This window comes from Epargyreus clarus, unplaced genomic scaffold, assembly GCF_041222505.1.
Source record: "Epargyreus clarus isolate Ecla_fem2 unplaced genomic scaffold, WU_Ecla_fem_2.2 ptg000018l, whole genome shotgun sequence".
NCBI classification, from domain to species: domain Eukaryota; kingdom Metazoa; phylum Arthropoda; class Insecta; order Lepidoptera; family Hesperiidae; genus Epargyreus; species Epargyreus clarus.
This window is the reverse complement of record NW_027332226.1, coordinates 12,537,673-12,826,030: the sequence shown is the minus strand read 5'-3', so window position 1 is coordinate 12,826,030 and position 288,358 is coordinate 12,537,673. Positions and strand designations below refer to the sequence as shown.

The 288,358-nt window shown below is 35.9% G+C and overlaps 14 protein-coding genes and 2 long non-coding RNA genes across 17 annotated transcripts in view; 8 read left to right on the top strand and 8 right to left on the bottom strand.

Moving 5' to 3' along the window:
- Positions 1 to 7,321, top strand: part of LOC140749466 (anaphase-promoting complex subunit 11-like) — a 59,174-nt gene extending 51,853 nt beyond the window's left edge. Inside the window, exon 3 of the mRNA XM_073082508.1 lies at positions 7,123 to 7,321. Coding sequence (XP_072938609.1) covers positions 7,123 to 7,272 — 150 coding nt within the window. The 3' untranslated portion in view covers positions 7,273 to 7,321. The remainder of the gene's footprint in view (positions 1 to 7,122) is intronic.
- A 6,679-nt stretch (positions 7,322 to 14,000) lies between these two features.
- On the bottom strand, positions 14,001 to 16,846 carry Rsph1 (Radial spoke head protein 1). Its single transcript, XM_073082864.1, has 4 exons — positions 16,722 to 16,846; positions 15,997 to 16,147; positions 15,280 to 15,750; positions 14,001 to 14,298 (listed from the first exon to the last, which is right to left on the bottom strand). The coding sequence occupies exons 1-4, from the start codon at positions 16,767 to 16,769 to the stop codon at positions 14,057 to 14,059; spliced, it is 912 nt and encodes a 303-aa protein (XP_072938965.1). The 5' UTR covers positions 16,770 to 16,846; the 3' UTR covers positions 14,001 to 14,056.
- Positions 16,847 to 17,103: 257 nt separating this feature from the next.
- Positions 17,104 to 20,293, bottom strand: Ccdc85 (coiled-coil domain-containing protein 85). Its single transcript, XM_073082626.1, has one exon. It carries the CDS (start codon positions 19,923 to 19,925, stop codon positions 18,675 to 18,677), a length of 1,251 nt encoding a protein of 416 aa, XP_072938727.1. The 5' UTR covers positions 19,926 to 20,293; the 3' UTR covers positions 17,104 to 18,674.
- A 1,948-nt stretch (positions 20,294 to 22,241) lies between these two features.
- LOC140749585 (pancreatic triacylglycerol lipase) lies at positions 22,242 to 34,848 on the top strand. The gene is made up of 7 exons (XM_073082693.1): positions 22,242 to 23,079; positions 23,750 to 23,925; positions 27,925 to 28,048; positions 29,828 to 30,073; positions 30,528 to 30,710; positions 31,438 to 31,597; positions 33,993 to 34,848. The coding sequence occupies exons 1-7, from the start codon at positions 23,028 to 23,030 to the stop codon at positions 34,213 to 34,215; spliced, it is 1,164 nt and encodes a 387-aa protein (XP_072938794.1). The 5' UTR covers positions 22,242 to 23,027; the 3' UTR covers positions 34,216 to 34,848.
- Positions 34,849 to 36,228: 1,380 nt separating this feature from the next.
- On the bottom strand, positions 36,229 to 52,979 carry LOC140749965 (uncharacterized). Its single transcript, XM_073083236.1, has 7 exons — positions 52,671 to 52,979; positions 51,896 to 52,127; positions 50,947 to 51,144; positions 50,331 to 50,468; positions 44,661 to 44,777; positions 37,526 to 37,664; positions 36,229 to 36,764 (listed from the first exon to the last, which is right to left on the bottom strand). The coding sequence occupies exons 1-7, from the start codon at positions 52,715 to 52,717 to the stop codon at positions 36,631 to 36,633; spliced, it is 1,005 nt and encodes a 334-aa protein (XP_072939337.1). The 5' UTR covers positions 52,718 to 52,979; the 3' UTR covers positions 36,229 to 36,630.
- A 488-nt stretch (positions 52,980 to 53,467) lies between these two features.
- Yipf6 (protein) lies at positions 53,468 to 57,630 on the top strand. Its single transcript, XM_073083033.1, has 6 exons — positions 53,468 to 53,626; positions 54,007 to 54,126; positions 54,497 to 54,575; positions 55,104 to 55,275; positions 55,773 to 55,930; positions 56,588 to 57,630. Exons 1-6 carry the CDS (start codon positions 53,600 to 53,602, stop codon positions 56,704 to 56,706), a joined length of 675 nt encoding a protein of 224 aa, XP_072939134.1. The 5' UTR covers positions 53,468 to 53,599; the 3' UTR covers positions 56,707 to 57,630.
- Positions 57,631 to 61,090: 3,460 nt separating this feature from the next.
- Tps1 (Trehalose-6-phosphate synthase 1) lies at positions 61,091 to 86,170 on the bottom strand. Of its 2 annotated transcripts, XM_073083031.1 has the most exons (12): positions 85,738 to 86,170; positions 75,265 to 75,421; positions 70,367 to 70,642; positions 69,950 to 70,067; positions 67,598 to 68,045; positions 66,959 to 67,201; positions 66,453 to 66,647; positions 65,807 to 65,996; positions 64,137 to 64,274; positions 63,108 to 63,294; positions 61,568 to 61,674; positions 61,091 to 61,378 (listed from the first exon to the last, which is right to left on the bottom strand). In XM_073083031.1, exons 1-12 carry the CDS (start codon positions 85,893 to 85,895, stop codon positions 61,091 to 61,093), a joined length of 2,505 nt encoding a protein of 834 aa, XP_072939132.1. In that variant the 5' UTR covers positions 85,896 to 86,170. The 2 variants fall into 2 exon arrangements, with proteins under 2 accessions (XP_072939132.1, XP_072939133.1); XM_073083032.1 differs by lacking the exons at positions 75,265 to 75,421; positions 85,738 to 86,170 and adding an exon at positions 74,322 to 74,339.
- A 27,097-nt stretch (positions 86,171 to 113,267) lies between these two features.
- Positions 113,268 to 121,567, top strand: LOC140749618 (androgen-dependent TFPI-regulating protein). Its single transcript, XM_073082725.1, has 4 exons — positions 113,268 to 113,707; positions 119,280 to 119,420; positions 120,145 to 120,365; positions 120,780 to 121,567. Exons 1-4 carry the CDS (start codon positions 113,531 to 113,533, stop codon positions 120,961 to 120,963), a joined length of 723 nt encoding a protein of 240 aa, XP_072938826.1. The 5' UTR covers positions 113,268 to 113,530; the 3' UTR covers positions 120,964 to 121,567.
- A 3,102-nt stretch (positions 121,568 to 124,669) lies between these two features.
- LOC140749599 (ATP-binding cassette sub-family G member 1) lies at positions 124,670 to 177,173 on the bottom strand. Its single transcript, XM_073082706.1, has 11 exons — positions 176,758 to 177,173; positions 135,193 to 135,363; positions 133,840 to 133,976; positions 132,557 to 132,702; positions 131,624 to 131,862; positions 129,974 to 130,224; positions 129,272 to 129,440; positions 128,186 to 128,286; positions 127,248 to 127,403; positions 126,376 to 126,581; positions 124,670 to 125,769 (listed from the first exon to the last, which is right to left on the bottom strand). The coding sequence occupies exons 1-11, from the start codon at positions 176,969 to 176,971 to the stop codon at positions 125,628 to 125,630; spliced, it is 1,932 nt and encodes a 643-aa protein (XP_072938807.1). The 5' UTR covers positions 176,972 to 177,173; the 3' UTR covers positions 124,670 to 125,627.
- Positions 177,174 to 183,676: 6,503 nt separating this feature from the next.
- Positions 183,677 to 251,153, top strand: LOC140749432 (ATP-binding cassette sub-family G member 4). Its single transcript, XM_073082468.1, has 12 exons — positions 183,677 to 184,139; positions 228,021 to 228,138; positions 235,174 to 235,390; positions 237,505 to 237,650; positions 239,354 to 239,477; positions 240,125 to 240,239; positions 244,007 to 244,230; positions 244,614 to 244,782; positions 245,721 to 245,821; positions 246,640 to 246,795; positions 249,489 to 249,697; positions 251,005 to 251,153. Exons 1-12 carry the CDS (start codon positions 183,977 to 183,979, stop codon positions 251,144 to 251,146), a joined length of 1,884 nt encoding a protein of 627 aa, XP_072938569.1. The 5' UTR covers positions 183,677 to 183,976; the 3' UTR covers positions 251,147 to 251,153.
- Positions 251,154 to 252,728: 1,575 nt separating this feature from the next.
- LOC140749435 (uncharacterized) lies at positions 252,729 to 255,082 on the bottom strand. The gene is made up of 3 exons (XR_012103098.1): positions 254,947 to 255,082; positions 254,131 to 254,378; positions 252,729 to 253,670 (listed from the first exon to the last, which is right to left on the bottom strand). It is a non-coding gene; the product is annotated as an uncharacterized LOC140749435 (long non-coding RNA).
- A 313-nt stretch (positions 255,083 to 255,395) lies between these two features.
- LOC140749434 (uncharacterized) lies at positions 255,396 to 258,743 on the bottom strand. Its single transcript, XR_012103097.1, has 3 exons — positions 258,583 to 258,743; positions 256,586 to 256,710; positions 255,396 to 255,529 (listed from the first exon to the last, which is right to left on the bottom strand). It is a non-coding gene; the product is annotated as an uncharacterized LOC140749434 (long non-coding RNA).
- A 2,112-nt stretch (positions 258,744 to 260,855) lies between these two features.
- On the top strand, positions 260,856 to 263,808 carry GPB5 (glycoprotein hormone beta 5). Its single transcript, XM_073083118.1, has 3 exons — positions 260,856 to 261,227; positions 263,133 to 263,291; positions 263,710 to 263,808. Exons 1-3 carry the CDS (start codon positions 260,979 to 260,981, stop codon positions 263,806 to 263,808), a joined length of 507 nt encoding a protein of 168 aa, XP_072939219.1. The 5' UTR covers positions 260,856 to 260,978.
- A 309-nt stretch (positions 263,809 to 264,117) lies between these two features.
- On the top strand, positions 264,118 to 272,453 carry Ror (tyrosine-protein kinase transmembrane receptor Ror). The gene is made up of 4 exons (XM_073083189.1): positions 264,118 to 266,651; positions 266,792 to 266,934; positions 267,413 to 267,562; positions 268,187 to 272,453. The coding sequence occupies exons 1-4, from the start codon at positions 264,363 to 264,365 to the stop codon at positions 268,545 to 268,547; spliced, it is 2,943 nt and encodes a 980-aa protein (XP_072939290.1). The 5' UTR covers positions 264,118 to 264,362; the 3' UTR covers positions 268,548 to 272,453.
- Positions 272,419 to 277,992, bottom strand: LOC140749597 (uncharacterized). Its single transcript, XM_073082704.1, has 10 exons — positions 277,813 to 277,992; positions 277,614 to 277,736; positions 276,913 to 277,092; positions 276,537 to 276,711; positions 275,870 to 276,105; positions 275,347 to 275,465; positions 274,710 to 274,818; positions 274,172 to 274,327; positions 273,430 to 273,625; positions 272,419 to 273,016 (listed from the first exon to the last, which is right to left on the bottom strand). The coding sequence occupies exons 1-10, from the start codon at positions 277,906 to 277,908 to the stop codon at positions 272,871 to 272,873; spliced, it is 1,536 nt and encodes a 511-aa protein (XP_072938805.1). The 5' UTR covers positions 277,909 to 277,992; the 3' UTR covers positions 272,419 to 272,870.
- An 865-nt stretch (positions 277,993 to 278,857) lies between these two features.
- On the top strand, positions 278,858 to 287,769 carry Syn1 (Syntrophin-like 1). Its single transcript, XM_073082587.1, has 8 exons — positions 278,858 to 279,630; positions 281,500 to 281,694; positions 282,494 to 282,711; positions 283,063 to 283,148; positions 283,458 to 283,565; positions 284,037 to 284,212; positions 285,646 to 285,836; positions 287,158 to 287,769. Exons 1-8 carry the CDS (start codon positions 279,135 to 279,137, stop codon positions 287,263 to 287,265), a joined length of 1,578 nt encoding a protein of 525 aa, XP_072938688.1. The 5' UTR covers positions 278,858 to 279,134; the 3' UTR covers positions 287,266 to 287,769.
- Positions 287,770 to 288,358: the final 589 nt, after the last annotated feature.

Sequence of the window (288,358 nt, the reverse complement as noted above, 5' to 3'; positions counted from 1 at the left end):
AAATCTTTGATTATAAGAATTGCTGAGTTTGCACCCGGCCAGACAGATTAGATTTCAGTTCTCTGGGTACTGTTTTTTGTGTGTTTGAATCTTTATGAAATGTATCTATTTACTTTTATTTCGAGATTCTAGATCTACATACGAACATATTTTTTCTATTATATTATTGGATTTTTGCCATCCCTAATTACAACACCCTCAGTCGACGCCGCAATATACATATTTATTGTGCTTTATCCTAACGAAATCTAACTGGTGTTAAAATGACCACTGAACACGTAAAGGAACCTTATTGATTGCTTCAAGTGAATTAGTTAAGGGGAAGCCTTCGTAATTTTCTCACACCAACAATGTAACAACTTAACTTTGGTATAGTATCAAAACTTTTTTAAACACTAAATTCTCCTGAAAAAATATCGTTTAAATTAAATTTTGAACTGAAGAATTGAGCATTACCAATAACAATATAATAATAGTTTCTTAGTACACGGATTAAGTACTTTTTTTACTTTTTAGACTACACATTCATTTAACCCCCACGTTTTAAATGATTGTGTCGTAAAATTGTATTTATTAAATATATTTACAGACAAAAGTAAGACTTGTAACACAGATTTTTTTCGCTTACTTAATATTCATAACTAAATTAAATTAAACAATGGCGCAATTACTATGTATCTTAATTATCAATACAATGGAATTAATTCAGAGCCGAATTGAATCCAGTCTCACGACCTTGACACGTTTCCCAGATACCCTCATTGTCGATTTGTTTGTTCGGACGAGAATAATCTGGCAGACGTCGTGTTTACATCGTGTTTCATCTCCATCGTCATGTTCATCGTTTGCTGTCTACGAGAAAAATGATTTATTAAGTGTTTCCATAGAATGTATATCTACCCGCATTTGATGTTTTAGTGTGACCTTTAATAACTTGTGTGTAAGCTTATGGAAGATTGCTAAATTTAACTGCCTCATAACAATGATGAATTTTTACTTCAATGTTTTGATATTTTATTCAAAAATACACTGACTTATCACACACAAACTCTAATATGTACTCAAACATCCAAACCTGAAACAAAAATAAAAATTCGCCATTTAAAAGTCTGCCTTACTCGAGTCGAATCGTCTAGATGTCAGAACGGCATGACGCTTACCAAAACGCTGTTTCCAAAAATTAAAACATTATACTTTTCTTTTCCAATTGTTCCACTGCCATCAGAGATCCCCTGGTTGTGTGAGCTTGTATGCAATGAAAACATAAGTTTTGGCCGACCCCATGATTCACAAGACGTGGTTTTATTTATGTCTGTAAATATAACCTTTCAAATAGCTACATTACATATTGAGTACCGATTAAAGGTCGCTGCCATGTCACGCTGCTATGCCCCTTGACATCATTGACAAGATTAGTTAGCCCACCGTTTGCACAATCCCGCACTTGGCCTGAAAAATACTAAATCGAATTGGCATAGTTAAATCGCAGAGCAACCATCGATATTCGGTTGAGTCATTCGGTTATAGAAAGATGAACTGATATTCTATTGAGTCATAGTCATTTGTTGCCTGTGCCTCAATTGTAACTGATATGACTGAATTAGATGCAAATATATATTTGCTTCGACTAAGAATTTAATCAAAAGTAAGAGTTCGGAAAAATTTCTGGCTCGCGCCTACGCTGGACTGTGGTATAAGATATAGATAAAACAGTATATTTAATATACTCAATCAATCAAGTAATTAATATGAACAGGTACTATATATGAACTTTTTACATTTATTAAAAAATGAATTAGGGGTCCAAGAAAAACATAATGTCTTTATCTAGTTTAAAAAGACACCCAAATATTTATATACTTAAATTACATGATATACCAAGATTAAGCAACTTTTTCCAACTTTAATATTAATTCGAACAATCTCTTGGCTCTAATCAACTATTATAGTAGAAAATAATGTATATCCATCGTATCCAACCCTTCGATCAACAATAAACAAAAAAACGTGTTAAAAATGGGATAAAACTTCGATCAAGGATTAGTATATACGAACCGTTAATATATTTACTTATGGTCTTCGACGACTAGTAACTCCAACTGTCAAGTTATTTACTTACGAGCGGATCGTCATCTCCGACCGAGCGTGGAGCACGCAGCACGCACTTTCCCTCTTTTCCTGCCAATCTCTCCCGCTATGTGGAAAATGCAATTCTCGTGACTCATACGTTATCATGGAATCGTCTTTTTTGCACAAATCTCAGTAGAATATGATTTACACGTACATCGGACGTTGTTTAACGGTTGGTTGTGTTGCAATGAATGCTTTTTGTTGTGAAGTAGTATGGATTTCGATTTGTTCGTGTGGAAAGTGAAGTTTAGAGAACAAAGCCTAATTGATTAAATCGTAATAAGACGTAATGTAAACATAATGCCTCCACTGCTTCCAATGCTCCTTCAAAATTCATCTTCACAACGTTTAACTTGTTTTTTTCCCCTCCTCCCTCCTTTGTATCTCCGCCTTTCTCCATGCGCAGCGAAAATTACAAAAATAGACCGACAATTAAGCTCTGATAAATTAGCTTTACCTAATTTTAAGTCCATCTCTTTCGTATTCTCAGGATCCTTCTCCCTTTCTTATCTATTGTATAAAGCAGTTTAATATTGGTAGATTATTCTCAACCCTATATAAAATCTTCTCCGTCAGTATCAAGACTATCGTATATGCAAGAATGCGTCATAATATACCTAATGCAATCAGATATCAATCAAAATATAAATTTAATTTTTCTAATACTAAATACATTCTGGGTAAGTAGTTTACGACATCCTCATATTAACATTCATAGTAATATAATATTTAATGCGTGGGCGAACATCGACCGGAATCTTCCGACGTTTATGGCATTCAATAGTTTTACGAATTATTTATCACGCCTACGTAGTATTTAAATTCAGGATTTGGTATACACATACAAATAAAATTGACTGTATGTTTCCAGTGTATTCCAGAATAAGTACGAATTTATGTGTTCATTAAATTGACTGTCTTATGATTAAAGATACCGACCGATTTTTATTAAAAGCTTTTATACATGATTTTATGTCAATTGTGACGTTAGCTCGCATGTAAGCTATCAAATGAAAGGGTTTTCTGAGAATACGAAAAAAATCTTGGTTTTTTGAAACACAAATCTGAAATAATTCGCCACCTAAAGTTTAAACTGACCGCGAAATTTTAAAATTATTAAATCCTAATTTAATTAATTAATTATAATTATAATTTTTGATTAATTAATTATTAAATCTCAGAATAATAATTTAGGCCACTTGTTCTCCTATAAAAATCTATTTCATGTTTATTTCTATATTATTAAAACATCTACATAATACAACTATATATTACTAAAAGTATAATATCTATTTGTAAGAGATACTTACAAAACGTAATATCCTTATATTAATCCCCAAATTATCCAAGATAGGTCTACAATTTTTAACTTAGGAACGTAATTATAAAAACCCCAGACGAGGTTTTAACGTGGAGGGAACCGCGCGCCGGACGCTCGTTAAGAATATTAAAACTACACATTTGAAGTCATTTTCTTTGTTTATGGAAATGAGGTGGGTAAACCAGCCAACCTTATAACTACTACACATATTATATTATATACTGTGTTATTCATTATGTTTCTCCACACATAGGGTCTCCACCCCATACGTAACGACGGGTGACCGTTACTCGCTAAAGCTCGTGTAAAGGCTTTGAGTGAGATAGGGTTCAGGCCAAAGTCCACGGCGCTGGCCAAATGCGAATGAAATGTTATACTTCACACGTATTTGATTTTTTTCTAAGAACTTGCAGAATTGTAGGTTGCCTCATTATGTTTTCCTTCACTGTTATTCTCCCCCAATAATAAGGGACCAATTGTAATTTAAATTAGTCTCAGGAGTAACACAATTGTGACCGACCTCAAGTTGGTTTGCTGTCGTTTTTATTGAATAGTTACAATTTATTACCAAACCAAATTTCCATAGATGGTAGTGACCACTTTACATCCGGCGGACTGCATGCTCTTTTACTAAATAAATCCTATTTAAAAAAAACATTATACCTGCCTATCATAAAGTAAGAAACAAATTATCAGTTATAAAAAAAAAAAACTCATTAGCATTCACGTCGGTACACTTTCTTAAATCTTAACGCCAGATGAAAGGTTTAAAATTACGAAATTGACAAAAGATAATAGTCATACCGTAATCGCTAATTACGCAACGTAATTAAATATAATCTCGTGTGGTGCGATTATACCTCGCGAAGTACACAGAATTAAAAAAAACCGGATGAGACTTTCAAATCCGTTTATACAGATTTACATACACGCCGCGCTAATAAAAGATGAATAAAAATATGTAGAGTTTATCGTGGGACCAATATGTTGAGTTTGCATATTTATTGTTTTATTTTTGGAGATAAATTAAACTGAATACTTGACTGGATGACCGCCAGATCCCGATCTTCCTTCATCCATGCTGGAGAGCGCGGTTCATCGAGCCAGCCCACTTTTTCGACAAAAAATATACAAAAATCTTAAATATTTTTTTACATTTTTTTAAACTTTCATATAAAGTTAAAAGAAAAAACTACAATAGCCTTTATACATATAATTAATTAAGCTTATTGTTCTTTTCATACGCCTATTACTTTCGTTATTTGTTTTTATTCTAAGTTATAATCACTAATATCCTTAATTTTCAAAACTTCCAATGAATTTGATAAAAAATCAATTGTTTCTATAGCTATTTCATTTTCATTCATTTTTAACTCCGGTAATAGGTGCTTACCCAGTGAATATAGGATTATTGGATATTCGGTTTCGTTGCTATACAATTATGCAAGCAGTACCTAAAGTAAACTCGTTAGGTCGGCCCCAATCCATACATATTCACGTTAAACATTTTGGCTGGATCCACCAATTAATTTTTTTAAATTGGGGACACTTATCTACTCTCTCGTAGATATGTTTTAGATGTGCCTATTCGAATAAAAATGTATTTGAATTGTAGAAATTATTACATTTATTTATGCAAATTTGGTCTTTCGGACCATAGGATAAATTGATGTATTTTTATCGGAGTATGTTATTTAGTTATTTTCAATACGAAGAAGGATCTTGTATAAATTGTTACATTATATAAAGTACCACACGAAAATACATACCGGTCACCATGGTCTGGCGCGCAAAGGGTTTCGGGTTCGATCCCCGGCCAGGTAGACATCGGAATGATGAATTTGGATACGTGTTCTGGGTCTGCTTGTTTGTGTATTCGTCTATCTGAGTGTCCAACGACACAGGGAATCCTAATGTGTATCCTCTAATATTCCTGTATTTTTTAAGCTAGTTAATAAAATTACAGATGTACAAGGAGGCAATGATCGCTTACCAACAGATGAACCGCATGCTCGTTATCAAAATAAGAAATGACAACACAAAGTCAACACAGTATAAAATTTTCACATTCGCACCATTCACAAAATCTACCATACAGGTACGTCATTCAGACAAGTGCAATTGTGCTTCAATACAATGTTCCAGGAGACGTCGCCTTCGTTTTTTGTCTGAGAGTAGACCGGCACTATGTGTAAAATTAAACCTTAGATTAGTCACGTACCTTACTAACCTAACATTAGTTCTAAACTGGACGCACTGTTTATAGACTAACATCCTGGTCGCCATCTAATTACCTAGTTCCTACATCGACTGCCGGTCTGTATTTATTTCGGACGTAATACCGCCAATTCGAGCAATCACCTCTAGTTGAATTGATTGACTATTTCTATTCGTATGTCCTGCTTATCCGTGCCTATCGTCAATCCATTATAGTCTCTCTGCTGGGCACGGATCTCCTTTCGGAGTTTTCGGTCTCGTTTTGGTCACTTTTCAGTCATCAGGAAGTGCCAAGTAATTTCGAATAAGCATGCAAAATCGGAGGTCTGGGATTCGAACCTCGGCCCCACACCGAAATGCCGAGTTTAAACCACCAGGGTATCACATGAAATTCAGTATTGAGGTTATATACAACTATCCGCGCACGTTGTTCAAATGATAATATTTTCGAGTTTCGATACTCCCACGTGCCCATATTCATATATAACAAAAGAGTTTGAGAAAGATTGGGAGAGAGAGAGAGTGAATCAAATGGAGATGGCATAACTCTTTTTCCTTACGTTATGATTTGAACCATTAAATTCCTGCCGCCGCGTTTAAAAATCGCAAAAATCACCTATTATCAGTATACATTACATAATTAAAACACGTAAGTTATAGAGTACCTCTATATCCAATTAAAATTATGATTGCAATTGAATTTTCGTAGAATTGGCTCCCTTCGCCTCAAAGATCTTTTGCTGACGACAGCTGAGAAATAAACGCTTTCAGTTAGAAAAGCTGAGGGGATTTTCTCGTTGACGAAATTATTTTCTGCGTACGTCTAAATTATACGATGGCGGCATTATAAATCTAATTTAAACTATGTCTATATTTAGAAAGTCTACGTATCGTGATTTTCAAATTTGAATAAAGAATGTTAATGGGAAGGATTAATTTATCGAACTTAAAATTCTTCGGTTCTTACGATAATCACGTGTTCGTTTTGCTAATTGAATCCTGATATATTTTGTTTGTTTTTTTAACTATATAGACAATCCAGCGGTCACTATACCGATCCAATAAATATGGTTTAGGGTTCGTTCCCCATGCAGTTACGATTTTTAATCAAGGTGGTAGAACTATTTGTGGTTCGACTCCGGCGGCACCATCGCCACACCTATTTCTGCCTAATAACAGCAGTATGCGGCGCTACTGTGTTCCGTTTTGAAGGGTGTGGTAAGGAAGACATACTTTTACATAGACATACGTTCCAGCTTAGTCCTCAGGCGTAGCGGCGCATCCGTGGCCGACCTCAGGTAGGAATATCTAATCCTATCTGGGGTTGATTATAGATGTCCATGGGCAGCGGTATCCACTTACCGTCAGGTGGACTGCATGCTCGTCTACTACTCCTATATTATAAAAACAACTTTAGAACGAAATTGACTAATAGTGACATTTTCTCTTTCCAGGCGAGCCTGCGCCAGCTAGACCTGTCCCTGCTATCGGAGCTGTGGACCCTCAGCGAGGCCATGGCATCCTGGAGGCGGCAGCTGGAGCGGGGGCCGAGACTCCGCCCCGCGCCACCGCCGCCGCCACCACCCCATTACTTGAGAACCTAGACGTAGAGTAGACATGACACGATATGATAATAAACCCTCATAGCAATAACAGTCTTTTAATAGTCAAGGGATGTGTGCAAGTGACGTAAGAAGGAAAGGGTTGTGAAAAGAGAAGAAGAAAATTTGTTACAAGTGAACCTTTTAATAGTCCTTGACACATGACTAATAGGAGAAAGATTAGAGAAAGACATAGTTCAATCTTGGTAGGTGTAACGTATGGGCAAAAATAGTACCTATACTACTTGTTACAAAACAAAGCAAAACAGAAAGTAATCACTATTCATCATCAGACTATTTCTGCTTTATAGTATTATAGTACGGTTAACGCTACTATATTCTGGTCTGGTCTTAACTCATTCAGAATCCCATAGATGGTTTAGGCCAAGCTTAGTGGTAAACGCATCCAAGCATTTCGGTTTCTACAAAAGCTCTCTCACATTTGTCAAAAATGTCACTTGATTGCATTTGTATGGCAGCTGTTGGTCTGTTTTGATTATTTGAATAGAAAGTATGAGCATTTTCCAATGTCCACCCATCCTGTATTCGTTATGCTAGTCCATAGTTACTATAGCATAGTATACTGCGTAAATGGCCATTATATTCTACATAGTTGGTATTTTTACATATATTGCAGCTGACCACTAAGAAATTAAATTTAGTTCTCTTCAAAAATATTGAAAACAGCTATCACTATAAGTGACTTTGAGATTGGTAGTATCATATTTTATTCAGTTTTATGGACACAGCTTTACAGGTAATATTATGCCAATAATAAGAAAAACTTTAAGAAAGACAGAACATCATCTTCGGGTTGTTTATAGAAGTTCCCGCCGACTATGTTAGTTGGACTCATCATTATAGGAATATCATTTTACATGTACATCATACATCCTTTCATAGATTACTTTGATTGAACCCTCCTGAAATGGGCTGGAAGTGACCGGAGCCAAAAAATAATTCTATAAAATGTTGTGTATTTTTCGTCAGAGATTTTAATAAAATCCCTTTCCCCTCCAGAACATCTATTTAGATCACTGGCGTATAAAAAAATGTTCGTTAATTTGATAACATTCTTGCCCTAATATCAAATATTACAAACTATTAATAACTTAAACATGTAAATCTTAAGAATTGATAGTTCATTGTATTAAAGTTTGATAAAAATCCTTAAATTAAACTTGCGGTTGTAGAAACGTGCATAATAGTACGCTATTACAATGTTTGCTTTGGTCTATGGCTTTGGTATTGGAAATTGCATAATCATAATTATATCAGATCAGATGTCATACGTATTGCTTAATAAGTTGCTTCATTTTTTTCGTTATATACTTACATTTTACATTATATTTATTTTGAATTGAAAAGATATGAAGCATGTTTTACCTATAGAGAATAGACTGCTACAGTGACACCTAGCGAGTACTTCGTGCATTATAAACTCATAAAGCCTTATCCTTATGATACGTTATTTTTTAACCAAAATACCTAAAAATGTAACGCCATAGTAAAATACATAATAATAAAACATATGGTATCAATAGTAATAACGATATCATATAAATAATAATATATTTACAGATTTCAAAGGAAATATTACCGGCAAGACGAAATATAAACATTTGCCTATCAGCCATTTTGGCAGGTTAAACGATTTAATTTTAATATTATCTGTGTTAATTTTAGATTTGTAAACCATAAATTAATACAAATATTATGTCTGTGTTGTAAAAATCGTGTGAACTGTATAAATATTTATGTTTTTAGTTTGTTAATTAATTAAGTTTTCTTTATTAAAGGATAAGAAATTATTTGTTGTTTATTTTTCTCCTTTTCTTACTTAGTTTGCACTGACCCTGAGGTTCTATGAAAATTTTCTAATAATTATACGAGATGGTTGGTTCAGCCCTAAAAATATTACCCGATTGTACTATACTTTAATACTTTATGCATAGATAAGTAAAGATTACTCACTCCTAACAAGAAAATATACCCAGTTTTGAGAATTTAAATAGTTTCGTAAAAAAGTTTTGCCACGTCTCCGTGCTAAAATGTCCCTAAAATAATGTAAATAACGTAAATTACGTAATTATTACGTAAATTACTTATTTATTTGTTAAATTTCTCTAAAAATGTTTTTATTTGTCAAGGATTCAAAAAAAAAACTTACTACAATAAGCCGTTTGTGGCTTCATTCAGTTTCAAGGCGTCGAAGTATCGTTACTAATCTATGACTTTATGTTGTGTAAAGCGAGTACAAACTATGTTGGGCTTAAAGGAAAATCAAAAAATATCTCAACCTATCCACAATTTAGTACTTTGCGTTAAACCAATGCCTTTTACATACAATTTTGTTGTAAAAGATAGACTAATAATTTATCTAAAATCCCATTCAACTAAAACGGAATAGATAGACTGGTTTATACATGAACCACAAATAACCCAATCTATTATAAACCACAAAAATGGTTTTGTAATATTAGAATAATTTTATGTATAGTTTTCATATTCCAACAAACATACAATAGGGAATATGCATGTGATTTAGATTTGCTTGTTATTTTTTTCCTCGGTACATTACGGTCCTGAAATTACATCTAAACTTCGATCACTAGTAAGCATCTAAACCATTATTTTTTCTTTATTTCGTGTTAAATTGTTTAAAACTTTAATCAAAAATCGTAAATTATCCGCGCGAAATTCAAATTTGCAAAACGCATTCCCATTGGTCAAATCGAAAAATGACGGCACAGCGTGTTACGATGTTTATCGGCGTCGATATTCAAACTGTTTGAGAGAAAAATTGTTTTTGTCTATATTCCTACAGTGTTATTTATTACCTAGTGCGATTTTTCTACATAGTATTATTAGGAATAATCAAGAACAATGATTGAAAGTAGTTTTGTCAAAGCACAATCGGACTATTTACCTAAAATAAGCAAAATGAATAAACTGGTTTTTATGCATAGGTCAATTTGGAAATATTTAACTGATCATAACTTATTATGTTAATATTCTTTTTTTTTTATAATATAGTGTTAGCGTCATAATATAAAGTTGTATTTATAGAGCTAGGTGATCTATGGATTTATACCATATAATAACAATTAATAAACAAATATACTAATTTAGGGCATAGGATATAGTAGTAATTTATTATAATAAATTTAATAGTAGTTTTATGATAATGTTATAAAATGGATGCATATCTATTGTATCTTCGTTAGTTTAACTTATTAAAAACTATAATCACAAGTACTTTGAATGGCGCGACATTCAAATTTGGAACAGGCTTGGAATACTACGCAATTACGGAGGATAGAAAAATAATGGTGGATAAATTAATATTGTGGAAAATAGACAAATAAATATACAAGGAAATATTATTGATACATGTGACAATTATGATAAATAAATGATTTATTAATGGATTTTGTTTGAACTTTTGTCCGTCGATAAAAATAGGTAGCAGACGAGCATACAGTCCGCCCATGGACATATGTAATCAACCCCAGATAGGATTAGATATTCCCACCTAAGGTCGGCCACAGATGCGCCGCTACCCCTGAGAACTAAGCTGAAACGCCTCGGAAAAGTCTGTCTCCTACCACACCCTTCAAACCGGAACACAGCATCACCTAACACTGCTGTTATTAGGTAGAAATAGGTGTGGCGGTAGTGCCTCCGGAGTCGAACCACAAAGGGTTCTACCACCTTCAACCAATCACCTATCTTCATCTATCTTTATAATATTATAATAGATTATAATGCATTTTGTGTGTTTCAAATGATAGTATTTGTTGTAGAAGTCGATAAGTACCTAACGAAGTAGATGATCAATGCAATATTTTAAAATCATTTACCTAAAATTATTGTTTGTTACAGTAAATACAAATGTTAATGCGATTTTGGAGATACTGTTCTGTTTCCTATATTCTTGCACCACATTTTTCGTATTTTCGCATCTTCTGCAAAAGAAAAAACACTATATAATGTATTTATAGTTTATAGTACTGGTTTTGCACAATAAGTCCAGAAAATATTTATAAAGTGGTTATTTAGCCTTTCCCATGATGTAAATAGCGATGAAACCTGCATGTGCATATTCCCTATTACATCTGTCGTCTTACTAATGTAAACAAGTCCTTAAGTACATATTCTGTGGGTATCCATATGCAGATGATACACAGATGTCATTTAATGTTATTTTAGTAAAGTCAATAGATAATAAATAATTATTTGAGTTGAGTTTGACTTTGAGTTAAATAATGAACTCAAAGTCAACTATTATTTAACAGATTTAACTCAATCTCGGAACAATAAATAAGGCCACCACCACAGTCTATAAAATATCCATAGACAATAGGCTTTTGTCTATGGTATAAGCCGTCAGAGATTTGACTTTGACATTCGACTTCGAGATTTCAATTCAATTTCATTTTTAGTTTTGTTTTGTGATTGATTGGTTGCCAAAACAAAATCACCTTACTGATACAATTAGATTAGAGGGCTACGCTTAAGTAGTGTAGATTTATTTATTTTTCTTTTAACCTAAAGTATTTAATGCAATAGGTTATCTCTCCAAATAACTGCAATCGATGTCCGAAAGCTCATTGCAAGGAAGTCAAGCCCCCAAGGAAGAGCGTCCGCCGTCCAAAATTCCGGAGTCAATAAAGGTTAGTATAAAATGTGATAAATTTAAATATGATTTTAGTTCCTATATACATGAAGACGCAGTATCAAAAAATAGAATTGAAAATTTGGTCCTGCCTTTTCATATTTAATACAGACTCAATCATTTTAATTTTTGAATGATGATAGAATTTTGTGGTTCAGCTACTGTCGCACCACTACAAGGTTTATTAGGTATCCTTTAAGAAACTGGGAGTATTGTCATGTACAGAAGGTTGAAGGTTCATTAATGTTTCATCTTCGTGCGGACATACTAGAAGATATTACTATTCTTGCTTACAAGTTTTTAGTGTGTTAAAATATATACACTACCATATCATATTGTATAATCCTAGTAATATTTTAAAAGGTATAAATGTGTAATTAATCAGCTCTGGATTTATCAGGGAGACACCCTACCATTACTTCAGTTTTTAATGGTATTAGAACCAGTATAGATGAAGCATGAAGTATTTCATGGAATAAAAAGTAAAATAAAACTTAGTACCAATAAACAATTTCTATTTTCCAGAAAATAATATCAATGGAGAAAGAAAACGAAACGAATGCAAACCGGAAATCCCGGATTGATCTCAATGCTCTTCCCACACGACAGTACCTGGACCAAACAGTGGTCCCAATTCTCCTGCAAGGCCTGTCTGCTCTCGCGAAGGAACGACCACCAGACCCCATCAACTACCTTGCCGCTTATCTATTTAAAAATAAGAACACATATGAAAATAATAACGCAGGCCAAAATAACAGCCAACCTCAAAACCCTCAAACATAATTAAGGTTTGTATAGTCTAATTTTTAATTATTTACCATTTGACACTAATGTTATGATAGGCTTATGATAATTAAGGATCATTTATAATTAAATGATTTATGAATACTTACTTGAAGTTTCTCATTTGTATTTATTACGCAATATGTCATATGACTGCCCAATTTTTATGTATACTCAACATCTTTATAAGTTACAAGGCTGAGATGGACACACTATTAATATTTATGTATACAATATAAACACTTGAAAACAAGTAGGTTACATGTTAATAGAAATAAACATTAAATCAATGACTGTTAAACGGAGAATAGTAGCTTATTTTGTAATGTTACAATAGTGTATGCAGCATTAAAGTAGGCAGTGTACAAAGATTCCAAATATATATATATATATATATATATATATATGTATATATATAATAATACCTTAATATAAAATGCACAATGCATGGCAGCTATTCGTACTGTTTGGTAAGAGTTATTTAAATATACAAGTGCATACAGTAAAAGAGACCCGATTGTTTATTCAATCACCCAAAGAATAAGCAATCCTAATTCTTATTATGATTAAACAATATATACATACATGTAATTGTACATATATGTATATGTAGGTTCACTGATCAACATATTAACACTCAGTATGTGTGTTTGGCTCATCTCAAAAACTAAGTGTTAAGATTTGTCTTAATGCAGTATGTTGAACTATCAGATCAATGTAATGTTATGGTCGAAGTGAAAGAAAAAGTTGATATAATAACTGTTGCTAATGTAAGTACCTTGCAAATCCTAATTCTGATTAATATTGTCTACTGATATCAAAATCTACTTAAGGAATGTGAATATTACGGTTAGCATAGATACTATCATACTGGTTATCTGTTTTACTGACAAACTGATATTTAAAGAAAAATATATATTAAGAATATAGTCTTGTGTTTCATTTTGTAGTAGTTTTTTATATCCAGGATACTTATTGTAACACTCAAATTAAATTTAGTTTGATTCTTGCATATACTATTGCAACTTTGACTTTGATTTAAAAACTGCCATGTATAGTATAGTATTAAGGTCTAACATGTAATTTTCTAAGCTTCTGCTCGTTTGTATGATATCACATTAATCTGTCTAAATTGGTTGTCTGTTTGTCTCAAATAAAACATTTATTTGAAATAGAGGAGGCAACTATCTCGAACTCCTGGTTAAAATAGAAATAGCCATTAACTTGTATACTTGTAGGTAAAAGTTTTAACAAAAAATTAAACACAAAATTAACAATCAAGGATTTATTTAGCAAGAGATTCAATCCTTCTAGACGATAAGAGAATTAATCCTTCTGCTCAGTTTCCTCTAAGAACTGTTGACGATGGAACAACCACGAGTCATTATCGTCACCACCCTCGTATTCTAAAGATACTGAAGGCGGTTCGAAGTGCAGAACCTCTGTCTCGATGCTCTCGTCAGTCAGGGAGGGCAGCGAGTCGTGGACCGGCAGCGGGACTGGCTCGGGCGGCAGGAACTCTGCCATGTAAGCGGTCACGTTGCGAGCACGCCACACTGCTATCTTGCCTATGAAATACACACATTTATATAATGTCAAATAGGAGATCTGTTAATTTGAGTACTACGAGTACTCGTAAATAACACCTCCACCTGCGTAAGTGGTAACAGCCTATTATCATCTATAAACAACCCCAGATAGATATTACTTGAGATCACAGATGCTATCCCTGACAAATAAATTAGAATGCCTAGTATAAGTAATTGTTTTTCCTTCGAACCAGAACATCAGCGCCTAAAATGTTGTTATAAGACGAAAATAGATGTGAGGCCTATGTAGAGTTCTATGACCACTTTTTTGAGTTATTTAGTTTCAAAAGTATATATCTTTATTAATCTTGGAAACAACTACTATTTTTAACGGTCACCTCACGAATAAATGTTGAAAATAAAAAAACCGATCTCGTTCGAAACATTTTAGCAAAAAACCTCTCAACAATACAACACGCAAACGAATCCGAATCACTTAAATTGCATCAAAATTAGCAATGGTTCCTGATGAGAAAATTACCTCACAAAGAACAATGGTGTAATTTTCTTATCCAGAGATGTAAGACAACAAAGACGCGGTGCAATGGTCGTCCTGCTAACTCTCTCAACCATAAAGGAGGCTTTCCTTTGTGTTGAGATGTATCTCTTTACATGTCGCAACAGTAAGCAAAGCTGCTACGTAACAAGTTTATATTGCCAAAGAGATTAAGGTGTTAATAGACTAATTGATATGAGGTAACTAATAAATAAATAAAGTTTTAGCTGATGTAAGTTCGGTAACGGTTTGTTACTTTCAAAATTGAAACTATAGCTAATTATGTCGAACTAAACTTAGTCTTACATAGTTACTTACCTATTTGGCTAAACTTCATTACTAAATTAAATGTAGTCCGGTATTTATCAAACTATAGTGTCGACCTAAGATGTCGGTGTGAAAATTCCCTTTCATAATTTTTCTCAAACGCCCCAAAAGTTTCAACTACAAAAATTAAAATTCACCTGCAGTTTCATCAAATTCAACTTCTTCCTCTTCCAACCTTTCTTCTTTTGGTTCTTTATCCTCCTTCTCCTCTTCACCTTCGCCATATTCTTCGAGAGCCGGATCCTTTATCAGCAAGTAGAACCCATGTTGCATGCAGTTCGTATCGAAGACGAAGCACCCGGGGCCTTTAGGTAATCCTCGGGTCCATGAGCCGTGATACCGAACGCGTGGGTATATTATCTGCCCTGGACCTTCGATGACTCCCTCCACCCATGTGCCCATGAATTTGACTTGGTATTCCGCGAAAAAGTACGTCCCAAGGCCATGTCTCTTTCCTTTGAACCAAGCGCCTTCGTAGATGTCGCCGTTTGGGTAGTAATAAGCGCCGAACCCCTGCTTCAGGTCGTGTCGCCAGTCTCCCTCGTACCGCGATCCGTCTGGGTACAGCATCTGACCAGTTCCGTACTTCATTGCCTTGCGCCATTCTCCTAATAAAAAAAATAATCGGTGTTTTTGACATCAGATGGCAAACAGGAATTGTGTTACGAGTAAATAATTCATTTCCATGAACTCAATAGCAATAAATCTAAAGATTTGTCTTTTTCTAAATCTATAAGGAAATTGTAGAAGATTTTCTTATATGATCTGCCTCTATCATTCTTACGTAATAATAAAACACAACAGTAATAAATGGGCAAATAAAAAGTGAGTAGTAAATTTTACTTAGATTATACCTTCATATCGGGCACCATTCTTGAATACGTACAAGCCTTTCCCATTTCGCATACCGCGGCAATAGCATCCTTGATAAAAGTCTCCATTTGGCAGGACTGCCCAGCCTTCGCCATGACGATCGCCTTCTGGGTTCCGACCGCCTACGTAAATCTGTAGGTTAAAGTTGTGGTTGCTATATTGCTTTTAACATTTATCAGGCGCAAGTGATAAAATAATAATTCGAACGATTGAAATAATTAATTCATAAAATATAAATTCTTTGACTTTTAAATAACGTTTTAACATTTTATTTGTAATCTTTGCATAATTCAAAGATAAAATAATTTTAAGATAAGCCAATGGTGCTTTTGATTTAGGTAAAAGTCGGGGAAATTTAGCAAAGCGGATTTACTTTTCAAAGCGTTCCATCGTACTCTTCAGGAAAACCAATGCATTTGTGAATGATTACAAGGAGGAATTCTGTTCTGTAGAATATCAGTGCCAAATACCACGGACGGCACATCACGCGTACTGCATACTCGTTTGCTTATTTAAATAAAAAAAAAAACCTATGCGTACGAAGAATTTGTCTCTCTTACGTAGTAAATTTAATTTACTTTACCAGAAATAATCAAATTCATAAGTAATTTAATCCGTAAACCACTTTGCAACCTTTCCTTACCTATTGGCTTTCGGCATAAAATGGTTAATTTTCAATAATAATTTAACAATAATAATTTCTTACACCAATGGTATCTACATCCTCGGGGCCTTCGCCCTTTTCTTCAGCCATATTTCGAGGTAACGATCTATTTAACTGTGACAATATTTCAATATTTTGATTTTTGAAACGTGTTCTGTTGTTTTTGATTACTTCATTTGATGATCATTATACAAATAGTTATCAAAGAGTATTTTATATTTTTATACTTACCTCATAGTGAATACCTACTTCAATTTTTTTGATAATATCCCAAAAAACGATTAGATATATAATAATGGACAAAGTTCCTAATATATCATAGCACATATCATAGTATGTCTTACACTTACATTATAATAATAAAATTAATACAAACGAATCGTACTTTAAAATAATGTAAAATGTCGATAATAAAACAAATATGAAAACAGTAATAATTTATTTCGTTCAATTATTTGTACCTAATAATAAATTAATAACATTAGCGCAGGGTAGCGGGTTGCGAGCTGGATATCAATGATATAAAAATCATTTTATATTAAAGTATACCTACGTAGTATTATGCACAATAAATTACACTTTGAGTTGGAGTGTATATAAGGGGGATAGGTTAGGAGCTGCAGACCCCTTAGCCGAGGCAAGAAAAAACATTTTAATAGCATTGTTTTTTTCCTTTATCAAGATATTCTTTCAAGAATTTCTGACCATAAAATAAAAACGGTCACTCATAGCCCTATTATTAAAAGTTCTATGCCGTTAAATATATAACATATATAACACACACAAAGACGACCACATAAAACATTTAATCAGAACAGAAATAGGTATATTTAAATATTAATAATTAAGTATCTTGATTATTATGCCTGATTCGCACTATGCAGAAGTGGAAATAAAGGTAGATGTCACATATTTTTTATTAAACACCAATTGATCAAACAGAAGTGAAAATGTAAGATTTTAGATAAGTGTAAAGTTATTAAAATAAAATAATGCTTACTAAAATAATATGTTACCACATCGAATTTGGCAATACGGCAAACATGAATTTGTCCTAATAACTGTGTAACTGTGTGTAACAGTGAATATTTAGTTTTAAAAATCTACCTTCTGAAAGTATCGAGGTCTTAGTAGATAAATAACTGATTGTAAAACTAAATTATTATATCGTAATTTATTAAATATTTTTTCATTTCATGTTATAATGTATATTGTTTGCTGACTAGATTTAAACGCAAAAAATGGCTAAGCAGGCAGACATCACTATTTTTATCAAAATTAATGATCAATAATTTGAAATATAATTTTAATTAATTCACCAATTACGTAATAATTTAACTTAGTTTATTAACTTTAATGTTAATTACAAATATACTTAAATACCGCTTTCATTTTCTCTCTCATATTGTAAGATAAAAAGTATATAAAATATTATATTTTTATTATGCACGAATTATTAGTAACACTGAATTCCAGCTCTTGCAGAGACCGATCGATCACAGACATTTTATTAAATAATGTTTTAGCCTCATTAACTACAACAGTTAAATCTAATTCTTTACATAAATGCTTAAAAATATGTTATAAATAGTTTAATTTAACCTGTATTAAATTAATGTCGATCTAAAACTATATGCCTAAAGTCTTAACGTCTAGTTTTGTACTTTTCGGTTCCATTTTTGTTATTAAGGTTGGGCAACATAGTTGGCATTGTGTCTGTTTGACTGTGGCAAGCTAAATCACTTACATTCAACTCACACTATTAGTCCTTACAACTACACTTGAGTTTCATTGATAAACAAGGTCAGTACCTTAAACATATTCTTTAGGTCACAACACAACTCGACGGTCTCTGTGACCTCAATAGAGTCAAATTCCAATCACTGTTTAGCATTCTAAACAACTTTTCACTCACTTCCCATAGATTTTACGCACAACATTAAACACCTGACTACAACGTCGTTTTTAAATACAAGTCGGTGTTCTCTGACCCACTTAACGAGGCGGAGCTTGAGGTGGAACGTCTTCTAATTTTCCCCACACTACATTACACATTTCTCTCACTAAAGCTTGTTCCCCCGAGTCCAGATCAGGAGCTGGCCTTCTTCGTTCCCTCTCTACTCGTTCTCTCACTTCCAACACTTGCAGAGCACGGACTACCGCCTCTGGCCTCTCATTTATACCTCCACCCACGCCCTTTTCAGCCTCTAACCGACGCACTTTCTGTTCTAAATCGCGAACATACTGAACAGTTCTTTCTGCGAGTTGCGGATGGGTTATTGGCACAGACGATGTAGGTGGTCGAGGATTCTCCTCAGCGTTTGTCCCGCTGCTACTGCCGTCTCCATCATCCCTTTCCCTCCCCGCCGCTCGGCCACAGTTTACACATGTGCTTCTTTCCCGTTCCTCGTCCAGGTACAAGCACAATTCTTTTAACTCCAAGTTATCACGTATTAATTCCTGTTGCTTATCGTCCAACTCCCGAAGTTTGTTTTGATACGCCGATACTTCTTGTCGCATGACAGACGCCGTGTATCGGCCGAATCTTTGCCATTCCCGGGCAAGTTTACGCCCCTTCTGACGATCATCATCTAAAAAACAGCACAAATCACGAAGTTCTTGATTGTCCTCGCTAAGACGACGATTGGCTTCTTTCAATGCTTTTATTTCGTCTAAAAGTGTTTGAATTTGTCGCCGCTGGTCGTTCGACTGTCTGGGACCCTCAGCATCAATACGTTTTGTAAACTTGAGCATATCTGCAGATCTTCGATGTATTTGTTCCTCTTCTAGATTGCGTTGCACCCGCTGGGTGTCGTCGGCACTTCTCGCTCGAGTTGTTTCCACGGGTTCATGCACAATTGCTTTTGTAATTATCTCACCACTAGGACGCAGGACGCGTAGAGCCGCTGGGGGTACTGGATATCCCGCGGGATAACCTTGCGGGTATTTCACTGGAGGATAATGGCCACTTGGGTAAGGGCCCGAAATTGGACCATGTACTCCTAGTGGATACTGGAATTTATTTGGATCGACAGGTTTTCCGACGTACGGAGGTTTAAACTCCTTAGCGGTCGCGTCAATAGTGGCTAGCTTAGAGCCCGCTGCGGCCGGAGGTGGCGGATGATAACGCGGAGGAAAGTTGACCGGTTCCGGGCCTTGTTTACCTACTTGTTTATGTTTATTGAACTGGCCTGCGTTCTGGCTGATTGACATTGTAAGAACTCTGCCTGATTCACGAACGGTCATCAGCTCAGTCGATGCTCCACTTCGCGTAATTTATTACACTCATTTCCAAATCGAGAGAATTGCGTTCATGCGAGTGCTGAAGCAACATAGGTTCAACGAATGGTCCTTGAATGAACAGAGGAGGGGAACGACGCCGGCTGTGTGGGCTGTGGACCGTGGCATTCGCGCAATTAATTCGATCGTGGCTCGATGTTTGAGTGACCTTCCGGCGGCGTTGTGGTCGTGTGATCCCTTTGATGATTAGTCGGCGTTGTTTGTGGAATTTGAGGTTGGATGGATGTTGTTTTCACTTAAACAGGTTATGTATAGGCCTCGTTATGGCAAGAAAACGCGGGCGCGCGCGGGGCGCGTGTCTCTGACTGGCTGCTCGCGGTACCTGCGCGGGCGCGGAGGCTTCGCGGCGTTCCACTCTACCTCGCTCTCTCTAACCTGTGTCGTCAAAGCAAACACACACAGGCCCAATTCACAATCATTCACATCTCGTGTCACTACAACAGATAAGCCTATGCGTAAGGTTATGATTTCGCTCATTCTTTTCTAGCTCTATCAAGCGTTGAATTAAGTTAATTCATAGAATATACTGTGACCTCTATAATATAGTTTAGTATTATAGAAAAAAACATCGACATTACTATTCTCTCATTACTAGACTCTGAGGTCTACTGTACGTTTATAAAATTTGGTCATTAAGTGTAACAGCATAATATTCATATTATTTAAAATACAGGAGAAGATTTCTGATATACCTATTTACTTCTGATATGTTAATTACTAAAGCATTTAAAGGCTTAATGATCGTTAAATTACAACATCTTATTTATACAATATTCAAGAAATAGTTAACTTTAACACCCTTATTTCAAGAAGGTACTTTTGTTTGTAGTTAGTAGGTGCAGTTACGAAATTTTAAATGAACAAATAACTTGAAATAATATGTTTATCTTTGCCTAATATTTAGCATATTACTTTTAATTTATAATGCGGGTTTTGAAATATGTGTGGACCTACGAAACACTTTTAGATATATTTAGTAAAACATATTTTCATTCATATTTATAGTAAACATTAAAGGTATGTCGGTCTAATGTTTATTCGGGTGAAACATGCATTTAACAAAAAAAAATATCTACGTAAAAAATATTTTAAGACATGCGTCTCTACATAACATATCAATACACGTAAAAATCTGTATATAAAGTATTTCGGTTATTGAAACGCAATATTTAAGTACATAACTACTCTAGTTAAAGGCAAACATTGGGGGTAGCAGTGGTACTTTACAGTTCAACTACATAGAGTTACCATCTTTAGGTAACTTTAGATTTTTTTAATATCCCTATTATATTCTAAGTAGCTAATAATCAGTCTGATAGTAAGAAACCAGTGCCTACGAGCTTAAGCCCCACAGATTCTGAATGTCTCTCTTACCACACTCTTTAAACCAGAACACAGCGGCGCTTAGATACACTGTTATTATAATGCAGAAATAGATGGTCACACCATAAACGGCTCTACCACTTTATAACTACTAATTCTATAACTATTTACGAAATTAAATATTAGTGTATATTTTGCATTATAATTATTACGTTTTGATGCAAACGAGATCAGCTTATTGACGACTGGTAGCTTTGATGCGACTTTCACTAAAAACAAGTTTATGCGTATCATAATACTTACATAATTAAACTGTGCACAAGCGAAATGATCTGCACCAAAAACGTATCTGATATCGACGAACTTTTTTATCTTACCGTAGCCCAAAGGTCGGCAACCTGCTGTAGCAGCAGCCGACAACACTCGTGTCCTGTGTTGTGTGCTGTCCGCTGCTTTACTCCATCGATACCAAGGGTAAAGGACAAATATAACAGGAGTTACTTATACTACAGAAATAAAAATAAAACAAAAGCAAAAACATCGTAACAACTGCGCTACATAGTTTCAGTACATACTCTTCAGAAAAGAGCTCTCCCTCCTAGTCTTAGCGATGCTTAGTACTTTATCCAGGACCCGATTTGGAGGTGTGGAAGCCCTACAACAACGAAATTTTGGGGCCCCCTAATTATTTTCCAAATTAAAAAGGAACATTTTTCCCTTAAGTCTTTCAAGAATTTTCTGCCAAATAAAATTATTAATTCCATACAGTTAAAAAAAAACAACACTGTTTGAAAAAAATATATATAACCTGATTTTGTTTTTCGTTTCTTTTTGAGGCCCCTCTCATGTGGAGGGCCGGGATAGTCTCTTTTAAATCCGGCCCTGACTTAAACATACCCACTTAACAATAATTACTTACTTTTCGGTTGATCAATAGGCATTTTAAGTAGGTAATATTTGTATTTTACTGTAATTGCGTAAACGAATATAACTCTATGCGATAATTTCACACAATGACAACACCGCGTAGAAACAACGTTATACCTCGTTCACACAGTGGTCGAACTAGATCGATAGTCGATTGGAGTTAAAGTGGCTTTGTAAAATGAAAGTGTACTTGGTTGTTTAAATACCTAGGTACTTATAATATAACTGATCAGTCATAATCAAAAAACAAGCGCTAATACTGAACTTGGTAAAATTCGCTGTAGCCTAGTTCTGCCTTATAGCGGGAGTGTTAAGCGCTGCTGTGTTCTGGGTTGAAGAGTGTGGTAAGGGAGACTTTTCCGAGGCATTCCAGCTTAGTCCTCAAAGGTAGCGGCGCATCTGTTGCCGACCTCGGGTAGGAATCTTATCTTTTCTGGGGTTGATTACAGATGGGCAGCAATAGCCACTTACCATCAGGCGGACTACATGCTCATTTACTACTTCTATATTATAAAAAAGCAAATTCGTCCTAACCCATAGTAAAAATATCAAGTGGCTATCTATTACGGTTCAGGAGATAGAGCCCTGTGAGAGACGGACAGAGGGACGGACAACGGAGGTTTAGTAATGGGGTTCCGTTTATACCATTTGGGCACGGAACCCTAAAAAGCGAATTCACCGTTTTAGCCCAATGTGTGACCATAGCACAAAGTGCAATCGTCCCCGACTCCTGCGCACGCGCACGCTAATACCACTAATACTGGCAGTACGTATCGTGGTGGGCCGCTGTCCGCTAGGATGGCGCGTGTGTCGGTCCTCGCGGTTGTCGCAATCGCGGCCCTGTTCAATGGTAGGACTTTGATTTGTAAATCGTGAAAGTTGAGAATTAATGCGAAAATTAAAAAAAAATCTTTTTGAATTAAATATTTCTAAACTGAATTAAAAAACGTCTAATGGATTATTTACTTACCTTTAATATGTGGTATTTTTTGACAAAGCATAATACAGTGATAACTACAGTTTATTTGAGTAATTGTAATTTGGTCATGTCTTAATCTTTGGTAACAATTAAGATACTTAATTGCTTGTAAATAGACTTTGTACTTGATTGTATTTATTTTGCCAGGAATAGGAGTCCACTATGCTTTAAAAATCGTTACGATTAAATTAAAATAATACTTTTGTGGTAATAAATTTTATCTTTAACTAACGAATAAATAAATAAAAAAGATCTACAAATTCGAACCTGTCCTGATAAACAAATTTTGAATTGAATTAATTTTATAAAATATTTCAAGTGTTTGAGGTCTACCGTTCTGAAATTGGAAATTGGCCTTTAATTATGAGAGGAATCCCGTGCCCCGTGTAATAATGAGTGGACGACGACGACGACAATTTTATTTTTTTCAAAGTTTTGTGCGTTCTATAAATTTAACGCTTATCATCTTCAACGGTGAAAAAAATCCTCACGCCTGTCTTCAACGAATTAAAGTGTTCAAATTGGAATTATTATATTTCAGGAGTTCCAACAGTGTCTGCTCAACGAAAGCCTATAAAGGAGGCTTTACTCCTGCATAGTGACATGTTCAGCAACGCTACCCTGGACGACTGTGTCTGGAAGCGGGAGAGAGAGCCGTGTCCAGATGAAAACGTCACTCTGCATCTCTACACCGAAGCAGAGCCTGTGAAGAAAGTCGTAAGTAGCGCTTCCATCTCTTACATTATTTGAACAATGTATGTAGCTATATGGTAGAGCGGTTATACCGGGCTGCTAAGCGGACGGAAAATTCTAAATGGTAAATACAAAAAAACTTCTGGTCTGTGTTTTTTTATAATATTTATGTAGCAAACGAGCATTCCGTCCACTTGATGGCAAGTGTCTACTGATGCTCATAGACATCTGGAATCTTTGCTAGATAAGATTAGGACTCTAAGAACCTAAGGTCGTTAATCTAACGCTATGTAAAAAAGCGTACTATAAAGTAAGTGATTATTTGACTGACAAAACGGTGTGGTCTGAATTAGCTCCAGCTCCACATGTACCATTACGTTAAGTTAACATTGTCAAAAACATTTTTTTTTTTAGGGTGTGTTATGGAGTTTCTTTCGCCGCTTCTTCTCCATAACGAAACACCTTGTGAAGTGGTGGTAGTTGCTTTGACATTCAAAAAGTGATCTGTAAAGAACCCATTTTGAATAAAAAAAAATTGATTTGATTTGATTTGATTTGAATCGCAGTATGAACTATTGTAAGAGTAGGTAGGTACATAAACATTTTTACTCTGAACGGGAATCATAATCATTATTTAAATGTCAATGGTGAAAACCGCTGGGCAGCTCGAGTAAGGTGGTAAATATAATATGAACAATTACCATTAAATACCAAATTAATACAATAATTTACCGCCTTTTGAATTTACCTATATCTCGGGGGAACGTAGACAAGCTAACCGTGTTTCGGGGTAGTGACTGATTGTAATCAAACTTTATTAATTTAACTTTGAGTAAGATTTTAAGTACACAAATTAGTTCGATAAGTTGTCTTATAGGGCGAAGTACAAGATAAATTGTTTCTTAATTAGTTGGTATAATAATCTGATTGATCAAAAATTGTAATCCGAAATAACAGCTTTTGTTTTGTTTATCTTAGAAAGAGCGAGGCATGCATAGAAATGATATTTGCATTAAGTATAATATATATTGCGCTAATTTATTTATTATTGTTGTAGTTAAGGTTCCATATAATACTTAGCGAGTAATTACCGACAGGACAGTACTTGACATCCAAAAAATAAAATAGTGTCTTTAAATTATTGCAATCCAAAAGTATTTCAATTGACTACCTCCAAGTAAATTAAAAAAGTACCTATGTGCAAATGAAAAATACTGACAAACACAAAAACGTGTTAAAACAATACCAGCCGCAGCTACTTTCTTAGAAGTCTATTGTTAATCACGCAAATGATTAAATTATTAAAATAATCATACATTGTTCGTAGTATTCCCACGTATACCGATATGTGCAATTAGCTACATAGAGTATGTAGAAAGGACGTTTTGGACACCAAGTTTTGCGTAGTAAGTATGAAAGTAAGTACCAGCAACACATGTCCGTGTTTCGCAGGGCACCTCAAGAAGTGTAGGTTTAAAATGAAAGTGTTTCTCAGTTGTTATCATTGAATAGTTATCAAACTTTCTTGGAAACCTTATGGAAGATAAAAAAAACAGGAATTAGTCACTGTCATGTATCTTCCATCAATCTGCAATGGGAGAGGAGGAACTCTAGGAGTTCAGGCTTTCCTCAGTTGTCTAATAGGCGGCAGTGGTGATATAAAGTGAAGTCTACATACTCATTTACTACTGTAATACTATAAAAAAGGAATACAGCATCTTTAAATGTATATTATATCATTTCATCTCTTATATTTAAATTCGTCAAGCCGTTTGGGCTTTAGTTCGAGCCAAAGAATGGGGCATAGGTAAATACGCTTGAATAACTTACCCTTCGCAGTCGTGTAAAAAATCATAACAATGTGTTGGAATTGTAAATATGTGTACCGCAGCCATATTTCGGTGGCTACTTAACCGAGTGTGCGATGAATAGGTCGCGGACGGAAAACCGCTAAAGGCTTTGTATCCGTTACTCGCTGCCCGAGAATACAAAATAGTTTTGGATCGATTTCTAAATTGTTATCCTCTGTTTCATAGATTCTATGAGCGTCCTATCAAAAAATGTCCCTACATTGCCTTTTGGTATATTTTTGCCGACTTTAAAAAATGAGTTTATACGTATTTGTTGAGTTTGTGTTTGTATTTTATACGTAATTATAATGATGTTGAGGTATCTGTCCAAATCAATTATATTTAGCAAATAAAATAATTAATAAGGAATACCGGGCCGAATAAATACTACAGGACGGAGAATGATAGATACTTCTACGGGACATTGTCAAATGAAAAATTATAACGTATAAAAATAATTGGATTTCGAGTTATACTAATTTCACTTTACTTTCTCAATCCCTTATCTAAATCCTACCTAAGTATACTTACTTAAAAACGTATCATTACTTATTAAAACCTATTTATAAATACGTTGAATACGAAATAAGTACCAAAAAAAATAAAACAGCGTTAGCCCCAAAACCCGGGCAAAAATAAAAAGAATTAAAATCTGTTAAAAAAATAAATTGTAAAAAGAATTAAATAACATTTGAATTTAGAGCACGATAGCTATCGGTGTCACCTTCGCAAAAGAAGGAATGCGTTTAAATTACCGCTAGTTGTCCTCAAGGGGCTACGTTTGGCCACTAACCGACAGGTCAATGCATTATATTTTATTATTAATCTGTAATTTGAGAAATATTATTTACCATTTTAACCCCATGTTTATAATAATTTATAATTCGTACATTCGATTTTTAAATTTATGATTTGAATTATCGCGGTTCGTTATTTAGATAGAGTTTAATATTTTTTAGAAAGACGAATTTAGCAATTTATAACCATAAACAACTTTACTTGAGTTTTCTACTATTTAGATGCAATAAAATAAAATAAAAATATGTATTGAAATAGCACTCTGAAAGCCTCTCCCAGGAGAGACATAGTAAAGTATTACAGGTTAACATATGTGGGTAAATTTAGCAGAAATACTTAGGCATATCATGAAACAACAGTTCCCACAAAATGTCTGCACACATGGAGACTTCAAATCTAACTTAATTAGTTAGTAGGTTACCATATACTAATGTTACCATAAATCCGTTGCAGCAAAGCGCATGAGAAAACATATTCCATTGCACGCCATTATTTCTACTTCTTATGGTATAAACGTGCAATAAGAACAGTATAATATCAAGTAATTAAATTTAATAAAGAAAGAGATCCGTTCGAAGTACACCGAAAAGTCATAAAGATTTTTTTCGGTTACATTTCCTTGCTATTTTTTTCGGTACCTATCCGCGGGTACGGATACTATCTATACACGTAAGGATATCCGGCACCCATACACGTTTTTATTTTGTAGACATGAAGCCATGATACATGCCTGTGCACTTGGAAGTTGTACTACTTCTAAATTAGCCAATTGTAAATGAACTCTCGTAAAAGTAAAACTAAGTGCGGTGCAGCGTAACAAGGCGTTGACACATCCGCCTTGTCAAAAACACTTTCCAGTTTCCTCATTTTTGTCTATGCTCATTGGCATACAAATGGTTTGAAGCTGGCTTAAGGACCATTGGCATAATTAAATGTCAGGATGTTAAATGATCCATAGAGCCATGAAGCGGGGATAGCCTCTTGTCGTACGGCACTGTGACCAATCTATATACCCCAATGAAAAAATTTAATATCATTAGGCACGGTTAAGAGTTGGATTGGAGACCGGTAGTTTTCGTACTTTTGAGGGTACATCAAGCTGTTCTTCCTGGTTTTATGGGCAACACATTAGCAACATGACATCTGATACGGGTGGTCTACTCACTACCTTCCCCACACCAATGTGTAGTGGAGTAGTATGATGGATTATGTACCAAACTTCTTTCCATTACGAAGACAGACCCGTCCCAACCAGAGGAACATAGAGAAGCAATCATGTGCTTTACTACCAAACTCTGTATACCGGATTGAAATAGAAAAAAAACAATTTTCAATAAGTTAACCAAGTAAAATCTCCGTATGTTTTGTTTTTCAGGTGGATCTCTTCAGCGAGGACTGGCTTCGTCAGAGCAGCTGGGAGCCATCTCACGAGACCATACTTCTCATTCATGGTTACGCCGGCGGCGATGATACTCTACCAATCATCGTTCTTCGTGATGGTTAGTATGATATTATGTTATTATCTATTACGTATTCATTTTAATTTGCCTTCTTATAAAAAATTAAGGCTGACCAGTTGCAACGGCAGTTCTAATATCACAAGTATGATATTGATTCGATTGACGTAATAACTCCTTCTCTTAGAAAATTATTCTTTCATTGCTCTTGCTTTCAAATCAAGATAAGCGTTAAAGAGATTATTGTATAGCAATAAAGCTCTTTTTTACATCCAACTGAGCTTTGTATTTTTGCACGACTGTTAAATATTTTAATATCATTGAACGCGAAAAAAATATCCGGTTCGAAGGACCATTGGTAATTTTAACTGCTCGAGACCCTACATGGTTGTATAGGTTTTGAAAAATATTTGGTCTCCCGTCTTACGATAGATAATCAATTATAGTATTTGTACTTACTACAGCGGTGGCACTACGTACCTACCTACCATAAATTTACTTATTCTCAGTAGGTAGGCATTTTTTAACATTCTCTGGTAAGTTCTAGTTATTTACGTAAGAATTACCTAGCTGTTTGTTAAATTTTCACGTGTTGTCAACCGACATGGAATACAAAAGTGCCTTCAGACTCCTACTTTCACCTGGTAATCATTATGTCATTGTCATGCTTACAAAACGTGTTGCACTTTCTTATAATCATGGATTATCTCGACTTTGTTATTATTTATTATTCAACACATATTATAGTGTAAATATACTTTAAGGCTATTACTATGAAGCACTTACGATGGTAAACTACACCAAATACCATTCAATAATAGTAACTAATAAATAGGCAGAATAAACTTTTGTTCAATAAAAAGGGGCAAAAATGTGTTATGCCTCTATAAACACGTATAAGTTAACTTAAGGGCGAAATAAAAAAGAAAATGTACAATTTAAAACTCATGTGCATCTTAATTTTTTTGATTCTTACAAGGAGGAAATATTTGTCATGCAAAGTATGCATGTCTGTGGTCTTTTGCACCGACTTCCAAATCAGGTTTTAAAAACTGCATTACTTAAACATAACTGTAGAATTCCACATTATTTTATAAAAAGAGAAAGCGATCCTGCATACATAAGACGATGGTCGTCTTATGATGCACTTTATTCATTTCCCACAGCTTTCACCGGTAATGCAGTAAATGGCATTGTTATGGTGGTTACTGCTCACTTTGTTCATGAAGGCCAATTTGAAAAGGTGACTTGGTTGGAAAGTTTGTCGTCTATAAGTTTGGACTGTGGCAAACCTGAAGTGGTTCAACTGCAGAGGAACAACCGCCAAACGTATTTTTGCCTTTGCAATATTAAGTACTTTGGGGTTTTGGTTTAAATTATTTAAGGATTGTACGATAAAACATCAGACTATAATACTGCAATCAGGTCATTTTATATTAAGATTTGGCATATTGATATTTACAAACCCCACAGCCAACTTTAAGATAACTCAGTAATCCCACACGTAGTCGATCATAAATATTACTGAGGATTTAATGGAACACGTACACTGGTCCGCAGAATACAGCAGGGCGACGACTGCTGTAAAAGTAGGATGTGGTACCCCATGATAATTAAATCATTGGCAGTACCTACCAAAAATATTTTTGTCTATTTAATGTTTTGCACATGTTTTGCCAAAAATGATGGTTTGGTTAGATGGTCTGAATTTAACTAATTTATTACAGCGATTTCTTATGAACTTAAATTGTAAATATCTAATCGAAACCTTCCAAAATTTCCTAGTATCTACCTAACGCTTAATACTGAACCTTCCATCAGCATATCTGCGTCGCGGCGGCTATAACGTATTCATGCTGGACTGGGGGAGACTGTGCCAGCCGCCGTGCTACGTGGCAGCGGTACACAACCTGCGGCCCGTGGCCCGCTGTGTCGCGGAGGCGCTCGGCTCGCTGCGGCAAGCGGGCCTGCGCCCCGACCGCCTCACCTGCGTGGGGCACTCCCTCGGTGCGCATCTATGCGGCATCATGGCCAACTATCTCACGTTTAGGATGAATAGGATTATTGGTAAATTTATTTTATAAACAGTATCAAAATTATCTCTCTATTTTAAAGTACTAACGTATGTACAAATAGGCAAATAGTTCAACTAATATTGATCTGTACCTAACTATCTTGGTCATCACTGATATGAGTGCATAAACCGCATTGTCCAAAGTCGATCACAGATGCTTTGCTAAAGGGCTAAGTGATCCACTCAAAGGAACGGTATAAATCTAATCAATAAAAATACATTTTATCAGGTATTAATCGTGACCAATTTATCATGTGAATCGTCCATCTAAGTGTAAGTAGAAGGTAGTGTGGTGTCTCTGTCTGCAAAGCCTTAACGAAGTTATCTTTCAAATGGCCCACGAAAATCTCTTAACTCTCGATACAAAAGTACTGTTAGTGTTACCATAAGCTTAAACATTTATTCACATATACTATGGACTTTTTATTTATGATTTATTTTTTCAAGGATTGGACCCAGCCCGTCCACTAATCCGCTCAGCGCCCGCCTTACGCCTGGACCCGGGAGACGCGCGCGCTGTCCACGTGCTGCACACCAACGCGGGCAGATACGGCGAGGCGGCCAGGCTGGGCCATGCTGACTTCTGTCTTAACGGTGGACGCAGTCAGCCTTACTGCGAGGATACCCCGAGTATGTTTGTTACTTCTTGTTTGGTTAATCTTGTTCTGAATGTTTCAATGTAGGGATCTTTTTCCATAACTGAAGAATGATCGAAGCATACCTACTTCATTATGCTAGGTACTCTAGGAAGGTACGAGTGACCGACCTGTGTCGATGTTTTCAAGTCGTCCATGAGGTTTCAGAGGTTTGTTATCAACATAAAATCGAGGGTAAGTTCCTTGCAAAGGGAATTTCCTGTCAGGCTAGGTGGTGATCATACCTTTTTTATTTTTTTCGTTTTCGAGGGCGAAACCTTCAAAAAGTACCCGACGACGTGTGGCCTTCCTCAGCGTTTGGTGGATCTCCGATGGAACACAACCGGAGTCCTCCGAGCGCGATGCTCCGGTCGGGCTTTGCCCTGGGGGAGCAGTTTACGCTCCTCCCGCACACCCGGTGTTTACAGTGGCATGCGATCACACATGCCGCCGTCCTTCCCGGGGTTCTTGTCGGACGGTTCGAGCTTCCACTCTTGCCGCCGGCAACCCCGGAAGCACCCTTTTAGTCGCCTCTTACGACGGGCAGGGGATACCGTAGTCCTATTCTAGTCCCGGAACTACAGGAACAAGGTGGTGGCACAGGGCAGTGTGCCTGCTTACGTCGATGGACATCTGTGTTGCAGCAGTCAAACCAGAAGAGTCTTACCATTGTTAAAATTATTATTTAGTCGCTTCTAACATTATATTGACGTGATTTGCAGATGAAGCGCTATGCAGCCACGTGTGGTCGATCTGCTACCAGGCGGAGAGCCTGTTCCGTCCGCGCGCGGCGGCGCCGTGCGGCCGGCGCTGCTCCGTGCGCGTGCCGCCCGCGCGCGCCGCCGCGCTGCCCGTGCTGCTGGGCCAGCCCGCGCCCATGACGTGAGTACCCCTGCCGCCCCCGGCCTGTAGCGACCGGGCCGCGCTGCCCGTGCTGCTGGGCCAGCCCGCGCCCATGACGTGAGTACCCCTGCCGCCCCCGGCCTGTAGCGACCGGGCCGCGCTGCCCGTGCTGCTGGGCCAGCCCGCGCCCATGACGTGAGTACCCCTGCCGCCCCCGGCCTGTAGCGACCGGGCCGCGCTGCCCGTGCTGCTGGGCCAGCCCGCGCCCATGACGTGAGTACCCCTGCCGCCCCCGGCCTGTAGCGACCGGGCCGTGCTGCCCGTGCTGCTGGGCCAGCCCGCGCCCATGACGTGAGTACCCCTGCCGCCCCCGGCCTGTAGCGACCGGGCCGCGCTGCCCGTGCTGCTGGGCCAGCCCGCGCCCATGACGTGAGTACCCCTGCCGCCCCCGGCCTGTAGCGACCGGGCCGCGCTGCCCGTGCTGCTGGGCCAGCCCGCGCCCATGACGTGAGTACCCCTGCCGCCCCCGGCCTGTAGCGACCGGGCCGCGCTGCCCGTGCTGCTGGGCCAGCCCGCGCCCATGACGTGAGTACCCCTGCCGCCCCCGGCCTGTAGCGACCGGGCCGCGCTGCCCGTGCTGCTGGGCCAGCCCGCGCCCATGACGTGAGTACCCCTGCCGCCCCCGGCCTGTAGCGACCGGGCCGCGCTGCCCGTGCTGCTGGGCCAGCCCGCGCCCATGACGTGAGTACCCCTGCCGCCCCCGGCCTGTAGCGACCGGGCCGCGCTGCCCGTGCTGCTGGGCCAGCCCGCGCCCATGACGTGAGTACCCCTGCCGCCCCCGGCCTGTAGCGACCGGGCCGCGCTGCCCGTGCTGCTGGGCCAGCCCGCGCCCATGACGTGAGTACCCCTGCCGCCCCCGGCCTGTAGCGACCGGGCCGCGCTGCCCGTGCTGCTGGGCCAGCCCGCGCCCATGACGTGAGTACCCCTGCCGCCCCCGGCCTGTAGCGACCGGGCCGCGCTGCCCGTGCTGCTGGGCCAGCCCGCGCCCATGACGTGAGTACCCCTGCCGCCCCCGGCCTGTAGCGACCGGGCCGCGCTGCCCGTGCTGCTGGGCCAGCCCGCGCCCATGACGTGAGTACCCCTGCCGCCCCCGGCCTGTAGCGACCGGGCCGCGCTGCCCGTGCTGCTGGGCCAGCCCGCGCCCATGACGTGAGTACCCCTGCCGCCCCCGGCCTGTAGCGACCGGGCCGCGCTGCCCGTGCTGCTGGGCCAGCCCGCGCCCATGACGTGAGTACCCCTGCCGCCCCCGGCCTGTAGCGACCGGGCCGCGCTGCCCGTGCTGCTGGGCCAGCCCGCGCCCATGACGTGAGTACCCCTGCCGCCCCCGGCCTGTAGCGACCGGGCCGCGCTGCCCGTGCTGCTGGGCCAGCCCGCGCCCATGACGTGAGTACCCCTGCCGCCCCCGGCCTGTAGCGACCGGGCCGCGCTGCCCGTGCTGCTGGGCCAGCCCGCGCCCATGACGTGAGTACCCCTGCCGCCCCCGGCCTGTAGCGACCGGGCCGCGCTGCCCGTGCTGCTGGGCCAGCCCGCGCCCATGACGTGAGTACCCCTGCCGCCCCCGGCCTGTAGCGACCGGGCCGCGCTGCCCGTGCTGCTGGGCCAGCCCGCGCCCATGACGTGAGTACCCCTGCCGCCCCCGGCCTGTAGCGACCGGGCCGCGCTGCCCGTGCTGCTGGGCCAGCCCGCGCCCATGACGTGAGTACCCCTGCCGCCCCCGGCCTGTAGCGACCGGGCCGCGCTGCCCGTGCTGCTGGGCCAGCCCGCGCCCATGACGTGAGTACCCCTGCCGCCCCCGGCCTGTAGCGACCGGGCCGCGCTGCCCGTGCTGCTGGGACAGCCCGCGCCCATGACGTACTGCTGCACAATAGCAAGTAGGAACCAGATGTATGAGGCGCTAGCAGCCACGTGTTATCGATCTGCTACCAGGGGGAGGTGCGGACGCCGGCTTTCGATTGTAAAATTAAGTTTCATCTTAATTTTAATTTTAACCACACAATTCATTTATTCTTATTCAACATCGAATTTGAATGTTCACTACAAATTTCCAGGATTTTTAAACCAAATTTGGTTAAATTTGGTTTAAATACCATACATTTCACAGTTCTGATGCATCTGATGCAAGACAAAAAATGAATTTAAACTGCAATTTTGCAGTTAGATTGCAGTCGAAACGCAAAAAGTGTACGATAAGAGGAAAGCTATGTTTTTTTATTTCAGTACATATTATCAGTGTCCATTTCTTTCGAATAAGCCACTTAATCAGACCTATAAATCATTCTGTGGTGTCATTGTAGGAACGAATACTTCTTTATTTTGTGTTGAAAATAAAAAAAATATGTGTTTATTGACACTTAACTCCAACAAACCATTACAGTGCATCAGGCGCATTCTGCATAGAGGACTTCGCGACTCCCTTCTGCCCGTCAACTACTGGTCTGGCGGACGGTGACCCGCGCTGCTGCCTCGACAGCCAGTACGCGGCCGCCGCCACCGCGCCGCCCCGCACACGGCCTAGACCCAGACCCATAGTACGACTCCGAGCTAGACGACTCAAACCGAATGGCGTTGTTGAGAATACCACCTTGATAGATTTGTAGGTCATTAGCTATTTCTATCTCCTTGTTAAGGTATCTTATGTCCGTTTTCAAAAATTAATCTATCCAATAATTTGTCAACAAAATATGGAAACCATTGGTGAAAATTGCATTAAGAAAAATTTGCATGGCATCACAATTACAACAAAATATTTTGACTGACAGATTTTTTTCTGTCCATTTCAGTAGATGGCATTACGAATTTATAGTCCGCGTAAAACTGCTAGTCCGCTCTGAATATAGAAATGAATCGCGTCGCCATAGCAAATTGTATGGCTAAACTGCTCGCAACAACTTCAGAGCGGACTAGCAGTTTGGCGCGGACTATAACTTCTTAATTACATTTTGATTTCATTAATAAGACGACCACAGCGCCACCTATTGAGTCCAAATGTGGCACCAAACAAACACGTATAGTAAACCACTTTGGTTTATAATTTAAACACACATTAATAACAAACACAGCGCCATCTGTCGGATCCTGGCATTATTATTAATAATATAATAATTATATTAAATTAAATGTAGATAGTTAAATTAAGATTAAAATGTAAGAATGTATAGTACAATAATGTTTAATAATAATTTGAGCCAAAGAATTTAAATGGACATTAAATTATTACCAATTCACTTGTCTATTATTTATTGGAGAAACTGATTATTACTAATTAGACGGAACAAAATGTTTTTGTTCGCATCTGATTTAAGCCTCCAGTAACCCAAAAGTAAAGATGGCAGAACCCATCAGAACCCTTTGACTCCGGAATCACAGCGCTCTATTTCTACCATCGATATACTACTAATAAAGACGTAGTATATCGACGTGCCATCGATATACTACTAATAAAGACGTAGTATATCGATGATTTCTGCCTCATAATAGCAGTGTCAAGCGCTGATGTAGAAGACACTTATTCAGAGACATCTAACTTAGTCCTCAGTGGTAGGAACTAAATTGACACTTGAATTGTTCGATTACAAAAATAGCTGGGCAGCGGTGACCACTTACCATCAGGTAAACTGCATACTACTATAATATAAAAAAGTATGTTAACAATTCGTTGTGTGTAAAATTTTATTTAACTTACTATGTAAAAAATAAGAACCAAAGTTTTAAAATATACATATTTTTATTAAGCCAATCGGTAAGTCGATATGAAAATCTAATTATACTAGTTAGAGCTATAACTATATTTAAATTAATGTTACCTACAATATATTACTACCTACAATATTTTAAAATTTACAATCCAATTTAATTTATATCTGATTGTCATGTTATTTTTTATTGAGAATTACTAAAATCTTAAAGGAATTTCTATAGATAATATACTTACTTAAATGAGTATGTATACATTTTAATTAACTACTAAACAATATTTACGGAACAATCAGACCATATTTACTACATAATGTACATAGCAAAGTTACACAGAGACTATTTGCAAAAAAAAATACTTTAACATTATAATTGTTTGGCCATTTATAGGAAGTGAAAAAACATAAATTATTTTTTACTGAAAAGATTTGGGTATCCAGAGTCAAAAACAGAAAATCTACGTACAAGTAGAGTAGAAAGGTTACGCTTGCACGTAAAGATACAAGTTTATACAGATAATAAAATCCACTGAAATTTCACAATAACTGTCACTTTGAAACGAATACGCAATTTTCTCAATTTTTTATCCTTACAAATTGCTTCAAGATGTTTGTCTATACTATCTGTTTCCTGCACTAATTTGAAAAACCTCTAGGTTAATTTGGATTCAATTTTCAAACCATATAGTATATCAAAACTTCAACTCTTAGCTATTTAGGTATATTAAATGAGCAACATGTTTTTTAACTCTATTTATTTGTATCCTAATTCATTAAAAAAAATCGAACTCAGATGATTTTCATAACATATTTGCTACTATTCGCTACATATATACACACACGGCAGTGTGTCAGATAAGTTATAAAAAACACAACTATAACATAGTACCATGTGTTATATTAAATGAAACATTTGGATCTACTTTGGACCGTTTAATAAGTCATAATCTATTTTGGCTTATTTATTAGGACCTGTGAGACTAATCCTAGAACATCAATTTTATTGCATAAAGGGCCAGTGGTGGACTAAGGTCGTCGGAAGCCCGGGGCGAAGTTGAATGGACGTCCCCAGTGAAAAAAGTTGATTGGATTTCACGAAATTACAAATAGGTCATAGAGATATTCGCATGTAATTCGGCGACCTTTTTTCACTGACTTATACAAATTTCACAGGTTCAAAGGTTTCGACGACCTTTTTTTTCGATGTGTTTGGGGGGCCCCCGGGATCTGGGGCCCGGAGTTGACCTCCCCTTAGTCCGCTAGAGTAGAGGGTATTGGTCTTGAACAAAAAAGATTGCGAGTTTTGAATAGTGTTTATTGTCAGCATTTGTTCCCCGCCATGAGCTGCGAGAGCAGTGCGGCTTTCTCCTTCTCTTTCTTCCTCACGACGTCCAACGAGCGCGCTCGCCATGTGCTTTTCCGTAATTTGATTGGTCGACTGCCTACATAGCGACCTGGGAATTAAATAATCATGGTCAACCATTGGAATAGATCAATAAAATTAATAACAAACATTAAGTTATTACTGTCCCACTGCCGAGCGTACGTCTCTTAGAATAATTTATTTAGGTGACGGTCCACCAAGCTAGCCATTTACTAGTCGGTAGACTCCACATTCACACGTTTACAAAACAATATGAAAAGATCTTGTATGTATTAGTAATAGTAATTGTTCACTGCCGTTCATGTACATCTTTAACCATATAGAACAGAGGTCTACCTGAACATATCCACCTGAAGTCAATCACAGATGCGTTACCACTTCTGAGGACTAATGTTCGATACTTGGATAATGTTTGAAGGTGGTAGAACCATTTGTGGTTCGACTTCGGCGGCACCACCGCCACACCTATTTCTACCTAATAACTGCAGTGTTAGGTGCTGCTGTGTTCCGGTTTGAAGGGTGTGGTAAGGGAGAAAGACTTTTCCGAGGCATTCCAGCTTAGTCCTCAGGGGTAGCGGCGCATCTGTGGCCGACCTCAGGTAGGAATATCTAATCCTATCTGGGGTTTATTACAGATGTCCATGGGCGGCAGTAGCCACTTACCATCAGGTGGACTGCATGCTCGTCTGCTACTCTTAATTATAAAAAAAAAAAAAAAAAAACTAATGTTCACTTACACGGTCATAAGTCCACGTTAGAAATAGATGTGGCAGTGGAACCATGCTAGTCGAAATATACTGATTCTATCAACTTTCAAATCTGTCATCTTACCATCCATTTCCTTCATAGCTTTGATGAAGTCTCCCGGGTCCTTGAAACTGACGAAGCCGAAGCCTTTGCTCTTGTTCGTCCGCTTGTCTCTGATCACTTTGGCTCTTTGGAATGAGCTGTACTTACTGAAGGTTCGCACCTGGAAATATGATTGCAAGTTATTATGGGGCTTTGTGGAAAAACTACTGCACAATGATGATAATATGTTGATGTGTCACAAATATATGTCAGTATAAAAATATGTGGTGATGGTATTAAAGGTGATAAAACTCTCTGTGGTTCCAGCGGCAAAACTATGACACCAGTTTAATAAAAACATATTCTAACAACAGTGTTTGTTCAGTTTTGTCTATGGTTCTACGTATTAATTATCTGTCGTTGGTATTAATTTTAATCTGTAGGATTGAGAGCATAGAGACCTATAGTTTGAAATAGTTCGTTGTAGTACCGTTGTCGTCGTGTCGTTCGCGGTGGTGTATGCCGCCACCGGGATAAACTTGTTCGAGAAGCTTCGGAGTCGTCGGTCGCGCTCGCGCATATTTGTCGTTTTAGTTATACTCCGAAGTAGAAGCCACTATTCGTATTCGTAGCGTTTCCTTTAAATTCGCGTTAACTTCACTGTTCGCGGTGCAACGTGCTGTAAGATCGACGCCACGTGAGAAGAGGACGAAGGTAGAGGTAACCGGTAGACCATTCCGAGGTAAGACTAGCTAGCTCGAGCTTAGGGTGAGTTGAAGGTGCCTTATACCTAGTACAAGAGGCTGCGCCCATCAGCAGCAGGTGAGTGCGTGACCCTATAGCACTTTGCATCTTATTTTCGTATATACAGTCCACTTAACCTTCTTCGGGACACGATCATCTTGTCCATCGAAGAGAGGAACATTCGGTTCCTTATTTGTTCTAACGGCCGCGGAAATCTTAATATTTTCGGTCTCGGAGCCGAATGCATAACATTTTTGGTCTTCGAGACGTATTCATCACATTTTTGGTCACTTCGGCGGATCTTAATTGTTCCATCGTCCTAAACACCATTTTTGCTATTTTCCGTCGACCGAACATAACGAACATTGAAATTAATTTTATCGTGTCGTATTTCGCTAAAGGAACGAACATTTACGTAAAGTGGCTTCTAAATTTGTCGTTTCGTGTCGTATTTCGTATTAGATTTGCTATTTTGTATTGCATTTCTATAAAATTTCGTAATTTTCGTTTTGTCGATTAACATTTTATGTTGAGGGTGGGTGTGATTCTTTACAACTCATCACTTTGTTAGTTGTACTTAGGTCCCGCCATCTTTGCGCTATTTTTATTAATAGTCGTTGGTTGTCAGTATTGCATTGCGCCATATTTATTTGTCGTTGGTCATATTGTCAATACTGTCAAATTATCGTGTCGAAGTCAGCTGTCAGTGACATTGCAATTATTTGCTATTGTTGTCGATTTCGTTAAGTTTATAAACTTATATCAATTAATGACAATGTCTACTGGGAGCAACGAAAGTGGCGCAAGTGATGGGGACGTTAATAGGATTGCCCGGGATTACAGTATGATGCGATTGGAGTATATAGCGGGATCGGATATGTCAGGCTGCGTTGAGGAGGACCTTAGGGAACTTTCAAATGAATTCCATAAAGCGCAAATAAATTTATTGCGTTCATTAAGTGCTGCCCAACGCCAGTCTGAAATTGGTGTAACTGCATCATTTGATACAAAATTTAGAAGTGTTTTGGCCCGTCTGCGGCATTTAAATAGTGACCGTCAGATTAAACAAGAAGTAGTTTCGGGTTTTGCTAAGCTGCCTAAAATTAACATTAAGCCATTCGATGGTAAGCTAGAAAATTGGTTATCTTTTAAACAATTATTTGAGTCGTTGATCCATAATAGAAATATTCCTAATGTGGAAAAGTTACATTACTTGTTAACTTGTGTCGAAAATAAAGCGTATGATTTAATCAGGAACTTTCCACTCACGGATGAAAATTATATAGATGCGTATAATACACTTAATAAATATTATGATAAGAAGCGCTATATAACGGCCTCCTATTATCAAAAGTTGTTGTCATGCGAGCCAGTGAAAACAAAATCAGCTGTAGAACTTGAGCGTGTTCATAGAACTTTTGTGGAGAATTTAAGTGTTTTGGAAAAGTTTGGATTACCAGATAAGAACTTCATGTTGTTCCATTTATTTTGGTCAAAATTAGATCGGGCCACAAAAGAATCATTTCAATTAGAATTTAATTCAGATGAGATACCAGAGTTCACTCAGGTTCAGGATTTTGTTGAGAAACAAGTTAGGGCATTAAGTGAGGTAACTCCGAACCCAATACTAAGTAATGTAGGAATATCAAAAGAACCGAAACCAAGTAACTTTAAAAAGTCCAAATCCTCATTTGTCGTGTCGGGAGTGACTTGTGACTTTTGTACTGGCCAACATAGTCTTTCATCATGTAAGAATTTTCTAAATTTAGATATAGATTCTCGATTTAAATTCATTAAAAATAAAATCTTTGTATCCGTTGCTTTTCGAAAACTCATAGGGTAAAAACTTGTCGAGTCCCTATAAGTTGTGGTGTATGTGGGTGTTCACATAACACATTGTTACATTTTAAAAAATCGGTTACACCGTCCGCTGATAGTAATTCCCAACCTGATACTGAAGTGGTTAGTTCCATGAATAATAATGCACAACTGAGTAATATTGTTTTAACTTCTGTCGGTGGTAAAAGTACAATCTTGTTTTCTACAGCTAAGGTTCTTATAAAAGATAGTTGGGGAAACTTTCAACCTGTAAGGGTGTTGTTGGATTGTGCAAGCGCTTGCAACTTTATTTCGGTACCATGTGCAAAGCGCCTCGGGTTATGTATTAAAAACACTAAACAATCAATAAATGGAATCGGATCTTCTGTTGCTGAGTCTCGTGGTTCACTATGTTGTGAAATAAAATCCTATAACTCAAATAAAATCGATTTTAAGTTTGAAGCTTTTGTTTTGTCGTCGATATGTAGTGACCAACCTGCACATTTTGTTGATTTTTGTGGTTGGTCACATATTAGGAATTTACCTTTGGCTGATCCAGACTTCGCTCGTCCAGGGGCTATTGACATGCTATTGAATGCGGATATATTTGCTTCATCTCTCATACCTGGTCTGAGACGAGGGAGGCCGGGACAACCAAAGGCTCTAAATACTATATTTGGTTGGATTCTAATGGGTGAGTGTGAGGTAGATCACACACACAACTGTCGTAATGGTAAACAGAGTGATTGTTTTTTCGTCGAGAACTCTTATTTATCAAATATAAAATTAGATAACACTTTAAAAAGATTCTGGGAAACAGAAGAGGTTCGCACTCCTGTCTGTAAAATCCTTTCGAAGGAGGATCAAGCCTGTGAAAATTATTTCACTAATAATTATAGTCGTAACGATGATGGTAGATTTGTGGTGCCTCTTCCATTCATGAATCCTGCAGTAAAGCCATCGTTCTCACATTCCCGTGAAATTGCTTTAAAAAGATTTCTCTCTCTCGAGCGAAGACTTAATATAAATGTTGAATTTAGGGATGCCTACGTTCGGTTCATGAATGAGTATGAGGTTGCCGGTCATATGGAGCAGGTGGATCCCCCGACTTCAAGCGTTGGGAAGTTTTATTATATCCCTCATCACGGAGTATTGCGACCAGATTCTGTTAGCACCCCACTTCGTACTGTGTTCGATGCAAGTTGTAGAGATGCTAATGGATTGTCTTTGAATGATACGCTACTTGCTGGGCCTAAACTGCAAACTAATATTTTCGATTTACTTATTCGGTTCCGTTGGCATGCTGTCGTTTTTACTGGTGACGTCAAACAGATGTATAGACAAATCTTGGTTTGTAGAGATGACACCGAGTACCTACGCATTCTGTGGCGCCCATCTGCTGACGGTCCTATACGTGACTATAGGCTTCGCACGGTCACTTATGGCGTATCATCTGCACCGTTTCAGGCTCTTCGTGCGATCGCTCAACTAGCAGAAGACTCTACCCAAGAACTTCCGGCTGCCTCTACAGTTCTTAGTAGAGACATTTATGTCGATGATATCGTGTCGGGCGCTGACTCGGTAGAGCAAGCTCTACAATTGCGCTCGGAACTCACCAAAATTTTGTCGTCTGGTGGTTTCCATTTAAGAAAGTGGACATCTAATTGTAGTGAGTTTTTCGTTGATCTTCCATCTTCTGATTTATACTCAGAAGAATTTAAACATTTCGAAGAGATGTCAGACCTCTCCTTAAAAATTTTGGGACTTTTATGGCATCCGCAATCGGATGATTTTAGATTTCGTGTCGTCAACCCCGATGATTCTAGGTGCACCAAACGTACCATACTCTCCCATATTGCGCGGATTTATGACCCTTTGGGATTTCTAGCGCCGATTACGTTTTATGCTAAATATCTTATGCAACTTCTTTGGACTTCGGGAGTTTCATGGGACGATAATGTGCCACCTCACATTGCACACGAGTGGTTGCGATTTAAGTCTCAATTGTCGTCGTTAGTTTCGATTACCATTCCTCGGCGTATGGTAAATTCTTTCGTGTCGTTACAGTTGCATGGCTTCTGTGACGCTTCAGAACGTGGCTATTGTGCTGTCACATTCTTTCGTGTCGTTGAGGCGGATGGCTCTACATCCGTTCATTTTTGTTGCGCAAAGTCGAAAGTCGCGCCTTTGCGAAAATTGTCGATTCCAAGATTGGAACTTTTAGCTGCTGTCTTGTTATCTACTTTAATGGAATCAGTGGTAGAGGCTTTAAAACCATTTCATGCAGTTCAAGAACTTTACGCATGGTCTGACTCTACTGTCACTTTGGCTTGGATTAAATCTTGTCCATCCAAGTGGAAAACGTTTGTGGCGAATAGAGTCAGCCACATTCAGAGTAGAGTAGCTCCTGACCATTGGCGTCACGTGAGCTCTAGTTCGAATGCTGCTGATATTGGTTCTCGTGGTACGCTTCCAGCTGACCTCGTTGACTGTTCCATGTGGTGGAAGGGCCCTTCATGGCTTGTAAAGCCAGAGAATGATTGGCCTTCTTCATTATTGGTAGAACAGGACACAGACTCTATCGCAGAAGAACAAAGGATTCTTAGCCTTCTGTCACCGGAAAAGGTGAATCTCGTTAGCGATTTGTTAAATCGTTTTTCGTCGCTTTCGAAAGTAAAGCGTGTTTTGTCATTTTGTTTTCGTTTCGCTCATAATTTGAGAAATTATAAAAATAAATTTGTCGGTGCATTACAGCTTTGTGAGCTACGTCAAGCTTTTGAGTTGCTCATAAAGCAAGCACAAGTAGAGTCGTTTTCATTTGAATTGGATTGTCTAAGTAAAGGTTCGCCTAATTCGCTACCCAAAGCCTTGCGTAAATTGTCTCCTTTCGTTGATGACGCGGGTATTTTGAGGGTGGGCGGTCGGTTAGCTAACGCTAATGTAGAGTTTACCGTTAGACATCCTATTCTTTTACCTCGTAATCATAGATTAACATTTCTTATTATCGATGAGTACCATAAGAAATCCATGCATCCTGGTGCTCAAACTCTACAAAATTTACTCCCGCATTTTTTTTGGATTCTCTTGCCTAAACGAGCTATTTGTTCCGCAGTTGTTGCTCTCTTTCGTGAGCGTGGCGAGAGAATCTAGAAGTATTTCTTGTCGTTTTTGTAAATTAGTTACGTTTCAACGTAACTCTTTCTTGTTGTAGGTTAATAATTTGTGTCGTTTTCGTAAGTTAGTTACGTTTCCACGTAACTCTTTCGTGTCGTAGTTTATAATATGTGTCATTTTCGCCAAATAGTTACGTTTTAACTTAACTCTTTCTTGTCGTAGGTTAAGTAATGTCTATTTGTTTTCGTAAATACGTAGTATTTAGGTGGGCGGTATGTTCAGTTTTGTCTATGGTTCTACGTATTAATTATCTGTCGTTGGTATTAATTTTAATCTGTAGGATTGAGAGCATAGAGACCTATAGTTTGAAATAGTTCGTTGTAGTACCGTTGTCGTCGTGTCGTTCGCGGTGGTGTATGCCGCCACCGGGATAAACTTGTTCGAGAAGCTTCGGAGTCGTCGGTCGCGCTCGCGCATATTTGTCGTTTTAGTTATACTCCGAAGTAGAAGCCACTATTCGTATTCGTAGCGTTTCCTTTAAATTCGCGTTAACTTCACTGTTCGCGGTGCAACGTGCTGTAAGATCGACGCCACGTGAGAAGAGGACGAAGGTAGAGGTAACCGGTAGACCATTCCGAGGTAAGACTAGCTAGCTCGAGCTTAGGGTGAGTTGAAGGTGCCTTATACCTAGTACAAGAGGCTGCGCCCATCAGCAGCAGGTGAGTGCGTGACCCTATAGCACTTTGCATCTTATTTTCGTATATACAGTCCACTTAACCTTCTTCGGGACACGATCATCTTGTCCATCGAAGAGAGGAACATTCGGTTCCTTATTTGTTCTAACGGCCGCGGAAATCTTAATATTTTCGGTCTCGGAGCCGAATGCATAACATTTTTGGTCTTCGAGACGTATTCATCACAGTGTTAAATGTTTGGTTTAAAATGCCTGGTTTGAAGGATGTGGTAATAGAGACATACTTTTACGAGGCATTCTAGCTTGGTAGGAATCTAATCTTATCTTAGGTTGATTACAGATGTCCATGGGCGGCAGTAGGCACTTACTATGAGGTGGACTACATGTTCGTCTGCTACTCTGATATTATAAAAAAAAAAAAATTGAATTTCCCTCTTTTTCTTTCCGTATTTTTCCCGTCACTTGCTCCCTCTCACACTCCATTTACCTGTAAATCTTATAATTATATAAAATTCTCGTGTCACAATGTTAGTTACCGTACTCCTCCGAAACGGCTATACCAATTTTCACCTAATTTTATATGCATATTCAGTAGGTCTGAAAATCGGCTACTATGTGTTTTTTATACCCCTAAGTGACAAGGGTTGTTCACCCTTAACATTTTTTTATTTATATGGCAACACAACGTTTGCCGGGTTAGCTAGTATGTGTGTATATTCATATGCATAATAATTGTTTGCATTGTGTATATATGTATGTCTACTAATGTTCATGTGTCCATGTATGCGTGTTAGAGGGATCACTCACGAGCAGTTCATCAGTGACGTCATTGCCGAGGTCGCCGCAGAACATGCGGAAGTCATCATCAGGCCAGTCCAGCAACGTCACGTCCTCCCACACCTGCCCGCCCGCTGTACGCACCACCTGCAACATCATACACATATGCAACTTGACTGATTGCTACTGCCTGCTTAGGCTAAAACAGATTCTTATAGAGATCAAGGTAGTATGACGGCATGTGAAAACTCTTTAATGTTGATTTTAGATAAATAAACAAAAGAGTACCCTAAATAAACCTTTGTAAATTTGCAAATAGAAAAGACAAAAAAATTACACCTTTATATTGAATTCCTAAGAGTTCTATGTTATAATACTGGATACGCTTTAGAGAGTAATTAATTTCCTTTGCCAATTATAGTGACAGTGCTTTTCATCAGGCAGACTGATTAGAGTTAATAAACTCTTTGTATAAAACGTTGAAAAGGCGAAAAACAATATACATATTCAACAAAACATTACAGTTTCAGCTACATAATTCACATAATGGGTCGTCGTTCGGATTACTGTGTAAGCAAACGTACTTTTACGTGTCCCGCTGTTTTTAAGTGATTTATGTGCATTTTTTTACGAAATTCGTTATAAATTGCATATCGTTAGAATCGTAATTGTGAGTAAATTAAAACAACAGTAACAGTATTGCAAAAAGTGTCAAACTGTGAGTGCAACAGGCAAAATCATACTCAAAACTTTCCGTTTCTCAGTGCAAAAATCGTGTTCGAGTACAGTGACTTGGCTCAAAAACAATAGAACTTAATATATACCAACAACTATAGCTTAGAAATATTACAAGCAAAGTTTTAACTAACATCGTTTTTCGGACCTCATCGTAGTCTGCTCCGTGGTGTTGTGGCTTCAGAGTGAACATTGCTTTCGAGCGCAACTGAGTTCAAACCTCTAACATTACAATTTTTTTTTTTATTATTATTATTATTTTTTTTCTTTTTTTTGTATTATTATTTTTATATTTCCTGCTATCTTGTTACAATTTTATTTTTTATTTTATTTTAATTTTTATTCATTACATTTTTTTCTTGGCAAATTTAAAAACACGTTTAAAATTTTTTATTTTTATTTTTATTTTATTATTTTTTTTTGGAACAAGTGCAACTAAATTAAGCTAATAGTGTCTTGGACTATATACAAGAGACATTCAGACTTTACCGCTATTATGTCCACCGGTGCTTGGGGATGTTGCAACCAGAACACAGCTACCGAAGAATATATTGAATGTGTAACTTGTCGTAAAAAATTTCATTTGGCCTGTCTAAACACCGCAGAGAATAAAGTTGATGACAACACTGTTACCAACTGGGTATGCCCGCTCTGTAATATACAGCGTCCCAAATATGGTAAAAACGACAGTACCCCTGTGTCTTCCAACTCGAATATAACAATCAGACCATCAAAAAGGCAAGCCTTGTACTCGCCTCCCACTGCCGTGTCAACTTCAGCATCAGTAAATGACATTCACAATATTGTACAAGAAATTGTTAAAAATGAGATGGAATCCTTAATTACAAAACTTCATACAACTATAAGCTCTATTATATGCACGGAGCTAAGATCTGTAACAGAAGAAATCAAAGGAGTTAAAAATTCGATAGAGTTCCTGAATTCCAAAGTAGAAGCTATATCCAAAGAGCACAGTGAATCCACAACTGTTTTAGCTGACCTGCAAGAGCAAAATTCTAACTTAACCTCCACAGTCGATGACTTAAAGCATCGTATTAATATTTTGGAACAAAACGCCCGCTCAAACAACATCGAGATACAATGTGTGCCTGAAAGGAATAATGAGAATGTAATGAGTGTTATTCTACAGCTAGGAAATGTGATTAATTGTAAAATCAGCCCAGAAAACATCTCACACTGCACAAGAGTCGCGAAAATAAACAGAAACAATAGCAGGCCGCGGTCTATAGTGGCTCAATTTACCAACTCCAAAATTAGAGACGAGTACTTGGCTGCAGTTATCAACTTTAACAAAAATAAGACTGTTGATAACAAGTTGAACACTTCGCATCTAGATTTTAATGGTGCTAGATCACCAATATATGTTGTGGAACACTTATCTTCTGCGAACAAAGCTCTGTATGCGGCCGCCAGGACTACAGCAAAAGAAAAAGGGTACAAGTACGTGTGGGTGCGCCGTGGACGTATTCATATAAGAAAGAGCGACGATACTGATTACATAATTATAAAAGACACTGACACTTTGAAGAAACTTAAATAATTATATCTTATTATATTTCGTTGTTACTACTTACTACTTTAATATAATCAACTACTGTTATTTTACTCTCAAAATTTTATGTATGGTATAAGCACTAATCCTGTTACAAACGTTCAATTATCTATATACTATCAAAATGTTCGTGGCCTTAGAACAAAAACTCATAATTGTTATTGTAATATTTTAAACTGCAACTATGATATAATAATATTAACCGAGACATGGTTAAATGGTAATATCTTGAGTTCTGAGTTGTTTGATGAAAGATATACAGTTTACAGAAGGGATAGGAATGACTCGTGTTTTCAGTCCAAGGTGGATGGTGGCGGAGTTTTAATAGGGGTTTTAAAATCACTAAAATCCACCAAAATTACCTTATCTAACAGTAAATGTGAAGAATTATGGATTACGGTGGAATTAAATACTGTCAATAAGCCTTGTTTAATTACCTTCTGCGCGGTATATCTTCCACCACCAGTTAGGAGATCGGAGTTGGAATACTTCGCAGACAATGTGTCAAAAATGTCAGAGCGTCTTAAGTCTCACATTTGCGTTGTAGGAGACTTTAATTTAAGTAATATTAACTGGGTAAGAGCAACTCAATCTGAAGCTTACCAAACTACTCCTTTGTATCAATACTTTATTGACTTCTTGAACATAAACAATTTAAGACAATGTAACCTTATAACCAACTATATGGATAGAACTCTAGATTTAGTGCTGGTAGATTATCCATCTTGCAGTGTATCTCGTGCTATTGATGTATTATGTCCCGAGGATCCACTGCATCCGTCGTTAATAATCACTTTACCTTTAGTAGACGAGCCTAGCTTACCTTATAACTTAGACAACAGAAAATTGAACTTTCGTAAGGTTGATTACCCGTTAGTAAATGAAAAATTAGGCACTATAAATTGGGAGGACTTATTTTCTGGTTTAACAGATGTCAACGAAATGGTTGCCATTTTATACCACAACATACGAAACATTATAAACACGTTTGTACCTCTAACTAAAGTGACCAAAAGAAAGTATCCACCTTGGTTCTCACGAGATCTAATTAGACGATTAAATGAAAAAAATAAATATAGAATCAAATACAAAAAATATAAAAATCCATTAGACCTAATCTCCTATCGTTTACTAGCCGAACGCTGCTCTAAACTCACTACTAAATGCTATCATGATTATTTAAGCAAAACAGAGAACATAATTTCTACAAACCCTAAATACTTTTGGTCATACGTGAAGGAGAAGAGAGGCGGTACTAGCACATACCCAGCATTTATGACTGATGGTGTAAAAAGTTGTAGCAATAACAACGATATATGTAATATGTTTGCGTCTCACTTCTGTTCCGTATACAATTCACATTCCAAATCAAGCTTCAATGTACCCAAAGCGGACTACCTCAGTTCAAGAGCTGGTACACATAGTGATATTTTCTCCCCAATACATATCAGCCAAGATGAAATACTCAAAGCTCTTAAAACTTTAGATATTAATAAGAGTGCTGGATCTGATGGAATTCCTCCTATTTTTATTGTTAACTGCGCATCCAATCTTTCAACTCCATTGTACATTATTTGCAACTCGTCGATCCGATCTGGGATTTTCCCCTCTGTATGGAAAACTGGGAAGGTCGTACCCATATATAAATCGGGCGATGCTCACCTTGTGAGTAACTACAGACCTATTTCTATTTTACCCACATTAGGCAAGGTATTTGAATCTCTTGTATGTCCGTACATACAAAGACACTTTGAGAAATACGTATCTGATTGCCAGCATGGTTTCTTAAGAGGCAGATCCACACATACTAATTTGGTGACTTACGTTGAGGAGTTAGCTGAACAGGTAGACAATCACAAGCAAGTAGACGCATTATACACTGATTTCAGTAAGGCATTCGACAGGATCGTTCACGATATCTTAATAAATAAATTAGTATTGTACGGCTTTGTGGGAACATTTCAAAAGTGGCTGATTTCTTACTTGAAAGATCGTTCGTCGTTCGTGGTTCTTAATGGTTTTACTTCCAAACCATTTCCAATATTGTCAGGTGTCCCGCAAGGATCTCATTTAGGTCCAGTGCTATTTAATATATTTATTAATGATCTTCCCCAGTACTTCTTGTATTCGTCCCCTTTATTGTTTGCCGACGACCTCAAATTATACAAAACTATTGAAACATGGGAAGACGTGGCTTTATTTCAGGCAGACATCAATTCTCTTGCCAAATGGACGTCTGATAATGGAATGGAACTAAATGTGGATAAATGCTTTCACATCAAGTTCACCAGAAAAATTAACTTAATTCCATCTCGTTACCATATTAACAACACAACGATCAGCGAAGTGAACACAATCAGGGACTTGGGTGTCGTAATTGACAGCAAACTTACCTTCAATCCACACATCGACGTAACTATTAAAAAAGCATCAAAAATGTTAGGCTTCGTTATGAGAAATGGAAAATTATTTAAAATGGCAACCACCAAAGTGACTCTGTACAACAGTTTAGTGAGATCGATTTTGGAGTACGGTAGTGTGGTTTGGCGTCCGCACTATGCGACGCATACACTACGTCTGGAAAGAGTACAGAAGCGGTTTATGAGGCATCTGTCATACTTCAGTGGTAAGACGAAGCGTGAATTTTCATATTCCAACATGCTCAATTATTTTAAAATGGAAGATTTAGAAAGTCGAAGAAGAAATGCGGATTTAGTTTTTTTGTTCAAACTTATAAATAACCATTTATATGTTCCTCAACTTCTGCCAAAACTGTCTTTTAGAGTTCCTGTGAGAATGCCTCGTAAACCTCTTCAGCCGTTCGTCATTCCATTTCGAAGAACTGTGCTGGGTTCCAATTCACCTATATGTAGAATGGTCCGTATATACAATGGATGCAGTGGGTCTCCAGATATGGATATTAACCATGTGTCTCTGGATAAATTTAAAAAAATGCTTAAGACTGTAGATTAGTCATTCGTAGTTTAAAAATATATATTGGTCAATTCTTAGATTAATTAATGAGTATAAATACAAACTGTACTTTTGTTTATTGCTATAATGACGTCTTACTTTTTTGTATGCTTACAAGGAGTCTTTGATACTCACCTATAAGTGATTATGCATTTATTGTTAACTGTATTCCTAGTTCTTAAGTTATGGTGGCGCATGCAAATGTAATAATCGTTGGTGATGTTAATAAATAAAATAAAAAAAAAAAAAAAAAATAATTTTGCTCCACTTAATGATACAATTTTGTACATAGAAGATACAATTCAATCTTTTTATTATTAACATGATATGTGACTTCACTATAAGCTAGAAAATAAAGTATAACATTTATATAGGCATTGATTGGGATGTGTAATCAATATAACATCATGATAACTCACCTTCCGATGCTTTTTCTCTTTCTTAGCCTTAGGCACGATGGTTTCGGTGACAGAAATGATAGGCGGCGGCGGCGGTGGCGGTGGTGACGGTAAGCGGACCACCTCTTGCTTAGGTGGGGAGGGGAGACGCTCACGTTTCTGAGGAATTAACAGTTTCTTCAGTACATTGAGGTTGCATTCAGTACGTTAGGTAATGGAGACAGACTTTTTCGAGGCGATCCAGCTTAGTCCTCAGGGGTAGCGGCGCATCCGTGGCCGACCTCAGGTAGGAATATCTAATCCTATCTGGGGTTGGTTACAGATGTCCATGGGCGGCAGTAGCCACTTACCATCAGGTGGACTGCATGCTCGTCTGCTACTCCTATATTATAAAAAAAAACACATTTGACAATAAATGAAAAATACATATTTATGAAACAGTCACATCCCTAGTTCGAATATCGGCTCTATTAACGCAAGACGTCCCACTCACTTGTTTCCTACTCTCATGTTTCTCCATCTTCCCGTCATCTTCCTTGTTCTGTTTGTACAGTTTGGGCGCGGCGAACAGCACCACTGGTTGCGGCTTTCACATTCCTAGTTCAAATAACAAGTCTTTTAACGAAATTTCACTCACCCGTTTCCTGCTCTCATGTTTTTCCGTCTTCTCGACATCTTCCTTCTGTTTGTACAGTTTGGGCGCGGCGGACAGCACCACTGGCTGTGGCTTGGGCGGGGGCGGCGGTATTAGCTGCGGGCCGGGCATCCCTGGGCGGAGGAACGGCATTGGGGGTGGGTATACATCCGGTATGCCAGGAGGACGTAGCCTTTGTACCTGAAGTTGAAAAAATTTTATATTTAATGTTTTAATTACTTAATTTTTTTTTATAATATAGGAGTAGCAGATGCGCTAGCAGTCCATCTGATGCTAAGTCGCTACTGTCGCCATGGAAATCTGTAATCAACCTCGGATAGGATTAGATATTCCTATGTGAGGTCGGCCAAAGATCCACAGCTACCCCTGAGGGCCAAAATCGGAACACTCGGAAAAGTATGTCTCCATTACCACACCCTTCAAAACAAAACACAGCAGCGCTTAACACTGCTGTTATGAGGCAGAAATAGGTGTAGCGGTGGTGCCAGCGGAGTCGAACCACAAAGGGTCTACCACCTTCATAAATTGAAACTTAGCAAAGAGTGTACCTAATGAAAAAATTGTTAAAACCACCCATGGCGATTTGCAATGGTATAAGTAAATAAGAATGTTATAATTCCTTTCTTTTTAGTACAATATTCCATTAATCGGTTGAAATAATTAACATCAATTATACAGTATTAATATAAACTGGTTTTGATTAATCTCAGGAATAAAGAATTGTCTACAGACAATAGTTTAAGCAAAATAGTAAATAGTATTTGGATTTGAAGGAAGTTTTTTGTAGTTTTGTTGTGAAAACTGTCACAACCAAAACTTAATGAACTAATTATATATTAATAATTGTGTTTTAACATCACACATTCTATATGATTCAAGGCATACTTAACCAGTAATAAGAAAAGTTTAAAATAATATTGCCTAAACTTACTGAGGCCGGTATCATCATAGAGGGTGGCGGGGGTGGGGGTGGCACAGTGGGGTACATCATTCTAGCTCCGAGCATTGCTGAATCAAACGGCGGCATTATTGACGGTGGCGGTGGTGGTGGGGGTACCCTTTCCAGCTGCTGCTGTACAGATCCGAAGGTGGCTGAACCTATCACAGGTCTGACAGCCACAGCTGCCACTGCTACATCGGTGCCAGATATCTCCGCTTCAAATCTGCAAAAAATATTATTATTGATTAAGATTTACTGCTAAGTGGCTAAGTATATATAAAATATTGGTTGCAGAGAGAAGTCTTCAGCCATGCTCCTAAAATTAGATAATAATGATAATTGACTTACTATTTTTTATTGCAATTGTAACTCCATATAACTGTACTATTTAATTTTTTATGTAATAAACTATTTTCAATTTTTATAATCTATAGTTTACAGACCAGCAATACATATAAACTTGTAATATCTCTGATGGATAATAATCAAAATGAGTTCCCCACTGATAAATACATAAGATTTACTCACAAAATTATTTCCGTGTGTTGTTTTAATATCTTGTTTTACAACTAACAAGTTTAAAGCTTAAAAAAACAATTATTAAATCATAGACAATGTCTTTTATTACTATTTTAACTAACACCAAATCTAATAACAATATCCTATCCTACAGATGAACATAAAACTCACCATACAACCTCATTCAAGATTATTTTGCGATTTCACGAGACATGACAATAATAATATAGAATTAGTTTGTAGTTACCTGGACATTTCATCCTGCATCTGTTGGAATTTATTAGGCTCGTCCATTGTGATAAGTAACAAAAAATAATTTGGACTCAAAAAACCTCAGGTCCTGAATTGTAATGCTTCAGAGATCCTCATCGGTTCTGAATTGTTATCAAAATTGTTTTATTTAAACATTATCTCTCTTTGATAGAATAACCACTTTTATAATAAAATATACTTGATATTTAGGCAGAAACTCACAAAAATTACAAAAACAGATTTTGTGGTTATGCTACTATCGGTAAACTTCATTTGATTGACAAATGACATTCAGGCTGCAGTCAGTCGACACCACAGAACACTTATACTCTTAACGGAGAGTCGACACTCGACAGTCAGTCAAAGATACTCTTTTGGTCTGTATCTTATGTATCTATGGTTAGAATACATTCAGTGCCTACACTTCAACTGATTGTTTAATACATTACATTTATTATTATTTTATGAGTATGAAAGCAGCAAGAATCATATTGTACTTAAAGAGACAAGCTTAAGTTTGTATGTAAATAGGTCAACGTAATCTGTTGAATTTACTCACAATCATAATAAAATGAATTTGCAGAGTATTTTTTAGTTCACATTGTGCATTCACTGAACATGACCCTGACGTGAAATAAAATTATAGAACAAATAGCGCTGATTTATTTATATCATTAAACTCAGTTTTTGATACTTATACATGAGTGATGAGTTAATTTAATAAAATACATAATGGTTAACTATTCAATTTCTAAGGCTGTATGTATGCTGAAACATTGGTGTCATCCGAATTAGTAAGAAGAATGAAAAACCTTAAATGTCAAGTTTCTGATCAAGTTTGATTTTTCTGATGTGTTGGACTTGTATTTAGTCACAATATTTTTTAAGAAATCGTACATAAAAAGTGTTTAAGTGATTACAAATATGACTACATTTGAGGCGAAATATGATGTAAGTACTGGAGATTCCGATTATTATTATTGTAACATGTTTATTTTCTGTATAATTTAACCGACGAAGATAGACTAGATCTAACTATGATTTACCGTATTTCCTTGTTCCTAAAATGGTTAAATCATCTTTTTAATGATGTTTAATAGCTTGAGAATAAGGAATGAATAATACAAATCATTTTTAAATATTCAATTTTTAATAATTATTCTGATAATAATTTAAGTAATATAGACAACAAGTACTTGCACATCAGGTATAATATACGATTAATTATGTATAGGTTTTATAGGAATTAGTAAACATGTGGAACATATGATATATAATATGTAATAAGAATCTATATAACAGCTTATTTAATAAAGTTTGTATTACTCTAGATGTATCCAGCAGGGGATGTGGGGGTGATCGAGGGTGAAATGAATATACCCACAAGGGGTGTGCCTTCAGGGGACAGTATGGAGTTCAACACACTTGATGAACCCATCAAGGAAACATTTGTAAGTTATTGAACAACAAAAGCATTTGAAATTAATGGTAGGGTCATGTATTCAATTATGTCCCTGAAAGGTACAGTTTATACAGATCAGGTATCAATAAAACAATTCTCATGATTCATTAAATTTCTCCTGTTTTGTACACAATTTGATGAATCTTTGATCTCGATTTATATGATACATGATTTTGATAATTTTATCCCATTCTCCTCACCAGGATTGTCAGGAACCAGGATTAACGATTACCCTGTGTGATTTTAGTGTGTTTTTTAGTTTTTAAACAATAATTATATTATTTGTTATATGGAGTTAATCAACTTGTATAATGAAGGTATCATATGTCAATAAGTTATAAATTATTCATTTGTTTTAGCTCAGAGATCTCAGAGCGGTGGGTAACAAGTTCTACCATGTCCTCATTCCAAGGGAGAAGACCAGTTTACTCAAAGAATGTAAGTTATTTCATTTAGAGCCCTAAGCGTTCTGAATTGCCAATAAAATGTAGTGGTTGTCGCACCTAATATTTTATGTATAATATGTAGTGCAATTGAATTAAATATAGTATAGTCCACGCCAAAATTCTAGTCTGCTCTGAAGTTGTTGTGCGCAGGTGCAGGGAGCTAACGTGGTCGAACACAACTACAACCATATACTCCGTAGCAACAGTAAGGGCACACTAACACAGCTATGTACCGGTGAGCGAGAGCGGGCAGCGGAGGGTGCCTGGAGGGTCCCGCCCTGTCTTCATCCAGCTAATATTTACAATTTGTTGCTACAAAATGACTCATTTCTATATTCAGAGCGGACTAGCAGCTTGGAGTGGACTCTACCAAATGTAGTTGTTTTCATACTTTATTATTTTTGTACAATGTATAGTGCAAGTGAGTTAAATATAGCACAATATTATAGTATGAGTGACAATTCCTATCAATTCATACATGGGCTATAAGTACAATATATAGACTTTATTTTCATTTCAGGGGATCTATGGGGGCCTCTGTTGCTCTGCACGCTGATGGCGACCATGCTGCAAGGCGCTGAGCGTGCGGACAACTCGAACGACGGCGGCCCCGAGTTTGCTGAGGTGTTTGTTTTGGTGTGGATTGGTGCTGCGGTGGTAACCTTTAACTCCAAGCTGTTGGGAGGAAACATGTAAGTAATATTACATTGAACTGTGTAATTCGACTGTAATCGGCGTTATTTTAGTCGGTGTAATACGGCTAGCAGCTACATTTGTGCATTTGTCATTTAATAATGTTATTAGCACCTTTGTAATTAGCGGGTGCTAAGCTAATTTTTGGTATTGCGAGATTCATACACCTGATGGAAAGTTACCACGTGGTCGTGTGGTCACCAAGGACGACTCTAATCAATTCAGTCAGGAATTCCAGCTAAAGCAGTTACTGATCACGCTAGAAATATATGCCAGCGGTATAGTCCGCGTAAAAGTGCTAGTCCACTCTGAATATAGAAATGAATCACGTCGCCATAGCAAATAGTATGACCACACCTGCTCGCAACAACTTCAGAGCGGACTAGCAGTTTGGTGCGGACTTTTCCTCTCAATTCATGTGTGTCTCACTGTGCCCATTTAGTAGATTTTGGATATTGCCTTAATTATCTTCATTTATATAATCTATTTATTCCAGCTCATTCTTCCAATCGGTGTGCGTGTTGGGATACTGCCTGTTCCCGATCGCTCTCGCGCTGGTCGTGTGCCGGATCATCCTGTTCTCCGACCAGACAACCTTCCTGTTCTTCCTCAGGCTCGTCATATCTATGACCGGATTCGTGTGGGCCACCTTTGGTGAGTGCTGCTAATCATTGTCTGATCTACTGACTTGTTTTTTATATATGATATGAGATGGCGCCAGTAGGTTTCTGAATCGCGCTCTTGATATTTTATAACTTCAACATTATTATGAAGTTATTTTCTATTCTTGTTCATTGTATATTTTTTTTGCCGAATAAACTATTTTCTTTCTTTCTTTCTAGATACTAGCTGACCCGGCAAACGTTGTGTTGCCATATAAATAAAAAAATGTTAAGGGTGAACAAACCTTATCACTTAGCGGTATGAAAATAGATAGTAGCCGATTCTCAAACCTACTGAATATGCATATAAAATTAGGTGGAAATCGGTAAAACCGTTTCGGAGGAGTATGATAACTAACACTGTGAACCAAGAATTTCATATATAAGATTATTATAAAGTAGATGTAGATGTAGTGATTATTGTGATTGCTCAAATATTCATTTTCGATTTCTCCTAAAAGTGAGGTTACTGTTTATGACAAAAAATTTTTTGCTCAGCCGAAACATACGCCCCAAACTGTAGAGTTGCGTTCGGCTTACTCAGCCGTTTACATCGCAGGCATTTCGTTTCCACGTGAACGCCAATACGCTTCGATTTCGTTGGGTCACTAGTAAATAACCTACTACATAATACTTTGATCATTTCCAGCTGCAACGAAATTCCTCGGCGACAGCCAGCCAGAAGGCAAGAAGGCTCTCGCAGTCTACCCCATATGCCTCTTCTACTTCATACTGTCCTGGCTCGTCGTCTCCCATAGTAACGTGTAAACGCACAAGGGCATTTATTTTGTATTGTGATACGGACTCTAGCGTAATTTGTGAATATGTGTAAAGACAGTTTTATAATTATTTTTAATATATTAAGGACTTTGTTTTATTACTGAGGTGTATGCCATTATTGTAAGTATGTTTGGTATGTTGATTGGATGCCCATCATTGGGCAATTGATTTGGAGTTAAAGGGTATCTGATGTATGGCAAAACTGCAACTATAGTTATTAGTTACCGCATTTATTTTTAAAATTGACATCGAACTTTTTATATATTCTCATTCTACAAGTATTGGAAGTATATCATGAATACTTTTGTCATAATACTTTCTTTAAAATTTGCATATATATAGGTGTAAAAAATAACAAAACGCGGTAACTCAACTAATTAAGTTTTTATCCAATTTCGTATTCGTAAATTAAAGTAATAGTCTTATGGCAATTTCACTTTGAAAGTATGTTCAAAGCTGGAATATTTGAACATATTAACCGATTCCGTGCGGATGGCACCACAGTTGTGCCATGAATTTTTTTTGTGTATGGCGGGTGGCACTCGTGTGGTGCCAAAATTTGAAGCCATAAAACTCGGATAAATTGACGTTTATCAAAGTTGTTCTGAATACAAAAGTGTCTTTATTTATCACGGAGATCCTTCCTAGAATGTCAGTTTTAGCAGATCACGTGATTTCACATACTTCAGGCATTGTAAACCTTTCAAAAAAATATATATTATATTATATTATTTTGCAAATTACTGTGATTGTATTACTATAATAGAACATACTTTTCGTTAATAGTAAGCCAGTAGAAACTGGATTAAAATATTCGTACTTTGGTGTTTATCTTTGTCTGAATAAATAGCGCAATCAATTTCGATATTCTATTAGAAACCTATCCATTAATAATTTGAATTTTTATTCTAAACATAATTAATTCTATAGTAACATTAAAAAAATTCATTCATCAAAAACTTACAAAAATGTTTACAACACCTGATAGAAATAAGACACTTACCTCCCATTTCCGTTATTACACATAGATAGTCACTTTTGTAAACACTAATCGAAAAGTTAAACCATTCACTTTCGCTTTTAGGTGGCTACTAAACTTACAGCACGTGGAAAAAGCAAAAAAACGATAAGTTACAATTCATGGCGGAGGGCACCTTAGCGGTGCCATCAAAGTCCCTGGCGTTAGGCACCACAGTGGTGCCACGAAATATTTGTTCGCCGTCAGGCGTTAAAGTTTGTCCAAAAGGCCGCCGCATTGAATCGGTTATTCTCTCATTTTTGTTGCATTGTTTTGCCATTGCAGTTTGTAGTAATTTCACTAATTTTGCCATTTGGATGTTGAACTACGAAGTAATGGATTTCAAATAAATGTATTATGATAAATTTCTTATAATACATTCACATTTTATTGGAATAAATTGGCAGCCTTTTATTAAATTACTTAGACATCTTTTTCGTGATGCTATATTTACATACTCGCCAAACACAGCAGTACGCGTGACTACGACTATGTATACATATAAGTAACTCGTGTGTACGCGGCACTCGCTACTACGTACGTTCAGCCTACGGAGGATTTTCGGCGCGAATCAAAGGATTACGCGTCTGTTCGTATAAGGCATACTCGTCATTGTTCAGAGAGTTGCTCGGACAATTGTTCGCGAGTATCTAAATCTGGTATTAAAATCGACGTCCATTAATAGAAAAAGGCATTTAAAGGCAAAATTGTGGATCAAAAGTGCAATACAAATTATGTAAGTACGGTTGGAAATTGATGTTGTATTATTATGGAATATTTAAAGTATACCTAGTATTGTAAACTGCGTTATCAATATACATTTACTGTAACATAATTTTTATGCACTAGAAAGCACGATAATATGACTGAAACATGACACTGAATTTTGGTTTTTGTGTTAATTGCAACGAGTTAAAATTGTCTTAATTCCAAAAAAAATGCATTACCATAGACTAGAATTCGTTGTATCGTGGGTTCCATAGACAAAAAGGAAAGAATAAAATCCCGCACATTTCAGAACAATTTAAAATTCATTTTTACTAAACGAGAATTGCGAATCCAACTCCCATTTAGTGTGCTATACCTTAAAGCCTATTCTGAGGGGCTAATGAGCAGAGTACTTAAGAATTTATAAGTAATATTAGTAATCAAAATAAATATTAATTAATTTTAAATAAGCATATTTACAGTTTTTTTTACAAACAAATTGTTATTTCAAAGATATTTATTTTTTAGCTCATAGTCATATAAATTGGAATTCTATGTGCCGAGGGTTTCGTAAGCAACACAGATTAATACAAATCCATAAAACTAAATTATTTCCATTGAAAAGTTGCAATTACCACGAAAATCGAGCAATTAGGATAAAACAGGACTGCATAAGAACATTTAACCATTCCAAACAAGATAGTACGCTTTTATTCAGGTTATTAAATGTATTAAATCACGAACATTTTGTAAATATTTATGGATTAAAATAATTACTATTTTGTGTCTGTTGTAAATTTTATTGAATACCTTACAAAACATATATGTATCTAAAAATACACAGCTCATGGAAATTCGAGACATTCAGTACACATCGAATATACTACGGGAACGACAGGTACCCTAACTAGACTAGTTCTTGTAAAGATAACCTTATTCATAAACACTTAATAACAATTTTTACTATAACATTCACGTTAACCCTTTACGACAGTGGTTCCCAAACTTATTTCATGTACCCCCATATTTTTAGAGCCAATTGTTTTCTAGCATCCCCCAAAATTGACAATTCTCGCACTTTGGTAATCGATCAGCTAATAGTATCCTTTACCAATCATTTATCTCTAAAATGAAACGTCTACATAAACAAACCAGTTATCGCCCCTAAAATATCTTCACAGTACCCTCCCTATAGGCTTCCAGCGCCCACAAGAGGGTGTTTTCAGCTCGATTTGAGAAACACTATTTTACGATACGGAATGAATGCAATAGTCGGCTATTGAGTGCTTATAAACTAGGAGTAAGAATCACAATATTTACATAATAGCAAAATAACATATATTTTAATGGTAACATTTATCAATGAGAGATAAGTTAGTTTTTGTTGTATTTATCGTTTAGAGGAATGGAATATTTGTGTAAAACATGTGACGATAATAATGTTTGTGGAACGATAATTTTAAAGGTAAAAATTTCCACTCGAGCGAATCGATTTAGTAAACAAATTTATTAATTTTATTATGAATATTTTGTATTTTCTTAATTGTAATATTAAACTGCATGACCAAGTGATTATTAAAAAAGTATGTGTGTCAGATTTTAAAGGAGTAAACTTCAAAACTACATTTTTTTTTATCAAAAGGGTAAAATTTCGAAATTTGAGAAACGCATAAATGTTCTAAATTTTGGCTTTGTAAAATTTGTCATAAAATAAACGCATATCAATACTTATAATCTGCTTTTATGATGAATCTATTGATGCGTTCACAGCGTTCGCAGGATGCGTTATACGGAGTGCAATTAAAAATATGGTTACTCTATATCACATAAATTAAAAATAAATCTACGATGCGTAATTACGTAAGTTTAAAGCGAAACCTACTAAGCACAACGAGATAATTATATAATCCTACTATATTTTGATATATAAATTTCGTGAACATTCAATGTATTTAAACAAGTACTTCAAAACATTATTTTGAGCGAAGTTTAATTTATATTTAGAGAAATCCAAATTCAAATTCTGAGACATGAATTTAAAAATAATTTATTTTTCTTATCGTATTTCACGCTTTGGCGCGTGATCATAAATAAAGTGTGCTACGGAATAGTGACCCCTGCAGGTTAGGGCGGCACACGATCAATCTTAGTAGGAATTACGTCATTGGCGAATAAGTTTGACAACCAAGACGATTTTGTCATTTCATATTTTAATATCCCTTCTCGCCCTAGAACTACGTTAGTGTGTTGATCGTGTAAATCCTTCCTTGATCCTTTAGATTCATGTTAAGTATAAAAGCTCGCAACGTCGTACGACCAAGCTGCATTAGTATTTACTAAGTTTGGATTTTGACACAAGAAGTTGTACGACCAAGATGTATTGGCATGGGCCAAGTTCGTATTTGGTACAAATACTAAGCTTACACAAGGAGTTGTACGACCAAGATGTATTGGCATGGGCCAAGTTCGTATTTGGTACAAATACTAAGCTTACACAAGGAGTTGTACGACCAAGATGTATTGGCATAGGCCAAGTTCGTATTTGGTACAAATACTAAGCCATAGACAATTTTTGATATGAATTCGTTGAACCGAAATTTATGCGTCTTGGTTGTACGACTGTATTCGAGCTTTATCATAAACAATTTAGCTGGACTCAGAGCCGCTGGATTTGTCGGGGCTCCGCGGCGGTGTTTGCATCGGCGACCGCGTGGGCATCTGGTAAGACATGTGCATCTGGATGTTCTCCCTGGCCTTCTTCGAGGGTTTGTACGTGGTGAGGGAGTTAGCGCGCGGCTTGCGGCGGGAGAAGTGGCGCTCCACCCACTTGAGCATCGCTAGCACGGAGTCGGTAGAGGACAGTCGCCGCTCAGCCGCTGTCTTCGTGATATGCGATGATGCGATGCGGAAGGTGGCGGCCATACCTTTCAGAGCCTGTAGGTAGAAGCAAAAATAGAATGATTTATGTAACACGGTATGCAAGCTACTTTGCTGATTCCTAATTACGGATAGGATAGATAAACATTCTAGATTATTCTTAAATAAAAGTAGATCATAGGAGTCTCTGTCTTACTATACACTTGTAGTGAATACAAACAATAGTGAATGTGATAAGTGACTTACCAACATAGCATCCTCGTCAGTGACGTCATCACCAGCATAAATGACCCTGATCCTTTCACTCCAATCTAAGCCGAAAGCAGTTCTCAGGATGTAAATGGAAGCGCGACCTGAAAAGAAAGATTTTAGATGTAGTCGTCAAGTCCGAAACTAGGGTTCTAAGGAAATGATTAATATAATACCTACATATCGATTAGAGACCAACAGAGGTCAGAGAATCGACAACATTACTTAAAAAGTATGAAAGAAAACCGATAAAAAATAAGTAAGTTATTTTGATTGATGATTACAGAAGATTATTATTTTTTTATACTATAGGAGTAGCAGACGAGCATGCAGTCCACCTGATGGTAAGTGACTCCTGTCCCTGGACATCTGTAATCATCCCCAGATAGGATTAGATATTCCTACCTGAGGTCGGCCACAGATGCGCCGCTACCCCTGAGGACTAAGCTAGAACGCCTCGGAAAAGTCTGTCTCCCGTACCCTTCAAACCGGAATACAGCAGCGAATAACACTGCTGTTATTAGGTAGAAATAGGTGTGGCGGTGGTGCCGCCGGAGTTGAACCACAAAGAGTTCTACCACCTTTCACTGAACCAGGTTTTTGTTTTATTAGCAATTTCAAAAAAAATAATGCTTTAAAAATAAAAGATTGTATCTAGGATTTACGACATTAACAAAAAGAGAATGTAGATAAGTATGTAGGCAATGACTCAGAATGAACTAGACACGGAAAATGTTTTAATGGGTAGGTACCCATTGCGTGACCGTGTCAGATTTAGATAGGTACCTACTATACTCTTAACTTATCGCGTGCTTAAAGGTAAAAGGGCCTATAGCTAAGGGTTAATAGGGATTTATGCTGAAAGGGCACATAAAAAATTTTTTTTTTGCCATTCGGTTTGAAATTATCTGAAACGTAAAAAATTTTTAGTTCGGTTTGAAATTATCTGAAACGTAAAAATTTTTTACGTTTCAGATAATTTCAAACCGAATGGCAAAAAAAAAAAAAATTATGTGCCCTTTCAGCATAAATCCCTATTAACCCTTAGCTATAGGCCCTTTTACCTTTAAGCACGCGATATATAAAAACGCATAATTAGAGAAGCATCTCCATTAGATGTGGGTTTGTGTGACATTGTACTCCTTAGATAATAGAGGAAATCCCAACATATCGTCAAGTTTTCCATACACACACGTAAGGGCGGCTTTGATATTTTGAGTGATGTAATAACAGAAAGTTTAGGTACTTTTGATTATAACATTCAAGAAGCATGTTCATATGATTCGACTACTAATCTATGGATTCGACATGAACAGTGTCTTTTATTAGGAATCTGTTTAGGTATTTTCTGCCTCCTGTGGTCCTCATTCTAACGGTCAGAGTTCAGAATTCACACCTTCCATGCACTTACATTTAATTTTCATTCGAAAACATTTTTTGTTCTAGAAGTTTCATTGCTAAGTTTGTCTTAGATCACTATGAACATTATATAGGGAGCTATGAAAAAATAATATACAGTCAGAATCAGAATACGAACCCTTGTTCCACTCAACGGGCGGTCGCGCCTCGATAGCGCAGTGCGCGGCCGCGGGTTCGAAGCCGGCCGCCTTGATGAGCCGGCGCGCCTGCTCCGCCAGCGCCGCGCGCTTCGGCCCGGGCGTCTCGCGGAAGTGGAACGTCAGCAATGCGCCCTTGTTCTCCACCCAGGCGCCGTCTTTGCATACCTGGGGACAGAAGAGATACGGGTTTGAGACTAAAGCTGTTTGTCTACCGCACCGTCACTGAGCCGATACGGAGAACGAGATTATTTTGGGGCCGATTTTAATATGTCGTGACGGCGATCGTTTGTCCACCGCGACCGATATCGGCGGTTTATTTTGTTCCTGCTGGCACGCGTGTGACGGCAGTGTATGGACAAGTTCCAATGTGTTTTTTAATAAATAATGTTGTAAGGGTCGGTACATATCTGACGGAAAATGCGTCACGTATTATCGGTCGCGTTACGCTAGAACAGACAATTATATATTAGTGCGTCGAGCATACTGATACCAATGTACGCTCGACGCATTTTCCGTCAGATATGTACCGACCCTAAAAATGATTGGTTGGAACTTCGATCAACAATTACCAATTGGTATCGTTGATCGAAGCATTGGAAAAAATATAGGCCTGTAGTTAAGAGAACGTTAAATGAGTGTAACACTTTAAGGTTTAATTTTAAGTCCTAATGTAGCTTGATAATAAATATATACTAACAAAAAAAATATCTTTTTTGAAGCTGGAAAAAATGAGCTTCAGTGGCAAAACTCAAAATGCCTTTGGTAGAAAAATAATGTCATATTTCAGGACTCCCAAAGTGATGGTAATTGAAAAATATTATTAGATTTTAATTATTAGTGTGAGTGGACAAAATACATACAGTAAAAATAAATATAAAGTGTCATTTCAAGATTCAAAGTTATGGGTCCAAAAGATTTTCTTTATGGCGAGTTGAATGCCAACGTATTTCAAGATATTTTTTGTTGTTTGAATATACAGATGCACAGATATTAATATTTCAACTTACTTGTTCCTGAAGCGCTTTGAGCAGGTCAACGACCTTGTCTTGCAGCTCCATGGGCATGGGGTGCACGAACTTGCTGCCATCAGGGTGCAGAATCTCCAGCCCGTGGTTACCAGCGTACGTGATGCCTTCTATGCCAACCTGCAAAGATATAGCATAAATTAGTGCAACTGTGTATCCTACGTTGTTTATTGTTTGTGTCAAAATATCGACGACATCATAAGATCAATTTAATTGAGTTTAATTTCTAAATATTTTTGCATACAAAAGCTGATCTAAGTACCTAGGTTAATTTAGATTTAAAGAAATTTTATCCATCAGTTATCTACTCCTAGATTGTACAGAGTAAGAAAGCAAAATTACGTCATGACTTGTGACGCGAAACAATATTTAGTTTTCGTGACGTAGGCGTTGTAAGGAACACACCTACAATTTCATCGTAAGCACAAAATGACTTGAGTAAATAATCTGTGAACACGTGACTCGCGGGTCCGGCCTCTTGATTACGTAACAAGATATCAAGACCCGGTTAGTTCTTAGGGATGTTGACTGCCGTACATATGTAAACAACGAATATTTTTATTTAAAACTGATAGTACTAGTCAAAGTTCGAACGATAAGGGTTTGTTATTGCAAATCTACTTAGGTCGCGGTCGGCTCAAACTCTAAAGAAACGATAAAACGCGTCAATTGGTGAAAATAACGTTAAATAACTCATGTTTAAACATGTATCAGTCGTGTCGGGCTATGAATAAGAGCAAATCAAATAGGTATCTATCTACTCATAAAGTTATATTGCGCCGTTCAATAGATAATAAGTTAAAATTAGCAATGATTCGCGGAATCTAGGTAAAACAAAACAACTGTTATACCTACCTACCTAGGTATACAATAATGAAATCATGTTTTCTTAGATTGTTTTAACTAATTTTTACTTTATTTTATATTTTCATTACATTATTTAGACATACAAGTGTTATTGATGAGTGTAAGTAAGTATATCAAAAGTAGGTAAATAAAATATGTTGGTCTGTAAATTTTCACTTTCCGAACTTAGCTCGAATTAACAGACAGATCTACAGAGAAAATTGATGTTTACGACACATAAAAATATACTAGGTACCTATAGTAGGTATACTACACTCATATAATTTATTTTACAAATTATCTGATTGTTAACTAACATAATATTGGTAGGTATTTATGTATATCATTGACCAGTATGCTCGTTTAAATATTTGTAATATTATCGTGTGCCAGAATGTTTGTACAAATACATCGTTCTTTATGTGTAGAAGGAAGTTTTACCCTATTTAATTTACGACCCATGTTAATAAGAGTATCAATAACGATAGTACTCAGTTCACGAATACATTCTTCCTACAAAAAGACAGTGTTTTTTCTCCTCAAACAACAGTATCTATTTATACTGTTTGTTCGCGTGTTCTGCAAGCTGTTTCAAGGAGGACTAGTAGAATAAAGTAGGTAGCTTCTGGCAATACTTATCGGTCAATTCAGGTCCTAATAAACGTGCCTTTCGATGCACGGAATCTCCCTGAAAAACCACTAACGGTCACTACCCCATCCTACCCCCGACCACCCTCAACGTTGATTAACTTTTTACAGACGAGATATCATATCAAAATCTCCTAATTTGGTGATCAATAACTTACCATATTCTTGACATTGTCCACATTTCGTCCAGATATGATGGCGATGTTTACGTCAGACATGTTGGATAGGCGTTGTAGTGTGTGTTTAGTTTCCAATGGTAGAGTGGCAAGATCGGGGTGTGGAGCGATGGGTGCCAGGGTACCATCGTAGTCGAGAAGGAGAGCCAGCTTTTGCGTGTAGCCGATGTACCTGCAGATAATAGAAAAATATAAATAAATGAAAAATATCTGCAAATATTTTAAATTGAATAAGATTGTCGGTATTGTACTCGTATATTACTTCACTAAGATCCTTAAATAATGGTATTGGTTGACTGAACCCACGATTTTATTTATGTCAGATCGAACTGTAGATCCCAGTGTCAGAGTCAACTACAATCGTTCTTAACAAGCTATCAGTAAAGTTAAAAACAACTCACAATCTTCTACAATACAAATCAGTTTCAACATTACTAGTAAAATAGTTGTAACGTCATAATCCGAGAACGATAATTAGTTTTGTGACCCTTACAACGGAGACTATAAAATCTTTCATCTGAATTGGGAGGGCCTCACTTTCGAAGAGGTAATTTAAACTTGAACAGACTTGAAATTAAAAGATTATGATACTACCAAGACCTTTAAGGTCAAAAAAATCCATACTTACTTAGATAGGTACTCGTCGAAGTCGTCAATGGTGACAGGCTGCATGGTAGTAGCACCAATGTCGTCAGCATCTTCCTCCAAAGAGTCCATGGCTTTGAGGAACGCCTTCATCCAGCTGTCCACGTCGTTCAGCTGCTCTCGCCGTCGGAGATGGTTCATGCGCACTGTGCGCTCATCTTCTGGCATTATCAGTGCTCTGGGATAAAAAAAACAAGTTCGTTGAAGAAGTGTGGATAAAAGTTCTTATTTCATTCAAAGGTATTTTACTGTAGAAGAAAGCTACAAAGTAAAATGAAATGGTAAATAATATTTCTTATCAAAACTTTTGAATTTTGGTAAGCAAGAATCGGTTAAGAATAAGGCAAGAGCTCTGCTTTGGGATACATTTAGCTAAACAATCCAGTAAATCTATTCAGTTTCAGTGTTTCTACTCAATAAGAAGAAAACACCAGAGAAATCACTTTTGTATTGCCTTAAAAACAAAAGTTTTGGAAGGAGTTTTATTACCTGTGTATAACTTCAGCAGCATCGTCCAGCTCGTAAGGATTGCAAATTAGAGCTTCGTGCATCATTTCACCAGCACCAGCGAATGGAGACACGATCAGAACGCCCGGGGGCTTGTTTATCTGGCAGGCCACGAACTCCTTCGCCACAAGATTCATACCGTCTCGCAGTGGCGTCACCAGAGCGACTGCAGCGTCGCGGTAGAAGGCTGCTAACTCTTCTTGGCCGACACAGCCGTAAATATATCTAGAATCAAGACCATGCTAATTGTAACTACCTGGTACTATAAAAAGACAGACCCGAGTAAGAAATTATTATGCCTAATCAAATGGCCGCAGATTTTGGGCCTTATTATGAGGGTCAATACCTACCTGAGGGTCAATATTTTATGTGAATTTGATTCTTCTTATGTTTATAAATAAAAAATATATAAATAGCTTCTATAATTATATTTGAGTTCATCAAACTCAAATAGTACTAGATGGATGGATTTGAAATTTTGATATAATGTTGCATTTCTATATAAAGTACGTTTTATTCTGAATTATCCGTTGAATCATCAGATCAAGTCACAGCGTAGCGTGGTTAGATTTCGCTGGTGGTTTTAAAAGTACATACGTTCTAAAATACAATTAAACTCACCTTATAGGAGACCAATTGGGCGTAGTGAAACTCCCGTTAATTCGTCCAACCAGCTGATCCATCTCTTCTTTTAAGTCTTGGTATTCCTTCACATCCGTTCTCGACGGCACTGAGATCTGAAGCAAAACCACCTGCTCGATGTGTTCCGGATGTTTCTCTAGAAGTCTCTCGAAAGCTTTCAGTCTGTGCACTAAGCCTTTGGTGTAGTCCAGTCTATCGACACCCAGTATCACTTTTTGGTTGGTAGCGAGCACTGGTTTAGCGTTTTGGGCCAACGACACGAATCTGTCGAAGGGTACTCCGATCGGCAGAGGTCTGACGCAAATTGTGCGACCACCCAACTCGACCAGCAGATTCTTTCTGTCCACACGGCAACCCAGGTTTCTTTGGCAACAATCGATGAAGTTCAAACAGTAGTCTGTTATGTGGAATCCGACCATATCACAGCCTGCAAGAAACAATATTTATGTTATGATATACTTCTCCCCTTCTTTACCCGTGTGCTCCTACATATACAGGGTGAATTTTTAAAACAGGCCTTCAGGGCGAAATCCGAAACTATAAGGATTAGCGAAAAATGCTGAGAGAAGTTACGAGGCCGATTTTGATAAAAACTAAAACTGCATCATTACTTTTTTAAAATAACTTTTTCCCTAGCCGGGAATCGAACGAGTTCATTTTGAAAAAAAATACACCCTCTATATTATTCCACTATCTGATAGTGTTGCTTATAAGGATCAAAATCTGGGAAGTAATGATAAATGACAAACAAAAGGAAAAGCCTCAATTTTAAGAAAATACATATTTTTTTATATTAATTTGGCAGTTAAGTTCCCGCCATTCATCAATTTAAACATTTCGCGTATTAACAATTTTTTAGCTCAATGTTTCAAATCATTCGAAATGAACGTTTTGTTCTTCAAGAATTTATATTTTTATGTCCGACTTAGTTCAGGTTACTTTTAGGACCATTATAATAGATTTAACTTGCTATGGGCCGAGTTTCGTTTAATACAGATGTAAAATTGACAATTTACGAAAATGTCTTTTTCGAGTCAAATCCGAGTGATAACTAAACAAAGAGATATAGAAAATTATATTTACTGTTGAAACGTAGTTATAAACAACAAACAATAACAATTTACTATTTAATCACTTATCTATTTTTATTAAAAAAATAAATCCTAAAAACGGCGGTAATTTACTTGCCAAACTATTACTTACTCATACTAAGCCGTATGTCACGGTTATAACATCGAATAATTAGTTGATTAACCAACAAATTCTTCAATGGTATGACTTACGTATGTTTCTAAAGAATTACACATAAATCATTTGTTATGTATAATCCTTAAGGATTAGTATGGCAATGTATGGAAAAATATGTATTATCTTCAAAATTTTCCTTTTCCTTTAATTTGTCACATAACATTACTTCCCAGAATTTGATCCTTATAAGCGACACTATCAGATGGTGGAATAATATAGAGGGTGTATTTTTTTAAAAAATGAACTCGTTCGATTCCCGGCTAGGGAAAAAGATATTTTAAAAAACTAATGATGCAGTTTTAGTTTTTATCAAAATCGGCCTCGTAACTCCTTTCAGCATTTTTCGCTAATCCTTATAGTTTCGGATTTGGCCCTGAAGGCCCGTTTTAAAAATTCACCCTGTATATTTATACATGGATATTTTGCTAGCAAAAAAAAGCCTATGTTTGTCTGTCATTATATAAAAATCCAGTCAAAATTCTTACTGATTTGAACTGAGACAATGTCCCAATTTGGACTTTTGAAATTCCAGACTTAATTTTATTGAATTTATTAATTATCCTGACACTAGTATTAAGTATTTACTTTAATATATTTATAATACTTTAGACTTTAGGTACGTAACTCGTATTCAAAAGATAAATTTTACGACATTACAATGATTGATAACAAAACTAAAACAATGTTTAAAAATCGTTTATAATATTGAACCCACTGATACTAGTGTTATGCTCAAAAGTTCAGACTCAACAGAAGCCTAAGTTATCAGAACAGAAAGTTGTCAGAACTGATTTAATACTCAGGTGGAATATTATTTTTTTCATAATATAGAAGTCTTAATGTGCACGTCCACATGAGGACAAGTGACCACTGCCACTAATGGACATATGCAATCAACACCTGATAAGAATCGGAAATGGATTATTTTTAGAAGTTTTGTCAGGCATTAACTACAGAGGTGTTTTTACTCTTAAGGACTAAATTGTGTAATTTATAAGTGTCTCTCCCTTACCACATCCTGACAACAAGAACAAAGCGCTTAAACAATACAGGGCAGAAATAAGTAATTTAAGTAGGTACTACCTAATATCCCTTGCAGGACTTCGTCGGACCATGGAAACAGTCGGAATATATCCCACGGTGGAAAAGGTATGTGGAGGAAGAACGCCAGCTTACATCTTATTTCGTCCTCTTCCGCGCGCTGCAAGAAAATTATTATTTACACTGAAAGAAAATTACTGATAGGTAAGTATGTATTTCAACGTTGCAAGTAGTGAATGTAGAGTACAACTAAAACAAGAAAAAGTAAGTTTTTTAAAATCTTTTTCGATAATCTCAAGATTATGTGTTCGTTGCTCCTTCATTAAAATAAAATATTCCCATTTCTACATTCCCATACATATTTAAAGAGGGACGAATATGTAACTTCAGAAGTACGACTTTCCAAAAACATTCCATTAGCTTCCAAAAGGAATATGTCAATGTCTCTACTATCCTCACCTGTCTAATCCAATTGGCTGCTAACATAAGGTGGTAATCGTGAACCCAGACGATCGGCGGCGAGGTGCTGCTCTTCTCCTTGGACTCCTTGAGCTGGTGGAGAGCCTTGATGGACTTCTCCGCGAACTCCTTGTTGATCTTGATGTACGCGCGCCAGTGGTCAGCGATGAAGGTGGCGCGGTCAGGCATGGAGTGGAAGAGCGGCCAGAAGGTACCGTTGCAGCACCCATTGTAGTAACTGTCGAACAACTTCGGCTCCGCGTGGATGGCAACAATCTGTGGAGCAAAGAAACATTGTTATCAAACCAGCGATAATCTTCAACATTTTTTATAAAAATAAAAAGATATTGATGTTGAATCAGTCAGTTATGAATAACGTTATTAATGATTATTTCTTTGATGACGTGAAAATATCCTGGAATTTCAAATCTTAAATTTTTTAGAGTAAACCAACGCAACAATTGATCATTTAGCCGTTAAAAAAAGTTAAAAAAGTAGTCCTTCAGTAAGTTACTCAAAATCAAATTCTATTGGAATTTGTTTCAGGATTTGTTGGAGTTTGTCTATTGCTTACAGAGTTCGATCAGGGAGTTCAAAAGCTGTCCACTAACTCTAAGATCTACTTCCCTGAGTAACTAATTGTAATTTAACAGTAGTTAGTAGTAAGTACTATCACGCTTGTTCATATTTATTGCCATTATTTACACTATCAAACCTTTAATAATACCGAAGATTACAATATCATTAATTAAATAAAATATTTTCTTCCGTGTGTGAGTTTGCTTTATATAACATTAGCCTTTACCCGCGGCTTCGCTGGCAGTCAAAAGTTTTTATCTATCCCTCGGGAAAGGTACTTTTTCGGGATAAAAAGTGCCATTTATGTCCTTTTTGTGAACACTTTTTTTTGTGTTGTTTTGTTACAGTGTGTGCAAAATTTCATGACATACTTAACCGATTGTCATTAAATTTTGCAATTTTTTGTAGTTAAGGCGTAAAAGTGCAGCAAACAGCAGATAAACTCACATTCGTATTTATAACATTAGTTAGGATTTATATAGTTCTTAAGAAACTCGGCATCTTGATCGTGTGGTCCTAGGCTCAAATCCGAGACACGCGGAGCACCTCTGATTTTTCAAAGTTATGTGCGTAATAGAAATAAATTATCACTTAAAAGATGAAGGAAAACATTGTTGGGAAACCTGTATGCTTGAGAAATCTCAAAAAAAAAAACCTTTTCATAAGTATGTGAAGTCTACCAATAGGTACGCACTTGGCGAGCGCGGTGGACTATGGCCTAATCCTTCTCGTTCTGAGAAGAGACCTGAGCCCAGTAGCGGAATAATAATGGGTTGATGATGATTAGGATTTATAAGGTGTAAAACAGTTAAGTAAAATATTATAATCTTTATCCTCATACTACAGTCCTACTTATTGGAACTGCGAAGGTCAGTTTGTGTTAACGAGTATTTGATATTATTTCCAATTATTTAGTTCTATTGAAGGATGTAACATGCCTACTAACAAACAACTAATCATTAATATAAACAATTTAGACCAATCCAACACACTTCATAAGTTAAAATGGTTTGCAGGGCGTACAAAAGAGCGAACAATACATGCTCAAAAATATTACCGTCATGTCGGGTAAAAGATATATCGAAGGAGGAAAAACTAAATAATAAAAAAATAAGTGAAAGTTGAAGGTTGTGGAATTCTTTTGTGGCTGACTCCGGCGGCACCACCGCCACACCTATATCTGCCTTATAGCAGCAACGTTAAGCACTGCTGTGTTCTGGTTTGCAGGGTGTGATAAAGGAGACATACTTATCTGAGGCGTTCCAGCTTAGTCCTCAGGAGTGGCGGTGCATCTGTGGCCGATCAGGTAGGAATATCTAATCCTATCTGGGTTGATTACTGGGCGGCAGTAGCCACTTACCATCAGGTGGACTGTATGCTCGTCTGCTACTACTATATTATAAAAAGAAAAATAAATCGATTTATTTCCTTTTAATTGCCCCTACCTCCATTAATTTTATTTCAAGCTGTAGGTCGATGTTACTGTTTAATTACGGTAAATATACTACCTATAATTAAGTCTTATCTGATAACGACTGAGTAATGTTTAATTGTTTTATTAGGCATTCGATTTGCACTACTCGTAAGCGGAAACTGCACTTTACTAATGGAAAACCACCTAAGCTTCTACTTCGCCGAGAGTTATGGTGTGTTACGTCATTTGAGTGCACTGGAAAGGTACCTACTTGTTCTACTTTTATGTTACACTTGCCCATGTGAGTGCCCCATAAAATATATTGTAATCGACCCATTTATTTATTCTTTAACGATCAAAGTTATGGTACAACGTTAGGTGGTGTTAGAAAATTGAGAAGTAGATAAGAAATACAATATCATCATCAAACTATTATTGTTTTACTGCTGGTCACGGGTCTCCGATCAGAATGAGAAGGATTAGGCCATAGTCCACCACGTTGGTCAAGTGCGAATTGGTAGACTTCACACACCTTTGATATTAATTTTTTTGTTTTATAAATATCTCAGGCGTGCGGGTTACCTCACGATGTTTTCCTCTACCGTTAAAGTGATAATTAATTTCTAATACGCACATAACTTTGAGAAATCAGAGGTGCGTGCCTGAGATTTGAGCATCGGAACCCCTCGATTAAGAGGCCGATTTTCTTAACCGCTAGACTATCATTGCTATCTATACTAATATTATAAAGAGGGAAACTTTGTTGGTTTGTTTCATTGTAATGAATAGGCTCAAAAACTACTGAACCGATTTAAAAAAAAAATTTGACCATTCAAAAGCTACATTATCCACGAGTAACATGGGCTATATTTTATATGAAATATATTTGATAAATAGATTTTGAGGCGGTACAAAGTTTGCCGCGTCGGCTAGTGCACAATATAGAGGAAGAAAATGTATTGTAGTCGAAAAAATTACACATATCAGTTTATTACTGTTAATCTATATAAACCATGGTATAGTCCGCGCCAAACTGCTAGTCCGCTCTGAAGTTGTTGCGAGCAGGTGTAGTCATACAATTTGCTATGGCGCCGCGATTCGTTTCTATATTCAGAGCGGACTAGCAGTTTTAGGCGGACTATAAGCGATCAATTCGAATCAATCACGTACCTATAAAATTGTCAGAATTATTTAATCGGGGCTGTTCAGCGATCACACCCGACGAACACGCGCGACCCGAACGATACGCACTTGATCTTTAGCCCACGACGGCAAAAAGGAGATTGACGTCGGTAACTCTATGTTTACTAGCGGCAACCTTCACCCATTTTTGTGTCGCGTGGAAAGAGTCAGCTGATAGGTCTTTTTATGGGGATTTTATTATATACAAAGACCTGTTAGCTGATTCTTTCTAATTTGGAGTCAGTGAAATGGGAATGGAGGTCTACGATAGTCGATCTTCATTTAGCCGGTTGTGATTCCAAAGCCGAAAAAGGCCATCAATGTAGGTTTAGTGAAGAGAAAATCGTGATTATCCCAAATGTATCCGGTGACATTTTGAAGGCATCCCCCTCATAAATAAGGTCAGACTCATGGCACCGTAGTACTCTTTCAAAGGATACGGTGGTACCTTTCGAGGGCTTTTCCCATTTTCTCCCCCCCCAGCCAAAAAAAGGAGTCTACCCAAATCTGAAAAATATTGCAAGTAGTCTACGAGGCAAAGAGTTTCGGAACCTCTAAAATAGTTGATTGTCTTTGTACTTATACCTTTTAAAAATATAATATACCTTTTAAAAATATGTAAAAAATTCCCTATGCAAATTAAAATAAATATTATACACATTTTTGCAGAAAACATAGTTCTATTAACGATTTTTCATTTTAAATTATTATTTAAAAAAACAACCGTTGTAATGGTTACTATGTAATACTTAATTATGTAATTAAAACCACTTGATATACCAGCTAACGAAGGTGCGTTACTAAGCGACCCCATTTTTCCCACACTTTTTCTTTATATAGGATATAGGATTTCTATATATAGGCATAGACTTTTTAATGGTTCTAACCACCACCTTCATTTGCTAGTCAATGGTATTGATGGATAGATTAGCTTCAGTGGTTTTGCCATTATCTATTTTTACTTTGGACTGTAGGTACCTAGGTAAGTGACAAAAGATCTTGTTTGCAGATACGGTCACGTGTGTCACGCTTCAAGAAGGTCGAGGTATCTGAAACATTGTGTTTTTTATGCAAAGCAAACATACAAAGAGTATTGTCAATACTATTTTCGGTAGTACCTACCTTATCTATGCTAATAACACTTTACATACGGAATTTACAATCGTACTAAAGGCAGGGTTTTTTTAAAGTAAGGGATCGTTTCGCAAAATGATCGGTGATTAGTCTGAACTTTTTATCTTCATAACTTATCGCCTTCGGTTTAAAGATTTTACAGTCGTTAGAAATTATGAAAATATTTAGGACTATTAAGAATTATGAAAATACTTTAAGAACTACTCAACCTAAATTTTGTAACTTAAGAGCTTCCTATAAGTTCCTATTAGTGTTCGAAGCTTAATAGGGAGCATTTTGTAAAACCTACGGTACCTCTTTTTTATGTTTATTATTAGGAGTTAATTTTAGAAAACTATTTTTTTTCATGATATGCCGACCTTTTAACTTTTTTTTAAGAAAATAATAATAAACCACACTACGCCACCGTGAACCGATATCGGAAGAGGTTCAAAGATACAGAACTTTCACCCAGGCAACAAATATGGCTATGATAATCACCGAAGGTTGCTTAACATACTGCGTTCTGTTTGAAGAATTCTGTGAGATTTATAGAAGTAGTTCATAACTGAAACATCTAACACTAGTAACAAACAGGAATGGTACTAACTTTACTAGAAAGAAGTCCAGCGGTAGGCGTCTTGTCGTTGGGGTCGGACTCCGGGATTTTTTCGTTGGGGTTGTCCAAATGAATCCCGGGCCAGCCCACCCAGATCCCGCTGCCGCGGATCACCACCGGCGCCACTGCAGTCACTAGACCGCCGGCGCTGGAAAGAAAAAATATGTCAAAAACTCAAAAATGATATAAGAAACAAAGTTTCAAACAAATGGGCTTTAATTGTTGTTAAATCTCAAATTGTTACTGTAACTTAAGGATAAATCAACGATTTCGAATAAACTTTTGTTCATGACATATAATATGTTGCCACCCCTGAAGGTAAGTTTCGAGTCAACGATGTGCCTAATCATGTAGGTATATGGGCCATATGACAACTTCAAAGCAGAAGCTGTTTATCAACAAGATGTAATAGTCCTTCCAGGATTATTCAAAGATTTGTGCTTTGTGCTTGCTTAGTGTAGTAACGGGTTGATGATATTATGATAATGATGAAATAAATTCATGAATAGAGTGGATTGATTGTTTTTGGATTAATTTAATTTTATAGAACTTTACTTTTGAAAAATACCACCAACATGAAATCAACATTTCTTATAATATATTAAGTATCTTCGTAAAAAATACTTTTGTTCCTACTCTAGGGAACTCAGACCTAGACTAAAATTATATGTATGACAAGACGAGTTTATATTACCTAGTTGTACCACTTGTACCGGTTATTAACAAATCATTGTGTCCAATGTTTTGTGTACCAAAGATCTACGAAATTTGATAATTTCGACTAGGCAGAAATTGTCAAATGTTGATTATAGGTGGGCACAATATTGGACAGATTGATTATTATTAATAAATGGCGTCAGTACGTGCAAATGTATGTCCAAAATCCTTATTATGGTTTTTAAAAAATATATATTTCAACGATATTTTCCTTGTTATATTGTTCATGTGCCTATACTGGTAGGTATCATTTGAATTTTAATTGCCTTAGTTATTAACTTTAACCTAATTTAGAGTTCATTAATCTTCGTCAATTAGTAACATATTTTGAATTGCTTCCTTGAAGACATCTTCTTACGGAAATCAAATTGTTTAATCAAATTCTTATGGAAATGAAAAAAACCTTAGTCCTCAGGTGTGGCAATGCATCTGTGATTCACTTCAAATAGAACCTGTATTCAATATGGCGTTGGTAACAGATGTCCACGGGCGGCAGTGACCATTTACCATCAGGTGGACGGTATGTTCGTTTGCCACTTTAATATTATAAAATCTAGTAAAAGGACCATGCATTCTACCTAATGGTAAGAAAGCCACCACTTCCTCAATGAGATTTTAAGGCTTTTCAATCCAGACATCTCAAATCATAGACTTAGATTTTTTGCTACACAAATATATCTATGTTATCCTAGGTTGACCTATAAATCAGAATTAACAAACGTTATATTGATAAAACTATTATATAAAAGGCCATCAGTGTTAGTAGGTTAAACGTGCGATTTTCTATAATAATATAAATTTTACGATTAGGTACTGTAAAAATCAAAAATATTATAATTGGCCTATGATAAAGACTTATCGCGTTTTCCTATAAGACAATAATACAAAATATTTATATAAATACGTGATATTTTATAGGTTATTTTTATACGTTTTCAGTGTGATTTACGATTTTCAATTGGCAGAACCTTGAAGGAACAGCGAAAAAAACATATATAAGAAAATGTTCCTAAAGAGAAACATATGACTCCGAAATAACAAAAAACATTGTAAAAAGAGGATCCTCTATTTTTAAGTTTTGCTACCCCCGAAGAAGACATAAATGGACTATGTAGCTATATGATTTTGCGGGAGGACGACAAACTTATCTTTCGTCCCCTAGATCCTTCACGTTTTGCATATACCTAACACTATTTACAAACTCACATAATTTGCAGCGCGGTCTATTATCGCACTAACAAATAGAAGTACCTATGCGGAAACGATTAAGCGATTGGATCTATTTCAATGAAACGTATTATGTATATACAAAAGAGATCTTATACAAAAGATGTTTGCCTACATCCGTACAACGATTTTTCCGGACACTGTAATCCTAAATACTAAATATTACCGCGAGGAACAACTGTTTTGTAACCACATTTAACGTTACTGTTCATAAATAACATGCAAAGTTCCTTTTAGGGTTCTGTACCCCACGGGTAAAACCATTTGTCTCTCTGCCACAACGTTTTATCTTGTCTTACTAGATTTGAAATAGAAAAACTATGTTTTACAGGCTTCTGCCACCATCATGAAGAAGTAACCATGAAGGATTGTACAACTCATGAGGGTAATTCTTGGATATATACGAAGGCACCATCGTTACCCGTTTTCGACGTACAATTAAGCGTTGCTGGGTTCAGATTTGAAGGGTGTGGTATGGTAGAGACGCAACGCATCTGGTCGAATTTAAGTAGGATTCCAATGAAGAATGAAACTGATTATACATATCCATGGGATTAACGTGGAGTCTATGCTCATTTGCTACTTCTATTCGGTTGATAGAAAGAATTTAAGTAGGATTCCAATCTGATCTGAAGCTGATTATACATATCCATGGGATTTACGTGGACTCTATGCTCATTTGCTTCTTCTATTCTATTCTATTCGGTTGCTAGAAAGAATAAAAACTTTGTTGCAGCAAGAGTATATAGGACAGTGAAAATTATGTAGATAGAAGATACGTAACTCTGTTAAGTGGTGTGAGGTGACGAGTTGATTAAAATGCATGCTGGGGCAGCACTGGAGGGGAGCTTAATGTGAACTAGAATCTATTTAAAGCTACTGTACACGATAAAAAAATAAGACATGAATATGACACTTTAGAACAGGTTATAAAATGATATAGAGTTACGTGCTGATGAACTATGGAAAGGATAAAAAAGTAGGCACACATACATACGTGTGTGGTTGGGGCAGTTCTTTAGTCTTAATAGAATAACCCAAGTAAGATTGAATACATAGAATGAATAATGATTATCAAATTTTAATGGTACAACGCTCTAATTATTGAGGTTATACAATCTGTCGCGCACGATGCTAGTTTGCTAGAATCCCTTTATTCGTACGCACACATATATTTGTATATAACAGACACGAGAAAGCGAGAGAAAATTAAGAAGAGCGACGAAGGGAGCATAAAACTCTTTATCTTTTCGTAACGATTTCTACCATTCAACTCCTTATGATTGTCGCGCTAAGAAAGTGTCACTAAAATTAAATAGATTTCACGTAAATATACGATAACTTCACATAAGAATACATTATTTTTAAAGTAATAAACGTAAGTAGTCACTGGAAGGATAACTACTTATAAAAGACAAATTAGAAAGAGAAAAGCAGAAATTTAAATTAAAAATAATTATAAGTTTCTTCAAGTGATTAAGGAAGCATCCAAGACTTTTATGAGGATGCATTTGTTATGAGCGGTGCAGACATTTTTTTTAGACACAATTTTTAAGAGTTTTCAGACTCCTTCCAATACTAATGTTTCATATAGTACATTATATGACTCAAAGTATTAGTCATATTTAATTAAGATGTAAAAATGTAATGAAATATAGATAATAATTCATACTCATAATAACAATGACAATATATTCTTATTGCATCTTTGATAATAAATCTTAGGTACGTATAATATGTTCACTTCGAAAATAAATGGGAAGAGAACATATTAAAAATAAATTTATCCAATGTCTTGCTTACCAAACATCAGAATTTGACAATTTCTGCCTAATACAATTATCAAATTTGGATCTCAGTTAGGCATTAATTGTATAGGTTGATTAATAATAGGCGCAAATGGGTTGCCTTGCAACAGACCAAAAAAGTTATTAAAATATGTCAAGGAAGATATTATTTCGATTATAGTTTACGAACGTAACAAATAAATATTGTTTTATACAAGAGTATAAGATTGTTTCTAAACATTTTTTTTTGTACATTTTTTGTTACTGTAGATATCATTCACTCTCGAATAAATGGGAATAAAAAAAAAACAAAAACTGTTCAAGTGACCACTAGTTCGTGTATTTTACTCGTCTAAGAGTTAGGCTTTAAAATTATTTTTCATATTCTTTAGAAACTCAGTGATCTTATTTGGGACAAAAATAGTCAAGTTCAAGTTATGAACTCTAACGCTCTAGATAATTTGTCAATTTGTGTTCACTAAAAATTGACAAATTTCGAATTCTAGTAGGCAAAAATTGGATAGATGGCATAAGTAAATACCCACCTAAGTATAACCGATAAAAGCATTTGGTGATAGAATACATTTATAAATGGTTGATGGCTTGATTTCATGGGCATATTTTGTATGAGAAACTATTGATTGACCTACAGTGAACAAAATTAGGTAAACATAAACTTCCCTAGTTACCTTACCAATTCTCATTATAATAGGCTTGTCTTTTATTTAAATTCAAGTGTAAAATAATTGTTTTACTACTAGGTAACGATCTGTACACACACTTCGAGTATACTTCATACACCTTTGAGATCTTTTTAGAGGTTGGCAAAAAAAAAACCTACTTATATCATCGAAATTGAGTTTCTAATAATATTTTTCGAATTGGTTATGACGTAATAGTTAAGTGCCTTCAGCAGACATGTTACTTTTAGCCTAGACGATCGATGATTTAGCTGTTACTCTGAAGATAGGTGTAGTGATAAAACGCTTCACCCCGCACATAATTGAGTACTGGTTGCAGCTTGGATGCTCAGGGTAAGAACTGATACCAAAAACGCGATGCATTATTAATACAGTCAATAAAACGAGCGTTTTGGATACTGCGACTAAACGCAACAAGTCGTCAAACTGTAAATCGCTGATGCTAAAAGTAGTTTTGCTAAGCCCGTAATCAAAATGCCTAACAATGATCGTGGTGCTAAGGAAATACACATTTTCACGTACGAAAGTAATGTATTCGTTTGTATCTTTTCGTGAGTTGAGTACTTTGTACGACGTCTATTTTGTTACTAGGTCAATGATAAATTATCATTTATGTAAGATGCCCGTGGTTTGATGATATTGGAATACATTATACATGCTCACTTAACTTACCTAATACCTATATAGATATATACCTAAGGTGGTCGTGTAATAAATTAAGAAATGCATAATTCAACAGTTTACCTTGTTTATTGTAGGTATTTATAATATTATTCAATATAACAGTAGTATTTCCCAGTTATTATTTAATTAACTAAACATATATTTTCATAATATTTCTCACTGTAAGTTAAACAAAATACACTAAAAAAGCGGTCAAGTTAGGATCCAATCGTTCTCCACGACGTCACAAGAAAACTAACATATTAAAAAAACAATTTAGCTTATTTTGAAAATAACTTACTCAATAAGTACTTATGTAGTTTTACTAAACAATAAAACGATTATTAACAAGTAATTAATTAAAAAAATCAAAAACCCGACTGCACCAAAAAGACTGAAGTAGAATTTCCAAAAGCAGTGAAATAGGCATTTCATTATTAATAATAATAATAATAATACACTTTATTGTACCAACACAACATGAAATAACAAAGTAACATACAAATATAAAACAAAACAACAGGCGGCCTTATCGCTAATCAGCGATCTCTTCCAGGCAACCCTAGGGTGAGGAGTAAAAGTAAGGATGAGATAAAAATAGGTAGGGTGCAAATAGAGTGCAGTTTTAAATAACAGTAAAGTAATGAAGTTAAATTGATGATAGCATAGAACATACAATAAAAGGAGAAGGAAGGTAAAAGTGAAAAGAAGTAATAACAGTTATGGGAAAAAGGAAAAGTAACTAAATTGTTAGATAAGATTAGAGATAGTGTGAAAGAATGGGATAGGGATAAAGACAAGGTTAGAGCTGCAAGTAATGCGATTTCACGAGTTTATTGAACAAATGCAAAGATTTTGCTTTACGTATTGTAACAGGAAGGGAGTTCCAGAGACGGATAGCTGCTGTAGTAAATGATTTTTTGTAAAAGGAAGATGAGTGGGAAGGAGTAGTGAGAGCAAGGTTTTCAGTAGAGCGAAGGGATCGATCATGGGACAAGTGGAGAAATTGAAAGCGATGTTTCAGGTAAGGATTCAGGGATTATTCGGATTAAATAAAACGCCATAGAGAAGAGATAGAATGTGAGCATTCCGGCGAAGGCGAATTGGGAGCCACTTGAGTTTAGCGCGATATTCAGAAACATGGTCATATTTTCGTAAGCCAAATATGAAACGTATACACAAATTTTGAAGACGCTCAAGCTTGTTCAATTGCTCCTCGGTAATGTCAGGATAACACACATCAGCATAGTCAAGTATTGGTAGAAGAAGAGACTGCGCAAGCGTTATTTTAGTGGGAATAGGTAAAACATTTTTTAATCTTCGCAGGAAGCCCACTGCAGCAAACAGCTTCTTGCTGACTTCCGTGACTTGCGGTACCCACGATAGACATTGGTCAATGTAGATACCAAGATTTTTCACTTTATTAATATATGGAATAATCACATTGTCTAGTAATATCGGGGGTAACTGTTGCCAATCAATTTTAGATACCAGACGCGAGCTTCCTAAGACAATCGCCTGGGATTTGGTAGCATTTAATTGGAGGCCAAAATTTTTGCTCCAAATCGAGATAGAAGCCAGATCCGCGTTGGTAATCCTTATGGCGTTAGCCAAGTTGTTCAGGCTGGCATGGTTGTAAATTTGTAAATCGTCTGCATATAGATAGTAGAGAGAAGTGAGATGTAGATTAACAGAATTTATGAAAATAGTAAAGAGAAGTGGAGACAACACGCCACCTTGAGGAACGCCGGCAGTAGTACGGGACCAGTTGGAAAATTTATCGTCCACTTGAATACGTTGCCGGCGCCCATGCAAGTAACTATGAAACCAATCAATCGCCGTCGGAGATATGTAGAGAGAACTCAGCACCCCGAGGAGGACTTCAAAGTCAACGACGTTAAACGCGTTACTGAAATCCAGCAGCGTCAACACCGTCAACTGCTGATTGTCCATCCCCATGCGTATGTCGTCTGTGATTTTTAGCAACGCAGTAGCCGTACTATGACCAGGACGGAAACCAGATTGCAAAGGATTAAGCAGTGCGTGAGTAGAAAGAAAGGAGCTAAGCTGCTGATGGATAAGGCGTTCGAGAGCTTTGGAAAGGAAAGGAAGTATGGATATGGGTCTATAATCAGAAAAGTTGGATGGATTGGATTTTTTAGGTAAAGGAATCACGTGGGCATCTTTCCAGGAGGAAGGAAAGGTATTATTTCGAATGGAGCTGTTTAATATAAACGTCAAGGTAGGTAGAAGTAAGTCAAGGAGAGGGATGATCATTTTACGGCTAATGCAATCGCTACCGACCGCATTAGATGTTATCGACAGTAACGCCCTCTCTACATCACGATCCGAAAATTGACTAAAAGAAAATCGCGAATATTTAGGATTGGGAATATGAGAAAGGTGATTAAGAGTATTTTGTTTAGTTTTGCTATCTATGCAAGAAGAGACGGAAAAATGACAATTTAAATTGTTTAAGTCGAGATTGTGTGTGGAAGAGATTTTTGCCTTGATTTCCCAATGCCTAATGTTTTAAGAAATTTCCAGACACTACTAGGATCTTCATTCTGAACAGACTTATGGATATGGCGTCGTTGTAGATCTCTACACATCATATTACAGCGATTTCTTGCAGATTTGTACCGTTCGAGATTACCATCGCTGGCATCTGACTTATACCTTGATTTGGCTGAATTTTTCTGGTTAATTAATTGTCTGACATCGTCAGTGAGCCATGGAGCTGGTGGATGCCGGATTCGGACTGGACGAACAGGGGCGTGCAGGTCGTACAATTGTACTAGCAGGGAATTAAAAAGTGCCACCTGTTCGTCTACAGTGTTTGCGCTCTCTATGACTCTCCAATTAATTTCGGCAGCGTCTTGCCGGAGTTTTTCAATGTCCATCCCACTAAAATTCCATTATTTTTATCCAGAAAGCCAAATACAAAGTTTCATAGTAGGTGTCTGCTTAAAAAACAAAAGATGTTCAAACAATATTATCCTATTATATCCTCGTAGTGTTCATTTACGCTATATAAAGAACCTATATGTAAAATTCCAGCACGCTTAAGTTCAGCGGTTTCCCTTTGCGTTGATCTCTGGCACAGCAACTCACTCATTTAGTCGTACAGTCATCTCGATGTGTATATACGAGTATATATGTACTAGCTGACCCAGCAAACGTTGTGTTGCCATATAAATAAAAAAAATGTTAAGGATGAACAACGCTTATCACTTAGGTGTAAAAAAAATAGATAGTGGCCGATTCTCAGACCTACTGAATATGTATATAAAATTTGGTGAAAATCGGTGAAGCCGTTTCGGAGGAGTACGGTAACTAACACGAGAATTTTATATATAAGATATATATATTATATAATGTATGTGTAATCTCCTCTTAATTTCCTTTATTTTGACACCCTACTCGATAAATTTGGTTAACTTTTTTAAAACGTGTTACTATTTCGCGAAAAAATTCACCATTTACGGTCTATAAAATATGTAACTTCGGTAAATCAAAGTTTCGGTCATTATTTTACCTCGTTAGAGGTAGCATTTCATTATTTTTATCCAACAAAATGATACAAAATGTCATAGTGTTTGCTTCAAAATTGACGATTGTTCAAATGAACTTTTAACCCTTATTTTACCTTCTACGGGGTTGATTTTTCGGAGGGGGATAAATAAGTGCGTCCTTGTTCCTATCCAGAAAGCCAAATACAAAATTTTATAGTAGTTGCTTCAAAATTAAAGGATTTCAAAAAAACTGTTTTCCCCTATTTTACCCTCTTAAGGGTAGAATTTCCAAAAGGCTTTTCTTAGTACTAATTCAAGCTATATAGAGAACCTGTGTGCAAAATTTCAGAACTGTAAGGTCCTTGGTTTAGGCTGTACGTTGATTTCGGAAAAATGAAAAAGTCATTTAGTTAGTCAGTCAGTCAGTCATTTTACTGTTTTATATATATACAAATATGTTTTTATAATCTCCGTTTAATTTCCTTCCATTTGATACCCTACTCGATAGGTTCGCTTAACTTTTTTTTTTAAATGTGTTACTATTTCGCGCCAAAAATCCGCCATTTTGATTTTTTTTTACTAACACCTATCTAAGGACACTCGGGTCATTGAGACAAATATAATGACACTTTAACTGTTGAAATTCATCCAGCCGCTTGTTAGATCGGATCAAATAAAGAAAGACAAACATACAAGATACGCGCGAAAAACATAACCCTTCCTTGGCAGTCGGGTAAAAAGCCTCATCTAGTTGTATTGTATTGCAGTTTTCATAGAAAGAAAAACATCCACTCTAAATTTTCAGGACTAATAATGTAACAAAATTTGAAGGAATTAAATCTATCATCTCCACTTCCATCTATGATTACACAGATTCAAGATAATATTTACTTGCTACCGTTAAAATCTATCCTTACTTGTACTCTTAATAATATAACGAATATTGATTATGAATTTAGTTCAAACGCAGCGTTAAGGAAAATCTATGTGCGCTGTTAACATCGATCTCGCACTAGCATTCGAATGACATCGTCATTATATCAATTAGCATTAAAAATATTTGCTGCGGTAAAACAAAACACAACTATGTTTACACTTCATACTACCTGCAACTAATTATCTGGTAAACTGCGACTGTACTTGACAGAATACATAAATAATGATCATCTGTTACAATAACAACGCAATCGTCATGCATTTTATTTACATTTTTGTTCAATAAAAACAATAGATAATTGACATAGGTACATCCCTATCTCGCATATATACGTTTTATCAACCGTAAGGTTTACCACACAAAACCTTGAAATGTTATCTTTTTAACTGGACACTCTAATCGGGAGTAATTCTGAATATTTAAAGTAAATTATCAAAACTTTCCACTGAAACAAATCAGGATCTATCTACACAATCTTGTGCTTTCGCGAACCTTCCCGAATCGGCGTACCTAGCGTGTGGAAGGGCGAATAAAATAGGGCCAAGTTCAACGTTTCAAAATCGACAACATCGATATTTCTACTCAAAGATACACTGTTTATAAATTCATATTGTGCAACGTTCATTCTCAGTGTACCTGTATGATAACTTAGTGTTTTATAATGATCGTATATTAGTTAACGATTAAGGTTTCCTGCGAGGCCATGAAAATTTGTTTTAGTCATTTAGTGGAATAGAATCGAGTGCGAGTCATTAAAGACGAGTGATGTACCTCGCAGTATTTACATTTATTAGCCCTTGAGAGCACTTCATGATTCAATGTCACTAGGATTCTCGCGTTAAACAACTGAGAGGTCTTTCGTGTGCATTTATGTATCCTAGACGATTAACAGTAAATAAATGTTTTGTTAAACTTACCTGGCTTTCCTCTCTAAGTCACCGGTTTTCTCATTTCTCTTCAAAACAAAAGGCAGCCTGTTCGAAACAACAATCATGCTCCCCTTGCTGTTGCACGCAGAGCGACTGACGGTGCCGGTAACGGTGGCGCCGGTGGCACAGTTACTCCTTCCACTCATGTTTTTTTACTTCCGAACGTCTATTCGCGACCAATCACAGCGTAGCTCGCACGCATGCGGGTTCGCAACGGAGGGATATTTGAATCTTTGTTTAGGTTTTCACTGATCTGAACTGTTTATTGTGTGACATCGCAAGCAACTTATCAAGTTGAAGATTCTCGCGAGCGTTTATTATTAACTATACATCGTCGGCCGAGATCGGATGCGAACTGTTTCCTTTGTGTGCGCCCATCGCCTTTATAGACTTTAGCGTCGCAGAAGGGTTAGTTCTTGCTTACGTCTGAGGAGTGTCGGAGGTCCGAGCCGACGTGTGGGGTTATCAGACTGACCCCACGAGGGTTGTCTCGCTTATCCCAATTGCGAATTTAAATTGAAACATTAAAATTAACTTTGCCTACATCGGACGAGTCTATCTGGCTCCGTCTTATCGTTGCCGTTATTTGAATTGGGCTCAATGTTTAGATTTGTTTTCTTATTAATTTTATAGCAGATACGTGTGTTTGCATTGATTCATTGAATGTACGGGTGAACACATACAAATATAATTATTCTAGATCCGATTGTTTGAAATATAGAAATGCTTGAATCTGGACTACGTGCAACAGAGGATTCTATCTTTTAAAAATTGATTTAAGTAGTTGATAGTTAGGCAAAAAGTCTAGTGTTTATTAATGATGATAAAGTAATGATTTTGTTGGACTGATATGCGATGGATTATTAAAGGTAATTTTCAAATTCAAATGGATAGACTTCTTATTGGATACCAACTAGCTAAATCGCCTCGGGGTATTTTGCTACGAAGAAATGGCGAAACTACAATGATCAAAATTTAATAATTTCTAGTAGAAAATATAAAATATATTATAAAATATAAAATTCAATCTTTGATAGGCAAAATATTGAATATAGGTAGATATTGACTATTAGAAACGTAGGCAGATATTGTCGAATTTTGATAATTGACAGGCAAGATATTGGTAATATTGATTAATTTTTGATAACAGTAAAAAGTAGGTTTGTTATATTTGCCTAACATTTCAGTTCATCGTACTTTTAAGAAACTTCAGTAAGTTTTTTTAACTTATCTATTATACAACAACCAAGTGTTATCCGCCACCAAGTTTAATTGTCGAATTATCATTTAATGTTACTGCACTGATTGTTGATAATTTAGCGAATTTATTTATTTTTAAAACTCAATTTTGCGGAATAAAATAGCACAATGCCGATATTATTGGTCAGATATAACATCGAATAATACAATACCAATACGAATATTATTCTAAATTAAAATTAATTAAAGTAAGTAATTTTTTTTATAATATAGGAGTAGCTGACGAGCATGCAGTCCACCTGATGGTAAGTGGCTACTGCCAACCCCAGATAGGATTAGACCTGAGCTCAGTCACAGATGCGCTGCTACCCCTGAGGACTAAGCTGGACCGCCTCGGAAAAGTCGGTCTCCCTTACCACACCCTTCAAACCGGAACACAGCAGCGCCTAACACTGCTGTTATTAGGTAGAAATAGGTGTGGCGGTAGTGCCGCCGGAGTCGAACCACAAAGGGTTCTACCTTCAAAATTAGATAATAAACATACTTATGCCGATATTTTTTTCATACAAACATATCTCCTTCTATCTATCTGCATCTGTAATTGTATACTTTACTATCTATGTGTCTATCTATAGTGCTATACTTTAAGAATAACTGTATTGGGATGGGACCGTACTTATTCACGCATCAAACGAAATGTAGATGAGACTATTATTATCTCCTTGTATAGCTGCATTAATAATTAATTATTATGGATGATTTAATTCAGGAAATGATAGAGACCTGCGAATTTTACAGAAGATATTTCAATATCTTCTGTATATTTCAATATAAGAACAGAATTTACATTATTCTATAAATTGATTTCAAATTTCTCTAAACTGAAGATAATTTTAGGATGTTGATAAATTGTTTTAATCCAAACTAAGATAAAAAATAAAACTGGGACAGAAAAAAAGAGTTGTATGTCCTACGATTATTCTCAACTTGGCTCTGGATAACACTTATCAAACTTCAACGGTTTCACTCCTACCAATTTGTAATGAACTATTTGTGTGACCACAGCATGACCTAACTTCAAATGCATTTTCTTCCTAAAACGAACGTACGTTTATATTCAGAGATGTACGCTACGAGTGTGATTACAAGTAATTTAATATGTATATTTCAAATCCCTACATTATCCAAAGACTTTATTTCAAATAGTTTGACAATTAACATCAAGTAAGTGTAGACTAAAACCATAGACTAGATTTATTTCGGCAGCCTAAAAATATTTCTCTAGCAAACATAGACACCAATAGATTATTTACGATATTATTGACAATCAAGACATAATGTAAGATTTCAACCATCTATACATTGGTAAATGTGGTAGAACTGTTAGTGGTTCGACTCTGATGGTTCCCGATAATTCCCGCCACACATATTACTGCCTAATAACAGTAGTGTTAAAGCTGCTGTGTTGTGGTTTGAATGGCGTGGTAAGGGAGACATACTTTTTCCAGGCGTTACAGCTTAGTCTTCAAGGGTAGCGGCGCATCTGTGGTCGACTGCTAGTAGGAACCTTATCTTATCTGGGGTTGATTACAGATGCCCATGGGCGGCAGTAGCCATTTAATGTCAGATGCAAAGCAAGCTTTTGTTTTTTGAGATCTACTGCTGAACGTAGACCTTAGAAGTTGGTTCTTCAACCTCTCCTATGCCCGCTCTATCCTAGAGATTTCCGCTGTTTTCTTCAGATCATCAGTCTACGGTCAAATGACTGGCTGTGCTGCTGCTGTGTCCTGGTTTGAAGCATTTACTTATTGGAGACGTTCCAACTTAGCTCTCAGTGGTAATAACACATCTACGACCGACCTCAGGTAGGATTCTAATCTCATTAGAGGTTGCTTACAGATGTCGATGGGCGACAGCTATCACGGAACATCAAGTGGACCGCAAGCTCATTCGATGTTGCTATCAAATAAATAGTACATTACAATACGAGGACGAAAAATTTTTTTCTGACAAGTGTGAGTTTGCAGGCCGAGCCGCAGGCGAGGACTGCAATCACACGAGTCAGAAAAACATTTTTCGTCCGCGTGTTGTATAAAATTTTATATTACGGGGTCGGAAATGGGGGTTTTGCGCACGCGAAGCGTGCGTAAAACGTCCATTTACGCACGCCGTGATATAAAAATAGTTATACATCGTCAATCACTGAAGCATTTTCATGGCAAAGTTGCATTAGTACGCCGCGACCCATCCGTCCAAACTAAACCCAATAGTGTTTTTGAGTGGCCATAAAAGCAATGTTTAGTCAACAGTAGTTCCGATCGTTTCCGCAGCATGAGGCGGCGGCGTGGCGGTTGCATGGATCGCACGCGACACCCGCATGGCTCCATGCGATCGGAATGAATGGAATCGCCTATTTACGTTATCTTACGTGATTAGGGCATAGCATCGCGGAAATTGACCACCGAAATAATTTAATTAGAAAAAAAACATTGTTATATTTGAAGTCCAATAAATTTAAAATGTTTACGTTTTGTATAAAAGCAAAATAATTTGTTATATGTGTAATATTTAAGGAGATCACTTTATGTATAAATATTAATATAAGTTATTAACTCTAAACACAAGAAAAGTCGCACCTGAAGTCAATCATGATGCTATCCTGCAAGACTTAGATTGGGTTTGATATAGACAAGTCGCCATAACCACAAACATACGAGTAAATACTACACGAGTCATGTAAGGCAGGCGAGCGTTAAGCTGACCAGGGCGGAGCCTGACGGGGCAACGCGCTAAGAGGTACCTTTTGAAGGTTTCCCCCTCGGAACAAAGAAAAAAAACAAAAAGGTAAGAAAGGTGAAGTAGAAGTGGTAGCATTATCATCATCATTATCATCAACCCATAATGAGAAGGATTAGGCTCCACCACCACCCACCGCGCTGACCAAGTGCGTATTGTGGGAAGTGGTAGCACCGTAATAAAATTACAAAACGTTGCATTTCCATGCATTCTGTACTCCTAGGCAACTGCCTAGGGGTTTTGAAACAGGGTGGTTTGAGACAGTTGTCTCAAACCACCCTGTTTCAAAACCCCTGTTTCAAAACCCTTAAAAAGTAGCTCAACATAATAGTAAACCTCTAGAAAGTTAGTTTTGCCGTAGTCGTTACTTTTAGCTTTGCATACTAGAGATCGCAGTGGATGTACTTCGCTGAATCATACAGTTAATGAATAGTCGGCTCCTCGTGTGAGATGTGTATCTAGGAGAACAATGAGTTGTGCTAATATAAGTCGGGCTTAAATTTACGTTTGAACGGCTACATACTTTCCAAATTTTTTTTTTTATAATATGAGAGTAGCAGACGAGCATGCAGTCCACCTGATGGTAAGTGGCTACTGCCGCCCATGGACATCTGTAATCAACTCCAGATAGGATTAGATATTCCTACCTGAGGTCGGCCACAGATGCGCCGCTACCCCTGAGGACTAAGCTGGGACGCCTCGGAAAAGTCTATCTCCCTTACCACACCCTTCAAACCGGAACACAGCAGCGCCTAACACTGCTGTTATTAGGTAGAAATAGGTGTGGCGGTGGTGCCGCCGGAGTCGAACCACAAAGGGTTCTACACCTTCGAACCTTTCTTCCAGAAATGTACTGTGTAAATACATTCCTACGCTTATACATTTATAGCCTCTACGACGATCCTATTTTTAACACGCCATATATGTAACGGAATCTTTGAACCCGATTTCCATCCATTTTGAACGTACAGATTAATTCAAATTTTTGGAGAATTATCAAGAATCGATGACAATACACGATTTTAATAATTTTGATTTTATGATAAAGCATGTTTTTTAGTTTTATTTATCTGGTACTAAGACATGCCCAGATCTAACAGTCGAAGTAATTCATCAATTAGAAATATTATTAACAAAATAGCAACTGAACTGTAAGAATATTTATACTTCGTACTGTGGCGACCTCCCGCTACTCGTCAAGAGATGGCGCCACGAGTATTCTGAATCACGCTATCGAAGTATTCTAAATATCTGGTATATATACAAGTTCCGAACTGAGACTGTCGGAGCGCGGCCGCTTCCCGGGCATGATCACCTAGCCCGGCGGGAGATCTCCCTTTGCCAAAGTGGTGACCCCAGACAAAGAACACGTCCCTTCTGACCCTCATCGATGGTGGCAACCTCACTCCCTGGATGGACTGCAACCTCCTCAGCATCCGTTCAGCAGTTCATCAGGTGCATCGCAGTGCATCGTGAAGACACTTCCTGTGCCTGATCCAGCTGCTCTCCGCGACTGCCCGGACGGCTCGAGTAGCCCAGCTCGCCGTCTCTCTTCACTTCAACCTCGAGGCCTCGGTTCGTCCTTACATCTCGACTCACCGCAGACTTACGAGGGCGTTCCGAGGTACTTGTAAGCTGAACGAAGACTTCGCGGAATTCTGAAGAAATCAACGGGTATCGACCTCCGGTCTGAGCAGGGGGTGATGTGGCGACCTCCCGCTACTCGTCAAGAGATGGCGCCACGAGTATTCTGAATCACGCTATCGAAGTATTCTAAATATCTGGTATATTACAAGTTCCGAACTGAGACTGTCGGAGCACGGCCGCTCCCCGGGCATGATCACCTAGCCCGGCGGGAGATCTCCCTTTGCCAAAGTACCAACCAGTGCACACATATGTCACACAGTCAATACTTCTACAGTCTTAAATTCTATTTACAATGACTTCACTGTGTCGATTCATGAATGGAAATTATATTATTTAATCGCAAACACAGGTAAATACATATTACCTACACAAAGAGACGCATGCACTCATACAAACACTAGCACGCAAGCATTCACACTTATTTGAGCTATTTCTTTTGTACGATAGTATTTGTTATGCGCACTATTGTAAATGAATGAACCACAGGACCATTGTTCATTGATTTTCTGGTACCTAATCTGTAAATCGGAACAAAAAAAAGTTAAAAGCCCATGGAAATTGGTTTAGGAGTTATTGAGAATATCGCGGACGTACTATTTTTATATTGTACATACATACGTAGCGGAGGAATACAATACCTCCTTTTTAAGTTAGGTTAGGTTAGGTTAAGTCGATTAAAAATGATAGTCATGGGGTGCAACAAGTTCGTCTTACAACTTTTACGATCTTGAAGGTCTCAATGAAATGAAATATTGTCCAAGATATGGATATTTATGTAAGGAGGTGTGCATACAATCTAAGCGTTTAATTGCACCACTAGTAGTTTAGTGCACAACATACAAGTATAACAAACAAAGCATGGTGTAATGTAACCTTGCAGAGACGGAGAGTAGCGAGCACTTATGATTCATTGCAGTATTGGAACTGTTTCAAACCGAGCTATATCTGTTAGGAACCTATAACTCTAACTCAAAAAAAAACCTAAAATCATATTAAATTTCCTTATTATAAAATTAATTACTTTTAAAAGTACATGAGGCGGGCATTTTTAAATATACAATTTTAATATTATGGTGTTAAAAGAATTGAAGAAAAAATAAACATTGTGTAAAAAAAAACAAAATTATAATCAAAGGTCATAGACAACAGAAAAACTATGCGCGTTCATCATTTACCCGCCATCTATTGACGAGTAGTAACGTTACTTACACGTATTTATTAATAGAACTTTAAATTTGACATTTAATATTAGCTAATTACCTATTACAATTCAAATCTATTTTTATAAAAAACAAGCTGAAAACGTAACAAAGATTAAAAATTCAACTCTATAATTTGCAAAAATGATTTTGAATTGGCGTAGACAAAAAGCGTAGCTAAACAATGTCTACGACGTAAATTGTAGATGCCTACGATTTATTACCACGCTTTTATTGGCTTGACCTGTATGTAACGGAAACTTTGAACTCGATTTTTTTCTGTTTTCTAACGCTCATGATAATTTACTTCAAAGGATGCCTTAACCAGTATTCATCATTATATTATATAGGTTACCTTCCAATTTTAAGTTTGTTTGAAAGTGGTAGAAGTGGTTCGACTCCGGCGGCACCACCGCCACACCTATTTCTACCTAATAACAGCAGCCTTAAGCGCTGCTGTGTTCCGTTTTGAAGGGTGTGGTAAGGGAGACAGACTTTTCCGAGGCGTTCCGGCTTAGTCCTCATATCTAATCCTATCTGGGGTTGATTACAGATGTCTATGGGCGGCAGTAGCCACTTACCATCAGGTGGACTGCACGCTCGTCTGCTACACCTATATTAAAAAAAAATAGGATGATAGTCATGTAAAGGGATAAAAAGGGAAAGGAATGAAGTAGGTATAAAATACAGAAATAAATTAATTGTTAAGTACTTTCTTCAAGGATGAAGCAAATGTTTAAGAATTGCCTAAACATATATTTTCGTAAATGTTAGCATCTGCCCATACACTTGCTCAGGTTTGTGGATAATGATAACAGAAAAAGAATTAGAGGGGAATCGATTTTATTTGACTTATTTTTGTAGATAAAGGTGAGAGTTAAAGATGCGAGAGCCTAATGACAGAAAACTATATTAATACATTACCCTGTGAAAATATTATTGATAACTAGCTAACCCGGTAAACGGAGTGTTGCCATATAAATAAAGAAATGTTAAGGATGAACAACCCTTATCTCGTAGAGGTATGAAAAATAGATAGTAGCCGATTCTCAGACCTACTGAATATGCATATAAAATTTGGTGAAAGTCGGTAAAGCCGTTTCGGAGGAATACGGTAACTAACATTGTGACACGAGAATTTAATATATAAGATAATTTATGTAAAACCAGATAGGTGGATATAATGGGTATTGGAATTTTGCTATAAAGCAAATACTGTTGGGGTTTACTTTCACCGAATCTTATCCAAGGCATAAAGTTTCTGAAAAAATGGATTAGAAAATGATAGGTAATGGATGTTTACCGTATCCAAGAGTAGATAAATAAATTTGAACTATTTTATTCATTAGTGCAGTATTATGGTATGTTGCTTGCCATTCGAATTCATTAGCCATTAGATTTACCAACTAATTGGTTTTTCCAGAAAAAATATGTTTACGTTCATTTTTAATAAAAAGCTTCTGTATTAACATATTGAAAAACTTATAGGTCGCTAGATATAGATAACTTTTTTTTTTTATATTTGAACCTGACGATAAAGCAGACGTGCTACCTGATGGAAAGTAGTTAACGTCGCCTATGGACATTTGCATACACCAGAGGAGTCGCCAATGCATCGCCGGCTTTGAAGGAGAGCTCTTTTTGCACCTTTTTTGAAGAGCCCCATGTCATAGCGCTCCGGGAATACCTCGGGAGGAAGCTCATTCCACATCTTACACGTCCGTGGCAGGAACGTCCGTGCAAACCGAATACTAAATTCTAAATACTTCCTCGGGATTCCTAAAGTTTTACATAATTGATATAAATTTTAATGGTAAAAGTAAGCTGTGTAATATTGTATTATTTCAATTTGTACCGCTACACCTATTTCTGTCTAATAACAGCAGTATTATTTATTTATTTATTGTTTAATGTTAAGAAGAACGGTTACGCACCAATTACACCTATTAACAATCATTATAAATACATTTTTAGGCGCTACTGTGTTCTGATTTAAGGGGTGTGGTAATGCAATATTTTTCCGAGGCGTTCCAGCTTAGTCCTCAGTAGTAGCGGCGCATAGTGGCTCAGTAGTGGCTGACCTCAGGTAGGAATATCTAATCCTATCTTGGGTTGATTACACATGTCCATGGGTGGCAGAAGCCACTCACCATCAAGTGGATTGCATGCTCGTCTACTACTCCTATATTATTAAAAACACGTGCCACAAATCCGAGACAATAATTAAATGTAAAGAAATTCGATACCTACAGTGATACAGCTGCTGAGTAATACAACAATGTTATTGCTTTCTTCTCAAACTTGTACCTACAACAATACGCACAGTCGTATACATTGTTTATATAATTCATTTCGGTTCATGACATCTCAGTAATAAGAATATTTAGCCTCGCTTGTAACCCCAGTGAGAGGGCATCGCATCGCACACAATAATACGTATTATTAATAATTGTAATAACTAAAATATAATTTATGGAACTGTTTACAACAACGAAGAAACGTATCGGACTTTTACAGATAATATCAATAGTCCCGTAAATTCCCGTAAATATATAGTTACCTCTTGTCATTTAATCAAATGAACAAGTTTAGTTAAAAAAGATCTTTTGATTTAAGGAACTTCCAATGTCATTGGTTTCCATAGATGTGAGAAGTCTTTTAATCACTACTTTGACAGCGTGGTAAGCGATCATATTCTTAATTTCATAAATTAGCTAAATTTCATAGATATAGCAATTGATCGATAATTGATCCATTATTGGGTATAAAATTGTGTCTATTTCGGTGAGTCCAAAAGATCACTTCGGAATTTTAAATGAATAAAATTTCTTGGCGAGCTTAAAGACGTTCCCTATAAACTGTGATCTGTCGACTAACCATAGGTATATCCAATCCCGTCCTTGAAGTCCCGGGACCAAAATAGAGCTACGGTATGTCCTGCCTGTCGTAAGAGGCGACTAAAAGGGGGTTGCGGGCTGCAAGAGTGGGAGCTCGAACCGCCCCGCCATAACCGTGAAAGAGGGCGGCGTATGTGTGATCACAAACCGTCGTACGAACCAGACACTGTGCTGAGCGCCATGCTTACCTGTGCAGAGACTGATGGGGCAACGCGCTAAGAGGACTCCAGTTGCGTTCCTTTGGAGTTCCCAGAGCCGTCTACGCAGCGCCGAGGACGACCAACGGGGTGGTTTTACTGCGGTAAGTATCCCAAGTAACCCCGTGTCGCTCTCACGGTATCAGGTACCTTTTGAAGATTTCTCCGTAGTACACACAAAAAAACCTATATCCAATCCATATGTTTCATGTAATCGCTTTCCGTACTTGAACTCTTCCCTACCATTAGGTACCTCCTCATAAGGATAAGTCTTATAGTACTAGGAAAAAAGAAGAACATTACCCAACTTAATCTTCAGGGATTACAACGCATCTATTATCAACCTCTGTCAGTACTTTAATCCTATTCAAGTTCTTAATCCATTCAAAATTGCATCTCCATTTCTTATCTCATTTTTATAAGCAGCAGTAGTAGCGGACGAGCCCCTGATGGTAAGTGGCTACTGCTGCCCAACGTCATTTATCATCAACTCCAGATAACATTAGATTTCTATTTGGGGTCGACTACAGACGCGACGTTACCCCTGAGAACTAAGCTGGTATGCATCGGAAAAGTATGTCTCCGTCACCACACCCATCAAACCAGTACCCTTACCATGAGTTTTCAAAACATCCCACAATTTTACGTTACGTTTACTCAATCCATTATTCTGTTCCGTTTGCTTCAGTAGACTGCGTAAACGTAACAATAAGTAAGTGCTCAAGTCGTTTTGTCTGCCTCACATGTTCGCAAAAAAGGATGACAAAACATAAAACGTCATTTTGTGAATTTAGACATTTAATGTTACGTCACTGACACTATAGTTCTGATACAATCCGCTAGGGGCGCTGATTGGAATTTGTATGGGCAAATACGTAAACAAATACCAAAACAGTAATATTTGTCAAAACGTAAAAACTCATGGTAAGGGTGAACGCTCGCGCATGGTAAGCGCTTGACACTGCTGGTATATTACAGTATGTTCAATAGATCCATAGTAGTAATATTACAAATACATCGTCTTTAATCAAATCAAGTCATTGAGGTCTCGCAAAACATTGACAAAGTGACCTAAATGATAACTATTCAATGTTTACATATTACGTTCAATATGCTTTAAAATTGTGATATAACATTTAATATGTATACTCCAACGTGAGGCTTGAAGTTACTATTTTAATAGAATTTGGTTCAATTAGGATATTTTTGCAGTGATAGCCTAGTGGTTCAGAAACTCGCTTGATCGAGGAGACCGAGGTTCAAATCCCAGGTACGCAGCTCTGATTTTTCAAAGTTATGTGCGTATTAGAAATTAATTATCACTTGCTTAAACGGTGAAGGTAAACATCGTGTGGAAACCTTGCATACCTGAGGAATCATAAAAAAAGAAGTTTCAAAGGTATGTAAAGTCTACTAATTCGCACTTGGCCAGCGCGGTGGACTATGTCCTTCTCCTTCTCATTCTGAGACGAGACTCGTGCCCAGCAGTGGAACAGAAATGGGTTGATGATGATGACGTTATTTTTGTTTTTGTAACTGATAAAGGCCCAGTTGAAAGTTAGGAGTGATGGTTACCGAGGACATTCTTCTGCGAAGGCGATAGCCACTGATTTCTCAATGCGCGATCGGAGGAAGTGCTACCATGCGCCTAAAAGAAGATGGGACAGGGGAATTTCAGTTCTATCCCGTGTCTGTTATAGGGACCCGTGGCCCTGTCACTTAGCACCGCGATAAACATCATATGGTTTTAGCATGTACCTATGTGAAGTCTATCAAATCGCACTTGGCCAGCGCGGTGGACTATGGCCTAATCCTTCTCAATCTGAGAGAGAACCATGCCCAGCAGTGGGACAGTACTGGGTTGATGATGATGGTGATAATTACGAACAAATAGTCCATAACAAAGTAGTATGTGAAACGCAATTAGGTCAGTAGAACTTTTTATTTCTTCACACCCAAGACATCAAGTCATACCTATGTACATACAATATATAGATACCCAAGACGGTTGCTTTGCACTTAGAAGAAGTAAATAGGGTTTAGTTCTTCTAAGGTATTATAACGATATAATTATTATCCATAATATGATTCTAATAGAAAATAGATTTAATCTTTTTGATCACGTTTAGGATAGTGATCGCTTGACATCTGACTCCTAACCTCATTAAGCGAGGGCACCACACTAGATAATACAGATATTATAATTTTATGAGTATTTTCAAACACGAGTACGGAAGTAGGTAAGTATTGTTATTGTTCTAATCACTTGTCACGTTTCCTTAAGCATTAGAATGTGATCGATCTTTTTCTGACCGAGAGATATCTAAACTAAACATCATGAGGAAACCTGAGAGTTCTTAAAAAAGCGGTCAAAAGTGTGTGAAGTCGAGCAATTATCAATTGGCCAGCGCGGTGGAGTGTGTCCTAAATTTCTCGTATTATGTGAGAAGATATATACCCGTTTATTTTTTTTTTTTGTTGACGAGGGGGAAATCTCCATAAGATACCCGACGCCATGGGAGTGACTCCGGGTTATGTGGGACTTTTACCGCACTAAAACCCCCCCGGTGGCCGTCCTCAGCGTTTGGTGGAGATAGAAGGGCATCGCGTTACGAGGACTCCGGTTGTGTTCCGTTGGAGATCCCGCTCAAACGGAACACAACCGGAGTCCTTGTAACGCGATGCCCTTCTATCGGGCTCTGCCCTGGGGGAGCAATTTACGCTCCTCTCACATCCCCTGGTGATTACAGCGATATGCGACCACACAAAACCGCTATCCTTCCCGGGGTCGCTTGCTGGACGGTTTGAGCTCCCACTTTTGCCGCCCGCAACCCCGGAAGCCCCTTTTAGTCGCCTTTTACGACAGGCAGGGGATACCGTAGCCCTATTCTGGTCCCGGTACTACAGGGACAGAGAAGATATATACCCAGCAGTGGCACGGTAATGGGTTGATGATGATTTATCTCTCATATTTTCTACCTATAGCTGTGAACTTGATATGTTCTAACCTTCTAACTTGGTGCTACTTAAACGGGTCCCCTTTTAGAATGAACACGATTTCAGATACAGTACAGGTCACTGGTCAAGTATAGTTTAAAACTTTACACATCTTTGAAAACAACCCATCTCTTAGTCATCTAGCTATCTTCAGCACATCATTTTGAAACAGATTAGTTACTAGAGTCTACATAATCTACTTTTTTTTATAATATAGCAGTAGCAGACGAGCAGTCCAACTGATGGTAAGTGCTTACTGCCGCCCATGGACATCTGTAATCAACCCCAGATAGGATTAGATATATCAGAGGTCGACCACAGATGCGCCGCTACCCCCGAGGACTAAGCTGGAGCGCCTCGTAAAAGTATGTCTCTCTTATACTTCAAACCAGAACACAGCAGCCTTTAACACTGCTGTTATAAGGGAGAGATAGGTGTGGCGGTGGTGCCACCGGAGTCGAACCACAAAGGGTTCTACCACCTTCAATCATCTACAATACAGTCATACTAGATTTATGGATGCTTTCCTGTCCTACACTAAAATTCATACTACTACCTACTGGGCATAGAATAGGTGCTTTCTACACTACGATTGACTGCCGTGGTACTATAGACACACACAAAATGCACAAAAACAAACAGATCAGATATCCAAAATCCTCATTTAGATGTCTCACTGCCCGGGGATGAAAGCCGGAACCCTTAGCGCGTCAGACCGGAATGGTGACCGCCCCTTACGGGTCGTCAATAGAAAACTTACGCAAACAGTTAATTAATAACAATTTCATAATATCTTTAGCTATCGGTTCCTGGATTAACGAGTTCATCCACATTGCCCTGCTGCAGTTCCGATAAATGATTGACGTACAACATCACGACAGTAAATATCATCCTGTGCATGATCTGATAAGATGCTAGAACTAAATTACTGATTTGACCTTATAGTACCTACAGTTCAAGACAAAAATACATTCACAGTAGCGTCTATGCTTTGGTAATGAATAATGATATTTTTTAATACGAAATGATTGTACCTGGGGACTTTCACAGGCAGATCTGTCAGGCGAAATACTTATGTTCGGGGCTAATCAATACTGGTTTTGATAACATGTGAGGTGGATATTCCTTTTTTTTGTTATCGAGGGGGGAAACCTTCAAAAGGTACCCGACAACGTGGGAGCGACGCCCGGTTATGTTATTTATAATGTGGGATTTTTACCGCACTAAAACCCCCCCGGTGGCCGTCCTCTGCGTTGCGTAGAGGGCTCCGGGATCTTCAAAGGAACGCAACCGGAGTCCTCTCAGCGCGTTGCCCCGTCGGGCTCAGCCCAGGTGAGTTTGATGCTCGCCACACCATCTGGTGCGTACGACGGTATGCGACCACACATACCGTCTACCTTCCCGGGGCCGCTGGCCGGGCGGTTCGAGTGACTCTTGCCGCGCGAAACCCCGGAAGCCCCCTTTTAGTCGCCTCTTACGACAGGCAGGGGATACCGTAGCCCTATTCTGTTCCCAGAACTACAGGGACAGAGGTGATTATTCCTGGGGACTTTTAAAAGCAGATGTACTGACAAGCGAGGTGTTTATGTCTAGGGCAGCTCTGCTTATAACGGAGGTGATTATGTTAAATGATTATCGAAGGCAACTGCATAAATTAACTGGAGCAAGAAAAAAACCCGGCAGAATAAAACGTTCCTTTTCAAATGGATGGAAACATTAGACCACATACCTATATCTGCCTATGAACAGTAGTATCAAGCGCTGCTGTGTTCTGGTTTGAAGGGTGTGGTCAGGGAGACATACTTTTCCGAGGCGTTCCAGCTTAGTCCTCAGGGGTAGCGGCGCATCTGTGGTCGACCTCAGGTATATCTAATCCTATCTGTGGTTGATTACACATGTTCATGGGCGGCAGTGCCAATTACCATCAGGTAGACTGTATGCTCGCCTGCTACTTCTATATTATATTTATTAAAAAAACCAAACATTTGATGATATCAATTAAAAACATGAGGATCTTAGCCGCCACCATAAACTCTCCAAAAATCTCTAAAAGACTCTCTCTAAAAGACATAACTCAATTCGAAGAACTTCCTCGTTTTAAAACAAAGACAATTATTTAAACAAGTTGTATCTGACTGTACATAAGGAGGTTAAAACTCGTTTAGTTCAGACCTTAGCAGATTGATATCGATTTAATGTGAGAATTAGTTTGTTTATCACTAGTTCCATACTCGGTCTTACGTACACATTTACAATGGAACGTACGATAATAATAAACTCCTTTGCAAAAAAAACGGGCACCTTACACACACACTTTACCTTAGCTTTTCTATGGGTAAATATTATTATATTTTTAGTATGTCATTAGCTTGGATGACTAGAAATTTCTTATTATCAATGAGAATCTAGTTTTTTAACACTTTTATCCTGGTATCGGTGTTTTAGTCAATGTAAACAGAGAGCCGTGTTAAAATGGACATTTTTATGGGTATAATGAAATTAAGACTACGAGTATTTTTATGGTATTTTAATAAAAGAGACATTAAAAAATAAAAATTAATAACGAGTATGACCTCCTCTTGCAGCGATTACGGCATGTAATCGTCTTGGCATGCTTCCCACCAGGCTTTTGATGGTGTCCTGTGGAATGTGTTCCCACTCAGTCGAGATTACACGTTTAAGCTCTCTGATGTTTTGTGGAGGTGGTTGGACAGATCGTACTCGCCTTTTTAGGAGGTCCCAAACATGCTCAATGGGGTTAAGGTCGGGGCTCCGCGCTGGCCAATCCAAACGACGAATACCGACCTCTTGCATATAAGCATCTACGTCGCCAGAACGGTGGGCCCGAGCATTATCGTCCATGTAAATGGCATCTTCACCAATTACAGTCAGTGCGGGTTGTGCATTTTGAGAAAGGATTTCTGTTATGTACCTATGCGCATTTAGTGAGCCATTTTCTATGAATACTATCTCGGTACGATAGTTGGAAGTTACGCCCGCCCAAAACATAATGGACCCTCCACCATAAGGGGTGATTTCTTCAAAACACACATCGGCATAGCGTTCCCCTGGTCTTCGTAACACTCGCCGACGTCGGTCCTCACCATGCAGACAAATTCGAGCCTCATCGGAGAAGAGTACGCTACTCCAGTTACCTGGTGTCCAAGATAGGCAATTTCTAGCGAACCTCAACCGCGCAATCCGGTGCTCACGGAGTAACTTGGGGGCCCGCGCTGGTCGTCGACTACGTATATCAGCAGCTAAAACTCTTCTCCTCACAGTCCATAGGCTAACTTGTGCTCCTCGTACCTCTTCAAGGTTTCTTTTGAGGTCTATGTAACTGCATTTGCGGTTCCTCAGCGCCTGAGTCACTAAAAAGCGATCGTCTCGCGGCTGTGTGCAACGTTTTCTCCCAGAACCTTGCCTTCTCTGAACGGAACCTGTCTCTTGGTATCGAGTCCAGGTTCTTTGTACGGTTGAACGACTCACGTTTAACCGCTGTGAGACGTAACATTGGCTACACCCCTCTTCCAGCAGCGCTATAATTTTACTAGCTCTCATTGCTTTTTCTGCCATTACGATAGACACAAAGATATCTGTTTTAAGTCACAATAAGGCAGAATTATGCGATAAACATAAATTGTTGTACTAAAAATAACGAAAAGTTACTTTTAGTTGCTTGATAACCTTTTAACCGCAAACCCGCGAAAAGTGTCACAAAATGAAAAAGGGATTAATAATTTAAAAAACAAAAGTTTTGAATTTGGAATGAACTTTTTTTCATACCCAGACTCTTTATTAAGTGCCAGTAACATAGTTTGGCTATTAAAACCTCTGAAGAACTAAATTATTACCAATAATGTTAAAAAATCAAACCCGCCCGTTTTTTTTGCAAAGGAGTGTATATTATTTATAATAAATCGATATTTCATACAAAATAGTTCGCAGAATGATTGAAGCTTTGATAAATGGGATTGATTTTGAACTAGCAAATATTCGCATTTATAATATATGCCAGAATTGTTGGTAAATAAAAGCCATTCGTTACTTAGTTACACACGTATTTTCGGTTAAGCAGAAATCCAATAATTGGAAAATAAGGAATGGTAAAAAAAATTATAAAAAGAAACAAAAAAAACCTTAAGTTCCCTTGCTTTTATGTGTAACTAGCATTCAGTAGGTAATAATAATGCGAATCCTTTATAAATCCCAGAGAGCTAAGGTCGAATTACAGATGCGTTGCTTCCTTTGAGGACTAAATTATGAGGCATTCCAATTTAGTCCTCAAAGGAAGCAACGCATCTGTAATTCGATCATATTCTATATTACACATATTATAAAGACAATAAAGAGAAAAAAATACATAAGTGTTACTAAAAAATAATGAACGCTTTCCATACATAACGCAAACGACTCTATTCAGTAACTCAATTCGCTCCAGTTATGAGTAAACGCCTGCTATAAATAGAATAGTTGAACCAGTTCAATCGATAATTGCGCTAAAGAAAATGTCAGGCGCCTTTTATATAACAGCGGAGAAAATAAATAAAACTAAGTTTAAATTCTAGAACTTGAATCTGCATGACCTTTGATATACATATTATAAAAGAAATGTAGCACGGTTAATCAAAAAAATATACAATTACATCTTGGCTTCGAACCCGGATCATTAGCGTAGTAGGCCTTTGAGTCAATATATTGTTTGCTGTAGTCGGGGCCCGATTTTGTGATGTGAAGGCCCGGGGGCGACGTAACAGTTGAGGCCCCTAATTATTTCCTCGAATTAAAAGGAATCTGTCGAGTTTCTCGAAAAATTACTGGTGGCAAATAAAATTATATCAACACTGTTCGGAAAAAAGACACACTTAATTTGGTTTGAAAAAAAATATATGTTTGGATTTTTTTCTCGGTTGCGGAGCCCCAGTGGCCCTCCCTTCTCTCTTAATAGTATGTATTTATTATCTACATAGATATTACTGCACTACAAATTATCAGTTTAAATATTTATTATCTACTATAAAAGTTGACTAAACTGTACGCGTGACTTCAACATGAATATTATTGTTAAAAAAATCGGTTGTCTGTAAAGTCGGTTTACTGACGATAGTTGAACGTGACAACGTCAAGAAAATACTGATGGAATGGTTGCATTTTTCAAACGATTGTGCCTCTTTGTCGCTCATCCCGCGCTCTCGCTTGCACTTCAAGCCTTAAATGGAACGCCTCAGAGCGAGGTAACGCCGCATGAGTTATGTTTTTACACGCTTTATATTAGCTTCACTTGTATGTTTGTCAGTGAGTAACTCCGTTTTTCAGTAGAAAGAGATCAACATACATCCTTATAATTATGACGCTTCGTGGATGCTTAATGTGAACAGCAGTATAAATAAAACAATACTGTACTTTAGTTTTTTAAACTATATTTTTTGGTGCGTGCAGCCGGCTCCATCGAATTATAAGACGTTGTCGCGTCAATATTGATCAGTATTAGTAAATGCCTAGCCAAATCCCACGGATCCGTTTGTGTTAACAAGCTTGTATTTAACTTGTTAGTTCGTATGTGAGGGTCAAATCTTGCAACTGAATTTTAATTCAGTTAACCCCAATGTAATGAGGTGAACTTTTACTAATTAATACACCATTGGTTTGAGTGACAATGGGTGATTAGATTAGTGACTTCATTCTAAATTCAATATGGCGGAAGCATAGATTAGTAAAGATACTTCGCCGCCTTGAAATTGAATGGAGCCACAAACGGCTTATTAGTAAGTTCTTTTTTTGAATTCTTGACAAATAAAAACATTTTTAGAGAAAATTTACGAATAAATAACTAATACTGCGTAATTTACATAATAAATAAATAATTATTTCAAATATTTTAGTGACATTTTAGCACGGAGACGTAGCAAATAGTACATTACAATACGAGGACGAAAAATTTTTTTCTGACAAGTGTGAGTTTGCAGGCCGAGCCGCAGGCGAGGACTGCAATCACACGAGTCAGAAAAACATTTTTCGTCCGCGTGTTGTATAAAATTTTATATTACGGGGTCGGAAATGGGGGTTTTGCGCACGCGAAGCGTGCGTAAAACGTCCATTTACGCACGCCGTGATATAAACTCTTTTACGCAACTATTTCAATTTTCAAAACTGGGTACATTTTCTTGTTAGGAGTGAGTAATCTTTACTAATCTATGGGCGGAAGCGTCAATATTACGAATGAAATGGTTTTATGAGAAAAACGCAATAAAATCTTTTTTAGGTTATTTAATATTTTTTTTATTAAAAATGTATTATTAATTCGAATAGTCTGTCTGTAGAATCGTAGCTTGAAAACGAATGAATCCATTTTAATGTGTTAATTGTTTGAGGTTTTATTCATTGTATCCTAGCTATGATATCCTTGTTATGACCCTGGTTTTTTAAGATGACGGTGGGGTCCAAGTAGAGGCGTGGCATAGGTTCGACAGTCACTGAAAAAAAATGTGAGCCGTCACGGGACGCCTGGCAGATGTGAAACATCGACATTATTTTGTAAAAGTAATATGCAGAAAAGAACATATTGTGATAGGAACTAAATATGTCATAATGATAAAATAAAATATTACGATTATTTTCCAGATAACGATGACTATTTATTGAATTCGATTGCGCATGGCGACACGTCGCCACACCGTACACACTACTGCATATAGACTGTTAGTCCATTGAAATGTTACATTTTTTAGGCCTTAGTGTGCATTTGTCAGAGGACGCAATTTTATTTTTTTAATGTGTAGGGGGGGTCAGTAGAAGCTTAAGTTCAAGTTTGTGGGGTCGGCACCCTTGTCCCCCGGCCGCCATCTTGGAAAAGGGGGTGCAAAGGGTTTTCGCGCTGTATCTCGTAAACTAGTTACCCTACAGAAAATTTAATCAAACATAAAATGTAGCAAATTAAATTTCCTACAATTTTATTTCTATTACTTTTTATCGTCAAGTGACCAACAAAAAAGTTATAAACAAAAATAAATGAAAATTTTGCAACAAATTTCCTTTTGGAGGTTATAACTTTTTTTCAGTTCATTTTACAATAAAATGACATCACAGCAATTTTGTAGAAGGTTTTTCAACGAACAATTTCCTCTATATAATTGTTTCATTTTATTTATTTATCTAGGTTTTACAGCGCTCCAAACTTGAATGGATTCTCGAATGCTCATAGGGATGCAATAAAAACTAAAAATTAGGCTTACTTTTCTATCTATATTTTTTTTATTCATACAATTTATTATGATCTTAACATTCCTATGCTATTATTAAACTATGTTTGACCCTTTTACCCACCACCTATGAGGTAACTCTATCAGAGGTGGATTTTACTGTCGACCAGGCTGAATCGGATGCAGATGCAGTCATCGTCCGTTGTGCGCTTGCTGCATCACAGTCATATGATTCGGTGACAATCATAGCAGAAGACATCGACATCCTTGTATTGCTGACGGCATTAGGAAGGAATCAAACAAATGTATTTTTTTTAAAACCTTCAAAAGGGCGTACGTCCGAACAATTGTACTGTCCTTCAAGTTTTAAATATGACGACGTAATAGCTGAGAATTTACTGTTTCTCCATGCCTTCTCAGGATGCGACACAACGTCAGCAGCGTATAACATGGGCAAAGTCAAATTTATAAAAATTTTGCAAAAGCATCCAGAGTTAGCAAGTGGAACTAAATTATTTATGAGTGAGAAAGTCGAGTCATCGTTACTCAGTGTTGTTGGCGAACGTTTTTTCGTCTCTTTATATGGCGGAAATAAAGACGATACTCTAGACACTCTGCGATACAAACGATTTGCTAAGACAGTGACAAAAAATGCATTTAATCTCTCTTCACTTCCTCCAACACAAGATGCAGCCCGTTTCCACAGTTTCCGAGTGTATCACCAGATTCAGTTATGGCTCGGTAAATATTGTGATCCAGAAGAATGGGGCTGGAAAAAGCATGGAAAATTTTGGATGCCAATCCAAGCTTCCAAGCCTCCAGCACCCCCCGAGCTTATGAAATTAATCTTTTGCAGATGCAAAGGAAATTGTGGAAGTGCGTGCGGTGGTGAAAGCTGCAGCAACATCGTGGACATATCAACATTACTTGAAGAAAATGAATTAGAAGATGAATTACCGACAATGACGCCAATACCAACTCCCATTATACTACAAAAATTCACCTCGGATACTGATTCAGATTTTTTCTCGCAGCCTGGACCATCGAAGGGAATGAAAAAATAATAACTGATAGACATTTTTCAATATATAATAATAAATAACATTATTTTGTCTAGAAATTACCCGTGGATTACCTCATAGGTGGTGGGTAAAAGGGTCAAACATAGTTTAATAATAGCATAGGAATGTTAAGATCATAATAAATTGTATGAATAAAAAAAATATAGATAGAAAAGTAAGCCTAATTTTTAGTTTTTATTGCATCCCTATGAGCATTCGAGAATCCGTTCAAGTTTGGAGCGCGGTAAAACCTAGATAAATAAATAAAATGAAACAATTATATAGAGGAAATTGTTCGTTGAAAAACCCTCTACAAAATTGCTGTGATGTCATTTTATTGTAAAATGAACTGAAAAAAAGTTATAACCTCCAAAAGGAAATTTGTTACAAAATTTTCATTTATTTTTGTTTATAACTTTTTTGTTGGTCACTTGACGATAAAAAGTAATAGAAATAAAATTGTAGGAAATTTAATTTGCTACATTTTATGTTTGATTAAATTTTCTGTAGGGTAACTAGTTTACGAGATACAGCGCGAAAACCCTTTGCACCCCCTTTTCCAAGATGGCGGCCGGGGGACAAGGGTGCCGACCCCACAAACTTGAACTTAAGCTTCTACTGACCCCCCCTACACATTAAAAAAATAAAATTGCGTCCTCTGACAAATGCATACCCAAATGTAACTTTTCAATGGACTATGTATATATACACCATACGGCATGCGGCGCCACGCCAGAAATCGGTTTTACGTGCGGCAGGGCTATAGATGTTTCACATCAAAAAACAAATAAATAGACAAAATATTTTTTGGAATTGTTTCTTGACTATGCTAAAGGAAATCTGGACCACTTAAACCCTCATCTTACCCCTTAACGCCCATGTTAATGAGAATAATGAAATAAAACTCATCTTGTAGGTCTTGAAGTCATGTAATAATATAGTCACATAAACGGTACAGAGTAACGATATAACAATTATACGTAAGTAAGTTCACACTAGTGATTAGAAGTATTATAACTACACAAGTATCTCCGTTATTCGACTGCTCTTGCTGAAGTCTCCGACCAGAATGTCGCTCTCTGTTAATTCGAGCGCCGCCAAGGTGTCGTCCCCACTTCACCTACCCGCATCTGTTTTTAAACTGTAGTATCAAATGAGTCACTTATCACTTTAATGTAACGTTATAAAAATGTGATATCGTTAATATCCAAGCTTCTTATTAACGACGATAACATTCGGCCGTCCTGCTCACACGTTCGTCCTCGATCGTGTATGGTCTGATGCAAGAGCTGCAAAAGAAAACCAGTTGTTTAATGCCTAAGTCCAGAAGAGTTACACATTTTCTTGTAATACCGACTCGCACGTAAGAGGCCCGAACTGTTTATCAAAAACATGGCTTAAACTCTACGCATTTTCTTGCAATACCGACTCGCATGTAAAAAGCCCGAACTGTTGATCCGAACCAAGGCTTAAACTAGGTGATGTTCATATAGAATCACACTAGTTGTGTATTACCTAGGTTATAAATCTGCCCCAACAGTGTTCACCACGGATTTCTGTTGCAGGCATAGTTCATAAGGACTCTTTACATAAATGTCATATGCGCGACAGGTATTGAAGCGAATGCATTAGACCATTGTTAAATAATAAAACACACGGTTTAAACTAGGTGATGTTCATATAGGATCACTCTAGTCGTGTATCACCGCAGTTTTTATACCTTGTTTACGATAACATTCGGCCAGTGCTCAACTCAAATTTACTCTAAAAATGCAATATTCACTCAATGTAATACATCCACCCAACATACATACATACATACACCCAACCATATGCATCACCAAGAGACACCCGCGAACATTACACTGCTCGAGGCATCTGCACTAATCCATCTTAACTACAGATAAATAAAAATCAAACTAAAAAAAGTTTCCTACACCTACAGTAATGACAACATCTAGCTGCCCACTTTACTTATGTCTGGATTCTAAGTCCAATAGTTAAATCTTCAACAACTATTGATTCGATAAAGTTACGCATCAGAATAACGACGTTTATCTTATTAGTCCATTTCGGAATGCTCAACAACCTGTTCAATAACTGTTATACTGATAGATAGATAGATCTATAGTTGGCCACTAAATGAATCTGTGCGACTCAAAATACTATTATAAAATTATTTTATTACTACTTAGTACTTCTTTTAATTATTACAATGTTATTTTATACAAATAGTTGCCTTTCCAATGTACGTCTTTTATCAACTGATGAAGCAGTATCAAAATAATAATATATCGTGAATATTTGAAATGAATGATATCAAAGTTAAAGACTAAATAATGGTAAACTAACCATGAATTTCACACAATATAACACGTATAAGTTGTATGAACCCAATTTTTTTACGTTATTTATCACAAATTCAAATTATTTCTTTCAAAGTAGGGCCACATAACCCACTTTTGAAAGTCAGAAAGAAATTTCATTACATTAAATTGAATTTATATTCAGTTATAATAATACATACTATTACATGAATTTCAAAATTTAATTAACAAAGCAAAGGACCCATGCGTTCACGTCAGCGACATACTTGTCAATTGTGTATGGCTTAACTACTTAACTTTTTTTTTTTTTTTTTATTTCACCAAAAGTTTTAAATTAAGATTCCCATAAGGAAGTTATAGTTTGGGCTATTTTACTGTAAAAGTTATGCATTATACTAAGGAAGATTTGCTAGACTTTACGCAAACGTCGTTTTTAAAAAAAAATCAAATAATGTTATGGAAAGAATAAACACATTAAAATGGTCCGTTAATCTAAACGGAGTTTAAACAGACCTTGTCTTACATTGAGTTCCTCGGAAGCGGATTTTTTTTTCCGTAGGTAGTTATCAAACGGATAGTGTTATTGAATACACACTCGTAAACTACCTACCAAGAAAAATGACTTCAGAAACCGGCCATTATTTAACTATACTTATTTGTGTCTACAACTGATAAAAGATTTTTTTTTAAACACGCTTTTATTTTTGCCACGCTTTTATTAACTTGACCTGTATGTATGTAACGGAATATTTGAATTCGATTTTTACCTACTTTGAACGGTCAGATTTATTTAAAAATTTTGAAATACCTATGACATGACATGATTTTAATAATCTTGTCCGATTCTAATTTTGTCTCATCACGATCGTCAGATTTAAAACTATAACTGTTTTACATAACATGTGGCTCCTTATCAATCACAACCTAAAATTTCTATGACCTGAAAAAGGTCTATTAAAGTTGATCATGATTTTATACCAGCCAGCCAAACAAACAGTTAGTCAAACTATCTTATGATACACCTTATTACCGAACAATTCATATTTATTATATATATTTCAAACGCCTCGGCTTCACCTGACTTTTATATAGTTTGTAATAAAAATTATATTAGTGCGTAATATCTATATAGATTATATTAATATAATATGTATCATTTACAACCAACACTCTCAAGGAGATGCTCGATGTTTCTATAGAGAAAACCTAGACATGACGCAATTGTGAACCGTATGAAATTTATATGAAAAGTAAATTATTGTATAAGAAAATCCCATCGAAATGTACCTATGCTTTTATTTGATTACATTATTATTCATTTGGCTATGATATACATATAATAAGAATGAAATCTTCACGTGTTTACATCGAATATATTTGAAAAAGAAAAATTGTCTGTCGGTTTGTATATTTGAAAATGCATTAAAACCAAAACTACGAAGTCGATGTCAAAAGTATACATTTTTTTTTAAAAAACATTACATGACCAGGTAATGGACAATTCCAAATTACTAACGTACTCCGTGATCTTGACAGAGGGCATTGTATAATTCAAATTATATTTTGAATCCACATGAACAAAGTCGCAGGCAAGACTCGTTTTAAAAATGCAATTCAAATTATATTTTGAATCCACATGAACAAAGTCGCAGGCAAGACTCGTTTTAAAAATGCAATTCAAATTATATTCTGACTCCACATGAACAAAGTCGCAGGCAAGACTCATTTTAAATATGGTATACAAGAGACTATCTAAATTTATGTAGGCTTCAGTGACCGTTTCTCACTTAATACGTATAATAACTTAATTGCTGTAACTTGTAAATAGAACTAAGCTCAAGTTATAAAAGCATCAATTTATTATTATTATTATTATTATTTTACTTAAAATAATTTATTCTCAATCCCATACAAAGTGGATCCCGTTTATCATTTCGTAAATGGCTCACATAATTGATAATATCGATAGTCTAAGCGTCTCAACGTTTAAGGTACAAACTTCATTTACCAGTATTTGATAGTGCCCAATTTTCAAACCAAAAGGACGTGTAATGTGTCAAATTCAAATTGAAATTTAAAGATTTAAAATTACGAGATGTAAAGAAATATTAATACAAAACGAAACGTTGCATACTAAATTTAAAACAGACATTTAATATTATGTATAAGTGAGTCAGTCTGAAGTAGAATGGGAGATAAGAGAGATATTTTTATATATAATATTCCAAAGACCGCTGCGCATAAGTTTCTCAGTTTTCTTATAGATCATTAACTAATGTGCATTTATACTTTATGGGAGTCAAAACACAGTAGTACACAGTACTGCGTGAATTCGCCTAGAATTGATGGAAATCTAAATTTGGCAACGTACGTATGCTTCTTTCATAACAATTACGTATCAAGTATATGAAATCAAAAGGAAACTTTCATTGATTTATAAAATGAAAATGTGAACAATGTAGATGTGAATGCAAGTTTATTTTTAAATATAGTCAATTAATATCCAAAAAAAAAAAAACAATAAACCTTAAACTCATTTACCATTTCCCTCCTGGGTACACTCAGCCACTCAATACCGTGGTCGTGATACTTTTTTGCAGGCAGTTAAATATGTACCACGTAGATATTATACATTTCTGTACAATTATGAATAATCAAAATTTTGCAACTTAATAAACGTGTCACTTATATCAAGTAGGTATACTGTACTCTGTAACTGCGTTTGTTGCTACCGCATAGTCCCTTCCATACAATAAAAACAACCGCATATACGTAAACCCCGTTTGAAACATTAAAAGTTATCAAAAATAAATTCAAATCTAACCTGTATGCAATTTCTGGCGTACATTAGCCTATATTAACAACCATTAGGTTCCCATATCTATAAAGCCTGACATTTAAGATTAAAGATCCTTAAAATATTTTCATAAGTACGTGTATTTCTATATATTTCAAAGTAGGTGTAACTTTAGAACAATTAGGATTTACTTTTTACACCACAGAATTTAACCAAATGGACAGATTTACCACAAGAACTGCCTTGCAAAATTACTTTTAGACACTTCTTCACAGAAAATGCACTTATTTTGAAGTAAACACCTCAGTTTACAATGTTAACAAGTAATTTGATAAGAGTAAAGTTTGTTCACAAAATTTAAGTATATCATTTTCAGAGGGTATTAACATTTCATTGAATTACTAGTCTCAATCTATCCATTTTCTTAATTCAAATGAGTTTTCCCTTACATCAACGACATTTATCTACCCCCATTTTTACTTATTCTACCAAGATGAATTCACATATGACATAATAATGTTTTAACTCACGGTTTTTATTCCTGTGTCAAGTATGTTCGTACTTACGAATCGCCGTCCATGATTGTGAGCTGGTTCTTGTACACTTCTGATGAAATAAAACTCATCTTGTAGGTCTTGAAGTCATGTAATAATATAGTCACATAAACGGTACAGAGTAACGATATAACAATTATACGTAAGTAAGTTCACACTAGTGATTAGAAGTATTATAACTACACAAGTATCTCCGTTATTCGACTGCTCTTGCTGAAGTCTCCGACCAGAATGTCGCTCTCTGTTAATTCGAGCGCCGCCAAGGTGTCGTCCCCACTTCACCTACCCGCATCTGTTTTTAAACTGTAGTATCAAATGAGTCACTTATTACTTTAATGTAACGTTATAAAAATGTGATATCGTTAATATCCAAGCTTCTTATTAACGACGATAACAATAATGAGCATAAATAATCAGGTTCACACTTTTATACGAGTAGCTAAGTTAATAATGCCGTTGCATTTCCAAATATAATTCACAAAACCATAACCAAAGGACTCATATTTTGATATTTTGTTATGACGCAAAGTACTTTTATTGTATTAGCGAAAAAAATTGAAATTATGAACAGACGAACAGTTTATTTACATGTATATACGTAATGTATTCATACGCTCGTAGTGCCGGCGGCGTGTACCTGTGTCAGTTGTTATAGTGCAAGTCTATCATTCAAACGCATTTGCATACAAACGTTATCTCGATTTGTGCCGAGAACCAAGAATCATTGTTATGACCGCTTCTCCCGACCGACGAATTAGGCGCTTAGTTACGCGCACTTGGACGACACTCGGCTGGTCGCCACCACGCGCCTACGACGGTGTTATCACAGAGCAACTAATTCCGCAAGCGGTTTACCGCGACGGTCGGAGTGTTTGATTTCTTTGTTCGATTTTCAAATCACCCGCTAAATATGGTCAAAAGCAGCGAGTTGTTATTGAACGTACGGCTTTGTTTTTACACTGTGGCGTTTATTCATTTAGTTATAGCAGCTGTTGTTATCCTTTCAATTGATATGTCTAGTGACGGAGATCCTAGAGTGAGTGCGTACTTCATATTACGATGGAGACTTCTAACGTGCTGGTTCAATGTAAGTTTCTTGAAACTTTCTATTTATGATGGATGAGGACAGCGTAGAACGTGGGAACTCTCCTTATAAGGTTCCACACTTACTATATAAAATACAAGTACTTATAAAACTGTGTTTTATTATAGCAATCGGGCATGAAGTGCACGTGATATTAATTAATCAATTTGTTGGACTTTTTGTATAGGACAGGAGTCCTATCGTAGACCCCTATGTGGTTCGACACCAGTAGCATCACCAGCATACCTATACCTATACCTATTTCTCCCTTACAACAGAAGCGTCAAGTGCTGTTGTGTTCTGGTTGAAAGGTATGGTAGGGGAGACATAATTTTCAAAGGTATTGCAGCTTAGTCTTCAGGGGTAGCGGCGCATCTATGGCCGACCTCAGGTAGGAATATCTAATCCTATCTGGGGTTGATTACAGATGTCCATGGGTGGCAATAGCCACTTACCATCAGGTGGACGGCATGCTCGTCCGCAGAAATCAATAAATTTTAAAAATATCTTATAAATGTGTCTTTTAACTTCCTAAGAAGATAAATCTGAAATGAAATTTTAAGATGAATTTTAAATGTAATTGATAATTAATGTTATAATACAGGTTCCAGTTCGTTAGATACTTCAGTGTTAGATTTATTAATTAATTACCTATGTATTTTGTTTTGTATGCAGTGTACAAAGCAGTTAGGTAATACTTATGCAAGGTTTACCTAGTTCTCATTATGCGCTGCCTTATCATTGTACTTATATCCTTACCACACCCCTCAAACCAGAATACAGCTGTGTTTAACACTGCTGTTGTTAGGTAGAAATAGGTGTGGCGATGGTGTCGCCGATGTCGAACCACAGAAGATTCTACCATCTTTTGCTATTTCGTAAGTGTATTTTAGCAGTCATGGCGTGTAGGTAACATTAATGTCATTTTAATGTTACCTCCACGCCATCGCGTCTTCATATCACGGCGAATATCAAGATGATCTTTCGACCCAACCTAGTGGCCTTAGACCTACTACAACAGTTGTATTATTTAAATTGGTGTCGACAACCAACCTGAGATATCTGGTTCAACTATGATGTTGACCTAGCCGGGATCAAACCCAAATCCTTTACGCGTTTGCTGTGAATTCCACATCACGTGGATTATAAATGAGTACGAGACGCAGAATTCTTGTCTAAAATGCCTGAACCGAAATCAAACCCGGCACTTTTTGATGACGGTACAATGGAGAATGGCATTACTTAATACGATACCTTAATTCGATACCCATAGAGATACGTTTATATTTCGCTTCGCTTTATCTACGAACGTGCCACTTTGGACAACCATCAATTTAATTATTTGAACAGATGACCGAGTTATTTATTCAGTAAATTATAAACTTTAACATTTAAATTTCACTATTTCTTAGTGTAACCTTCGAGAATCTTTATTCGTGCTGTGGTTAAATAAATGATTTATCTATCTATCTATTTCCGTGGTACAATTAATAGACCAATAAATTATTCACCGAATTGCAACTATATCTAGTTTTTATCATGACTATGACATTGTCAATTGAAACGTGTCAGTGCGTTCAAGGATCATGAATTAAATCATTGTCAGTATCGATACAATAGGACTTTGCCTAATCAATCTACCGGATACTAATTTGGACAAATCATACGTGAGTTGGTTTGATTAGGATTTGCTGGGGACGATGAGATATAGTATTATTGTACTAGTTATCATTAATAAACTAAGAAATGGAAAAATGTAGATAGGTTACTAACAAAACAGTTGCCCCTTTTTGGTTAAAGGTACAAATTTACGATAACAGTTATTTGTATGTCATATCATAGTTTTTTTACGCGGGCGAAGCCGCGGGTTCTGCTAGTAGTAAAATAAAATCGGCCAAGGTTTTATTTCTAGCATTTGTTACCCTACCAGCTATAAAAATACATGACATCCCTTTAGTTTTTACGTTTTACCTTTTAGTTTTTTATCGTAATTTTTGTTTACACCCCATACCCCGTTATCCATGAGGACTAACCTGGTATTCCTCCGACAAGTATGATTCCTTACGACAAGCTTCACGCCAGAATTCAGCAACCCTTAACTTTGATGTCCGAAGGTGAAGCGATGGTGCCGGAGCCGAACCACAAGGATTCTACAAACCTTGATACTTCTTCAAACAAAAAAAGACTATCATTTCAAAACGGCTGCATCATAGCTACTTCTTTGTATTATCACATACTACTAGTATTTATCATTTGGTGAACAATAAAGTTGCATGTATTGATAAATTTCGATAAAAACAAAACAAAAACAAATGGTGAATGCCCTGGCTAATCGGCGACCTTATCGGAGAAGTTGTGATCTTCCACGACCTTTAGGTAAACAATAGTTGTCGAAAACAACGGAGGGAGGGAGGGTACTAAATAATTCTTTATCTTTTATTGTTATGTTACCGTAAAAGCCGAACTACGGTAAATATACCAGCATAAGTTGGTAAATACATATATGAAATATTTATGTACGAAAGATTGGTACCTACATGTTTGTTCCTGTAGTTCCGGGAGCAGAATAGGGCTACGGTATCGCCTGCCTGTCGTAAGAGGCGACTAAAAGGGGGCTTCCGTGGTTGCGGACGGCAAGAGTGGGAGCTCGAACCGTCCATTAAGCGACCCTGGCAAGGTCGGCGGTATGTGTGGTCGCATACTGTCGTGAACACCAGATGGAAAACTGCTCTCCTAGGGCAGAGCCCGATCGGGGCATCGCGCTTGGAGCACTCCGGTTTCATTCGGTCGAAAGATCCCGAAGTTCTCCAACAAGCCTTTTGAAGGATTCCCCCTCGTTAACAAAAAAAATGGTACCTACATGTTAAGTTTTAACAACGATAGTGGGTAAATATTAGTTCTGAGTAATTTAGCAATAAGTATTTTAATCATTTGTTTTAATTGTCTATCAATAAAAATCTTCAACTGGTATCCACAACATTATCATCAGACAGTTCAGTTGTCCTATCGTTTTAATTATCATATTTTAAATGGGTCGATTTCGTATTGTTTACTCTGAGTTAATAAGTAAACAGCCAGATAACGTAAATTGCATAAGAATTTTGTAGTCCAGTTAAGATGCAGGCACAAGCAAGACGTTGTCCCTGTAGTTCCGGGACCAGAATAGGGCTACGGTATCCCCTGCCTGTCGTAAAAGGCGACTAAATGGGGGCTTCTGGGGTTGCTGGCGGCAAGAGTGTGAGCTCAAACCGACCGAGACGTAAGGCTTATATAATTTGAAAAATTAAATAATTATAACTTCCTGATAGTTATGCTATTCGACCTCGCGTGCAATGATCCGTGTTTGAATCCAAAGTAACACTACAGAGTTACAGACATACATATTTGGACAAAAAGCATTTATCACACATATATAACAAATTTGTATTTATTGTGTGTTGCAATTGTCTGAAATAAAATAGATTGTTTGATTATTTCATATGCAAATGGAATAATTAACCCTAGATAATATAAATATTTACATTATTGTGTCAAAAATATTATACTCGTAATTCATACCCGATGACGTAATATTATTTTTGAAGTCATTACATATAATTAATTCATTATTTAAAGATAATTATTTCGCTTCTTGTAACTTTTTTAATAAATAATTGTAACTATAAATTTAATTTATGTAAATATCTATTTTATATTATAAATTACGTTAACTTAAAAATGTAATTACCTTCCACATAAATATTCTATTATTTAAAAACAGCTCGATTGTTTGTTGCTGTTGTTTGTTGAAGTTTGAGCTTTTTAAATCTACCGTGGGCATATAATGGAGTGGGGAACAGATTTAGTGGGTCCGTTTTCCTTAAGTCGTGGGTAAAATCAAATGTTTATGTATAAAAGTAAAAAGGAAGTGTATTAAACTAATTTTAATAGGATTGAATCTGTCCTGATAGTAAGCGGCCATAGTCAATGGAAATCAGTAGCCAATTCCATATATAACAGGGGTTCTATCAAACTTGATCACAGATGTATTTCATGTATTGTATCATTTTTAATATGCGTATGCATGTTTCATATATTGTATCATTTTTAATTACTGGTCTATGACATGCGTGTGCATGTTTCATGTATTGTATAATTTTTAATGCGTTAACAAGTAGTGGTTTGTGATATATATATTGTATCTTTTAAGGTGTACAACTATCCCTATCCACGGGAACACTGCCGACAAACTGTTACACAGTTTGGCAGACTAATAATATATGTGTGAATGTACCTTATGAGAGAAAATAAATAAAAAAAAAAAGATACTTCGCCACCCCCGAGGACTTTGATGATCACCTCATATTACATAAGTTAGCCGGCATCCACACCTTCCACCAATTGGCAGAACTGTTTCAGGCTAGAAATTAGTGTGGTACGTCATACCTTCCCGGTCAAACAATTTCTTCCTGTACCACCTTTCAAAGATCAATTCACCTGGGTCTAGCAGAGGGATAAGAATGTATTGATAATAAAAAGTCGCTTCGTTCGTTCAAAAACATTTTTCATATTTAGTCGGTTTAGTCCACATGGTATAGAGCTGGCACAATTGACTAAGTGTAAAGCGCTTGGGGGTGCTTGAGAACAATGGACCCATTTCTCGATGGTCGCAGTGAAATCAGAAACTTTTAGCGGCGTAGTGTATTTTCTTTTATTTACCATATAACGGTTTTTACCCAACTGCCTACTAGGAAGGGTTAACTCACAGTATTAGGAACTATATAAGTATGTATTTGTACTGTGGTTAAGTGTTTCGCGCGTATCTTGTATATATTTGTAAATTACTATTATTGTTTCTCTTTGAGGATCGTATTTTTTTCAACATCGTCTTAAAATGGAGGTTGATAGATTTATATATGAAGTGATAAAAAGATAAGACGTATGAAGTATAGGTACAATATACATCGTATTTACAATCATAGAGCTAAGTAAGTGATAAGTTGTGGAACCCAAAAATCATTAATGATAATCGATTTGAATAAGATCTTTTGATTTTTAAGAAGTTTTTGAGATAAGTGTGGGTTAGTTAGTTGCTGCGTTAGTTTGGTTACGTTTGTCCAGCAGTAAACTCTGCGTTCGAGTACAACAACGTATCCATTGCTAAACTTAGGTTGGACATTAATACCACTAATACTTCCGGTCGATTTTATTTATGTCCTTGGGCGGCAGTGACCACTTACCACTATCTGGACAGCACGCTCATATGCTACTTCTGTAATAAAAAAAAACCGTTTAAAATTCTATTTCTAGTTTCGCGTGTACAGAAAAAGATATGTTTTTATTCAGTGTCTTTGTAAACTTTAAAACGAAATTTAATCAATTATTATTATTGTTGACGATAAAATGAAGTACCAATTATTGATCGAAGATAATTCCAGTTATGTTGATAGAACAAGCTGACACGCAATTTTTATTTGTATAGAAGTGTGGCGCGAGTATATACTTTTTCTTCAACTGAACTTCAATTCCCCACATCACCTAATTATACTGTGGTAGTGTATTCATAGACTATTATACTTTCCTCCTATAATTGCAGTTAATTACTATGGCGTACTTCCCGGCATGTCTGTACTGCGACTGGAAGGAGAAGCGGGGCCAGGGGGACGATAGACGAGTCATCATGGTGAGGAAGGCTAAGGATCTGGTGATGACCAGTATCCTCTTCCCTACTATCATGGTACGTGTCAATTAGTTCAGTCCTGTATCGCTGGCCACTGGTCTGAGTGAGAAAGGTATAGGCCATGGTCCACCGTGACCGTGGTCCAAGAACAAGTGCGAATTGGTGGATTTTAAACACTTTTGAGATTTTTTTAAGTCACCTTTTTTATAATAAAGAGTAGCAGACGCGCATGCAGTAGGTACACCTGATGATAAGTGGCTACTGCCGCCCATGGACATCTGTAATCAACCCCAGATAGGATTAGATATTCCAACCTGAGGTCGGCCACAGATGCGCCGCTACCCCTGAGGACTAAGCTGGAACGCCTCGGAAAAGTCTGTCTTCCTTATCACACCCTTCAAACCGGAACACAGCAGCGCCTAACACTGCTGTTATTAGGTAGAAATAGGTGTGCACCTATTACAAATTTATGTATTTCTTATGTAATAGTAGTAAATAGGCACGCAGTCCAGCTGTGGCGGCGCACCCTTCAAATCAGAACACATCAGCACTTAACATTGTTATTGGAAATAAATATGGAGGTTCGTGCCTGAGATTTGAACCTCAGACCCTTCCACGGAGAAACCAAGTTTTAACCACTAGGTTTATCACTGCAGTACATTCCGAATGATTATACCGTCTTCTAAATGAATATAGACATCTCTTTAGCGTTGATGTTTCTTGCTTTCATGCGTCTTTGGTACCAATGACACAAGATTCTATAAGAAAATCGTGTTTTCAGTACGCTGACATAATCTTCTGGCGGTTATGGAACAAAGACCCGAGCCTGATAGCGCCGTTGAAGATATTCGAGTACCTGCCAGCCTGGGCGCACCACTCGCTCCACTCAGTGTCCATGGTTGTCGTTGTGCTGGATCTACTGCTGGTGCCACGTCGCCGGCCTGACAGTTTACTGCCAGGACTGGCGCTAATGACCGCTTTCTTCTCTACTTATTGTGCTGTGTGAGTAATCAAGTTAAAGCATGATTATTGACTGTAATACCCCAATACTGCGCACGATTTTTTGTAACACGAGGTCGACCACAGATGCGTGCACCAGAAGACTAATATGAATCGCCACGGAAAAGTATGTTTCCCTCGACAAAACTTTAAAAGATTGTAAGTATGGTATGGTTTGGTAAGGGAGACATATCAGGACACAGCAGCGCTTATTATTAGGCAAAATATTGGTGGTGCCGCTGGAGTAGAACCACAGAAAATTCTTACTTACTTTTTATTTTGTTATAAGCTGTATTTTAATATATTTTATATTATGTTGGCGATGTCTGATAGCTGTATTTTAATACATTTTATATTAGGTTGGGGATGTCTCATAACAAAAGACGTCTATAACGTGTGTTAAATTATTGTTTCCAGATTATTCTTGAGTCACAGGAACGGGTCGTCAATATACACACTGATTGATGTTCTGGATAGCCATAAGCGGCTAGTTCTCCTACTCTACTCCTACATCGAATATCTATTCTACTTCATGACGCAGTGGTGCATCATTGACCTCATATGGGGACGACGGAAAACACAGAAAATTAAGATGAAATGAATCGATACTTAGTCAAGAAAACTGCTTAAAATAGAATATAGAATATGCTTAGTATAGAAAAAATATGTTCGTTGTTGATATAGAAATATTTATGTTAAGTTAGTGTGTGTGTTGCAATAGGGGAAGGTTGCTTTAGTCGTACCAGCGCCTAAATCGTACCACAGCAATTTTAGTCTCCAATGTACAAAAAGCGAACTCGGGTGCTTCAAAGTATACTAGTTAGTTGTGCGAGTAAATAAAAATAACTGGGCACCATGTCGGCACCATTGATTTAAAAATATTAAAAGAAACAATTTTTGTCGATGTTTTCACTAAAAAAATAAGTTCATTCGTAAGCAATTTCAAGGGAAGTGCGATTGTTAAGTTACTTAATTTCTGTGATTCTTTTCTATTTTTGACACATTCTACTATTCATTTAGTCATAATAACATGGTAAATATTTTATAGGATATGTCAGTAAAATTATTTACAAAATTTTGATGTGTTGTTGCTTAAGTCTTACCGATAAGGAATTCTTAAGTAGTACCTTGTACGGCTTACGCTTTGTTAGAAATTATTTACATTTTTGTCTTTGTGCGCTAAACATTTTGTTTTCTCAAAATAAGATGATATACTTGCAAGCAGGAGATTAGAAATGAAGAAAAGCTTTATTCAAACTTAGAAATGAAAACTTAGAAGTGAAGGTGGTAGAACCCTTTGTGGTTCGACTCCGGCGGCACCACCGCCACACCTATTTCTACCTAATAACAGCAGTGTTAGGCACTGCTGTGTTCCGGATTGAAGAGTGTGGTAAGGGAGACAGACTTTTCCGAGGCGTTCCAGCTTAGTCCTCAGGGGTAGCGGCGCATCTGTGGCCGACCTCAGGTAGGAATATCTGATCCTATCTGGGTTAATTACAGATGTCCATGGGCGGCAGTAGCCACTTACCATCAGGTGGACTGCATGCTCGTCTGCTACTCTTATATTATAAAAAAAATATATATCTTAGCGGGTACGACTAACGTAACCTTACCCTACTATCAAAAAATATACTACTATAATATACTACTAATCGTCTTTATTAGTAGTATATCTATGACTATATCGCAAAATATTCCCTTGACGACTAAACTATACAAAAACAGTATTTTTTATAAAAATTTGCTTTAAAAATATTTTGTTTAATGTGCGGATAGAGGAGATATTACAATAAGACCTTCACTTAGATGGATTTTTGAAACCATCATTTTTATTACGAAGGCAATGACGGATATGTCATTTTTGTTTAGGTACCTGTTGTATAACTACTGATCTATTTGTTCTATATCCGTTGGTCTATATCTAACCTATATATCGTCTTTTTTTCTATACTAATATTATAAAGAGGAAAACTTTGTTTGTTTGTTTGGTTGTAATGAATAGGCTCAAAAACTACTGGACCGATTTTAAAAATTGTTTCACCATTCGAAAGCTACATTATCCACGAGTAACATAGGCTATATTTTATATGAAATATATTTGATAAATAGATTTTGAGGCGGTACAAAGTTTGCCGGGTCAGCTAGTATTAGATAAAATTCTTAACTACATAAAGAACGCAGTAATCGTCATTCTAATTGTTAGCAATATATTCAAATTATTTTATTATAGTATTATTTTAATTAATTATTCTGTGCTATATTCATGATGTGTTATTTTCATAATAATAAGTGCCCATTTATATAGTCATTGGCTGTATGGGTTATACGATTGTGTGCATAAGCATAAAACAAGAAAGAGAACGCGCTTGGCGCGAGACTTGTATTTTACGCGGGAATCATATATAAAGATACTTCGCCGCTTTGAAATTGAATGAAGCCACAAATGGCTTATTAGTAAGTTCTTTTTTTGAATGCTTGACAAATAAAAACATTTTTAGAGAAAATTTACGAATAAATAACTAATACTGCGTAATTTACATAATAAATAAATAATTATTAAAAATATTTTAGGGACATTTTAGCACGGAGACGTGGCAAATCTTTTTTACGCAACTATTTCAATTCTCAAAACTGGGTACATTTTCTTGTTAGGAGTGAGTAATCTATACTAAGAAGATACAGTAAGATTACGCAAAAAGGAAAATTACTGTAAAAATAAGATTAGTACGTTTAAGATTAGTAATAAATACTTAGAGACGTTTGATTTAAGTGACAATTAATTGATTATATGATTATGAATCGATGTAGCTATGTCTATTATTCAATAACAGCAACCGGGTTTTTTAAAAGATAGTCAGATAAACTTTGTTGTGATTGTGGCGATTTTCTAAAACAGTTATCCCTTGTCAGTTACAAGAGCGATTTTTCAATATCTTCAATTACAAAGTTTCGAATTTTTACGTTAATTGAATAAAATATTATAAGGTTGATCATTGGTATTGGTTCAAATTTTAAATTGAAATAAAAAAAATGTTAGGCCTACGAAGGCACTTATAAATTACAAACCAAATCCACACACCGGATTTCAAAAATATCTGGAAGCTATGAGAGATTTGGTTTTCCGTTGGCTTGTTGTGGTAAACAGATGATAAATTTAAATAAAACAATACCTAATTTTAAACAATTTATTAGGTATAAAAAATAGTTTATATATACTAAGACCATTGTCATGGCACCTACTATCATATGAAAAATATAACAAACCTACATTTCTAAACATTTAATATGTAATTAAATATCGACAAAGGAACTAATAAGGCCCTCCGACCCGTCAGAACTAAGTACATGCTAAACTATTTGTATATATTTTATTCACTTACAAAAATAAATAACTAAATTGAGCATATAAAATCGTGTACTGACTGAAGAAGAAAGCATATTTTTTTATTAAAAGTATCTATGTACTCTCTATCTACGTACTCTATCTTATCAGAAGTTATACTTCTTTAGAAAATTATAACATCGATTATTTATAAACGTACATATTAGTGTAAATATAGAACATAATAGGTTTTTAGAAACAACAAAACGACGCACAATATCTCGGCAAGTAATATTTCTTTCTTTCTTTTAATTCTTAATTTATGAAATAAATTCATGATATCAATGTATTATTGTGGGGAAATGTCATGTCAATATGCTTATTCAGATGCAATAAGTATTTAAAACTATTATATGTCTCGATTTTCGCTATAGACGCAAACTTATTGTAACGCGAACCACACACCATATATTATAATATATGTGGTTTACTACATATTCACCTACCGCGCTTAAAGAAGTATCACTACGGAATATTCAACCATCACTTGTTTTCTTATTTTTACAATGGTTTTCGTGAATTATTGTTCAGTATTTGCTAAGCAAAAAAATATATATTTATTGCGATAGAAAATACTCATAAATAAATCATAAATCACGGAAAACCGATAATTTACAACTGTTTTTGATATCCAGTCAGCACACGACATAATTATAACGCAAATGGTTATTACATTTCACTCCTACATTTATGGTAGGTACTATTCTTATGTAAACATATTATGTTTCTATACTAATGTATTATAATTAATTTTATATCTACTCTAAAACCAGTGAGTGTTAAAAAGAGTAAAAATGTGGAATGATGTAATTTGGTTTCTATTTATGATAACAGTACAGCCATCGACAACTTTTACAATTAAATATTTTTTGGTTGAAAAGAAAGAAGTACTTTATTATAATAAATTGCAAATTATAATAAATAACTAATTATTCTTAAAAACGACCATGTCATTTGCAGGCAAGAGTTTTCTTTCAAACAGCACAAAATTATCACAGTTTATTTTTTTTTATTTAGGACCCATTTTTAATGTCGCAGTTGCAATTTGATACGTATAATAAAAAAATCTGTTAATAATTAATTAATTACCATACTTTGTTACCCATAATAGTAATTACCAAAGCTGATATTTTGAATATTTTAACATTTCAGTTAAAAATACACGCTGTATTTCATTGTAGCGCTGTTTTATTTTCTCGTTAAAAAATAATATCTATCTACTTTAAGACAATACTCACCCTTTGAACTTATCACATTAAACATACATAATAATATATTAAAATATTTTTGCTACCATTACCCTTTGGTCTTTTATAATATTATAGTATAAACAGCGTCTTATCAAGAACTAAAAACGATAACAACTAGGTATTTGTTATAGTGTAATTTTGAAAAATCTTTTTTTTTACATAATCAATATAAAATCAAGTAAGTATAATAACTATTGTTTTTATTTTGATCTTTTTAATCTCAATACCATCAATCCATTTATGCGGAGAGCAGGTTTTGATCACATTAAATCAGACTGCTATATTGATTGTCATTATAATGTGAACAGCATGATCTCTTATTCGGCGAAATATAATTAATCTATCAGGCCGACCTAATGTGTACGGGCCAATAGTCTTTGTTACTTTGTCTAGATAAAACCATTCTGTTCATTTATGTCTTAGTTAAGTCATCTTTCTCTCGTTATCAATATTCAATCTATCCATTGTTTAGTCTAAAGATCGGCATTTGTTAATTTTTGTATACTACAAATATTTTTTTTTCTATGATAAGCAAACATTGGATAGACTGAATATTAATATCGGTCGTGAAAGACAAATTGTCTATGGTTTTCATGCATCGCCTAAATATTGGAATAGATCTATGTGTTGGATCTATCGAACAGCGTTGAGTTTCCACTTAAGCAGCAGGAAGGCGAGGGTCCGCAGCACCAGGAGGGAGATGGTCAGCGCCAGGATGTCCCACCAGAAGCGGTCCGCTGACATCGCTATCTCCTTCAGGAATGTACGGGGTCGTCTGGAAATCGTTATAATGACAAATTAATACACTATATTGTGACAGTTAAGATCGTTTGCTCAAATTTTAAAATGAAAATGATTAGAAAAAAAATGAATTGAAGGTCGAATAACTATGGGTCGACTGAGAAGGTACCATGGTTATTTCTAGCGTGAAATGGTTCTACATTTTAGTGGAATGGTGTGGTTACTGTGGATACTGTGGATACCGGATGACTTTCATATAAACTGACCATCTTAGCCCTCAAAAGTGATGATGCATCTGTGATAGACTTTAGACAGAATTTGTTCTACCACAACACTTATATCTAGCGTTAAGTACTTAGTTCTACGTGTCGGTGGATACTGTGGATGCTGGCTGATTTACATATGAGGTGACCACATATATATATTCACATAATATTTTAATCCTTAGTTTCTCAGTTTCAGACGGTGTCTGGTAAAACTGGTTCTGTCTGAAGTTGTATATAAATATTCATAGGCAGCGGTTGCCACTTATCTCGGTGCACTGCAATTTCGCTTGTCACTTCAATTTTATAAAAAAAATACATATGGATATAATATTTAGACGCACAGCTGTGTGTCCACCAAATTCATTTTATATTACCTGTAATGGCAGTACAGAGCCTCGTTGCACTCGAGTTGTTCCCGATCGAGCCCATAGATGGCGTTGATGTAGCCCTCCAACCCATAACGCAGATATGATATATAGGAACCCCAGTAGAGGTACGGCGGAAGGTCTCGTAAGGTCACTCCGAAGCCGGCAAACATCATCATTGGCACGGAGAGAGTTGGCCCCAGGAAAGTGCCGTTCTGTGAATGAGAAAACGACATATTTATATAAACTAGCAGATTGACTTCGATTTTAAAAGAATCTCTTTTTGCCTCCCTTTAACAAGCTGTGGGTGCATAGCTTTACTTAATAGTTACGCATTAATGTAATTTGTTGCCATGTTTTTTGTGCGGCGTTTTAAATAATTTGCGATTGCGGCGCCATCTTGCAGCTATGGACACACACAGAGACAAATTCACAAACACCCAGACCCAGAAACAGAAACCTAAATTCATCATTTAGATAATATCTGTCTGGCCGAGGATCGAACCCGGGACCCTCTGCGCGTCAGTTCGGTATGGTGACCGCTCCGCCACGCCATAGTTGAGATTAAACGCTTATTTAAAAAAAAAGCCTTGCCAAACAACGGACTTCAGCTTATTAACACTAATCAGTATCCTTAGTATGAGTTTTAACGTTTTGACAAAAATGGCTGTTTTTTGTTTTTGTTTACGTATTTCCCATATATTTCCAATCAGTTCCGATACAATCCGCTAAGGGCGCTGATTGGCAAATACGTAAACAAATACCAAAACAGTCATTTTTGTAAAAACGTAAAAACTCATACTAAGGGTAAGTACCCTTACTAAGGGTAAATAAGCGTTAAGTACTCATACTAAGGGTCTCAAAAACACAAGAATACTCACAACAACATTAAAAGCAGCTCCGACCATCAGCCCGAAGCTCTGCGCGACGAGCACGGTGTAGAGCGAGATCGCGAAGAACATGCCGAAGCGCGCCGCCGTCAGCGGCTGCGACGACATCGTGTACACTATCACGCTGAAGATCGCGCACGATACTATCTGCGGATTAAGGATAGATTACAAAAATGGTTAAACAAATGCATTACACGCAGGCTGGTGTGACACATATGAAGGTGGTAGAACCCTTTGTAGTTCGACTCCGTTGGCACCACCGCCACACCTATTTCTACCTAATAACAGCAGTGTTAAAAGCTGCGGTGTTCTGGTTTGAAGGGTGTGGTAAGGGAGACAGACTTTTCCGAGGCGTTCCAGCTTAGTCCTCAGGGGTAGCGGCGCGTCTGTGGCCGACCTCAGTTAGGAATATCTAATCCTATCTGTGGTTGATTACAGATGTCCATGGGCGGCAGTAGCCACTTACCATCAGGTGGACTGTATGCTCGTCTGCTACTCCAATATTATAAAAAAGAACTTAAAAATTACAGTCTGACTCCACACATCTCTAATGCGTTAAATCCACTATTTTAGTAGACAGATTTTTTTAATACAATAAAAGTAGCAGGTGAGCATGCAATCCACTTGATGGTAAGTTAATACTGCCGCTTATGGACATCTGTCATATACCCCAGATAAGATTAGATTCCTACCTAAGATCGGCTACAGATGAGCCGCTACCCATGAAGACTAATTAGAAATTCCTCATCCTCATAGTGTCTTCCTTAGTACATTCTTCAAGTCAACGCGCAGAACGCTTAACACTGTAATCGTCTGCTGTTGTAACGCCGGCGTCGAACGACAAAGCTTTTACTTTGCACAGACCAGCTCTTGTAGAATAAAATCATAACAAGTGTCACAAAATCATAAAAATATTAAAATCTACTTACCGATATGGGCAAATCGACGATCGTAATGGATATGTAGTACGATCCTAAGGAGTACCATCTGTTGAAGTGTTCTTTTGATAGAATTGACATCTCAGCTGGGACTGGAAACACAAAAATATCAAGTAAAGAGCGGAATCTTTGTTACTGATTTTATTCTTCAATCAGTGATAGTACTATGGTCTCTTTTTTATAAGATTGGAGAAGGAAACCAGCTTGCAGTCTACCTTATGATAAGTGGTCACTGTCGCTTATTGATATTAATTACAAACTCCAGATAGAACCTGAACCTGATAGGACCTGAAGTACCACTCAAAGGATGCGACAATTCAACGACAGATTCTTCCGTCTCCTTCCCTAGTTATCACCCACAGAAAGGAATACATAAAATCCCTGAGCTATAAGAAAATCTAATATTATTCAGAATTCTGTCTGACCGAGGCAAGACCCGGCATGATGACCAAGTGGTTCGTCAGTATTGATCATAAATTTTGTTACTCCACTGCCGAAGGTTTTGCTAGCCTACGATGTATGTGCAGTGATAGCCTAGTGGTTAGGAAACTCGGCAGGAAATGCGGCAGTGATAGCCTAGTGAGTAAATGTAAATGGTTAAGAAACTCGGCCTCTCGATCGAGGGGTCCGAGGTTCAAATCCCACGCACGCACCTCTGATTTTTCAAAGTTATGTGCGTATTAGAAATAAATTATCACTTCCTAAACGGTGAAGGATAACATCGTGAGGAAACCTGCATACCAGAGATTTATAAAAAAAAAAAACTCGAAGATATGTGAAGTCTCTACCAATACGCAATTGCCAAGCGCGGTGGACTATGGCCTGATCCTTTTCACTCTGAGAGGAGACCCGTGCCCAGCAGTGGGACAGTAATGGGTTGATGATGATGTATATGTGTATTTATGTCTCATACTTTGGCTTCTAATACAACTCTGACTGACGGATTTTAAGATATGAGGTGTCGTTGGAGTCGTCGAAATTGTGGGAGTCACATAAGGTACATTAAGCAGTTGGTTTTCTCGACCGAGTAATCGAATAATCGAGTTTATTCCTTATCGGTAAAGTTGTGCAACTTACAAGTTAGGATGGTGAGCATCATCGGCGACATCATGTGGTGCATGAGGATGGCGAACAGCAGGTTGTAGTTCTCGATGACGCGGGAGCCCTCGTTGCCCGCGTTGATGAACAGCGAGCCCAGCATGATGCCCACCACCACGTTCACGAGGATACGAAGGTGGGTTAATGTCTGGGGAAGATACAGAAATACTAGCATAGAATGGGGGTAAATCGTACCTTATCATATTTTTTTATGTAAGAGTAGTAGTCCATGTGAAGGCAAGTGTCTACTGGAGCCCGTGGACATCTGTATTCAACCCTAGATAGGATTAGATATTCCTACCTGAGGTCGGCCACAGATGCACCGCTACCCCTGAGGACTGAGCTGGAACGCCTCGGACAAGTATATCTACCTTACCACACCCTTCAAACCAGAACACAGCAGCGTTTAACACTGCTGCTATGAGGCAGAAATAGGTGTGATGGTAGTGCCGCCGGAGTCGAACCACAAAGGGTTCTACCACCTATCAATCTGCACGCCTTAGAGATCTTTGAAGAAATAGTTCTCAAAAGTGTGTGAAGTCTACCAATCTATACTTTGGCAACACGGTAGACTATGGCGTTATCATTCTCATTAAGAGAGAAGACCCGTGCCCAACAGTGGAACAGTAACTGTTTGTAAAAAGTATAATAATAAGTAACTTGCATTAAATGTATACTTACAGGGTCCCGTTTCGCTTTCAAAAAGCCTCTCCTTATAAGCACCGATCGTTGATTCGACTGCGGAGTCTCCTCATCACCAGCCCCAGACTCCAGTTCCCTCAGAGCGCTGAGAGGGTACGTCTTCCGAAGACCCTCCATCGTGGGTATGGAGTCACTTTCCTCGAACCAGTCCAAAGCTTTCCCATTTTCGGCTTTTGTCGTGAGGAGGTCGATTTTGTCTTCGCCGTACTCTCCACAGGCTAATTCGATAACTAGAAAGAAAAACGTTTTATTAAGTAACAATTTTATTCTTTTTTAACACGCTTTTATTAATATTCTAGGATTCGTGTACACATTGATAATGTCAAGTTGTCTAAAAGGGCAGGTAAATTATCCGAAGGATATGCCTGCAGCCAAAAACCCGATTCAATTGGATTTTTTTTCTTATAACATAAGAGTCGCAGACAAGCATCCAGTCTACCTTGTAAGTGGTCACCGCCGCCCACAGTCATCTATAATCAACCACCATTAAGATTCCTACCTGAGGTCGGGCACAGATGCGCCGCTACCCCTGGAGACTAAACTGGAATGCCTCGAAAAAGTTTGTCTGCCGAAAAACATAGCAACGCTTAACACTGTTATTAGGCAGAAATAGGTGTGGCGGTGGTGCCGCCGGAGTCGAACTACAGAGGATTCTACTACCTTCGATGTATACATCTATTCTATTCACAAAGGTAAATTGACTTTCTAAGAAATATAATACAATAGAATATTAGCAAATCATTATATATAATCGTTCATGAGTTAATAAATAAAGTAACCAGTAATCAATTACATTAATCTACATAAATTACAGTCCTTGTAATGTAAGTCACGTGTTCAGTCCACTAAGTAACATTATCGAATTATTTACTTTTCCAGTTTATTTTATATAAATGTCCGTCAAATATTTACCGTGGTATCCACGTGAGTTCGAAATGAGATATTCTAACGAGTTTATATTGTAGACAACGTTTCGATTGATAAGGCAATTAACGGGACTTCGATAACGTATTCAAAGCAATTAAGTTTAGAAGATACTACATATTTTATTATGTATGGGGAGGAAAAGTGGCATCCAAGACTTATCACGAATTGGTAAAGAGTTGCTCCGAAATATTATTAAGCCAAACGATTATTAAGATCGGAAATGGCATCAATGTAAAAGTTCTTTAAAATGTTGCAATTTGTTGGTTCTAGCGTGCAAAAGTCGGAGGATGCAGTTTTTTTTTTAATATTAAGGGAGGTTTAGTGTAAAGCTAAACAGTTTGTGGGGTCGCAACTCTTATTTATTGTTCTCAGTTGAAATCTTGAAAAAGGTTTGCGAATGAAAACAGTCTAAAATTACTTATAACTTTGGTACTATAACTTATTTAGTAAAATACTTTTTAACTCTACAAATCTAAATCATCGGTGGATACAAGCAGTGGAATCATCGGTGGAATCTTGAATGGAGGCACCCAGTGTAAAAAGTTCGCCTGTGATTCGGTGACCGTTTTATTTCGCTGACTGATACTGGTTCTGGAACTTTTTTTAGCAACTGTGTTTGGAGGCCCCCAGGATCGGGGTCCAGGGGCGGACCGCCCCTTCCGCTCCCCCTTAAACCGCTAGAGGATTAAAGATTATAATTACCATAATCAGCAGGATTGTGATAAATCGGGCACGGAACACCAGCTTGTTCGAGATACGGCACCAGGTTCTTGGTGGTGCCCTGGTAGAGGCAGTGTCCGGCAGCGAGCACGTACACGTGGTCGAAGAGCGCAAACAGGGAGGCGGAGGGCTGGTGCACCGTGCACACGATGGTGCGGCCCTGGGACGCCAGGCTGCGGCACAGCTGGACCACTTGTGTGCACGATGAACTGTCCAAACCTCTGGAAATAGAATTAAAATAGTTAAATTACTGGTAAGTATCTCGTACTCTCGACATAAGACGTCATAGCATCGTAATTGTACGATGAGTTCAAAAATTAAATGTTTGAAAAAAAGGAGAAAGTCAATTACTCCCTGAGATATTCCCTCAGGACTATGAACTGGGGCTCTTCAAGAGGGGTGTAAAAAGAGCTCTCCTTCAAAGCCGGCGACGCATTGGCGACTCCTCTGGTGTTGCAAATGTCCATAGGCGACGGTGACTGCTTTCCATCAGGTAGCCCGTCTGCCTTATCGTTAGGTTACATATAAAAAATAAATTACGTAGACGCATTTTTGATTTTTTGAAAATTTAATACATAAATGCATGCTTATGACTTTGTAATAACCAGCATCTCAGGTGAAAAGATGCGACCCCGGGGATCAATAACGAGTGTTGAAATTAATATTGAGATCTTAAATTATATATTAGGTAAAACGATGTCTGGTGAACCGATAATCCATCTATTGCTTACAACTTTGATATCCGGCAATTGAAAAGTACTTCACATATTACAAGACGACAAGAGATTTGCAGTCGATTACAGGTGCATCGCTGCCCTACGGATTCTTTTTGAACTCCTCATATTCGTATTGATAAATATTACACGAAAGAATCTACCAAAACACGTCTAATATTAGCAGTAGAAGTATACTTACGTGGTAGGCTCATCAAGGAACATGATTAGAGGGTTGTTGATTAGCTCCAGAGCGATTGATAGCCGTTTCCTCTGTCCACCGGAGAGCTGTGAGCCGCGGGTGTTCATGTGTTCGTATAAACCTAAGTTCGTCAGGATATCTTCTATCTGAAAGTAGCAGAAAAAGTATGTATTACGAGTAGTTATTATGAAATTAATCAATTTGAAAAACAGAACAGAACTTACTCGCAGAAAGCATAATAATATAGCGTAATACAAACATAGGATGTCGTTTTTTTTATAATATAGGAGTAGCAGACGAGCATGCAGTCCACCTGATGGTCAGTGGCTACTGCCGCCCATGGACGTCCGCCCATGTAATCAACCCTAGATAGGATTAGATATTGCTACCTGAGGTCGGCCACAGATGCGCTGCTACTCCTGAGGACTAAGCTGAAACGCCTTGGAATAATATGTCTCTCTTACCACACCCTTCATCTCAGAAGACAGAACCGCTTAACTCTGCTGTTATGAGGTAGAAATAGGTGTGGCGGTGGTGCCGCTGGAGTCGAACCACAAAGGGTTCTACCACCTTCAAAACAGCGAGCATACTGATGCGTGAGTTTCTGGAATGCGGTGCATTCTAGATATGCTTCTGAGAGTTTTACATATTAGACATATAGTACCTAAGCCTGTTTCTAAGCAAACTTACAGCTAAGGACCATATAACTGAGGTACGTACGCACATAGCTGATTCTTTTTTATATTTTCTGTTCTTTGTTCTTATTTATATTTTCAAAAGTGTATGACGTCTTTTATGTCTACGCATACCTACGTCATATGCATATATAATACTGAGCGTGTAGACTTTGCACTTATCTTGCTCAGAAACCTGATTGAACATGGACTTACAGATTCGTGTTAATTCCAAAATTTTGGCTCGCTAACTTGGTGATAGCAAGGCAGTGATAGCTTGGTGGTTGTAACTCTCAATCGAGTGGTCCGAGGTTCTAATCCTAGACATCTCTTTTTTCGGAGTTATATGTGTGTTACAAATTATTACTTCTTTAAACGGTGAAGGAAAACATCGCGAGGAAACCTGCATACCTGAGAGATCTTGAAAAAAACGTTTGAAAGGTATGTGTGCATAGTACACACATACCTTTCAGATGTTTGTTCAGGCCATAGGCCTAAACCATTTTATTTCGAGACGAGTCCCATGCCCAGCAGTGGGACTGTAATGGGTTAGCGAACGCTTGGTGAGTTATTATTACCTGGTAGTTAAGCAGAATTATGAGTTCTTACCACTTCTCCTTTTTCGTACTTGTCAAGATTCGTCGGCAGCTTCAAGTCTGCAGCTAGGAACATATTTTCTCCCACTGTGAGCAACCCCTGCAGTCTGTCATCTTGCTGAATGTAACAAGACATCCTTTTGAAGTTTTCTGTAACAGATACATTTTTTATAATATAGGAGTAGAAGACGATCATGCAGTCCACCTGATGGTAAGTGGCTACTGCCGCCCGTCGACATCTGTAACAATCTCAGATAAAATGACTTTCCTAACTGAACCAAAACACAGCAGCGATTAACACTGTTGTTATTAGGTAGAAATAGGGGTGGCTGTGGTGCCGCCGGAGTCGTACCAGAAAGGATTCTACCACCTTTAAACATTAATTTATTAAGCATGAAAAAGTAAGTAAAAAGTACACAGTAATATTTTATTTTAGTAAAAGTGACAATGAATATTTTTTTATTTTCATCGAAATCGTCAGAGTGTGAAATTAAGTTTTGGCTCATTAAAATAATATTTATATGTATGCCTCTGTCCATCTTGTTGATTAACATAATATAAATTAAATAATTAACATGTTTAATATTCTTACTTTAAGTATACTTACGTTACGTCATAGCATGTGTAATGATTTTTTTAATTACACTTTTAAACACTCTTCATAAGGTGGGTTATTTTTGAGTGTTTGTAATATGGACCATATTATAGCCAAATACTCGATATGTACTAATCATATCATAACCTAAATCTAAAACCAGTCTGTCCAATGCGTCAGTTTAATTATGACTCGAGATGTTAATTAATATAAAATAAAAAAAGTTAGAGATCTTTTTATATTATGTGTTCAATTTAGAACATTTAATGTATCAACAATAGCATTTTACGTTTTTGTTTTTAATTCCACAATTTGTATTTATAATTAAAGTATTAAAATCATTAGTCGCACATGCGATTAACTTAATAATACTTAATTGTTATAGAAAATAGTTAGATTTTATTTGGTGGTCATTTGGTTTAATTATATCAGTAAACGTAGCCGAGTAGCAGCCGAGCATCTCATGGGAGGTAAGTGGTTACTGCCGTTAACGTTAATTTATAATTATTGTCAGGTAAAATTACCGTCCTACTTGAGATCGGCCACAGATGCGTGGCGACACCTGGGGACTAAGATGGGACGCCTCGGATAAGTATGACTCCATTACATACTTTTCAAATCGGAACACAGCAGCTCTTAACACTCATATTATAAGGTTAAATAGGAAATCTTCCTGCACATTTTCCATTAACTGCATATTCAAGCGATTAAAGTAAAACCTCGTTTGGGGAGCTTTCATAGCAATGGTTTTTTTAATGTAAAGTTACTTACTCATCACTCTTCCTCTGCCGTTGATGAAGATGGCGCCACCGACGCCAGTGATCCGGTAGCCGGACAACACGTCCAGCAAGGTGGATTTACCGGCGCCCGACGGCCCCATGATGGCGACCAGCTGTCGCGGCCGCAACCGACCATTTACACCGTGAAGAATTTGTTTTGATCCTGCGAGAAAATAATGAAGAAATAAAGGAATTTATTCTTCGATGATTCTTTCACTAGTTCGATTGTAAAAACTTGTTCCAATACGTAATCAGGTAAGTTATTTACCCAATATGAACTATTTTTTTCCGATTATTATAATATTTTCAACTTCATTTGCAATATTGTTAATACCCTGGTGTACCTGGTACCCTGGTAAGTGTGAGTCTTGTAAGTATAAGTAAACATTATTATTAAAATATGTGTGGAGTAATTGTAATCACTTCTATTATTAATATTAAGAATGCGATGGTAGCGATTTCAAAACCGACGTATTTGCTATTCATAATTTTAACATAACCCGGTGAAAAATTATGCAGCGTGAGCAGAAATTTCCGAAGTCATTGAACTCGTCGATTTGTTTATTTGTCACATACACTGCCAACCTCACAAATGTTTGTGAGACTAGTTGGCCAACTACATACAAACATTGGACCGGTTTGTGCGATCATAAACATTGCACATATGCACATATAAACCGCTTGGCCTAGTAACATTGCTCTTGCAGTCATATGTTGGTCTGCCCCTAACTGTGACGTCATTATATTAAATCGCAAAATAGTGTTCTTGAAGTTCTCGTTTAGTACTTTAACATAATGTATGACCGAACGAATTGATCGATTTAGTGGAACAAAACTGGTATCGACCAATGTACATAACCATAACTTTTGATATCGTACAAACAAACAAACGCTTTTTACACTCACAGCATCACACTAGGATTCCCTGTGTCGTGGGTGCCATGGACACACACATAGACCAATACACAAACACCCAGACCCAGAAACAGAAATCTAAATTCATTATTCAGATATCTGTCTGGCCGGGGATCGAACCCGGGACCCTTGGCGCGTCAGACCGGTATGGTGACCGCTCCGCCACGCGGGTCGTCAAATAGTTTTGATATCGTAGAGTATCGGAATCATAAAAGTGCATGAAATTAATTTTACGGCATTGTGGCATGTTCGAGTTTATAAGGAAAATCTTATTAAAAAGGATTATACAAGAAGATTAACACATAAAATGAATAATTAAGTACTTATGTAAGTGATATGACATTGTTCTTAATGACTTCTAGATGCTAAGAAATACACGATTTGAAAATGTTTACTTAGCGAAAATGTACCAATACTTAGCAAAATTTGTGTATATGAATACTTTAGTCTTACTATTTTTTGAAGTATACAATGCGTACTTTATGTTTATTATCACTAACTTCAAGTGTAATGATGCAATGACACTTTGTCCGATAATATTAATTTGAGCACGTGTTATCTTTTACAATACCTTATCTATTATCTTGATAGTTGTTAGGTATTAAGTATATTCATAAAGAAATGTTGGTAAATAAATTAGAGACCAGGATTAGGTAATTGGATTAGGTAATACAAAATTGTAAATAAAAGAAATAAATGTAAATTTAAAAGATTTAAAAACGATTTTTTTATCATACTCTTCTCAGAAAACCCTTTTATTTGAGATTTATATCATGAACGTGTATATAAAAATTGGTTTCTTGATATATTACATTTCGAATGACTAAGCTATAATCATGTTTGTAATCCAAATAAAACGTGTGCGCAAAAAACAGCTCATCTGATTGGGGTTAACTGGTTCGAATTTACATTGAAAGATTTAACCCTCACATACTTAATAAGAAACGAGGAAATTTAATTTAATAAAAACTTGTAAAGCTGTCATTACATTACAAAATTTTGTACATGCATCATTTGACAATCAAAGATTTATTAAACTTACCATTACATAAACAGGAAGAAGTAATTAAAATAATCAATTAAAAAGATACCTACTCTAAGAAAACTACAAGTTAATATCTATTTATTTATTATACTTATATTTACTTGTACATCTGACCCCTTCTCGCAAGGGTTTCCGTGGTCCACGAGATAACCCTGCACGTCAGCGATTAGCACATGCTTAACGCGAACTGGAGTTAAATGGTTCATTCATATCATACCATTTATGCCATACGTGTAGAGTTCGACTAAGGCTGGCTATTAAATATACTTCACATAGAACGATCAAACATTTTCAGTAAGTTTATGTATTTGATTTATACGGAAACTTAACTCAACCGAGGCCCGAGATTCGACATTTGATTTTACATTTGTTCAACGAGCAAGCGAAAATGCCTAGCTTAATGGTAATTGGCTGCTGCCAATCATGGATTTCGAATCTACTCCAGAACAGAATTAGGTAGAAATTTCCTACCTGATGTTGGCTACAGGATACAGAAATATAGTAGATGTTTTGCTACCCATGAGGTCTTAGTTGAAACACTTCAGATAAGTATCTTTAAGGGAGACAGACCCTCCAAATCTTAACTAAATAACTTGTTGTTATTAGGTACAAATTAGTGTGACGGTAGCATCTCCTAAGTTGAACCACAAAGAGTTCTACTACTTTAAAAAGTTGTGTGTATATTTGAAATGATTTATTATCATATGCATAAATGGCGAAGGAAACATTGCGGGAAACAGGTGAAACAACACCTTTAACAATTCTTAAAAAAATCCGCACTTAGCCAGCACTATAGATTATGGCCTAAAGCCTTAACGTTGAGAGAAGACCCTTGCGCAGCAGCGCGGCAGTAGTGCGTTGACGACAATGACGAAACATTATGTGTGGTTATAAAAAAATATATCGATTTGGCAACCGATTGTGCAAACTGAAAAATATTTTATCAGTACCGATATTTTAAAACAGGATACACTGATGAAATTTGTCCTTGATTAAATTTTACTTAATCTTGCGTTTTACGCTGATAAGATAGTTTAAATCCCTTTATGATTTAGTTGTAAATCAACTACATATTTGTGTACTGCATAATATATTATGCATTAAAATTAATTAAATTAAAAACAAATAGTGTAGTCGTTACAAATTTGGACGCCGACGAATTAAACAATTTAACGGAAAATGTTGTATTTAAAGAATACATGCGTTGGCTATAGATGCATTGTTACTCCATATTACTCGAAAATTAGTGGGAAGGTATCTTCCAAACTGAAGTCAATAAAATCAACTTCAATAAAATTTGGCCATGTGTATTACATGGCCAAACTTTATTAAAGTCTATTAAGCAGTTTTGAAAATGACGTGTACGAACACAAACACTTAAATAATTTATTTAAATTAAATTATTTTTGTATCTAAACTTTTTTTTATTTGCGTCAAAAAATACAATAATTATGCGAAATATTTAGAGATATGTTACTATAATCCGTATGACACGTGATTTGCATAGGTCGTGGTCGTAGCGGTTTACAACAATTGGTAATATCGTCGGTGACGCCATGAATAAAATATGAACTGATACGGAACAAATTGTAATGTTTTAAGTCTTCCTCCTCTTTGTTTGGAGGTACGAAGTCATCACATAATCTGAAGTCGGATGTTACCGATATTAGTTTGTATGCAAATAATGTTTTTTTAGGATAAAGATATTTTCCATAAAGAGAAAAAAAGAAATGATTAGTAAAAGATGTATCCTAAAGTACTACTATATTTTTGAAATGTCTTTGTGAGAAGCATTTTTCTTTAAATCAAGTTGGCAACCCAGGTAGGATTATTCCTACTTAATACCAGCGATTCTAGTAACTTTGATCAATGTGACTTTTATAGTTGAAGTAACAAATACTACTTTTTAAAACCATGCATGATCACACTACACGACTGAGGTACAGGGAAAATTGGAATTTTACCCTTGCTTGACTTCTTATGATACTCTATGATAACAACTTAATGTTTTTATTTTATAATATTATTATTCATGAAGCTCCGTAGACTTCTATCATAATAATATACATATTTCGCAATTTCAAGACGGTAAGACGTTGATATTTTTTCATAACTGATTCATTAAGAAAACAACTGGTTGTTTCTTTATTCCTACACCAAGTAGTCATTCGTATCTCAAGGTAGAACCACAGTATAAGGATCTACGATAGAACTCTTTGTTAGGCATGTAGTTTGTGAAATTATCGATATAAATCGATATTTATATCGAAGGCAAACTATATAGATAATATCGATCATTCAAATGAGAATATCACATCGGTTATTATTTAATCGACTTTAATGTCGATACTCAAGGGTGGATATTATTGAAATCGATATATCCTTACATAGTACTATCTGTATTCTGTAGAACAATTGTTTCGCATTACTTATTTCTACCTTAAAGTTGCATTGCCCATGGCTTTCTGATATGAAGGATATACGGTGTAGATGAGAAATGTTCCTACTACTACTGTACATAATACAAGGTCACTCGCAATGGCCATTTAAAGTAAATAATTTATTGTGTAATAAATATTTCATTATTTACTTTAAGCTGGCTTCACTTAAATTCGCTATTCAGCGTCATTCAGTGTCAACTAGTTTGACAGCTCAATATGGACAAATGTTCCTACACACTAGGTAATGCTGTTTGTATCGATATTCAAAGGTTAAGGCTTTGAATACTAGTTAGGTATATTGGTATCTTCATTAATGTGATCTACGTTAAAAATAATTTGACATTAATTTCAACTTTATAAATTGTCATTTTAGAGAAATACCATTGTGAGTGTGACCATACAGAATATATTAATAAGTTATGAAATCGTGCATTACCCGTCCCGTCAGTAACGGAGGTCTAACGCCGGTTAGGAATCAATTTTGAAAACCAAACTTCAAAATTTTAAAATTTTTGAAAGTAAAATATCGTCAAGTTGGTACTTTGGAAGAAAAAACATTGGTAAATATTACTAAGCATTATCGGGCTTAAGTGTACCGGAGCAGGAAACACCCGAAACTTCGGACTAAACTACAGATTTCGTAAGCTTATATATGATAGAGCACTCTAATACATTCACTGCAATTTGACTTACATATGAAACGACCATCTTGGACTAAACTATCCATTTCGTGACATTTACATATATTTGGCCACAGATTGGCGGCATTTAACCATTTTTTTGTCGAGGTCCGCCACAGGTGCGCCGCTACCCCTGAGGACTAAGCTGGAACGCCTCGGAAAAGTCCATCTCCCTTACCACACCTTTCAAACCGGAACACAGCAGCTCCTAACACTGCTGTTATTAGGTAGAAATAGGTGTGGCGGTGGTGCCGCCGGAGTCGAACCACAAAAGGTTCTACCACCTTCAAACCATTTACCATCAAGTGTACTGCAATTGACTTCAGATGGACCTCTTGTTCTATATAGAGTTAATTACAGATGTTCATGGGCGGCAGTGTCAATTTACCCTCAAGTGGACTGCTTAATCAAATAAAAAGCCAGTTTGAACGATAAATCTAGAACTACAGATACGAGGGCTGATGTGCCAATAATTCGGTTCTCCACGGCCTATATTCGCTATCAGCTGTGTTGACGTCACGCGTTCACTGACCCGCGATAACTTGCGCCCCTGCGACGGAACCAAACTTGACACGTGTTCTTTGTTTGCATTGTCTGTGGCGGGCAAGGACCTCCTCAGTTGTATCTCTGTGTTAATGATTCAGTTTTGGTGTTTTTATAATAGGAGTAGCAAATGAGCATGTAGTCAGATGGTGAATAGCCACTGCCATCATCTGTAATCAACCTCAGATAAGATTAGAGTCTTACCCGAGGTCGGTCACGGTTACGTTGTTACCCCTGAGGACTAAGTTGGAATGCTTCGGAAATGTATGTCTCCCTTACTGCACCCTTCAAACTCGAACACAGTAGCGATAACACTGCTGTTATTAGGCAGAAATAGGTGTGGCGGTGGTGCTGCCGGAGTTCCGATATACAAATGTCAAAACAAACAAAACAGTAACGTCATGCTTCCTAATGCGATTTACAAACCAAATTTAATTTTAAATTTACATATGAATAGTGCAACTTTTGACGACGCCGAGAGCTGGTTATCAATCGACATTAATTCATGCGACTGCCTTTAGAATAACATTGATGGTTTTACACTTCCTTTATTAAGATATTAAGAATGTGAAATGAATTTTTACATCTACATATAAAATCGACACCATGAAGTTGGCTTGTAAATGTTGCATTGTTTGCAGAAAAGTATAGACGGAAGTAATTATCTGGAGGCACGGCAGTGCCTCCGCCAAGTCGAGCCAAAGCCAAAAAAAGCGGCACGGCCGATGCATTCTTTTCTCGAAGCAATTCGGCCCATTTTGGACCCCGTGTTATAGATATTTGATGTTATATGATACATACCAATCATTGCATAATATCTTTTTGTTTTGTAATACAAAATAATATTTAGTAGTTTTACTCCTTGTGCATGTGGGTATAGCAATGTGGACACTAATGTGATATACGCAATATTTTTTCATTTATTAAACACATTTAATTTTGACCTGAGTATAACTTTTACGTGCGTAAAAACTAAATAGCAAACAAGCCAGCAGCTCATCTGATGTAGTGAGGTTACTGACTCTCAACATCTGGCAGGATTGGAAATGTAGAAAGGTGTTCATCTATAATCTATAGCTGGTATTTTATATCGGCATACGAAAAAATTATAAATGATTACTCCACGTCAAAGAATATATGGACAAAAGGCTTTGTTATCGCTGAGTGAGTCCTTCCTGATAACCTTTGGCATCGTGACAAAAAGTAGGAATAGTATAGGTACTTTCCATAAGTAAATATAAAATTAAATTCATACAGATATAATACACTTATATGATCATTGAATAATTAAAATATAAAAATCCAAATTCATACTTGAAAAAACGCGCAATATAAAACATTTCTTTTTAAAAATATTTCGCTAAGAACGATAAAATTCTTATAATCCTTTTATGGCGCGATTACGAAGACTATTAAAGTGTAGTGTATTGTTATTCAAGTGTATATATTATTTGTAGGTTAAAAACACGCTTTTAGGGACTAGAATAGGGTTACGGTACCCTGCCTGTCGTAAGAGGCGAAAAAAGGGGGCTTTCGGAGTAGCGGGGGGCAAGAGTGGGAGCTCGAACCGTCCAGTAAACTACCCCGGGAAGGACGGCGGTATGTGTAGTCACATACAGTCGTAATCTCCAGATATTGTGGGAGGAACAAACACTCCCCCAGGGCAAAGCCCGATCGGGGCAGCGCGCTTGGAGGACTCCGGTTGTGTTCCGTCGGAGATCCCGGAGTTCTCCAACAAGCGCTGAGTACGGCCAACGGGGGGGTTTAAGTGCGGTAAAAATCCCACATAACCCGGCGTCGCTCCCACGTCGTCGGGTACCTTTTGAACCCCCTCGAAAAAAAACAAAACAAAGGTTAAAAACGCTAGAAATTTAGTTATATCATATAATCGAGTGACCTAAATTCTTATATTAACTTCTAGTAGTTATTTGTTATGAATCAACAGCAGGGAAGTAAATTATCGCTATAACCAATCTGTATATCATAAGCAATTGTATAGCTACATTCCTACTTGCGCAAATGATAACAAATAGGTACCTACATATATGTATGGATTGTACACGAAGAATGTTTACATTGTTATGCGAAAACATCAATTGATAACAACAAAAATAACGTCTTCAGTCATCGAAAATAGATAATATTGTTTTAGATGTCACGTTGTAAATAAATATGTCATAATATTATTATAATTATGTTACATGTGTGGTTAGGATTTGAACCTTACTTATCTTTTTTATATACTTAAACCTAGCGACATAGCAGACGGGCTATCTGATGAAAAGACATCGTCGTCTTCTATGGGCGTTTGCTATACTAGATGAGTCATCAATGCATCTCCGGGATTAATGAAAGGCCCTTTTACAGCTATTTGAAAGAACTCTATATCCTCCGGCTCCGAGAATACCTCGGGAGGAAGTTCATTCCATTCCATTTCTTCCTGTAGATGATATAGGAGGTGAACGAGAAATACAGAGTAAGAAAATAATTTTCAAGTTTCCTAATTATAATTAGTTTCCTAAGATTCATTTTATTTAGGTTGTCTTAAGACAGGAAATTCAGTTCGTAAAATACACCGTTGACGTAGACGTCTCTAAGATTTCAAACATATAGGACTTAAGACTCTTTAGTACTCTTGGGAGATTAACGAAATTTTCTTAGTGCGTTATATTAGGAATTTGTATGCAATAATTCTAATCTTTACACAGTTTTATTGAGTGTACCCAGTACGTAAATACTTATATTGTACTCAAACTGTGAGTGTCACATATTATATAAAATATCTATACGGCACTATTATCGACACCTATTACTGTTTCCTTCAGCTTTCTAAGTCATTTCACAGATAAGCCGCGCTAATCGCGACCTACTGTACTAAGTGCCAATAATAAGGTCACATCCGGGATCTAGTACATGCGCAATACACGTATTCATTGCTAAGTCACCACAAATACCATTTTGCACGGGACCGTTCTGTTTTCATCTCTGTCCCGGTGTCCCCTAGAACAATTCGGTGACACGAAAATGACATGATTTAAAGAAAAAAAACAATGTGAGCCGTCACGGGACGCCTGGCAGATGTGAAACATCGACATTATTTTGTAAAAGTAATATGCAGAAAAGAACATATTGTGATAGGAACTAAATATGTCATAATGATAAAATAAAATATTACGATTTTTGCGCATGGCGACGCGTCGCCATACCGTACACACTACTGCATATAGACTGTATATACGAGTATATACCATCATATAGCGCGGCGACGCGTCGCCACGGCATGCGTCGCCTCGCCAGAAATCGGTTTTACGTGCGGCTATAGATGTTTCACATCAAAAATATCGATGATTACCTTGATATAATACGTCTTAAATATTTTTATAACAAGACATTGCCTACATAGCGAAGATGTGCCGTTATAATTGAAATAAAAAAATGGTCTCTTCAGATAAACGCAATCATAAATAAGTATTTTTATACTGTTATGCATAACCTTGCAAATGCTCGCTGCCGATATTATATTTTTTGTGTTCTCGTGTATATCAAAAAGATTACATTATTGTGATACAAAATATCACGTCTTTAGTTTTTCCCAAAATGCAAGGATTTACGCAGACAGAGCCGCGCGGAAAAAGTAGTTCAGTGCAGAGTATTCTAAGTATTATTAATATAAATGTGGCTACGTGATAATGAATAAATGTAGCATAAATAGAAATAATAAAATATTAATGATTAGTTACTAGAAGGCACTAGCTCCATTGCAGGCGATAAACAATATTTTTGTAAGAAAACCTACAAAATTGTAATAGACCAATGAGAAAAGTGTAATACAGATAATATTACACAGATATAGATAATAGAAGACTATTACTACGGTTATGTATCGAGTAGAACATATAATATTAAATACATAATGTATTCGATGCTGGTTCCCTTAAATTTTAATTCGACCTAAAAGTGCTATCTACGAGTATGTCGCAAAACCATTTTCGTGAAAGTGTAAATCTTATCTAGTAGAGTCATAAACATCTAGAAACTAGATCTTGTTTGATTACATTGACCTCTTAAAATACGTTTGACGATCGTAACCATGACCATCACTCCAGCTTTTTTTTTATAATATAGAAGTAGCAGACGAGCATGCAGTCCACCTGATGGTAAGTGGCTACTGCCGCCCATGGACATCTGTAATCAACCGCAGATACGATTAGATATTCCTACCTGAGGTCGGCCACAGATGCGCCGCTACCCCTAAGGACTAAGCTGGAACGCCTCGGAAAAGTCTGTCTCCCTTACCACACCCTTCAAACCGGAACACAGCAGCGCTTAACACTGCTGTTATTAGGTAGAAATAGGTGTGGCGGTGGTGCCGCAGGAGTCGAACCACAAAGGGTTCTACCACCTTCATATACCAGCTGTGTTAAGCGCTGCTGAGTTCTGTTTGAAGAGTGTGGTAAGGTAGACATACTTCCCTATATGATTCTTTCAAGCATAGCCCTTAGGTACGCTTCTATCGTCGACCTCATGCAGGATTAAATTCTGGATTATAGATGTCCATGGGCAGTGGCCATATACCAGGTGGTCTGCATGCTCGTTTGCTTTTTACTACGTATGTTAAAACTAGTACGGTTTAACAGTTAGATCGAAAAATACCGGGTTGTTGCATGGAGACCCACTTTAATATTCAACTTTATTTTTTTTTAGTATTTGTTGTTATAGCGGCCACCGTTATGCATCCTCTGTAAATTTCATGTGTCTATCTATTACGGTTCCGGAGATATAGCCCTGTGACAGACGGACAGACAGCGAAGCCTTATTAATGAGGTTTCGTTTTTACCCTTTGGGTACGGAACCCTAAAAATGTATTTCCAGTAAATACTTTTGTTTTGTTTCCATTGCCAAAATAAACCGAGATTGCAATGCACTTGTAAGAATTGATAAGATAGTATAAGTGATTGTTTATATAAATAAAAAATAATGAATAACTGAAAATATCAAATGACGCGAGCACGATAGTACGTTAGTTGCTACTTAATATTTTTTTTACCATTATAAAATACAGATATTTATTCAACTGATGCAACAACTTAACACAAAAAACGGAATGCAGCGTTAATACAGTCGCATAAACGTGCGTTTACGATTCTGCGACTGAACAAAGCAATCGTCAAAACGCCGACGTATATAGTAGCTAATCTGCTAGGGCCTTAACTATATTAATAAGGTGAATGAACAACCCACGTAGAGCGGTCACCATATGTGTTCGCAGAGGTTCCAGGTTCGACCCCGAAAAACAGATATCTAAATAATGAATTTACATTTCTGTCCTAGATCTTGGTGTTTGTAGATTTGTCTTTGTGAGTCCATGGCGCCACAACACAGGCAAATGTTCTAGTGTGAAGCTATAAATGTATAAACGTTATTGAAGCGTTATTACATCCTAGATGTCGCTACTAACCGTATCTAACATAAGATAGCATTGACTGTTGACACTTAAAGGCAATAAATTGTGACCTACGCTCCGTACCACAAATAGCCAGTACTTAATGGAGTTATCTAAGCAACTCCACGTAACTATCCCTTAGAGTACTTGAGCACTCAGTAGGATTACTTGACTTCGAGTATTTTAAACCACTATTCTTAAGCAATGCAAGAACGAATGACGATCACAGGCAAGGTAGATAAAGAGCATCGCCTGAGTGCCGAGAAGTGTGATAAATCGAGTCACAAAAAACCGAGGCCTAAAGAATCGATTCTACAAAATCGATCTTGGATCTTTTCAGGGGCGAACCCTGAATAGCTAGCGAAAAAATAGGTCGTCAGGTTCAAACAACCACTGAAATAGGTATAGGTAAACGTCGGCAAAAAATGTCTAAAACACAATTATTAATATTCACCGTTTTACCGCATTCAATTTCAATTAACAATATGTATTAGTTTTATTTACAGACCTAAAGATAATAAATACGTTATTTTAATGATATCGGTCTGAAATATGGAAAACCTAGTCTTGTATAGGAATACAGTATTTACATACATGTACTAAACGACACTGATAAATTCCTGCGTTATATTAATACGATAAATAAACCTACTTGAATAACAAAAATAAGCATGATCAAGATCATGTGAATTTAATAATTTATCTGATAGATTTATAATTTGTTTTTAAAGACTAACTGCAACCAGTGGTAAAGTACATCCTATGTAGTTTCTGGATAATACCTATATAGTTTTAGAATGGTGAAAGAATTATTAGAATCAGTTTGATAGTTCCAAAGATTATCGATTATATAAAGTATCTTTCCTATTTATAATATTAAGAATAAATTAAGTTCCAAATGGCGTCACTTGTGTATGTTTTTCGCTCACACTTTAGAAGCGTAAATAGAAATGCTGCTGTTTTGTATTTCAATCTTTATTGAAACGAACAATATTTATTTTATTTATCAGTTCATTCCTTTCTTTGCTACCAAGATAAGAACACCAGGTGGTAACGGACATGATTGCCGATAACTTATCTCCAAATATCGAAATTGAAAAAGAACAATTAAAAAGTAGAGCACAAAGTGACGCAAGCTGTCCTTGCATTGACAATGGATAGATAATGTGATGCCACCTCCAGCTAACGATAAGTTGTCAAGGAAAACCAGCCTAGATCCGAAGTCCAATTGGAGAGTATCGAAGACGAAGAAATGGACATTTCTTATTTTCTTTACATTTTTCTACTGATAAATGTGTAAAAATTTATGAGATCGATAAACTTCAACATCGTTTGACTGATAACTATAAAATTTAGCATCACGAAGTGTTTCGTGATTTTTATGCAATTACTTTAACCAGTACATATTCTTGAATGGTATGACGGTACTTACGACGGCATCCGTCGTAAGCTTTCGAAGGTGTGGTGAGCGTAATGCTCATCTGTATAAACAGGTAAAGGCACCGTGCTCTTAAGACTCCAGTTGTGTTCCGTTGCAGATCCCGGAGTCCTCCACGCAGCGCTGAAAGCGGCCACAGGAGAGGTTTTGGTGGATAAAATCAAGTATCTAACATAGTATCGGTCACCCGACACCGGGAAAAAAAATCCATTCTATAATAGATCATCAGTCAAACTCTACGCTAGTTTCCTACTTATTACATATAATGGTTATTTCCTTCTATTATTTAAAAACATTTACACGCGTCATAATTCTAAGATACATCAAAGGTCAGGTTCGCTAATTAAGGGCGCTAACCGGAATTAGCTTCAATGTAAGCCTTGAAGGCTTATAACTAGCACGTTTAAGTGGATAGTTAAATGTTTTATAGCATCGCGGTTTCAAGGTGGTAAAACCCCTGTGTAGTTTGACTCCGGAGACATCACCGCCACACCTATTTCTGCCTTATAACAACATTGTTAAAACATTGAGACATACGTATTCGAGGGGTTCGGACTTAGTTCTCAGGGTAGCATCTGTGGCCGGCCCAATTAATCATCTAGTATTATCTGGGGTTGATTATAGGTGTCCATTGGACGCAGTAAGCATTTACTATTAAGTGGCATTCAAGTTCCTTTGCTACTTAAGTCTTATATAAAAAAACCTACTTATTAAACGAAAACCTTAAAAGGGTTACACTAACAAAAAAAAACTTAACTTGTTTACTCCATCAAATTCAAAGCAATTATGCCAGTTTTTTCGTACCTTATTTTAATATGTTTGCGCCCAGCAAAAATTTATTCAAAAAACCGACTTAAACTTACAAATGTCTCTCAGAGATAAGAGTAAGAGGGTTTGTATCATAGTCCACTGAGCTGGCCAAGTGCGAAATTTCATGGTGATTTTCTTCAATTCTTAAGTTATTATTGATTTGTAAAACGCAAAAAAAATAAAAAATAACCCTTCCTTGGCAGTCGGGTAATTAGAGGTGCGTGGAATTCGATCCCCGTACTCTTCGATTGAGAGGTCGAGTTTCAACAAGACTGACTTCTACTTACAACAGTTGTAGCTCTCATTATGACAAGTATAGTTCTTCTGTCTCACGAAGTCAGTCCGAGCCCCGCGCGTGACGGGACTATAATAATAATAAATAATTAATGTATATTACATTTTAGGGATATTGTCTAATAAATTACTTCTTTCGTTTTGTTTCCGGACCGAAGTATGATAGCTAGCGTTTATCACGAAGTATAGCTAGCATGTAATTTACGAAGACATCTATGGTACCTAACGAACTTCGGAAGACAGAAGAACTATATTAGATGACTCAAAGAAAAAGTTTATTATAAAAAAAAACCTAGGCTGTTAAGAACAAAAGGATGTTTTCACACGATAGCTAGTACACTTCCGCATGACTCAGGGGTTACATTACATGGCTATAAGTTAAACAAAACATCGATAATTAATCGGTGTAAAGTCCACTACAACGCACGGAAGCAACGCGTTATGATATCTGTTTGCGAAATATCCCTTTAAATGTTTTATCATTAGTTATTAAACTTATTAAATACTGTTACACAGTGGTTTCGCGCGTTGTACTATGTAAATTTGAAGGTCAAACCCTTCGTGGTTCAGCGATTAAAGCACTATCGGTATTATTTCTGCTTAGTAACAGTAGTGTTGTGTTGCCGTGCCGGTTTGAAAGATGTGGTATTGGACTACAAGGCGTTCTAACTTAGTTCTATGGTCTTATTTGAGGTTAATGATGACATATGACATTTAAAATTAGATGGATTGTATGCTCGTTTGCTGTAAAAGAAGTTGGATAAAAGGCCACTGTTCACTTTGATATATTTTGACTCTAAGTCTAACCAAGATACAACACATAACTATTTTTTTTTTAGTCGAGTGACGTCGATAGCACGTCTTTGTCAAAAAATTGTTTATAATGTTTTTGCTTTATAACAAAACTAGTATGACATTTTATAATAATGTAAAATTTTATAATAAGGCGTTAGATTTAACGAACAGGTAATATAAGAGATATGTATTGGTATATACTATATAGTACCAATAAAAATTAATTGTATTGAAAATAATTTATAACATCTTACTTTTAATGTCAAAACTGGTTCCCTGAGTTATGGATTTGTATTTGGATATTTATTGTATATCTACCATTAACACGGAATTTTATATAGCTGATGATTTCTTCACACTAACACTTCCTTATTTAAATTAGAGACAGATCATAGACCTAAGAACTATTTAACTGATCTATTATTCTACTCCACTGGAACAGAGGATAGAGGTACAACCTTAATGGAAACGCAATTTGTCCACTCCTCCCATAAGGCTTTACGACTCCTACCCATTGATAACAATTTCGCTTAATTTGTATTGTAGTGCTAAATATGGAATAAACGTTATTTTCTTTCTATCTGTTGGAACCGATGACTTATGCTGCTCCGCGAAATACAGTAGCTTGAATAGAATTCTTCCACTAGCGGTCACTCCCCACGGCGCACGACGTTGCCTTTCCTTGTACATTGGTTAAGATAACTGACCAAATAGGTACTTTGTTATTTCATAAAAAGTAAGTTTCAAATAAAGACTTATAATAACACCTTGACATTACCGATTGCAGTACAATTTGAAGGTTGAGAAACCGTGAATCACCAATGGTGGAAGGTCATGTTAATTAAAGTTACGATCTGTCGGTAGTCTAAAAATTATATCTAGAAGAAAAAATGTATCTCTTTTTGAGTACTTTGCGCCTACGGAGCAATAGATGTGGTATAATCAAAAATAGGCAAGGTCATCATAATATAGTGAATATTATATAGAGTAGGAGAGCAGAAGAAATGTTTATAATATTATTAAATTTATTTATGATACAATTTATGTGTGATATTTATTACAAATATTAATGAAAAAAAACATAAATAATTTATAATCTATATTTATAAGGTAGAATCATTCGTGGTCGACTGTGGCGATACCAAACTCCTATTCCTACATAAGATATTTTTATATTACGTTTAAAGGAACAAATTTACGGTATTTACGGTAGTCTATTTACGGTAGAAATATTAAAGTAAAGATAATACTTAGCAGAGTAAATAGATTCTTACAATACGAATATTCAGGGTATGTTGTAAATGTTTGGCCGATAGTAAACATTTACCAGGGCCACAAACTGACTTATAAAAATTAGCTTTTATTCCCTCACAACCTGAGTACAAAATTTTTTGACAATCAATTATGTAGTTAAATCGTGAAAGTGTATCAAACTCACAAACAAACTCACATTCATATTTATAATATATAGGATAGGAAGTCTCCTTTACGAATATTTGTGATATTAGTTAAGATTTGACGATTTTTTTTCGTTACTTAAAACTTCTCATCTAGCTATACAAACTCAGACAAGAATATTTCGAAACACCAGCAAGACGTGTAAGCGACACCGCAAGAGCTAGATTGTATGCAATTATGTATATAATTACTAATATTAGAAAGAGGTACTTGTACCTGTATGGTTGAAGGACGCAATCTCTAGACCAACTCATGTGACTCTACAAAATCATCACTTATATACAACTCCACTATACTAAATAAATGTGTAGGTTACAATACAAAAGCGTATTTTCTTAGGGGATTCTAAAAAAAACGTTTTTTTGTCATAAAATATTTTTTAGTTTGAAAGCCCTGTTTGCTAATTATTTACAATTAAGTTAATTGATCGATTAATTATTTTTAATGTTTGATAGCAATGTATGTAATTAGTATATTTAATAATAAAGTTAATTAGGTAAAAAGTAAAAAGTACAAATTACAAGTACTTACGAACTAAAACTCTTAAAATTAATATTTTGCAAAAAAAATCCTTTACTGGCTTTAGTACAAATTGTTTTTGTGATTTTTTGCAAGTCGCATTTTTTATCGCGGTAACCTTCAGGTTATTAATGTTTATATAGGTTTTTACCTGAAATACGAAAAAAAAACACTTATTTTAATAATTTAAATTCGTAGTGTAACGAAAGAAGTCGCGGTATACAGTTAGTCTGTGTACTTTGATCTGCGAGTGATACCCAATATGATTCATAAGCCACGGAGCCTGTGATCCTTGACCGGACGCAACGCGGTTTTAATTGCCTGTATTAGGTATCACTTTGTTTGACTATGTTCAATTTTATTTACCATTTCTGCAACGTTTTAATGAACTACAAACGCTCGGGTCTCCGCTGTTGCACTCTTTAATCTTTAAACAGGACTTAAATATATTTTCTGAGAGAACTGTGTCTGTACTTTGATCCGCGAGTGATACCCTATATGATTCATAAGTCACGTAGCCTGTGATCCTTGACCGGACGCAACGCGGTTCTAATTGCCTCTATCAGGTATCACTTTGTTTGACTGTGTACAATTCTATTAATCATTTCTGCAATGTTTTAATGAACTAAAAAGCTCTAGTGTCCATTGTTACGCTCTTTAATATTCAAACTAGAGTTACAGATATTTTCCGAGGAAAATGGGCCTGTACTTCGATTGCGTACGATATCCGATATGATTTATAAGCCACGGAGCCTGTCACTTTGTTTGACTGTGTACTTACAATTTTCTTTACCTTTTCTGTAATGTTTTAATAAACTATTTTATAATATTTTTTTATAATATAAGAGTAGCAGACGAGCATGCAGTCCACCTGATGGTAAGTGGCTACTGCCGCCCATGGACATCTGTAATAAACCCCAGATAGGATTAGATATTCCTACCTGAGGTCGGCCACAGATGCGCCGCTACCCCTGAGGACTAAGCTGGAATGCCTCGGAAAAGTCTTTCTCCCTTACCACAGCCTTCAAACCGGAACACAGCAGCACCTAACACTGCAGTTATTAGGTAGAAATAGGTGTGGCGGTGGTGCCGCCGGAGTCGAACCACAAAGGGTTCTACCACCTTCTAAAACTAAAACACTCGAGTCTCCGCTGTTACACTCTTTAATATTCAAACAGAACATAAATATATTTTCTGAGCGAACTGTGTCTGTGCTTTGATCTGCGAAGCGAATGATACCCGATATGATTCATAAGCCACGTAGCCCGTGATCCTTGACCGGACGTGACACGGTATTAATTGCCTGTGTTAGATATCGCTTTGTTTTGTTGTACAAGTTTGATACATAGTGTTATCTTATATTGTTAGTATCTTCGCTCTCTACAACGTCTTCTAAGCTTATGTAAAATTCTTCACGTAATTCCTTACTTACTATTCGACGTGTTGGTAAGTAAAATTAAATATAAAGTCAGTCATACAAGTGTCAGCACTGATCAGCAGTGCCTACAGGAATTTCAAAGCGGTGTAGTTCTATAGTACTTTCCTTTCCCTGTCACGCGGTCTACATTCACTGCATCTTCGCTCCTTGCGTGCGTGTACACATTACTGTGAAAGTATCTATGAAACAATTGGATGCAAGTGTAATGCATGCGGACCAAATCCGCACTCGGTTGCAAGCCCGCGTGATATGAAAAATGCCATTATATTTAGTGTTTATTTATTTATATCGAGGTCTTGCACAGAATTTCAGATTGAATACGAAACCATGAGAATGTCTTTACGAGTATTGTGTGATATAGAATGAGCGACAATAAGGTATTATCCGCAATTTAATTGCTTGTTATTTATGTACTGTAAGTAATCAGCACCGCTTTTTATTATTGCTAAAGTAATTAGTATGTACGGCAATAAATTAATGCGTTTCACAACAATTAACATTCATTGTTGTACTGTTAATGACTGTTTTATTATCATATACGTATTAAGTACCTCACGATCCTTCTCACGATCTCATAATTCTTTAACTCCATCCCAAAGGTTGTCTGGAAGAAATCGCTTCTAAGCGATAAGGCCACCTTTTTGTATTTTATTGCATACTAGCAGAACCCGCGGCTTCGCCCGCGTTAAAATATATGATATGACATACAAATAACTGTAATCGTAAATTTGTACTTTAACAATTTTAACGCTATACTTTATCGTTAAAATTGTGAAAGGGTTCATTAATATTTCATTAATGAAAGCTTCTTTTTCGTCACTGTGTACCTAAATTGGTCAAGCTTTCTTCAGAAACATACACTAAAACTCTAATTAGTGGACTGAAATGAAACTTTCTTTAAAACATAAGTTTCATGTAGGATACAATAATTACTATTTGCACTATTCCATAGGAACCGTCCATGTTTTATGGGACCTTACATACAGTGGTTCTATCCAGGGTCTCTGGCTGGGCGGTTAGAGCTCCCTTTCTTGCCGCCCGCAACTCCAGAAGTCCCCCTTTAGTCTCGTACGACAGGTCCCCTGCCTGTAGTACTGTAGCCCTGTTCTAGCCCAAAATTTTAATCCAAGGTCTATGTGTCTACCACATCACCATCACTAATCCACGTATAACCACAACCATACCCCACGGCAGGACAAAATGTTGGCACGCAGTGTGTCCAAAGTAGTTGCGATGTACCTAATTGGTATACCAAAATGTAGGCCCATTTGAATAAACTTATGCATTATTATCTATATATATATAAGAGATTTCCACGTATATAGTCACTCATCACGATATCTCTGGAACCATTAGAGCTAAAGACTTGAAATTTGGTAGGAATATTCTTTTCACCGAGTAGAGGTCAGCTAAGAACGGATTTTTTGATATTCCACCGTTAAGGGGGTTAAATGGGGGATGAAAGTTAGTATGAAAGTCCGTCAGTTTTAAAGCAAACTGGATGAAAATTGGTATTTAGGTTTCTAATTAAAGTTATAAAAATCTAATCTGAGGGTTTTTCCAAAATCAACCCTAAAGGTGGTTAAATAGGGGTTGACAGCTTATTTTAAATTTTGACATTTTGGAAGCCAGCACTATGAAAGTTAGGCATTGCTTTACTGGTTAGATGTTATAGAACTTTAGTTCTACCGTTTTTGGAAAATCAACCCCTATGTGGGTTAAATAAGGGTTGTAAGTGTGTATGGAATTCCCCCAGTTTTGATGTAAAGTCTATGAAAATCGGTATTTGGGTTATCGATTAAAAATAATAAAATACCTATTTCACCATTTTTGGAAAATAAACCCTTAAGTTGGTAAAATAAGGGTTGACAGCTTATTTTAAAATTTGCCAATTTGAAAGCCAGCACTATGAAAGTTAGCTATTGCTCTACTGGTTAGATATAGTGGAACTTTAATTTTACTGTTTATGGAAAATCAACCCTTGCGTGGGTTAAATAAGGGTTGTAAGTTTGTATGAAAATCCCTCAGTTTTGATCTTATCTCTATGAAAATCTGTATTTAGCTTTTTGGTAGAAAATAATTAAACACCTATTTCACCATTTTTGGAAAATCAACCCTTAATTTGGTAAAATAGAGGTTGACAGCGTATTTTAAAATTTGCCAATTTGAAAGCCAGCACTATGAAAGTTAGCCATTGCCTTACTGGTTAGATATAGTAGAACTTTAATTCTACCGTTTTTGGAAAATCAACCCTTATTTGGGTTAAATAAGGGTTGTAAGTTTGTATTAAACTTTACGAAATCGGTATTTGGGCTTTTGATAGAAAATAATTAAACACCTATTTCATTGTTTTTTGAAAATCATCCCTTAAGGTCGTTAAATGGGGGTTGGAATTTTATTTCAAACTCCGCTAATTCGGAAGCAAGAACTAAAAAAACTTGGATTTGGCTTTCCTGTTGGAAATAAAAGAACTTTTTTTAACACGATTTATGGAAAATCTACCCTTAAGAGGGTAAAATAGGGATGGAAAGTTTGTTGGAAAGTCCGCAGATTTTGAAACAAAGTCTATGCAAATTTATATTCAGCTTTCTGAATGAAAATAATAGAACACCTATTTTACCGTTTCTGGACAATCAACCCTTATGTTCGATTAATAGGGGATAGAATTTTATTTTATAATTCGTTAATTTGGAAACAAGGATTGTAAAATAAGCATGCAGCTTTCTGGTTCGAAATAATAGAGCTTCTTTGACACCGTTTATGGAAAATCTACCCTTAAGAAGGTAAAATAGGGGTGGCAATTTCGTTTAGAAGTCCGCAATATTTTACGCAAAGTCTATGAAAATTGTTATTTGGCTTTGTGATTAAAAATAAAACGACACCTATTTCACAGTTTTTGGAAAATCTACCCTTAAGGTAGTTTAATAGGGGATGGAATTTTATTTTAAAATTCGTTTATTTGGAAACAAGGACTTAAATATAGGATTTAGCTTTCTGGTACGAAATAATAGACGTTCTTTAACAACGGTTATGGAAAATCTACCCTTAGGAGGATAGTATAGGGGTAGAAACTTCGTTTAGAAGTTCGCAGATTTTAGAGCAAAGTCTATGTAATTTAGGTTCCAGCTTTCTGATTGAAAATAATAGAACATCTATTTCACCGTTTTTGTAAAGTTAATCCTTAAGGACGTTTAATAGGGGATGGAACTTTATTTTAAAAACCGTTAATTTGGAAGTAAGGACTGTAAAAAATGGCAATTGGCTTCGTGGTTGGGAATGATAGAACTTTTTTTACCAATTTATGGAAAAACTACCTCTAAGTAGGTAATATAGAGGTTGAAAGTTTATTTAGATGTAAGCCGATTATGAAGCAAAGTCTATGAAAATTGGTATTTTGCTTTCTGGTTGTAAATAATATATCAATTATTTTTCCATTTTTTTTAAATCAACCTTAAGGTCGTTAAATAGGGGTTAGAACTTTATTTTATAATCCGTTAATTTGAAAGCAACCACTATGAAAAATTATCATTAGACTCAATGAAGCATCTGAGTCACTGTTTTTTTTTAGATCAACCCTTAAGACGGCTATAAAAGCGTGTATGCATTATGCCTTTCTGTTTACACATCTGTTTCATCAGTTTTTTGCAACTCAACAATCAACCCCATTAGGGTACTATAAGTAAAGAAAGTTTCTTTAAAAACCGTTATTGAAGTTACTTCCTTTAGCATGTCTGGAAAAAGAACAGAGTGCAGAGAGGTTTAGTGTAGGGCGAACACGGGCCACGGGCCACGGGTCCACGGGCCGTCGTAACACATATTTTTAACACGGGAATGTATTGCGCGTGCTGAAGTGCAGAACAGCTGTAATTTAGGGTTCGGTACCAAAAGGATAAAAACGGAACCCTATTACTAAGACTTCGCTGTCTGTCCGTCTGTCCGTGTGTCACAGAGCTCTATCTCAGGAACCGTAATAGGTAGACATTTGAAATTCTTACAGAGGATGTTTAACGGTAGCCGCTATAACAACAAATTAAAATAAAAAAAAGTTGAAAACAAAAATGAGTCCCCATACAACAAACTGCTATTCGATATTTATCCAACTAACTTTTGACGTTAGAGGTAGACAGTTTAAATTTTTTACAATTGTATCCTACATGAAACTTATGTTTTAAAGAAAGTTTCATTTCAGTCCACTAATTAGAGTTTTAGTGTATGTTTCTGAAGAAAGCTTGACCAATTTAGGTACACAGTGACGAAAAAGAAGCTTTCATTAATGAAATATTAATGAACCCTTTCACAATTTTAACGATAAAGTATAGCGTTAAAATTGTTAAAGTACAAATTTACGATTACAGTTATTTGTATGTCATATCATATATTTTAAAGCGGGCGAAGCCGCGGGTTCTGCTAGTCATATATGAAATTTGCACCCGTCCACGTTGTCGTGTATTTGTCTGAATATACGTTATCTGAAATTTCTGAAAAAAGATTCCCGTATACATACATATAACACTTCTTTAACTCCTTAGTAGAATTTCAAAAACATTCCTATGTACATATGCACCAATAAATACTTTATCAGCAAATTTCTGAAAGCTAATATTCAACACCAGCGGTCGGCAACCCGACACTCACGGGTGGTGTGTGGCCCGCGACTTTCCCTTGTGGCCCGCGGGTCTGCGCGTTACTAATAATTGGCCAAATGCAAGTCAAACCCGCACCTGGAGGGTTCCGTACAACCAAAATATTCATTTTTTTATTTCTAGTGTTTAATATTGCAGCAGCCATTAAAGTAAACACATTGTAAAAAATTTAAACTGTCTACCTCTAACGTCAAAAGTTAGTTGGATAAATATCGAATAGCAGTTTGTTGTATGGGGACTCATTTTTGTTTTCAACTTTTTTTTATTTTAATTTGTTGTTATAGCGGCTACCGTTAAACATCCTCTGTAAGAATTTCAAATGTCTACCTATTACGGTTCCTGAGATAGAGCTCTGTGACACACGGACAGACGGACAGACAGCGAAGTCTTAGTAATAGGGTTCCGTTTTTATCCTTTTGGTACCGAACCCTAAATTACAGCTGTTCTGCACTTCAGCACGCGCAATACATTCCCGTGTTAAAAATATGTGTTACGACGGCCCGTGGACCCGTGGCCCGTGGCCCGTGTTCGCCCTACACTAAACCTCTCTGCACTCTGTTCTTTTTCCAGACATGCTAAAGGAAGTAACTTCAATAACGGTTTTTAAAGAAACTTTCTTTACTTATAGTACCCTAATGGGGTTGATTGTTGAGTTGCAAAAAACTGATGAAACAGATGTGTAAACAGAAAGGCATAATGCATACACGCTTTTATAGCCGTCTTAAGGGTTGATCTAAAAAAAAACAGTGACTCAGATGCTTCATTGAGTCTAATGATAATTTTTCATAGTGGTTGCTTTCAAATTAACGGATTATAAAATAAAGTTCTAACCCCTATTTAACGACCTTAAGGTTGATTTAAAAAAAATGGAAAAATAATTGATATATTATTTACAACCAGAAAGCAAAATACCAATTTTCATAGACTTTGCTTCATAATCGGCTTACATCTAAATAAACTTTCAACCTCTATATTACCTACTTAGAGGTAGTTTTTCCATAAATTGGTAAAAAAAGTTCTATCATTCCCAACCACGAAGCCAATTGCCATTTTTTACAGTCCTTACTTCCAAATTAACGGTTTTTAAAATAAAGTTCCATCCCCTATTAAACGTCCTTAAGGATTAACTTTACAAAAACGGTGAAATAGATGTTCTATTATTTTCAATCAGAAAGCTGGAACCTAAATTACATAGACTTTGCTCTAAAATCTGCGAACTTCTAAACGAAGTTTCTACCCCTATACTATCCTCCTAAGGGTAGATTTTCCATAACCGTTGTTAAAGAACGTCTATTATTTCGTACCAGAAAGCTAAATCCTATATTTAAGTCCTTGTTTCCAAATAAACGAATTTTAAAATAAAATTCCATCCCCTATTAAACTACCTTAAGGGTAGATTTTCCAAAAACTGTGAAATAGGTGTCGTTTTATTTTTAATCACAAAGCCAAATAACAATTTTCATAGACTTTGCGTAAAATATTGCGGACTTCTAAACGAAATTGCCACCCCTATTTTACCTTCTTAAGGGTAGATTTTCCATAAACGGTGTCAAAGAAGCTCTATTATTTCGAACCAGAAAGCTGCATGCTTATTTTACAATCCTTGTTTCCAAATTAACGAATTATAAAATAAAATTCTATCCCCTATTAATCGAACATAAGGGTTGATTTTCCAGAAACGGTAAAATAGGTGTTCTATTATTTTCATTCAGAAAGCTGAATATAAATTTGCATAGACTTTGTTTCAAAATCTGCGGACTTTCCAACAAACTTTCCATCCCTATTTTACCCTCTTAAGGGTAGATTTTCCATAAATCGTGTTAAAAAAAGTTCTTTTATTTCCAACAGGAAAGCCAAATCCAAGTTTTTTTAGTTCTTGCTTCCGAATTAGCGGAGTTTGAAATAAAATTCCAACCCCCATTTAACGACCTTAAGGGATGATTTTCAAAAAACAATGAAATAGGTGTTTAATTATTTTCTATCAAAAGCCCAAATACCGATTTCGTAAAGTTTAATACAAACTTACAACCCTTATTTAACCCAAATAAGGGTTGATTTTCCAAAAACGGTAGAATTAAAGTTCTACTATATCTAACCAGTAAGGCAATGGCTAACTTTCATAGTGCTGGCTTTCAAATTGGCAAATTTTAAAATACGCTGTCAACCTCTATTTTACCAAATTAAGGGTTGATTTTCCAAAAATGGTGAAATAGGTGTTTAATTATTTTCTACCAAAAAGCTAAATACAGATTTTCATAGAGATAAGATCAAAACTGAGGGATTTTCATACAAACTTACAACCCTTATTTAACCCACGCAAGGGTTGATTTTCCATAAACAGTAAAATTAAAGTTCCACTATATCTAACCAGTAGAGCAATAGCTAACTTTCATAGTGCTGGCTTTCAAATTGGCAAATTTTAAAATAAGCTGTCAACCCTTATTTTACCAACTTAAGGGTTTATTTTCCAAAAATGGTGAAATAGGTATTTTATTATTTTTAATCGATAACCCAAATACCGATTTTCATAGACTTTACATCAAAACTGGGGGAATTCCATACACACTTACAACCCTTATTTAACCCACATAGGGGTTGATTTTCCAAAAACGGTAGAACTAAAGTTCTATAACATCTAACCAGTAAAGCAATGCCTAACTTTCATAGTGCTGGCTTCCAAAATGTCAAAATTTAAAATAAGCTGTCAACCCCTATTTAACCACCTTTAGGGTTGATTTTGGAAAAACCCTCAGATTAGATTTTTATAACTTTAATTAGAAACCTAAATACCAATTTTCATCCAGTTTGCTTTAAAACTGACGGACTTCCATACTAACTTTCATCCCCCATTTAACCCCCTTAACGGTGGAATATCAAAAAATCCGTTCTTAGCTGACCTCTACTCGGTGAAAAGAATATTCCTACCAAATTTCAAGTCTTTAGCTCTAATGGTTCCAGAGATATCGTGATGAGTGACTATATACGTGGAAAACTCTTATATATATATATAGATTTAAACTGTATTAATAATTAAAGTCGTGATGATTGATGTTATTTTATAAATTACACTCGGAATTTATATTTAATATCTATGGTTATTAAATATTGCTAAATGATATATTTTATTTTCAGTTTAGTAATTAATAATTAGTCATTTACAACTTTCATTGTAATTATTAATCACATTTTTATTTAACTTTATTATTAATTGTTTTTATTCTTCTGTTGTATGATTTATTGTACTCATTTTTTTTTATAAATAATCAAATGATAATAATTATTATTCCAATCAGAAATATGTATTATTTCAATGCGTTCTGTTAGTATAATAAGTTAGGTAATTTAAAATTGTTCTAATTAAGAAAAATGAAAAATTAATGACTTCTGTAATGAAAACCGTTCGTCCTTATCATCAGCCATTTACTAGTATGCGGTATATGGCATTTGATATTCTAGTAACGTGGTCAAGGATTCTGTGTAACTATTAAATTATTGACATTTTCGCTTCTATTTACGGTTTAAATACCAAAATCTACATACGATGTTACGATTTCTACCTTCTAACAGCAATAGGATTGCTTGTTTTCATTCAATGTAATTTAGATCAGTCAAAATCAAGCAATCATATAAGTTGACACTCATCCATAGCTTAGCTACCCACACCTTATGAAGTGATACGACTTATAAAAACAATCATAAAAAATGTGGAGATCAATAAAAACAATTATGTCACTATTCTTAACATACGTAACTAAAATACTTTGGACTCTGGTTTGCAAAGGCAAAAAATGTTATTGACGTACTGTCTTACAATGTGACGGCGTTTGCTGAGACCAATAGAATTTAGACAAACCATATTGAACGAAATAACAAAAGTACATGATTTCCTTATTGGTAACATAAAAAAATCTTGGATGAATTGTTAAGTTGTTGTCCTGTGTTAAAAGCATAAGAAGAATTTACTTTAGTAGTTAACTTTAATTAATTACAAAGAAAATTAAATTAAATTGCTCATTAAAACATTATACAAATCTATACTTTGACAAATATATTATTTCAAAGTGAAAAGTGCGCAAGGTACGTTGCGCAGCGCAAAACATAACACTTTTCAGTATAAACTTATATTAGTTTCGAATATAATCTTATATAAAAATAGAGTTTTAAGGAATTTACTCAAAATTAACATTGATAACGTCAGGGAATATCGTGGTTAAAACAAACCAGTCAGATAAATACGAGTACAAAGTGTCCTTTAACATAAAGTTTTGCGTGGCTTCGTCTATTTTTTATTCGATCTGTGATGTCTGGTATATAATTATTTAAGTTGATTTAAAAGTGGCACTTACATGGTGAAGTATCTACCCAAGACCATGTATTTCGTGTTGAAATAAAACTGTCTGAGATGATTATGTCTGCATCCATAGATTACTAAAGATTACTACCTAACAAGAAAATGTAACCAGTTTTGACAATTGATTTTTTTGTGTTTGAAAAATATTTAAAAAATGTAGTTTTTAGATCATTTACGAATGGAACGATATTTCTACGCACTTTTTCTTCGATTTCGTGTTTTTGCACCAATTAACTGCGCATGTCGGCAATGTTCCGCGTAAATTACACCATGACAGCCATTAATTGGCTGATAGAATCGTCAGCCGTTTAAGTCATTTAATGGCTTCCTTCAATTACAAGGCGGTGAGATATCTATACTTATCTATGTCTGCATCAAAAAGATTCCATAATTAAGTCACATCAAAATATAATATGAACCGGTTTTATTTTATAGTGGAAAATTAATATGTTACCTGCGATTATAAAATTATGTCATCAGTTGAGACTGCTATATAATAGGTGACCTTTTTCTTGTCTTGACATGTATATTAATTTTTAATAAGTTGTAAATAGTAAACGAATGTGCAGTCCATTTGGTAAGTCTGATCACTGCCGCCTGTGGACATATTTACTCAACTACATAGGACAGGGCTTCTACCTGAAGCCGACCACAGATTCGTTGCTGTTCCTGAAGATTAAGATGGGCGATAATTAACATTACTCTGAAAATACCCACATTTTTGGGGTGGTAGCACTTATTGTGGTAGCACGTTTCTTCACACTTATTTTTGCCTATAATAGCAGTGTTCACACGAGCTATGTCAAATTTACCTATATTCTCTGGATTTGTTTACTAGGTTAGGTGTACTTTGGCGGCATTAGCCACGTACCATCATGTGGACTGCATGTTTGTTTGCTATTCCTATATTTAAAAAAATCCGCCACAGGTTGGCAATCACCAATCTCTCTTAGAGCAGAATAATGTAACATTCCAGTATATCCAGGCCCCTCCTAGGTTTAGAGTCCATTCCCAGGACAGAAACAGGGTACCAGCCATGCATATAGATAACGTAAGATAACAAGTAAGATGTTATACACAATATTATGTAAATATCATTAAATAGAGATAAGGATTTGACGTAAACAAGATATTCAATGCTTGACACAAACAGCGCCAAGACCACTAATGACTTCAATTATTGTTAATAACAAAGAAATAGGTATTCAACTTGGTTTTCAACATTAAAATATTCTACATGCTAAATTATTATAATGACTTCTTTCGTAACAAAAATAATTATGTATGTGCTTATACACATCATATTTTTTTTAATAATTTCGAATTAAGCTTATTTAACCGTCATTAAAACATAACCATTTTAATGCCTTAGTAATATTCTGGAAATTATTGAACTGATTTAGATTTTTAGAACGTTTATGTAAACACTAGTTTTTACCCGCGGCTTCACTTGGGGTCAGAAGTTTTTATTTATTCCTCGGGAACAGTACTTTTTCGAGATATCGTTAAGCCAAAGAGAAAAGCATTCGCTCGAAAACTTTACCCTCCGCAGAAACGCTAGCGGAGCCGCGAGCGTTGTCTTTTAACACTTAATAGTAATTTCACGACAATAAGAGACTGGTTTTTATAGTGTGCACCTATGTGAAGCCTATACCTATAGGAAGTGTTATTTATTTATGTTTACGAGCTATTAATCAAACTAAGATATCAAAAATAAATAGTTGTACTCGACTTCCTTTATTATCTAATATCAATTGAATGTTATTTATTTAGTGATAACTGTGTAGTATGAAATGAAAGCATTAGTGGCCCAGGATTCCTAGGCGAATAAAAATAAGTAATTTTTCAAAGTTATATGAGATTGGAAATCTTTTTTTTTATAAAAGCAGATGAGCATGCAGTCCACCTAATGGTAAGTGGCTACTGCCGCCCATGGACATCTGTAATCAACCTCATATAGGATTAGATATTTCTAACTGAGGTCGGGCACAGATGCGCCGCTAACTACTTCGAATGCCTCGGAAAAGTCTGTCTCTGACTTTTATCTAGCTTAATTGGCGTAGGAAATCGTGGAGAAGAAATTCTTTGCAAAGATTCCCTCTGTAATTAACAATCATGATGGAGTATGGCTTAGGCTAGACTGCTAAACCATTCTCACTCACAAAGGAAACCCGTGCCTAGCAGTGGGACAGCAATCATTACAGGGTTGATGTTGATGTTTTGTAATTTTAGTTCATGTTAGTGTTCTAAATTTTGCAAGTTGTTTTTCGTTTTCAAGGTGTCAAATGACTGAACTTTGAACAAGTGGTGTCAGATTTTATTTGTCGGATTGTTGTAATATTTAATGAATACCTATTATTTATTATACTATTTATCATCGGTAATTGTTTATTATGTTGATATTACGTTGGCAAAATTTTATTGGCAAATTTTCATATTGGCTCTACATTTTTAATCCAAAACTGTGGGTACATTGGTTCTGTATAGTAAGGATTTTGTTTTATATTGAAGTGTAATTTTATTAGTAATAACTATTTACATTTACACTAATACATTTTTACCACGCTTTTATGAGTTAGACTTGTATGTATGTAACGGAATCTTTGAACTCGATTTTTACCCACTTTCAACAGTCCGATTAATTTATTTTTTTAAAACTTATCAACAACCCACGACGATTTTAATAATTTTAATCCATTCTCCTCAACAGGATCGTCAGGAATCAAGATTAAAGATTTTCCTTGTGCGATTTTAGCGTGGTTTTTAGTTTTTAAAGTATAATTATATTGAAGTGTAATTTTATTAGTAATTACTATTTACATTACAATAATATCTTTTTTATTAATATCACGTATGTTAATAATACATAATGAGAAGATATCTATGAACGGTAGCTAGTTACGATCAATCAGACATATTCGTTTACAACTAACAACTTTTGAAAATCAGATAGTTACGAGTACATTAAATTACTTCGTAGTATTACGGCAGCCATTATATCACACACTTATGTTGACAGGACACCGCCAAATTGTTATAGAGGGGCGATGCATGGCAGGATATACTGCAATTGGGTTGATTGATATCGGCTGCGAACGTGTAAGGATTATTTGGGAGTTTCGACGTGATCCATCGTAGTTTTTGTACCAATCCCACAGGCGGGTGTACACGTTTGCCATCAATAGGCTATTCGAAATTCATTTTGAAAAAGATGATGTTAGAACTCTTTTGGTTTGCCTGTGGAGGCACTGCCACACCTTTTTCTGCTTAATAACAACAATATTCAGCGCTCCGATTCGATTCGATTTGAGGGATGTGGTAGGGAAGACATACTTGCCGTGCTAGAGCCCATGAATGAAAGCGAGAGATCATGGAAAAAAATGAAATCCTTCTTCAGGGAAGTAATCTCGCAGAAGGCGGATGAGAAGAGGGAGAAAGAGAAATCCTCAGACCTCCCCATCAGCAGTCATGCCCATTTTTTTCCCCCCATAACGAAGGTATTGACGTAGGACACGGGGATGTTTAATTGAGACTGCATTTATCATTTCATTAATGAGATCGTAATTGTTAGAGGAGATGAACTAATTACTTATAATTACTTATAGATACTAGGGAAACCAGTTCATTATAAAATAAATTCGTTATCTGCTAGATCTGCTAGAATATTAATTATCTTAAAATATTTATCATTAATAACTATGTAGAAATAAATACTTAATACGTATAAAATAGGTTTAAAGGTGACATTAGTTTTATCAATTACAAGTTATTTATGTACTAATGATTTTCATCTCTTAAAATAATTTATAAATGTATGTGTAATATGGTTTTCAGGTTGGTTATATTCCTCCGAGGATTAAATTGCCTTTGGTGCCAATTAAACTCTTTAGACAAAAAATAATTAAGGCGTTTTTATGTAATACGAAAATGTTAAAACAATTAAATATAATTTGAACTTGGATCACAAATTTATTTTGACTTAAGTTGTAAAATACTTTTATATTTTAAACTAAAACGTCTGCGTTTATCATGAACAAAAAAATAAAAATAAGTTAATTGGTTTGTAACAGTTAATATACGAGTTATATAAGTAATTATTAATATATTTTAGTGTAACTATTTTCATTTCAATTAAATTTTACGAATATTTCAACTTGAATGTAGCTTACACCCAATACGGGATTGATCATATATTGTAGAGTTTTAGGTCGCTGGTTTCTAATCCGATATATAATTTGGAACCCTTGTGCGCTAGAAACAATAATGTAGGTGAATATATGTATAAATACCGTAGAACTGTGCGGTGCTCCCTTCGGCGACCGATCGACCGTGATGCACACACACTCGCGACTCCAAATAGGTCCCCAGGACCCCCGTAATAAATATAAATTATATTATACGTCCCGTGACGAAATCTGAATACCGACTGTCTGTACAATGTGTGTTATGACAGAAACGTCAACCTTTTAAATTTTGAATTTACTCCTTTTATTTCTAATCAGTATTTCGACCAGTTCTAAATACTGAACATACCCCCGCCCGAGAAAGGCCAAGCCTTTATCAACCAAAATCCAAAAAATAAAAGCTTACACCGAACATATAATAAACATAAATTAACACAAACAAGTTTGTGACAACCCTATTCCGAAGGCAGCCTACAAAACTTAACCATAGGCCGAATAAATATAACCGATGTTGTTTTCAGTTTATCCGTATAATACAATCTTTCTCAGACAGTAACACAAAATCCACACTAATTTCCACTTTGAAAGAAGGCAAGTTCTCTTTTAATAAAACTAAATCTCCAATTTTAAGTGATCCTCCAGGTTAAGTCCTTTTACTTCTAGTTTGAAGCAAGTGAAGATATATATTACTCCGTCTTCTCCGAAATCTTTGATAAAGAGCTTGCGCCAATTAACATCTCTTCAATCTATTGTTTTCTTTCAGCTGTATAATTTGTCCCACAGTCGAACCGAATGACATGTGAAAGACTCCGCCGAGAAGTAAATGTAGTTAATGCTACAAGAAAGGCTTCCTTCGTCAAATCGTTGACACTTAATGTTCATTGTACAACCTTTGCACAAGAACAAAGAAAAGCTCAAAAAGATATACACCATAAGGCTTTAGGATTCCTTAACCGCAAAACCCCAATAATAAAAGAAAATCTTTAAAATAAAGAAAAGCAAAATCCGTTTGAAATAGCCCGGTGGCATTCACCCTATCCGTAGGTAACGAAACCATTAAATGTGTCAATCCATTTGACCAAAAAACAAAATATTCTACAATGAAAACAATAGACCTTTCCCAATAAAAAATAATAATAGAACTAAAGCCATAAAAAATATAACTAAAATAAAACCGTAAAACCGCTAAATCAAATTAATATCTTTTTCCGAAATTTATTTACCGTACGTTGTCTTTCCATGATAGAGAACCGTTTTCTCACAGATGAAAAGGAACTATTTACCGTAAACGTATCTGGTAAATATGGCGAACCTACCGCATATCGCCGTGTATCATCCCGGTGATGATAATTTTTATTATAAATTTTATGATCCAAATGTCTTGGATCCGCAATGACGCTAGGATTATCGTTAGTGTCCCTAACTTTATGTACAAAATTGACCGATTCAACGTTTGTGAATGTTTGACAAACGTTAATATTCTGGGCACCTTCATCATTATTTACCCCGTATGAAAAAGGCCCCGACAATACATAACCGAAGATAGTTTCCATAGCACAAGGCAAATCATTTTTTATTTTAATAATATCCCCGAGCATAACCTCTCCTAATAAATCCGCACCGATTAATATATCAACCTCCCGACTAAGGTAAAAATATTCATCCGCAAGAGGCAAATCTTTGTAATGACTACAAATATGTTGAGGTAAATTATAATTAGGCAACTGATTAGTTATTTTATTTAAAATAGTAGCGGTAGTTACCAATAACGGTCGACGTGAAAACCGCGGTCGAATCGTTAAATTAACCCCATTTCTACCACTATCCACTGGTATGCCACTCAGTCCCGTGATTGTAGAAGCATTCGTCCTAAACCGCCTTAAACCTAATCTATTGGCACAACTCTCCGAAATAAAACTGCCTTGACTACCGTTGTCTAATAATGCACGCGCTTCTTGATATTGACCATGTTCATCCTTAATATGCACCATGGCCGTAGACAAAAGAACCGTACGATTAAACATGTTACCTTCAATCATGTTAGAAGTCAACGAAGCACCACCTTGATTCGAAACCGTAATATTTGCCCTGTTAGATCCGCTAACAGATGCAGTATATGGATTATCCTCCACCCTATCCGCGACAACATTAGAGGCATGTGCCCTACTGTTACCGGTCACAGTAGGTGTCGCCGCCGACCTTGCACTGCCCGATGCTGTCTGGTAGTGAGGTAAATCCATGTGAATAAGATGATGATGCTTAGGTGACTTACACTTAAAGCAAACCCATGAAGATTGACAGTCCGCTATCTTATGAGAGTTAAAGCATCTAAAACATAGTTTATTTTCTTTAATAAAGTCTTTCCTAAGACCCACCCTTAAAGATAAAAATTTATTACATTTGGAAAGATGATGTATTCCCTTTTTACAACATTTGCAGCCTACCTGCCTACTTTCCTGAAATGCCGCATGAGTTTTAGTAGTGCCACATGTCCGATGTGAATCACCACTTGACTCCAAAATCCTAAGTTCGTTTTCCAAAAACTTTATTAAATCCTTAAATTCCGGAAACTCCTTTCCTGTAAACCGTTCTTCAAAACCTTTTTTTAGACTATTATCTAATTTTTGAAAACTAATGTAAAATAATAAATGAGTCCACTGATCAACCGGAAAATTCATCTTTTCTAGCGCTTTCGTATTTTCTAATAATGTATTTAAAAATAATTTAATAGAACTTAAATGTTTGGTGACATGTGAAATATAAAACAAATTATAAAATAGTTTATCTGCTAACAATCTTTTATTATTATATCTATTGTTCAATAGATCCATAGCAACCGAAAAATTATCTCCCGAAATAGATAAGTGTTGCAATAAAACCTTTGGTTCACCAGCCAATGAACCTAATAAGTAATACATTTTCTCCGAATCAGATAAAGCATTATCTTCACATATCAAAGAATTAAATAAATCCATAAATGAAACAAATTCTTCTATTTTTCCCGAAAATGTAGGAATTTGTATTCGTGGTAAAACCACCCGCTTCCGCTTGTCACCATCATCCATTGACCTGAACTCCGAACCATGTTCAGTCTCCGAAGATGATATTTCTAAAAACTTCCTCTTGATATCATAATATATTCCATTATATCTTTTAAAATCGTCCGAATAATCCACATCAGAGCCTTCATCCAATTCCGATTGCAGCTCCAAAAACATCGACGTAAATTCTTCATAATTACGATCCAAATCATGATACCGTATTTTAAAATTATTTTTATCTATTTCAGATTTAGGTTCCCGCTGAGAAAGATCGTAAATAGAATCCAAATTATGGATTGCTAAATCGTATTTTAATTTATTCAACCTTTGCTTAGATTTAGGAGCCATTTCAAAAAAATGAAATAAGAAAAAATTAAATTAAATTTAAACCGATAGAACGCTGTCACAAAATTATATGTCAACCGACTTGACAAATATGAAAGCACAAAATATTACCGAATGTAAATTATAATCCGCAATAATAAAAATCCAAACCGAAATAAAACCGACCGAAATAATAGAGTAGACAACGACCATGCAGTCCACCTCCACCTGGTGTAAATGACCACACGTGCGCTGTTACTCTTGAGGACTAAGTTGGAACGCCTCGATTAAGTATATCTCCCTTACCACACCTTTTTCAAACCAAAATACAGCAGCTCCAAACACTGCTGTAATGGCAGAAATAGATGTGGCGGTGGTGCTGCCGGAGTCGAACCACGTAGAGTTCTACCACCTTCAACCGACACAACCCGAAACAGGAGAATGCTCAATACAAGCCCGACCGAAACACTAATAATAGTCCGAAAGAACGCCTAAAACCGTTGACGTTTCTTGTAGTACCCGATGTACATAAATAAAATAGTAACCGAAATAAATACGTGTATCCCTACGTAATAATTGTAGAGTACACAGTTTTTTTTAATTTGTCCAGCCGCTGTAAATACTTATAATCCGGCAAAGTATTTACAAACGACGTGGACGTGTACCGATGTCTACACTACTGTTCACCAACACACAAGAATATACTTGCGAGCACGGAAACCCGAATCCCGACTCGAAGTGACCAAAATGTAGAGTTTTAGGTCGCTGGTTTCTAATCCGATATATAATTTGGAACCCTTGTGCGCTAGAAACAATAATGTAGGTGAATATATGTATAAATACCGTAGAACTGTGCGGTGCTCCCTTCGGCGACCGATCGACCGTGATGCACACACACTCGCGACTCCAAATAGGTCCCCAGGACCCCCGTAATAAATATAAATTATATTATACGTCCCGTGACGAAATCTGAATACCGACTGTCTGTACAATGTGTGTTATGACAGAAACGTCAACCTTTTAAATTTTGAATTTACTCCTTTTATTTCTAATCAGTATTTCGACCAGTTCTAAATACTGAACATATATCAACTCTAGTTATTTTTTGTACGGGTACGCTTGTCACTTATCTTACATGGCCAAGGTAAGCATTAAGATTTTTTTAAATGTTAAAACTTTTTGTGATAGCAACTTTGGAGTTTGGACCAAGATATTTTGTTCTTAAATTTTTAAATCAAGCTTTTTCTGAAGAACAGCCATCTCTAGGCTAGGACTCATACACAAGAGCTAGGACAAGTCTTATTCTAAGTAATTTATCAATATTATGGCAGAGACCACTTAAAATCTAAATCAGTAAGTAGTAGTAGGAGTAAACAGCAAACTGCTTAGCATTGAAGTGCTACAATAAAGTAATTCAGTTATAGTAAAAGGGAAAGAAAAATAATTTCAAAGACCATACTATGTAGTATGTACTACACTTTGTAAGTCACGTACGTTATTCCACCTTCTACGTATTTGTAATTATTTCTTATTATCTAAGTATTGCACTAAATATTTACACGATACTTTGATTCTTAAGTAAATAGATATTTAGTGTCTACTAGCTGACTCGGCTAACGTTGTGTTGCCATATAAATAAAAAAATGTTAAGGGTTAACAAACCTTATCACTTAGGGGTATGAAAAATAGATAGTAACCGATTTTCAGACCTACTGAATATGCTTATAATATTTGGTGAAAATCGGTAAAGCCGTTTCGGAGGAGTACGGTAACTAACATTGTGACACGAGAATTTTATATATAAAATTAAACAAATAAGCTTAGTGATGGTCGACATCCTAACTACCGATACGATTATCAATATATTATTTTTATAAATTTTAAAAATGTTACACTACTCTAGGCACAGAATTTTACGTTCACTGTTCCAATCCAAATAAATATAACAATTTCTAACAGTTTAAATATTGGTACGTAAATTACTTTACACGTCAAGAAACGAAGGAATAAATGGAATTAAAAAAACGAAATACTTGTGTGACGTTATAATGACATTCCTTAGTAATCTTCATTAGAAATAATTCAGGTTGCACAGCAAAAACTGGCTTGCCACGAGTATTTGACCTTTGCAATGCAACCTTGTAGTTTTGTACGTATTACTCACGTTGTTACAGTTGTTGCGTTACACGTTATTGCGTTACACATAGTTACCATCAAAATACATTTCGTCGGATATGTAGTTTTTAACCGACTTCAAAAAAGGAGGAGGTTTCTCAAGTCGACCGTATATATGTTTTTTTTATGTTTGTTCGGCAATTACATCGTCGTTTATTAACCGATTTTGATGATTTTTCTTGTTGGAAAGAAGACATTTCCAAGGTGGTCCTTCGTTTATTACAAATTACACTTCGTGATATTTTTTAAGGTTCAGGTGATCCTTTTTACTCGACTGCGATAATGCTTTTCGAGCTCATGTGTATATGTAATGCACCTATCCTAAATGCCCGGATTGATTCATCATCAACCCATTATCGTTTCACTGCTGGGCACGGGTCTCCTCTCAGAATGAGAAAGATTAGGCCACAGTATAATATACATATATCCTTATACTGTGGATTAGGCCATAGTCCACAGCGCTGGCCAAGTGCATATTGGTAGACTTCACATACCTTTGAGTTTTTTTTTTTATAAATCTTAGGTACGCAGGTTTCCTCACGATGTTTTCCTTCACCGTTTTAGAAGTGAGAATTAATTTCTAATGTGCATTTAATTTCGAAAAATCAGAGGTGCGTGCCTGGGATTTGAACCTCGGACTCCTCGATCGAGAGGCCAAATTTCTTAACCACTAGGCTATAACTGCCCTTTAACTGCCTGGATAGATTATAAAATATGAATTTAGATGAATCTACCGACAAATGGTAAATTGTGGTAACATAGGATATATTTTTAAGAAGTTGAGTTGGTGAATTGGTTTTGGTCTTAAAGTTATGAAGATATTTTTCTGTGGAAATACTTTACCTAGCCAAATCTGGCCAGTATACATTTGACTACAACAGGCAATACGAATTCGATACGAAACGGTAATTTTACGATAAAAGTGTTGAAAGTAAAAAATAAAATATAATATTAAGTCGAGGTCTATACAATTATACGAAGTGTGGTGACTTTGCTTCAATACATTAATTTGTGAGCTGCTATTCACGCTGAGGAGTTCTAATTTATTTCTTAGGGTCAACAGCCCTTGTCCCTGTAGTTCCGGGACCAGAATAGGGCTACGGTATCCCCTGCCTGTCGTAAGAGGCGACTAAAAGGGGCTTCCGGGGTTGCGGGCGGCAAGAGTGGGAGCTCGAACCGCCCGGCTAGTGACCCCGGGAAGGACGGCGGTATGTGTGGTCGCATACCGTCGTGCCCACCAGACGGTGTGGCGAGCATCAAGCTCACCTGGGCAGAGCCCGATGGGGCAACGCGCTAAGAGGACTCCGGTTGCGTTCCTTTGGAGATCCCGGAGTCCTCTACGCAGCGCCGAGGACGGCCACCGGGGGGGTTTTAGTGCGGTAAGAATCCCACATAACTCCGTGCCGCTCCCACGGCATAGGGTACCTTTTGAAGGTTTCCCCCTCGTAAAAAAAAAAAAAAAAAAAAAAAAGGGTCAACAGCCCTAATCGATCTTGCGAAAATACTGGCTGAATGACACCCTATATTAATAAATATCCGAATTAGAAAAAATCTATGAGAGTGAAATTGTCAACTATGGATTTTTGGTACCCGAAACATTAGGTAGAATTTTGACTAGTTCTAGTAGGCAGATTGAATAAAAAAAAATGTCGATTTCTTGTAGGCGAAAGTTATCCTGCCTACCATAGATTAGTAAAGATTACTCGCTCCTAATAAGAAAATGTACCCAGTTTTGACAATTGAAATAGTTGCGTAAAAAAGTTTTGCCACGTCTCCGTGCTAAAATTTCCCCAAAATATTTGAAATAATTATTATTTATTATGTAAATTACGCAGTATTACTTATTTATTCGAAAATTTTCTCTAAAAATGTTTTTATTTGTCAAGAATTCAAAAAAAGAACTTACTAATAAGCCGTTTGTGGCTTCATTCAATTTCAACGCGGCGAAGTATCTTTACTAATCTATGCTGCCTGCCTAAATCCTATTTGGTCCTTCAGCTTTCTACATTATTACAACAGAGTTACCGATGCTCTGTTCTTGTTCAATGGACATTTTACACGGTATTCCAACTTACTCTTCAGTGATAGGAACACATGTGTGACCTACCTCAAATAGCTCTAACAGGAGAGCATTTTAGGGTTAACTGGCAACCTGCCTCCTACTATCAGATGGACTGTTAAATCTACAGCTAATATAAAAAGTACAAACTCGAGGATTTCAATGAACCTTTGCTTGGACTTTAACCCTAAAATTAATAAGCTGCGTTAATAATACTTGTTTTGTAATAGATCAATCTATTTATATTTATCAATATCATGCACTAAATACGTTATCAGCATAGAATGAGAAATAACAATAACGTTATCGTTCAAATCAATTCAAGTGGCGCGCTCAGTAATTTGTATTAATTAACAAACTGAATTCGTGACCTAATTTTCTAGCCTTATCTATTAAAGATGGTAGAATTTTCGTGGGTCAACCGTGGTGGAATTACCAAACTTATTTCTCTTCTATTGGAACAATAGAGGGCACTTAAGTTCGAGGTACAGTAAGGGTACACTTTGTGAGGTATTCCAAATTAGCCATCAAGTGTATGTCATCACGTAAAACACCTATTCTGCTACAATTTCATTGATAAAGTTAATACTTTATATTTATAAAGTTGATACTTTATATTTTTACGTAACGGTTATTCCAAAGTACGTTATATTAATTAAGAATTAATTACTTCGGTAGCCGTGTTTACATTGTCACAAGGACGTACAAAAGTAAAAAAAATTCGCCGTTAATTAATTTACAGATTAAAAAAAAATGTTACGCTGGAACCAGACTTGTACGTATGTCGTATTTGCTAATACAAGCGATGTGTGGAGAACATAATTTATACGTATATTTTTCATTCGGTTCCCACTATACGACATTTTATTTTGTAATTACTTATAATCTATTTAAATTCCACACAAAATTTGGTAAGTTAATGCCTCGGTATCACAGATAGGTATTTTCCGATTTTGGTTACCATAAAAATTTAACCATTTACTCGTAAGAAAAATATAATAAAATACTGTCTATTAATTATGCGGCAAATACAGCGATAATTCGACACTAATTCAAAACGCCATGTCTGTCTCCACTATAATAAATTCGTAGGCGGATGTGAATTTAAAACATAATTTACTATTTAAATTAAATTCTTAAGGAGTGAACTATGAATATAATATATTAAGACAAATAAATAATATTGCAGCTATATATCATATCATATCTCTAATTACTAAGCTCAAGTTATTGTAACCTGTTTTTGAATGTTGGCCTAATAAATAGGACGCGATGTTTTTTGTCGTTATAAAGTTGTATAAACGCAAAAAACCGTGAATAACGTTTTAATTAGAATAATAACAAAAAAGCGTACGTTCTTCTCCAGAGTGGATCCATGTCTACTTACAACTGAGGTAGGCATACTCGTCGAAGCCTACAAACTAGAAGTAACTCTACGGACTGCGTAAACGTTTGGTGACCACCAATCCAGAAATACTGATAAGCAATCAACAAATCTTGCTCAGATGTTTCAATATTTTATTGATATACTAGTCGACCCGGCACACGTATTGCCATATAAATAAAAAAAATAAGGGTGACTTATCACTTAGGGGTATGAAAAATAGATAGTAGCCGATTCTCAGACCCACTGAATATGCATATAAAATTTGGTGAAAAACGGTGAAGCCGTTTCGGAGGAGTACGGTAACTAACATTGTGACACGAGAATTATATATATAAGATAAAAATCAGATTAGCCAAGAAGCTGTTGAATGTGGTAAAACCCCCTTTGGTTCGACTCCGGCTGCAGTACCGCTACACCTATTTCTGCCTAATAACAGCAGTCTTAAGCGCTGTTGTTTTCTGGCTTGAAGCATTTGGTACGGGAGACTTTTCTAAGGTATACCAGCTTATCGTCAGGCGTAGCGGCGCATCTCTGACCAACCTCAGGAAGGAATCTCATCTTGTCTGAAGTGGATTATAGATGTCCATGGGCGACAGCAGCCACTTAATTTCAGATGGACTACATGCTCGTTGACAATATCAAACGAGTTACTCGTAGCTAGCTAAATAGGAATACCTACTCGTATATTTCTTATATTAGGCATATACTATGTATAAAAAAAAAGATAATAGTAATAAATAAATATTTAGTTACGTCATAGGGCGATACAAATGCCAGTTACTAAATTAATGTTTTGCTTTCCAAAGAGCGAAATATGCCTACTATAGATATTGTCAAATTTCGATCTTTAGTAGATATGTTGGAAAGTAATGGAAAGATTGATTACAATTTATAAAGGGTGATAATCTCTGGAGGCTTGCTAAATTATCTCTACTCTTGTACCATAGTGAAGCTGTTATAAATGAATTACTTAAATAATTTGATTTACGTGAGTGCATTAGATAAAGAAGTAAACAACACATAATTATTTATAACCTTTATGTACTTACTTATTTCATTGTGACTGTACTGTTTGTGTTTCACCTTATGTTAAAGAATCGGCTCACTGCTGTACACACCGCACGCACATCCATCCGTTGTTCGCGGCGTGTACACGTGAGACGACAGAACCTTCATATTACTTCTCATACACTACAGTGACAAACTGTACAAAAACATACCCATTACTCCTACTAATGGGATTAAGTCAGTTTGCAGAATAAGAAGGGTTGTGGTCACACTAATTGTTGGTTGTTAGAATTAACAGTTTAGGGGTTGAACATTCTTTGCAATGATTTCCATCGCCTTCAAACGCAACTAATTGCAAATGTAACTTTGAGAATAAATGTGCGTGACTTTATTAAACTAACTAAAGTAGACTTTGAACAAACTGACCTCTAGTGTTGGTCCGACATTCATAAAAAAACACAAGACACTTCAGTACTTAATTAAACAAGAGAATAATTATATATATATATATAATTATATATATATATATAATAATATATATATAGGTATATTTTTAATTAGCTTACCTTTATTGATACCAAGTTTGACGGTACACGTGACATTAGTAAACTGTATGTCTACAGGGTCTCTGGTAGGGACCCTAGCGAGCCCTGCGCCGGGGGGTGGGACCTCCTGCGACGGACCCTCAACAGCTAAGGATACCGCCGTTTCACTGTTCGAATCATCAGGTTTGTAAACCACACTGTCTTTTTGCACAATCTCCGCTCCCGCGAGCATCATTTTTGTAACTAATTAAGTTGTAAATATTATTAAGAATTTAAATTACGCGCCTTTATCGCGATCGATGGCGCGGCGATGCGCACGCGCTTACAATTCGAACTGCGGGCGCCGACTGGCGCGAATCAAACCTTTTGTTCGTCGAGTTCGTTCGTAAATTGCAACGCGTCTTAACCGTACTTTAATTTGTAAATATGTGTTGAGGCGATATGATTGCAAGCGATATGAGAGCGCAGACAATGCGCTTTATTTAAAGCGACGTAACACAAACGTCACTGAGACAAAGGGCCTTACGTGAATCCTTTTGTTTACAAACTTTCTTGCCTATAGGTACCTACCTATTATTTATCTCTAAAAATATCGTTGTCGTTACCAAATTATTTATTGGATATATTAGGGAATTACCTACGCCGTAGCAAAATGTGTTCAGTCACGTCCTAGGGTTATAACTTTCATAAGTCAATGGCTTTTATTCTTATAAAAACAATTGGTAACAAAACAAATAATAATATACCCACCTGTTATAATCTACAGCAATAATACCATATTTAGGAACTAAAATAACGTAGTATCTAAATAAACACATATAAAACTATTTTTATTGACACTATTAGTCATTTAAAAGAATAGTAACTTGAGAACATATCTCCAGTAGGTACAATGATCTCCAGTAGAAAAGCCGTAATTAGCCTATTATGTATAATAATATGTACCTATTTCAGGGAAATGGTAATAAAATTATGGGCCATTGGGGTGGTCTTAGAAGGTGATTCAAAGATTTATAAATTAAAAGGGGCTACAGTTACTGTGGCGCATGAGCACGTGTCGGTCCCGTCAGGTCCATCTTTTAAGGGTTGTAATTTATGTAGCCTAATTCCAAGCAGGAGTGTGATTACCTTGTTGCAATAGACATTTCAAGTAGGGTGGTGAAGTGACTGCGATGTTCTAAGAAATTGTTTAAATATTACTAATTATTTATACTCTTTGTGATTTAAATATTATAACTATATATTCGTACCTTGCGACATCTACACAACATACGTGAAACTTTTTGAAATCAATGTAACGAACCGATCAAGCCATGTATTTTGTTTTCAAACTACATAGTAGATGGCGCTGCATTGCTACATAATTACACCTATTCTGTTCACTTTAGTGTTATATTAGTCTACTAGAGGTCGCTAGAAGTAGTGTTTTTGAATAATGTTTCAAGTTTTAACGTTGTTTTCATGGGAATGATTGGATTACAAATAAATTTGTTTTAAAGTTGGCAGACACTAGGCCATCAAGCGAGTTGCAAGTCTTTTTAGCGTTGTTTAAAAAAATATTCATGTTAATAAATAATAATCAATATGGTCCATAGATCAAACAAAAACTAAAGTAAAAATGTAGAGTTAGATACGTACTATGTCTGGGGTTTTAGTAGCTTGTAAAAAGGTAAAACTGATATACATTTATTTATTAATCGTGTTTTAATGGTCCGAGTTTTAATGAAGCTTAAAATTGTTGGTTCGCGATTAAAGGAAAAATAAGTTAAAAGGATTTATTGTATGATTCAAACATGTATTTTCTGTTATCCTTTTATACTTTTATCTCTCAATATAAAATATGTTGAGCATGCAAGAATAAAACACAATAATACGATATTTCTTGTATATCAGTGTTTTTCCACATATAGGTTGCGACCCCCTGGGATTGTCAAAATTCTTTATGAGGTTTGGGGATCGCAAATCCTGCGGGTAGGATAGCAAACATAATACGATTAAAGAAAATAGTTCGCTTAACATTATTTAACCGATACCTAATTATTATGAAATAAAATAAAATTATACTTTTAATGTAACAAAATACAGGTTAGAAACTCAGGTAGAAATCTAATCTTATTTGGGGATGATTATCCATGGGCGGCAGTAGTCACTGATCATGGTGCTCGTCTACTATTCCTATATTATAAAAAACCCTTAAGCGTATTACGTATGGTGAACGCTTCACCTCGCGGATTATCAACGCTTAATAATAATTAAATGTAGATCACGTGGCGAAACACTGCAATTTTAACATTGACCTCTGACACGTGCGCAGTCGCAGTTCACATAGGTATATCTGTGTGTAAGCGTGTATTGGGAGGTATAGATAAATTACGGTTAAATAAAACATGACCGAATATTATCATCCTATTATTACGCTAGTGCTCTGTACGGATCTCTTCGGATTGAAATGGGTATAGATGTCCACCTCGCTGGCCGAGTGTGCATTGGTAGACTTCGTCCACCTATGTGAAGTTTTAAAATTTTCAGATGTATAGGTCTTTTGGCGTCTTTAATACAAACATAACTTATTATTAATTGATCAATGTATTATTTTGAAGCTTATATTGTTTTTACCCGACTGCCAAGGAAGGGTTATGTTTTTCGCGCGTATCTTGTATGTTTGTCTTTCTTTATTTGATCCGATCCAACAAACGGCTGGATGAATTTCAACAGTTAAGGTGTCATTACATTTGTCTCTATGACCCGAGTGTCCTTAGATAGGTGTTAGTAAAAAAAAGTCAAAATGGCGGATTTTTGGCGCGATATAGTAACACATTTAAAAAAAAAAGTTAACCGAACCTATCGAGTAGGGTATCAAATGAAAGGAAATTAAACGGAGATTATAAAAACATATTTGTATATATATAAAACAGCAAGGTGACTGACTGACCGACTAACTAAATGACTTTTTCATTTTTCAGAAATCAACGTAAAGCCTAAACCAAGGACCTTACAGTTCTGAAATTTTGCACATAGGTTCCCTATATAGCGTGAATAAGTACTAAGAAAGGCCTTTTGGAAATTCTACCCTTAAGAGGGTAAAATACGGGAAAACAGTTTTTTTGAAATCCTTTAATTTTGAAGCAACTACTATAAAATTTTGTATTTGGCTTTCTGGATAGGAACAAGGACGCACTTATTTATCCCCCTCCGAAAAATCAACCCCGTAGAGGGTAAAATAAGGGTTAAAAGTTCATTTGAACAATCGTCAATTTTGAAGCGAACACTATGGAATTTTGTATCAGGCTTGTTAGATAAAAATAATGAAATTCTACCTCTAACGAGGTAAAATAATGACCAAAAGTTTGATTTACTGAAGTTATATATTTTATAGACCGTAAATGGTGGATTTTTTCGCGAAATAGTAACACGTTTTAAAAAAAGCTAACCAAACCTATCGAGTAGGGTGTCAAAACAAAGGAATTTAAGAGCAGATTACACATACATTATATAATATATCTTATATATAAAATTCTCGTGTTAGTTACCGTACTCCTCCGAAACTGCTTCACCGATTTTCATCAAATTTTATATACATATTCAGTAGGTCTGGGAATCGGCCACTATCTATTTTTTTTAACCCTAAGTGATAAGGGTTGTTCACTTTTAACATTTTTTTATTTATATGGCAACGCAACGTTTGCCGGGTTAACTAGTACATATACACTCGTATATACACATCGAGATGACTGTCTGACTAAATGAGTGAGTTGCTGTGCCAGAGATCAACGCAAAGGGAAACCGCTGCACTTAAGCGTGCTGGAATTTTACACATAGGTTCTTTATATAGCATAAATGAGCACGACGAGGATAAAATAGGATAATATTGTTTGAACATCTTTTGTTTTTGAAGCAGACACCTACTATAAAACTTTGTATTTGGCTTTCTGGATAAAATTAATTAAATGCCTATTTCACTGCTTTTGGAAATTCTACTTCAGCCTTTTTGGTGCAGTCGGGTTTTTGATTTTTTAAATTAATTATTACTAACGCTTTGCGTCCCCCCGCGACTCTTGAGAGCCGCACTTTGAAAAATACTGCGCTATAACTGGTTGTGTTTTATCCTCTTATTTAGTGTTGCTAAGTGTATTTTACTTCTTGCGAAATCTACGTAAAAAAATCGCACTGCCTCATATCTGACTTCACGTCATTTAAAACTGGATATTTTGAAACGCAATCATAAAGTTTATATGGATATTCTGAAAACAACGAGTTTTCGTTTTCTTTAATCCATGCGCGTCATGCGAGATACTCGTATGTTCAATAATATTTGTGCATTAATATTTTGGCTGTTTTTCGTTTATTCTATCTACTTCTTTTTTGTTCACGAGGGGGAAACCTTCAAAAGATACCCGATGCCGTGGGAGCGACACAGAGTTATATGGAACTCTTACCACACTAAAATCTCCCCGGTGGCCATCCTTGGCGCTGCGTAGAGGACTCCGAGATATCCAAAGGAACTCAACCGGAGTCCTCTCAGCACGTTGTCCCGTCGGACTCCGCTCAGGTGAGCTTGAGGATCGCCACACCGTCTTGTGTGTGACGGTATGCGAACACACATACCGATGTCCTTCCCGGGGTCGTTGGCCGGGCGGTTCGAACTGCCACTCTTGCCACCCGCGACCCCAGAAGCCCCCTTTTAGTCGCCTCTTACGACAGGCAGGGGATACCGTAGCCCTATTCTTGTCCCGGAACTACAGGGACATCGTTTATTAGGATAAACATTACGCTCCGCAGTAGTCTGCGGAGGGTAATGTTTTTGGAGAGTATGTATGTCCAGCCCAAACGGATTGACGGATTTTTACTTTTTTAAGCTAACTAGTTACAACCGTTTTTTCATCTGGCATAAATTGGCTGGTGAGCCTGGGTTGGTTACCTGTGTTATTTGGCGAGGTGGGTGTCATTAGTAGTCGGTAGTAATTTGTCACTGCCGCTTAGGGCATTAGGAAATAACTCCAAATAGCATCAGAGCCTATCTTGAGGGCATAAAAGATGGGTTACTGCCACTGATTATTAAATGAATGTTTATAATGTTTTGATTTTAATCAACACATGAGAGTTTCCAATTCTGAAATTGAAGTGAAGTTCTCCTAAATACATATTTTTGAGAAACTTGCATACTCCATAACTTACTTAAATATGAAAATTAGGTTTTTTTTATAACATAGGAGCAGCAAACGGGCATGCAGTCCATCTGATGGTAAGTGGCTACTGCCGCCCATGGACATCTGTAATCAACCCCAGAGAGGATTACCTATCTGAGGTCGGCCACAAATGCGCCGCTACCCCTGAGGACTAACCTGGAACGCCTCGAAAAAGTATGTCTCCCTTACCATACCCTTCAAAACGGAACACAGCAGCGCCTAACACTGCTGTTATTAGGCAGAAATAGGTGTGGCGGTGGTGCCGCCGGAGTCGAACCACAAAGGGTTCTACCACCTTCAAAGGTAATGCAATAAAAGTTTATATATATTTATAAAGAACTTGAACAGATAGGTAGGTACATACATGTAATTACAACAAAACTATAAGTGCTTCTCGTCATATTGTAAGGGTTGGCGGGTAAGCCAAGGCAAAACAAGAAATATGTAGGTACCTAAGTTTAAATTGTTTGTATATGTTGGTTATTAAAATATTTCTTGACTGCGAGTAATCTACTCTTTAAAATTAGTTTTAGAAAATCTGTTCTATTTTTATATTTGACCTTTGAAGATAATATTGTTATGCGGTATAGAGTTATGGTTGTAAATACTTGTAGTTACTAAAAATAAAACAGTAAGTACCTATTTGGGGGAATCCAATTCCGGTCTTTCGGGCTCGAGATGTCGTATGTGCATTCCGCACGCTCATCTCATGAGGAATATCACTGAGAGAGGCCCCTCCGTCTTGGGACGTGGCTGGCGTTAACATTAGCGCCGGCCGACGTTGCCTCGCGACTCAGCATCGAGCGTCCAGACGAACGCCGCGGAGTTTTAGTTGGTAAGAGTCCGAAATATCCCTTTCGTTCCTCCGGGCGGAAGGGAATCCATGAGGATTTCTCCGAGTTAAAAAAAAAAACAGTAAGTACCTACTATAGTCGTCGTCATCAACCCATTTTGTCTTTATGATGATCACGGGTCCTCTCAACTCTTATTTATAAGTGAAAAATTGGTTGAAAAACCTAAGTTAAGATAATAGTGCAACGCGTTTTCCATGTGCGAGTTGCTAGACTCTAAATATTAAAAACCGTCTATCTATTTGGGCTACAAGGCGGGCCATCCATACACCTATGCTCGAAGAACATTACCCTCCGCAGTCCGGTAAAACCCTGCAACTAAAATAAGAAAACAATAAATGAAGAACGACGAGTAATATTTATTTTATTATGTGGTTACTTCACCATAATGTTTGTGAGACCACAAATGATACTTTGTGATGGAAAATCCACCGCACAATTTTATTTTCCGGCAAGGTGAAATACCTAATATATATTTATCTTCTACGTATTATAAACTGGGTGGGTATATTTTGCAGAGTACGTAGATGCCCAAATCTGTAACTACTTAGGTATACAGTGTAGCTATAAAAGTTTAAAAGGACCTATGAGGCCAATTTTGAAAAAATAAAACTTTGCCATAGTCTTTGCCTACCTGTTAGTAGGTGTCAAATTTGACTGATGCTGCGGACGACAAGTTTAAGGGGCGGCAAGATCATATTAAGAAGACCATTTTCGTCAACAATTGCGGAAACGAATACATTGTATAAAATGTCACAGAAGATTTTTTTACCGACCTAAAATTCAAAGAGAACCAACATTGATGACTTAATTCCACGCCTGAAAATTATTGCGTGTGTTTCTACGACGCACGGCTACGCGTATATACGCTTACGATTACGCTTCATACCCGCTCAGCATTCGCTGATCGCTGTGGAAGTCAGTCAGCGGCCGACGCCGAACTGCCGCGCACACTGAAGCCCTTATCGCGCGATGTAGTTTCAAATCCGAACGCAACAACTTTTGCTGGCTGTTTATACCACTCGCATTAAAAAGAACTGTGTCATTCCAGTTGAAATTCGAAACTGAAATTTTAGACCGTGTTCAGAAACAATTGTTTAGTGAATAAAATTGTATTGAAAAAAATCGCGATTGCTTTTTTTAAACAGTCGGTAACTGATAATGACAAATTGAATTTGATTAAACTGTGTAAATTTGTGTCAAATGGCGAACGCATTAGCAATATTGCAAGGTTTGGGGCAGAAGGTGAAAAGGAGAGAGCACAATGAGTGCAGAACGCTCCAGATTAACATGCCCCAGCCGAAGTCGGTGGACATCGAGTTCAAAGACATAAACTTGACTATCACTGAAGGAATAACAAAACGAAGTAAGTATTCTTAATAACTATTCGTAACCGTACTTACTTTTTTTAAACTACTTATAAAGTAGGGGATACTGTATACAATAGAATCATTGTATCTAAGGTGATCATTAGGTTCAAATTAAATTAGGTTAGAGGTTTTCAAAATTTAAGGTACTACACTGCCGTATAGAAAACACCTTTAATGATAATTGTCTTTATTATATTAATAAATAAAATACAATTTGTCCATTCAGCACTTTTTTTTGAAACAAATGGGTATTATATAAATTTAATAATCACGAACATATATTATGAAATATTTTCCTCTTTAAAAATTACTTATTGTTAATCGTCTGTTACTTTCGTCCTTAGGGTCAGGACAAAGGAAATGTGCCGTAAACACACTAAAGTAATTACACAGGTGTAGGCATTTACATTAACTGATGAATGAAATGAAAACCCATTACGAACACATTACATATTTAATATACCTAATGATAAGAAAGAAGTAATTGCCATTCCATCACTTTAAAAAGTACCTATTGTTAGCGATATCAAATTTACTGAATATGAATATTTATGTATATAGAAACTTTTTCAAAAAGTTCATAATAAAACACTCACAATGTATTACAAATGTATTACCAAGATGTTAAATTTTTGTCTTAGAATTTGATAATAAATATAAAATTTTGTAATAATATAGTTTTATAATATAACTATAAAATTAAAATATAAATTTAAATCGAGCGTATCGGTATCAGCAACGTAACAATTAAAATTATAAATAAATTAAATTTCTAAATGAAAGGACAAAGTAATTATTCCTAAGTTCTCGTCTTTAACGCAGTCTTCTTCGATCACAGTTTAGTGATCGAAGGCAGTCTTACATTAGAAAGCAGGCTGAACATTAGAATACCTATATCACATAAAAATATCTCGAACGAAACATAGATTTTTATGTTTTATTATGGTCGTTTCGTGTGACATGAGGCCACTGCAGCGTTATCGGGTAGCTTGACTCAGAATTTAAAAAAATTGAATCGTCTGTGAATTAAAAAAAAATTAAGCAACCTTGCGTTGCAAGGCAGTTATTTACCGATACCTACATAAAAAATTGATATAATTAACTTTCTATACACCGTAATTTAGACCTAAAAACCGGTTGAATCTCGTTAAAGCTTAACGACTGGTCTGAAAGTCCTGAAAGTGGCCCTGTTTACCTTTAAAAAGCCCACATTTTGTTCTAAAAACCGGACGAAACTTCTAATATTTTTCGTAGCTTGCGAGGCCTTCCGATGACCTCCAGAGGTACAAGATAAAACATTACATAATATCATTTAACTAGTGATTTTTTATATGATTTTTGATATTTAGTTGTTTAACATCGTTTTCTATATAAATAACGCTTTAAGTTTATTCGATTGGCGACTGGTAATAATCATATCAGCGATGAACTCTGTGCAAATATAGGTAATAGATACTAATGAAGTACAAATGCTCATGAATCCACAGGAAAAATGTGAATTGATTAAATACTGCAATGATTCATTCCCTGATTTCCGTCAGTGAGTAACTTTTGCATGGTGTAATATTATTAGCACAATTATGCACTTTATAATAATGCATGCAATTAGAGGTACCTACATAGGTATAAGTGGTAGGTTTTGTTTGATGCAGAGATGTGCATTTTTTAATAAAATTATATTTCTTTGCCATTCGGCTGCGTTAATTATCTATTTCTGACACAGCGGCAGCCGCAGTGTTATGCTCTGTTGTGTTCTTTTATATTGATTCACAAGGCACATTGTTTCTTGTTTTATTGAAGGGATATCATTGTCTTCATCAGGTTGATTAGAGCATCATACTGCGATTTGATACGACTCATATCTTGGCGACAACTCTACGTATTTTTTTTTGGGTCCTTGCATAAAAATAGAAGTAATTTCTTATATTGTTGTTCGATTCAATTGTAAACAATAAATACTACAACTTTGTGTAAAATACCATAAACCGAACTGTGTTCGGATCAACTTGGTTAACAGAAGTAGCGACGTATCTGGGAACGATCTCAGGCAGAGTCCCAGGCTTGTTTTCGGTTTCGGTTATATTAGACACGCTGTTTACATCGTTATCCAACTAAATATATTGAGCGCCGACTTCACAAATATGTACTAAACCAACATTTATTTCAATTATTTTTTACTTTGTAGTGACATAGAAGTCGGTTGTATTTTTTGTTAAAATTTTTTTTTAGCCCACGGAACGATTAAGCTCCAAAAAAATCAGGTTCTCAGCATTACAACTGAGCATTTTCCTTATGTTACCTGTTTTGGAGCGGTAATTTAACAACATTTAATAAATATATCATATGCGTATGTAATCTTTGAAATTTTGTGAATGCCAGCTGAATTACATATGATACGACCATCTTAGTGCTCAGGTTTTTACCCGGTCGTTGGGAAGAAATAGGGTTTAAACCCGAAAATGGGTTTTTATTCGGGTATTTATTATTTTCATGCATTTTTTTTTCGTAATTATTACTTTGATGATGATACTGTACTAAATATGCACTGTAAAAAGACATTTACAGCACTAAAATACTATTTTATCACGCAATTATAGAAGCAGGTTTAAGTAAGAAACCAATTAGCCTATGCTTTTGATGCAAATTTCAAATAATATCCACGTCCCGTTGTCATTCAGTCAGAAAGTCATGTCAGAATATAATATGCTCTGATATGAAAAAATGACACTTTGGTATTTTAAAATTAACCTTAACTGTCGAAATATTTAACCAGATCCGAATGTTTTAAAAAGATTTACAAATATACAAAATATGCGCGAAAAATATAACCCTTCTGTGGCAGTCGGGTAAAAAAGTAGATAAAACCTCAAAAATATAACATTAAAAAATGTAAAAACGTTGAAAATACCGTAGAAACTTCTAGTATATCTATTCAATAAATATTTGAACTGAATAAATATTTTAAAAACTGTCCAAAGATTTTATCATTTTTAAATACCCAAATTTACCCTGTGGGAGGGTATAAACGGGTCTTTATCGGGTTTAAACCCAGTACTGGATTTAAACCAGGTGTTTTGCCCATCTCTAGGTAGAATATCTGTTCTCTATGGAATTGGTTACACATGCCTGTGAGCAACAAAGGACGAATGGATTTCAATCGAAAAAATAAGCTACACATGAGAAATCTCTACTTACCTCATAATAATGAGGTGGTAGAACCCTTTGTGGTTCGACTCCGGCGGCACCACCGCCACACCTACATAATTCTGCCTAATAACAGAAGTGTTAAGCACTGCTGTGTTCTAGTTTGAAGGGTGGTATGGAAGACATACTTTTCCGAGGCAATCCAGGTAAGTCCTCAGCATCTGTGGTCGACCTCAGCTGCTACTCCTGTATTATACCAAAAGTATAACATAATAATGTAACTCCAAGGAATATGTATAATAAATGTATGTGTAAAGTTTACTAATCTAATGTTGCTCTAAGGCCCAGAAACATTCTGGTTCTAAAACGCGAGACCCTTGCCCAGCAGCAGGATAGTAAAGTGTTAATGATTTTGGAGCCATATCAAATTTGCCTGCATAAAAAAACTCTGCACATTTTATATTACTTACAAAAGATATAATATAAAAGTAGCTCAATTGACCAATCCTTTAGTTTTGCGTAGTCGCATTTTACAAAAACATTTGACGTCATTCCAATTAACTTCACCTGAATCATTAATTTATCGTAATTATATACAACATTCTTTGCCAGACATTACGTTTATTGAGTCGAACCATTCGGTTGTAAAAATTCACGCTAATAATAATTGTATCGTTGGTTTAGCAACATGCAGTAAGGCTGTAATACTAGTCATTGTACTATATATCATAGATCTTTTAAACGGTTTGAAAACTTTAGATCCGAGTCAAATTCAAATTCAAATTCAAATCTCATTTATTCAAAATTGATTCATATAGAATACTTTTTGAAAGTCAACAAACTACCACCGCTTCGGAAGGTATTTCGCTATGGAGAAGAAGCGGCGCAAGAAACTCCATACGTGTGCATATTTGCATCTTTTAAAGAGTAAATAATATACAATTTTACATAGTGGTACATATAATTATTTTTTGATGTTGGAGCTGGAGTTGTCATACCATACGGATTTATCATTTAAGTACTGATTTACATTATAATAAGCTTTTTTACATAAAGTTAATTTTATAGTAGATTTAAACCTTTTCTCGGATAGATCGATAATGTCTTTTGGTATTTTATTGTAGAAACGAATACAGTTCCCCATAAAAGAATTACACACCTTGCTTAATCTAAATTGAGGTATGGCCAATTTATCTTTATTTCTAGTATTATGACTGTGCCTATTATAATTTTTTTCCAAAGAAGAATAATTTTTGCGAGCATATAAGATATTTTCATAAATATATTGACTAGGCACTGTCAAAATATTTATAGATTTAAACAGTTCTCGTAAGGACTCACGGGGGCGAAGACTATAAATGGCTCAAATTGCACGTTTTTGAAGTATAAAAATGACATCTATGCTAGCAGCGTTACCCCACAGCAGAATACCGTAAGACATAATGCTATGAAAATAACTAAAGTAAACAAGCCTAGCGGTTGGTATATCGGTAAGATGTCTTATTTTCTTTACCGCATAGGCTGCCGAACTAAGTCTACTACATAACTTTGCTATCTGAGGGCTCCATTGTAGTTTAGAATCTAAATTTATCCCTAAGAAAACTGTTTCATCTACAAATTCTAAGTGATCATTGTTAAGGGTAACATTCATCGTCAGCTTTTTAACATTAGGCAGAGCAAATCGGACACATTTAGTCTTTTTATTATTTAATACAAGATTGTTTGCGCTAAACCAGTTGTGAATTATGTCAAGTGCTTTATTGACAGCGCTCACGTCGTTAGATTGTCTTTTAACTTTAAATATTAAGGAAGTATCGTCAGCAAACAACACAACCTTTGATAAGTCCTGCATTACATACGGTAGATCATTAATGTATACCAAAAACAAGAATGGCCCCAAAATAGAGCCTTGTGGGACGCCTACTTTAACACCAGAACCTAACGATTTGTGTCCCTTAACCTGAACTCGTTGTACTCTATTATCTAGATAAGACCTAAGCAGTTTTAGAGACGTACCGCGTATACCATAATATTCCAACTTTAACAAGAGAGTTTTATGTTCTACACAATCAAAGTTGACTGTTAACCCCCTTTTTTTTCTTTCTGAGGGGGAAACCTTCAAAAGGTTACCTTTTACACATACAGTCGTCCTTCTCGGAGCTGCTGGCTGGACGGTTCGTGCTCCCACTTTTGTCGCCCACGACATCAAGGGCCCCTTTTAATTTCCTCTTATGACAGACAGAAGATAGCGATATACTGTATCACTATTTTGTAACTTGGGACACTGAGCCATATCTACTTCCACCAATCCGCAAAGGAGCAGCATAGTGGAGTACGCTTCATGTTTTATTAGAAGACTGCACACAATATTACAAGTATAAAATTATGCATATACATTAACTATGTACATAATTCATAATATACTTTGATTTAATGCACTTACACCTTATATATACTCTCATCACCCAAGGTTGACTCGCATAGAATACGATAATACCGTTAATAATGCGTTAAGTTTTTTTCAACATTTAATATAAAACCTTTATAATGTTTATTTGAAGACAGATACAAAATACAAAGCATACATAAAATATACATATTTTAAACATTTTATGAATTTCTTTGTTTAATAAATTAAATGACGCATTTTAATATTCACCTTGATATATTAGAGCAAAACATCGCTCGTCGCGAAATCCGTTTTTGATGTACATAAATATGTTGTTATCGCAATTCAATATGTTTAATATGATGATATCATCATTCCCATATGTATTATACTGGAATTATAATAAATCAATCATATCGTCCGTCGTTATAAATATGTATGTTAGTTTAAAATGTAATGATTTCAGACCGGTACACCGCTATCTACAATTTTAATTACAAGTAATTAATTCGCCATAAGGGAAATATTATGGCAACTATAGATCAAGGAAAAATATATCATTTTTAAGTATTACCAGTTTAAAGCTAACGTAGCTTAGCAGAGCTAAAGTTTAAATAATATTATTAATAAATTCATTGTTACGTTGATATTTAAATTAAGTTTTACCAAATAATCGCGTTCCTAAAGTACATATACTAAAAAGAAGTACGAATTAAAATTCATTGAACAATTATGTTAATTAAACATAACATAACAGAAGATATTGCCGATGTAGTATTATTTTTGTTCATACAAAGAAAATGATTAAAATGCGAATATAATTTTGAGGTTTCTACAATATATAAACCGTAACTCTTTGTGCTGAGGAAAGCATATCGAAAGGGCTTTGGCCTTCTGCTGTGACGTCATCGTTGATGGTAATGACCGCGAAGAAAAATATTTTGTTGAATGATCGACTATAAACAAAATGAATAATTCGTAACCATTGACCTTACAAATAGCTTGGTCTTTATGTTAATTCTTTCAAATTCAGCTACCATAATAATATGTTTTGGACACATCTCACAAAGTATTCGATGAATGAACATAAATTAATATGTATTGTATATCACATTAATTAATATAAAAATATTATAAGACTGGGTCACCCTCTTAAGCTAATATAAATTATCCTTAAATGCATTGTAAATAGTCATAAATGTTCATTTTTGCATTTACGTAAACGGAAAGAATTCTACGTTTTTTGTAATAAAAAGGTAGCAACTGAGCTTTCATTTGCCTCGACGACACTAGCCACTGCCGCCTATGTACATGACGACATCAGTAACAAATCCAGATAGGATTAGAGTCCTATCTGGGCTACAAAGGCACACCTTTGAGGACTAACGTCCGTTATTAATAATCAATCTATTCAACTTTAATTTTCCAGAGATAGCTAATGATTTGTAGTAGGTAGTAGATACGCAGAAATTGGTAATGACGAACGTAAGGAGCATAAGTGTCTTCTGTCTGTGACAACACACAGCTTTCAAATCAGAAAATATAAGCCCTTGACAGTACTGTAATAGCGTCGAAATAGGTATGGCTGCCTCCAAAATTGAACTACGAAGGAAATCTACATATAAGTACATATGCCACTCACATGAGCATGCTAGAGATACTACTGAAACGATTACTTAATTTAAAACAGATTGGCCAGAAACTATTATTATAATTATGTTATCTTGAGGTCAGCGACATACTGACACACTTTCAAATTATTAAGGGTCAAAGACAGCTTCAAAGTATGTGTTTTTATTGAATTTTACATAATTTAAATTAATTGTATTTTTTGTTCACTTAAGTTTTGAGAATTTATTTCTTCCTTTATATAATTTTACTTAGCCTTATAGGTTTTTTAGTGAGTAAGAGAATACACATGTTATGTAAATTTATTAAATGACTATTTAATTAAATACAAGACATTAAAAAAGAAATATAAATTTTAACGTACCGTATTTATGCACTAAATGATTTTAAACATACGAGTACACGATCTTAATATGAAACATAAATCACATGTCATTGTACATGGTATAATAATCTCCATAAATTCCGTTTGACATGCAGAGTTCCGGGTTCGATCTCTGGCCAGACAGATATCGAAATGATGAACTTATACCTGTCATGGGTCTCGGTGTTTGTATAATGTATATTCATCCCCGATACATGGAATCCTAATGTGGGGCTGTGAGTGTAGAAAGCTTCAACCGATTCCAAATTACATTACCTACAGTATAGTTATTGAATATTTTCTATATTAAGCTATTGCATAGCTTTTATCGCGGGCTTTGAGCGCGGCGACCGAATCGAGAAATTCCGTTACGAAAATTAATAACACCTTTGTTGGATATCAAGTCTCCAGGCAACCGAGTTGTTGACTGTCAATAGAAAAATATGGATATAATTGAATAAAGTATTATTTCACATTCCTTATTATTTTATTTGATAACCTTAATTCGTCAACTTGAACACAGATGGCAGTAATACACATTTTTTTATAATCCTTGCGGAAATCTTAAAATTGCGTGAAGTATATTTTATATTCCCATTATAAAATTCAAAATTATATTACCACATTATCCAAATAATATGTTTTATCAACATAAGCTATGTTGAATTCTGGATTAATAAAATAACGTAAAAGAGTGTTTGTAATTTTTAAACGTACAATTACAACTGACAGACTTGACAGTATAAAATCAAAACGCCATTATGATTTATGGTACAAATAATTTGTGTACAAAGTGTTTTAAATATGAACAACCAGCAATATAAATGGATCAATGCGATGTGCCTGTAACATTCGGCCAAATGTTACACATCGCATTGATCCATTTATTTTGCTGTTTGTTAATACTTTACGTCTCTTATTAAATACTTTTCTATTTTATATTTTAGAATGTTTAGTCTTGCTTGGAGTTATGAAATGCCAGCTGATATTTGCAATGTCTTATATAATGGAGACATGATAAAATAGTGGATAAAGATGTATTAATGTAAATGTTGATGATTATGGAAGAATATATTGTATTTCTGGAATTCCTTCTGAGCGTTTTCATAGCATAAAAAATGCTATGCAATAGCTTTACCGCGGCAGTCTTCGAGTGCCACACGTATTTTTTTTATTATTTTAATTTTAAATCACATTGTCAGATAAGACAATAAGCGTGTTTAAAGTGATGAGCGATTGCACAATTTTCGTTCATTCGCCTTCGAGCACGATTTCAAAATATTAGCTTAAGTTTGACTTATGTTTGACAAATAGTCGCTTAAACCTTCAAACCTATCTGTCAAGGACCCCAAGTACCAGTTCAAGTTAGGTCGAAGACAGTATATACATGGGGTACAGTCAGCTCCAAAAGTTGATGAACAGATTAAGGTTTCAAAAATACCTATACGTCCAAACCTTCATAAGTAGCTAAACACAAATAGCACCATAATTAGATGAACGTCATCAAGTTTCAAAAGTAGATGAACACTACAGTATCAAAAGTACCTGAACAGTGACATATCATATTAGTGACGTTAATTAATAGTTATTTTGTATATACGGTTTTCAGCTACTTTTGACGTGTTAGTGTTCATCTAATCATCATCTTTTGACGTTTTACAATGTTCATCTAATTATGATGATTAACTTAAGAACGAGGGTGTTTAGCTACTTAAAAACGTTTGGACGTATAGGTATTTTTGGAATTTTGATCTGCTCATCTACTAATGAAGCTGACTGTACATACTTTGACACTTTAACGAACTGCGTGAGACAAAGGTACGAGCTACCATTGTTGGAAAGACGCGTAATGTGCGTCATTTCCGTGTAGCTGTTTTAAATACACCTTAATTTCAGATTGATATCTGTTAACTTTATAAAAAAGGGTCTTATAAAGATTTATGCTCATAGCTGTCAGTAATACAAATTGTTAAGAGATTACATCAAAAAATCTTTTATAAGAATTTTCAAATATTTTAAATCCAAAAATTATAACAAAAAATATAACGGACTCCCATGTCAATAATAAACAAAAAATAAGTAATTAATGTAAAGAGTGGTAAAAAATACATGATACAACTACCTCCTCGTTTTTCGAAGTCGGTAAATATAATCTGTATAAGATTGCAGTAGCAAGCAAGCATGCAGTCCACCTAATTGTAAGCGGTCACTGCCGCCCATGGATATCTGTAACTCCCTATAGAACAGGCTTTTACTTCTACCTGCCACCGAATACAGATACGATGCCATTCCTGAGGATCAACGTTACCATAACCTGCTTTCCATAATCCTCTTTTTGGCCTTCTAGTTTTTAGGTTTATTGTAAGCGCACGGTTAGGTTAGGTTAGGTTTATTGTATTTGTGTTGTAAAAAAAGCAGTGATAGCCTAGTGGTTAAGAAACGCGGCCTCTCGATCGAGGGGTTCGAGGTTCAAATCCCAGGCACCTCTGATTTTCAAATTTATGTGCGTATTAGAAATTAATTATCACTTGCTTTAAAGGTATGTGAAGTCTACCAATACGCACTTGGCCAGCACGGTGGACTATGGCCTAATCCTTCTCATTGATTGAGAGGAGACCCGTGCCCAGCAGTGGGATAGTAAGGGGTTGATGATGTGTTGGACCAATTACAGCTGTTTCGATAAAACGCACAAGCCTTTATGTTTCCATATGATTGCATGTTCATGTGCTGTTTGAGTTTCACAAGTATGGCTGTCAGGCACTTCCTGTAAACATACTGCCACTTGTTAAGTTCTCAACGTCCTTCGTAGACAATACAACTGCTATGCATATAGTTTTTTTATAATATTTTCCTTCTCCGTTGAAGGTATATAATTATACGCATGCCTCCTTAAATGCACTTGAAATTGAACCTCTAATTATACCAAAATATAAAATTACGCGTGACAGGTAATTACGGTGTAATTTACCTTAATTCGTCCAAATTATATTTAGGTATATTTCAAGTAAGTAAAGCATTATTATACAAAAAACTAAGTACCTACTGAATTACAAAAATTGGAAACATATTAGATTAACAAAATCAAGATCAAGATAATGTCAGTAAGAGGGTATTCCTAGCGAAGATAGAATTTGCATCAAAAAAGGAATTAGTTAATTCGATGACCGTTCCAACACGTTTTGATTTTTAAATTAGGAATTTAAATTTACATTTAATGGAATCTTCTTCATTGAAACGACACGACATCGGCGAAGCACCAGCAAGGGCATCGGTGGAAGCACAATATGAAATTGTAGTGCACACTATGTTATTGCCCCGATAACAGTCGGCACTGGCGTATACTTCGTCCTGTACGTAATAAAGAGATTGAAGATAATTATAAAATTGTCCTTATAAATATTTAAGGAACAAAACCCTGTTTTGGTTTCGATCAATAATGACAAATTAGCTGCCGGTGTCATATTGTCCGTGCTGGTGCTGTGTCGTGTCGTTCCAGTGAAGGAGAGCCCATTATATGGTATGGCTTAAATGTTTCCATGACGATCCAGAATTAAATAATGAGCGGGTATAATAGCAGGCATGTTTGTAAGCAGACAAGCGTGACAGTCTTTTGTCAGTTGCTAGCTAGCGAGTCGGAACGTAGGTATAATTAACCATGAAAAAGATTAATGTGTTCCGTTTTACGTTAATCGTCAATGTCGTTTATAATCATATATTATCTCAAAAAATTGTTTTGTTTAGTGAATTATTTATTGGAATTATTCCGTTTCGGACTCGCCGATTTTGCTATTTTGGATATTTGGCTTATTTATTGCCCTTCTAAAAGCATACATATTTATTTTAATACAAAGTAATTATTGAAAGCAATTGTAAAAGAGGATGAAAAAAATCATCCTCTAAGGAAATTAGTAGATATCGCATGCTTGTAAATTAGTACTAATGCAGCTTTTTATTAAGGCGGACATTACTAACAAGTATAGTATTGCATCCACGATCGAGCTCGAATGAAATACCAAGATTTATTTATGAAACAAAGAACTAAAGAGACAAAGAGGCTCAGAAATTTATTTAAACCCGACCCTACCTTTAAAATAAGTAGGTACTTTAAAGTTGGACAGCCTCAGCAGTTCTTTTGTCTCTCATCAGGTAACTACAGAGACAAAAAGGGTCAAAAGTTCAAAGGAAATGCTAAAGCAACTATTGTGAACACTTACTCGTATTACGTATATGGGCTACGTAGGTAAAATAAATAATGGAGTATCTTTCAATTCACCGACTTTGCAATATGTTATGATTATTGACATACTTAAACACATCAAACAAACGCGTGGATAAGTAATAAACAAATAAGTACAAGTGGTAATATTGGAAACGTACATAATACGCCGTAATTCAATAAATACCCATGGAGATGTAGGGTTACCGCTTTTATTAGCTTGGGTTGCACATACAACGCTCCATTAATCAGTTTTCGAAAAGCACCCCACACTTTTTCCACAATTATACTATTTACTGGTCCTTAATTGATTCCTAGATTGAAAATTATTTTCTACTTTTTAGTTGATTTTATCATAAAAGCGTGTTTTTTAGTTTTTGAACTATATTTATTTTTGGATTCATCTGGATGGAACTTCTATATGAAGCAAAGAAAGTTGGCAACTTCAGGATTTATGTAATTGTAGCCGTGTGTCTGAATTCATTATGATTGTTATTTAAAAATATTTGTCACGCAATTACGTTATTGTTATGCTTGGCTTATCAGCGATGACTTATCGAATATTTCTGTTATCAAAATAATCATTGTGATGTCTTTTAAATTACAACTGATTAATTTGTTTCAAATCATTTTTACAGATATAAATGAAAATTGTTACTTTTTATGTAAAATTTTATAACTGCTTACTTAAATCTATCTTCTTCGTCATCAAGTCTTTCAGAATGTTTAGGAAATAACATGATAATAATAAATAAGAAAAACATATCGACAAACCTTATATAATTTGACATTTTTTCAAGCCCTAATGTTGTGTGGCTTTAATGCATATCCCGGTTTCTAGTAAACTAACATAACCGGTTCCATAATGTGAAATAACCATTAACGAATTCCAAGGCAGAGGCCGTTATATCTAACCACATCATAACTTCAACATATATTATGATATCATGACGTTTATAATTCATGCATAGCTATACGTAAAATTGGATATCTGGCCATTTTTTATAATACGAGCATAGGAGTAGCAGACGAGCAATAAGTCCACCTGATGGTAAGTGGCTACTGCCGTATATAATCAACCCCATCATCAAGCCATATGTAATCAACCCCAGTAGCGAAAAGAATATTATCCTTTGGAATTAGCATGCTACAGTTCCTACTTATTTTCCAAAACGCTACTTCGCAATAATCGTATTCGTATTCACAATCATAAAAAAATTAATATGAATTGCTTTCTACACTCACATCACAACACCAGAATTTTCCGTGTCGTGACTACCATTAAGACTAACACATTAAGATCAAACCACATTTTGCATAATTTACGCGTCTGTCTGGTCTGGAATTGAACCTGGACCGCGTATCAGACTAGAATGGTAACCTCTCTCTGCTCGTTAATTAGGAAACACACTATTTGACCTTAGGAGTTTTTTGCCTCTTAATATGCGATGACTGATATAAACCACGCATAGACGGTTGGTGTCTCATATAAAATAATATAAAACAAAGATTAGTAGTTAGCAACCCTACTCAAGTTTGTAAATATTATTATCAATATTAACAGTCCTTGCATATCCTGTTTGGACATTACTTTGTTTATTGTTTAAAGTGATTAATAGGCCATCATTAAAAGTAAGACGTATCGACATTAATTAAAAATAGTAGTTTATGTCTCCCTCACGAACAGTACTTTTTTTCGGGATAAAAGTTACCCTATGTCCTTTTCTAGTCTCCTGTTAAGGCATAAAGGCGTAGCAAACAAACAAGTAAAAAAAATAGCTAACTTTGATCTGAGAAATGAAAGACCCTTTCCTTTGAGAAGTCTATTGAAATTTAGATTTGTCTTGAAGTTACAATTATTAAAATCTCAAAAAATCCTAAGTCCATCTTCTCTAAGTTGTGTAAAGTCCTGATTGCCAATAGGCCGTCCTGGTTCTCCTCATTGTGAGAGGAAACCCAGTCTCGTAGTAAAAATATTCTCATATCGAATTTATTTACAGTTTAATGGAAAATACAATTGCTGTTAACCTTAATCTACATCCACTTATTTTATTTAACCTTACAATTTTTTGGGGACAAAAAAGGTATGATATTTGTTACCGTCAACTGTTTGCATGATTACCTTTTTTTGAGCACTATACATTAATACAACATATCACTAATTATTATTCTGCACCATAATGCAAGTTCATATACCTCTTGACTTTGTGTAGCTATACCACAGGGTCAAAAAGGTAAGTTTAACCATAAAAATACAATCTGTTCAATGCAATGCCTTCTTAATATGAAGTATACTGTATGTATAGAAAAAATATTCATTAGGCCTTTAAGTCGAGGCCGTATCAATGTAAATAAAGTATGGTTCATGTTATCTTGCGTGTTTATAATTATTTTTTGTTAAAAAAGCGTATTAAAAATGAAACAATTTATACTATCGTAATATTTTCATTAAAATACTTTAGATGTTTATAAATCAGCTTGTATGTAGACAGAAGGATGTATGTAATGAAGGAAGTAATAGTGTTGATCATTAAAATTATAATTATTCTTTTGTCACTTTATTTTTTTTTTGTTAACGTAGGTGGGGGTAAACAGATATAATAGATAATTTATATTTAAATTAGCTGTTGGGACTTAGCTGTAGACGTATGACAATTTTACTATAAATACTGATAAGGATTAGTGTAACGATGTTCTTAAAATGGTAATTGAGGTTTAAAAAATTCCCACAAATGTGTCAGTAAATAATGATAACACGTGTTTGCATAATGATATGATAAAGTGTTTTTAATCAGCATCCATATACTTGACAAACCTCAACAAACCGTCACAAATGTGTGCATATACTGTTTGAGTTGTTTTAGTGTAGGTACCAAATTGCACCAAACAAATTAATCCTTCGACGTATAGATGTTTCATTACCAACATTTTATTACATATTACAATCTGCTTCTGCGTACAATAAACACATCATTTGATGATGTCCTAGATGCTTTCATAACATTATTGTTCGATATCTTAATTTTTTTTTTATGAAAAGGAAGGGATCAATGAGTTTCTTTATTCGTTTCTTCACAAAAAAACTTGGCGTTATGATCAATATTATACTTTAAAAATGGTTCATTAATGAAAATATGTATTTTGAATGAATGAATTTTGGTTAAAACGGCAAAAAGATATCTACAAGTTATATCTACAAGTAATTTAATTAAATAGTTATATCTACAAGTAATTTAATTAAAAAATCAAAAACCTGACTGCACTAAACAGGCTAAGTAGAATTTCCAAAAACGGTGCAATAGGCGTTTCATTATTTTTATGCAGAAAGCTAAATACAAAGGTACAAAATCAAAAGATGTTCAAACAATATTATCCTATTTTATCCTCGTAGTGCTCATTTACGTTATACATATAATATAAATAACCTATGAGTAAAATTCCAGCACTCTATTTCGCAAAAAAAATCCACCATTTACGATCTATCCGGTGATTATATTACCTCGTTAGTGGTAGAATTACATTATTTTTATCCAACAAGCCAACAACAACAACAACAGTTTATAGTGTTTGCTTCAAAATTGACAGTTGTTCAAATGAACTTTTAACCCTTATTTTACCCTCTACGGGGTTGATTTTTGAAGAGGATAAATAGGTTTGTCCTTGTTACTACCCAGAAAGCCAAATACAAAATTTTATAGTAGTTGCTTCAAAATTAAAGGATTTCAAAAAAACTGTTTTTCCCTATTTTACCCTCTTAGGGGTGGAATTTCCAAAAGGCCTTTCTTAGTACTTATTTCCGCTATACAGCGAACCCATGTGCAAAATTTCAGAACTCTAAGTTGCGCGGTTTTGGCTGTACGTTGATTTCTGAAAAATGAAAAAGTCATTTGGTTAGTCAGTCAGTCAGTCATCTTGCTGTTTTATATATATATATATATATATATATTTAAATATATTTTTATAATATACGTTTAATTTACTTTCATTTAATACCCCACTCGACAGGTTCGGTGAACTTTATTTTTTGAAATGTGTTACTATTTCGCGCCAAGAATCCGCCCTTTCGATTTTTTTATCTTATACCTATCTAAGTACACTCGGGTCATTGAGACGAATATAATGACACCTTAACTGTCGAAATTCATCCAGCCGTTTGTAAGATCCGATCAAATAAAGAAAGACAAACATAAAAGATACGCGCGAAATATATAACCCTTCCTTGGCAGTCGGGTAATAACTGCACCGCAACAGAATGTCGAGTAAAAACAAGTCCTTTTAATACCATTAGCAGGTATATGTTAAATAAAAAGTCGTATAAAAATCCCGCACAGATAATAAAATTAAAGGTGCCCGATATCCACGTATAATTTTATTTTAAAAAAATAGCCAGATTCAATATTTTATTTGCCTTATCTTTCAAATGAACGCAGGTCGAGACCCAATCAGAAAAAAATTACATCCTGGAAATATTCAAAATTAGGTATATTTTTATTGTAAGCAAGTATATTTTTCCTCATGTGCAATATTTAAATTCATAAGACATTATAATATTCATAAAACATTATAATCTATTACTTTAATGACCTGTAAGTAGAGATCACTGGGATATAACCTATTTCGCGCAGGTAATCATCATTTAAAACATACATTTACATGTGTTGTAGGTACAAAGACGTTTTATAAGTTAAGAATAAACGGTTATTAGCGTGGCTCATGAATAAATGACATCTTAATTAATGGCAAGTCCACACCCTAATATTTTTTATGCCGAATAGGTACAGAATATCATTGTATGAGACATGCAATATTGTAAAGTAAGCCTAACTGTCGTGATTCGACTACGTTCGGGCTGCTATTGCAATTCTTAGTACTTTTTGAGTTATAAAGACGTGAAAAATAGCCGAAAATTACACAACGAGTATTCTTTTATTTCGAACTCTTAATTATATGCTTAATTATACTAATTATACGGTAATTAGTTTGCTGTTTTTAATGTAAATATATTTCAAAACAAGGAATTTTCCACTGTTTTCCCTCCATATATTTCTTCGCACTTGAACATACATTGTTCTTATAGAGCAACTTATTTAGGAGAGAGAGTTATTGGCTTACTTTAAGGGCAGTTTTACCGGTCCTGACTGGTTATATACATTGTACATACACAGCGATTATAGCAGCAGGTTATTTTTGCTTTGTAACAGTGGTAAGTGTGTGTGTGTGTGTTGAGACAGCTTCACTTTCATGTTAGCCACAGTTATCTATCTATCTCTGAAGACTGCACAGATATTCACGGTCTTATTCATAAAAAATGCTTATAGAAGGTTTTAAGCACTCATTAGTTAAAGTGTTCAATAAGCTTATAAAACGTTCTATAAAATTGCTTATTCATAAACGTTCCATAAACCTTCTATAACTAATGTGTCGCTAAAGTAAACTATAAATGAAAATGTTGCCATTATATTGAAGTTCGGCGAACAAATTGACGAATATCCATAGATAAACATCATTAAATGACATTATTTCGTACTAAAAAATATTCTGTCTTGATATTCTTGTCAATGGGTTGTCGATAAAACCAAATAACATGTCAGTGTCATTGTATTTGTAAATACCGCGAATTTAAAAATATTTTTATTTGTTAAAATGGGATGTGAAGCAAAAGTTGTTAAAAGATAAAGGAGTGAAAATTGGTTGGATATTAATGTTCTATGTAATATTGATATAATTATATAAAGTTAAATTCAATTAAGTTTCGTTTTGTAAACATTCGCAATATCTTATGGCAGTAAACCCTGTATTTCAGAAGGTGTACCAGAACCTCTGCGATCTAATTTACGATCATTACGTACGAGATCAATTATAAAATTTACTATCGATTTATTAAAGCGATAACGCTTCCTATAGTCTAATGAAAACAGATCACTGGTGCAATGTTCTTCGAAGTGGACGGTTTTCTAGATTTTTAATAATCTAAGCTTTGTAAAATTTGCATTGTAATTTAAAATAGTGATATAATAATGTTATTTATCGGATATTAAAATAAATTATTTCAAGTTTGTATACAAAATGGACATTGACATAATTTATTAAAAACGTATTGTCAAATTAGGTTAGTAATCACGAATCAGCTGTTGAGAGTCGGCCATCTTTGCCTTATAGCACTGTTATAGTAGGGTTCTGGCCTCTATAAGTTATAGAAGGTTTATAGAACGGTTTAGTGCCTAAAATGCGTTTATGAATAACAGTTTTTGACAATCGTACTATAGCAACGTTATAAGTGTGCTATAACTTTTTATGAATAAGACCGTCAGTCTTTAGGGACAGATAGATAACTGTCCTGTACTTTACAGTTCTATTTGGACTAATTTAAACGCTACAGACAGTAGTGACATTAAATATCAGGTGTTTTGAATAGACATTTACTATTAAAAATAAATATTTATATCGTTATAACACTGCTGGCTGGAATTGAATTGTACGACGCTCTTAACAAGTTTACGCGTACCTCCTATAACTTTTTAATCAATAAAGTTGAAATATTGAGCCTTTGTTCGTTCGTGGCTTGATCTCACACACGTGTCTCATGGTACATTCACCTTTTTGCACGGTTTTCCAGTTATTTTGGCATTTAAAAGTCCCCGACGATTTTGGCGTTACAAAACTTGTCACTCCTACACTTATAGTTCTAAAATCCACTATGCAGTTCCTAATATTGTCTTTACAACGAAAAGATAAAAATAAAAACGGATATCTATGTGCTGGATTCTTGGAAAGAAGGAAAAGACCTAACAAATGTGTTATAAACACAGGCTTTAACATTCTTCATTTGTACATATAAATATGCTTTAATAAATAAACTTGAGGAAAGATTTATATGGTATAGAGATTGAGATTTATGTAAAGTCCCGTGATTTGCATTTTGCAATAAAATTGCAATGCTACTTGTATTTATTATTTATGTATGTAACTGGAACGTAGCAATATCTAATGCGTTTTTAAATTTTAAATTTACAGACGTTAACAAGTAAATATATCTGATTAAGTTAATTAGGATTAAGAGTAATCTCTAAATACTTTCGGTAGATACTTGAAAATTTAAAATGGAAATTAAACATTTAAAGGATTAGTATTAGTGATGGATCAGTGATTTGATTTAGAAACCTACGAGTATTTCGGAGGTCCATGGTACGATTGCAGACATCTGCGATTGTTTTTAATTGTGTGTAATAAATATTTATCTCTTTACTGACGGTGACGGAAGCAAAAGATTAGCTATAAAATAAGTGATGTGAAGAGCTTAACTGTAAAAATACCTAATCCATTAACGTCAATATAATTCCATATTATTATAAAAATACAGATAAAGAATATGTCGAATATGTGAAACCGTCGAGCTAAGAACGCAAAAGACTGATAAACTTAATGCGCAATCAGTATCATGTAACGTGTTCCTGTGAACACGTTACATGATACTACATCCTGTGGATGTAGAGTCTGTCAAATTGGTCCCCTATCATTTAATGCCATTCATTATAAAACCAAACTGTGTGTCCAAGATTTCATAATAATTTGGCAACAAAGGATTTCCTTCGTCAGAATCGTGGAATCTGGCCGTGACCCGGAATAGCGATGTCAACTAGCAATGTCCTATTACGAATGTCAACAGACGAAACTTTTGTTAATATGCAGATGTGGTTAGAAAAATACTACGCATATATTAATATGGAGTGTGATTGATTACTTTATAGGTCATGGCTTTTAGCTTGTAAAATGTAGATCACTTTATCTGTCACACTAAACTGACGTATTTAAATATCAATTTGGCCGATGATCAAACCTGGAACACTTTACGTGTCCGATAAAGTGACCACTAAGCTACTTGGATATTATTTTAAATTTAAGAAACTAAATATTTTTGACGCAAAAACGTCGAATCACTAGTTAAACCGGTCAAACTGTCTTGGGACACAATATACCGTCAAATTTAAATCGCTAATAACTACGAGGTACAAATCGCAAATCTGACAATATAGTCCGGCCGCTCTAGACTTACAATTTGTTCGCTACGCTAAACTGCTCATAGAATGTTTCTGAAGACTGAATGTCTGTTTAAAATCACAAAAAATGGATATACTTTGTAATACTTCTTTGATAATTCTAACTTCCGGATATAATCAGTGTAAAGAAAATAAATTTGAGATAAATATATTCGGAAATGTTTAATAAAAAAATATTCAAAAGATAATTAAAGAAAATTATCGGACTCCGATTTGCTTAAGAAATGTTGTTTTTGTGATAATTTTCGCCTACAAGTGTATTTAGGTATTATTTAAGAAACGTTTAACAATTGAAACATGAACTACTGATAACGATTATGATTGAATTCATTAAACTCCGTGTGAATGTCGAAGTTAACGTGTCAATATTCTAATTAATGCACATGATTTAGAGTGGTAATTCAAGTTTCGTTTTTTTTTTGCTTAATCACCTACTTGGCACGTTCATGTTCCACTCCGATACTTCAATAAAGCTGGCTTCATACTGTTATGTCAATAACGAGGTATCAATATTAGCCCTTACGGTCGACACACACATACGCATTGAGGCGCGTTGCCGCTTCGCAACGCGCTCTCTATTGTTCGTACAATCACGGTCTGCGTCTACCTGCATGCATACATCAAAGTGTCTCACTCAAAATAATTACTAATCATTAATTATCGTCAGTTCCAGTATGTAGTTTTGATTGTTCATTAATATTTTTATAATAATCAAAGTATAAATAATCAAGTTTCAAAACGCTCAAGCAACTTTTAAACAATATTAAATATATGATTTTAGACTAAAATTATCGCGGAATTGAGACATTTTATTATGTAACGGGTACTCACGATATGCGTTTTTGCGTTTTTTAATATCGGCAATAAAAAAACGCATATCGTGAGTACCCGTTACATAACAATATTAAAAGCATGAAGTTATTGTCTTTTTGTATATAACAATAGTGTTTAGTATAGATAGATCCTAGGCTAGTCGGCAACTAGTCAGAAAAGTCGACTAATCAAGCTTTTATCTTTTTTTTTTTTCTTCTCGAGGGGGAAACCTTCAAAAGGTACCCGGTGCCGTGGGAGCGACACGGGGTTATGTGGGATTTTTACCGCACTAAAACCCCCCCGGTGGCCGTCCTCAGCGCTGCGTAGAGGACTCCGGGATCTCCAAAGGAACGCAACCGGAGTCCTCTCAGCGCACTGCCCCGTCGGGCTCCGCCCAAGTGAGATTGAATCACCCCAACGTCCGATGTACACGACGGTATGCGACCACACATACCGCCGTCCTTCCCGGGGTCGTTGGCCGGACGGTTCGAGCTCCCACTCTTACCATCCGCAACCCCGAAAGCCCCTTTTAGTCGCCTCTTACGACAAGCAGGAGATACTGTAGCCCTATTCTGATCCCGGAACTACAGGGACAGATCAATCTTTTATCTAGTCGTCGATTAATCAGCGATTAGTCGACAAAATGCTTATTATCAGTGTTTAAAGTTAAATGAAAACCATTAATCGATAATTCTAAATATAACACAAAGATAAATGTCATATCTGATATGTTTATCCTATCTACTTATATGAAAAAAGAATACTAAACAAAAAGTACCTGATTCAAATATAAAAAATGGCTATCGACTTAATTAAAGAATTTGCAAAACAAAAAATGCAAACTTGTTCATGCCAAAAATAAACTTGGTATTGAAACCTAATATTAACGTACCTAAATTTAGCCATAACGCTAAACCAAATGTGTTTGCTAACGAAACGAAAAAAACTAAAAAAAGTAGGTATAGATATTTAGTTAGGGTTTTCCTAAAAGTTTTATACGTGCTAGGCACGTTTTATGGCTTTTAGAATAGTCTTTGTTGATTAATTAATAAACCAATCATTCGGTAATTTCAAAACAAATTATTTCTTTTAAAGATTGGATTAGCAAATTAACATGTACTCGTAGTCAGTCATTTGTAATCAACCCCAAATAAACTAGCTTTTTTTATATATGTAACCTAACGATAAGGCAGACGGGCTGCCTGATGGAAAGCAGTCACCGTCGCCTATGGACATTTGCAACACCAGAGGAGTCGCCAATGCATCGCCGGCTTTGAAGGAGAGCTCTTTTTACACCCCTCTTGAAGAGCCCCATGTCATAGTCTTGAGGGAATACCTCAGGAGGAAGTTCATTCCACATTTTGCAACGTATACTTTAACTTGCTGTTTTGTTCTGATTACATCCGGGTTTGATGATTTAGAGTAGAGGAATCACTCCTTATTCTTTTTTTTCATCAATACTTCTTTTATATGTTTGAATCCTCTGTCTGCAAGTTCTTTTAACGTTTATGAGATTTCGGGTTAGGAACGTGTAAAATTGTATAAGCAAATTTGTTAGGATATTTAGCGATCGTACTTGTACACATCGTCACTGCACTCGTCTTATAACTTATCATTTATTTCAATTTTAGTTATAAAAGCTAAATAACTCCCTATTTTCTTCCGAGCGTTGTTTGTTTACAGTATAATGACGTTTCGCCACAAAATGACACTTGACCGCCTGATTTAACGTGACGTTCCGTTCACCGTAAATAAAGTTTGTTTTTGATGTGAAACATCTATAGCCGCACGTAAAACCGATTTCTGGCGTGGCGACGCATGCCGTGCGCAAAAATCGTAATATTTTATTTTATCATTATGACATATTTAGTTCCTATCACAATATGTTCTTTTCTGCATATTACTTTTACAAAATAATGTCGATGTTTCACATCTGCCAGGCGTCCCGTGACGGCTCACATGTTTTTTTATCAATAAATAGCCCTTTTTTCGAAAAAGTGATCAATGAAAGGCATATATAATACGTATACTAATTCATTAAAACACTTTCCCAAAAAGTGTCAAGTAGCCAATTGACTAGTCAGTTGACACCATAGTTTACTCATCAACTCTAATTATATTCAAAGCTACAAAATATTTATTATATAAAACGCAACATATACATACAGGTACATATGCATTTATTTATTCACTAGCTGAATCTGAGTTTGTCCAGGAGGATATTAAGTCATAAGAAAATTGCCACCAATATCAATTTACAGATTAGCGGTATTCTAAGAGCAGTGTTATTCAAAGTGTGGGTCGCGGAAATATGGAAGTCGCGGAACGCCGAGACGTATCAATAAGAAAAAGAAAAACTATAAGGATTTAAAATATTTATGTTTACTTCGTTTGAATTTGATGAATAGCAGAGACAAGTGGGTCCCGAAACTAAGGGGTCGTGTTATAAAATTACCTTATAATATTACAGTTGTTGTATGAAAATTCTAGAAACTTATTAAAATGAACGTAAAACAGTCAATTTACATAATGATTTAATGATGATTGCTGTAATTTACTGGTCAACTATACCTAACTTCACAAAGCGGGTTTAACATGTCATAAAAGTATATCAATGTATAGTTAGTTTAGTATCTTATCTGAAAAATATTGTAATCGTGACCCCTGTTACTATGCAACGTAATTGACACTAAACCTACAGTTAAGTTTACCGTTGAATTGATTTTCATCATTGATTAGGGTAAGGCCGCGTCCACACAAATCCAAACATGCAGATAGAGCGGTTAACTCTTGTTTGTGTAGGTTTGCAAGCCGATCTGATGGAGTGTTAACTTTAAATCAAAGAGGAATCCACACGTTTGTGCGTTTGTAAAGATTTGGAGTTTGTGGCAAATGCCAAGGATGTGGATGCTTCATAAGAAATTATTTTAGACAAAAAAAGCAAAGCAAAAGTGCATACCAATTTTCACAATACGGTGTAGTCACATCGTACTACGATGCGATGTCGTGTCGTGATTATTTATGATGTGTATCGTAGATTTCCACGACGTCGCAAAGTTTAACTATGTCACTGTTGGTCGAATAAAAAATATTGTTTGCAAGGCTTTTTAATTTAAAGGCGCTTAGTCTTAGAGTGAAAAAAATACTAATAAGATCATTAGTGCTACTAGGTAAACCGGTTACGTTAATAAGCAGAATGGGAACAATAACAAGTTAATATCAAGGAAATATCTAGAAAAATCCTTTAACAACGGCTAAGCTGGTGTTGTGTTACATATTGAAGGGTTCTGTAGTGGGCGTTACAACTATTATTATTTATTTATGTAAATAAAAGTAAGAATTATATGAAATCACTTACATTAATTATTATGTACTAAGAAACTGAGGAACCGTGATTAATAAAAATATATTTATACATATATAAGCCATAAGAATATATTTAAAGGATTTATTTGATTTAAAAGTATGTCTATAGTTTTGCAGTGTGTTGTGTATATAATTGTCAATCAAATACAACGTTTAGACTCACGCTAATAGCTGACCAATAGACGCGAGCACTAGTCGCACGCTTAAAGTAAAAGAGACCAAATTAAAAAAAAACCAAATATGAGTTTGATACATTCTTAACCTTATTTCATCATCCTCTATTATATTACGCCAAGAAACATATCAAAAAGGATTGTTTTACTGCTCGCACAGTTTTCGGTTCTTTTTTACACTCGCGGTATACGATGATATTTTTTGCCATAACACAGACGCATCCATTATTCGCAACATCTTTTTACTGTAAGCATCGGTTCGTTTGATTTAATTTGTGCGCTGTTACTTGCATCTATAAAAAAATTATGATCAAAAATGTACGCGAAGTCACTGTTGCGAAACGTTTTTTTGCCATTTTCCAAAAAACTGGATTTTTGAGTTAGGTTTCATTTATTTTAAGCGTGTGAAGTGTGCGAAATAACCTACTTAGGTGCATTCGGTACTCGCCACTTGTTCGTCGGTTTTCTGCGAAGCGTAGGATTTCCAGCGTGAATAATTAAGCAAAATGCGCGTGGCCGGCCGGCATAGACGATTGCGTAGACGTATTCATCTTTATTCGGCGAGTTACTTGGCTGATTATTCGCGAGTATCTAAATGTTGTATAACAGACTGTTATTATCGCTTAGTAACATATTAACAATTTGTCTGTTTTTACTACTTTTTTGTATGCATAAACAATTGCCAAAGTAACAGAAATATATACGAACATGTTTAAATTTACTTACTTACTGATTTTGAACGATTGGGTCACGGGACCCCTTTTTTACTATTTCGTTTTGGATATTTTACGTATTTAAATATTCTTAAGTATATTTCTGTACATACCTACAAATTTATAGTACCAATACATGTTTGTTTTTACGACATCAACAATTGTTATTGTACATTAAATTATTTTGAATAATTCGCCTTAGCAGTTAATCGAATCTTATTTATAATTATAGTTATCAAAACACTCCACAATATTTTTATAATAACCGTAGGCTGCTATTTATATTAATATAAATTAAAAATCGACTAATTACGCATTAAAAGTTACAGCGAACATCCAATCTTTATTTACATTCATTTGTTTTTTGTGTACGTTCTTTTTGTAATGTTTCTTTTTTATTAATATCTGTTTAATGTGCCAGCGTTTTTGCCACTGTCAAATTTATAGAAAAAATAATAAAATACAATCATTGAATATTTTAGATATTTTCCATGACAATATCTGATAATAATAATTATAAATATTCTGTTAATATTTCAAATTACAGATAATATATAACCTTTAAAAGGGAGGAGAAACCGACGAACAGAAAAATGGTGTCTACATAATTTCGGAAAATATTTTTTATACAAATCCGCCTTTTCGTATATTTAAATGAAACAAATTAAGATTTTGTTCCAAATATTGATGAGTGAAAAAGATAAAATAATTGTACAAAAACCGCCATTCTTTTTATCGAAAGCTATGTTATCCACGAGTAGCATAGGCTATATGTTATATGACATATACAGGTGAATCTCCATAATGTGCACATATTGAAACAGGTAAAATTAAACCGCATTTTGTCGACAAAAAAAATGTAAAAATATTTAAAAAAAAAAATCTGGGTTTTACGACCTTATGAAAATATTTTTTGGGAATTGTGCACCTGAAGTAAATATAACTTTTAACTAAGAGGGTTATCAGGTTCAAACAAAAATAACAATGTTTGCCAATGATAGGCCGTACTGATCACTGAAAAAGAAAAACTTTTTTATTTTTTTTTGTCGACAATATGCGATTTAATTTTACCTGTTTCAATATGTGCAGTGTGCACATTATGGAGATTCACCCTGTATTTGATAAATAGATTTTGAGGCGGTACAAAGTTTGCCGGGTCATCTAGTAGATAATATATAGAGTAAATGTACATCTATAATTATTTTCTATTACCATGACAGTTGATACCATAATATTATGGTGTTTAAAAATAAGCGCTGAATAATATAATCATCAGATAATGCCTTCTACATAGGTATTACAATAATAACGTCACCATCAACAATTAAATAAATTACATAGGTACTTTGTTTCATGATGATTTCATTATAGGTACTCTACAGCGTTAACAGCTCGCTAACAGCTTTATTTAATTGCTGAAAATTAATAACTAATCTGTTACTTTGTATTTTTATTAGGGATTTTGTGTTCAAGTATTTGTGACTAAGCTATTCGTTAAAACGATAACTAAAATTAGTTTTTTTATCCGACCGCGGAGGGTAATGTATTTCGTGCGTTCTTTATTACGTCCTATAGTCTAAACAACTTGACTAATTTTAATATGATGATATGTTGTCATTGGTTTCGTCTAACTTGTGGGGGTGACATAGGATATTACTTGCCTTTTTAGTTAATTATTTTAAGCAGTGTTTTTAACACGCTTTTGTTAACTTGGGTTGTATGTATGTATGTACGTAACAGTAACGGAATCTTTGAACCCGATTTCTATCCACTTTGAACGTTCAGTTTAATTCAAAATTTCGAATAAATTTCAAAAACCGATGACAATACACGATTTTAATAATTTTGTACCATTGTCCTTATCAACATCCTCAGGATTAACGATTTTCGAGGCGAGAGAAAGCGCCTTATGGAGAGTTCAGGCAAAGTTAATAGATTGATTTTTATTTTTGAAAAATAATAATGTTATTTCCCTATAACTCAAATGTACTGAAACATATCTATAATGCCATCTTGTAAAATGATTTTTAGGATTCTGTACTCAAGGATAAAACGAAACCCTCGCTGTCTGTTCGTGAGTCACAGGGCCTATCTCTTAGACCGTAATAGATAGACACTTGATTTTTTTACAGACGATGCATAATGATGGTCGCTATAACAACAAATACTAAAAATTAATAAAATAAGTATAGTTTAAAAAACTAAAAAACACGCTTTTATCTAGGAATCAAGGAACAGTAAATTGTATAATTGTGGAAAAAGTGTGGGGTGTGTTTCGAAAATTGATAAGTGGAGCACTCCACGCTTTTTTCACAATTATACAATTTACTGTTCCTTAATTGATTCCTAGATTGACATACTCATATGAAAATCGTTTTATTACAATAATCTTTATCGGAGACCTTCAGCATAACAACTGACAGTAAGTACCTAGTAAGATGTGTAGCATTACCATGAGTTGGCATAGTAACGCCACTATAGAAATTGTAAATAGAAAACTATTGTCATTTTGCTAGTGAATAACATAACTACTATCGTTACGGTATTTCTTGACAACGTCTGTCAAATTAACGACTCATGGGACCGAATTTGTATGGCAATAGCTCATAATGACATTCGCTAGCGATTTGATTTCGATAGGTGTTTTACGTTACGAGTGGCTCACACTACGGAATTTAGTTCTACGACTAACCACCAGAGGCGCTGTACAATTTTTCATACATTTATTTTACGCAGTCGCTAGTGAGTAATACTTTTGTAAACTCATGGTAGTGCTAGTGATCTCTCGCCGTAGCCACAAACGTTAAGAAAGGTTACGTTAATTTATTAAGTTCACGGTTAAGTAATACGTGACTGTTTCTAAAAACATATTTTGTAATAGTCTTGTACCGCGGTCCTCTGCGATGCGATCGTTTTCGACCTTCATCTACCGTGTTTGTCGGTTGAGTGCAATATCAAGTTCAAGGGTTAATGTGGAATAAGCCTCGATATCGCATTGACTCATATCGCGGTCGATAAGAAATACATATCTAGATTTGCGGATGTAAACAATTTTGTTGTACTTAGTAATTAATACAATTGTTTTTATACTGTTGTAATATTCATTTTCTGCACATCTTCGCCTAAAAGTAAGCGTACTTTATTGCATTTAAAACCAGCTTGATTGATGTTGAATACTTATTTATTTCCCTCACTGATCTATCACTCACTGTATTCCGATTATAATCTTGCCAAGAACCGTTGATAATTATGAATTTTGATTTCTGTTTTCAATCTGTGTACTGGTATACCATCTTGGATACCATGCATTCGGATTCGGGTACCATAAAACTAGATAGATATTTAATTGAGTATTTACACGATGCCACGACGCTAAGACGTATGAAAGTCGCTAATAAAACAATAATATTAATTAACCTACGTAATTAATTCTGTAATTATCATTATTTTATTTCAATTTAATTTTTTTCACTTTACTTAGGGATATTAGATATTAAATTAAATCAATTAAGTACCTAAATAAAGATCTGTCCTTCAGAAAATACATTAAGTACTAGCTGACCCGGCAAATGTTGTGTTGCCATATAAATAAAAAAAAATGTCAAGGGTGAACAACCCTTATTACTTAGGGGTGGGAAAAATAGATAGTAGCTGCTTCTCAGACCTACTGAATATGCATATAAAATATGGTGAAAATCGGTAAATCCGTTTCGGAGGAGTACGGTAACTAATGTTGTGACACGAAAATTTTATATATAACTATTACGGGTTTATTTTCGAGGTACCAGTTCTTTTTGGATAATTTAAATAATAAAATGTTAATAGTACGTATGTCTAATATACCCCTCCAATGAAATTAATACACATTTAATTTTGATAGTTCCACGGCATGAAACAGCCGTTTATTATATAAATTAATGACGTTATTTATTTTTAATTATCATTTGTATTTACTCACTGGTCGCACGGTATCCCTAATTAATTGTAATTAATTCCTCGTTACTAAGAATAGTTTACAATTTAAAAGAAATAATACGTATCAGTATGTTGACTATAATTATTGTCATGTAGACAATATTGTACAAAGTGCAAAATTAAGGGTCAAACAAACGCGACGCGAGGCTTGTGCCACAACTATTGCATTTTGTTGCTTAACGTCATCGAGTCACTACTCCTCTACAGCTGAGCAAGAACTCCGTTTATAATTGTCAACCCACTATTGTACTAGTGCTGGGCACAAGTTTTCTCTCAAACTGAGTAGGGTTTACGTCACAGTCCACCGCACTAGCGCGAATTTGTAAACTTTAAAAGTCATGTCGCTGGTCGTCGTTTTCCTTCGCCCTTAAACCAATTAATTATAAATTTCTAATAATCCTCCTTTCACAATGAGGTTAAGATTTTTGCCACTTTATTACTTAACATCCGTGAGCTTTAGAAATATCCGGCAAGCATTTTCGAGATGTTTCAATCGATTTCGATCGAATCAACTTTTCACTAAATAAGTAGTATTCGAAACAAAATTATCAGTACTCAAGTTTTTTTACGAAAGTATGGTTGCGAGGCGATCCGTCCTTAACTGTCGTTCCTTCTGTTTGGCTGACGGATAAGGTTGTTTCAATTTTATTTATTTATTGCACAAATTAATTGGTCGTCTATCATTTTATATTTGTTTATAATTATATCATTGTTGCCAATGATAAGTAAAAACACTTGAAATCTTCACATAATGAAAGAGGTATTAGATTATTGTTGTAGTGTTATTTTGTGTAAGCTTGTATTAATAGCTTTCGTGAGTTACAGCATATGATTATGTTTTTTAAATTGATATCTTTCGAAATGGGTTGAATTATTTTATACATTACTCCAGAAGAAAAAAATCCCATACAATTCAATTTAATTATTGTTACTATTTATCCTTGCTATTTTTTGTTTAAAATTGTAATCTTGCTATTATCTATGTGTTATTGTTTTATTTTTTACAATCCGTTTTAAGTATCAATACAATGAAACTATTATCCATTATTATGCAAGCGTCAATTATCGTATCGACGTTAATGACACAACCTTCATATTGCAGTAATTTATAGAGATTTATGTAGTCTCTGTTATTTATTATTAAATTATTAGTTTTTTTACATAATATTAAAGAGCAAACGAGCATGCAGTCCAACCTAAGGACAGCCTCCAATGCATTGTTACCCCTGAAGACTTTCAAATAAATATGTCTCTGTTACATCCCTTCAAACCAGAACACAACCCTTAAAACTGTCGTTATTATTCAGAAACAGCAGGATTTAGAGTAGAAACCAACATTTATTTAATTTTTTTTTTGTAGTGACAGAAATCGGTTTCTTGTTTGTTGTACATTTGTTGTGTACAGATAATTTTAATTAATGCAAAAACAAATGAAGCCATAGCACAGTATAAGGATATCCTTATACTGTGGCCAGTAACAATTCATTAACAGTCACAAATTTTATCTAATTATGTAATTTAGATTAATAACAAACAATGGGAACTCGTTTTTCATATATACAGGGTGAATCTCCATAAAGTGCACATATTGAAACAGGTAAAATTAAACCGCATTTTGTCGACAAAAAAAATATTTAAAAAATTAAAAAAATTTTTTTTTGGGTTTTACGACCTTTTGAATTTTTTTTTGGGAATTGTGCACCTGAAGTAAATAAATAGCTATAACTTTTAAACTAATAGGGTTATCAGTTTCAAACAAAAATAACAATGATTGCCAATGATAGGCCGTACTGATCCATGAAAAAAAAACACAAAAAAAATCATCTTCCCAGGAAAAAAATGTCAGATTAGTGCAAAAAAGCAGTTTTTTTAGGTAAAATTTTCAGTAATCATCAATTTCCTCAATATAATCTAGGCATTTTATTTTTTTATTATTATTTAATGCAATTCTACATCGTATTAGCTTTGAAACAGTAAAAAAATCACGCCTCTAACTCAAGTATAAAGTTTGCTAGGAACGTTTCAAAAAAGATACTCATGACGCGACGCACTTGCGCCCTAATAAAACTGGTATAGTCCGACTCATAATTAGATGTCCAAAATATAAACAAAGGAAACTATCAAAAATATGTTTCAATGATAAATTCATGGTAGTTTCTTATTTTTGACGATATTAAAGTAATAAAACAGTAATAAAATAAATCTTTAATAATTAAAAAAAAAACACAAATTTGTATTAAAAATGTTATTTATTACCAACACCCTTAAAAACTGCCTTTGTTTAAGCGCTCGTAGGAAACTTTATACTTAAGTTAGAGGCATGCTTTTTTTAGTGTTTGAAAGCTAATACGACGTAGAATTACATTAAATAATAAAAATAAAATAAAAAGCCTACATTATTTTGAGGAAATTCACGATTACTGAAATTTAACCTAAAAAAATTGCTTTCTTCACACTAATCTAAGTTTTTTTTTCTGGGAAGATAAACTGTTTTTTATTTTTTTTTTTCATGGATCAGTACGGCCTATAATTGGCATTCATCGTAATTTTTGTTTGAACATGATAACTCTTTTAGTTCAAAAGTTATAGCGATTTATTTACTTTAGGTGCACAATTCAAAAAAAAAAACTTCAAAAGGTCTTAAACCCCAAAAAAAAATATTTTTATTATTTTTTTAATTTTTTTTGTCGACAAAATGCGGTTTAATTTTACCTGTTTCAATATGTGCACTTTATGGAGATTCACCCTGTATAATCTTGCCGTGGAAAAATATAAGCATAGATGGCAGATTTCGCACAAAAAAAAATTAATAAAAATAAATTATCAGATCTCGTGGAATCACAATAATGTAACTTAAATAGCATTTGCATAAACTCGGCTAGATTAGACATAGACGATATTGATGACGGAGGCGGATTCGGGGGAATCCAATTTCGGTCTTTAGGGCTCGAGATGTAGTGTGTTTTGCACGAATATCATCATCATCATCTCATGGGGAATATCACTGAGAGAATCCCTTCCCTCTCGGGGCGTGGCTGGCGTAAACACCAGCGCCGGCCGACGTTGCCGGGTCGCGAATGTAATGCTAACGCTTCTTGCGCCCCGGCATCGAGCGTCCAGAGGAACGCCGCGAAGTTTTAGTCGGTAAGAGCCCGATATATCCCTTTCGTTCCCGTGGGCGGAAGGCAATCCATGAGGATTTCTATGCGTTAAAAAAAGACGGTAATGATGACACCAAATTTGTTTTTTAGGGTTATGGAGTCAAAGAGCAAAATGGGACCCTGTTACTAAACCTCCGCCTTTCACAGAGGGTGTATACTATTATTGTACTCGTACTGCAGAAATAATTTAAATTAGGTAGGTACATATCCAAAAAGTGTCACATTATATTGATATTTAGTGAAGGTGGGTGAAGCTAGTATAGAGCGCGTAATTAAATAAAATCCTTACTATCCTTATCCTTACTAATATTATAAATCTGAAAGTAACTCTGTCTGTCTGTCTGTCTGGTTGTCTCTTCTTCACGCCTAAACCATTGAACCGATTTTAATGAAATTTTGTACAAAGATAGTCTGAGACTCGGGTAAGGACATAGGATTGTTTTTATCCCGGAAATCCCACGGGAAGTAGTGACGGATCGGAGAATCCGTCTTTTGGACGAAATAATCGATTATTTTAATCGATGTTAGTAAGAATTGAATTGTAAGCTATGCATTTGATCAAGTGAAGATCTTTAGCAAAGTTGTTGTCTATGAGCCCACGAAGGCTTCAGAGTTGGTACGACCAATTTCCGCCAGATGGCGCCACTGCCATTCCAATGAAGGTACGAATTTTCAGTTTTATGTACGAGTATGTCATATTGTTTTCTTTTAAACGCGGGCGAAGCCGCGGGCAAAAACTAGTAAACATATAAATTTTAATTTAATTTGGTTTTTGGAATGTGCAAATACTAAAATCACAGTTGTGACTAGACTAGGATTTTATATTCACTAAACATAAAATTAGAAGTTTTATTGTTCGCCAAAGTTATTTTGAGAAATAGCGTCATACAATTTTTGTGTTGCAGCCATATTTCATTCGCTTTATTGATCATTCTACTTAAGCAAACGGCGCTAACACGTAATTCTTTTATTTAACAATATTAACACAAGGATACGGATTTTAAGGCAAGCAATTCCTCCTTTTTTGGTTTTCTCCAAATTAAATGCAGCGAGCATATATGTTTTGTAAAGTGGTTGTTTCCGGAAGACTATTTCATATAATAAAATACTAAATAACAGCTCCATTCTTTATTTTCTCTGACAATCCATTCTATGACGTCTTATTCTCAAAACAATATAATATCCTCCTTTTTAATACGCTTTTTTATAATTTCCCGATAGATTGCTACTCGCCGGGAATTAAATAGACTCTTATTAACATAAAATAATTAAAAAAGTATTGTAACGAAAATATAAGCTTAGTATGAGTATACGAGTATCTATGTCTTATTCTTTGGCATGCACTGAAGCCGAAACGACTTGACACATTTTTGAGGTGTCGTTGGATTGGTCTAAATTGCAGAAGTTTCCGTTGGCCATATTCTTAAGTTTAGTTTTTAGCAGCTTGTTCCTCATAAATTGGGCAAGGGAGACTTTTATATCCACCTACCATCAGGTGAACTGATGCTCGTCTGCTACTCCTATATTATATAAAAAAAACTTGCATATCACAGCCGCATAAATTTATTGTTGAAAGAAAGTTAATGTTATTCATACTATCAATATATTTTTCGGCTAAACTCACGTGTACTTATCGAAATATACACGTGGACGTATTAAGATAGTGTGTAATTCGGTTTCGCATTTATCATATTAACTTAATTAATTTAATTAATTACATCATCGAGGGCAACGACATATCTTTGAACGTGAACTGAAGGTTTGAAGCACAGGTTTGAAGCAACCTTGAGTTATTATATGTAGGTTAAAGTGACAGTTAACGTACCTTCACTAAAGGTATATACAACTACAAGGATTGTAGTTAAATGCAACATGTGTTAAATAAATCAGAAATACTTTTTAGGTTTTGTTTTAACATATTTAAGACCTATTTTTCGTTTTTCCTTTTTTTGTGAGGAAACCCTAAAGGGGATACACGCGATATTGCGACACACTTTGAGAAACACTGGATTAGACCAATTAGAAATCTGGTTATATGCCGCTTATGCACCTAAGAGCGTAACATCCATCTATGTAAGCGTTGTGATCGCTTAGTGGAACGGCCTCGTAACAATTATGTTACGTTAAAACATTTATTTTAGAATTTAAGTACGACACAACAGAGATCATATTAAGCTATCAAGTTCATAAGAAACAGATATTATATAACTAGTAAATTAGAAATTAAAATTACAGAAGTAAATAATAAAATTGTAATAACATTACAATTGAAATAGTTTAATTACTAGTAATGTTGACAGTACAACATTACTTATTATGATATTTTTTAATACAGAAGCAACAAAGAAGCATACAGTCCACCTGATGGTTAGTTTACTATCGCCCATAGACATCTTTAATCAACCCCAGACGAGATTGCCCTTTCGCATACACTTCAAAACACAGTAGCACTCAACACTCTTAAGTAGAAATAGGTTTGGTGGTGGTGTCTCCAGAGTCGAACCGCAAAGGATTCTGTGACCTTAGCCCATAGATTAGTAAAGATTACTCACTCCTAACAAGAAAATGTACCTAGTTTTGAGAATTGAAATAGTTGCGTAAAAAGTTTTGCCACGTCTCCGTGCTAATATGTCCCTAAAATATTTGAAATTATTATTTATTTATGTAAATTACGCAGTATTAGTTATTTATTCGTAAATTTTCTCTAAAAATGTTTTTATTTGTCAAGATGTCAAAAAAAAACTTACTAATAAGTCGTTTGTGGCTTCATTCAATTTGAAGGCGGCGAAGTATCTTTACTATCGTATCTATGCCTTGACCAGTTACATTCACATACAGGTCTAACGCGCAGTGGGTTTGATTCCCGGCCAGACGGACACCTGAACATTTGGATATCTGTTCTGGATCTGAGTGTTTGTTTATTCGCCTTGTATGTCTTCAAGGCACGACACAGGAAATGTGTCTGTAAGTGTACAAAGCGTATTTATGTGTTGCGGCATAAGTTCACGATAATAATTTTATAGCTTAGTAAAAGCCGTAAAAACCTGCAGCTCTGATTTGCCGTACGAGTATCTTATACTCTGTTACATTATGTTATGTACCTACGCGGTCTGGGAATTTGTGCAATAAGTCGTACTTACAAATTTATCGCAATTTATTACGAAATCTGCCTTTCCAACTGGTTATACTTGCCAATGGTCCTAATTATTTTTATCAAGGTTTGGTTAATACCTTATTAAAAAAAATATTACACATGTATGCTTACATTTACAAGAAATGTAAGTTTAATAAAATTCACTACGTGAATGGAACTAAAGAATCAAGGAAAATAGGCGAATCAAAGTAATGGTTTTTATTTCATATTTCTGCATGAAAAAATAATAGTTAAAAAAAAACACGTTTTTAATGCGAATCAGACTAAAAACTAGAAAATAATTATAATAAAATTTAAGTAAGATCAGAGTAAAAAGCGTGGGGTGCTTGATATTTTAAATGTTACAATCATTCTATTGCCAATTGAACCGCAGTAAAATGCACCCCACGCTTTTTACACTGAATTGAATTATTATTTTAATTACTTAAATTTTATTATACCTAATTATTTTCTAGTTTTTAGTCCGATTCGCAATAAAAGCGTTTTTTTTTAAACTATTATTTATTTTTATTTTTTTAATCTGTGACAAACTCATAAATTGAGGAATTAATTAATCTAATAAGGACAACGGAAAACTGTTATCAAATTATTGCATTGTCATCGGTCCTTGTGTGTACAGTTTCAAATTAATCAGAGTTATGAAAATTGAGCTCAAAGATTTCGTTACATACATACAATTAGCTTGGCTAATAAAAGCGTGGCAAAATACGCTACCGACATGAGTATTTGTGATAAGCATTTTGGCGCAAAAATGGCTGAACGTAATTCGATGTAATTTGCATACGTAATATATTATTTACTATTTTAAAGGAGGTCCACTTGGATGAAGCCACGGACAAAATCAAGAGTGCCATTATACCTATCTGAAATGTATTTGTACACGATCATCTCCGAAATCAGTCATCAGATTGCAAGAAAAATGTACATGAAATAGATCCAACTTGAAATATTGGACACTTTTGGACAGGACACGGGCTACCCTTGGTTTACATTATTTGCGGCCTGTCTGGCCTGCCTCTGCCCAATCCTACCAGATAGCCATAATTATCCTTACTAATATTATAAATCCGAAAGTAACTCTGTCTGTCTGTCTGTATGTTTGGTTGTCTCTTCTTCACGCCTAAACCACTGAACCGATTTTAATGAAATTTTATACAAAGATATTCTGAGACCCGAAATAGGACATAGGATAGTTTTATCTCGGAAATCCCACGGGAACTAGGGATGGCCATCTAAGATCGATTAATCGGAGAATCGATCTTTTGGACCCAAAACATAGATTATTTTAATCGATATTAGTAAGGATTGAATCGTAAACTATGCATTTGATCAAGTGATGGTCTTTAGCGAAGTTGAAGGTACGAATTTGCAGTTTTATGTACGTTAGTATGTTATATTATTTTCTTTTAAACGCGGGCGAAGCCGCGGGCAATATCTAGTCATTTTTATAATTTACACTGTATTGATAATTATATTAATTATCACAAGTTTTAGTAACCGCTTATCGCGAGAACCCGTAACATAATAACAATGTTATCAGTTGTCAGAATATGTGAACTGTCTTTATTACGCACGAAAATATTGGGAATATTAGGAAAACTACTTCTAGCTGAACCAAATAGTATAACAATGATTTTTAAATTCAGTCATACATCAATAGTGAGGGGTATACCTATTTTTATCTTCACTCACCATTAACACAATAAGTGGAATGTACATTTTGATGTAATACAAAACAATCACCATAACATTACTTATGCAACATGAAGGTAAATAATTTTCCAATAAGTACGTATGCCAATAAACATGTATGGTATACAGGTACCATAGATTAGTAAAGATTACTCACTCCTAACAAGAAAATGTACCCAGTTTTGAGAATGGAACCTAACAAGAAAATGTACCCAGTTTTGAGAATGGAAATAGTTGCGTAAAACAGTTTTGCCACGTCTCCGTGCTAAAATGTCCCTAAAATATTTGAAATAATTATTTATTTAGTATGTAAATTACGCAGTATTAGTTGTTTATTCATAAATTTTCTCTAAAAATGTTTTTATTTGTCAAGAATTCAAAAAAAGAACTTACTAATAAGCTGTTTGTGGCTTCATTCAATTTCAAGGCGGCGAAGTATCTTTACTAATCTATGACAGGCACATACAAAATATTTACTCTAACAGAGGCAAGAATCGTTAGAACATAACACGATAAACATTTATCGCTGGAAATGTTCCATTATGTACAACATAACGTTGTGTACATAATATTTTTATATTTTTTATTAGCATTTACAACCTACATGTTAACAATTTCCTTAACAATGTTACTTATGGATTTTATAGGGATGGCCATTTTTTCCGGAAAAGATCGATTCTTGAATTGATTCGAATCGAAGTGTGATAAATGGATTCACAAAAAATCGAGGGCTAAATAACCGATTTTCCTTAAATTGATCTTCGATCTTTTCAGGGCGTAGCTAGCGAAAAAACTGGACCAAACAAGGTCCAGTTAGACCAGCAAGTCAGGAAAAAAGGTGCTCGTCAGCAATAATGCCTACAACACAATTGTTAACACTCAATCAACTTCGAAAAAATCGAATTTTGATTTTCTAGGATGAAATATCGATTCACGGAATCGATCCGTTACTAGAGATCGATTCAAATAATCGATTTTTTATTCTTCTTCGAGTAATTGATCTCAGTTAGGCATCCCTAGTATTTTATATTGTGATTTCTGATGCAATTATCTTTTAATCGTAAAACCGGTCTGTAGAGTAAGCAACCTGGGGGTTAAGCATTTAGCTCTATGAAACTTTGAAGTGATATTATTATTTTGTCAAGTTGGGTATCTTTTGAAGGTGGAAGAAATCTTTGTGGTTCGACTCTGGCAGCACCACCGCCACACCTATGTCTGCCTAATAACAGCAGTATTAACCGCTGCTGTGTTCTGGTTTACCGAAGCGTTCCATCTTAGTTCTCAGGGATAGCGGCGCATATGTGTCCGACCTCAAGTACGAAGAGGTACATAACCTCATCCTATCTGGGGTTCATTACAGATGTTGAAGATTTTTTATGCTACCTCTGTATTATAAAAAAAAAAAACTTTTTTGTAACATTGAAGTAGCAAACGAGCATACATTGCACCTGATAGTAAGGCTTCTTCTGCTCATGGACATCTGCGGTCTGGCACTGGCTGCGGAGAGTAATGATTTTCAAACAATTCGTTTTTTGTTGACGAGGGGGAAACCTTTAAAAGGTACCCACTAGTTCCGGGGGAGCGACACAGGGTTATGTGGGATTCTTACCGCACTAAAACCTCTCCCGGTTACCGTCCTCGGCGCTGCGTAGCGGACTCCGGGGTCTCCAAAGGAACGCAACCGGAGTCGTAGTCGGTAGCGTGTTGCCCCGTCGGGCTCCGCCCAGGTAAGCATGCCGCTCACCACACCGTCTGGTGTACACTACGGTACACACATACCGCCATCCTTCCCGGAATCGCTGTTCGGGCAGTTCGAGCTCCCACTCTTGCCATCCGCAACCCCGGAAGCCCCTTTTATTTGCCTCTATGACAGGCAGGGGATAACGAAGCTACAGGGAAAAGCAAAAACAGCTCGGCGAATTTTAACCTATGAGTTGCCGTTGGATTCGTTTAAATTACATAGGCTATACTTTTAAGACGGGCTTCTTGTTTTTATAATAATTCTCTAGTAACCATTGGTCAGTCATTTAACTACTTACGTATCTTTTTGCCTCTAAAAGTATTTTGGTATCAACATAAAATTAAGACAAGTAGGTATATGTAAACATGATAAATACCAAATGTTTACTTGAAACTCAATTATATTATTTAATTTAACAATGTAAGAAAAACCCAAAAAATGCTCATTATGTTAAGTGGTTACTCCATAATGCATTTATGTTAATATCCTTATTGTGTTCAAGTATCTGCTAGGTTTGAGCATTGAAATATGTCGTAACTTTTGAACTTTCACACTTCAGGTAAGTTGTGAAGTTTTGTTTTTATTGTTTAAGTTGATGGAATGGCGCCTACAACTTAATGTTGCACTTATTCTTGCAGTATAACAGAAACATAGATTAGTAAAGATTACTCACTCCTAACAAGAAATTTTCGTGTTTGAAAAATATTTAAAAAATGTAGTTTTTGGATCATTTACGAATGAAACTATATTTCTCCTCACTTTATCTTCGATTTCGTGTTTTTGCACCACTTAGTTGCGCATGTCGGCATTGTTCTGCGTAAATTACACCATGAAATCCATTAAATGGCTGATAGAATTATTAGCCGTTTAAGCCTTTTAATGGCCTCCTTCAATTACAAGGCGGTGAGATATCTACACTTATCTATGAACAGAACTGTTAAGCCTTAAGGGAGAGGTTTATACGGGACATTCCTAATCCTCAGGGGTTGCAATGTTTCTGTGGTCGATCTCACGTAGGTTTCTAATTGTATCTAGACTTAACATAGAAATATTAACGCTTTTTACACTCATAGACCCACGCCGAGATTGCCCTGGATGCAATGAACACACACAAATACGAACACACAAACATCCAGATCAGAATATATATCTAAATTCATCATTTTAGATATTTGTCTAGCCGGGGGTGGTGAGTGCTTTGTCACGACGTTAAAGGGACTACATGTTCGTTTTTGTAGTATATAGGAATAGATGTCAAGCATGCAGTCCACCTGATGGTAAGTGGCTACTGCTGCCCATGGACATCTGTAATCAACCCCAGATAAGGTTATATATTTCTACCTGAGGTCGGCCACAGGAGCGCCGCTACCCCTGAAGACTAAACTGGAATGCCTCGGAAAGGTATGAACATCAACTTCGACTTTTCCGGCAAAGCACATACAGTGGCAGTAGATAACTGAAGTTTTATAGAGGATGTATTTAATGTTTATGACGATTATAACATAAATCATGTTTTATGTATAATACTGGTTTAATAAATAGCTTTTTTATTACCTATTATTATTTTAAACACTATCATGTGATTAATGTTCTGCCCTTAGCCCTTACATAATTATACGCCAATTAATAAAATGGCAGTATCTGTGATTTAATAAATGCTTTTTATATGTCCATCTTGGTTCATCTGGTTATCTTCACCAGTGTTTTTTTTTCAAAATTTGGTTTACGACACCCGAAGGTCGTCATACTTCTGTAAAGAAGTTACGGGTTTCCGTAAAAGAAGAAAAAAAAACAATATAAATTATGAAGTGCCAAAAATATTTTAGCATTTTTTCAGTTAAAGGAGTGTGGTAACGGTACCAATGTATAATAATACAAAATATGTCTGTTTGAGGTGGGCTATAAATTGCCAATTTACATAATAAAGTGGATGTCAAATTAACTACGGATATTTTGCAATTACTTTTGGGTGACGCCAAATAGATACAAATCGATCAGGTGTACTTTTCCAAAGCATCTTATACATATGTTTATTCTCGAAATAAAAACCTGTTTATAAACTAGTCGGAAGTCCGCAATATTTTTTTATTCATAATAATATCAAGGTCACTTATTGCTCTGTACGCATTATATCACGCATTCATGCGGTAGTGTGTTAGAACGCGTTCCCTGTCGCGCGTGTTTACGCCCGCACGCGCATTCCACTCTCACACACAAACTCGCTGTAGATTGAAGATTAACCCTCTGTGGTTCAAATCTGGCCGCACCACCGCCCTACCTATTTCTGCCTTATAACATCAGTGTTAAGCGCTGCTGTGTTCTGGTTTTGAAGGGTGTGATAGGGAATACTTTTCCGAGGTATTCCAGCATAGTCCACAAAAGTAGCGACGTATCTGGCGCCGACTTAAGAGTCTAATTTTATCTGAGGTTCATTAAACACGTCAATTGGCGGCGGTAGCCGCTTACCATCAGGTGGACTGCTGTCATCACGACTTATTACCAATTTGTAATAAGTTGTTCTCTAATAAAAATAACGTCAGTCAATCCGAAGTGGTGTCAGTCTGACGAAAAATGACAGTTTGTTCATAAACTTAAAATGTTTTTCCGCTAATGGTTTTTGTATGGCATGCATGAAAATGTCTGCTCTATTGCTTTATGTATTTAAAGTTTTATTTGGTTTATACCTATATACCTATATATGTCAGTCATAACCATAACGGATATTTCCAGATTTTTGAAAATGAAATTATAATTTACAAAAAAATACCCAATGTATATTTCTTGCATGAATATTTAATTTATCATACACGTGTTATTTCAAATGAACACTTAAGCTTTTTTACATATAAATTTATAAAAAAAAACTTGTTTTTAAATTATATTTATGTTAATTTAATTAATATTAAGTATGTATTTCCTTTTTCCATTATATTAGCTATAAAATTATTATGATTTTGGACGATCTTTTTACCCTTTACGATCTTGCAACGACTGCCAAGGAAGGGTTATGTTTTTCGCGCGTATCTTGTGTACGTACAAACGGCTGGATAAATTTCGACAGTTAAGGTGTCATTATATTCGTCTCAATGACCCGAGTGTCCTTAGATAGCTGTTAGAAAAAAAAATCAAAAGGGCGAATTTTTGGCGCGAAATAGTAACACATTTAAAAAAAAAGGTAATCAAACCTATCGAGTGGGGTATCAAATGAGAGTAAATTAAACGTAGATTATAAAAACATATTTGTATATATATAAAACAGCAAGATGACTGACTGACTGATTAATTAAATGACTTTTTAATTTTTCCGAAATCAGCGTACAGCCAAAACCGTTCAACTTAGAGTTCTGAAATTTTGCACATGAGTTTGCTATATAGTGTAAATAAGTACTAAGAAAGGCCTTTTGGAAATTCAGCCCCTAAGAGGGTAAAATATTGAAAAACAGTTTTTTTGATATCCTTTAATTTTGCTGTCTGGGTAGGAACAAGGACATGCCTATCTATTCCCTTCCAAAAAATCAACCCCGTAGAGGGTAAAATAAGGGGTTATAAGTTCATTTGATCAACCGTCAATTTAGAAGCAAACACTATAAAATGTTGTATCAGGCTTGTTCGATAAAAATAATGAAATTCTACCCCTAACGAGGTAATATAATCACCGGGTAGATCTTCTATAGATCGTAAATGGTGGATATTTTTTGCGAACCTAACGAGTAGGGTATCAAAACAAAGGAAATTAAAAGGGTAGATTACATATACATATCTGACTAAATGAGTAGATAGTGTTGCTGTGCCAGAGATCAACGCTAGGTTATTTATATAGCGTAAATAAGCACTACGAGGATAAAATAGGATAATATTGTTTGAACATCTTTTGATTTTGAAGCAGGTACCTACTATGAAACTTGGTATTTAGCTTTCTGCATTAAAATAAATGAAACGCCTATTTCACCGTTTTAGGAAATTCTACTTCAGCCTGTTTAGTGCAGTCGGGTTTTTGATTAAATTACTTGTTCTCTACTGTATAACGTTCTTCCCCGTCTCGACACTTGAATAAAAATTATATTAATGACATGACGTTCATGCAATAAAATTGCACAAAAAATCGAAATGTAGGTTAAATAGCACAACGTAACATAACTACGAAACGTTGAGGTAAGGTTAAGTAAAGTTTAGCTACAGAAACATAAGAAAATATAATACAAGAAATAATTTCTTGTTATGCAATTTTGCAAGTAGATCCTTCGCAAGCGCGCGTGAGATTTCGCGATAAAAGCAAAAATATGTATATGTACAAATAGCCATAAAACTTACCGTTACTGGTTATTAACGTTCTTAAATAGAATTACATAATATTTTTGTTACGAGATTATATAACTTAAAGTAATTTCATATCATTAAGTGGTCCAAGTAGGTAAAATTATTTAATATTCATTTGGATTTATTAACAGGTTTTAATTAACTAAAAAATAGTTATATTTACGAATTCGGCAATAAATATGCGACATATCCATCTTTCAGGTATTAAGAAGATTTATTATAAACTTTATGAAATTTAATTTTTACAAATTTTCATTCACTGCGATGCACGAAAATCGGATGAAAATAATAGAAAATGAATAAAATAGTGTTGCGAAGCGTACGCTAAAGAATATCACATATCTACATAACATATTGCGTTCGAAAAACTTAACCTCCGCAGTTGGGTATTAAAATGCAGAGGATTTAGACATGCAACACATTCGTAAAGATTATCACGATAAAAAAGGGAATACTCTCCTGGTGTTACTACCAGGACATAACTGATACAATTCAACTAATTATTATACACATTACATTTGCGACCACGAACACTTGCAATGTTGACATTCTTATCGTTAGTTGGTTTTATTCCGGTAATTGTGTTGACAACTATTGTTTAACTTGCCACGTATTTTAGTTTGATAATGTACACAGGTCAAATCTTGCAACTGAATTTTAAATCGGTTAACCCCAATTGACTTATGAATGACTCAATGAATTTTGAAACCACGTTTATTTTGGATGACAATACATGTTTAGTTCGGTGACTCTACATCCATTATGGAGGCTACTTGTAGATTAATAATAAATTAACTATCAAACCCTTGGTTTTCTAGGAATTATAAGAAAAAAAAAATAACTCTTCTAGTAAACTCAAGATGGCGGACGCCAATCTTTAATTTTTAGAAAATATAGTAATAGAGGCTTAATGTGCTTTTATAAAGAACCAAATTATTTACTAATATTAACACATGGTTTTCCTTTTGTCTAGAATCGAAGACTATCCTGAAAGGAGTATCTGGTGTGTTCAAGTCTGGTGAGCTGACAGCCATCATGGGACCGTCAGGAGCGGGAAAATCTTCACTCTTAAATACACTTACTGGTTTTTCGTAAGTATCTCGTAGTTTTTTAAAACATTATGACATTATACAGTAATAGACCGGACTTACGCGATCGGTGGGAGTGATAAGCGCGTAAGTCGAATTCGCGTAAGTCGGGGTATGCATGTACTACATAACATCGTATAGTATCATTTCAAATATGTAGACTTCGCGCGACAATTACAAATGTTTACATGAATAATTGTAGGGTTAATAAGCTTATTTTTTATAATCGGGAATTGCGGGACACAAACCATAGGAGAATCAACGAGATTTGAAAATCCGAATTCGCATAAGTCGGGGTAGCGTAAGTCGGGGTATTACTGTACTTATTTAAGGATATTAAAAAAAATCCTCCAAGTTTGAATCGCGTATGCACCCGCAGTATTCCATACCACCATGATAATATTTAACACTATATACCAACCTATTTTTGTTTGTCCTCGTTTAGTTTTATTTACATAACAACTATACTTCATTAATTAATTATACATTATCTAAATTTAAAATGTCGGCTGTCAGTACCGCTATTTTTTGGCTTATCTATTACCTATCTTATCTGTTCTAACTTTAATAGATAAGCCCAAAAATTAACAGTTTCTAATATGGGAACTCTTTTTATCTTTAAGTGTATTATTTGAAGCAGTTATATTGTTGGAGCGGGCATAGTAATATACAGCGAGACGGATAATGGAGGCTTAATAAACAATAAATACCTTTTTGCATCCTTTAAATACCAAACGCTGAAAATTAGATTAAGTAGGTACAATAATTACACATTAACATTTCCTGTGTCCTAAAAGCCACGTGCATACAAAAAATGGCAACTAGGTAGGAACTTTGCGTAAAGGTACGTTTCCAATATTGATCCTTGTAAAAATAGGGCAGCAAACGGAACATATTACTACTACAAATATGCACTATCGTGTTGTCACATGGAATCGAGGCCAGTGTACCAATTACCGACTGTTCGATATTGGCCTAGACGTGTGACTTACTAAATATTGGTTATACTCGTGTATGTATGTACGTATTTTATTTTTAAATGTTCAAAATTTTATAATTTTCAATAATCTCAGGACACTAAAACTAGTAACGATTGCGAAAATATAAGTGGTAACTTTGTGGTTCGACTCCGGTGGCACCACCGCCACACCTATTTCTGCCCCATAACAGCAGCGTTGCTGTGTTCTGGTTTGAAGGGGGCGGTAAGGGAGACATACTTTTCTGAGGCATTTCAGCTTAGTCCTCGGGGGTAGCGGGGCATCTGTGGCCGACATCAGGTAAGAATATCTAGTCCTATCTAGAGTTGATTACAGATGTCCATGGGCGGCAGTAGCTACTTCAGCTACACTCAGGATGACTGCATGCTCGTCTGTTACTACCATATTATAAAAAATGAAGTTGATAGAAATCTTTGTGGTTCGAATCTGGAGATCCAACCCCACATCTATTGCCTTAATAACAGCAATACAACATTGTTAAGTGCTGCTCTTGTTTGAGGAATGTGGAATGGATATACACTCATACGAGGTGTTCCAATTTAGTACTCAGGTGTGACAACTATGGTCGATCTTAGATGGAATTCCAAATCTAGCTGCGGTTGATTATAGATGTTCTTGTGCGGCAATGACCATTTACTATCAGTTGTACTGCATGCTCACTGCCCATGCTACCGACTTCTGCATTATAAGAAAATACGTATGTTTCGGTTTTATATATTTAACACCTGGTTTCAAAGTCAATTCAATTAAGTTTCAATTTAATGCTTTGAAAAAAAATTGTTAAAAAATATTATAATGTACTCGTATTAATGCAAATGATATTTTCATAAAAACCTCGAAGGAACTACCAGATTATTTGTAGATTACCAATTTTTTGCACATACGTAAATGTGACTTGTACAAAAACGATGATTCAGAAAATGTCACCGTTAAGAATAACGCTCAACGGCCAGGTTAATGTACTCGCAGTTAGCGTTTCGTAGCCAATTGGCAAAAAAGAATTTCCCCCGTCCGACCTCAAATCCTACGTCACAAGTTCAAAGTAATTTTACTCAGAAATCATTAAATATTTAAATTCGGAAGGTGTGTTCTATAAGTCGTAATTAGGATATCTTTTCACTAGCGATATACAAAGAAGTTTAACTTTGAATGGGTCTTACATCCACCAATAGGATTACTTTACTTTCGTTGTACGAAATTCCATAGATTAAAAATCAAACAATCCTAATAATGTAAAAGGTATTAGCTACCAGGCTTCATCGTATATCACTCGTGGAAAATACCCTTATTATTGTGAAAAAATAGAGATGGCAGATCATACATGTAATTGAGAAATTTAAAAATAATTAAATCGTACATAACGCTTATCGTGTAATATTCAATAAGTGTTTAAAAATACAATTAGTAGATTTCATAATCGTTTAATTATCTAAGTCAACAATTGATAAGACGTCGAAGGTCGTTAAAATTAAAAATAAAATATTTAAAAATACATTCAGTCCATCTACGGATCCTTCATTATGCGTGGCTCGACACGCACTTAGGCTTATTCAATGAATAAAGCACACATGAATAGTATTCATGTGTGCTTTTGCCAATCGATTTGTTTGCACACATCCCAAAGTAATTGTGTACATAACATGACAGAAATTGTAGGTCGCTTGAAAACAGTTTTACGATGCCATAGAACAAACATAATAATCCTTGAACTTGCGATCTGTGGGGCAATCCATACATTTACATAAATACAACTACAATAAAACTTTAAATGTTTTTCTTTGACTTTACTGAGTGGTATATAATTTTATTTTATTTATTTTTGTAGAAGTATAATATGAGCATGTACATTTTAAATCTACACCTATGTGTAGATTTAAGGGGGTAGCAACCTAGCAATGCATCTATGTATACAAATGCATTGCTAGGTTGCTACCCCTGAGGACTAAGTTCGAACGCCTTGGATAAGTATGTCTCCCTTACTACACCCTTCAAACCGGAACACAGCAGCTCTTAATACTGCTATTATTAAGCAGAAAAGGTCTAGCGGTTCTGCCTCCGGAATAGAACCAAGAGCGGATTTACCCTTCTCCCTTCACTTTAAACTGATTTAACCACAAAGAAGTCAGGGTTTCTACGAAATAATAAAAACCTTAACCAAAAGATCCGGCGACATGCCTTGTACGATCTCATTTCAGATAAAACATATCATAAACGTGTATTCAAATGCGTGCAGCACGCGAATCAGCACGTGAGGGACATTTCGTAGCTGTGCAAAAAAGTTCTGTTTTATTGCTGCCAGAATAACAGATTATCCAATACTTTAAAACGAGCAATTCTTGTATATATGCATAATACTTTTAAACGAGAAATTCTTGACATATATACATATATAATCTGAATATAGAAAACGGCTCCAACGTCACCATTTGTAACCAGCTCCTTATAGACCAGGTTTAACCTAAAGCCGGTCATACATGGGTTGCTACTACTGAGGTGCTGCCTCATATGTAGGTCAGCCTGCACCTAGACTACGGAAAGCGATTCTTTTCGAAAGATCGCTTCTTGACTCGATTCACAACGAAGTGCAATAAATCGATTCAGAAAATCGAGGCCCAAAGAATCAATGCTCCAAAATCGACCTTCGATCTTTTTAAAGCAGATAATGAAAAATCGATTAAGACAAAAGATCGATTCATTGAATCGATCCATTACTGGAAATCGATTAATATAATCGATTTTTTGGCTCAAAAGATCGATTAATCGATCTCAGATCGCCATCCCTAATTCACACCGAGAGTAAGAAAAGCTTATACCTAAATTAAGTGGAGGTAGCTCTCCGGCCGACCCATGCTCCTCCTACTCGTTCTATCTTCTTTCGAAATTAGAAAATGTATATATTCTTAAAAAATACGTCTTAACGTTTTAAGAAACGTATTTTTTACTCGGAATTCATTTTTTTATTCGCTGTATTTCTTAAATAACAAAGGCCACAACCTCAAGGAAACAAGACGGTAAAAATAAAAATATAGCAGGGATTTTACAAGGTGATAACATCAAATTGCTATGTCACATTCTCCACTTATGATAATTGGTCAAGTATGAACCTTGAAGTTAGTTACGTTCAAGCCTATGACACATTTTCTGATTTTTTATTTATTTTTATATAACATAGGAGTAGCAGACGAGCATGCGGTCCCCCTGATGGTAAGTGGCTACTGCCGCCTATGGACATATGTAATCAACCCCAGATAGGATTAGATATTCCTACCCGAGGTCGACTCTACCCTTAAAGACCAGGCTGTAACACCTCGGAAAAGTATGTCTCCCTTACCACAGCATATAAAAAATACGAGCGTCACAAGATTATGGCACATTAGTAAATAATAAGACATTTCTTTACTCATGAGATTATGGGGCGTTGTTTTTGCACTAACTTATATAGACGATGAATTCATACCTAATAAGGAGAGCTACGCGCTTGTTTTTGTTTTAATTTCGTCACATAAAAAAGCAAGGAAATATCAAAAGTATTCAAATACATTATTTACCTTTATTCGCCTTTTTTCAGTACATATTCTGATGATAAGTAGCTAATGAGTTGTATTTATTAACAGTTTTTATTTACTTTGATATAATAGGTTAGATAATAATGCTAATGGTAATTAATGTATAAACGTTTTTAAGGTTATTTTTTACTGTAATTTATAACAGTCTTATTTTTTGAGAATAGGCTTGCGACTTGTTTTTGTAATTGAGCAACAAAGTTAAGCAACGTCGAGCGCGGTCGGGAGTTAGATAGGTGACCGAAAGTGGTTAAACATGCGCGCATCCATACTTTAGGGTACGTTAATATTAATTTCACAGAATACTATATAAATAAGATAAAAATTATAGATAACCTAATGCCATATTAGGCACAGTAATCGACGATGTACGAGACAGACTTTTCCAAGGCGTTCCAGCTTAGTCCTCAGGGGTAGCGGCGCATCTGTGGCCGACCTCAGGTAGGAATATTTAATCCTATCTGGGGTTGATTACAGAGGTCTATGAGCGGCAGTAGCCACTTACCATCAGGTCCGCATGCTCGTCTGCTACTTCTATATTATAAAAAAATAATTATAGTTCAAAAAACTAAAAAACACGCTTTTATGATAAAATCAACTAAAAAGTAGAAAATAATTTTCAATCTAAGAATCAATTAAGGAACAGTAAATAGTATAATTGTGGAAAAAGTGTGGGGTGCTTTTCGAACCTGATAAATGGAGCACCCCACACTTTTTCCACAATTATACTATTTACTGTTCCTTAATTGATTCTTAGATTGAAAATTATTTTCTACTTTTTAGTTGATTTTATCATAAAAGCGTGTTTTTTAGTTTTTTGAACTATAATTATTTATTAATTTTTAGTATTTCTCGTTATAGCGACCACCATTATTCATCGTTTGTAAAAAAATCAAGTGTCTATCTATTACGATTTAAGAGATAAAGCCCAACGACAGACGAACAGACCGCAGAGGGTTTCGTTTTAACCTTTGAGTACGGAATCCTAAAAATCATTCTACAAGAGCGCATTATAGATATGTTTCAGAACATTTGAGTTATAGGGAAATAACATTATTATTTTCTAAACTAAAAATCACGATATAAAAGTTACGCCTATTGAAACTAAATAGCAATAATTATTATTTGCAATCTAAAGTTGCGATGAACTTTGCTGAAGGTGTTTGAAAAATCTCGCCTCGAAAATCGTTAATCCAGAGGATGTTGATAAGGACAATGGTACAAAACTATTAATGTTTAAAATATTGAATTGTCATCGGTCCTTAATAAGTATGCCAAATTTCGAGTTAATCCGACGTTTTGAAGGGGGTTAAAATCATGTTCAAAGATTCCGTTACATACTAACATACTAACATACCAACATACATACGTCTGAAGCTAATAATAAAAGCGTGTTAAAATAATTATTTGCAATCTAAAGTTGCGATGAACTTTGCTGAAGGTGTTTGAAAAATCACGCCTCGAAAATCGTTAATCCAGAGGATGTTGATAAGGACAATGGTACAAAACTATTAATGTTTAAAATATTGAATTGTCATCGGTCCTTAATAAGTATGCCAAATTTCGAGTTAATCCGACGTTTTGAAGGGGGTTAAAATCATGTTCAAAGATTCCGTTACATACTAACATACCAACATACCAACATACATACGTCTGAAGCTAATAAAAGCGTGTTAAAAACGATGTAACCGTAGAAATCTTGGAGCGATTTATTATATAAATTGCTTTGTTAAATTATTATCTTAATTCATGTATTTATGCAAAAAAAATGCAAAAACACTTATTTCAGTTAGACTTACATGTGTAACTGCAAAAATATAACAATGTGAGCCGTCACGGGACGCCTGGCAGATGTGAATCGACATTATTTTGTAAAAATAATATACAGAAAAGAACATATTGTGATAGGAACTAAATATGTCATAATGATAAAATAAAATATTACGATTTTTGCGCATGGCGACGCGTCGCCACACCGTACACACTACTGCATATAGACTGTATATATATACCATCGTATAGCGTGGCGACGCCGCCACCACGGCATCGCCACGGCATGCGTCGCCACGCCAGAAATCGGTTTTACGTGCGGCTATAGATGTTTCACATCAAAAATGTCAAATAAAATATCAAGAAACATAGTGTCCGTTCGTAAATTCCGTATAATATATGTACATAATAGATAATAATCCTCTGTTATGGATATCATGTGTACATTAACATGTAAACACAAATACTAGAAACCAGGATAGGAAATGAAATTTTCTATAGAAATTTATTCGTCAAGGTTTGAACATTCTACTGAGGGTAACGCTTCTTTTTGAAACCTACTTAAAACAAATTCCTCATCAATCCATTACATCAAATGCTGGACACTGTTTTCTCTGAACCTAATACGGCAGGCATAGAAATACCAGCTAGTATGTTCCACGGAAAAACGAAAACGAAACAAATATATAACTAATTTGTATTTTCAGGACTTATGGCGTCACGGGCACGATAAGAGCGGGGGATACCGTGTGCAAGTTCGGGAAGGAGGGCACTTCCCGCTCTCTCCAGAATTACAGGAAGAAGTCCTGCTACATCATGCAGGACGACAAGCTGAACCCGCTGTTCACTGTCTCGGAGCTGATGACCTTCGCCGCTGATATGAAACTTGGGAACACATTGACGAAGAAGTTGAAAGATACTGTGGTAAGAGCATTTGGCATTGTATCGGTACGGTAATTCAAGGTAAAGTTAAGAAACTTCACAAAGAGTAGAACAGGTTAGAAATAACCTAACTTTGTAGGTGGAACAAGATTTACACTGGCCTCCTATCTGTTAACAATCGATCTACAAAGCTAAGAAGAGAATGGATAACTTACCCTACACGCTTCTTGTACCAGACGGCATGATAATCTGCAGGACCAAGTTGTTACTAGTTGTTTAAATCATCATCAGTGGTGTTTTAGGCATGGCAGAGCTATAAGGAATATCTTAATAGTTTGTTATCAATCAAAGTGCTTTCAGCTTAAGATTACAGTAACAAACAAATGTGTACTCCATCTTATGGTAAATAGTCACTGCCGGCTATGGACATCTGTGACTAACTCTATAATAGAACGCGTTTTACCTGTCTTCAGGTCAGTGGCGGACTAGTCTAAGGTCGTCGGAGGACCGGGGCGGAAAGTTGAATGGAGGTCCCCAGTATTCATTGTTCAGCAGTGATTCGGTGACCCTGTTTTTTCGCTGACTGATACACATTTCATACATTGTTTGGTTCTGACGACCTTTTTTTAGCAACTATGTTTGGAGGCCTCCCAGGATCGGAGGCCCGGGGCGGCCCGCCCCTTACGTCCCCATCTTAAGCCGCTAGAGCTTCAGGTACAAACGCATTGCCACTCCTGAAGACAAAGATGGTTGCTACACATGTACCTAAGTCAAATGACATCTAAAAAGTAAAAACTTTTACCAAAACGTAGACTGCTTCACGCTAAAAACGGGTATGGCGGAAGCAACTCCCAGGGAGTCCACCACCGTCTTTTAAAAACCATCATAGTTCAGGAAACTTTTATTTCAATATTGCATCAACTTTTTTTCTGTACCACGACCTCCTTAAACATTATGGTTTTATTCCTACCGAGTGATGTAAAATAATTAGTAATTTGACTATTGCTTATCCAAGAGAAAATGATACATCGAAACTAGTCATATATTTTGCTCCACGGTCTTGATTTTCTTCCGTCATATGCAGTTGAACAAACTTAAACCCTTATGTATTCATTTTTCGCTTATCCATTGCATAAAACCAACTGAAATTGTCATATTTAGCTTAAAATGTTAAATTTCTTCCAAAAAAAGAATGAATAATTTCGACCGACATAATACAAAACTGCTTATTGTAATATTATAAAAACAATCATACGTTAACAAGGTCGTGGTACGAAATTTCAATGTATGATTAAGGTGTTTCAAGTGATGGTATTAACCCCCCATATCGAACCATATTAACTCTACAACTTTAAATTATTATAATCACTTTTTAATTATATTTTGACATTCCATAAGTGTATTTCTAAAGTATTATCCAAATTGCAAACGCGTAATATTCGCTAAGCATAAAGCAACAGGTTACCTATTACGTAATGAATATCATAATATTTTATTTAATAGGTTAATATCATTCTATACTACGACCAGTTAAACTTGTTACTGTTAATAACTTGTTAATTATCTAGTAATTACATAAATTATACAAAATAACACTATATTCCTTTAACGATAATTTTTTGCGATAAAAATACTCAGTATAAGCGATTGAAATGAGTATAAAAACATACTTATTAATAATAATTATAACATTACTTTAGACTTATCCGGTTTATATTTTGTTCGTCTTATAATAAAAAACATAACTACACTAATATGCTTTACTCTGATTGGCTAAAAGTGTTATTACGTTATATTACGTTGCTGTTATTCCTTTGTCATACACGGATCTCTTTGCAATAAAACTTTAAAAGTAGTAGAACCCTCTGTGATTCTACCACTGGGCTAAGTGTTCGTGTTAAGCGCTGCTGTGTTTTGTTTTGAAGGGTGTGGTAAGGAAGACATACTTTTCCGAGACGTTCCAACTTAGTGTCCAGAGGTAGTGGCGAATCTGTGGTCGACCTCAGGTAGGAATCTCATCTTATCAGGGGCCCATTACAGATGTCTACGGGGAGCTACTGCCGCTGCCGCCGTGGCTACTTACCATCAGGTGGACTGCACATTCGTTTTTTACTTCAGTATTACAAAAAATCGTTAACCTGAGTATATTTTCACAGATAAGTGAAGTGCTGGACACCCTAGGACTAGCAGGCACGGAGAATACGAGGTGCTGCAACCTGTCAGGCGGTCAGAGGAAGAGGTTATCCATAGCACTCGAGCTGATTGACAACCCACCAGTATTATATTTGGACGAGCCCACTACGTAAAACTTCATGAGATTATTTATTTTATTTATTTATATGATTAACCCTCTTACTTATTAATAAAATGATAAACGAATAAAACAAATGAACACTATTCAAAACCATAAAGAAGCTTTAAAATTAAAAATAAAATATACGGTTAACTTCAATCTTAAAATTAAATTCATAGGCAAATACATTTTTATTTACTCAGTCATACATCACGCATCCATTTCACAATACAACAGAGACTCTTATTATGTTGGAAATATATAATCACTAGCATTTAGGTAAATTACAGATGATAACTGAAATTTAATAAACTTGACCTTTGATTTCTTGAATTGTTGTATCTACTCGTATCTAAAATGGCATAACAGTTTGTATTACTTGCTTTAACCCTCGGCTCCGCTCACGGCCAGAGGTTTTTACTACCCTTCGGGAACGGTACTTCTTTCGGGGTAAAAGATACCTCATGTCCTTTTCTGAACACCTGACGATTTGTGTACAATTTGCGTGACAATCGGTTTGGTAGGTATTTAAGGCGTTGTCCTTGTAGTTACCGGACAAGTAGCGAACGCTCCTCCAGGGCAGAGTCCGATCGGGGTATCGCGCTTGGAGGACTCCGGCTGTGTTCTGTCGGAGATCCCGGAGTTCTCCAACAAGCGCTGAGAACGGCCACCGGGGGGCATTTGTGCGGTAAAAATCCAACATAACCTGGCCTCGCTCCCACGTCATCGGGTACGTTTTGAAGGTTTCCCCCTCGAAAAGAAAAAAAAGGTATATAAGGCGTGAAAGCGTAGTAGACAAATAAACAAACTCACTTTCGCATTATCAATATTAGTTAGGATTCCGTACCACCAATTTTTCATTTACACAGACGGACAGACGGACACGCAGCGGAGGCTAAGTAAAAGTATTCCGTTTTGACCCCTGGGCTATGGAACCCTAAAAATGAAAAACATAAAACTTTACTGCTAACATAATAGTTTTATGCGTGTTTTATGCAGTAATTGATTGCGAATCTATTAATGTAGTGACGTGTGACAATAATATGTGCATTAGTGGTTACGGCAACATACTCGTAGATGCCGTAGTAGGCAATTAAACAATTACATTACATTACGATACAAGTAATGAACCTTGGTAATGTAATACTTAGAACAACGACATGTTGCTTTTAAATTATAATATAGTACAACCAATTCATGAAATATTATGTTGATATACGGAAATATAAAATAAGTACTTTTTTTAAATATATTATTTTTGTAGTATATTGCCTAAATTATGCAATGTATTGTAGATAAAACATCATTAAGTCATTTGGTGCTTTATCGTACCAGGCCCTTGACCGATAAGAATTCAATACCTACCTTTCAAGATCAATACACAATCAGATGTCAGACCTTGAAAGGTCTGATTCTGTATTATGGACGTTAAAACGTTGAAATTTTTAACAAAAAGTAACGTTCAAATATCACCAATAATTTTGTTTCATTATATTTAACGTCTGATATTTGAAGGTTATTTAAGTGTGTGTGCGAATGAATAAAATAATCTTATAAGTAGATATTATTTATCTTAGTTAACGATGTTTAAAAAATTAATTATCTTTGCCCGCCTGTGTTATAAAATTAAGTTAATGAAGATGTTAATAAGCAACAGATGAAATAGATCTTTAATATAGTCAGAAGGTGTCAAAATCTTTCTCCTTTTGCAGAGGTCTAGACAGCTTGACTTCGACCCAATGTGTTGGGATGCTGAAAGAGTTGGCTCGAAATGGACGCACCATCGTGTGTACCATCCACCAGCCACCTGCATCGCTCTTCAAGATATTCGATCAGGTGAGCATTTTCTCGTAATATCATCGCTAAAGCTTACCACCCGTCAGCTGCTACGCTGGAGCAACTAGTAGGTTTGGCGATTAACACCCATTACATACAAAAAAATATCATCAATCTTTCAAATTGTTACTAAAGGATAGATAGATTTTAAATAACGGACGTAAGTCTGGTTATCTGGAGCGTCACAAACTCTGTTCGGCGACTATTTAACTTGCACCAATACAAGGGCGTAAACAAATGACTATGGACAAATTCTTTTCGAATAAAATCAAGCATGCATAATACCATCGGAAGCTCGTCGGTCACTCAGACAACAAAATGTGCGAAATAGCGCAGTCGCATTTCGCACATCAAGCGACTGTTCGATGGCTTAAATGTCAATCTAGTAATCTGATTATTACGGTAGTGCCCCTGTAGTTGAACCAAAAAGAATGAAACCACCTTTGTGTTCCTAAAATACCTAATGCCTCCATATTGATTGATGGCTCGCCAACAAGGGCACTACCTGAAGTGAGTCCCCGATACGTTGTCATTCCTACCGATTGACGTGGTCGTCTCTCCAGACAGCCAAAATTAATTTTCCTAAACATTTATGTACCTAAGTCCTATACTTTCGTATCGAAGTAATGTTTATTGTATTTTTTCAGGTGTACGTGTTAGCGGAGGGCATGTGTATATACAGTGGTACCAGCGAAAACACAGTCCCCTACTTCGCCTCCGTGGGCCTACAGTGCCCAATGTACCACAATCCTGCAGACTACAGTAAGTTTTCATTAAAATTAAGTTTTGTATACTCATAGCCCCGCCCCACACTAGGATTCTCTGTGTCGTAGGTGATATGGACACTGTCCCTGTAGTTCCGGGACCAGAACAGGGCTACGATATCCCCTGCCAGTCGTAAGAGGCGACTAAAAGGGGCTTCCGGGGTTGCGGGTGGTAAGAGTGGGAGCTCGAACCGCCCAACCAGCGACCCCGGGAAGGACGGCGGTATGTATGGTCGCATACCGTCGTACACACCAGACGGTGTGGCGAGCGTCAAGCTCACCTGGGCGGAGCCCGACGGGGCAACGCGCTAAGAGGACTCCGGTTGCGTTCCTCTGGAGATCCCGGAGCCCTCTACGCAGCGCCAAAGACGGCCACCGGGGGGGTTTTAGCGCGGTAAGAAACCCACATAACTCTGTGTCGCTCCCACGGCACCAGGTACCTTTCGAAGGTTATCCCCCACGAAAACAAAAAAAAGGTGATATGGACACACACAATGACGTACACTAACACCTAGACACAAAATATATATAAATTTATTATTAAGATCTAGCCGGGGATCGAAACCGAAACCATCCGAAAGTGCGTGTCAGACCGGTATGGTGTGCGCTTCGCCACATGACTCATGAATCGAATGAGTAGATTAGCCTCAGTTATTGATACTCAATCCATCTGAGTTTCCAAAGGCAAAACTTTCGATACATAGATTATTGATGAAGCGCGTAGATTCAACTCATTAATTACTGCTTCATTTTCCCTATTTTACAAACCTATTTTTACTTTTGGTTCACCCCTAGTTTAGACATTTTATGATAGTAACATGCTTACGTCATACTTAATAACATGACGTCTTTATATCCTGCATTCTACATTCTACAAGTAACATTCTTCTTTCAATAAAGATTTCTTAACAATATTCCATTTATAGTCGCATTTATAAAAACGTGCATAAAACTATTAAGATTAACGGCATTGACTTGACCTCAATCTAGTAAGGAACTTACGTTTATTTTCCTCCTTGAATTATTATTAACTTCTAGATAAGTTATCATTGATAGCGCTAGAAAATTAACCTACCTCTTATCATAGATTAGTAAAGATTACTCACTCCTAACAAGAAAATGTAGGTACCTAATTTTGTGAATTGAAATAGTTGCGTAAAAAAGTTTTGCCACGTCTCCGTGCTAAAATGTCCCTAAAATATTTGAAATAATTATTTATTTATTACGTAAATTGCGCAGTATTAGTTATTTATTCGTAAATTTTCTCTAAAAATGTTTTTATTTGTCAAGAATTAAAAAAAAGAACTTACTAAAATAAGCCGTTTGTGGCTTCATTCAATTTCAAGGCGGCGAAGTATCTTTACTAATCTATGCCTCTTATAAATATGGACAAAGGTTGTAGAACTGGTCAGGCAGACCTGGTGCTTACCTCGCTAAGTGATATAAATTCACTATATCATACATCAGTGTTTTTCAATCTTGTTTATCGCAAGACCCCCTAAGCATGACAAAATCGCGACCCCCTGCCGTCCTTTGTCTTGAATAGATTGCAGAGGGTAATGTTTTGACGTATGTCTTGTTTTTGACACGCCTTAATGGTTTGACGCATTTTAACAAATGAGACGCGATTAGATCTAAATTGTAAAAATAGCCTTCCCTTTTTAACCGACTTCAAAAAGGAGGTGGGTTGTATGTATGTATGTATGTATGTATGTATGTATGTATGTATGTATGTATGTATGTATGTATGTATGTATGTATGTATGTATGTATGTATGTATGTATGTAACTATGTAACGGAATCGTTGAACCTGATTTCTGTCCACTTTGAACGTTTAGTTTAATTCAAAAATTTGAAGAATTATCAAAAACTGATGACAATAGACGATTTTAATAATTTTGTACCATTGTCCTTATCAACATCCTCAGGATTAACGATCTTCGAGGCGAGATTGTTCGAGCGCCGTAGAGAAAGTTTATCGCAAAGTTACTAGATTGCAACAATTATTGCTTTTTAGTTTCCATAACTGTTAGAGCGTGATTTTTAGTTTTGAAAATAATAATGTTATTTCCCTATAACTCAAATGTTCTGAAACATATCTATAATGCCCTCTTGTAGAATGATTTATACATAAATAAGTACATACATACAACCCAAGCTAATAAAAGCGTGTTTAAAATGCCCTATTTGGAATTGATTACGAATGTCCACGCTGGACAATTACCATTAATCATTAAATAGGCTACACTGTATTTCCTTAAATTGATAAAAAAAATATTTCTTTATTTTATTTTCAAAGTTTTTACGCACATGCATATTTTAGAAGATAATATCTTATCTCGAGGAATTTATAAAGTGCCTAATGCCTGTATTATATACCTACGTAATCTTATAAGTAGGATTATAAATGAGTCTATGATTATACCTAATGATTACTATCAAATTTCACTTATCACAAATCGTTCTAAGAACCGAATAAAAGTTATATAATGTAATTAGTCCACGTGCAAAATAATTCTAATGATACGCTTAGGGCTCGAACACAAAACTGCGATGCGACGCGATGCGAATTCGCAACGCAGAAAATTGCGATGCGAATAGCTGCGATGCGATATCGTGCGGCGTAACGTCTCTCAGGGTGACCAACAACAACAACCACTGTGCGATGCGAATCAATTCGCAAGTTCTTGCGATGCGTCGAGGGAGCTCGCAGATTTTTGCGATGCGACGTCGCATCGCAGTTTTGTGTACGAACCCTTAGAGGTCGTATACCAATGTCATTGTAAAAATCACGACACATTTATAAAGAAAGATCCGAGTACGGAGCGTTTTATTATTTTAGGAAAAATACTATGCTTTTTAATGAAGTGCTGAATTTATCAAATTGACTTGCTCTATTAACAAATGTAATGCCAAAAATCGAAACGAAATTGGCTAATAGGAGTATAAAGTTCACAAAAAACTACGTTTTTTTCACTACAATGTTTAAACAATATTTGCCCCATACATATTTGTTACAAAAATATTTATTTTTATACAGTTTGCAGTTTTACTATTACAGTACACATACAGATACCCTGGAAAAACGCTAGTGGGAGAGGCCCCTTGCACGGAATATGTGGAACTGGAGCCATTCCGGAGTAGATATATCGCACACGACAAATTAAAGGGTATTAAGTCTAAAAATTAAGTGAAGTGAAGAATTTTTTAACGCTTCACAACTCGAACAATATTTTGTATTTTATTGTTGTCAGTTGATTTTCAATAACGTGTTTCCATTCGTATGCATATAATTGCAATATTTTTAAAATGAAGTGTAAATAATGTGGTTTTTGTAGTCTGTTTTTTAAAGTTAATAACTTAACCTTTCCTGTTATATAGCGGTAATATCATTTTTTGCACTTCTTTTTCACATGGAATTGTTTTTTGCGTGTAGATTTAATTAACACCTTTTGTTAATGAATTATTTTATTTTGATTTATTTTTGGAGTTAATAATATTACTTCACTACTTATCACTAGTAATAAAAATAGCAACTTTTTGGCTATTGTCACAATAAAATAAAACAAACAGTTAGTTTTTCTGCTTTGTATACAATTTGCTTCTTAATAATTGAATCGATTTTGCTGGAGCTTTCAAAGAAAAAGTTCTACGTGGCTTTATTGAGTAACACGTCGAACTCTTGTTAATAGTGACGACAAAATGTTAGAATAATTGATAAAAAAAATATTATAACTGTATTATAATGATGCATTTTGTTACAGTGCTTGAAGTGGCAAACGGCGAATATGGCAAATTCAATGAGATCCTGGCAAAGAAATGTATGGTCCAGGAGATCAGCTCTCCTACCCCACCCTCCTCACCAGACGCTCCCGAAGCGCCTCAGTTCTCTTGTGGCAAGATGTCGATAGTCATCAACAAACCACACGAGCTGTATAAGTTTGGCATTCTCTTCAAACGATGTTTGGTTCAGCAATATCGAGATTGGGTGAGTACATTTTAACGTGTTACGCATAGAATTGATGCATTTACACTCTGGAGGTATTGCCCCCACACCTATTTCTGCCGTATATCGGTGTGGCGCTACTGAGTTTTGATGTCAATAGTGTGGTAAGGGATAAGGTAACGTGTAAACGTTAGTAACTCCGTTAAGAAAACATCTGAATTTACACAATTAATTTACATGATTGATTGATATTCTGTTTATCCGAGTTTTTGTGTTCATGGTGTACCCATATTACTCAAATCGTAGAGAGTCGTGATATGATGAATACATGTCGAACAAGATTTGATTGAAAAGAAAACATACTTAGAAAGGATTGAAAGAAAAGAAACAACTAAATAACAGCTTCCAATCTGTTTTATTTCCAGACAACAACCCACCTAAAAGTAGTCCTGCACGTAATGACAGGGGTCCTGCTGGGGATTCTGTACGGGAACGCCGGTAACGACGCCTCGAAGACGTTCAGCAACCTCAGCTACTTCATCGTGTCCGCCGTGTACCTGTGCTACACGTCACTCATGCCTGCTGTACTTAAATGTAACTATTTATTTAATCTTTCTAAAATGTTAGTAACTAACTTAAATGTAACTAATAATTTAATCTTTTAATCCTTTGTATCTTTTACAAAAAATGTACAGATACAAAGGTGGTCTGAATGCTATAAGCATTCTATAAGCAACAATCAGTGTGTTTATCTACTTTCTTATGTCTGTTTTATACTCAACCTATATAAATTTTGCTTAGTAATGATCAAAATTTGTCAGTTTATAGTAGTCAGAGAAAGTTAAATATCAACCTTTGGCAGCCAAAACACTGGATGGATTGAATACTCATAACGGGTGTGAAACCTTCTACCAAACTCACTTTGCTTATCTTTTATTTCTTAGTTACACCTACTGCTTAATTTTCTGTACGCACCTATATATTTGCTACTTAATATTTAACAAGGCTACGTTTTTATCTCCTGATGCGCAAATAGTCGATATTACCGAATCGTTTGTTTTATCTATTATGTAATCGATTAACAAGTGCATGTTGAAAGAGTCGTTGACGTTGTATTTTGATGTTTCTTTGATTTACCACGATATTTACTTTTCACAAATATGGTTTAGTAAACTTCACACCTCTGAGATTTTTATATCATACTAGCTGACCCGGCAAACGTTGTGTTGGTACCTAAATAAAAAATGTTAAGGGTCTACAACCCTTATCACTTAGGGGTGAAAAAAATAGATAGTAGCCGATTCTCAGACCTACTGAATATGCATATAAAATTTGGTGAAAATTTGTAAAGCCGTTACGGAGGAGTACGGTGTGACACGAGAATGATATATATAAGATAAATCTCTGGGCAAATAGGTTCCGTCATAAAATTATCCTTTGTCGTTAAAGTAAGCGATCTGTCATTTTCAATGAGTGTTTGTGTAGTTATGTATAAATTGATTGGTTATTTAAAATTTCCTAATTGTTCACAGTCCCTGCAGAATTGGGAATATTGAAGAAAGAAAACTTCAATAGCTGGTACAATCTGAAAACGTATTATGCAGCAGTATTACTCACGAGCATGCCGCTACAGGTAAATTTAATATTGTAGTAAAACATTAGCTTAAAGAATAATCATCCTCAATTAATCCTTGTTAATTAAAGGTAAAACAATTTAGATTTTCATAAAAAAAAATGGGCAATTGAAATACTTATAAAGTTCAAAACTATTTTTGTACATACTCGTAATATTTCTTTTGCATATCAATAGATTAATTAAATGGAGTAATATATTTAACCGGAACGAAATTTTCAAAATAAATAATGATAGATGAGCTATTAATATGCTAAAGGGGTCGTGCCATAAAAAAGTTTGGAAAACACTGAGACCTAGAGACCGAGACCATCAATGTTTTCATTCGGGTATCATTATGCCTATCATTGCTTACTTTTGAGATCAGGAATGGAATCGGAGGTGTGGAGGTCCTGGGGCAAAGAAGAAGTCACTTAATATTTTCCGAATAAAAGGATTTCTTTTTTGTCAAAAACAAAACATATTTCTTCAACAAAGTATGTAGATAAGTTTAAACACATTTGGTAAAATGTGATGAACCGTCACCGGGGCTATAGCTCCCTCTACCCTTCCCAAATCCGACTCTGTGTATGTACTGTACCCTTACCATGAGTTTTTATGTTTTGACAAATATGACTGTTTTGGTATTTGTTTACGTATTTGCCCATACAATTTCCAATCAGCGCCCCTAGCGGATTATATCAGAACTTGGAAATTGTATGGGCCAATACGTAAACAAATACCAAAACAGTCATACTTGTCAAAACGTAAAAACTCATGGTAAGGGTAATGATTGTTTAATTGTGTTGTTGTACTGATTAAATTATGTACACTTGCAGATAATGTATAGCGTGGTGTACTCCGCGCCGTCGTACTTCCTGTCGGGGCAGCCGCCGGAGCTGGCGCGCTACGGCATGTTCGTGCTCACGCTCGCCAACATCACGCTGCTCGCTGACGCCATCGGGAACGTCATCGGCACCTGCGTTAACCCTGTCGTGAGTATTTACGTCATGTATATCTTTTGCGACAAATCTCTCATGTGTATAAACTTTTCGCGATACGTGTATCCTGACTAGGATCCTTTTTTCTTATTTCGACAATATATCATTCTACTCGATGAGGCCATCGTCAACATCATCGGCACCTGCGTTAATCCTGTAGTGAATATTTATACCATGTATAACATCTTTCGCGTCAGATTTGTCATCGATATACTTTTATAAGTATAAAATATATAAGTAAAATATATAAGTAAGTTTTATAAGGTTATCCTTATCGCGTTATATTTGTCTTGATTAAGATACTTTTCACTTCTTTCGACAAAATCACGTTGCTCGTCATCAGCACCTGTGTTAACCCTGTAGTAAGTGTTTATGTCAGGTACCTAACCGTTTCGCGTCAGAACTCTCATATAGAGTGATAGGTACCTAAAGAAAGATTTTTGCAAGTGCATGACAAAATCCGAAACTATAAATATATAAATAGCGACAAATACTGAAAGGATTCTTGTTTTAAATAAACATTGCATTTGATTAAAAAAATATTTTTCCTAGTCCAGTGTGACATCCATAGTACAGTGTATCTTATTAGAAATTCTGGGGAGTTATGATAAATGATACACTAAAGAAAAGGTTCGTTATTAAGAAAATACGATTCTTTTCATTTAATACCTACAATTATATTTATTAGGTTAACAATGACAACTAAGTTGTTTTAATATAAACATTTCGCATACGATCGGCATATTTATGTGGCTTATTGTATTTTCTCTCTTTGCAAAAATATCGGTCCGTAGTGTCCTCATTGCGAAAAAGACGAACAAACCAACAAACACACTGTCATAAATAATATTAGTTCATTTAATCAAGGTTAATCGAAGGTAAAGAGGAACAACTTCAACGTTACCTTCCTTGAAGGGCCTAACAAATTATTACTTCGTGGACTTAAATTACGAAACTATATGGCTTCGTTACGCCATAAACATCATAATAATATTTGTTTATTACTTGAAATATTCCAACAACTTCTGAGATGGAATTTACATATAATATATACAGTTATACATATACCTACTCGTATAGATATAGTTTTAGATACTAACTTCTACGTAGGGCTCTGTCAGCGATTTATATTAAGCAATTTTCCTTGAATATTTTGGTTACAAAACGACGTAGGCTAAATGTAAGTGTAAATATAACTTTCCTTAAAAGTTTTATCTCTTTCGTGATTTTTTTGTCAAGATATCAAATGTTTGTAAGATTGATGTTTCTACAGATAGACATACATTAATGTCTACTACTGGTATTGACTCATTATTATGTAAATATGCGTGGAAGTCTAAACACATGCTGATATAACTTGAACGGTCTTGACAGGTAACAAAAAAGACAAATCGTAAGGTACATTGCATTTAAATATTTTTTGCACTTGAAAAGTGACTTTGAATGCCACGGCATAGGTATTTCGTGAATGTTGCGTATTGTTGTCAACCCATTAGGGTCCGTTCACACAGACCGGCTCGGAGAGGAGAGCAGATTTTTATCACGTTGGAAACAGATGTTTGAGCAATTGTATTAAGGTTTATTTTTGCACATGCACTTCTTTTGTCATTAAGAATGCTTGAACGCGTTCCGTGTGAAATAATAAGAGGAGCCGACCGGCTCTGACTGCGTGCTCATTCTTCCTCACGCAGCCGATCGGTTCTTATTGCGAGCGCATCCGCTTCCAGATCTTTACCAGCCGGTCTATGTGAAATAGTTGGCGGCTCCGCTCCGGCCAATTCCAAGTGTATACGTTCCGTGTGTGTGAAAAGAAAAATGCGGGCCGATGCTCTCCGAGCCAGTCTGTGTGAACGGACCCTTACTGTGCCCCTGCTGGGCACGGGTGCTAAAGTGAAAGGGTTTAGGTCATAGTATACCGCCATAACTTTTTATGACATATCTAATTATTTACCCACCGAATTAGAAAATATTATGAAAACAACACTACCTAAATATTTAACTATGTAAAAAAAATATTTTATATCACGGCGTGCGTAAATTGACGTTTTACGCACGCTTCGCGTGCGCAAAACCCCGATTTCCGACCCCGTAATATAAAATTTTATACAACACGCGGACGAAAAATGTTTTTCTGACTCGTGTGATTGCAGTCCTCGCCTGCGGCTCGGCCTGCAAACTCACACTTGTCAGAAAAAAATTTTTCGTCCTCGTATTGTAATGTACTATTTTGAGAAGCAAAGTCTATAAGATTTTTGTGGTCAAAATACTTACGGATAGTTTTTGTATCTAAAGTAAAGTAAAGTATCTATGTAAGAAAGCACCGTAGACAAATGATAATTCTTTTCTAACACACAAATAACTGAAAATTCCCAGGTGTGTGTGTGTGTGGGAATTGAACTCAGACTGGATGGGATAGAGAGACTGAGTTTTGCCTTGCACTTTCAGGTTGATTCGTACTCGAGCGTTTGACGAACCGCGTCCGACGATTTTTTTTTAAAGTTAATTGAATCCCAAATATAACACAATAGATGTAACTCGTGCAAATGGTGCTGCAAATCTTTGGGTTTAAGAGAATTGTGTAAATTATCATAAATCTGAAAAAGTTACATAGAAACTAAAGATTCGGTTTAGATTTCGGCTGAAATATGTACTTCGGTCGGTCACCATGACGTACTTATTATTTGCAGAACGGCACCTTCCTCGGCGCGATAACAACATGCGCGATGATAGTGTACGCGGGCTACCTGGTGCTGTACGACCACATGCACCCCGTCATGCGCGTCGTGTCCTACTCCTCGTTCCTGCGCTACGGCTTCGAGGGCATGGTGCTGTCGGTGTACTCCTACGGACGGGAGCCGCTCATCTGCCCCTCTGAACAACTTTATTGCCACATGCGGTAAGTTTTGTCACATGCGGTAAATTATGCCACATACAATAAGGATAATTTTCGTATAGTAGATGTCTGGAAGCGGACAAGAAATATGGAGTAATTTTACCACATGCGGTAAGTTTTGTCACACGCGGTAAATTATACCACATGCGATAAGGATAATTTTCCTATAGTAGATGTCTGGAAGCGGACAAAAAATATGGAGTAATTTTACCGCATGCGGTAAGTTTTGCCATACGCGTTAGATTAAATTGAAGATGGTAAAAGGAAAGTGTACTAGACGTCCGCAAGAAGCCAAAGGGTAATAAGTACCTATATTGCCACATGCGGTAACTTTTGGCACATGCGGTAAAGTTATATTTTTCGTTCTCCTCGTTGCTGTGCTATAGTTTCGAGACCATGGTACTGTCGGTGTACCTACTCGTACGCACGGGAGCCGCTCATCTGCCCGTCTGAAAAAGTAAGTGCAGTAAGTTTTGCCTGCCCCTTTAGTCCCGGGGTCAGGATAGGACTACGGTAACCCCTGGCTGTCGTAAGAAGCGACTAAAAGGGGGCTTCGAGGGTCGCGGGTGAAAGGAGTGGGAGCTCGAATTGCCCGGCCAGCGACCCCGGGAAGTTGTGTACTAGCTGCAGCTCACAAGAATAATACTCTGTATTGCCACAAGCGGGATTTTTTTGTCTTGTACCATAATATTATTTTTAAACTTATACTTCTTTTGGGGCACTGAAGAACAATTAGGAATGTAGTTTTTACAGTATCGACCAATGACATTTTATACTTATAGTAGTATATCGATGGTATCGACAAATAAAATTATATCCCTTAGATTATTTGAATTCAGCGGTAAATAAAACAACAGAAAAAAACTATGAAGTGTTTTGTTTTTATTATTTAAGTAAGTACGCCAGTGTTGACTTACGTCCGTACATAAGATAACAGACTTTTTTGTATACTGAAAACAGCGTATGAGTACCTTAGCAACTTTGAATTGCCACTTGCGGTATGTTTGCTTTTTACGACGAGCACACGTGATGTTTAGTTGTATTTGTCATTCATGGACACATAAATATATTGGCTTTTAACTAATCCTAAATACTACGTGACTACTATGGACGAATAACGTCACGTCACGTAAATAACGTCAAACCAAAAAATAGTAAGACACACACACGGTTAAATAGATTAGATAATCTGCGCGTTTTAGAGGAAATATTGGTAACTGATGGTACTGATGGTAAGCGGCTACAGGTGCAGAGGATTCTAACACCTTCGAGTAAAATGTTAATAATTCATACTTTAATCTCAATTTCAGATACCCCTCGGAAATCATCAAGCAACTGAGATTGACGCCGGATAACTACTGGTTTGACATCGCGATACTGGCCGCCGAAGTCATTGTAGTTAGAATAATAGCGTACCTCACTCTGAAGAGATTTGTTAGGAGATCTAGATAGATAAAAATTAAAGGAACACAGACTTGTTACTTTAGATTAACGGCCGTTATTAATAATAAATCTATCCGATATCTGCTCACCGGAGATCGAAGTTTGGCAGTTTCTTCCCACTAGAAAATATGAAATTTCAAAAATTGTAACGCAAAATGGGATTGATTATTAATAAAAAGCGTACCTACTTTGTCTAAATTCCTTTCACCGATGACTTACAAAATGATCTGTAAATAATTTGGCAGATTTTCTTAACCCTATTTGTCAAGAAAATTGTGTGCATATCATTTTATTTGTAAGTGGTGAAATAAATTATAAAATCGTGTAGTCTGGGTTATATAGTTGTGGCCTGAATAACATTACAAGATTATTTGTGTCACTATATGGAAGCATGACTGTCACTGCTGGGCTGACTTTCTTCTCTAAATATGAAGCTAGGATCAATATCCACAATGGGCAAGTATATGGTACGAGAATATAATCTAGAACATTGAAGAATATTGGATTTTTCTAGATTTATATTCATATCGCTGGACTTGCCATTCAAATAGATGCATGTAGTACTTACAAGTGGGTACTTAATAATATTAAGATTATAAGAGTTAGACTTAGCTATAGCTCTTTATCAGAAAAATCTCACAGTTATCTTATAGCTCTACATGAGCTCTACATTGTACTAAAGCTCTCATTTCATAACCAAGTTATATTAATTTAATGAAAAAATAATGAATACTGGTTTGAGTATTTCAAAATAATTATCTACCTACACATAGAAAATATTGATTTATTCATTTAATGAATTTAATTTAATACTTTATATTAATATCTATTAATGGATTTAAATTAAAATATTAATAGGAATTTTCTCACACGTATTAGTAATTACAGTTATAGATTTTGCAAATAATTACCTCATTCATTATATCAAGGCACTTAAATTGTAATATGACCTTTTAATAAACATAATCATTATTTATTTTAATGTTGCCACATCTAAATATGATATCAAAAATAATTAAAAATACATTTTGTGTACTCACTGTTCTAAATTCTATTCGAACATACTTACTGTAAAAATAATGTAGAAGTTACACATATATGTAGGATTAATATAAAAACTAAATTATTTTATATAAATAAAAACAAGGCCAGGCCTACTAAACGACTTAGGTCAAAATGAATATTACCTACTATTCTGTAAAGCCTAACTTTAATATTGCCATATTACGGCCAGAACAACACTGTGTTTGTCTATTACCATCTCTTTAGTATTTAAATAAAAAAATAGAATTAACTGTATTGTTATGATTGATGGGTAAACTCTTTGTTAAGTGATACAATAATTGTATTATATAACACCGGAAAGTTAACCAAAAAATCCCGAGTTTACGAACGCAGTGCGTCAATAACCTAAGGAAATAATTTCCTTATTTGTAGGATGTAACTTTTTTATTGCATATAATTATATACGTTCGTAATTAATTTAAAGGCCAATATCTTGTATGAGGTGAGGTGCTTGGTTTTATATGCAAATAATAATTAGGTATATTTAAGGTAAGTAGTACCTATATTATAGATTTTTTTTTATATGTCTATGGTATATGTAATTATGTAAGACAAAGAAAGAATATGCTGTGATCTTTTAAATATTTTATTAATATGCAGTATTTACATAATTACCTGCTTATTGTAAGGATTGGCATAATTCAGTGAATTTAGATAATCATACTGATAAATAAATTTATTTATATTTTAATATAAGATCGGTGTATGTACCTTAAAGTTTTAATTATTTGTAACTGCTTAATTTTATCGTGGAATATGGAACATGTGATAAATAAATACATATATAGAATACGTGAATATTCCATATCATTGTAATATGTTATTTTTCTATAATACGTAGGATTTCATTGTCAAAATTTGCGTTGTAAAATAATTTACAAGCAAAAAATATATACAATTACAAAAAATAATAAAATATGGAAATTTAAATTTATTTTATTCATCCTTAATTTTAAATAATGATGGTATTGAGTTATAATATAGATAAATAACTATTGTCATCTCTTTTACGAACGAGGCCGCGGGTAAAAACTAGTATCCATTACATATTTCTTTAATCTAAGAAATCTCCTGATCGATTGGATTAAAAAATATAATGTGAGCATGACATTTTATAACTTGTAACATTTATAAAACGAATGTGACGTAACACTGTTACGTAATCGTGACGTAATCTTTTGGAAAATGATACGTTGGATTATTATGTGGGACTTGCGAACAGTGGATAATGCAGTAGATTAACATATATTAGAAGGGACTTAAAAATGTCACAGTTTCACTTAATATAAATCACCACTTGGAAAATTAGAGGGAAAAGGAAAATGTCACCACGTATTTTCACACTGCCACTCATAGAGTAAGCTTTTCGAGTGCTTTTTGACAGCTTTGAAGTATCTTGAGCAGCTCTTAAAACGACAGCACTCTCTTCAATACTTCTCCAGTAGAGGGATGATAGAGTTGCTAAACACTGTAAGAAAAGACACAATTTCATAAGTGTAGTAACTAAATGTTTTCGAAATAATTACCATTCAAGATTATTTTACGTAGATATTGTAAAGGCCTTTTTTATACTGGACACGCACGTTTGCACATGCATACCGTACCATTTTGCCATCAACGGGCAAGATGTGGAATGAACTGCCTCCTAAGGTATTTCAGGTCTATGAAATTGGGTTTTTCAAAAAAGGTGCAATAGAAGCTCTCTTTTCAAGCCACGCATTAGATACTAAATTGGTGCACTGCGTATTGATATGTACCTACGAGCCTTGTTACTACAAAACATAAAATAATTACTTTTAACCTGTTGACTTACTACTCGTAATACGTAAATATGTGCCAGATCTATCTATGGTTCTGGTGCCACTCCCAACCACGAAGGTGCCTCCAATAACAAAGCAATAAAAAGTTATTAATTTGGATTTAAATACCTTAAGCTTCAGATCTCCCATCATATACTGTTCTTCTATCTTAAAATCGAGGCCTAAACTAGTGATCTCCAATCCATCGTTCTTGATAGATATTGGTGGTACAACAGAAGATGCCGGTTCTCCATTAATATACCATGCTAGGTGTACAGCAGGTCTAGATCTACCTGACGTGCAGTTTACCCTTACGTAGTCTCCTAAATAGTAATGAGATTTGAAACCAGTTATAGTAGGGCCCTGGGTTGGAAGAGCTGTAAAAATAATGGAAAAGTGTTCTAAATTATTCTTTGTGATTTTTGTTTCTTTTTTACGTCAATTTTTTTTAACGTATACCTATATTGAATTGAGTGCTAACATTAAAAAATGAAATTATAATCAGTAACTAAAAATTATCATGAGGTAAACAAGCGTACCTACTATACTATATTTCGAAGGTGAACGACAGAAAAAGTTGTAGAGTACTGCCAGTGGCGGCCCTAGCAAAATATTCGGTGGTGCGACATCTGACGGTGGCGCTCCCTAGGTCTTTTCGACGTTTTAGCTGGCAGCCTCTGCCACCTTATGTTTACGCCACAGAATATGTATTTTACAGCCATGTATCTTAAGATCTACGGCCACCATACAGCCGGTCAATTAACAGCCTATCCTCTTTACTAAACAGTGAGGCTCGGGTGTTTTCGGCACTCCTCCTATGACGGCGCACGGTGCCGTTGCACCGCTCGCACCGCCCTGGGCCGCCCCTGGGTAATACCCTACACCTTTTTGGTTTGGTTGACCTTGGTTAAAAATATGAAGACGAGATATTTTTATTACACTTACCAATGACTAGCATGTCAGCATATTCTGAGACGGTGTGAAATCGCGGTCTCTCACCAGATACTTCACAACGATATCGTCCATTGGTCTCCAAGCTAGCTGGAGCCAGTGTTAAATTGGATCCGGATATATTAAATTCCTAGAAAATAAATAAGCAATGTATTTTTTTCAGTCTGTTTTCACCACAGACAAAGATTTGCCTTGAATAATAATAATATGAAATAAACTGCATGATTGTTTACTTTTAATAAGTAAAGAAAAACGAACAGTCAAGGATCGTTGATGGTATATGCCCTGGAGTATGGGCTGATCCCTGTCTCATTTAAACAGCATAGGGAAATGGGCGACTAAGGAATAGCTCGAAGTAGGTATACCTCAACATCAACTCCAGGCAGCTGGAACATCCTGCATGGTTCGATATCACGTGGTACGTGTCGAAAGAACTCTTTGCCGTCCTTGTACCACTTCACGGAGTACAGAGTGTCGTTGGGAGCCAGTGTCCAGTGGCACAGAATTGTTGTACGAGTACCCAACAGCACTTGTGTGGGTACATGCAAGGCTACCAACTCCAAAGACATTACGCAATCTAAAAATGAAACAAAATATCATTCAGATGATTTAGGCAATGGTACTATTTAAGTAACCTTCCTCTAGGTAGTCTACGAAATATAGATATTAAATAATGCTTTTGACAGTCAAAGATCCATTCTAGGATTTCCTATATCATGGGTACCATCGGGCACAAGTCCTTCATAGCTGATTAAGGTGCATTTGGAATATACTGATCCAGTAGCGATTTTCTCAAGCTGCATTCATGAGGGCTCCTAAAAGATTTAATGACTGCTATGCAATGATAACAACCGAAACCATTTTTACGGGCCCTTAAAAATAAAAGCACACACAAAATTAAGACACTAGCACCCATCTAATTCTAAGCCGCGTAATGTATATTATTTCAGACATAGGTGTTCGAATCAATCTCGGAATTATATTTTAAACATTTATTCTCAACCTATGTTCTCAACCGATTGAACTAAACTTTTAGTTATAAGTATTGATTTCAATTAATCACAAAATAACATCAATCATATTTTGTATTATAGGACGTACTTTAGTGTATTCAAGTTTTAATAAAAATTGTTTTCTTTGTTGAGCTTCCACTGAAGTCTAGCTCAATTAGATTTCTTTGTAATCTAACTGATATTGTTTTCATGTAGTTAAGTAAAAATAAAAGGATTTAATATTAGATCCCAAGTCACGGGTTGGTTTAGTTTTACCATGTTTTTATTTAGTTAAATCTTTTCACAGCTGACGATAAAAGGAACGGTTTGATTGATGTAATAAATGACATAGGTAAATGTAAATTAAAATGGATATTGTTATTATTACTGCTACCAGACATGAAATTTTTCTACGTTCACGGGCCCACACTAGGATTTCTTGGGTGCCATTACGCACACAAAGGCTAATATACAAACAACCAGACTCAGAAAATATATCTAAATCCCCATACAGATATCGATCTGGCCTATCTGGATATCTAAATCCCCATACAGGGGTCGAACCTGGAACCTTTTGGGCATCGTTCATGACCGCTCTGCCATGCGGGTCATCAACGTCGTTATTATGTGAAGGTACTTACCCAATATTGTAAGAAACAGCATACAGCATGAACATCGTGAAAATAACATCAGCATAATGATTGACTGTTATTAGCATTATATTTCACATTCCATTGTAATATCTTATTGTTTTACGAGTACGTGTCTGAAAACGAAAACCTTATAATAATACACATACCTAATATGAATACCTATATAGAAGCAAATAAGCATGCAGTCCACCGTATGATAAGTGGCATATGTCGCCAATGGATGTCACCATTAGGATTAGAGCTTTACATGAAGTCGGCCACAGATGCGTTGCTTTTTCTAACGACTAAGTTGGAAAGCCTCATACATCTCTCCCTTACCATATCCTTCCAAAGCAGACCATATTATTACCAACTCTACACTGCTGTCTTAAGGCAGTAATACTTATATATAATAATTAATGATTTAACGAATTGGTTACCACACTAATCTGTGCCACAAACTAGAACATAACAGCGCTACTTGGGTACTACTACAAGGTTGAACTATTTAGGTAATAAATACATTAAATGATGTAATAAATACATTAAATCTTTTAACTCTTAAACTTCCGAAAATTGGTATAGAACGGGTCCTAAGTAGGTATGAGAAGGAATATAAGGACGTGCTTGAGCTTTGTTCCAACAATTTCATGGCATTTTACGGAATATCAAGTTACATGCTCGTTCGAATATAATAAAATAAATTTATTATGTTTCTTGCAATCGCTAACGAACTTACATCATAACAGTTGTGAAATCAATGCAGAACTTTTAAAGGTATAAAAAGTAGATACTTAAATAAACAAAATCGAAATAATTTTATGATAACACTATAACGATAGTATAATAATAAATTAGGCTTTATACATAATAGATATAGTTCAAATAATGGGGTGCTCATTTATCAGGTTCGAAAAGCCCCCCTACACTTTTTCCATAATTATACTATTTACTGTTCCTTAATTGATTCTTAGATTGAAAATTATTTTCTACTTTTTAGTTTATTTTATCATAAAAGTGTGTTTTTTAGTTTTTTGAACTATATTTATTTTATTAATTTTTAGTATTTGTTGTTATAGCGACCACCATTATGCATCGTTTGTAAAAAAATCAAGTGTCTATCTATTACGGTTTAAGAGATAAAGCCTAGTGACACACGAACAGACAGCGAAGGGTTACGTTTTACCCTACTAGTACGGAATCCTAAAAATCATTCTACAAGACGGCATTTTAGATATGTTTCAGTACTTTTGAGTTATAGGGAAATAACATTATTATTTTCTAAACTAAAAATCACGCTATAACAGTTACGCCTTATTGTAACTAAAAAGCAATAATTATTTGCAATCTAGTAACTTGGGATTAACTTTTTCTAAGGCGCATGAACAATCTCGCCTCGAAAATCGTTAATCCTGAGTATGTTAATAAGGACAATGGTACAAAATTATTAAAATCGTGTATTGTCATCGGTTTTTGATAATTCTTCAAAATTTTGAATTAAACTGAACGTTCAAAGTGGACAGAAATCGGGTTCAAAGATTCCGTTACTTGTTACTTACATACATACCTACATACATACAGCCCAAGCTAATAAAAGCGTGATAAAAATTGGAAGGTTACCATGCCAGGCATAAGGCTACCATGAAGATCTTATTTTATGTAAAAAAGCTTTAAAGCAGTGATACCATAGTGGTGGAAACTCGATCTTTGAATCGGAGGGTCTGAAGTTCGAAATAGCTTGAATTCCAACGACGTATTTCCAATTTTTCATAGCAACTAATGTGCGTAGGAATTAGAAAAGGAAAACATCGTGAGGGAACATATACACTTGATAGATTTAAAAATAAAGTTTTCAAAGGTGTGTGAAGTCTACTAATTCGCACTTGCAACTGTGCACTGTGAACTTAGGCCTAACTTTACGCTCATTATCAATATGAACTAATGCTGTTCCACAAACTTAAAATAAAAAAAGAATAGAGACAAAAAATACTAAAAATACGACTTACCCATGAATGTACTATTCGATGTTTAGGAAAGTTCATTTTGCAATGGAATAAGTATACACAATAAATCGCAAAAGTATGTTCACCGTGTTAAATTAAATATACTCAATATACAAAATATCAATTGTTCACCAGATCCTACGAACGTGCTTCTATATTGGTTGATTTCGTTGAAATACTCTTGTTTCACCGCGCTGAAAACACCAGCCTTAAGCTCCGTTCAAAGTTAGCCGCAAAAGCTCGAATAGCGGATAGCGATTCTGTACAAATCATATTTACTAAATTAATAGAAAATGTATTCCAAGATTACCAGATATTAGATCCTATAAGTTTTATTGTAAAGCTTATACATTCATATTAAACGAAAAACATTTCATAACAATATGTCCTAAATAATTAATACATACGAGTAGTTATCTGTTTATTTACAAAAGAGAAAAAAATGTCTTTAATTTCTGTAACAACATAGGCAAAAATCCTTACGTTTTAACTTCTGTCTGTAGTCACTACATACGATTCCTTAGTGACTACGGTTCCTTAGTATGCCGAGAAAATAAATTTCCTATTCAGATTACAAAAGTCACGACGTTCGGGGCAACTTAATACGGGAATCGCAAGTGCTCAAGTTAAAAGCTAGGTCCATAAACGTCTTATAGTAACTGTATTGCAGATAAAACGACTTATTGCTATCATGGGTATCATGACACCACAATTAGTATGGTATCCATTACAATGGGGCCCGAGCTTAGCTGCCTTAAACATACACTACCATAAAAGTATTACACGCCTGTCAAAGCAATTCGCAATAGGGGCAAATTGCTAAAGAGGAAAGTTATATTTTCCATTATGTTAAAAACAGAAGGCAAAGATTCGCATTGTTGACTTAAACTGTTGTTTAACGTGAGAATCCATACTAAATATTTTATTAAAAAGCCGGCAGACGGTAGGTAAGTACCTAATGGTGAATATCGCACGGAAATGTTCTATCAAAAAGGACAGGTTGTTGAAGACTAAATTTGAAGGTCTTATATTAGTGTAAATGAAGTTGGAATTAAGTAGGGCCGACTAGACATACTTGCACACACACACACATACCTACATACATACGCTCGAAAATTATAACCCTCGACAGTTTTGTAAAAAGTTCATTACCATCTAGTTTGTGACAGCTGCGTTGCTAAACTCAAGCTGCGTCATTTCCAGCTGGATAGTACAATCAGCTTTCCATGCCACTGTTGACAGCGATAAGTAAACCCGCAGACGAATATGGCTCCATACAATGCCGCTGCGATCGTGCCAAGATGAATGGCCCATGACTACGGTCATTGTATGCGTATTTGGTGTCTGAATTCTTAGTATCCAGTGAGTCATGCTTTGGCAGTCTAGTGGTTGAAAACGGTCTGTCAAACGAGGGGACCGAGGTTCAAATCCTCGGCAGGTACCTTAGATTTTACAATATAGGTATGTTTATTAGAAATCTCTTATTACTTGTTACAATTGTGACAAAAAAACCTTGCTATGGGAATAAACCTCTCATTCAGAGAGGAGACCCGTGGTCATCAGTAACAGAATGTAATTGACAAACAGTTGACGACGAGAAGTTGCTGAAAATAGTTTAGCGTAGGTAAGGTAGCGTAAAGTTACAGAAATTCATTTAGAACATGTTCAAGTATAAAATACCTTCTAACGTAAATTTATGTGATTATCACTTGCATAATACGTAGATAGTAGCAATGACATATTCAAATATATTCAAAAAATCCCATTTTTATCCAGAAGCGACGAAGCTAATGGCCTGTATAGATACTATTGTTGCGTGAATCCAGCTGGAAGTGATGTTCTGACGTCTTTCCGTTCCTCTATAAAAACATTAATCTCTACTGAACATCATCAAACGCAGCTAAGATACGAACAGGTAAGGTTTGCAAACCAGTAACATTTTGAAAGTAGGAAAATCTTTTCAGCAGTATACGATTTTGAAAATATTGTGATATCAGTGTAGCATACATACAATAATACCAATATTTTCAAAGTTTAAAGTAATCTAGTACAGGCACAGCTAGGTACGAATGCCTATTCAGAAAGACAAAATATCAAAAGTGTTACTACTTACTACCGCTACCCTTACTAGTGTCTACCGTATCTGAAGAGTCCTAATATGTAAACATGTCTATCTTTACCGATCCTTTCACAGAACCGTAACACTACCGCTATAAAATATATGTGTTCTGTGTCATAAAAATAGGAGTGGCAGTTTTGCCATGCCGCTAAAAACACGTTAAGTTCTACCTCATTTTAAAATTAAGGATTTTCCTTTTATTCAATTGATTCAAAGTATGGGCGTATAAACGGGAGGATTGGCAGGAAGTTTAGAGAAGCCCCACCCTTCAAATTGGAGAATGTTATTTATGTGTCGACCACAAACAGAGCTTTTTCCAGGATCCAAAATGCCGAGTAACCGGAGTAAGAGCTTCATCATTGCGCTAGTTCTATGGTGCTCCATAGTCCTAAGCGAGGCCGCGTCGCCGGGTGCACGGTGCAAGTTGAAGAAACACACGCACAAAGCCGTGCAGACTGACTACAACGGGTTGAGATGCTGGGACGAGGTTAAGATCAAGTCGTGCTGGGGTTACTGCTTATCGTACGAGGTATGTAAATTAATAGTTGTTACTTTCTTTGTTTTCCCAACAGGAATTCATGTTTTGAAGTATCTTTTTAAGAGGCCTTCCTATAATTTCCACGTCAATGGAATGTTTTTTACAGACTTTTCAAATATTAATTCAAATATTAATTAAATTTTAAATCGAGATTGATATATCGCAGTAGCCTTGTTTTCACTTGTTTTGATTTTTGAAAATGTTAATTGGCAAATCTTAAAACTCTCCGATTTTCATATAAATTGTACTTGACAATATATATGTACAGTTTTATCATAAAATCAACCGAGGCTGCAAATTGTAAGTGCTTAAAGAGACTTACATATCTGAAAGGAGATGTTTCAAAATGTATGGGCTCCCGGCCACCTTTTGTACACGATACTAAAAACTAAGAAAACATGCAAAGAACAATTCGTAGGCGTCCATTTTCTTCAAATCATCTTCGTTTAATTGTTTAAAAACAATAATTTACACACTTAAACTTGCAACACAACAGTGGAAAAACATCATGGCGGTAGTGTAATAGTGTCTTGTGTCATTCTATTTTAACTTACTATATACATTATATAATTTTTAATATATGTTTTACGCGAATGGGCGTAGATATATAAATATTGTATTGTATGTATTTGAGAAACAATGCCTATATTTGATAAACATTAATGATATTTACTTTCACTACTGTATTATATTTCTTACTACTTAAAACAAACGTACCAAAATATGTACCTACTTCTACACCAATTTATTTTAGTTAAAACATTTAAGTGTGTAAATAAAACAACTTTAAGTACACATTTAGATAATATTTTATTTATTCTTCACTTAGATACATTATTTATTCATTTTCAACATCTTCCCTTATCAATATTTTCATCCAATCATGTAGCAGGTTCTGTAATATCCTGTGACGAGCTCAGCCCAAACTTCAAACAATGGTCATAATGTGAGCGCAACTACCTACGAGTACGGTTCTTTGCTCAGCGATGCAGTTGCAATAATAACTGATTATTTTGTCATCCCAAGAATGTCCTTGTCTTGCTATTGTAGTAATCCTAAAAAAGAGAAATGTAAAAAGACTAGGTTCTCTAATTTAAAATTATTAACGATTATTTCACGATTAATACAACTAACTGATGTATATTTTACCTGATGATATTGAATCCTTGTCAACACAATCCACAGCAATCGCACGAAAATCACAAGAGTCCATAAAACATAAGCTGGGTAAATAAGTAAGGTAGAATCAGTCCAAAATCGTAAGCAGCATAGAGCAGAAACATATTCAGGATTGAAATGGAATCTTCTCGTCAGTATATATTTATTCAACGTTTACATTGGAGTCCACTATTATATAATATGTTTATATCCACTTTTACACATATCAAAGTGACAACTTCTTCTTTTTTAATTTGACATGTCACTTACATCTATAAAACCAGATACAATTTAAAAGGTGGTTTTGTTATAATTATTATAAATAATTAATTAAATTCAGAAATAATGGCGGGATACCCAAAACAAAAGCCAGGTGGTAAAGTACTAAGGTAACAATAACTTTACGACAAAAACAGCAAAATACAGAACTACCGACATCCAAAGAGTATAGTAACCTATGTGTGGGGTACACATAGGTTCCCTGAACTTCCCTGACCGACATTGACAATTTTGAAAACTTGACATTGTCAGTATTCCGCCATATTTAATATTTCAATAAGGAATGCCTATTCTAAATAATTTTAAACAGGAATACTTTAGGTTGTCAAAATATATGTGTATTTTTCTTCAATTATACAAATTATTCGTGTTTTTTAGATATCGTGTACATGAGAAGGCCGAAAATGAAACATCTCCTTTATAACAGGTGTCCTACACAATAAATTCAATTATTTCTAGATATCGCACTGGCAGTTCCCCTACAAGGAATCCCACCACCCGGTTTGCGTGCATGGTGACCGTCGCCACGCGTCCACTAGGCTGCGCAACTGCGACCCTGGGGTCCAACCAGGCACCGAAGTATACCACTACGTCGAAGCTGCTTCCTGCAGGTGTCAGGTATTTAAGAACCATTTCTAACTGACAACGAACTTTCGATTTTTCAATGTACGAGCAAATGTAACAGTATAGCGATCAAATATAATACCTAATATTCAAATAATTTAATTGTATTTATTATTTTTTATAATATTATAACATTTATAACATTTAATCTGATTTTATTTACCTTATCGTCGTTATATTAGGTGTTGGCTTTGGGTGTTGGTTATAATAATAAGGTATATTAGCATACATGCCTAATATATTTTTGGTAAGTCGGTATGGAATATTAATTTCAGTAAAGGTTTCAATTTAATAATCTTCTGGTATAATGAAATTTATTGTAGAAAATTATTGTATTATAGTGTACATTGCTTTTCTTTCATTATTATTTCATTTCATTATATACTAAAATTAAATTAAATATTATTTGCAGGTATGTTCGTCTGAAGACACTAGCTGCGAATGGCTCCCTCCAGACTCATCTCTTCTTGGTGGCTTGATGCTCGGTGAAGATTCAGAAGACCTCGACTAAAACATTTTTCATAAATTCATTAATGATTTTTAAAGTAATGCATTGCAAGTTACACTAAAATAAACTAATGCCTTAATTCTGAGTTTAATTTTTGAGTAGTCGTAACGTAATTACTAAAAAAAATTAGAATGGTTTAATAATAATATTAAGTAAATCTTAAAAAAAACACGTATTTTTTCGTTTGCACTTTTATTATAGGGGTGGCAACATTTTTATAGAAATTGACCGATCTGAAGTGTACGACAGTACGACCGATTTCATTCAGTCACTAACTAGTCAGAGGTATTATACTCGAAGTCAATCCCGCTCGTTCTCGATCAGTCGTTCTCGATTTATGTTTGACATTAGTCATTAGTAGTCAAGTGATTAAAATATTATAATTTTTTTGACCAAATACTTTATAATTAAATCAAATATACTGTAGTTTTGTGACCATACTTTGTTAGTACGCTAATGTTGCTGTAGCAAAGGCGACGAACGCGTATACATTATAATGTGATACAGGTAATCCGTATAAACATCGCACGGCGTAGTGTTATGGAAAGTGATCCGTCATGAAATACTGTTGTGCGGTTATTGTGCTATGCGTGTTGTGTGAAAGTCAATTAACAAGCTCCAACAAGACAGAGACTCTATCATTTAAGACTAACTCGACATCCGAGCAGAAAGGATGGAACATAAAACTTGACATTTACTTCTCGAAAACACTTCCGAATGTAGTGAAGAAACCGCCCGGAAACGATGTGCGGTTCAAATGCGAGGCTATCATGAACTTCACCAAAGTGGAGAAATACACGAAGAACAAGGAAGGCGTCGAAACTTCTCTGAAGGAATCCCCGCCCGATCATATCCAACAAACTCTTATGAGGAACGTCAAAGTTTACTGGTTGAAGGACAACAAAATCTTATTAGACTCCAACAGGCTGAAAGCGTCTACGAAAATTGACAAAGCGAACGGAACTATTGGCACTAACCTTAGAATCAAAGACATAAACAGACAGGATGAAGGTAACTATACTTGTGTTATCAAACAAAATTACGAAAAGAAGTTGACTACTAAGTTAATAGTCGAAGGAGAGGTAGATAACATTGAAAACTATGAAATACCGACATATGCTTCACTTTTTCCTAACACTGAAAATGAAAACCAGTTTAAAATTACAGTCAAAACAACCCCAAATTTAATATCAGAGGATATGACTGCACAGGGTGAAAATAGCAAGACCAATGTAACTGAACCAAGAAAATTGGAGCCAATATGCCAGCAGTATGTTGGTAGTGTATGCTCCGCATATTTGAAAGACCAGTTTGTGTATGTTCCCTTCAACACCACACAGCTTGCACAGGAAGACAAACTCTTAAAGGCTATTCAGGTCACAAGATACTCCAATGACATTAGCTCACACTGCGAGCAGTACGCCCTTCCAAGCCTTTGTTATTCAACTTTCCCTATATGCAGAGAACCATTTACAACAAATGACAATTACTTCAAGGAGGCAAAACTAATATTTCCACAATCAAAGGACAGTAAAAATAACAATGATTTGCCATTAATCATTTTTGAAAACCTGCCAAATGGATTGCCACAGTTGACAAACAACAAAAATATATCCACCATTTTTAATTTTCGGTACAATTCTACCTTGTTGAGACGTGTATGTAAACAGGATTGTGAGATATTAGAGAATGAGTTGTGCCAAACAGAGTATGCTATAGCCAAGAGACACCCTCATATTGGCAAGCAGTTAACATTAGAAGAGTGCCAAGACTTGCCTGAGGATGATCCAGAATGCCTAAAAATTGGAATTGGAACTATGATGGTTTCCGATGATGAATGCTATTGGGAGAATGGTAGTGGCTATCTTGGGAGAGTTAGTACGGCAGATAATGGACTACCTTGTATTGAATGGTCTAAACAAATGCAGGTGAAGGTGTCTGATCATCCTGAGCTTGCAGGCCTTCATTCATACTGTAGGAATCCTGGAGGTCTCAAGTCCCAACCTTGGTGCATTGTAGAAAAGGATGGGAAAAACGACCAACAACTCTGTGACATTCCCAAGTGTGCTCACAAGATCTGGATATACATTGTCATCATCTTTGTGTTATTAGCCTTAACTGTAATAGGGCTAATCATTTGTATTTGCTTCAGACACAAGAATAAAGGAAGTGCTGCAACAATAAGAGACATCAACCTGCCGAATGCAGATAAAAATATCTATGGCAACTCCAGACTTAATTCACCAATAGAAATGAATGAACTGCTAACTAATCAGAATAATAGTACTCAGCCGCATTTAATGACGTCTCGACCGGTGAGAGGCAATGGAGTTCTCCGAATTCCACAGTACTCCTTGTCTCAAATTAAGTTTTTAGAGGAACTCGGTGAAGGAGCGTTTGGGAAAGTGTACAAGGGAGCACTGAAAAAGAATGGTGAAACTCAATACGTAGCTGTGAAGGCATTGAAAGAAAATGCCTCAGCTAAGACCCAAGCTGATTTTAGAAGAGAGATAGATTTGATTTCTGAATTGACACATGAGAATATTGTGTGTATAGTTGGAGTTGCTCTTAGAGAAGAACCGCTGTGCATGCTTTTTGAGTTTATGGCTAGGGGTGATCTCCACGAGTTCTTGATGGGACGAGCCCCTCCATCAGGCAAAGGCCTCCCTCCAATGAGATTGTTGACCATTGCAAACAATATTGCATCAGGAATGCAGTATCTGGCGTCCCATCATTATGTGCATAGAGATCTCGCTGCAAGAAATTGTTTGGTCTCAGATGATTTTGTTGTCAAAATTTCAGATTTTGGGCTCTCTAGAGACATCTACAGTTCAGATTATTACAGAGTAAGTGATTACTTTTTTTTCTGCAATGAGTGCATCAGATAGAATCACAAATCTATATGAAGTAGGTTACAGATGTCTATGGGTTTCAGATCCACTTACCATCATATAGCCTGCACTCACATGTGTTTGTTGCATTTCAGGTACAATCAAAAAGCTTATTGCCAGTGAGGTGGATGCCACCAGAGTCTATATTGTATGGGAAATTTACAACGGAGAGTGATATTTGGTCCTATGGAGTTGTACTCTGGGAGATATATAGCTACGGCCTACAACCATATTATGGGTAAGATCTTTAATCATTGCTAATGAGATGATCATCTTGCTCCTCAAGAATGATAACGAATCTGGGATTGGCTTAAGTAAAACCTGTTTTATATAGACTTGGCCATGGCCAGCAGTGAGCAATTCTAATCAGGTGGACTGCAAGCAAAAAAAAGTTTTTCATAATACAAATAAGGCGAACATTTTAAAAAAAAATCGCTATAATTTAATTCCAAATGTAGATCAACTACTTTTTGACTGATAAAACGGTGTGGTCTGAAGTAGTTCCAGCTCCACATGTACCATTAGGTTAAGTTTGCCATTGTATAAAAAGATTTTTATGACGATATGTGTTATGAAGTTTCGCCGCTTCTCCATAACCAAACGCCTTGCGAAGTGGTGGGAGATGTAATGACATTCAAAAAGTGCTCTGTAATAAAATTATCTTTAATAAAAAAAGATGATTTGTATTGATTATTTTTTTTAATTCCATTGCATAGGTATAGCAATCAGGAGGTGATATCCATGGTGCGTGGCGGGGAGCTGCTCGCGTCGCCAGCCGCTTGCCCGGCGCCCATGTACGCTCTCATGAGGGAGTGCTGGAAGCATAATCCTCAGAGGAGGCCCAACTTTGAGGAAATCGTCAATAGGTAGGTGTAATTTAGTGTATTAGAGTTAACATCCCTAGGGTTAATAAGATTATACGAAGATAAAATCATACGAAAACCATCATATACTTATCGCATAATATGTATCAGGATGTTCGTATGGGTTATTTTGATTGGTCGAAAAGAACTTTGGTTGACTAGAAATTCAATATTTATCATATTGAGCTGTGTGCAGTGGCTTACATATGACCAAATAAAATGGACGTCCACTTTACTTCATTCGTCATCACTTCATTTTAGCTTTCCATTGTAGATGTTGCATTTAATAGAGGACACAAGCAATACGCATAATACAGACATGCAATGTTAAATTATAACAAACAAACTCTGTTTGCATACGCATTCTAGTAGTTAGTCAAATTGATCATATAGGAAGCCAAGGCTCTACATATATGTTATAGTCCGCGCCAAACTGCTAGTCCGCTCTGAAGTTGTTGCAAGCAGGTGTAGTCATACAATTTGCTATGGCGACTCGATTCATTTCTAAATTCAGAGCGGACTAGCAGTTTTACGCGGACTATAAATCTATAAGAGGGCGCCGTATCTGATTACAGTGTTTTGCTATACGAGTGTGCGTGTCTCATGCATGATAACCATAAATTTCAGGATACAAGAATGGATTCAAATGGGTGGCTGTCCAGACGTCGCACCCTCTGAATCCGGGAGCAGTGGGTGCGGGCACCGACCGACCACCTCGACCAAGGATCTCCAAGAACGTGTGCCCTTACTCCCGCCACACTGTTCCTCATCAAACGGGTCTTTGGCCACCGGCAGCCTGAAGAAGTTCAGCGCGGCTAGCTCCAGCTCCAAGGTCGCTGACGACAACTGCTCCACCTGTAGTGAGGTACCCCCTCTCGCTCCAAAGACCAAGAAGTACAGCTCCGGATCACTCATAGACACGGATAAGGTAGGCACGCGGGAAACTGTTGTTAGGTTACCGAACACACACTACGGTAACGAGATATAGTTCTGATCTCACGGTCCAACACCGAGGCGAATTGTCTTTCAATAAAAAAGATTTAAATGAAGCAATGTGTGCATCTAATGGTGAAAGGTCACTGCCTATTTTGGACATTTATAATTAAGCCCAAATAGGATTGAGTTGTAACCAAGGTCGATCACAGGAGTATTTGTGGTTCTAGGGCAGGGGTAGCCAATTTTATTGTATCCGACAATTTTATTGTATCCTTTTTACTAATTACACTCTTTGTGATCTACCAGCAAAAACAAATGTCACGATCAATACTTTTCTGAAATTTGTTTCTCTGGCAATTGTCGTAAAGATCCGGCGATTTTTTTGCCTTGCCATGATCGAATGGTCGATTCCCCTGCTCTAGAGCCTATATAAGTTGGAAATTGGAATTTGTCTTATGTGTGTCGATGTTTGTGTACTCGACTTTGTGTGTGAGTCTATAAGGAAACATTTATTTGTAACACACAATTTTATGACACAAACAACCTTTCGCCTCGGTGTTTGGGGTTTCTAAATTAGATAGCCACGACTTATCACTAAGATATTTGTTTCGCTGTCGGACTGTAATGTTAAGTAAATTATTGAGAGTCGTTAATAGTGTAGAACTACATTATAGATGATAGGGATGTTCTTGAATGGTCCGCCTTTGCACTGCCTATTTATTTTTTAACTATTGTTTGTCTATTTAATTTATTTTATGTACAAGGTCATTTATAAGTTACGTCACGGAAATTATTTATAGAATAGCTATTTATTTTACGTGTACATCGCATCGTCATTGACTTATTTGATATCTTAGATTATGATACATTCCCTATATTACGCATAATAAAACTTAAATGAAAAATTATCACATCAATTGAGCAGTTTCTAAAGTAGCTTGTAAATACAAACTGCTAAACCATAATTTAATAAACATACGTTTTTTTCACATTTGAGTTATTTTAAATAGCTGTCGTTAGTACTAATATATAAACAAAATGCTATTGATACTATACATAAGAGCTTATAGATCCATTTTTAATCATAGACCAATCTACCAGAGACAATTATCAATAAATCTTTTTTTGTAAACTACTATAGATATGACGTCATTAAACTTATCAACTTCCCACCCCCAGCCCCCATTGGCACACCTAAGACCCCCTTTCCCAACCGAGTGACGTAACTTACAGATGACCCCCCCAACGGTAGTTCCTTTTGGTTTACTAGCGTAGCGGCAGTATTTTTATTATAAATACTCACTATTTCTATCCATTGAAACAACGTTGCCTTACATTAGAATTCTACCTACCTATTCGAAAACGAAAATAGTTGTCTATAGTTGTATGGATTTTGATAGATTTAAATATCTTGTTCAATAGATTTTAATACGTATTTATTATATTTGCGTTCACAGATTATAAATAAAATGCAGATAGTGTACGGTGACTCCATGCATGAATGAATTGATTAGGGTTTTTTTTTATCAGAATCTTCAAAGATAATGTAATGTAAAATTAATTTAGTATAATACGTTTTAAATACATTAATTTGTTAAAAAATACAAAAAAGAAACGGGTAGGTACATAGGTGGTCTATAATCTTATCTTTAATGTTACATTTATTAGTTATTTAGTGTAACTTGCGCAAATATCACTCTATCTGAGTTTTTTTTATAATCTGTGGATGTAATGGATTTTTGAAACAATTTATGTTTTGCTCAAGGTTTATATGTAATAGCACATATCGCAATGTTTTTGTATTATTGTATACTTTTTTAAGCGCAGCTGATTATACTTAGGGTTATATTTGTTAATTAATTTACATAAAATAAAGGTCCACGTAATTAAGCTAACAAACAACTAATTTACTAAACTAAAATATTGTTGTCATGTTCCAATTGGGTTGTTGTCATATTTAAATTGGGAAACAATATGATGTCACTATACAATATGATGAATTAGTTAAAAGAAAATGTTTTGAGATAAGCCAAAATTTCGACAATCTCGTGTGAATGGATGTGTCTTCTGTCGTATATTATACAGCATTTATTTGTATGTTAAGATTTTATTCAAATAATTACAAACGTACATCTGATTTTAGTTATATTTAATCACTGTAGCAGAGCTAAATTTCGTCAAAGTCACTAAAAATTTATGTGTCTTTTGCTTTATATTTTAGAGCATTTAATTTTTCGGAGGTTTATTTAATTTATTTGATGGTAGTTGAGTTTAAGTTATATTTAATCATAATATTTTTTATAGAAAAATTCAATGAAAAAAATGAGGCTTGAGTTCCCTTTGAGTAGAGGGGTCTGAAAATAAATATTTATTTGATTTAATGTCTTCAAAATACTCTTAATGATCGGTAGGTTACATTATAGTAAATTGTGGTACTTAAATATTAATTATTCAAACAGAGCACATTCATTTTAGTAATAACATTTACTTAATTACTTAATTAACAAATCGTTGTTTTCAATGACTGTAAATTGATGAAAAATCGACTTTATGGTTTGTCGACTTTTTTGTAATCATATTGTATTGAATAAAATTATTGATACCTACTTGATTTGTCTACTTGAAGGTATCAGGTATCTCTGGGTAATTTTACTTATGCGCCTGCGTTATATTATTTAAAAGATCTACAATAAATTGTAAGAGAACGTATATCTAATTATTAAATTTAAAATACGTATACAGAAAGTACAATCGGAAAGTTTAGTAAAATATTTTTTTTTTTAATATAGCCAGTGTGCAACTATTAAGTTCATATTGTGTTTTGTTCAATTTTAATGGAGATTTGTATATAACGGAATGTTGTTTGATCAATTAATACGTGTAGAATAATCATGTTTAAGTATTTATAATATTGTTCCACTTAAATATTTGTTAATGTGACCAGAATTGGGGAAATAATGTTTGCTTGCCAGTATTTGATAGGTATGATAGTGTAATTGTACATTTAAGACATTCATTTATTATTATTGTAATAAGCAACGAGTTTTTGTTATCCTTGTATTTATCTTCAGTGTGATAACACAGTGTACCTTTGAGATTAAAGTGACACAGTTTGAAATTGAATGACTTTCCATGACTGATTTTATTAAAAAAGGCATCTATAATCGATTTTATTAGTCGAATGTTGCGATCGTAAAATAAACAATTTTTAAAGTACATAGTAATAATAGTACATGTAATATAGTTTTGGTAGCTACGTAGGTTTAGTTTTACGCAGTTTTCACGTGTCACTTTAAAATCAAAGGTTCAACAGGTTCTATCTGTTGTATCTAGAACATAATATGCATAACTTTAACTTAATTTCCAGATATTTGATTCTCTTCTAGTTCTTTTCAATCTGTGCCATCTATTTATCGAAAAGTAGAATCAAATCAAATCAAGGGATTTAACAAATGGTTGACATCCATAAGAATCAAGTACCCCTAACAATAACAGGAGCAATGTAGCGCTGCTGAATAAGGCAAATAAATTCTAGCAAAAAGCGTTCTAACTTAGATAATGCACGTATAAACGCATCTATTGACTACTGTTCCATTTGAACTACGGACAGATGTCCATGGTCGGCAGTGAACTCTTATAATCAGGTGGACTGCAAACTCATTACCTACTTCCTCATAAACGAGATCACTAAGGATCACCTGAACTGTATTTATCTGCCATTTCTACACAAAAACTTACATGGTTAGAACCCACTGTGTATCGTACTGTCACTACGCCATCAATTTTGTATAACTTTATTTTAAATGCTTAGATCCTATAGTACTTTCAGTACTCGCCAAAGACTTTTTTGTATGTGATACATTTACTTTTTTACCTAGACGTAAATCGTATTTCCGTAATAAATAATTTATAAAAAAAAGATGTTTTCTTTTAATAAATTGTTTTATTTATTTTAAAATATCTTCATTTATTTACAATATAAAATTTTACTTATAAATTATAACAACTTGAATCATTACGTTTAAGGTATAGAAATCATCTGCCTGCTTAATCATTATTTTATTCAGTACTCTTGTCGTTGTTGATGTTTGGAAAATTTTCATTTACAAGTATAATTTTTTTTTGTGCGGAATCTTGGACCATATTGCTCCAATGCGGACCAACGGTTTAACTTTCCTTTCGAAGCGCGGAAACTCGCACGGAATATGCAGATTTCTAACGAGTTTTTATGACCTGGACTTGCAGGAGGACTTGAAGGAAAACACAATTTCTATGGCCTGGCACGTACGGAGAATTGTTGGGAAGCGTGGATCATACTTTATCTTCTTTGAACGCGAATAGGATTCAATAGATTAATATATATATATATAAATTTTTAATTTGACGTTTTAACAACTTCTGCATCTTCAGGTTTTACTTTTTTGACGATCAAATACTCGCCGTGAATTTTCATATGTACTTTAAGATTATAATTTCCTGTAAACCCTCGTTTGCATATCTTACACACATACGGCTTTTCCCCTGAAACAATGAAAAATAAGCTTACATTGCTTATATGCAATAAAAAATAAAAAATAGTTGAAAGTGGTAGAACCGTTTGTGGTTCGACTCCGGCGGCATCACCGCCACACCTATTTCTGCTTCTTAACAACAGTGTTAAATGCTGCTGTGTTCTGGTTGGAAGGTAAGGGAGACATACTTTTCCGAGGCGTTCCAGCTTAGTCAGGCGTAGCGCGCATCTGTGGCCGACCTCAGGGCTTTCTAATCCTATCTGGGGTTGATTACAGATGTCCATGGGCGGCAGTAGCCACTTGCCATCAGGTGGACTGCATGCTCGTCTGCTACTCCCGTATTATAAAAAATAAAAAGAAGCTATAACCTGCCACTTAACTATCTACCTACTAATTTTATGTTAAAATGGATCTCATCCTTACCAGTGTGTATCCGTCGATGTTTGATCAACGCGCTCTGGTGGTAGAACTTGGCGTGGCAGTACTGGCACTGATGGGTTCGGTTGCCCTCGTGCATATTCTGGTGTACCCTGAACGCCATCTTCGTTTTGTACACCTTCGGGCATCGTGTACATTTGAATCTATACTCTTCTGTGTGTGTTGCCATGTGACGTGTCATCTTCAAAATAAAAAAAAATATTTATTGCGGTCTACAAAATGGGTTATTTAACAGATATCTTGAAATGATATCTTGAACGAGTAAATCATCTCAAGGTTCGTAGAAAACTGACGAATGTTGTTTGTAAAAAGCTCGCGAGCTATTTAAAAAAAAAATAGAGGCTACTCAATTTCATAAAATATTAAGGTCAGTTTAAGTCTCGCACGAAGGGATCCATACCACCAAATTTTCATTTAATTTTTAATTTTCTTGTGGATTCCAAAACCATTCATATTTAGTATTTGTTAACATAGCAGTCAGAAGTAAATGCGTTGTAAAAATTTTAACTATCAATCTATTAGAGATCAATAGATAAAGCAAAAAACGCTTAAAAACCGGTTACTTATATTACAAACCCAATTTATTGTCAAGCTATTTTTATTTGATGGTTCACGAAATAGAGACCTGTGTCAGACAGACAGACAGATAGCGGAGGCTTTTTACTATTCCGTTTTTACTCTTTGACTACGGAACCCTAAAAAGCGTGTATTCAACATATTCACTTACACCTCCAGATTCTCTTATGTTTAAACCACAAACGGTACATATAAATTCCAATCGCTTCCTACATTTATGTTTATCACAGCTCTCCTGGTCCTCGAATGGCCTTTTACAGTTGCTACAGTAAACCTTCTTTGGATGATGTCTTCTTATTTGGTGATCCTGTAACCGAAGTTAAATTTGGTTAACATTTTTATAAGGTACTACTTCAGCAAACGAGCATGCAGTCAATGATGAACTGATGTTAAGTGCCAATAGACAGCTGGAACTAACTCTATAAAGCAGTGGTTCTATTTGTAGTCGATCACAGATGCGTTCCTCCTGCGTATATGACGGAATAAACTTGGATTTAGTTTAACTAATCTCTTGAACTCTAAAAAAAATAAAATTGCTTCCTCTCATTTGCAAGCTCAAATGTAACGATTGACTACTAAAATTTTCTTTTGTTTAGTTGCTTTGTTAATTCAGTTTTTTAAATAAAACCCACTAACAAGATTTTTAGAGAGTATTAAGGCATAAATTCCGATAAATAAATTATAGTCACCTTCAATCCACTCCTATGTTTGGTCGTAAATTTACACATATCACAACTATACAACTTTGACTCCGCGTACCGTCGTATATGTATACGTAGCGTGTGTTTATTGTGAAATCTGAAATTAATAAGTTCAAATGATATTACAGTATAGAGGTTCTTAAACTTATCTTTAACCGTATTTGAAATAACAAAGGGAAAAATGCAATTTTTTAATTTTTATTTATTTTTTATAATACCCATGGACATCTGTAATCAACCCCAGATAGGATTAGATATTCCTACCTGAGATCGGCCACAGATGTGCCGCTACCCCTGAGGACTAAGCTGGAACGACTCGGAAAAATATGTCTCCCTTACCACACCCTTCAAACCGGAACATAGTAGCGCCTAACACTGCTGTTATTAGGTAGAAATAGGTGTGGCGGTGGTACCGCCGGAGTCGAACCACAGAGGGTTCTACCACCTTCTAGATTGTCAAAATAAAGGTTTTAGAAGTTTACAGCCGACTATATCTCATTCCGAGATTCTTGCCCTCATTAGACTAACTTGCCTGGACTATAATAATACATTGGGACATATATTTTTAACTATTTTCGTAATTTCTGTTAAAAAGTTCGCATGGTAAATAAAATATTATGCTCACATTTTACCACAATTATCACATATGAAACTCCTTTCAGAATGTGTTGTTTGTACGTGCCTCCGCAATTTCCTTGGGGCGTCAAACGTGTTGCTGCATATGTTACAAGTAAGCATGATATCCTGAAATTATTCGAACAAAAAATGACGTCTCCAGTTTTACACCAATGTTTTCTTTTTTAAAGTGGTAGTGGTTTTATTTTGAGTAAATGTAATAAAAATCAACATAAAATAACAATATATTCATGGTTTTGCTTATGGATTTTTATAGATATGCCATCATACTAATTTTAATGATGATGATTTTACATCATAATCATTTACCGACCTATGTTACTTATCTTTTTAAAACCATTTTTTACACCTCATTAAAGGTCTTTAAATAATACAAACAGAAACATCAAAATGGTTCTACAATCTACTGTAGATAAATCTTAAACACACATAAACCAACAATAAATAAACAAAGAAACAAGCCATCAAGGAAGCGAGTGAAAAAACACACACACAAACAAAATTACTTCTACCTTTTGATCAAAATGATGTTTTCTGTAATGAAATTCTATATTCTCTGGTGTCTTAAATCGTTTTTCACAAATATGGCAAGTTTTCTGAACATTTGGTAAGTGCTTAAATCTGTGTGCTAAGGTTTGAGGCCAGTCTCTGAAAAACTGTGAGCATATCCCACAATTTTTGAAGGTGTCATGTTCTTCTAAATGATTTGTTAAGACATCCTTATCACCAAATTCCTTTGTACATAAACCTGGAAATAAATTATAATTTATTAAGTAAATTAGACTTGATATGTGGTAGTCAGTATGTCAAAACTGGGACTGTACCCCACTTCACCCTTTTCTAGCGTAAAAAAGATCTGCATTTTAAAAAGGCATGGATGTGAATAGACTTACATATATGATAACTATCTTAGTCACTAGGAGTAGCAACACACACACACACACACACACTGTGATTAGGTTCAGCTGGAACCTGTTCTATAATGGTAACAGACGTCCAATTCCATGGGAAGCAGATACCACTAATCATTAGGTGGACTGCAAGCTCGTTTGCTACTCCAGTATTCTAAAACACTATCACAAATTGTTTCGTCAAATATTTAGGATGCAACTTACAAATAAACCTTTATTTATGGAAGTATAATTAGGTGACAGTTTTAGGATTCCCTTTTTAACTTACCACAGGACAACAGTTTAGATTGAGGTCCTTCAATTTTTGCTTTTTTTCTTGTACTTTTCCTTACCTTAGCACCTTCTGTTACCTTTGAACTTCTTTTTTTATATTTTCGTTTTGGTTTACATTGTTTTATTTCTATTTCATGATCTAGAAAATAAAATACTTTTATGATCATTTTTTAAGGTGCTTTATCATAACTTCACAGACATCTTTAAAATCTTATATTATGACCACTATAGCTAAAATTATTTTTTAGCTATGATTGTAATTGTTTTTAAATAATCGTAATTAAGATAACAGCAAAAAAAATCCTTTGATATCCTATTGCTTGAGTTATTGGATAAATGAAAAATATATATTAAAAAGTAAAACAATTTACATTGAGTTTATATATCTTCAACACCTCTGATAACGAGATAAACTTACCCTCAGATTTTACATCTTTTATATCAATATCATTTGGAAAATCTGCAGTATCCAGAAAAGAGTCATCATAATCAATGTCAGTTTCCACTTTTATGTTATCAATATCTTGCTTCATGTCCTCTGCTTTGATATGCTTTAAAATTAAGATTTATCATCTATACTAATATTATAAAGAGGAAAACTTTGTTTGTTTGTTTGATTGTAACGAATAGGCTCAAAAACTACTGGACCGATTTTAAAAATTCTTTCACCAATCGAAAGCTACATTATCCACAAGTAACATACACTATATTTTATGTGAAATATTTTTGATAAATAGATTTTGAGGCGGTACAAAGTTTGCCGGGTCAGCTAGTAATCTATATTATTATGAACAATATATCAGACAACATTTTGAAAAGCTTTTAAAAGAAAATTAAGTATATAAAAGAAAATAAATGTAATTTTTAACTTTCTAAATATGGATTATTAAAAAACATAATTTGAATATGAATATTGTAATGATTTCAGCTTAGTGAGTATAAAAAGATTATATTCAAGGGCTCTTAGACGATATCCATTTATGATAAAGTCTACCAGCTAAACTGTGCATGATATCATGGCAAACTCTCTGGATATTTGTGAAAATTAATAACTATATTAAAACAAACTTACCTCCCTAATACTTCTTAGAGAAGCCTCTGTTAAGATACATTTCTCTCTGAAATTCATGAAATACTTAACAGATTGATAACATGTTTCACAAATATACTGGAACATCTCGTCTGATACTTTTACCTAAAAACAATAATTATAATAGTAACATTTGTTACACGAAAAAGCTGCTAAGTAAGTTAAAAAGACCTTTACATACATCCAAATTAGTTAAAACATTATAATTATACACTATATCTTCATTTAAAGGAAACAGTAAACACTCTGTTGTTAAACATGCTCTACATTTTTCCATTTTGAAATTTTATTTAAGTACAATAACATTAAATTGTATTCGATAACAAATTTTCTATCAACATCATTGGAAATGTATTCAATGTTGTGAAGTTGTGATAATGATAACCTGACATTTGACGTTTACTTTCTGACAGACAAAATGACATTTCACTCAAAACAAACGGCAGTCAACTAGGGATGGCGATGTTATTGGATTGTACGTTAGACTTATATTGTTACGCTGTTTGTCCACTGCACCGTCACCGAGCCGATACCGATAATTAATCACGGCGCCGAAGTAGCGTACACATACATTTACTATGGGATGACGGTGCTCGGGTGACGGACGTTCGGTGGACAAGCTGCTATAGCAAATGTATGTACGCTACTTCGGCGTATCGGCTCGGTGACGGTGCAGTGGACAAACAGCGTTACAGTCCTTTCCTATTAGTGATCGAAGTTACAGTCACATTACATTAGGAGTTTGAAGGGTTAATAAATGTTTACTGAAACTGCTTTTCTTGTTTTTTTAGCTTTTATTGCAAGTATTGGGAGGCCACGATAAATAATATTTAGTATGATTATAGTGTATTTTAAAACAATTTCATAGAACCTGTAATTCGATAAAATATTCAAACTTTTAAAAGATAATATTCCAATTAGTAAAAATAAATACGACTATGAAAGTAACATAAAATAATATTCAAATTAATGTTTATAAGCTTAAGGCCGGCTGCAATATAATCATACATAGAATAGTTCTGTCTATCTTCTTGTTGCGCATTGCGTAGCGTACGCGAAAATACGGTCTTTCCATTCAATTTTATGCTATACGTTCTTTGTCCCTTTCTCGCTTGGATATTATGAAAGAGAAAGAGGCAACATTTAGTGCTTTAGCTATATAGTGTTTTGCTACATGGTATGATATGATAGAAGTTTAGGTTCGCGTTTTTCCGCGTTTCTCGTTCGTAGTGACTGTAGTGAGGGCGGAACGTCAGTCGAGTCAGTTCACTTTAGTCGTCAAGTCAAATAAGTGTTGTAATATTGATTGTGTAATGAAGTTGTATTTATTTAATATTACTATTCCATTGACTTATATTTTTTATGAATCGAGTAACAGATTTGTATATAGTAGGATGTATTGAGGCAAAAAATCGCTATTGGGAATATTTCCGCGCATTTGCGTTTTGTTTGCGGAGTGCTGCTGTTTGTGTATTTTGATAAAAACGCATAATTATTGGAAGTATGGTGGAGAACGGTGCATCTAGCGGGGGCAGCGAGAGTCCTAACGCTACTTGCGTCCGTTCCGGGTTGCTGGAGACACTAGTACGCGGCGTGTGGTATCGAGTCCACTGTTCTTTGGAGGACGACTACATTAGCGTGTGCCTCGACGACGGGTACGATGCAACTACCACTCTGAACGGTACACTGAACAACAACAATGTGGAGACGCCGAACAGTGACTTTACCGAGGTTCCCGAGGCTATCGCGAACCAGAAACGACTAGTGCAAGTGGTCAAATCAGATAATAATGGGTTGGGTATATCAATCAAAGGTGGCATCGAGAATAACATGCCGATATTAATATCGAAGATCTTCAAGGGCATGGCAGCGGACCTGACCGAGCAGCTGTACGTCGGGGATGCGATATTATCAGTAAATGGTGAAGATCTGAAGGATGCGACACATGAGGAGGCAGTTAAAGCTTTGAAAAGGGCGGGCAAAATGGTTCAGTTGGAAGGTAAGTTTTCTTTTAATTATTACAACTATATATAACCACAGAAGAGCAACATTTCAAACAAGTTAAATAGTTATTAATTCTGTCAATTAAAAAGTTATAAAGTATTCATACACTACCCATGGGATTGCAGATTAAGAAGGTACTGTATATATTAAGTGTGTATCTTGATTGCCATCGAAGGTACGAGCAACCAGTGCTGTGACCTACTATGACTGTGACCACTGCTGGACATGGGCTTCTTCTCAATGCGAGGAGTTTAGATCATAGTCCACTGTGCAGGCCAAATATGATCTGATAGACTTCACACACCTTTAAGACCTTTTTTAATGAGATCTCATGCCTGTAGGTTTTGTCACAATGTTTTCTTTCACCATTAGAGCAACTGATAATTTAATTACTTTAAAAATGTATTATATGTCTGTATTGTATGATTAAAATAAATAATAACATATCTTTATTCAGTCTCGTGCACGCATATCAAACATTTGTTAACCCATCTCCTTTAAAGGTCTGCTGGAAGATATTTCATCAGGAATAAGCAGTACCTTTGCACGAAATTTTATTTATAAGCCTTTTATATCAATTATCTATGCATAAATAAATAAATAAAAATAAAAATCCTGGGATGCCTGTGCATGCCTGGGATTTGAACCTCAGACCTGCCAATTAAGAGGCTGGTTTTTAACCACTAGGGTGTCTCTGCTGTGTCCCGTAATACTAACTATTCCACATAAGTCCTTGACATAAAATAATAACTAGTATTGTGTATACATACAATATGTACATATGTGGGACAATTGGTGCAATTACATCATTGACTCAACCCACATATTAACCCCAATTCGAGCAGATGCAGTGTTAATGAACTCATGAGTAATGTTTAAGTATGTATGTCTGTATGTTTGGGTAGGTATATTTATCTATCGAGAAAATTACACACTTAACGGGTTCTCTCCTTGGAGAATATTGATATTTTTTTATAAAAGTAGTCTCAATAATGTGTAATGGTAATTTGGTTTAAGGAAATATTCAGTGTTCATATTGGACATGTTTTATGTCATTATCCAGCAAAATAATTGTTGAGTTGATCGCAGACTTATGTCATAAAAACATTTATTTCAATTACTTATAATATGAATTTTAGTGACACTTAAATTGGTTGTTTTTTATTATTTTTTTCCTAATAATTAATTTCTTCATTAAAGGTGCATTCAATGTATTCTCAGGAGTATGAGGTGAAAATTCACACAAGTGGTTCATTATAATTGTATGTGTTGTGTTAATTAAGCCATACTAGGTTAAAAGTGTTATGGCACCAATTTGGCTCAAGGCTTAATGCAAAGCCTAGCAGGTTTGGTCAAGGTGAGGCTGTTCTTCACTGTCTATCTACAAAAACTACAGCTCTGTTTCAGCTGTGCATACTGACTTTAAAACTATTTAACCAAACTTATGTTCAAGACTTTTTATTCTACAACTATTACTAAACAAGTTTGAAGTTGCATTTTAGTGGAAAACTTGTTCTTTGAATTTTCTTTTTATGTAAAAAGATAGGATGGATTTTATTAGTTCTTTGAGGTGGGATTATATTCCAGGATTAAAAGTTCTATCATAATCTAGATACGGTGTGAAGTTGGGAGAGAAACAAGTTATTGATTGATAATAACAAAATATTTTTATTTTAACATGAAGGCCCAGCATAATTGTTTACGTTTCGAAAAATCGTAAACCAATCTTATTTATCCCTCTTAACGCGCACTAAAAGAGTTTCTCGTTAAAAATTAATAAGCTTTTGTATACTATATAATTCTAGGATTGTACCGCACCGGTAATACATTAATAAGAAGTAAATATGAGTTTGGTTTTTTCCAGTCAAATATCTTCGGGAAGTGACGCCATATTTCCGCAAAGCGTCCATCATCAGCGAAGTTGGGTGGGAGCTGCAGAGAGGGTTCATGGTGGAGACGCCGCCGTCCCCACCCTCGCCGAGGCGACGCCGCGCTGACACCCGCTATGTGCCGCTTCTCATGGCTTGCGTGGCGAAGAACCTCAGGCAACATGATCCTGGTAAGTCAACGTTATTGACGATACTAGAGAATTAGTATAAAAACAATTAAAACTCGACTGCTTAAAGATATAACCCATGTCACACCCACAATTTAGACGAATCCAACGGCACTGCGTTAAAATCCGACAAGTATTTCAGGCTGTAGAATGTGTCAAAGATACACATACATATGCTTAAAAACATGACCAAGTCTGGTAAAAGAAATATCTTTATGAATTGTAAAGTTGGTTGGTGATTCTGTAGTAAATTTCAAAATGTTTGTCTCTTAATGTCTATATGCAGTTTGTAGTAGTAAATGTGGTGTGGCTTATCTGGAAGTTAAGCCACTTAGCACATTATGGGGAGAGATAAGCTTGGTTGGCATTTTGTTATGTGATAGTAACATAGAAATTTGAAACAGAAGCTACCATTACATTTATTTTAGAATAAACATGATGATCAAGTAGGTTTAAAATTGAAGGTTGAATTCCACAAAAAAAAGTTTATTATTCTGTAACTGGTTACAATGATGAATTAAAGAAATTGCAATTAATTACTTTTTAGGAGCAGTTTAAGTTAAACAGTGAATATAAAATTATGCTTATTGTTTACATTATAATTATAATTTTCTTAATTGAACTTAAATGTTAAATTCATTTCATTTCTTACTTTGGTCTTTTAGATTAGAGGATTAATCTTTAACAAGTCACTAAATACTTATCTTCCGTATATAAAGATTTCTTGCGCATTTATTATATACGTATCTATTTATTAAGTAAGATGAAAGTTATCAATAATTTTGTACTTTAAATTTTATAGAGGAGCGCACAATCGAAGTGTACTCGCCAGACGGCGTGCACGCACTAACCCTGCGTGCTCCGTGCGCGGTAACGGCGGCGGGCTGGCATCGTGCACTGCACGCGGCCACGCGGCGTGCGGCTCGTGCGGCCATGGCGCGTGCAAGGCCCCGACTGCGTGCGATACTCGGCGATGTGCGCTATGCTGGCTGGTTGGCGAGACGTCCTCCTACAGACCATGTGAGTATAATAGTTATATTATAAGGAAGTACACAATACAAGGGCTTGTTTTTGATGGCGTGCGCGCCCTATCCCCGTGAGCTCCGTGCGCGGTGACGGCGGCGGGCTGGCATCGTGCACTGCACCTGGTCACACGGCGTGCGGCTCGTGCGGCCATGGCGAGTGCGCTGCCTCGACTCCGTGCGATACTGTTGAAAAAGGCCTGAGATGTAAGACTATTTTAATAATTTAATCAGAAAAATGTCACCAACGTCTATTTTTTTTTTTGTTTCTGTGATTTTATACAGATATTATATACGTTTATTGATTGTGTGGTTTAATACTAATATCATCTGTTTTCTAACATTTTAGATTGGGGCATCAGGCGGTTCGGACAGCTCTGACGACTCAGAAGGCTGGGTACCCACGTTCGTTGCTATTACAGATCGCGAATTGAGGTGAGATATTGACAATGTGAGATCTTCTTCCTAAATTAATGGTAATGGCCCGGGGCGTGTGACGGTGCCCTGGTGACCTTAGTTTGCGGTTGGTATACATCAAAGATGTTATAAAACTGTAACAGCGTAATTTATGATACATGTTGCGTGATCTCTTTTCGCGAAGTAGAATAATCCATATTTAATTTTAAAAGTCTAATAGAAACAATATTTTGTTTATGATTATACATTTTTTTAATTACTATGTAATTGTATTTTTAATCGACTTATCTTGTAGGATTCTGAATTTACGTGCATACATATTTTCAGATTGTATGAAGCGGCGCCTTGGTCGGCGGAGGCGTGGTGTGCACCAACCGAGAGCTTTGGTCTCGCGGCGACACGACTCGCATGGTGGCGAAGATCCGGAGATTCCAGGTAGAAATGTGTACTTGTAGAGAGAATACACGTAAACCACGATCTTCTGCCGTCTTGATCGGGCAGATTACGGGCAGATATGTTCAGATTATCTAAGCAACCTTCTAGAAGGCACTACTACATATAAGTAATTTGGTTATCGCATGGTTTATATACAATGACGTCATTATTCTTTTAATATTTTGTATCCTTTTTATAATTGTAATTGTATATTTTAAATTAATTTGTTAACTTCTTTTCAACATTTGGCTTACTATGTCTATTTTTTCTACTTTTCGGCAATATTTGTTTTGTTTTGTTCTTTGCTTTATTACTATTATTCACACTGTCATTCCATTACCACACTCATTTATATTCTTATTCCAATAAAGTATTTTCATTTTCTTCCTTATTGTATCAACATTATCGTGCTAATGTTCTCTTCGCTATTTAATTTTGTAAACACACAAACCGTTATTCTCGTCGTTGCAGCGGCGCGGGCGGCGCGGGCGGCGGCGCGGCGGCGCTGGGCGTGCGCGCGGGCACGCCGGGCGGGCTGGCGGTGCGGGCGCTGCGCGCGGACACGCCGCACGACCTCGCCGCGGTCGCCGGCGCGCTCGTCGACGGCGCGCACCACGCTGTGCGCGCGCAGCCCGAGTTTACGTTCCGTGAGTACACGCTGTTCGTTTGCTTGTTGAGTGGAACATATTAGGCGGCGATTTGATAATTTAACGAGAACTACATGGCGCTTGGGTGTCGGTTGTCTTCTTTACTTTTGCGTGCAAGAATTTTTTACATTATTTTCACCTATATATTTATTGAAGTCTTATTAATTCTCTTGGGGCCGTTTGAAAATACGAGTTAATATTTGCAAAATACAAATAAATTTGACACCTAGAATTTGGGTCGTGAATATTTTGTTTGTAAGCCATACATTTTAATAACCCGAAAAGGAAACAATAAGTTTTACTATTACATACAGAAATCCAAATGTATGAAAATTATTATTGGGATGTTACAAGTGTTACGTTGAGACACACATTTTAATACTAAGTACAGTAGAACCCGCTTAAGACGATCACGCTTAATACGATTTCTCGCATAATACGCCATTTTACGCCAGTCCCTGCATTTTGAGACATGTTTTCATACATTTCTTAACGCTTAATACGCTTCGTCATCCCGTTTAATACGCTAAATTCGTAACTGGCTGAAGGAACACTCGAATGCCGAACGCAAGCCAGTCAACCCACCAGCGCATTCCAAATGTGACAAGCAAATTACAATCGATGGATCAGGGAATCATAAAGATCCTTAAACAAGGTTATTGGACAAGATTTATCGTTATCTTCAAGAAGTTGAACACTCTGATGGCAAACGACCTTGGCCGTGCATGATGCGATTTTAAACATTGCCGCGGCATGGGAAGCAATTATGCCTGAAACCATTCATAATTGTTTCAAGAAAGCAGGTTTCAGGAATAACGGGGTTGACGTCGTGGTGGAAGAAGAAGAAGGACCCGTGATATTGCAGGGTTTTCCTGGATATTCTTTCATTGATGATAACGTGGCACCCTACGAAATTCAATCTATTGAAGATCTTATAGTTTTGCCTTATCCCGCTTAATACGTTTTCTCGCTTAAGACGCGTTTTTAGTTGGGTCCCTATAAAATCGTCTTAAACGGGTTTTACTGTATACTGTACGTACATACGTCATACATGAGGTATCATGCTTATGTGCTTTATAATTTATCTTGTACATTTCTCAACAAATTAAATTTGTAAGTCATTTTGAGAATTATATTTAAAACTAATAACAATCTTAAAATACTTACAATAATAATAATAATAAATATAATATTCAGTCATTGGCATCACGATAATACTTTGTTTATTACTTAAGACATACGAAAATAACGTATAGTTTTCTGTTTTGTAGGTTTATTATTCTCTATTCTGTTATTTAAGTCATCGTCACACTAATTTAAGATTTGAAAGGTTAATTATAATATACTTTCATGCTATGTAATGTTACCGTACAAATATCCGCGTTCGACAACGTATTCTGTATTGTGTGTGACGTCACGTGCTACGTGTGCAGGTTGTCGCGTGGGCGGCGCGTGCGCGCGGCTGTCGCTGGGCGCGGGCGGCGTGTGCGTGTGGGAGGCGGCGGGCTCGCTGGGCCGCGGCGCCGCGCGCGCGCTCTACCGCCGCGCGCTGCACGCGCTGCGCGCCTCCGCCGACGACGACCGACACGCGCTCTGGCTGCACTTCGCGGACGACGACACGCTCGTGAGTGTCGTTGTTATTGTTATTATATATAGGAGTAGCGGACGACCGACACGCGCTCTGGCTGCACTTCGCCGACGACGACACGCTCGTGAGTGTTATTATTATTATTATTATTAATATATAGGAGTAGCCGACGAACGTGACCGTGTGGTTGGGCGCGGGTGGCGTGTGACGGCACGCTCGTGAGTTTTATTATTATTATGAAACATAGTAGTAGCAGACGACCGCCACGCGCTCTAGCTGCACTTCGCGGATGACGACACGCTCGTGAGTTTCTTTTTTGGGGTTCCGCACCCAAAGGTCGTTTGTCCACCGCACCGTCACCGATATCGAGAACGGGATTGTTTCGGGCCGATTTTACTGCTCCCATCTCTGGGCAGGGGCGCCCCAATACCAACTTAACCCACTTGACTCCGTACAAAAACACGCGATCCGAATCGTCAACGACCCCAGGACCTTCGATCGGTTAGAACCTTTAAGCTTGCAGAAGGACATGTGTTTCTTCTGCGTGTTCTACCGGCTTTACAATGGTGAGTGTTCTGAGAAACTTTTTGACCTAGTGCCTACGTCACCATTTCTCTATCGCAACACTCGCCGAAGGATGAAGTTCCATCCACACCACTTGGACTCGTGGCGATCTTCCACGGTTCACTTTGCACAGGCGTTTTTGCCAGGGACGTGCACAATGTGGAATGAACTTCCTTCTGAGATAATCCCAGAGCGCTATGGGCTCTTCAAAAGGGTGGAAAAAAAGAGCTCTCCTCCAAAGCTGGCGATGTATTAGCGACTCCTCTGGTATTGCAAATGTTCATAGGCAACGGTGATTGCTGTCCATCAGGTAGCCCATCTGCCTTATCGCTTAGGTGTAATTATATTGTAATTATATTATATAAAAAGTGTAATTATATTATATAAAAAAAAACTGATGGTAAGTGTCTACTGCCGCTCATGGACATCTGTAATCCACCCCTAGCTCGTCGGCATAGCTTGTGGGGACGGCGGGGTCAACGGCTGCGGTACCGCGACGACAATGAAGGTGCGTTTTCACCAAAAACGACGTATTTAAGGTCCAGATGTGTATAAAACCTATCAATAGACTTGATATTTATCGAACGAAATTTTATTGAATGAAGATCAAGCAGTAGTTATAGATTTCAAACCATAAGGGAGGGGATAAATGATAAATAAAAGACAAAAGTCATTTTTATGAAAATAAAATTTCAATACTTACCGCTCTTAAATTTACAAACACCCTCAAATATCATAGTAAATTATATCTCCAAAAACGTTACGTAAAAAAAATCTTTGTGATATTCCACAGGAGTTAGACATGGAGGGCAGCCCGAAGCCCGCCGTGTTCATCCTGCACAACCTGCTGTCCGCGCGCGTGCACTCGCTGCCCGGCGAGAACGCCACGCACCCGCTATAACCGGATGTAACCGGATCCAACCGGATCGAAGCTGATGGATCGTAAGTGATACGTGCGCACGACGTTCACGATCCCGGCGGAACGGCACGGACTGAATCGTGAATCCAGTGAGTGTGAGTTATAATAGGAACGATCCACGTTACGAGTGAATGGTAACGTTCGCGCTTCAGCTAGATCGGATCGGACTGAACGGTATCGGTTTGGTATCGGTTGGAACGGCTTCGTGAGTTAGTTCACGCGTGCTCGCTTCAGCTGTTGATGCGATTCGAACACGGTATGGCGATTTGATTGTTTTATATGTGTTGTTGTTGTTTTTGTAACACTTTTATATGATTTTTTTAAAGTGAAAATGGGATAGCGGTTTATTTTGTTTACTGGGAGTTTTAAATCCACTTAAAGTCAGGATAATGTCTTAATTATATATTTTAATACGGTTAAATTGTTATAGATCAGCTAACAATAAGCATACAAAAGTATGAAAATAGAAACTTGATAAAAATCAAATGAAATACTTGTTAAATTAACTTTGTGGTTCTCACAAATATTTTTAAAAAATGACTCTTTCTAAGGAGTTGAGTATTGCCACTTGCCGCCAAAAATACAAATGTAAATTACGGGATGAATAAAAACATATTTCCGTTGATAAAAAAGTATAACACAACCCGCTATCCTCACAGATCTGCCTTCAACATGACAATGAAAATCTCATTTATGTACCACGTGGCTGTAAACGATTATATTCCAGTAGATTTAGTTTTGTAATGTATTCCGACGTGTTCTTAATGTACTAAGATCTGTAATCGTTAGTTGATAAGAGCGTACGTATTGTGTGTCAAGAATTAACGAGAATATTCCATTTAATGTTGTTATTATGATAGTTAATATTTAAAGATCGAGTCATCTTTTAATTCGTTTCAAGTTGTAATTTAATGGCCTAAAATAGACACCAATATAAGGACGGGCTTTAAAATGTTAGTTTCTCAAAAAGAATGTAATATTGCATTTATTTTTGTGTGATTATCATAATGTGTATTGATGAAATGTGTGGATAATTTAGGTCTTCGTATAAAGTATATAGTATGTTAGGTAAACG

What these genes read in the sequence shown, in the direction of transcription:
- Syn1 (XM_073082587.1), top strand. Translation starts at nt 279,135, where the DNA reads ATGGTGGAGAACGGTGCATCTAGCGGGGGCAGCGAGAGTCCTAACGCT. An exon ending in CAAAATGGTTCAGTTGGAAG is followed by an intron (nt 279,631 to 281,499) that starts GTAAGTTTTCTT and finishes GGTTTTTTCCAG; the next exon opens with TCAAATATCTTCGGGAAGTG. An exon ending in GACGTCCTCCTACAGACCAT is followed by an intron (nt 282,712 to 283,062) that starts GTGAGTATAATA and finishes CTAACATTTTAG; the next exon opens with ATTGGGGCATCAGGCGGTTC.
- LOC140749965 (XM_073083236.1), bottom strand. Translation starts at nt 52,717, where the DNA reads ATGGACGAGCCTAATAAATTCCAACAGATGCAGGATGAAATGTCCAG. An exon ending in AACATGAGAGCAGGAAACGG is followed by an intron (nt 50,469 to 50,946) that starts GTGAGTGAAATT and finishes TTAATTCCTCAG; the next exon opens with AAACGTGAGCGTCTCCCCTC. An exon ending in AGCTATGAAGGAAATGGATG is followed by an intron (nt 36,765 to 37,525) that starts GTAAGATGACAG and finishes TTTAATTCCCAG; the next exon opens with GTCGCTATGTAGGCAGTCGA.
- Ror (XM_073083189.1), top strand. Translation starts at nt 264,363, where the DNA reads ATGAAATACTGTTGTGCGGTTATTGTGCTATGCGTGTTGTGTGAAAGT. An exon ending in GGCCTACAACCATATTATGG is followed by an intron (nt 266,935 to 267,412) that starts GTAAGATCTTTA and finishes TCCATTGCATAG; the next exon opens with GTATAGCAATCAGGAGGTGA. An exon ending in TTTGAGGAAATCGTCAATAG is followed by an intron (nt 267,563 to 268,186) that starts GTAGGTGTAATT and finishes CATAAATTTCAG; the next exon opens with GATACAAGAATGGATTCAAA.
- LOC140749618 (XM_073082725.1), top strand. Translation starts at nt 113,531, where the DNA reads ATGGTCAAAAGCAGCGAGTTGTTATTGAACGTACGGCTTTGTTTTTAC. An exon ending in TCCTCTTCCCTACTATCATG is followed by an intron (nt 119,421 to 120,144) that starts GTACGTGTCAAT and finishes TCGTGTTTTCAG; the next exon opens with TACGCTGACATAATCTTCTG. An exon ending in TTCTCTACTTATTGTGCTGT is followed by an intron (nt 120,366 to 120,779) that starts GTGAGTAATCAA and finishes TATTGTTTCCAG; the next exon opens with ATTATTCTTGAGTCACAGGA.
- Yipf6 (XM_073083033.1), top strand. Translation starts at nt 53,600, where the DNA reads ATGACTACATTTGAGGCGAAATATGAT. An exon ending in AAGCTGTTGGGAGGAAACAT is followed by an intron (nt 55,276 to 55,772) that starts GTAAGTAATATT and finishes TATTTATTCCAG; the next exon opens with CTCATTCTTCCAATCGGTGT. An exon ending in ATTCGTGTGGGCCACCTTTG is followed by an intron (nt 55,931 to 56,587) that starts GTGAGTGCTGCT and finishes GATCATTTCCAG; the next exon opens with CTGCAACGAAATTCCTCGGC.
- Ccdc85 (XM_073082626.1), bottom strand. Translation starts at nt 19,925, where the DNA reads ATGACCGTTCGTGAATCAGGCAGAGTTCTTACAATGTCAATCAGCCAG.
- LOC140749585 (XM_073082693.1), top strand. Translation starts at nt 23,028, where the DNA reads ATGGCGCGTGTGTCGGTCCTCGCGGTTGTCGCAATCGCGGCCCTGTTC. An exon ending in AATCATCGTTCTTCGTGATG is followed by an intron (nt 28,049 to 29,827) that starts GTTAGTATGATA and finishes ACCTTCCATCAG; the next exon opens with CATATCTGCGTCGCGGCGGC. An exon ending in TAGGATGAATAGGATTATTG is followed by an intron (nt 30,074 to 30,527) that starts GTAAATTTATTT and finishes TATTTTTTCAAG; the next exon opens with GATTGGACCCAGCCCGTCCA.
- Tps1 (XM_073083031.1), bottom strand. Translation starts at nt 85,895, where the DNA reads ATGAGTGGAAGGAGTAACTGTGCCACCGGCGCCACCGTTACCGGCACC. An exon ending in AGTCCTGCAAGGGATATTAG is followed by an intron (nt 68,046 to 69,949) that starts GTAGTACCTACT and finishes TGTTTCTTGCAG; the next exon opens with GCTGTGATATGGTCGGATTC. An exon ending in TGGACAATGTCAAGAATATG is followed by an intron (nt 64,275 to 65,806) that starts GTAAGTTATTGA and finishes ATATCTTTGCAG; the next exon opens with GTTGGCATAGAAGGCATCAC.
- LOC140749597 (XM_073082704.1), bottom strand. Translation starts at nt 277,908, where the DNA reads ATGGAAAAATGTAGAGCATGTTTAACAACAGAGTGTTTACTGTTTCCT. An exon ending in TGAAGATATATAAACTCAAT is followed by an intron (nt 276,712 to 276,912) that starts GTAAATTGTTTT and finishes AAAGCACCTTAA; the next exon opens with AAAATGATCATAAAAGTATT. An exon ending in ACATAAGAGAATCTGGAGGT is followed by an intron (nt 273,626 to 274,171) that starts GTAAGTGAATAT and finishes TTTATTTTGAAG; the next exon opens with ATGACACGTCACATGGCAAC.
- Rsph1 (XM_073082864.1), bottom strand. Translation starts at nt 16,769, where the DNA reads ATGGCTGAAGAAAAGGGCGAAGGCCCCGAGGATGTAGATACCATTGGT. An exon ending in AGGATGTAGATACCATTGGT is followed by an intron (nt 16,148 to 16,721) that starts GTAAGAAATTAT and finishes TTTAACCTACAG; the next exon opens with ATTTACGTAGGCGGTCGGAA. An exon ending in GAATGGTGCCCGATATGAAG is followed by an intron (nt 15,751 to 15,996) that starts GTATAATCTAAG and finishes TTTTTTTATTAG; the next exon opens with GAGAATGGCGCAAGGCAATG.
- LOC140749432 (XM_073082468.1), top strand. Translation starts at nt 183,977, where the DNA reads ATGGCGAACGCATTAGCAATATTGCAAGGTTTGGGGCAGAAGGTGAAA. An exon ending in TCTTCAAGATATTCGATCAG is followed by an intron (nt 239,478 to 240,124) that starts GTGAGCATTTTC and finishes GTATTTTTTCAG; the next exon opens with GTGTACGTGTTAGCGGAGGG. An exon ending in TCACGAGCATGCCGCTACAG is followed by an intron (nt 245,822 to 246,639) that starts GTAAATTTAATA and finishes GTACACTTGCAG; the next exon opens with ATAATGTATAGCGTGGTGTA.
- GPB5 (XM_073083118.1), top strand. Translation starts at nt 260,979, where the DNA reads ATGTTATTTATGTGTCGACCACAAACAGAGCTTTTTCCAGGATCCAAA. An exon ending in GTTACTGCTTATCGTACGAG is followed by an intron (nt 261,228 to 263,132) that starts GTATGTAAATTA and finishes AATTATTTCTAG; the next exon opens with ATATCGCACTGGCAGTTCCC. An exon ending in CTGCTTCCTGCAGGTGTCAG is followed by an intron (nt 263,292 to 263,709) that starts GTATTTAAGAAC and finishes TATTATTTGCAG; the next exon opens with GTATGTTCGTCTGAAGACAC.
- LOC140749599 (XM_073082706.1), bottom strand. Translation starts at nt 176,971, where the DNA reads ATGATGCTCGCGGGAGCGGAGATTGTGCAAAAAGACAGTGTGGTTTAC. An exon ending in AGTACGAAAAAGGAGAAGTG is followed by an intron (nt 132,703 to 133,839) that starts GTAAGAACTCAT and finishes TGCTACTTTCAG; the next exon opens with ATAGAAGATATCCTGACGAA. An exon ending in TTCCTTGATGAGCCTACCAC is followed by an intron (nt 131,863 to 132,556) that starts GTAAGTATACTT and finishes TTCTATTTCCAG; the next exon opens with AGGTTTGGACAGTTCATCGT.